The 286,881-nt window shown below is 38.5% G+C and overlaps 22 protein-coding genes, 1 long non-coding RNA gene, 1 other non-coding gene and 2 pseudogenes across 34 annotated transcripts in view; 18 read left to right on the forward strand and 8 right to left on the reverse strand.

Annotated features, from left to right (window-relative positions):
* The first annotated feature begins 6,521 nt into the window (after positions 1-6,521).
* Positions 6,522-29,140, forward strand: LOC146471472 (lysosome membrane protein 2-like). 2 transcript variants are annotated; one of them, XM_085119918.1, is made up of 14 exons: positions 6,522-6,795; positions 10,393-10,550; positions 12,015-12,168; positions 12,729-12,956; positions 13,517-13,608; positions 14,470-14,519; positions 15,438-15,507; positions 16,333-16,511; positions 18,527-18,645; positions 19,983-20,056; positions 20,731-20,785; positions 22,176-22,334; positions 24,341-24,403; positions 25,818-29,140. In XM_085119918.1, exons 1-13 carry the CDS (start codon positions 6,649-6,651, stop codon positions 24,398-24,400), a joined length of 1,545 nt encoding a protein of 514 aa, XP_084976044.1. In that variant the 5' UTR covers positions 6,522-6,648; the 3' UTR covers positions 24,401-24,403; positions 25,818-29,140. The 2 variants fall into 2 exon arrangements, with proteins under 2 accessions (XP_084976044.1, XP_084976045.1); XM_085119919.1 differs by lacking the exon at positions 24,341-24,403.
* Positions 29,141-29,173: 33 nt separating this feature from the next.
* On the reverse strand, positions 29,174-58,914 carry LOC146471473 (uncharacterized). 2 transcript variants are annotated; one of them, XM_085119916.1, is made up of 16 exons: positions 58,781-58,914; positions 57,410-57,437; positions 56,451-56,547; positions 55,217-55,308; positions 54,905-55,092; positions 53,870-53,982; positions 52,606-52,648; positions 52,233-52,313; positions 51,851-51,967; positions 49,701-50,033; positions 48,690-48,813; positions 47,963-48,006; positions 32,369-32,615; positions 31,628-31,736; positions 30,409-30,458; positions 29,174-29,843 (listed from the first exon to the last, which is right to left on the reverse strand). In XM_085119916.1, exons 1-16 carry the CDS (start codon positions 58,818-58,820, stop codon positions 29,681-29,683), a joined length of 1,869 nt encoding a protein of 622 aa, XP_084976042.1. In that variant the 5' UTR covers positions 58,821-58,914; the 3' UTR covers positions 29,174-29,680. The 2 variants fall into 2 exon arrangements, with proteins under 2 accessions (XP_084976042.1, XP_084976043.1); XM_085119917.1 differs by having other exon boundaries at positions 56,451-56,544; positions 58,781-58,884.
* Positions 39,042-43,176, reverse strand: LOC146471474 (galanin receptor type 1-like). The gene has a single exon (XM_085120803.1). The coding sequence runs from the start codon at positions 40,790-40,792 to the stop codon at positions 39,668-39,670; it is 1,125 nt and encodes a 374-aa protein (XP_084976929.1). The 5' UTR covers positions 40,793-43,176; the 3' UTR covers positions 39,042-39,667.
* LOC146471475 (sphingosine-1-phosphate phosphatase 2-like) lies at positions 58,868-72,841 on the forward strand. Its single transcript, XM_085119920.1, has 13 exons — positions 58,868-59,007; positions 59,188-59,273; positions 61,036-61,130; positions 62,333-62,408; positions 62,711-62,778; positions 63,272-63,316; positions 65,284-65,363; positions 65,993-66,142; positions 66,485-66,570; positions 66,949-67,045; positions 67,168-67,221; positions 68,068-68,243; positions 68,992-72,841. The coding sequence occupies exons 1-13, from the start codon at positions 58,902-58,904 to the stop codon at positions 69,145-69,147; spliced, it is 1,275 nt and encodes a 424-aa protein (XP_084976046.1). The 5' UTR covers positions 58,868-58,901; the 3' UTR covers positions 69,148-72,841.
* A 4,664-nt stretch (positions 72,842-77,505) lies between these two features.
* Positions 77,506-82,104, forward strand: LOC146471476 (protein Wnt-2b-like). The gene is made up of 5 exons (XM_085120756.1): positions 77,506-77,567; positions 78,030-78,066; positions 79,383-79,539; positions 80,670-80,941; positions 81,506-82,104. Exons 1-5 carry the CDS (start codon positions 77,506-77,508, stop codon positions 81,977-81,979), a joined length of 1,002 nt encoding a protein of 333 aa, XP_084976882.1. The 3' UTR covers positions 81,980-82,104.
* Positions 82,105-85,568: 3,464 nt separating this feature from the next.
* LOC146471477 (protein Wnt-2b-like) lies at positions 85,569-89,691 on the forward strand (annotated as a pseudogene). Its single transcript, XR_014866781.1, has 5 exons — positions 85,569-85,630; positions 86,082-86,118; positions 87,171-87,319; positions 88,226-88,497; positions 89,153-89,691. The product of XR_014866781.1 is annotated as a protein Wnt-2b-like (transcript).
* Positions 89,692-92,667: 2,976 nt separating this feature from the next.
* On the forward strand, positions 92,668-92,741 carry Trnan-guu (transfer RNA asparagine (anticodon GUU)). The gene has a single exon. It is a non-coding gene; the product is annotated as a tRNA-Asn (tRNA).
* A 368-nt stretch (positions 92,742-93,109) lies between these two features.
* On the forward strand, positions 93,110-105,410 carry LOC146471479 (serine/threonine-protein kinase PLK4-like). Its single transcript, XM_085119921.1, has 19 exons — positions 93,110-93,334; positions 94,625-94,720; positions 95,795-95,890; positions 96,272-96,386; positions 96,652-96,764; positions 96,950-97,038; positions 97,184-97,280; positions 98,247-98,305; positions 98,565-98,613; positions 98,820-98,847; positions 99,433-99,509; positions 99,901-100,130; positions 100,337-100,558; positions 101,225-101,978; positions 102,400-102,481; positions 102,920-103,217; positions 103,770-104,100; positions 104,742-104,848; positions 105,241-105,410. The coding sequence occupies exons 1-19, from the start codon at positions 93,302-93,304 to the stop codon at positions 105,338-105,340; spliced, it is 2,976 nt and encodes a 991-aa protein (XP_084976047.1). The 5' UTR covers positions 93,110-93,301; the 3' UTR covers positions 105,341-105,410.
* Positions 105,411-107,242: 1,832 nt separating this feature from the next.
* On the reverse strand, positions 107,243-108,727 carry LOC146471480 (uncharacterized). The gene has a single exon (XM_085119951.1). The coding sequence runs from the start codon at positions 108,701-108,703 to the stop codon at positions 107,306-107,308; it is 1,398 nt and encodes a 465-aa protein (XP_084976077.1). The 5' UTR covers positions 108,704-108,727; the 3' UTR covers positions 107,243-107,305.
* A 65-nt stretch (positions 108,728-108,792) lies between these two features.
* LOC146471481 (RNA-binding protein 41-like) lies at positions 108,793-137,683 on the forward strand. The gene is made up of 9 exons (XM_085119952.1): positions 108,793-108,876; positions 109,001-109,058; positions 110,684-110,857; positions 113,241-113,436; positions 114,120-114,342; positions 115,534-115,877; positions 117,330-117,477; positions 121,881-122,018; positions 137,542-137,683. Exons 1-9 carry the CDS (start codon positions 108,861-108,863, stop codon positions 137,553-137,555), a joined length of 1,311 nt encoding a protein of 436 aa, XP_084976078.1. The 5' UTR covers positions 108,793-108,860; the 3' UTR covers positions 137,556-137,683.
* On the reverse strand, positions 123,447-125,721 carry LOC146471482 (uncharacterized). The gene is made up of 2 exons (XR_014866786.1): positions 125,405-125,721; positions 123,447-124,785 (listed from the first exon to the last, which is right to left on the reverse strand). It is a non-coding gene; the product is annotated as an uncharacterized LOC146471482 (long non-coding RNA).
* On the forward strand, positions 137,653-140,041 carry LOC146471483 (neuropeptide Y receptor type 1-like). Its single transcript, XM_085119954.1, has one exon. The coding sequence runs from the start codon at positions 137,653-137,655 to the stop codon at positions 138,814-138,816; it is 1,164 nt and encodes a 387-aa protein (XP_084976080.1). The 3' UTR covers positions 138,817-140,041.
* Positions 140,042-141,435: 1,394 nt separating this feature from the next.
* Positions 141,436-150,447, forward strand: LOC146471484 (substance-P receptor-like). 3 transcript variants are annotated; one of them, XM_085119956.1, is made up of 2 exons: positions 141,436-141,638; positions 148,923-150,447. In XM_085119956.1, the coding sequence occupies exon 2, from the start codon at positions 149,004-149,006 to the stop codon at positions 150,159-150,161; it is 1,158 nt and encodes a 385-aa protein (XP_084976082.1). In that variant the 5' UTR covers positions 141,436-141,638; positions 148,923-149,003; the 3' UTR covers positions 150,162-150,447. The 3 variants fall into 3 exon arrangements, with proteins under 3 accessions (XP_084976082.1, XP_084976081.1, XP_084976083.1); XM_085119955.1 differs by having other exon boundaries at positions 141,437-142,032; XM_085119957.1 differs by lacking the exon at positions 141,436-141,638 and adding an exon at positions 143,517-143,578.
* A 7,465-nt stretch (positions 150,448-157,912) lies between these two features.
* Positions 157,913-166,734, forward strand: LOC146471485 (QRFP-like peptide receptor). The gene is made up of 2 exons (XM_085119922.1): positions 157,913-160,905; positions 166,463-166,734. The coding sequence occupies exon 1, from the start codon at positions 159,500-159,502 to the stop codon at positions 160,619-160,621; it is 1,122 nt and encodes a 373-aa protein (XP_084976048.1). The 5' UTR covers positions 157,913-159,499; the 3' UTR covers positions 160,622-160,905; positions 166,463-166,734.
* LOC146471486 (prokineticin receptor 2-like) lies at positions 162,508-166,734 on the forward strand. The gene has a single exon (XM_085119923.1). The coding sequence runs from the start codon at positions 165,108-165,110 to the stop codon at positions 166,068-166,070; it is 963 nt and encodes a 320-aa protein (XP_084976049.1). The 5' UTR covers positions 162,508-165,107; the 3' UTR covers positions 166,071-166,734.
* A 3,294-nt stretch (positions 166,735-170,028) lies between these two features.
* On the forward strand, positions 170,029-177,753 carry LOC146471487 (QRFP-like peptide receptor). Its single transcript, XM_085120804.1, has 2 exons — positions 170,029-171,941; positions 177,541-177,753. Exon 1 carries the CDS (start codon positions 170,706-170,708, stop codon positions 171,831-171,833), a length of 1,128 nt encoding a protein of 375 aa, XP_084976930.1. The 5' UTR covers positions 170,029-170,705; the 3' UTR covers positions 171,834-171,941; positions 177,541-177,753.
* On the forward strand, positions 175,846-177,346 carry LOC146471488 (prokineticin receptor 2-like). The gene has a single exon (XM_085120806.1). The coding sequence runs from the start codon at positions 176,200-176,202 to the stop codon at positions 177,274-177,276; it is 1,077 nt and encodes a 358-aa protein (XP_084976932.1). The 5' UTR covers positions 175,846-176,199; the 3' UTR covers positions 177,277-177,346.
* Positions 177,754-187,427: 9,674 nt separating the features above from the next.
* LOC146471489 (uncharacterized) lies at positions 187,428-201,854 on the reverse strand. 4 transcript variants are annotated; one of them, XM_085119961.1, is made up of 4 exons: positions 201,742-201,854; positions 190,469-190,725; positions 189,285-189,425; positions 187,428-188,787 (listed from the first exon to the last, which is right to left on the reverse strand). In XM_085119961.1, exons 2-4 carry the CDS (start codon positions 190,695-190,697, stop codon positions 188,099-188,101), a joined length of 1,059 nt encoding a protein of 352 aa, XP_084976087.1. In that variant the 5' UTR covers positions 190,698-190,725; positions 201,742-201,854; the 3' UTR covers positions 187,428-188,098. The 4 variants fall into 4 exon arrangements, with proteins under 4 accessions (XP_084976087.1, XP_084976088.1, XP_084976085.1 ...); XM_085119962.1 differs by lacking the exon at positions 201,742-201,854 and adding an exon at positions 200,738-201,679; XM_085119959.1 differs by lacking the exon at positions 201,742-201,854 and adding an exon at positions 195,864-196,024.
* Positions 191,109-193,132, forward strand: LOC146471490 (uncharacterized). Its single transcript, XM_085119975.1, has one exon. It carries the CDS (start codon positions 191,516-191,518, stop codon positions 191,960-191,962), a length of 447 nt encoding a protein of 148 aa, XP_084976101.1. The 5' UTR covers positions 191,109-191,515; the 3' UTR covers positions 191,963-193,132.
* On the forward strand, positions 199,511-200,669 carry LOC146471491 (uncharacterized; annotated as a pseudogene).
* Positions 201,855-201,893: 39 nt separating the features above from the next.
* On the forward strand, positions 201,894-202,807 carry LOC146471492 (uncharacterized). The gene has a single exon (XM_085119974.1). The coding sequence runs from the start codon at positions 202,016-202,018 to the stop codon at positions 202,466-202,468; it is 453 nt and encodes a 150-aa protein (XP_084976100.1). The 5' UTR covers positions 201,894-202,015; the 3' UTR covers positions 202,469-202,807.
* A 689-nt stretch (positions 202,808-203,496) lies between these two features.
* On the forward strand, positions 203,497-204,500 carry LOC146471493 (uncharacterized). Its single transcript, XM_085119976.1, has one exon. It carries the CDS (start codon positions 203,617-203,619, stop codon positions 204,058-204,060), a length of 444 nt encoding a protein of 147 aa, XP_084976102.1. The 5' UTR covers positions 203,497-203,616; the 3' UTR covers positions 204,061-204,500.
* A 3,872-nt stretch (positions 204,501-208,372) lies between these two features.
* On the reverse strand, positions 208,373-223,565 carry LOC146471494 (T-box transcription factor TBX20-like). Of its 3 annotated transcripts, none has more exons than XM_085119926.1 (7): positions 223,172-223,563; positions 222,513-222,765; positions 220,113-220,386; positions 219,068-219,226; positions 217,688-217,764; positions 214,488-214,648; positions 208,373-210,599 (listed from the first exon to the last, which is right to left on the reverse strand). In XM_085119926.1, exons 1-7 carry the CDS (start codon positions 223,290-223,292, stop codon positions 210,448-210,450), a joined length of 1,197 nt encoding a protein of 398 aa, XP_084976052.1. In that variant the 5' UTR covers positions 223,293-223,563; the 3' UTR covers positions 208,373-210,447. The 3 variants fall into 3 exon arrangements, with proteins under 3 accessions (XP_084976052.1, XP_084976051.1, XP_084976053.1); XM_085119925.1 differs by having other exon boundaries at positions 223,160-223,562; XM_085119927.1 differs by lacking the exon at positions 219,068-219,226 and having other exon boundaries at positions 223,160-223,565.
* Positions 223,566-231,122: 7,557 nt separating this feature from the next.
* Positions 231,123-237,488, reverse strand: LOC146471495 (T-box transcription factor TBX20-like). The gene is made up of 7 exons (XM_085119928.1): positions 237,290-237,488; positions 236,869-237,109; positions 236,187-236,460; positions 235,547-235,705; positions 234,750-234,826; positions 233,733-233,890; positions 231,123-232,201 (listed from the first exon to the last, which is right to left on the reverse strand). The coding sequence occupies exons 1-7, from the start codon at positions 237,375-237,377 to the stop codon at positions 232,002-232,004; spliced, it is 1,197 nt and encodes a 398-aa protein (XP_084976054.1). The 5' UTR covers positions 237,378-237,488; the 3' UTR covers positions 231,123-232,001.
* Positions 237,489-266,497: 29,009 nt separating this feature from the next.
* Positions 266,498-275,214, reverse strand: LOC146471496 (uncharacterized). The gene is made up of 9 exons (XM_085120421.1): positions 275,166-275,214; positions 274,373-274,519; positions 274,073-274,188; positions 273,691-273,764; positions 273,263-273,534; positions 269,484-269,633; positions 268,635-268,690; positions 266,652-266,730; positions 266,498-266,559 (listed from the first exon to the last, which is right to left on the reverse strand). The coding sequence occupies exons 1-9, from the start codon at positions 275,212-275,214 to the stop codon at positions 266,498-266,500; spliced, it is 1,005 nt and encodes a 334-aa protein (XP_084976547.1).
* A 6,522-nt stretch (positions 275,215-281,736) lies between these two features.
* The window catches only part of LOC146471497 (low choriolytic enzyme-like), a 19,059-nt gene continuing 13,914 nt past the window's right edge, over positions 281,737-286,881 (forward strand). Inside the window, exon 1 of the mRNA XM_085120731.1 lies at positions 281,737-283,797. Within this exon, the coding sequence (XP_084976857.1) occupies positions 283,734-283,797 (64 nt within the window). The 5' untranslated portion in view covers positions 281,737-283,733. The remainder of the gene's footprint in view (positions 283,798-286,881) is intronic.

Consider the following 286,881-nt stretch of genomic DNA (forward strand, 5'->3'; position numbering starts at 1 on the left):
AGACAATTTTGTCCTTTTCTTTGGAATAAGGATTCCCTTTTGAGCCTTACGTTCCCTTGACAACTACAAAAACTTGCTAAGTGCAACTGCCAGATGCCATGTCTAATGATCTTTTATGATTCATAGCTAATTTTGAAAGCCACGGCTAGAAAACATCCAAAACCGGCAGAAGAAATATTTTCGACACTGATGCATTCGTTGTCTTCTTCCTATCAAATTTGAAACTAAAGGTCCCACAAAATCTCCGCGTCAAAACTCACAAGGACTTTGTACACCCTTGATTGCAAACAATCCAGGTAATCCAGTTTTAAAAAGTACAGCGAGGCAGTAACTGATATAACAAGCCAAATTGAGAACAGGCTTGAAAAACCTATTTTAACTGGGTAGCCCGCCCACACCTCCACCGCTAAAAAAACATTTATGACACAAAATATTCAATCAGCCAGGAGATGCCGTTGTTGTTATTTGAATGAGAGAAAAAAATGTTTGATTTTGATAGCACCAGAAAAATAGATGCATCACTTTGTCAGTGTGACGTTCAAGTTTTTCCACTTCTTGTCGTTTTTGTAGCTCTTAATCCTCTTTGATGAATTTTGAGTCGCATTCTTCCCATTTAGAACAACTATCCTTCATATAACCCTCCAGATTTTGACCCCGCTGATTTAAGGGGGGGGTTCCGCCTACCACTCAACCCTCACCCCATGATAAATATTTTTGATCATTAACAGTCAGCGTTTTTAACGCGATTTAGTAAATCTGTGCTTAATTCAGTTTTTAAAAGTTTTATACTGTACGTTCGATATGACGGTAACATTTTCGTTTTCGTAACCATGGTATCTGGCAGTTTAACCTTGTAATAGTACTATCTGATAAACAACCAACTTTGAGCGATCGCTGTCTAACTAAACTGTCGTTGTCGACTTTAAAATCAGCCAAGAAAAGATGAAAAGATTTATCGAAGTTTCAAGTTCTATCAAATATAGAAATTTACGAAGAATTGATAATTGAACTGATCAAACGAAAACATGTGAATTTAGAAGATCGCTCAAAGTTGACGTTAAGTGTTCAATAAAAAAATATCTCTTAACGGACGATTGCTGGTATATTTGGACAAAAGCAAGAAACACAACCCGCATTTTAAATGGTTTAACAACAACTACAAGAAATAATCGGTTAACTTTACGAACTGAAGTATTTTGGCTCAACCACACGAGTATATGAAGTCAATTTGCTTTAGGGGCCTAGAACCTCCCCGTTCGCGGTCAATATAAAATCAAAATTTTAAGTGTCATTTCCCAAAAACTTCCTATAGCTTTGTCATATATGAACATCGTCCATCAGAGGTACTTTTTTAGCAAAATAAAAAAAAAATCAATTTTCTTAGCTTATCTTTAATCCCGTTTCCTACAGTCCATTGCTTGCTCTGTGAATCTTTTTGTCTTCTTGTGCAGTGTTGTTCCTTCCTCTGATGACTTCACCTTTAAGAAAGAAATAACAATAAAAACTCATGAGCTATTTTTTTCAGAAAAGACAAAGTACACTCATTTATGCCTGGGTATAAAGGGATCCTTTCCTTCCTAACTGTAAAGATTACTTGGTTTACCTCTTGAGGTAAATTGAAATTGACAACTTAACTTTCATTGAGGCCTTTAAATTATCTCAAAAAAGTATTTCTGGAGTATATTTTCAAGCTTTCAGAACGTCAGAGAAACTAAAATACGAAATATTTTCATTTCAACAAAGCCCGTGAAAGGACCAAAGGTGCCATGTCAAAGCACGTGCTCAGTGTTTCGAGCAAGTTGATCCAAAATCGCTTGAACATTGAACGGCGAGCAAAATCAATTCAACTTCCCCGCAGCCTTTTCCTTCAGTCTCCCCTTCTCTTTCTCAGGATAGAATTTCTGTGATAGCAACTGAAATTGAATGTTCGCGAATTCTGATATTATTGTACTTCGGAAAATACGTTGAACTGAATCTGTTCAAGCTGGTAGACCAAACTAATTCCAGGTCCTGTTCGCTCACTAAGAGTTCAAAAGTTTGTGGGCTAAAGTCCTATGAAAATATATACTCACCATATGTATTTCTTTGTTTGAAGCCGAGTCTTCTTCCTTCCATTTCGGCACATTTTCAAGAACCGAGTTCGTCCTCACACGTCTTCACTTGTCGGCAAATTCGTTGCTTTGGTGCGAAATGCAGAAAATGTAATGAATATGCATTAGATGCTGGAACCAATCAACAACTGCTAAAAACAGCACCAGCACGAATTCTGACAAGAATGCACGCCTTAATTGATATGCTTATGAATTAATATGCTATCGCCTGAGTCGTACTAAACGCCGGCCTATCAAAATGGTGACCATTTCTGAAGAGCCCCTCAAACCAGGATATATTCATTGTGGAAATATTGGCCCCGGGTGCAATTTAATTTCGTTTTTGGAAGTGAAATACTTCTGGAAAAAATTCTCAACAGTTGTCGCTTCTAACATTTACTTTGCGTTGTCAAAAAAATCAGTTTCTTTTGCACACGAAATTGAATAAGACTTATAAAAACAAATTCCTAAACTTTTTCCAGTTCGTACATAAACAACGTTCGCTATAGAAACAACTTTTTCTGAAATATAATCAAACCTTGGAAGTCTTTCGATCTACGTGTCCTCAAAAAGAAAATTTCGCTTCCTTGACAAATGTAGTGTGCTGTCGCAAACATTTATAAATGTCTTGAGGGGGGTAGAAAAAAAAAAAACAAACAAACATCGTTGCGAAACACGAGGCTTTCGAAAAACATGATTGATAATTTTTTTGTTTGTCAAATATGATGCTTTCCCGTTTACGCACACAGAGAACGTGGAGTAGAAACAATAAATATTTCTCGTCATCATCATCATCATCATCATCATCATCATCATTTTTAACAAAAAGTTCTCTTTTATACAGTACAGGTGAAGACTACTCGCATAAAGCGAAAGTTGATCGAAGCGGGTAGAAAAAAGAATAGGTTACACTCTTTCATACATTACAGATGAATTGAAAAATAAAAAGCAACTGATTTGATAGTAAATTAGACGGCAGCCATAAAACAACTAAATAATTAAATAATTAAAACTAACTAGCCAATAATAAATGCATAAAAATTTATAGAGTACAATCATTATAGGTTTTCAGTTTTGAGATTAATGAATAGGCGTCAGCTTAATCTTCCTCAATAGCCAAGCACTGTAAGGAGGAAATTATAAATTCATCGTTTGAACGGTCTTTTTGATAGCGTGCGCCAGTCAGGACGTAAAGAGTTCCACAATTTTGTTCCAAAGCTGGTAAAAGACTTAAGATGTAAATTCAGACACGATTTGTTTACATGAAAATTCTCTGTGGCGTGCGTTAGACGAGCGAGTGAAAAGATTACGGAATTAACCTGCGATCCGGCGTTCTTTATTACGGGGAAGTGAAAGTGTGGCAGCGCGAGAGTCGGCGGTCGGGAGGACGACCGCCCACTCTCGCGCTGCTACATTTTCGCGCTCCTCCGAAGAAAAAGAACGCCTGGTTAGTACACAATTGGAAGAGACATCATACATTACATTTTGAAAATTAACGAAATCAGAATCCTTTTATCAGTTCTGTTCAGTTCGATTTATTGTTTTTGCCATAAGTTGTACAAATGCAAAAAAAAAAAAATTATTATTCAAACACTAATGGCGAGGAAACCGAACTTGAAGGGAAGCCACCGGACTTATAAGGAATGGACTCCCTCAGTTAAGTAATTAGAACCAAGTATTTTTATAGTTATATGGGACCAAAATCAATGGTAGAGCTACAGTAAATCTTATCCTTAGAGGTAATTCTGTTTTCACAACAAAATATCCCTAGCATGCCTCAAAAATGTTAAGCAAACCAGGACAATGTGAAAGCCATTCCTTTTCCCCGCCATTAAATCGCCGGTGAAAGAACCATTTTTCGCTACAAAAAGGCCACAATCTGGACCGATTGGACGAAGGCGAACGGAGAACAGCCAGTGGATGACTTTTGGGGTGTGATTGTTTTTATCTAAAGGTCCCCAAGGGGGGACAAGTTTCCGGGTGTACATCCCTGTAACAGATCCCTTCAGGTGTGCAAACCGCTTTTAAGCCCTGGGCTTATACAACTTCGTAAGGGGTTTTAGATGGGCTTATAAACGGAGGGGCTGAGATCCGGGGGCAGTGTCAAAACGAGCTATAGCAGTGTTGAACGAAATACGATTTTCATTTACAAGTTTTGATTGAGCTTTAAAACGTCAATATTTGGAACAAAATTTAAACTAACAACACGAACGAAACTAGAGGGGGGCTTATAACCGGTATTTTTTTGTTTACAGGTAGATGGGCCTATAGCGTGGGGGGGGGGGGGGGCTGGGGGGCTTAAAAGCGAAGGGGGGGGGGGACTAAAAAGAGGCAGTTTACGGTATGGTTTTGCCAGCTCTGTGAAAAATTTGGTCAAGTGACCCTTGACCATTCATGGTGCACACGCCAAATTGAAGAGTTGGAAGTGAAGACTACCTAGTCTCTCCTTTATCGGTGAACCACTAGATAATGAAACCAAACATGGTAGGCAGCCGTGTACCCCTAACTGCTTATACTGTTACCTTTGAACCTAATGGTTGCTGTTTATTTATAAACCAAGAAGTGAATCGTAATCAGCTTATTTACTTAAGGAAGTTACATTATCAAGAGGTAAACGCCAATCAAGAACCTTTGCCCTTTACGTTTCCCTAGGAAAACAAGCCGAGGTTTCAGAGTTCAACATTGTACGAGCATAACATCATTTATATTAGCAATTTTTGCCAAGTGTTAGGTGCATTGTTTTTCTTTGCCTAGTGTGGGCATCCATCTCCTTACTAGGGCTAATTCACACTGCGAAATTCAAGTGTTCACTTAGCACTACAACTTAAACTGCGGAGTTAATTCTCTGATGCATTAGTTGAGAGACAAAACTTCGTATATGTTTCATAAAGGAGCATGACACTAGTAAAGTGCGATGAAGCACTGTGGTACAGTGATATCCAAAAATACCAGTAAATCGAGAAAGAGGAGTACCTCTAAAGGTATTCCTTTTGTCCAAAAGATTTTCGGGGGAATGGAACGTTTCATTTTATATCCCACCAGAATAACCGGTTTTTCATGGAAATGGAAAGGGCTGAGGGTCTCTGTGCATACCTGAAAAAAAAAATATTCTACTAAAACGTGAGCATTGTGAAGGATCTAAACTATAAGGGCCTATTTTCATGAGTGACCTCATCATCCCGCGATGAATTTTCGAGATTTTTATCTCAGTGTCGTTGGACATTTGCACCTTCGCGTTTATATGATTCCGGAGTGAAGTGTGTTCGTCCCGGGATGATTTTATCCCGATCCTCATGATCAGAAACGGGATTATCCCGCGGGAGGGAAATGCCCCAGGTTATCTAAATTGCAACGATGATATGCATTTGTAAACAACATTTTAGACCAAGGATTCCCCCTGTTTTAACTGATTGTGTTACTCTCATCTTTGTGGGACAGTATTTAGCCGCGCCTTTTGAAGAATTTCATCCCGTAACGTCGGAACGGGAATCGGATGACTTTGTCCTGGAATCCCAGATGAAAAGCCATTCATGTAGACAAAAAAGAATTTTCCTCCCAGAAAGAGACTCATCCCGAAACCCGACCGATCGTTCTGTTTTCATTTAAACGCGGCCTAAATATGAGGTAAAAATAAAGGTAACGTTATCATATATCACCTCAACCACGCGATCGTCACAAAGTCCACTTCGCCTCTACCTTACCCGCTTCTTTGGAGGCCCCATTAACTGTTCGTTTGGATGAATATATGTCCAGTTAATCGCCTCAGAAATCCGGATTTAGTCGTAAAGAAATCTGCAGTTTTCTGCAGCAAAATTTCAGTTCAAAATTTTCGTAGCCCCAGAAAACTTAGGCTCGATTACCAGTCGCGGTTCGGGAAAACGAGCCCGCTCTCATCCCCCCGAAGGACCGGACCCGGAAGACGGCGGAAATCGAGCCTACAGAAAACTAATACCTTTCGGTAACTATGTCTTTAAAAATGCGACAAAAGGTCAACTGGCATTTTCGTAACACCAACAACAGCTAGAATTCGGGGAATAATATTGAGTTTCCTCAAACTTTCTGCAGCTTAAATTTTCAGCTAAATTAAAGCATTCGAAAAGATCAATCTGTATTAGCCTACACAAATACGTCTTTAAAAGGACACACAACGATCTGAGATTTAATACAGGATACAACAATTGAAGTATTTCAGTGTCTGGACGTTGCTCTCTCTTGATTCACGCCATATATGGAGCATCCTTGAGCTACAATTCTTGGCACAACAAACTTTGTTATAACTTAAATTACCCATGATCTTTGATCGTTGGAACAAACACAAATATTCACAATGTTCGTCACGGAGCGACGTTGCGACAATAATATATGCTAAAATTAGAAATAACCCTCCCAGAGTGTTATGTTCTATACAAAAATCACGAGATATACGTTCGATTCATGCATTGATCACTGTATATAAATCAGTACGCGGTAGAGTTTGCTCGCCTATTATACTCACGGTTGAGAACATCTCTAAAACTCTGCGAGCTCACACCTAGCTTATACTTGTTGCACCGTTGTGATGCCGTCCAAGGGAATTTGCAAGTGTTGTAGCACGAAAACAGTAATAATTTGTTTTGCGGTCGCTGGAGTCGTTCTTCTGGCCCTTGGTTTGGTTTTTAGTGTCGGCGGATTATTTTCCAAACTCATCAGGGAAAAAGTTGACCAGGTATGTACCTAAAAGATTCATGTGGAGATTTTGTAACAATTTTGTGATAACTGTGGTAAACAAGATCAAAACAGGCGAGAATTTTCTGATATGGAAACAGAGGTGTGAAAATACACGGTGAACCGTCCTTCAAAAATGACCCCGACAGCAAGGCCATTTCAATAAAATGCTATTCATTTCGAATTGCACGATTAAACAAGTTTTTGTGAAACAAAGTCAAAAATGAGGATGATGTATTAATCAGTAAATGACACAGGCATACTTGGAAAAAAACCGAGTGCCCCTATCAGGTGTCGAACCTAAGACCTTCCGATTACTAGTTCGGAAAAAAATCACAAATTTTGATTCGTTGCCTAGTCATTTTTCTAGTTTGTTTTTGTTTTTTTTTTTTAGATTTGAGTATTCTTTATTCATAATTCTAAAATCTAAGTCAGCATCAAAACGTCTTTGAAATATTTTTGTGTTTTTGTTTCAAAAGTTCATTACTTCATGAGCAGGAAGATATAGTAATTTTGGAAGTGGCTCGCGGCATTTAACAATTTCCTGAAACACTCGTGAAAAATTTTATTTTTCTTCTTCTAATAAGCTACATCAAAACGACAAATTCAAGAAATAAGGTTTGTTTGTGAAATGACTCTTGTGTTGTGTCTATACATGTAGCGTACATGACATGTGCAAAAAGGAAGTATGTTTTGGCACATGTGTCACGCGTTTCATAGCACGTGCGTCACGCGTCGTATTGGTAGTTTTCTGGTATCTTACATCAAAATTTAGCTTCACAGTGAGGTCAGCGAGACCTAGAGCCTACAACGGAAACTCAGTTTATTCGTCTCTTTACTCTGTGCCATCTCAGTAGGTTCGCTCTCAAAACTGGCAGGCCCGAAAAGAATTTTCAGAATCCGTTTACTTTCGATTAAAAATAATAATAATAATAATAATAATAATAATAATAATAATAATAATAATAATAATAATAATAATAATAATAATAATAATAATTAATAATAATAATAATAATAATAAATAATAATAATAATAATAATAATAATAATAACAACTTTATTTATACTGATAAAAGACCGGTCAGTCAAACAAAAAAGGTTGATAGACTGGTATTAATCGGTGAGCAGCACATAAGAAATATAAAAAAAATATTTTCTTGAAAAACAGCGGTAAAAAATAGTTAGAGAAATATAACAAAATGAACTAAGCATCGCTTTTACAAATATGATTGGGCCTATTCATGTTCATCAAGTAAGTAAATGTTCTGACTTTAAACTGTGCAAGTGTTCTTAGCTCACGTAACTCTCTTGGTAGTTTGTTTCAGGCACTCGCAGCCGACCACATTTGATTCGTGGTAAATTTCCGTGCCAGCAAGCAAAACTTGTTTCTTAGGCTATGTCTACACTATGCTGGATAGCATTTTATGCCGTTGTGAAAAATACTCCGGCCTGGTGTGAACAGAACTGGCCCAAAACTGCCGCCAACTTTCCACTAGAATCCAATCCTCGCTCCTCGTCGGTTCGATTCTCTGTTCACACTACTGAAGAACGAAACTACTGTGTCCAAAGCTGCACAGCATTTATTTATTTATCTATTTGTGTATTTAATTATATATTTATTTGTTTATTTAGTTATCAATGATCATCATCATCATTATGACTATTATCATATTAGCTGGAAACATCAAGACGTTTCCGCCCAACGTCGAATACGAACTGGCTCGTTCTCACGCGCCTCTCTTCAGTCGAACGTGGTGCGTAGTGTGTAGACTGTTGTAGAAAGGAAGGTATCGCGTTTAGCGCCCATCCTAGCAAGCGCTGCGCCCCTGTTTGTTCCGTGAAATGCGTTGTCTCTTGGGAACGAGGTAGAACCACGAGGCACGAGCACATGACACCAAGTTCATATTCAGGGTCCGGTTGTTCGAAAGCCGATTAATGCTAATCCACGATTAAAAGTTAACCGAAGTTTTCAGCTCGCTCGCTGAGAAGGTTCTTAAAAGCTAATTGTTAGCTAATGATAAAAAAAAGTTTTCGTCAAAACTGAGGCACAAAAATCTTTTGGCAAAACTTTATTCATTAGTAATTAAACTCGAATCAAAGTTCACGTTAACCCAGAATTAGCTTAATCAGGCTTTGAACAACTGGGCCGAGGTATTCAAAGCGTTTATAAAGACTTGTACGGCCTGTCGGCGATTGCTCTTCAAAGAGTTTTTCTTTGGATAAACAGTGAACGAAACTTTGGGAGCACTTCCTTCGTTCGCCGCGTTACCAGTTTAAACCAGAAAAGGGAACATGCCTCCCGGGAAGGAATGTTCTTCCACGCATACGCAAAAATGCTAATGGATGATTTGTCATAACACCGGCCATTCATAATAATTAAACACACAAGACTTCACAGAAACCGAGAAGGAAACTCCCCCTTGTTACCGTTTGCACTAACGAAGGCTGGATATGGCCGAAGCTGGTTGTACAGGCCTCAGATCTGGGCTAGGTTTGGTACGCTGTCACCCCTTCCCCCCGCCCACTTGCGTTGGTAAAATCTAAAACGACTTCCGTTAGAGGTGTGCCGGTACCTTTTAGGGCATTTAGCGGAAAAATATGAAAGGAAGTACAAATCTTTACGAGTGGAAGGTATTCAAAGGAATAATTCTTATTTCTATTAAGAATTGTCAGTTAGTGTATTCATCTAAAGTTGGTGCGTCTTAGGGGTAAAACATTTTTCGAACCACGCTCACAAAACAGAATTCTGATACCTCAGTAGGGCCAGTCTTTTCAAAATTTCAGACGATCTCCCCCGTCACTTTTATCGGAGAGCCCTTCCCCTGGGCTAAACTTGTGTGATTAATTTCCCGCTTGTTTTGTGGCTCAAGCATTAAATGTTTTATATCACTCATTTTGAAATCACTGGTAATCCTTGCAATCTCATTGGCTGTCAACAGTGCGATTTATTCACGCGAATTATACAATTTTTGTGCTCTAAATCGCATCCTTTTAGCCCATGAAAATGAAATGAAATGATAATAAACAATTAAATTTTATGGCTTCAGTGGATAAATAAATATTAATATTGATAAAAAAATTGTATGATTTCAAAATGGGTGTAATCATACTTTTGATTTCAAATCGAACTCACGCTGCGCGCTCAATCACGCGTATTTTTCAGACCAAAATTGCACGTCACTCAGTTCAATTACCATTATTAATCCGTGAGCTCTTAACTTAGACTTAAAACATTACACTCATCCCGAAGGATTCGTTTTTCACTCCCTAATTCACTTAAACAGTTATGTACAAAAGAAGTTCCCTATGTAATCTTCTTCAAACTCCCAGATGAAGTCTGTAGTTATAAGATAAAACTAGTCAGAATCGAGAATAAACCTTGAGTCAACAAGATTTCTCAGCTGACAGTGCTGAGGTTACTAGGTTGCTGTTGAGAGTGATGTATTATTCAGTGACTGACACAGGCATGCTCGGAAAAAGGAAATCCGAGTGCCCCTATCAGGAGTATATATATATATCTTATAGTTTCCTGTTTTAGACAAAATTGTACCATGTTTATTCTTGTTTGTTTGTTTGTTTGCTTGTTTTGCTGTAGGAGGTGCAATTAAAACCTGGCAGTTTAGTGTATAAAGAATGGGCAAATGCATCCACTCCTATTTACATGCAGTACTTTATGTTCAACTTGACAAACCCAGATGAAGTAATGGATGGAGCAATTCCAAATGTGACACAAATGGGGCCTTTTTCTTACAGGTATGTGGCGCAGGCTTGACTCTATTTGTAAAGGTATGAGGAAAGGCAAGGGAAGGGAAGGAGCTGAAAGACAATTGGGCTGTAGAAGTCTACCGTTTTTGAGGCTTTCTGTATTAAGAATTTAAAGGCCTAGCATTAATGAAGGAATTAAAGCCTCTAGAGAATTCAACATCTTCCTTTAATTACTTCACTTCATTTCATTACTTCATACGTTCAATTAGCCTTGATATACAGCTATTTCGATTAACGTTGTCGGATCAAAATAAAGCTAAAAGACAAGACCGCAATGTTTTGTGGGATTATTTTTTATGAATAATTTCATCAAAATCATCCCTGCACGTGCAGGTCATTGTACTTCTAATTAAAACCTATTGTTTTCTCCAGGCATGACTGATTTTGATGAATTTATTCATAAAAATCCGACGTAAACTTTCGGTCTTGTCTTTTAGCTTCATGCTTTGAACCGACAACGTTAGTCTGTCCATTTGTTCAACTCAATTACATGACTGACTCTGTGACTCTCTCTTATTGTAATAAACCAAAATTTGATTTAAAAACAATAATAACCATCCTCGGTCCTCGTTTTGTAACGTTTTTATATACTTACTAATAATAATAATAATAATAATAATAATAATAATAATAATAATAATAATAATAAGGAATCAACAAGCTAAGACCATAAATAAACAGGAGACAATGAATCTTTTTACAACGGCTTATGGCGTTCAGTTCTGAAACCCAAGACTATAATCTAAGCGGATCATTTCGGAGTTGCTTTAAACCTCATTATGAAAACGAGCCTAATTTTCATATAAAAAGCTTTGCACATAGCCTCGCTTTCGTAATGAGGTTGACAGCAACTCGGAAATGGCTTATTGTGACTCCTTAGCGCAATATGACGATGGCGAAGGTCATCCAAATTCTTTCCGATAATGTCATATGTTTATGAAATGTTTTCGACTGAAAAGTCTTTGTAGTAGCCAAGCTGATACGCTCTTCTATGGCATTGTAGCTCGTTATCACTTGCAGTCGATCATCAACTTCATGACAATGCATTTTGCGGCAGCTTTTCCATAAACTACAAAATGCAAACCATGTTTTTCAGCGTAGTCCTACTGCTGGCGTCCTTCAATGCCGGCCCCCCATAAGATACAATTCAGTTTCTAATTTTCCTGAATTTCCTCAATGTGCTGAAAAAAATAAATAATTATTATGAAACAACATAACATTTTACCGGCAGTTGCAAAGACGGAGCGATGAAAGTCGGATAAAATGGCATTTTAATTATAAGAAAAAAGACGTAACACAAACTGTAAATGATCTCAGTGAGATTCATAGTTTCGTGGGTAGAACTGGCTTTGCAAATGCCTATATAACTTCACACGACTGACTCCAAAAACGTAACTCTAAAGGTTGGCTATTTTGTGAGTGCATTTTTCTCCTTTCAACACTCATTTGCAGAGAGCTTAGATCAAACGAGGTGCTGAACTGGACCAGTGATAAAAGCATTGTAACATTCATGCCGAACAGAACGTACATCTTTGATCCAGAAACATCTTGCGCTGGCTGTGATGACAGAAATGACTCCTTTGTGACCGTCAACATTCCCTTACTGGTAAGGATAATAATAATAATAATAATAATAATAATAATAATAATAATAATAATAATAATAATAATAATAATAATAATAATAATAATAATAATAATAGGTATGCCAAAGATTCCGAAAACTTTATCCTGGGAAATTTCTGTTTCAATCGATTCCTCATCCAGAATTTCTGGTCGAATGGAAAGGGTCCCTTCATAACAGGCAAATACCCTATGGCCAATAAAGCTGTTTATCAAAAAACAAATTCTCCTATCTCGTCCCCATACTTTTCTTATCAAAGTACTGGGGAGAAGTTATTAAAATATCAAGAAAATTCAATTTAGATGATCATGCATATCCTTAATTCTCATGACCTAAGGGGTTGGATAAACATTGATATTACAAGGAGAATTTGATGCTGATCACTGTTAAGGCTTAAAGGGTTCACACACTGAAAATAAGTGCGTGCGAGTAACGAAACTTTTGATATTAATTTTAGCCCATCAATCCCTTTAGTTATCGATCAGATTATTGTTACTTCTATCATAGTCATTATCTTACTGCTATTTTCTTTCTTTTCGCAGACTGTGGCATTAAAGTTAAAAAATACAGACTTGACGAATTACACTAGCTGCCTGGGGCTACTCCAGCAAGTTGCTAACGCATATGAGGTCAAATTGTTTCACCGGAAGACAGTGCATGAATTTCTCTGGGGATACACTGATCCCCTGCTTAACACAATAGTCAATTTAAAATCTCCAGCTTGTCCCAGCACTGCCGCAGAAGGAGCATCATCATATGTACAGTTGCAGGTGTGTGACTCCTACCATGTTTTCTCGGTTTTAGATCAGTGATGATCGTGGTTATGTCAGGGTTATTAATAGGGAGCATTTAATTAGCAACGACGATGACGACGGCAGCGGCAGCGGAATCGTCACTGTTAACATGAATTCGCGTTTCTTCAAACGTCGTCGCGATTATTCCAACTGGCCTTAAATGTCAAATGTCTGGAATAACTTGGGCAAATTGAACATTAAATATTATTTGTTCGTCTGGTTATGTCTCTAGTTTAAAGACAGACACAAGAAGCATTATGCGTCTGGTGGACGAACTATCTTCCGTTGTCCGTCTTCAACGACGCTCAACGGAAGCTATTTTTCTAGACTGATAATGCGTCTTGTGCCCGTCTTTGTACTTGAGACGCATAACCAGACGAACAACAAATGTTTGCCTAAGTTCGTCCAGACGGATAATGCGTCCTCTAGTATATTAAAGACTAATGTCACCTCAAACAGTCCTTCCCAGGAGTGCACTCACCCGAATGATCATGATTTACGTACTTATAACCTGGATTTTTTTTCTGTTTTGCTAGTATAACAACACATATTATGGCATCAGTGCTGTTAATACTGGACAAGTGGACATAGAAAAACTGGAGCAATTCACTATGTGGAGAGGAGCACCGTAAGCAATTCGAAACAGCTCTTGGATGTAACTTTTGTAGCTCGCTAACTGATGATCTATGTCACCCCGTAAAGGGCGTCGCTTACATGTTTTATTGCGCATTCGTTCTGCGCACCTCGGAATGCATGTTTCCACAAACGCGGGTTCCTTCAAGAACGGTACCCACTAACGTAGAAGTATTTTTGCGAGGTTTAAATTGCTATTCGGGAAAAAGCAGATCTTAGCAAGGGCCATTGCAATCTGAAAAGGAAACTGCGGTGACCACGCATTTTTGAAAGATAATTAAGCTTTAATTCAGTTTGGGGAAATGTCATACACTGTTATGTAGTTTAAATCTTTTTAGAATTATGATCACTTAATTATCTTTGAACAGTTTGCGTGGTCACCCCCAATTTTCTTTTCGGATTAAAATAGCTCTGGCTTAGATCTGCTTTATCCGCAAAGTCATAATTTCAAAGTTGCGCAAAAACTAGCTCGGTATTTGGAGGTACCATCATTAAATTAGGCCAATACCGGGCTCAATACACACAACTCCATGGGCACCCGGCCAAGAACGAGGCGAAGAAAGTGACTGCTAACTGTAACAACACTCTGAAGCGTTCAAGACTGATGGTTTTCACAATTGGAAATTTGAAAAGAATATTTACACTGAAGAAAACTGTTAAATTCTTCTTACTTCAGTCACAAGCATTCAAATTACCATAAAATGGCTCCTTATATCGCCAGACGACTTAAAAAATTGGCTGTTTCGACGCGTCCCCCTCGTTCAAGACAGGAAAAACGCACTAGCCAAACACTGATTTTTAATAGAAATTCACTTTGTTAGATTTTTAAACTTGGTGACTTGTTCTTATTTTCCAGCCAATTAAGTTGGTGGAGTGACAGATATGCAAACATGATCAATGGCACAGGCAAGTGTACACAAAATCTGTAGCGTACATCTATGTGCAATAAGGACAGAGTTCACAGTATTTCTGTCGTTTGATCTGCGAATAGGCCATTTTCATGATGGCGTCATTTTACTACAACTACCAGAATCCTTCTGGTTTTTCTTTTCTCATACTAATTAGAGCTATTGTTCACTGGGATTACAAAATTTGCATTTGAAAAGGAAAACGAAATGAATTCTGGTAGTTGTAGTAAAATGACGCCATAGTGAAAATGTCCTATTCTAGTTCTCTGTTACTAAGATATCCAGTCAACCCTCATTGTCTCTTACCATTGAATTTACTTCGCACAGCCTGTGACAGACCCTAAAATTTTCTGGCGGGAAACCAAGACGGTCCGCAAGGAAAGATATTATTTCCGTTGCCATATTTTAGTTAGACAACTAGTACACCCTTAATTTTCTTAGCGATAGTAAAAAAAAAAAAAAAAAAGCCTGAAAACACGAGCGCACGCGAAAACTGCCCCAACTCCATTTTAAGGTCTACATAACTGGATTTGAGTGTGCAAATGGAAAGATTCGAGTCGGCCACTTGCTATGATGTTCGATCACCCTCAGACGCATTGAAGAGGGGAAGACTCTGCCTTCGAGATTAGAATTGCGCTCAATTATATACCTTTTCGCTAGCCCCGATTGGGAATTTAAAACATATATTTAGCATTTTCAGCCCTTGGGGCATCAAGGCTTACGCTCGCAAAAAAATTATCCAAACAGTCGATCTTGACTTTGTTCTGTACCATTTTGCACTCATCCGGTAGCTTGCGTTGCTTGTGACGGTCTGTTTTTTTTCCCAAACTTTTTTTCCATTCTAGGTATTTTCACAATATGTTGAAAAGTATGAAAATTTGACCAGATTTAATTATCTGAACCTTTTTGCATGCAGATGGAACTCAGTTCACTCCAAGAGTTTCGAAAGACGACAAATTGTATATCTTCTCTCCCGATATTTGCAGGTAGGTTTGTGCCAGGAAATCACACTTGCTGACCCAGGTTCAGACCAAACTATGTAACAAATCCATTCATACCCGTTTTTAAACCTAGTCTCTAAAATCCATACTCATTTTCAGACTATAGAGCAGGTTCAAGTCAGTGTTGTAAAACCAAGCCCAATGTTATTGCTCTAGCCAATCACAAAAGATGCAAACAGCACAATGAACCAATCACAAATCGAACCAAATACATGCAAGCGGTGCCAAGCGCGGGAAAACGCGTGCGACCAAGGCACGATTGGTTTTGGTTTTGCTTCTCACTGGTTATTGATAATGTGATTGTAACGTATGGAAACGTCCTTAACTAGATCTCAGCCTTTGTTCTGTCTTAATATGTTCTTAAAACTTGGGTTAAAATTCCCAACTAGACGTTCTTATCAAAAAGTTCTTATACTGAACTTACTCATTGCACCAAAGTAAATCGTGGTTGTGAAAAAAGGATGAAATTACGATATTTTATTTATAATCAAAAGTATATATACTTGAAATTCAATAACAACCCCGCTAACTCAACATGTTTTTCTGTGTCCCTTGGAAGTTCGAGTTGGCGGGGCTTGTCTGGAAACAATTTTAGTATGACCTAATATCTTTAACGAAAATTTGATATAGCCATTAAAATTGGTTTCCAGTGGTCTCTGTCTTCCCTATAGGAAGGCGCACTTTTCATCAAACAAAAAACAAAACAAATCATGCAAGGATCAGTAGGTGTCGATAGAAATTTAGAAACCGTAAATGACTGCAACAAGTTTAAACCATTTTTATTGAGTGTTAGTTTGTATTTTCCCACAGAGCGCTGTACGTCACTTATCAATCTACGGAGAAGGTCAAGAAGATTGAACTGTACCGCTTTACAGTGCCAGATGAAGTGTACCTAAGCGGGGATGTGAATCCATCAAATAAGGGATTCTGTGTCCCCCCGGGCTGTCTACCAACTGGTTTGCTCAATGTCAGCCTCTGCCAGCCAATGAGTAAGTCAAGCTAGCCTCATGAGTTGTATTGTTTACAAGTTTTATGGACGGTGCCTACTAATACTGAATTATTTTTGCACGGCTCATTACTGTGCGGGAAAAATAGATCTTAGCAAGGGCTATTGAAAACCAACAAGAAAATTGGGGGTTACCGCGTATTTTTATTAGAGATAAATAAGCAACAAGTATTCTAAAAAGCAGTAAAATACAAAGCAATGTATGGCGTTTTTTTCCAAATTGAAGCTTTATTATCTCTGAAAAGTGCATGGTTACCCCCTATATATTTTCTTTTTGGATATGGAAAGCACTTGCTAAAAAAAAGTTCTGCTTTCTCCGCATGATTTTAAACCGCGCAAAAATATCCCTGTATAAATAGGCACCACCCATAGGAAACCCGAGTATCTCGAGATGCGTATGCGCAGTAACAAAATTAGGCACCGTACTTAAATAACATATCATAGCGCAATTCAGATATTATGCATCAGTCAACTTCCTGCAGTGCCATTCCTTCCCCCGCGGGGGGGCATTAGAAGGGCATTCCACATTGCCCGCTATTCCGGGAGTTGTGTGTTAGTCTACGTCGGACACTTAACGGCCTCATCAGTTTTCACCTTACAATACTGTCGCTTCGTTTCAATGATAAATTCATCAGCAAAGACAATGACTACGTTCGGGGAGGACATAACTGATGATACTATGCAAAAGATGTAGCCGGTATACACTCAGGCACTTACACCAGCGCGCGCGGTTGAGCGCAAGAGCCGGTCATCTTCTGTTGAAAAGCACTATAGTGACCAACACTGTATAACCCCGAAAGACCTTGACAAACTGAGTATTTCAACCTCAGTTAAGGAGTGTTAAAGTAAGTTCGATTGCCTAGGGCATGCAATGTTGCTAATTAAATTGTTATCACCATCTTTAAAGGGGCAGTTTCACTTATTTCAAGTGTCTGAATAGCTGAATAGCTTTGAATAGCAAAAAATCATATTTGTATTGATTGGAACATTAAAATAATGGTTCATTTGTTAACAATAACCCTACAAGGGCACACAAACTGGTATCAATCATTTCTGCCTGCAGATGGCTTGGATGGAAATGGATTGCAACTTGAAAATATTGGCCAATGTTTTCAAGTTCCTACTGTGAATTTTGAAGAAACTGCTAAAAATCTACTTATAGTTTACTCTTCCGCGGCTAAACCATTTCATATTTTCTTTCCAGTGCCCTAAGAGCAATTTCACGTTAAAGAAGGGGTTTTTTTTGTCAAATATGCATTGAGCCGTTTTGGCCAACATACAGCAAACTCTCCGTAACCTTGCCCCTTTACATGTAAATGTCCAATCTGACTCAATTCGAGTTAAACTACTTGCATGACGTTACATAATTATTTCTGATTATGTTAATCTTCAGCGAACTATTTTCTGATAGCTTTTTTAATCATTTTGAATTTGAAAATGACGCCATGACGACTACGAAACGTGGTTTCATTTAATCGTTGATTTTTACTTCACGCTTAGAAATTTTGTCCCCTCGCGCTAAAATTTTCTGCAACTTGGAAGCTGAGCTAAAGAATCAAAACAGCTAAAACTGTGCAGGAGTACTAAAATATCACATTTAAAGGTGGATCGAAAACGATCTTGCAAAAGAAAAAATGGCATTTCGTTTGGTGTCCTTAATATACAGAGATAGGCTAGTCTTGTTAAACTCCCCATAAATAGCTAATTGCAAAAGACTAAATCATGTCCATTCAAAACGATTCTTGTTGTAAGACATTCAAATCATACACGGAGTCATTACAATACACTACAAACTTTAATGACACTTCCTAAAAATGGCTTTTCAGTGACAACAACAATAAATTTACAACATTGTAAATCAAAACGACAGTAAATATAAAAGGGTAAATTTCGGGAAATTTCTAAAGCGATGCTGGGGCATAGTTTCACGTTCCAGCTCCTCAAGTAGGCAATAATTGTTTCATGCTAACAAGAGGCTTTATTTTGGTCATTTTTAAGATCCCCCGGTTGCCTTTTCTCCGCCGCATTTCTATCAATCAAACAAGTCTTTATTAGAAACGGTGAACGGACTCGATCCGGTGAAAAGTGAGCATGAAACCTACCTCGACGTGGAACCGGTAAGAAAAGGGTTGGGGAGAGCTAATTTGGTTTGTTGTAGCCACCCTCGCAATCGTTTCAGTTTAGGGGGTCAAACAGTATTACTCTCTATTAAGCGAGACATCCAGCGTCGTGAAAACACAACCTCTAGACCCCGCTAGAAACGACTGCATGGGAAGCTTATTGATGCTTTCATTACAAGCTCGCGTCACTAGAGAGCGTTTAACATCTAATTACGAGTGGGATGACGACTTTTGAGTGCAAGCGGCAGTGGGGGAATTTTAACGGGTTGTAAGACTTTGTATGGGGAATAAAATATTGTCGATTCCGAACTTTAAATAATGCTAAATTTTAACTTTCATTCAATAAAATGAATAAAACTGACGCTCCTCTGGTTTATTTTTATGCGTTTAGTGGTTATTTCACAGTTTAAAGCATTCTTCGAGACCGGCTAGTAAGGGCCATCATCCCACCAGTAATTAATTATTACACGCTCACTAGTGATGTGAGCTTGGGCTGCCTGTGCTTTAATTCACATTTTGCACAAGATTAAACTGTTCACTTTTCCCCCGTCCACAATAACGCGCCTTCCTTTAAAAACGCACACATTTGGATGCCTTTTGGATTTGCGTCCACACTAAAATAGTCCAAAACGCTGATCGTTCCTATGGAAACGCATACATTAGAGACCGCTCTCTAGAATGAAGACGTTTGAAAACTGAACGATCGTACGAGTGTGGACAGCGAAATCAGAGATTTCACGCAAAAAATCCACAAACATCGACATCGCGACCGCGTCTATTTGTCGCATGCACAGGTTTCTGAAAGTAACGTTTTACGTAGCGTATCAGTCGAGTACAACGCGTTTCAAAGACGCATAAATGTGGATGTAGCATTAGACAAGTTGATTAATTAACAAACACACGTACATACTGCAGCGATCACCGTCTATGTGTGACATGTTTTTTCATGCCTCTGTTTGGACGGGTCCGGGTCCACAACAAATTGTTCAAGAAAATTTCTCAAAATCATTAATAATTTAAAAGCCAAAGGCAAAGGAAATCATGCACTGTGACGTGTTTGGATATCTTTTGCATCCTTAATTTCCCCTTCAGAATCAATTTGTTTGAGAAGTTATATCAAACACTCGTCACAGTGTTTCATCACAATATCAAAAACCTCGAAGTTCGTCAAAAATACTCCGCTATGCGTCGCATTTTCAACTCTCTTCTCGGTGTTTGATATGCGATGAAACACTGTGTCTCGTGTTTGATATATTGAAGAGACTGTGCGAGGTTCTGTACTTATCTGTTTTTGTTTGTTTGTTTGTTTGTTTGTTTATTAATTTCAAAAACAGATAACTGGAATTGTCATGCGCGCTGCGAAAAGGGTTCAGATCAACGTGGCTTTGGAATCAGTGGATACTATTAAGTAAGTAACATAATTTCATGCTTGTATCAAAAAGATTTAACCACTCCTAAAAATGATGTTACACGAGACGATTTGCAACGACGATTTTCGGCGAAACACTGTCACGCAGAAAGCACGCGGACGATTTTCTTCGTATTTTTCGTAATTCCCAGCTTTTTTTGTTTTGGTTGCTTGCTGTTTTTTTTCCGTATTGTTTGGAAGAGTCTGGGAAAGAACAGAAAGTCCGCTGGTCGGAAAATTTGCATTGTGGGCACAAAATATCCGCTATTTTTGACAAATCCAAAATGGCGTCACGGTCACGTCTGATGAATACAGAGGAAGCTTTGAAAAAAATTTCAGCGGATAGAGACTCGGATTTAGGCGAAGAATGCCTGTTAGACAGTAAAGAAGATGTTTCGAAATACAGTGATATTAGTTGCGAGGTGGAAGATGTAGTTGAAAGCACCGTAGAAAGCTAAAGTTCCGTTGAAAGTGACAGTGATGTGAGTGAAGAGTAGTCCGTTATTTCTCGTAGCGATAATAAAGAGTGCACGAAACACGCGCAATTGGCTCCCACGAGAACAATAACGACCTACTCCTAGTCTAATGACTCCTCTATTTGGTATATATATTATACCATTCCTTTGTTTTCATCAAGCTACTACAGCTTTTCACTTTCCCATCTTTATTCGCAGGCAGACAACTGGAAAATTTAAACCAGTTTTCCTTCCTGTTATGTTCGTCAATGAGGTACGTTAATATTACCCTTCAGGATTAATTAGCACCGAGAAAAGTTGTTATTTTCGTGATGGAAGATGTTGATTGCCTACAACATTACATCCCACCATTCCCCCCCCCCCCCCCCCAATCCCAACGTCGTTCCAAGGTTTTCCCCCTGTAAACAGGCCATTTTGTTAGTTCCTTTGAACCTCATTATGAAAGCGAGGCTTCATGGACAGTTTTTATTATGAAAATTAGTTTTCACTCATATGCAAACGGTGCTAATTCTCACACGAAGAGCTCTACACTCAATCTCGCTCTCGTACTGAGATTCAACACCTGTTCAAAGCAACTCGAAAATGGCCTAATGGGAGGGTCGTCTTTCCAAATTTACGAGGTAAAACCCTTGGGAACGAACCTACAGTGTAACCTGCAACAAGTTAAAAAAATAAATAAACAAATAAATAAAATAAATAAAATAAAAAAAAAAAAAAAAACAAGTTAAGTCGCGATCTCAAATGACACCTCAGCAGGGCTTCTGGCTGTAGACTGGCTACCTTTTATGATTAAAAGGCATTCTAGACAGACAGGTAGAAATGCTTCTAATCAGTATTAAATGATCAAGTGATAGAGAAAATAGTTTTTTTTTGGGGGGGGGGGGGGAGGGGGGTTGTTCAGCAGCACAATCCTCACTCAGCGTGACATTGTTAAAAATGCCGTAAAAATTGAAAAACTAGGTCATAAATTAATTTCCCACAACGAAGTTAGCAAAAGGGTGGACGTTTCTTAGAGGTCTAATCAAATTGAAAAAATATGAAATTTTTAAAAAGGCGATTTTTTACATGTATGGCCTGTATAGAGTGCGGGCAGGGGGAGCCTGCTGGACATACATTTTTTCCAAGAATCGTAGAAGTCAAATTCTATCTGCAAAACTTCGCATTTTTACATACAAACATACTTTATTGCCACTTCTCCAAAGAGGATTTTCGGAGGCAATATAATTATACAGTTAAGCAAAAAATTAATCATTAAACTAAAAGAAATGCTGTAATAATCATGATAATTATAACAATAGTCTAGTTGACTTAAATAGAACAAATAACATAGCATAATCAAGTGGACGAAGTGCAAAAGTAACTTAAGAGGCGAGACCTAAGGCGGCGTTTAGACACGTTAACCGATTTGCAAAGTTTAAGATCTTTTGATAAGGAATTCCATAAAGTAACTGCCCAAGTTCATTATGCTCAATTCAATCACATACTTTGTTTTTCATTTTGTTCCGTGTTTAAAATGGCAGCTCGATGAGCCCGTAACAAATATGGGTGCATGTTGTGGATGTTTCAAGGCCAGCGTCTAAAAACACCATCCATACGCTCATATGTATACTCCATCTCTTTTTTTCCACCTTATGTCTCTTCAGAGCGCTCTGATCAGTGACGAGAAAGCGAGGGAATTCCGTTGTAAGGTTTACAGAGCCATCATGTTAACAAAAGTGGTTCAATATCTTCTAATTGCACTGGGTCTCCTTTCCTTACTGGTGGCCTTTGTATTCATTTTTATGATGATTTCCCGTCGAGAGGTAAGTTTGACCTGGTGCTTTTATCATCATCATCATTATTATTATTATTATTATTATTATTATTATTATTATTATTATTATTATTAGTCAAGTTGAGCTGATTTTAAAACACTGAATTTCATTTAACTTTTTTAACAAATTCCGTAAATGGGTTATATTTATAGCTGATTCGTTCCATTACACTCATTGATTCATTTCACAAACACGAGAAAAGAACAAAGTATAAACCTGAGTCCGAAAAACTGCATCTCACAAATCTAAGATTTAGATTACAAGGATGCGGGATTTAACAGAGCAATATTTCTTTGTTTATTTCAACAACATCATCAGGCAATGACCACAAATAGAAAAGGCTACAAAAAAAATGTTAAAATAAACAACTAAATATTGCTCTGTTAAATCCCGCATCCTTGTAATCTAAATCCTAGATTTGTGAGATGCAATCTCGATGGCAAAGGATTTTACGAGCAAATAAAGAAGTTCAGTACATGCCCAACATATTGAAAAGTGTTTCCCCGTAACATATACGTCTTGCCTTTAAAATGAAAGGCAATGCGTTTTTCTAGGTAGTTACTTTGCAGATTGCCGAACGTATATCAGGGTGAACTTAGCGTAATATGTTGAATAGTGGAGTGAGATTAGCTTTACAAAACTGTGTAATTTACCAAGAATGCGTGACTGGGTAGATATTCTTTGTGAAATCTTGATAAGTTGAAAGGTCACAACTCAAAAACTATTTCAGTATCATATCAAGCTCAAATTTTCTGGGAGCGCTAAAATTTCCGAGCTCTTTCAGTATTTTATAGAGAGCGTTTACCGTTTACAGTCGAGCTTCCCGTAAACGGACATTCTTGGGGCCAGAAAAAAGTGTCCGCTTAAGAGAGGTGTCCGATTATCGGAGGTTAAAAATGTAGTGTTTGTATGTAGCTGAGAACATGACCAAGTGTCTGCTTACGAGAGGCAGTTCGACTGTATTTGTAGCTTGGTTTGTCGTTTGTGTTAATGTGTGCTAATTCCTGGATAATTAGGATAAACATGTAAACAAAGATCCGCCCATAGGGTTTAATTAATTATTTGGAGTGTGCATTTGATTTGAGGCCAAGTGGAAATCGAATTACTGTGAGGAGAGACTCTCATGCCTATCTAATATCCTCTTGCCTAAACAATAAATGCCGGTTAGCGACTGGGTACGAGGTTGGGGTAGTTTAATAACTTCCGGGGGTTGCTGCGTTCGGCATTTATAAACATTAAAATTTGCCAAATGTAGTTGTTACTTTCGGGAAGTTTTTAATAGGCCTTAAGCTTGTTCATTAAGCGTTTTGATTATATTCCTTTTTATCCACGATTTTCAGAATCAGTATCAAAAACGATATACTCAGAGGTAGTGTAAAAAAAAACCCCGTACTCTTGCTTCGAGGGAGACTACATGCATATTAGTACCTTCAGTTTGGTTTTATTTTGCCCACGGTGTTCAGTGATTCAAAGCATTTCTTTCTTGTGCGTGTTAACATATGACGCGAAAACAAAAATTTTCCATTGTCCATCTTTAGGATGGGTTTCCTCACAAACCAATAGGAATAAAGAAAAAGCCTGACACAGTTTGTCAGCCTTTTATCTCCTGATTGACATTGTGCAGTCTGTTTGGTTGTGCGCCTTTACGTAAGAGTGGGTAATTCAGTTAAGTACACGTCGCTAGTATTGAGTTTGCAGGCCTCTGAGCGCTTATGTATCCGACAAAATAAAAAAAAAATTGATATTTTCGCAAACTTCAATTTATCAGCTTTACAGTGATATACAGTTTTCCGTGGTTTTATCGAAATCAGCGCGCGCGTACGGTAGATTTCCCTGGAGGCACTCGCGAAACATGGCAGTAACCGTAATGCAAGTCTCAAATGAGTCTTTCTGGAATACCCTCGTTTTAAAGTAATGCACCCTCACGTAATTACAAATTTTATACTCTCACAAGCATAATATACTCGCCTGATTTGTAATAACATTTAATTCAGACTGGCTCAGACGATGAAAAGACATCTCTTCTTAGCAAGCAAGATATTAATAAGGAATGATGGGTAAGACAAGACATCATTTCTTATTCATATAAAATGCTTTTGGTTATCTCTACCTTGTTGCTGTTCGATCTCTCCTTCGGCATAGGTCTCTTCAGGGTGATGGGGTGGGGATAGAAACGGGGCCTAGACCAAGAAGCGGTCCCCCCCCCCCCCATCCCCCATTTGGGGGCGACAAGGCGACAATTTTTTTTTTGGACAGCAATGGACGATCATTCCAAACCTGAAGGGCTGGAGATATTTAATTTTTATTAGAAACGCGTTGTTGTTTGATGTAATCTCTTAAAATCGTCGCCAACCTGTCAAATCGTTGCTTTTCTCACGAAAACGATCACGTGACATGTCACGTGATCTATGGCACTACTTATTATGCTTGGAAATGTTAAGGATGACAAGACCTTTTTATCTGCCAAATTCCAGTTCAGTGTCATTCAATTTGTTAAAGTTATCTCGAATAAACCATTTTTCCTCTTAAAAGCCCTTAACCAAGGCCTTAAACTGCTTGAGCTGTTCAGACTAGGGGTATCGAATGGTCCCATTTAATTTAAAAGTGCTCGCAAAATTTGGCCTTTGCTCGAATTGCTCCCAAAAATTACACGGGTGCTCGCTTGCTCGTGCTCGCAAAATTTTTGCAACTGCTCGCATGCTTGCATTCCCGTTAATGTGCTCGATTGCTCGAAATTTCATTAATCCTCCTTTGTAGTTATTTTTTATACAAACATAAACGATAAATCAGTTATGATATGGCTAAAACAAAAAGGTTGAAACATCCTTACCTCTGGCTTCAGTCTTTCTTCAACAGTTCAGCCTGTAACTATTGTTCTATTTTGGATGTGTCAGCCAGATTATTAGCTATTACTTGGCGCAAAACTCGCTGCTCGCCATCTGTATTTTTCTAAAGTGCTCTCTGCTCGCAAGAAAAATTTGAAAACTGCTCGTGCTCGCAAAAATAAACACACTGCTCGCATGCATTCGATATCCCTCAGACTAGGTGCCCTGTGCCTAGGCACTGAAAAAGAGGTTGTCCAGACTCCTTGGTGCCAAAGGAATAATTGTGTCCTCGTTCGTCAATTTAGCGCCCGCCAATTTGTTTATTGTATCGTCGGGAGGCATGAGGAAAAGATGCGGGAACAAAATCCGGTTCAGACCAGTGTCTATGCAAAGGAACAGTGCCCGAGTACTACCCTTGAAGTTAGTGCCCGTCTTCGGGCACCGAAAAAAAGCCATGTTCAGATTAGTGTCAGTGCCGTCTGAACGGGGCCTAACATTTGTGGGACTTATAATTGAAGTAGCGGGGATCGTACTTAATTTAACGCTAGTTTAGGAGAGCTTCCTGGACTTTCTCCTGACTTATATTAAAATTGCCACCTCATATGTAGCAATAATGAAGCTGATATTTTTTCATTTTAATTCACAGAAATTAAATGACCTTTGAGCAGTCAGCTGCTTTCTATAACCTCTGTGGATTGGATGAAGGACAGGAACGTACAGACCATCGGAATTATTTCCTATCCCCTCTCCCCCTCCCCCGAATTCAATTATGGAATAAATTAGACGAGTTAGCTCTGTTTACCATTTTTTTCAGCGTCAATGTATAAAAGACGATTTGTTGTAAAATTAGACAGGGTACTCAATCCGGTGATGTTGTTATTCATGTATTCCAAAAAACTGCTAATTCATCCGGGAGATAAACTAGTGGTATCTAACGTCAAATAGATTATATACAAGGTAATAATCTAGGGTGGAATAAAGATATCTTATTAATTAATATAGAATTATTGATCTGAATTCTGAGAATGGTTTCGTAATCAGTCGCCATAGCCTGCGAACGCAGACGTATTTCCGGCTGTCGCTTCTCTCCGCCGAGAGAAGCGACAGCCGGAAATACGTCTGCGTTCGCAGGCTAGAGTCGCCAAAGCATAAAGTTTAAGTAATCACTTTAATCGATCACAGCAAACGGAAAAAAACCCAACAAACCAATCAGAACTCGAAGAAAATCTATGAAGTCAAAATGACGCGAAGTGCGGGCGAGTAACCCAAGATTAGTTCTTAATTTAAGATGGAGAAAGTGGCGCTAGTTTTTTTTATTTAATTGCACTCGACACTCAGTTGAAAGTCACTCTAAAGTACCATGTGGCTGTACCATTAAATACTTCTGTAGATGACTGGAACATTCAAAGCATGCCTTTGCGCGAAGGCTTAACTGTGACTAAGTTTAAGAAAGTACTTCTAAGTTAAGTGTCATTTAGTTACCTTTACATTGTAAGTACTGTTTAAAAAACGAGCAGGAGTGTTTTATCGATCGGGTCAAAAACCACTCGGCGCGAGTTTTTGAATGGCTTCAAAAACATTCCTGGAAAAGCGTGTCAATAGAGTTCATAACAATTATGCTTTTGTGAACGTTGAAAATTTGCATACGAGAAAAACACCGCTTACTAATAAGGAGGAGGTTTATCGATATTAAGTCACTGCACGTGATGTAATATATACCATTTGATAGGTCAACAAGCTTATGAATTATTAATGAAAAATGACCGTTCTGAAAATCACCTCAAGGGTATCCTTGTAAGTTCATGCTACAGAAAAACGGATGAGTTCCGGACACGTGATCTAGTAAAACTCGCAGTAAATTAAAGCAGTCCAGGGAGCAAAACTGAAACTTAAAATATGTTTGCGACACGAATAGAGTAAGAAATATGAATTAGACTTCTTATATTGTAGAAAATTAAAGCTACTTCATTTTCTTACATTATAAGAAAGATCTAGAATCGCGTGTACGCCAAAGGGCAAACGTGAGATTCGCGTTTATGTTTTCTTGAAAAACGCAAACGCAAACGCAAAACCACTCAATTTTAATGCGAAACTGAAAACAGCGAGAGGCAAACGTAGCATAAACATGGTCAGATGGTTATTTCTGCCTTTATCCGTTAACATAACTCTTAATCTCTCTAATTTACTTTCCAACTTGTTGGGTGGGGGGAGTTACCAAGCCAAACGGTTGCTCTCTTTGTTTAGCATGTTTCAACCTTTGAATAGATCGTTTGGGATAATTAATTGAGATTAACTGTTGCTAGCACAGTTAAGCGTCTTCCTCGGCATTCGTTTAACTGCATTTGGAACGAAATGGCGTTGGAACCGTCGACGTTTGTGAGAATTCCGCGCTCGTGTTAATTACTTTCGTTCGGCAATGTAGCCTTCACCCATTGCCTCCCAGTAGGAGCCCAGAGGTTTCCCGGAAAAACCACATTTTCGAGCAACAAGTGGCATTTTCTGCTCACCACTTAAGCAAATGTGCGCTACTGCTGATTGAGTTAACGGTCTGGGGAGTGATATAACCTTAAATATTTTACTTATTAAATCGTATTGTACTTGTTTCGCTTTTTCTGCAATATACTTAGCCAAGACGAATAGTTGAACGTAGCTTGTAATAACGGATCAACACTTAAAAAAGTATTTAGACGATACTGCAGTTATATGCATTAAAAACCGGATATAGGGTTCAATTTCAAACCTACTATGGCATCTAATCTTGTTTAATTATTTAAATATTAAAGTGGATTGTTTTCTTTCCAGAGTTTTCTTTTTAGTTTTTTACCAGTAAAATCTCCGGAGTCCAGTCCCCAGCCACGTACAAAGTGGATCGCGGCTATACTAGAATTCTACGGGCCATAAAACTCTTGATAAAATCTGTTTCCATTGCACCAGTCAAGGCAAATTGTAATCGCATAAACAGTTGACTGTAATTTCCAACTATTATTTTCTGCATGGGAACTGACGTCTAAATTTTAAGCAAGGGGAGATTTGGAAAGAGCGAAGCAAGGTATCTTGGGCGTTTGAAAATGAAAGACATTTCTTCCCACACCATCCAAAACTCCTCCTTGTAATATCAATGTTTATTCAATCCCTAAGGTCATGAGAATTAAGGATATGATCAACCAAGGTGGATTTTCTTGATATTTTAATAACTTATCCCCAGTACTTTTAAAAGAAAAGTATGGCGACAAGATAGGAGAATTTGCTCTTTGATATTAGGGTTTAAAGGGTTAAGGAAACATTTGTCTTTCTTTTACGAAGTGACCGAGATGAAGAAAATTAAAATATTCTTCTCGGGATTCTACAAAAGCGACCTCGCCCATGGAGTTCACATTTACAGTAAATAAGGCAAGCGGGAAAAGTTTCGACAATTCGAGAATTGGCCGCTCTTAGAGTGTCCGCACAATACCGTGTCACGTAATACACGATTGTGTATTATTTGCCTTAATTTTCCGTTTCTGGTTAAATAACACATTTCCTCTCTTGGAATGTATTTCTTGCAAACTGGACACCGAGTGTAAATGCAAGCAGTTTTCTCGAATAAGCACTAATTAGATACGAAAATAGAACAAAGCAATTTCATTTTTGCCTATTGCTACTTTAATGTATAAGGTACATTCAATATAACAAAAATAGGTACGTACGCGTAATGTGGGTAGTGCTGTGCACGCGCTGCGGACCTGTTTGTTACGGACGGACGGACGCTCGCTCGCTCGCTCACTCACTCACTCACTCACTCACTCACTCACTCACTCACTCACTCACTCACTCACTCTTACATGCCTGACGACATAGTGGGTAGAGCACTGTACAGTGCACTACCCACAAAAAGAGGAATGCTTTTATAGCGAAATGTTCAAACAAATATGACTTGCGAGATAAAAAAGAAACGCAGAACAAGGCGGTTGTTCAAGAACCTATTGAAGGTTGATAAAAAGTAAAAAAAATATATCACATAGCGAAGAGAAAGGCTAATCGCTGTTTATTAGTTATTTAACTGGGTTCAAAGTTGACAGTTTTTCCTGACCAGCTAAATCGAGCTCTAAACAAACGACCAGGTTCACATTTGTTATGAGCGCTACTGAAATTACGCATTCTCAAGATTTCCGTACCGGGAGCTTATTTACAAACGTGGATGCAAAAGTTATCTATGCGAGACCGAGTATATCGATCAAGGAAACGCGAAACTGCAAAAGAGACGCGTTTTTACTCAACTGAAATGTACGCTCAGTATAAACGCTGGCAACGATTTGACCCCAACCAAGTCTTTAGCACTTCGAAACAAGTGTCTTCTCAGCCATAAAATAATAAACCAGATAGATAACTCGCTCGTCCGTCACTCAAATGTTTTTCAGAGAGACAAGACAACAATAGCAAGTTACATCCCGGTTCCGAAACAAAAATTGCGGAGCGTCACTGATAGTTTTCGCTCAGGGACTCCATATTACAGTCACATGAAAGACGCACTCATGGTGTAGGAGTCCGCTGACCTTCTTCTCGCGGCTCAGTATTTTCGTTCTTCGGTTCTTTTGATTCGCGCGTTCTTCTGCTCTTTTTCTTAGTAGATACCAGTTCTCCCTCCTCAGGGCCGCCAGACGTTTCTGAACCTGCAGTCTTGCTGTGTCTTTTCCTAAACAAGAGTTATGACAACGTTTACACTTGACACAATACTTCGTGTTGGTAAAGGAAAGAAGAAATGGGAAGGACTTTATTACTAAATTACAGAATTGGTATACCAGGTGTAAGTACTCATATTCAAGCTAATCTAATACCTCCGGCTACACTGTCTCGCCCGAAAATTTCCGATTGACCACATGGAACAATCCAAGTAGGGGATAATTTCTCCTTGAAAGTACTACTTCGTAGTTTTAACGTTCACCTTTACAGAATGAAAAAGGTAGCCCCACTTTGCAAAAAGTGCTACTCAAGATGCAATGATCTTCATTTGAAGAACCGTTCTTCTATTAACTCGAAAATAAAAACCAGTTCTGTATTCAATGTCTCTTCTTTGAATCAACACAGTTTTTTAATATTCCGCTGTCAAAGCGTATTAATATGCTAAGTGCCTGGCTGATGAGTATTTTAACCAAAGGCTAAAATATTTGAAACACAGTATGAAACGTAAGTATGAAATCCAGAAGGGGTTATCGGAGAAAAATTTTGAGTTCTTAAAGTTTAAGAAACACGCCACTCACTTTTCTCGCTGTTCTTTGGATTTATCTCTGTCTTTTCGCGATGATCGTTCCTGCAATAAGAAACGCAAATTAATAGGCCATTTTCACGATGGCGTCATTTGACTACAACTACCAGAATTCATTTCGTTTTCCTTTTCAAATTCAAATTTTGTAATCCCAGTGGAGAGCAAAGAACAATAGCTCAAATTAGCATAAGAAAACAAAAACCAGAAGGATTCTGGTAGTTGTAGTAAAATGACGCCATAGTGAAAATGTCCTATTGGAATTGATTTATTTTGATCCGAACAAGTCAAAACTATTTACGACTGTACAAAGCGGATCAAAGAACCAAAATTCAAATTATCGCATCCCTCCAGTGACAAGAACTGCAGAGTATGGCAAGTACACCCACCGGCACTCGAAGGCAAAACGTGCAACCGGTCTTCTTCGCGAGAAAATATGCAGCCGGCGTCAAGCGCAGCAAACTGTGCCACCGGTACCAAGCGCGGGAAAACATAGAGCCAGTACAAAGTGCGGGAAATCATGCAGCCGGCGCCAAAACGTGCCACCGGTACAAAGCGCGGGGAAACATGTCACCGCTACCGAGTGCGGGAAAAAGTACCGATACCAAACGCGGGAAAACAGAGAACCAATACCGGGGATAGGAAAACATGTAACGGATGGCAGAATTGGGAAAACGTACAACCGGTGCCAAGCGCCCGAAAACACGCAAAGTCAAGTTATGGAGCTGGGTAAACTCAAAAGTGAAGAGCGCAATTATCTTCCCTTAGTAATTGAGACCCGACTGAAAAAGTCAGACAAACAATCAAAACAAAATGGAAACAAACTGAAAAACACCGAGAAATAAAACTCCTCAAATCAAATAGAGGAAAGATCCACGCAGTTACTACGCAACTTAAGCAGTTGCAAAAAGAAAGCCTGAAAAAAATTCAGGCTTGAACGGGATACGAACCCATGACCTCTTCGATGCCGGTGTAGTGCTCTACCAACTGAGCTATCAAGCCAACTGGGAGCTGGTCATATGGAAGTTCGTAATATAACCGTGAAGGATGAATAAATAAATGTAAATATATGAAAATAAAACTCCTGCAAATCGTCAGTCAGGTAGAAGCCCCGTTGAAGATGTTGCTTGCGCATAAAGTACGTACCAGTAAGGCAAAAATGGTAACGTTTCTTTCAGAACAACAAAAATAAAACAAACAAAAGGCGTTCAGCTAACCTCTCGTCTCTCTCGGTCTCCTCCCTTGTCACGGTCACGATGTCTTCGTTCTCTGTCACGTCTGTCCCGGTCACGGTCACGCTCTCTACGCGGAGAACGGTCACGATTCCTGCAAAATACCAACTCCATTTTAGTTTAAACTACTTTAGGATGCCCTAGTAGATGCAAACTGGCAGAAATGAAAATACAATGAAACCTGAATTAAGCAGATAGTTACGGGAAAAGCTTCGCCTTGACACAGGTATAAGGTCCATATAGGAGTCCAGAGAACGCTTAAAATAATTTATTGTGTCTTACCCTGGTTACTCGTCCATTTTTAAAGGAGTCCGTTTGTCCGCAAAAACCTTTCTGAAGGCATTCCGAGTATTGGAAGAATTTTTAAGGTCCTTTTTATAAAATCGATTTGTGTAGTAATAATTATCAAGATTCTAAGATTTAGTTGAAAAATAACAACAAATTGCCGTGAATTTTAATTAAAACTGTGCACACTGTAGAAAAATTAAAACTAAAGTTACCTGACGTTTCGATGTTACAACATAAGTTCTAATTTTTCTAACGAAGTTTTTCAGTAAAACACTAGTCATTGAGCACACAGAAACGTTTTTCGGAGTGGAAATGTTTTCGCACGTTTAGCCAAAGAAACGCACGCCAGTTCCGCCAAACCTTTACACATTTGCCAGGTTTCATCAAGACTCAAATGCAAGAATCACACGACATGGAACAAGGTTTGGTCAATCTTACCTTTCCCGATGTTCTCGGGATCTTTCTCGATCCCTGTCCCGTCGCCTGTGTGAATCCCGATCCCGTTTTCTGTCTTCATCGCTGCTGCCAAATTCGCTGTCGTCGTCCCCAGGACTCTCGCTGCCTTGTCTGCCGATCGCACCCGGGAAACCTTCGCGGAATCCCGGGGGAAACCCGCGACCCATGCCCGGTTCCCACGGCATGCCGGGAGGTGGACCCATCATAGGGTGAAACGGTTGGTTGGGATCTGCAAATAATAAGAAAGATTGTTATTATTATTTATTATTAAACAACCTTGTAAATAATCACGTGATCCTGATCTCTATTCATGTCAAGTGAAACAACATGTTCGGTTTAGTTTTAACTTTTTCAATTGGTACACAGAATGATTTTTAAGTAAACGACACAGGCATACTCGGAAAAAGAAAATCCGCGTTCTCCAAACAGGAGTCGAACTTGTGGCCTTCCGGTTTACCAGTTTGGGCGATCTACCACTGAGCTACAAGACATTCGCGGAAGCTACGGCCATTAAACTAGGTTCATGTGACAAACATCCTGCATGCTGCTAGGATTTAAATGTCGAACAGTGGCATATGTGAATAAAATGTAATGTCATGTTTTAAGCCTGGTGATTTTCTTTTTCCGAGTATCTCTGTGTTACTGACTGAAAAATACATCTATCATTTATTCACCTGGCTTAAAAACATGCTACACAGAATGTACGAAAAATCTTTATCTTTAGCAAATGAATCCCTGTTTCTACATCTTGTTAAACTTCATTCTGCGATTGTAACTTCAATCAATCCCAGCACCAAAATAAACGCTTTCTGAACAAAAGAGGAGCCAACGAAGAGTTGAAAAGGGTTGGCGACAGTTCAAATACTATGAGCACAGAAGAGTCAGCGAAAGCAGACGAGAATTGAAGGTAGTGTATGGCAGCGATCAGATAAATAAGGTTCACGTTCATTTTTATCTGCAGTTAAAGCCAAATTTGAGGAAAGCGTGCAAGAGTTTATGGGCGCGCGCCAGAATCGGCATGGTAGAGCTTATTCTAGTGAAAAGGTTTCGGAAAAAATGAAATCCTCAGACGTATTCCTCTTTTTCCATTCCAACCGAAAAGACCAGAACATTCCTGTACCATTTGTTAAAACGACGTTCGCCCCACGCCGATTGGGGCGTTGCCCCGCGCTTTTCAACTTTTTCGAGATGCATTGAAGATGGCGCCCACAAACATTTCAGCTTTTCGATTTACGTTGTACGATGTTTTTGTCGTTTTATTCTCAGGAGTGAGCAGTTTCCTTAAAGGGGAAGTCTCATGGGGTTTTTGACCTGTTTGGTTAAAAAAGGTGAAATAAGACCTTCACATAGCTACAAAACAATTTCAGAACAACGACAGGAAAGAGATCAACTCGATTGTTGAAAAGAAGAACTCGTGATCTGTTCTAGCGCATTTTGAAAACAAAAATGCGAGAACTTGAAAAACGTTAGATACTCCGTCTCTGGCCAGAGGCACTAATCGACAGTTTATTGCACTAGGGTGATAATTTATAATAAAACTAGACAATTTATTTTATGATTCTGTTGACAGACAAACATTTTTGGGTTTTGAAATGACATCAAATTCGCGTGATACTTCCCCTTTAATCATGACTGAGGAGCCGAGGGGAGTAAACTTTATTTATTTAGCTTTTATTTTGGAAACAGTATAGTTGAAGGAGCTTGTAACATCTAAAATTTCCAACCGAAATTGGTAAACTGCATCGGACTAAAGACGAAAGCCCCAACCACTGGCAGCATTCCATTCCGACCGGTTTTTCCGTCCAAATGGTAAACGCTCAGAGTCTCCAAATTCGACAAAAGCAATATAGATTAGACCGCCAAGGAAGATCGAGAATTTCAACTCATGTTAACTATCGATCTCGTTTGCAGACGCAAAAAAGGTAGCTCAGACGACAACGAATTTCGGTATGCCACATTCCAGAATCCTAGAAGTCGTTCGCAGATGTGATTTCGCTTGTAATGTTTTTGAATAACGGCGCCTCCTTTCTCAGCCCAGTATGGACGTAAAGGAAGTTCTTATCGCAATCTAAATCTACGCTAAATAACCATTTGGTTACTCAGCATAAGAGGTTGATGGCGTCTCATTCAAATTAGTGTCTGAAACGCGCTACAACATAACCACGGCATGCTTTTATGCACCGATTGGCTTTGATCAGGAAATTGGCGTTAATTTTGTTTGGTCCGCTTTTACGTAAACTAGCATTTCCCAGTCACGTATTTAGCAAAAAGGCTTGCTTTGAAAGCCTCGAGTCTACTCATGTTGACTAAAACTACAGAGTGAAATATCGGTAACAAGGTTTGTAAGTGTGACCGGGGAAACTTATACCTTATCCAGGGGAAATGGGGACTTTGTAACCGAAGGAACTTATATCCGGGAAGAAAGAGATCACAAACTGGAGAAGCTTACACGAGGGTAGACTTCCCTCGCGACGGAGTCGACTTTCGATGCCATGCATAAGAAGCGAATTGTGGCAAGTCTAACACGGGGGATTTAAGGTATATAGTCGAAGAGGCTTTTATGAGGCAGAGCGGGGGAGGGGGGAGGGGTATAATTATAAACGAAGGGCCAAGTAGATCCGAACAATTTTCGCAACGTTTTCAGAAATCTCCATCTGGTACAACAACCGGTGTGTTCTCGCATCCACATGATACGGATCGGTAACGCGCAATCAAATACGGAGCAACATGAGACAACCGGGATAAACTCGTACCGGTTTGAAAGACGTACCACAATAGCGTAAACACTTGCTGTAGTTTAAAATAAATTTCAGCTCAAAATGCCAGTAGTGTAACTGTTACTTTCCTTTGATCTCGAGTTGTTTCGATAACCAGAGACAAAGAAAATTAAAATTTAAACTGGTTTGAAATGAATTTGACCTCGAATTAATTTTTAACTCGGCTGTAACACATTCGCTCACTCAAACCCTATTTTTATAATTTCTGACAAGCGACTTGACTTGCCCACAAGTCGAACTCAAAATCACGAAATATTTCTTTTGTGTTTTCCAACATGGGGAGGGTGTGGGTTTAACGGAGACGGGGTCTTAAACGGAGAGGCTTTTCACAGAGGGGACATGACCCTTCAATCGTTCTTTTTAGTAGCATATATTTTTAGTTCCAATTGGTCTGGATCTGGGTTGATTTTGTAACATAACAAGATGCCTGCTACACTGGCATTACGCGTGATGCTGGGGCTCATTCATTTATTCCAACTGTATGCTTCGCCGATTGATAAATCTATCCTTGCTAATGGAATAGTTTGAGTCACGAAGATCGCGTTACGTTGTTTTCCTTGTGTTACGCGACTCAGACTTTCACCGGAAATGTGTGGAATTCCATTACGATAACGTAAGCTTCTCAATGACCTCTTTTTAGTCTCGCGTCGTTGTCAAGGACTGTCAAATCCTTCACCATGAACTCACCAATTTCTACCGTTTTAAATGTCGAGTACTTCTTAGAAGTTATTCTTTTGATTTGCCGCTTCAAAATGGTGAAATTTCCGTTTGAAAACGGCACACTTGAGTCCAGAACATGTTATAAACAATATGGTGCCAAATTTAATCCGTTTTTAATAAATAGATCAAATGATGCGTTGACGTCACACAGGTAGGGGTGAGTGGGTCCCCTCCCTCGCGATGTAAGCGACAAGAATGGATTTTGATTGGCCTGCTTCTGTTGAAGACAATTAGAACAATACACCCCGAGTAGGAGAGGGGTGAGTTTAATGAATAAATTAATGTACCGATTTGAAGCTACGACGAAGAAAAAGAAATCGTCCCGTTTTTAGACACGGTATGCCCCCTCAGGGCATCCCGCGTAAATAGCAACAGGAAGTGTTGACAACCTTTAAAGACCTTTCTATTTATTTCTTTTTTTACATCAACAAATGAGCCCCGAGGAGTTTTAGGTCAAATATTCTACATTTTCGGACCCTAAAAATGCGCTATTGTGCCAGGATGTAGTTTGAGAATTGGGAGACTTTTATTGCCCTCCACATTTTTGGCACGACATTTCGCTATTTTTGGGAAACTGTGGGATGCATGCAGCGAATAATTGGTTTACAGGATATGAAAATGTCACATTTTAACCTTTTTTTTTTTCTTTCAACTACTTTGAGAGTACAAAGTTTACTACAAATTGAAAAATAACGTTAAATTTGACTACTTCTTTTAACTGACCGCTGCAGGAGATTGCACTATCGAGCGTTGTGTCTGGCATTGTTTGTTTTCTTATATATGTTACTCTCTTTCTCTACCGAGCAAATAAAATTATCGTTTGCCGGCGAAAGATAAATTAAAGGAAAAATGTCAAAGGGTAATTAAAATTAATAGAAATTTTGCCGAAAAATGTATTCAGACGCCAAACAAGAAGAAGAAGAACTTATTTCAGTGTTCAATGCATTTAGCTAGTGACTACCAACTACCTTCTGCTTAAAAAAAAAAAATGAGATATACGGCATCTGAACTGCTCTTAAGAATCTTATTTACATTATCTCCGATCTTCAAAACACTTTCAAAGAAGGAAATTGTAAACACACGACCCAAGAAGTATTAAACATGACAGTTAACATATATATCACCATACTAAATCGAAATCTGACATCTTTGAAGAATATTAATCTTGTAACGATGCTAATCTGTTGAATATAAAATATATAAAATTCTATTCATCAAATGCGAGAGACAACATTGCCAATTGGTCTTCCGGGCCAGTTGCAAAAATGACAAGGGCGGGAGAGGTAAAATATTCCAAGTATGGCGACCAAACGAATTGTAAAAACACTTAACTCGAGACATGTTTGCCTTCGTTCGGTAACACACAGAAAACTCTCGAAACCAATTAGTTCGGTTAGAGCTTAGACGTATTATAAACTGACAAAGCTCTCGCAAGATAAACAAGTTCATTTCCTTTATCTAGGATTTCAAATATGATAAGAACATTCCATGTATATGGAATAACGAAATTATGAGGTCGAAAGGAAGCGCTATGGTCCGCTATGGTTAAAATTAACGCGAGGAAAGAAAGAGGCGTAAGTTGTGGGCACGTCCAAACGACAAAGGAAAATTAAAAAAAAAAAAAATGGGGAGAGGTGGAATTTAGCGTTCGCGCGCCGTTTTGGCAAATAACTGCTAAGTTTGCTAATGAAAGAGCATGTAAATAAATTTTGAAAAAGGAAGAAAACGTCAACTGGTTATTAGATTGTATTATATCGCAAACTGCGGAATTAAAATCGCATTCATTTGACAAACGAAAATAGAAACTTTAATTAGTCCAGTGTTGATGACGCAAAGATTGGGATTTATAAAAAAATATAAGACGAACAGAAAACAAAATTGAATTTCGTGTTGATTTGTATGCGACGGATTTATAATTAATTGAAGTCTAGAAATCTATTTTTTTTTTCTTTCTTCTTTTTTTCTAGGAAGGAAATCTACTTCCATTACCGCGTCTGCAGATATCAAGAAAGATATAAACTGTCTAGAGAATTATCGATATTTTCAAATACCTTTTCTGCAGGTGCAAAACATTTTAACAAAGCAAACGTGTCTTACAGCAATAACATTACTGTCAAAATACAACGCAACCACGACACGCTCGCGTTATTTTGATGCAGGTGTAAAACAAATTAAAAATAAAATAAACGTGTTTTTCTGTATATTTATCACGTTTTTGTTAATGTCAAAAGCCACAGACGATAACAATTAGACCAGGCTTTCTTATGCTATTGTAAGCATTGGTACGAATTTATGTACATATAGTTCTTGCTTTTAAATCTGATAATGAAATCCTCACGTGTTCGTATCATTCAGAGGAAAAGCGATCGAGTAGTACTGATGTTCATCATTACGCTCAGCCTCTGTGGCCGAGGGGAACTTTAATGCGACAACTCAAACGAAAGCTGTTTCAAAGCTGTTCTTTTCTGTTTCAAAGTTGTTCTTTTCTGCAATGCTGCTACCTGCTGTTTTTGTACTCGACGAAATTTTTGTCAATTATAACCTTAGGAACCAGTTTATCGAACAAGTATTGAAAGATGAAAAGTAATTCTCATTAAGAACTCCTATTTCCATAGTATTTCCATAATAAAACAACCAGGCAATTAATAGTAAGCTAAGAGAAAAACCCGTTAAATCTCATTAAGTGACTTGGCAAAATTTAATACCGAGACTAACTTAACAGCTTGGAGCTTCATAAACGAGGTAATTTTTCTCCGTAAAATGAAAAAGCGCGCATTAAGACCGAAGTTGACATCAATATCGTCGACGTTTCGTGATTAAGTAGTTTTAATTTTAAATCCTTGTTAAACCATCTTTCAAAGCCGAACCTTTATGAAACTCGAACTTTGACATGAACACTCGATATGTTACCAGAACTCGACGTTTTTTTTTTATCCTTAGCTGCGCACATATTTTTTGCGAATTATGTACAAACGATGAGTAAAAAACGTGCCAACAGGATGATTTTCACCCTTACAGCTTGGATTTTCTATGTTATTAAATAACAAAAAATAAAACAAAACTGAAAAAAAAAAAAATTAATGACGGCAAAACACAGCAGTCTTAAAAGAAACGTTCTACTCTGATGCCTTTTCTGCTCAAATAATCACGCGTTAAAATCGTGTTCTTGCTGTTTTATTTTTTAATGTACAATTTTGTTTACAGTTTAGTACAATGTATTATTTTTAAATTTATGACTTCCAGGTTACACCTCATATAATTCTCCGCAACCCTTTGTTCGCTCTTGGGGCTCAGAATTGAATGAATCCTTTAAAAATCCATTACGACATTCAGAAATAAATCCAATTTGCTTGGCGTACGCCTCTCCATGTAGTGGCCCCACTGATAACAATAACCAGATCAGACAGGGCTTCAACTATTCCTTAGAACATATTCAATATATTTTTGATTCATTAGTTTACGAAACATTGCGAAATGAGTGGAACCGCATAAGAGTTCTGCTCCGAAACTTTCATTTCTTGGTTAGACTTTAGGAATTCTACGGTGCAATGCAGAACACCACAGGAAAGCACTGCTTAATCCAGTCTGCAAAATAACGTTGTTGTACCCACAAGTACATGTGTACCTTTTACAGCGAAACACACAGCACCACAGGGAAGTACTTCCCAGTAGCTAAAACTGAATGGTTATCCTTTTAAATCTCCTATATATAAGCTCTCTCCTAAATAGCAAAATAGAGAAAAACTCGAACATTAAATCTGTGCAAATATTAAAAGAATGATACCTATACAAACACATCAGAGTTCGAAGAGCTTGGTCTGTCCTTTCGCGCGCTGACAGTGCGGGGAAAGAACGACCTGCCTCGGCGAAACGAAGTCATTTTTTCCGAGATGGAGAACAGCCTTGAACGATTTCTCGATAGAGAACAGTGCCGCATATGCCACTTGAATGCCTTGCGGAATTCCTCGCTGAATAGGGCATAGATCAGCGGATTCGCCGAACTGTTACAGACAAAACACAGCACGCAAATCTTGAAGAACAGAAGCAAATACTCAAAGTGGGCCGTGTCCAAAAATATGTCTATGACCCGAAAAACGTTGTAGGGTAGCATGGTGACTGCGAATACGATCACGACGGGCGCTAGCACCTTCAGCGCCCTGTAGTTCCGATCGCTTGCGCATCGCGATCTGGAGTGTTTACAAGATTCTCGGCGGATTTGGGAGTGAAGCGCGATGCTCTCATGTAAGCGGCCGCGGATTCGGAGGTACGTGAACAAGATGATCCCCAAGGGTATCAGGTACGTTAGAAGCACGGTCTCTGCTTGGTAGAGCTTGTAGTACAACTTGCTCGGAAACCTCGGAAAGCAGTAAGGTTCTCCGCGGGATTCTCCGTATGCCATGACAAAAAACAAGGGGAGAACGAAGAGTATAAAAGACAGAATCCAGATAAGAACGATCACAATCTTGGCTTTTTTCACGGCGTTTTTCTGGCTGATGCCATGCCCAGAAATTATCCCCCGGTATCGGAACACGGCGATTGCAGTGATGCTTGCGATGGAGACCCCGTGGAATATATCGCTTAGCGGGTACAGCACCTTACAGCCAAATTCCCCCAGCGGCCAACGAATTTCTTCGGTCCGGAGAACCGCAAATGGAAGGCTGAAAAGAATCACGCCAAGATCGCTTATGGCCAGGTTAAATATGAGGCAATAGGCGAGCGAACGGAGAAGATTCTCTTTAATTACTACTACGCAGACCAAGCCATTTCCCAGAACGCCTACCAAGAAAATGGCTGCGTCCAGGACAAAGCGTACGAGCTGCGCAGGAAACGGTTCGATGTAGAACTGAAATGCTTGTTGAGCCGAGCCATTCATATTCGTGAAAGCATCAGGGGCAAGGGTTGAATTCATGGTGAGATACAGATCGATTGGATCTTGAGTATGCTGCGCCGAAGGGCAAAGAGCCACTTGAGAAGTTTAAATGTCGAACAAGATTGTTTAAATTCCCTGCGATCGCGAATCTTGTGTCGTTCGCAACAAACTTCGCAGAGTTGGCACGGAATAATACCGCAGCTTTGATAACAATTCGCAGCGATACACGCCACAAATTGAATGCTAATCGCGTTGTTGAGTTGCAGCCTCTTAGCGCCAATGACAAATACAACTACAAAAACCAAGCCACAAAACACCGTTGTAACTTCCTTGAAGTTGACACCGTCTGCTGTTCTGCTCCAAAACACTGAATCACTGCGCTGTCCTGTCAGTTAATTATCGTTCTGCCTGGTTCCTAGCGCGAGGTAAATATGCTGAGCGATTTCTCAATTATCTGGCACGAGTCAAAACCTGCGACTGTTGTTCCCGCTGCGAACAACGGCGGATAGATTACAGCTGACAGACAACACGACCAAATACTTCGCATAAACCACAGTGACGTATACGCAAAGAGAGTCGAACGCCCATAAGGATGCCAATAACATAATCTTAAGAAAGAATATCCACTAGCTGTCGTTTTGTTTTCGCGCAAGAGTAATCATCCTCGGTGTCATTTAAATGACAATGCTGTCTTAATGGAAGGAGTAGGAAGCTGATCAGAGATAAACGGACCACAAGTGATATTCAAATTTTTGGCATTTTCCTATAAGCGCCAGCGGGCGCAATTAGGGGCTGTGACTGGCTCTTTTAAAGGCGATTTGTAGCCACGATTCCTCGAAACTGATCGCCATGTTTCGGGTTTCTTCTGTTAAAGCATTGGTGGTTGTATTTAAGAAACTCAGAAATGATGACGCTCTTTGAAAAATCTCTGCACGTTTTTTGTTTTTGCAAAGTTTGCCAACACAAAACAAAAATTGATGTCAAAACAACGTATTGAGGCAAAATCACGGACAAAACAAAATACACAAAGTCAAGAAAATTAAAGGGGCATGGGATTAATCCGAACAAAAGAGTCTCGTATAACGAAAAGAATAACTGCAAATTAACGATCCTCGGCGAAAAGATGCAATCAAAAAATATTGATAATTACATTTCACGGAAAGATGGCGTTCACGACAAGGAATGGCAGTTTGACAAAATTGACGAATGATTCACTCGCAGAGGTTTAGTAACGCTCTTTATGCAAATAAACGCCTCGTCTAAGAACACCTGTAATTGAAACTTTGCATACTCACAAAAAAGAAATTGTAATTAGGGCCACTTAAGGGCAGAAAGATCTCTGACAAGAAAACGCTCTAACAAGCTTGAGTTAGCACTCGAAGTAAAATAGAGAAATTTTCTTGTTTTCTGTTTTTGTTTTTAACAAAAGACAAAGTAACGTTCGTTTATTTTGGGACGAAATCAAAAATAACAATTATTGTTAAAATAATTTTCCAGCAGCTGTTTGGGTCTTTAAAAACTGCCCCAATTTAATTTTAAATGATGCGCACTAGAAATAATGGAACCTTTCCTTAGCAAAATGATCGGTTCTTGAACATCCAGACAACTAATTTGAAAATTCATGTTAACGAAAAAACAAAGCGCATTGGGTTCCTGTATGGGGCTCAATAAAATCTAGAGGCTTACTGGGTTTGTCTTTCGCCGCAATGATGTTAATTTACCCTGAAGAAAAAAAGAAAGCTGGGAACAGGGCATCTTACGGGGCAAATTGGCGGCATAAAGCGTAACAGAAACAATGTTATAAGTGGGAGATGAAATCGTTAGTCGAGCCATCAAATCAAATCAAATGGCTTTAGAGAGAGCACAGTATGGGATAAGCGATAACATCTGCCTTATGAGTGGGGCTAAGATCTGCGCCAGATAGTCTGTAAAGTTTACAAGATCAATTTATAATTGTGGTGTCACATCGCCGGGAGAAAACGCTTTTAAAAATTCCAAACAACCAACGAAGCGTCAATTTGCGTCGGATTTCGCTGAAGTCACGCGCGAAAATGGACAACAGGCGTACGGCCGAGTGTCGAAAACAAAACAGAGCTACTCTAACAAGGACAAAACAATGGATAATGGGAGAGAGTAGTCGATGGCCTGTTTAAACGTTCGTGAAACAACCATTTGTGGAATTTTTATGAAAAATGCAGATTAACAAGTAATTTTGCTTAGTTTCGGCATAAACAAAAATCTTTCGTTCGAAAGATCTCGGGTTCATCTGATTATAAATTATTTTCAAATATTTTTGTTTTGTATTGACTCGGCTGAAAGGTTTAAAATAGATTTCCATACTCAACACCAAATACGTTTTCGCTGGCGTTCGTTGAATACAACAGGATGTTTGTAAACTAGCAAAGACGAAAATAACCTTTAGCCTTCGCTACGGTACAAACAGTTACTGCGCTGATACAGTTAAAGAATTAGAATTTGCATACATGGGACGGGACATTCAGACGATAACAACGACTGAAAAAGCTATTAGTATTACCTCAGGGTATTTCAGTTCATACGAACATAATGGGAAAACAGGAATTGAAAGAAAATTAAGCTAGCGCAAAACCATTTTAAAACAACCTAAATTGGATATGCTTTTCTCACTAAATGTTATTCCAAATGTGAAGAAAGTATGAGATAAATGCATTATGGAGTTTAGCTTTTAAAGGTTTATCTCTCACAAATCGTCAACAGCAAAAGAAAGCGGCGAAATAAAACGAAAAAAAAAAAAAAGAAAAGCTCGAAAAAGCTCTATAAAAAAAATAAATAAAAATTTTATACGATTAATTAGCTGAAGGTTCGTGGCATGAGGTACGAACGCGGGAAACAGGTGCCGCCCGCCCGCTGTCTCAATTTCCCGCCAAAAGTTGTTCTTTCACGAGGTGTTACCACAGATCACACCAAAGATGGCTGCCAACTAAACCACGTGGACAGTGAAAAGATAAAACCTTTTCCTTGCAATTTGTTTCTCCTTTGAATTTGCCATAGACATCTCTTGCTTTGCCTTAGGCATTTGTTTCTTACAAGCTGTTTTTAGCCGGAGAGGCTATTAAAAAAAGCAATTAACTATTATTGACAAAAGCCGAAGTAAGTCGTGTTTCGGGTGGAAAAGATGTTGGATAATTATTGGTACAATAAAGTCACTTTCGTGAAAAAAAGGGTTTTTTCCTCACCACAGGTATTTTACTTCTCTGCTTCCTTCAACTTGTGCCAATTGTTTAGAAACGAAAATTGGCATTACAAAAACTATTTGTTTGTTTGATTTGTGTTTTATTTAATCACAAAATCTATCTTTCTTGAAAGCTAAAAATGAAAATATAGATACCTTTAAGCGAACTCACTCCTAAAGCCTTTGATATAATAGAATCAATAACAGAAAAACAGCACTCTCCAAAATGAATATTATCAACGGGAATCTTTTGAAACTAGAACCATTTTAACAGAAAGATACAATCCAAGATTGTTCTCCATTTTTTGGTGACATTCTTCCATTTTAATAAAAGAAAAGAAGAGTAACACATTTCAACCCATATTATGCTGAAATTCTACAAAACACCCGCGAATTTATGCCCAAAACGAGCATAAGCATCATGACGTTGTATTGCAACCAAATTACCCAAAATGTTGTTTGTAACGCGAAAACAAACGTTTCCTTTATATACACCGGAGGTCAAATTTTAAATAGATTTTGTTTGAGCAAGCTTAGAAAGCACAATTTTAAAAAAGTTTTTTTTTTTCGTGAAACCTTCCCTAAGGCTTCGTGCTTTGTTGTTGTTTTTTATCACTGTCATTATTATAATCATTATTAGTAATGTTACTGTATTGTTATTGTTATTGTCATTATTATTAATAACATTATTAAAAATTTCGACTCTTTGTTTTCCTCTTTTTCTCTCTTTTTTTTGGTGGATTTGTGAACCTTTTGGTTTTCTTCCTTTCTGCAGGAAACCTTGCAATTAACCTTTGAGAAAAGTGGAAATTTTTTTCACAGAGCAAAAGTTAGTGCCAGGGAAGTTATATTTTCCTCCGATTCTCAAGTTAAACTTCTGTGTTTAGGGGAGGGGAGGGGGGGGGTATAACTCTGATACGTTAGATAGAATTTTGCTAATGTTGGTTTGTATTACCAAGCTCTTACCCCGCTGTACTAAGTGATTGGAAAAACATCTCGCATCAACCTCGTTCCCAGGTTGGAGAGCGAGGACCCTGAGAACAAGGTTGATCGTACGTCTCCATAACTGATGGCATCGCGAGTGGTACAACTTAAATACCCCAAAGGTCGGATAAAATTTAGGCTTAACAGCTAAAGGGTTAAAAATGTACAATTATCTGAGTTGGGATTGTGAAAAAAATTATGGCATGAAAATCGGGATTATCTTACCAAAATGCCCCTGATAAAATCATGTATAACAGATGCAACTATGCCATCGTGTTGTACATTACACGGTGGTTGAAACGCTGTCGATGAAGACCTGCGATCGGTTCAAGCATTTTGAAAGTTGAAGTCAACGATATTTTTTGACGGGCATAAAAACGAAATCTCCAGGAGTAAATGTAGCCTTTGATAGAGTTCGGATATGGCAGAGAGCAGGTTTCAAAGTTTATCCGGCTTATCAAGGCGATTCAAAATCTTGAAAGTTAGATACGAGGATGATAAAAAATAATCGAATTGCCGAAGAATGAGGGTCTCTAACATAGTTAAGGCATTACGGCAGAAGTATGGAAGCTTATTTTCCGTTCTTAAAGTGTTTCAGAAAATCATGATTGCTTTTTCATTACATGCACGCACGCATTTGTTTCCGTGACCAAAAGCAATTTCAAAACAGCAGGAAATGTGCGTCACTAATTAATTTCAATTTTGGGTAACGAGGAAACAGGTGAACAAAATAACGATTTCACAAAACCTTTTCTTCTTCTAAAACTTTATTATTATTTTATACTGATATGATGAACAGAAACAAACATGAATTTCTTGAATTAATACAAATTTAAAAGCAACATGCAATTTGCGAAGACCACTGATAAACCACTTCAAAACGTTTAGTTTATATCAGTACACACAACGTAGCATTCTTTGAATAATACATACTTGTATAAACAGCGTATCTTTGATACAATCATTATTGCACAATGCACTTGAACCGTCTAATTTAATGACGAGATTAGCATCGATGTACTTGATAACATTTTTCGCTGTCAAATTAGTAACGATTTGATTTATAACCACAGAAAACAGCTTGAAGTGCAAAACAAAAGGAAAGGAAAAGAGAAAAGTTATTCCATTTGCTTTAGAGTGAAGGGAAAAAGAAGAAAATAGAGTTCATTTGTTCTAGTCGAAGGGAAGAAAAGGATGATCAATTTTTTAGCGTTAGGTTGTAACCGAGGGGAACAGAGAAAAAAAAAACCATCATATATAAAAATATCTTTGCATGAAGTGTGACGTTGCATGCTTCATGTTTTACTAAAGTTTGTATATTATTTTAAAAAAAATGAAAGTGGCCGCATCCTTTAAAAAATCATTGTGGTTTGTTTTCTGGGACCCGTTTTACCACTGATAGATTGCAATTGTGAAGCCACTTCAGAGTTTTAATGCGAATAATAAGGTTCGATTTTTGATTTGTTACAACCGCTCTGTGTTATCTGTGTTCCTTAGGCGAATACACACGAGTCTCGTCTTTTTGATTCATTCATTTGACCATATTGCTCAAAACCGGCAGCGTGATTATGAAACGCAGCGGAAAATTTGGTTCCTTCCTGTGTTCGTTTCCATCAGTGATTTACTTAAAGGTTCAGTCCAGGACTGTTTTCATCAAATTTAGTCGCTACTAATCAATTATTAAAGTTCTATCATTCGTTTGATGACCTTACATTTCCATCACTGAACACATAGTGGACCTTCCACACACCAAGCAAACGGGCGGTTTTCAGTTTCAAACAGACAAAAACTCTGATGCTTTCTAGATTTTAAGATATGCTTAAACTCAGTTAGCTCGCAAGAACCTTTTCCGACTTTTGCTTCCACCGCCGCGAAAAAGCGGAAAAACCGTCTGCTCTCGCAGACTAAAACTCAGTGCTCTGTTAAAATAATAATAAACAGGTTTCACCGGAAATTCAAAGAGTGGCTCTTCTAACCACTGTGTTATTGATCAAACTGGAATTTGGACATGTTAAAAAACAGCACGCTGCGCGTTTATATCGAGGGTCGTTACGCAATGTTCCAGTTGGATATCGTTTCCACGTTCGCCTACTTACACTTGTTCGCTAGTTCAAGGAAATGAAGAGTGCACGAAGATTTGGTCGTATCGAATTGATAGGTAAACAGGCCATCGAACGTTTCGAGCGCTGGACTTCGTTAGAGCTCATTTGTCAATTCTGGGTTGTACGCTAGTGATGAAAGTGCCCCCCCGAAACGTGACCAATCCATCTTAAGGAGACAATACACCTGAATCCTAAGATTTTTTCCACTTTCAACCTGTAATTCTTATTATCGCCTTAACATTTGATGCAATCTAAAAATGCCGTCATACGTTTGTAGCAAAGACAATGTTCCAGATAAGAGAGGGGTCTCAGGTCAAAAACCCGAGAAGCTTAGCTTCCTGACCCGACAAAATGAATGGCAAACTTGAGAAGATTTAGAGAGAACCAGAGCTTTTGACCCCTCAAAATTCTTCATTGACTCTCTGATTTTGAAAGTTATCTGGAACACTGAGCAAAGACCCCCAGATTTTTCAGATTTTGGGATGATTTTTAGAGTGAATGCAAAGAAGCCAAAGAGGTGTGGAAGAATACTTTCAGAAGCTGACTAAAAACTAAATTTAGAGCTTTAACCCTTTAAACCCTAACGGTGATCAGCATCAAATTTCTCCTTGTAATATTAATGCTTAATCAACCCCTGAGGTCATAAGAATTAAGGATATGATCACCCAAGGTGAAATTTTTTGATATTTTAATAACTTGTCCCCAGTACTTTTATAAGAAAAGTATGGGGGCAAGATAGGAGAATATGTTCTTTGATATTGGGGTTTAGTTAGTCATTGGTTAGATGGAGATTCAGGTCTTACTTTGTAGCAGCATACTCATAACAAATTTGATACAGTTTGCGTCACTAAACTGAACTCACCATTCAGTAAGATTAGAAAAAAATACCATGGAAATATAACAATGTCTTACCTCCTGGGAAGAACGGGGCACCTTCTTCAAATGGTCTATGTCCCCTGGAAAGGAAATTTGATTTTTGTATTAGGTCCATCCTCTGAGAATCATGGAATAGATAGTCAAGATGAGCCAAAATGTTCATGGTGTTTATGTATTTTGACATTTGAACGACTGAGAAATACTTTTTAATTCCTATTTTTAATTCTTCACCCGTCCACGTTATAACAATGAAAAATCCCGCCAGCTAATTCAACCCCCCTTTTTCTCACCCCTCCAAAGTAAACAGCGATGTTTAGCGATTCAAAACGATGCATTTTAAAAACAACGTATTCTGAATATCCAAAACGATGCGCGTTTCAAGAGGCTTGATTCTCAGTTTGAAAACGTTTTCGAAACTCTCCGTTTGCAAACACACAAAAAAGTGAGTTTTCAAAAGAACATGCTTCAGTGTCACCCTGCTAGCAGAGCGCTTCTTTCTCGCAAGTCTTTTATCATGCACAAAGTCGTTCGTGTCTCTGGTATTCTGGTATTCCCGTAGTCGGCTTGTTTACTTCGCGAAACTCTCCTCTTTCAGGAAGTAAACAAGCTGACTACGCGAAATACCAGAGACGCGAACGACTTCGTACATGCTAAGAGGCTTGCCAGAAAGAAACGTTCTGTTAGCAGGGTACTTCAGTGTGGAAAAGATCCTGGGAATCTCCCATCGTTTGGATGCGAGCCAATTACCAACAAGACAGCCTACCTGTCATCCATTCCTTGCGGGAATTCCCCAGGCGGAGGCATGCCCGGTACCCCTGGGGGACCTCCTACTGGGATACGACCACGACCTCTACCACGCATGCCCATAGCACCACGACCTGAAAAACCTAAAAGGAAAATTGAAGTAAAGTTTAGAAGCAGAAAGAAAATATTTAACAATTACAAGGCAAGGTCAGGTTTTCTATCGCCTGTTAGTATAAATCTATTAGTGTTCTATCACGAATGCCGTTCTCTGATTGGCTATGCTACTCGCTATCTATTCTGTGATAGATAGTAAGTAGCGGTTTTCAAGTAGATAACGACGGGCGATGCCCTGGGCAAACCATCAAAGACGATACGAACCGAGAGCGAGCCGTTAAATTGTTTTAGTACCAACCACCGACGCAGCACCACAGTTTCTTGAGAAACGTATCAACGGATCATTAGACTACTGGCAACCTCAAACTGATTTGTCAAAAAACAAGAATGGAGGCAGTTTTCGATGCTTTCATCCTATCTAATTCGAAGCTGGATTTAGGCCTGTTCCAAACGTCGTGCTACTGCCGTGCCGAACTTAAATCAATTTGACCCGGCAGGCAGTAGCACGGCAGTGGTTTTAAACGTCGCATTTAATTCAGTCGCGCCAAATTCTAAAATATAGATGTGAAGAACGAGCGAATTAACCCAAAATACATTATAATAATTTATGAATTTAGTTCGGCACGGCAACAGCACGCCGTTTGAAACCAAGTCGCGCTAATGCCGTGCGGCACGACAGGGCCTGTCGTGCTACTGCCGTGCTAAATAGTCGTGCGGACCTTAATTCAGCCTGCCGAACTAAATGGTTTGAAACTGCTACTGCCGTGTTTAAGTCGAATTAAATTCTTGAATTTAGTTCGGCACGGCAGTAGCGCGACGTTTGGAACAGGCCTTATTTCGCTAATAAAAAGAGATGTTATCAAAATTTCACCAATTCAAGAGACAAACTACAGTACAAGTAACTTAACAAACAAACCTGATGGATCAAATGGCGGTGGCAGTCCATCTGGCGGCATTCCCATCTCTGGTGGAAATCCATGGGGTGGTGGACCTCCCATACCGGGCATAGGGGGCATCCCAGGTGGGGGCATCCCAGGGGGAGCTCCCTCAGGGTGGTGAGGTCCATCATGGCCCATGGGCCTAAATGGAGGGGGCATTCCTGGGGGAATGGGACCTCCTGGAGGAACATGCATGGGCATACCATGCGGTGGCCCTGATGGTGGGGGCCCCATTGAGGGGTCTGCACGGGGAGGGATGAAGGGAGGTGCACCAGAGACAGGGGGCATGCCATGTGGCCCTCCTGGGGGACCTGATGAGAAAACACACAAAGACATTTATTGGATGCATTCAGGAGTAACAAGGCAACATTCAAAACATGGCTTCTAAAGAAGAAAGCACACTGTAAAATAACCAGCTCCCAGTCGGCTTGATAGCTCAGTTGGTAGAGCACTGCACTGGTATCGCAGAGGTCATGGGTTTGAATCCCGTTCAAGCCTGAATGTTTTCAGGGTTTCTTTTCGCATCTAGTTTAGTTGTGTACATAACTGCAATGGTTATTCACCTATTCCTTCTTTCATCCGCAGTTGAAATAAATGTCTTTCATATATTCCACTTTCAAAATACTTTATAGCACACCTATATTGCCTGAAAGTGAAGATTCCAACCTTTACGGCACGGTTGTTTGAAAATCCCTTAATGCTAATCTTTTAACCATCATTTTGGTCTCGCTCGTGCAAAATGTCTTTTAAAGGTAAAAAAAGATCTAAGTCTAAACGGAAGGTCAAAAATTGTTTTGAAAATCTTTATTGATTAGTAATCAAACTGGAATCAAATTTCTCACTAGTGACCACTAGTCTTGGGTTATCTACTTTCATCAACTAGGCCCTGATTTGTTTCCCTCGTATCTTTAAAATAATAAACCAAATTGATTGCAGGGCTGACACTACGGCAAAGAGCGTATTTATTTGGGCCAATATCTTAACTAGTACAACTAGTCTCAGCCAACTGAAGAAGACTAGTTGTACTAGTTGAAATATTGACCCAAATAAATAAGCCTTTTGCCGTAACGTCAGCCCTGCAATCAGTTTGGTTTATTTGCACGTAAAGTGACGTCTGGAAAGTGCATTTCTACTACAAGAGATCCGGCAACGTAACGTATTCAGAACAGTTTATTTTGTGTCGTGTGTTCCCCTGCATCCAAAAGTTTCGTTTAAAATAATGCCACTTGCAAGACTCTCCCTGTGACTCAAACGCCTGGCCATCAAGATGATGTAGGGAGTCATGTGTCAATGATCCAGCTTCTAATGAAATATCTTTTTTCTTAACTCAGATTACTCATCCTTTAATGAAAGGCACTTTCCATTAGCCAAAACTGGCCAGCCAGTTCAATCATTTCGCAAACAGAATGCACCAATTTGAACAACAGTTTATATGCCACTTTTTTGGCTTCCTTCAAAATGGAACACTACTCTCAGAATGTGCCATTTTGAAGAATTCGATGAATCAGTCCTTGAAATTGGTACACTCCATTTATGGACCAGCCAGTCTGGTGAGCCAGTTCTGACAATATTGGAAAGCGCCCTGAGATTATGAGCTACTAGTAAGAATGACTACACAAGGTTACTTCAATCTCCCTGCAACTCAGGCGTAGTTCGTACGTCGAATATAATTCGGGCGAATTTAATTTGAATTGACTTTGTCTGTAAGACGACGATAATAGAGATTCGATTTAGACAACGGATTTAATTCAACCAACTTGAATAACATAGGATGCTGGAACTTGGTGTGGACAACCTACGACGATTCCAGATTCAAGAAAATGAAGAATCGAGATTATGTTAATGTATTTTCAAATTTATGTATTTTAATTTGATGTGTCTGAACTTCGATGTCTGAACTCACACGCATGTTAGACGTTTCATCGGTCTGGAGCACACGGATAAAACGTCTGGATGAACTTAACTCCATGAACCGATTCATAAGTCGCTTTACCAACAAATTTGATTTCTTTTATTAACTTCGTCTGCAATATATTTGACTAAAATGCGACATATGAACTAGGTGTCAGTGACATAAAGCAGATGTAAAATGAGAGAAGTCTACCCTAGAGGACCTTTCTGTTCTCACCTGGTGGGAAGTGTTTTTTATTCATCATTCCAGGGTGTGGTGGTCCCACATCTGGGTTCATACCCTCACCCATCATTGGCATCATCACATCATCGTCTCGCCGCCTGCGACTTTCAACTAAAATGAAACAAAACAATTTCCAGATTACAAGAATTTTTTTTTCTCTATTATAAATAGAATAGCATTGTTTGCATACCTTAGATGCCACTAAAAATCCCTGACCATAATCTGATTTTTAAGAAATGTATGCACTCCAACTGCTTTGACAACCACAGGAACCCCATAGCCCAGGGTCACACAATCTTTTTGTGTTGTTGAGTTCATTGTATGCCTCGGCTTGCTGTGGTCTTCATCATTCTGATTGTAATTAATACGTAATTACCTCTAGATCCTTCTCCCCCAATAACATCAATGCTGCCTTCCAACTTGCGCTCAGGAGGTGGACCTGCTTTTCTTGGCCTCCCTACAAAATGCATACCAGTAAAACTATGAGTAACCATAATAAATTATCATTAGATGATATATCACAAACACTTTGATGCACACAGCAAATGGGCTGAATTTCAAAATGGAGGTCTCATATTCATATGATGACATACATACAAGAGGAGATTGATGATTCCAAAGCCATTTCCTCCAAAATACACTGGAACAAAAGCTGAGTCCAGTAAGTGACTTGAGTAAAGTCAAATATAAGAGAGTGAAAGTTTGGGCTCTTTGTAACACATGGGAAGAAAACAAGACACAATACTTACCATCAGGCATGATAACCACTGGATCCACAGAGGGCGGGTGAACCTGAAAAAAACCAAATGATGCATATTTACTGTAACACAAACTTTTATTGCAATATTCACTCACTAAAGGTTGAGAGTAGAACTAATCTATAATCAAGCTGTTCCAAATTAATCTATCAAGCTGTTCCAAATTAATATGGCCCTTTATCATGACACACAACCAAATATTGCTGTTACAATACCTTTTTATACTATTACTAACAACTGAGCCTTTCAATAACATATGGCCTCTGAACTTCAAGCCCAACTAACAATTTGCATGTTTTACTGTTGTCAATCATAATTATGGCGACAACCGGTAGACTGCAAAAAATACAGAAACCAACAAAGTGGATCAAAATTCACCAATCACAGTGTACGAAAATGACCTTTTGACCCATTGGGCAAAAGGTTTTTGTTATCTTAGAGGTCCACTGCAGTGATGGATGGCAGTGAAAAGAGTAAAATGATTGGTTGAATCTTGAACTTCACAGTCCACATGTTATTGAAAGGTACAATAAATAAAATAATGTTGTTGTTCTTGTTGTTATCATAATCAAGTTCATGTTCCCCACACACCTCCCAACCCCCCTTTTCAATATGATCCTGAAATTAAGAAAACACAAAGGTTGACAAGACAGAAAGGGTACAAAAATTGAGAAAAAAATGTCTCAAATGAACTTCTCAAGTACGAAAGTGTATTTTCAACTTACGTGTACGTTCAAATACATAATAAATAGTCACAGCTGATTTTCTCACTATGTTCAGTCAACAACTGCTAACATTTTTTACTCCTTGTTTTTCTTAATCAAATGATAGATTCTGATCATTCTTGAATTCTACTGACTGTTCACAGACAGTTCACAGAAGCATTTTACACTTTCTCGAGAAAAGTATTAGAGTCAAATATATTTTTAATTAATAATTAAGTTTACTATGATCATCATGTGAAAAGAAAAACATTTATGTATATTATTATTAATATTGTGCAGTTCCAGAAAAAATCCATACCCACCCCATGGAAGGTAATCGGAAATTCCTAGGGGGAGGGGGTCTTAAAAGTAAAAATTTTAGAAGCAAAAATGTATGAAACTAAACTGGAATTTCCTAGGGAGAAAGGGGCGAAAAACAAAACACCTTCTGTGGGGGTAGCACATGGATTTTTTCTGCAACTGCACATTGCATGACAAAATATGGAGAAAGCAAGGTTTGCCTTGACTAGAAATAAACTTCAAAAACTTACGAATATTTTCTTGGGCATTTGTAGCTCCATTCTCATGCGTCTCTGTTTTTCGCAGTACTGCTTCCAGGTGTCTTCCGTAAATCCGTAATTGAAGTAGTCAGTGATATCAGCACCTTGAAACCAACAACAGTCAAATTCATTTTTTGGTCATGATTGAGGAAATTTTTATATCTTATCTTTAATGATCACAGTTTTCATTTTTCTCATGAACTGTATGTTTGATCAGTTAGTAAAAATGAATGGAGAATTTGGATGCTAGTCACAATTGGGGTTCTGAGGGCTTAAGTCTATTCCAACTCAACAGGGATAGATGTATTGCTAAGAGCTGGCAAATTTCACTACAGATCTGAAAGAGATCTTATCACCAGCTAAAATTTCAACAGAGCACAAATACTTGAGGCTAATTTTAAAGGCAAACAGTCCAAAAGAGCCAGCTTTGTTTAGTAAAAAGTCTGCTGAGGACTACTATTATTAGCCTTGATTACTATACTAACTAGATAGTTACATTTGTGACAGTCGATAGGAACAGACACAATTGTCATTTCTTGTGCTAATTATTGTTAGTTAATCTCTAGTCTTAATTTTTATAATTTGTAAAATTTTATCACACGGCATGTCTGAAAACCAGCTTGCTGAGCCATTTACCGTGTTTAAATAAAGTTGATTGATTGATTGATTTGATTGAGGTTTATAATCTTACCTACCTCCCTGTAAATTAAAAGTCCTTTTCATAGGAAGACACATAGCGTGATGACCCAAATTAAAACAACTGTGCAGAAGACTAAATAAATATGTGATCGTACACTAATGCTTATCCGTTCAAATGGCCTAAGCCATTTGTTATCTGTTTGTTTGCTGTTTAAATGTCCTTAGAAAGCATTTGAGGCATTCATTAAACCGCTCCAATGGCCAGCCATTTCTGCTTTAATTAATTTATTCATCTGTTCAGAACTTTAAGATATTCATCCATTCTGTTAACATGTTTTGCTGTTTAAAAAATAATTATACTTATTATTATCGACATTATTTTCCTACCAGGCTTTCTCCAAGGTTTGTCATCAACAGAGTCCAAATCAAATTCATGTATAGAGACTCCATTGACTGTGCCAACAGCCTCTACATCAATGCCTTTGCCATCTTTGCCACTGGCTGTTCTGTCCTTTGCAGAAGCAGCTGCAGCCCCTGATTTGAAATTCCAGTTCACTGGAGGTGCATAAGGAGTCCTAAAAAATAAAAAATAATTGTTGTCAAAATAAGTTTTCATTACTTTACCTTTAAAATGTAAAATATAAATAAAAATAAATTGAAAATTGCATTTTATAGAGCTGTCACACAGTGTTTTCTTACCCATAAGGAGCCGCTGAAGTATTGATTTCACCGATAGTGACTTGAACATCATCATCATCGTCATCATCTTCATCATCATCATCTTCATTACTCTATAAGATATATAATAATAATAACCTTTATTTACCCTCGGCAGTGTTTATAGCACAAGTGCTAGTGGGGCCGAGCATTAAACCTCGTAAAGAAATAATATAAAATTGAAAATAACATGGTTAAAAGTCCCAACTGGCAGGAGGCAGACCAGCTGGCTATTTACAAGCGCAGCCGAGGAGTTGAACTCTGGGCTACCGAGAAACAACTCCAGCTAGCGGTCAGAGTGGGACTTGAACCCGGGACCACCGGATTTCAAGTCCGGCACCCTAACCACTCGACCACGCTGCCCCCCACAAGATAGTTCAAAACCGATATTTTTAAAGTCAAACATATTAAACACTTACTAGCAGTTATTACAACTGGAATAAAATAAATATAGGAGTGCATTTTAAGCCTTTATAAATAATAATTTTATTGTTAAGTACAAATTCATCTTCTGGTGAACAGTCTCCTGCCCCTATCTTTCCTGTCCATTTCAAGTTGACTTATTTTATCAGTTTTTGTTTCTCTTTTTCCATTTGATAAAATCAGCATCTTTATGGAATATTAATTTAAATTTCCTTTCCAAATAACTGGTGTTTCATTGCTAAGGCCAAGTTCACTGGATACAATTCCTGTGTGGGAACCGTCAACCAGAACAAAATGCAGAGTGATGGAAAAATCTTCATTAATTTTGGGTATTATATTATATGCTAAAGGTTGAACAAATATCTACAATAAGAGGCATTTACTTTCCTTTTTCCTCCTGAACTGTGAAGATAGTTTACCAGATTGAATGCAGATTTTAACTCTCAAGTTATTTTAGGAACCCAATTAAATATCCCTTTTTCTATTTCATTGTACGTTTTATGTCATTTTAGCTGTACTGTTCTGTACGGGTAGAATAAAGTTGTAGTTATTGTTGTAGTTGCTGTTGTTGTATGAGCTTACCAATGGTGGATCAGAGAATTAACTCTGCAGTGTATTAAAGTTCTAAAGTGAACCCAAGAATTTTCCACTGAGCGAAAGCCCTAATAAGGCAATGGGAGATCGCACAAGGCAAAGAAATAATCGCCGACCTCGCCGTGAATCGAACCTACAACCTCCGGATTTGATCGTCCATTGCTCTACCAACTGAGCTACAAGGTCAGATGTGGCTTACCAGTTCTCCTGCTTCCTTAGAATCATCTTCTTCCTTTGGTTGGCCATTTTCTGTGATATCTCCTTCTTCTGTTGGTTCTTGCTTTATTTCAACACTACTGAGCACAAAAACAATAAGCAATAAATTCAAGCCAACTTGTTAAGATTAGAGACTAACAGAGGGGAAGGGGAAAGGGAGGGTGTAAATATTTGAAAGTTTGGCTGAAAAAATGGGTGCTTAGACTGGTGAACTCCACGTGAGCAAAGTTTTCCCTGGACAAATTTTTGTACAATTGAAGGGGTGAGTGGAAAAAAGCCCTAAGTGACATCTGATCTTACGTCAAATTCTCCTTTGCTCATACAAGGAAGAACAAGGCAATTTGCTAGGAGAATTAAGCAGTCAATCAGATGTTACTTAAGGCTTTTTTCCACGCACCCCTTCAATTTTGACTTGAAATGGTTCAAGTTTCAAGTTCAAATTTCATTATTTTCACATATTAATTAAACCCAGAGACCAGGAATTAGGGGATGAAAAAGTGTTTATTAATAAATACACACCTGATCTCTTATTTAACAAAAGGATATCTGTTCTATAACTGGAAGGGACGACCAGTTTTTCTAATACAAGAGTATAATTTATAACTTGTCAAATGACGACTTGTCAAGGAAGGCACTTACATGCATGCGAGAATTTACAGTAGTCAGGGCTGTCATTAGGGCCAGTAGCTGGCCAAAACAGCCGGCTAGTTGCCCAAACTTGGCCATCTACTTTCATTTTATTTCACTGTTACTATTGAAGAGAAAGCTTGTTCTTGCTCTTGTTGCAAGTTCTTTTTGTATTGCAACCACAAACAACAACCAGAAAACATGTAAATGTCAAAAGATCATGATCATGCAATCATTTCCACTGTTTGTGTTTGCGGTTGTTGCGATGCTAAATTTATCTCTCTATTAATTAACTAAAAAACCATTGACAAATACCTTGGTTCCTTTACCTGAGAATCGTCACCTACGGTACAATTAAAAAAAAATTCATAAGTTACCTGTAAAATTTTTTGCACAGTAATGTTTGCCATGTTAACACATGGAGGTCATGCTACATGTATTAACTTTTACGCCCTTTATACTAAGTCATAGCAACATCGGATTGTAGCCAGCCATCCTCCTTCTGTCCCAGGATGCATTACGTGTATGCTCCACACTGAAGATGTATGTCAAGACTTTTGAAGTTCTTCACCAAGCAGTCATGAGGCATCTATACTGGGAAAATTAATGTTATGCAGATCACCTAAAGACTCTAAATCCCACACAAAGAGAGAAATTCCTGATAGTTTTGGACAACAAAAGTTCGTGATCATTTGAATGGTAGAAGTTTTCAAAAGTCTACAGTTGGTAATTTCTTCACGCCAATGCCCATGAGGTAGGTACTACCTACCTCTGTCTTGCGCCAGTTTTTGCATAAAGATCACGACCATGTGCCAGTATGTGGAGCAATAATTATTTGAGAACCACCGCCAAAGATCACTCGGTATAACCTAGTATAAAATGCAGCCAGGCTTCTGTCCCAGGCTGCATTTTATGTAGGTGACACCAAGATCTTTGGCGTGGGTTACCATTTCCAAATCACTTGGCATACTGGCACATAATTGCGGTCTTTGGCCTAAAGCAGCATAACACACCGATGTAATGCCTGGCTTAAAATTACCTCAAAGGCGCTAGATGATGAAAAATTACCTTTGAAAACTTCCACCATTCAAACAAACCGTTTTATCCAAAAATGTCCCGGATTTCTCTCCCAGTGTAGTAATTAGAGTCTACAGGCAGTAGGCATAACATTTTCCTTGCTTTCACTTCGCTTCGGCTGCTTCTTGGCATGGGACTTCAAACCTCTCAATGTATCTTTGGCATGAGATGTACACAGAATGCACCCTGGCTTCTGCCCTCATGCCCAACTTAATTTACAAATAATGGCACCAAGAGCACATTTTTCAAATACCTGAACGTGTAGAAGGCATGTTCATTGAGGTTTATTTGAAATGATAGGGGAGCTTATAATAACATGCATGATGCAGATTCCCAAACTGACATTCAAAAACATCAGTATTAAGAGATTTTGATGAAATTTAACAACAAAGACTTGGAGATGACCCTGATAAATGAATCGCTAACACTAACACTTTAGATCTAGCATCTGTCAAATGTAATCAAGGAATGCAGTTTTGCAGCTGTATTTCGCAGGCACAATCATCTTTACAAACCTGATAATACGCCAGTACGGTAAAAGAGAGCAAGGCAGTTAAAGTGATCGTTCAAAAAATGCTAAAATCCCAGAATATTTAGAAAAACGTTTACCTCCATATAAGAACTTCTCATCGTCTTCCACGTCCGCCATCTTGAAATAGCATGTGCGTCGCGCGCATATATTTTCAGTGGCAACCACTGGTCGCGTCCTTCGCCGGCGTGTTGAGTTGAGATGGCCGACGAAGGCAGTTCTTTGTTTTGCGATGAAGACGAAACCTGCGAAAAAAATGTCAGTGAATCCGACGAGGATGGTGAAGAGTATGTTTCAGCACCTATAGGTGAGATTACGATGTTTCTTTGACGGCCGTTCCCCTGTTTTAGAGCATTCGCGTCGGATAAATTGGCGTGTTGTAAACTTTCACACCCGCGTTTCTTACCGGCCGGCTTATTGCGAAACTGTGCCGTTTGAATGCGCGATCTTTGTAGCAGTTTCACTGTTTGCGGTATTTACTTTTCAGACAAGCTTGGACCAGCCGGGAGATGGCTTCGACACAGACTTTTGAGTTCTATACTTATTGGCACCCCGCCTCTAGTTGCGCTTCAGGTTAGCTATGATTTGTTTTGTTGTCGCCAGATCGGGTGTTTTTTATACTTTCATGGCTTCATCGGATATTTTATATTTTCGTTCTTCTATTTCCTCGACTTTGTTATCGTTTTCTTCGCTTGGACAGATACCATATGGGTTCACGAAGCCTTTGTAATTTGATTTTTTGTGATCATTCGATTTTTTTGTGCGATTGCGTTGAAATCCAATCAGTTCGATCGTTCATGAAGATTCGTACATGTGATATGACCTTGGACAAATAGTGTTGACAATGGGAGCAAAGTACACACATGTCGTTTCCGACTGTATTTTGTTGCGTGCCAATTAATTTCAAAAGCAACAAAAATGGAACATTCTCGCCATTTCTGGAGGTTTTAGATTGACTGATACCGCTTTGATCTGTGGAAAATATAGGCAATGCAATTCAAATGCAAATATATTACTCGATCTCCATTTAACCACAAGCTAAATATGGGAAAACTTAATTTTGCTCAAGGCAAATGCTAATAAGCAGACGCAATTATTTCTGATTTTATTTTCAGTTTTAATGAGCTTGCAGTGAGGCCCATTAGTTTTCCACATGTTTTTGACAGCATGATTTTATTTTTCAAGTGATCAATAAAAAAATTATTTAATTTGCCCAAATTCTAAGTTTTTGCGTTGGAGGCAAGATGAAAAAAATAGGAAAGACAAACAAACATGTTGTCAAGAGACAAAATGGCCACAGCTGAAAGTACGAATTTTAGCATCAATTGTGTTATTGTCATAAAAGCTATCACCTTTTTCATATTAATTGTGATGATTTGAACCAGCTATTTACATAAACCCAACTTATACGTGTAAGTACAAACATATGCATAGAAAGTGAAGCCTTTTAGTCGACAAGGCAGAAAACACAAGCACTAGCTTGATCACAAACATGAGAAGTAGGAGAAAGAACACAAGAAATATGAGGTTTCAGAAAATAGCCATTGCCCCCCCCCCCCCTTCCCCAAGGGGGGTATTGAAAATTCCAAGATGGATCTCAAAATTCTGCATTTTTAAGGGAACTTATGATGTTAAACTAGAATTTTAAATTTTATTTAAGCGTGGAAGGGTATAAATAAAAAAAATATTCTGTTGGGATGGTGGAGGGGGGATGCTGGAAGTACCTGTTTTGTGTTGATATTTTCTCTTTGTAAGAACCAAGACCAGAAAAATAGGAAAATGTGCATTTGTGCTTGCCTGGCTCATTTTCAGCACAAAATAAAAAGAGGCAGCAATTAAAGTTGTATGATCTAGTTGGGTATTTTCACTTGTACTTGTAAGTTAGTTAATGATATTGCCAGAACTTTTTTAATAGTGTTTTCCAAATATCCAATAATGGCCAGTCTGGAAGACAAAGAAAGTTGGTTTTGATTTAGTACTGTATTCCCTAACATTCTGTACTCATTTTCATTTTTGGTGCATGTTTGCACTCTTTTAAAAGCCAATTTATATGTATGCAAAGTTCTACTGTTTGAAAAAAAATAATGTTGAACAGTGTGTCATGTACCATGTTGAATTTGAAACACTGTTGAGTGGAAATAGAACAGGATCTGTTGTATTTATAAACAACATTCAACAACAAAGAAAACGCCAAGCAGTTAACAAGTCTAGCTAGACATCGCTCATGATTTCTTGCATTGATTACGGTGAATCCAAAAAGTATGAACAAACACCATAAACGTTATTGTTAATTTTCTCGCCATTTTAAGAAGGAGTAATGTTTTTGTATTAATAGCGAAGACGTACCCCAACATGGACAAAAATAATGAAGATAAACAGCTTCTTTGGTACTGAAGATTTCTACATACCCATGGTTGTCTTTATCCTTTGGTAGGTGAACTTTATAGAGTAATTAAAAATAACTTTGTTTGACTTGGGTTGTGTTACACTAATTTATTTCTTAATTTGTGGGTTTATTTTGTATTTCTATTATTACTTGGGGAAGAGCCTTGAGGAAAAAAAAAAACGGCTTTGTCATCGACGTCAGAAATCTGCATTCTTGTGTATAAATCCTGTGACATAATCCCAGTGTGTCTTGTAAGCTCACAGTGATCATGAACTGGTACATGAGGCTATGAGCCTATTGCAGTCCTAGGCACTCGGTGTTTCTCTGCGATTCTGTATAATCATATCAATTGAAAACTGTACCTCACACAGTTTAATAACCCCAGCCTCTACGTCAAATCAATAGAAGAATCAGTTTAAATGTGATTTACAAGAATGGTGTGAGTGAATTTTGTTTTACTTGTTACATTCATTGAAAAATTCAGTCTATGCAAGCGGCAAGCTCATCATTTTCTCAGCCTGGTGAGACTCGATCCTCAGCTTGATTCTCAAATACTGATCCTCAATACTCTATTCTCACAAGTTTCAAGTATCAAGGATCGAGTTCAGGATCGAGACTCCAAAGATACTGTCAACTTACTTTTAAGTTGTATGGTATTGTTAGTAATCATCTAATAAGCTAATACACTGTGTGTATATGTTGTAGGTTAAAATGAATCCAGGTTAAAATGATTTCAACCTAGGTTGATTTGTATTTTCTTTTGTTAAGGTTGGGTAATTTACATCTGAAACAAAGGAAAATACAATTCAACCTAGGTTGAAATCATTTTAACCTGGGATTCATTTTAACCTACAACATATACTGTAAGTAATTGACCCAAATTTGCTGCCAAAATCTTGCTGTTGGACTTACAGTACAGCTGTAAACAAATTCTTTGTTCAGGTACAGTAGATTCATGTTAGTGAGCTTTTGCTTTATATCACTCTTACTAGAACATGGTCTTCAATAATTATTATTAATTTGGTTCAAAATCATGAGCTTTTTACCTTGGTTTATAATAATAAATTATGGTCTCATATAGTTTAAGGGGTATTCCTTAATTTACATGTTATGTTGTTCTGACTGTGTCACCGGATACATCAACAACGATTACAAATTGGGTGGTTTGCTAATATCAGATAGAAAATATCCTTCATAAGTTATAACAAGGTTAAGTGTTGACTCAAACAATGTTTTCCCTTTGTAGGATTGTTGACGCCAAGCTTGGTAGATTATTGTGCCTCCTACTGGGAGTGGGTTTCTACACAGCTGGATTCCTGAAGGTAATTACTAGTCAAGAGTAACACGATCTGATCATGCACTTGGCACACAATGTCAACATGTGTGTTTTCTTTCTGTCCTCGTGTTGCTTGTGTACTTTGGACTAATCGTTTGCCATGAACAGCATTTTTAAAGACAGATCAGACATTGAAGTGGCTCAAAGGAGCAATTTTGACCTACACTGTAACTTAACAGCATCTGTTGTTGTTTTTTAATGCCACAGTTTTTCTTTTATTCGAAAATAAATGCAAACTTATAAAATTTTTGTTTAAATGTATATTTTGATTTTCTTCATTTACCTTAGGATGTTCTTTGCCTTCCTCGGCCATCAAATCCTCCAATAGTCGCCTTAGAAAATGCTGCACAAACATGGTAAGCAAGCTGTATGCTTAAAGGTAAATTCATGTTAAGGACCATTTGGTCTTAGAATAAAGCTCAGCTGGGAGTATTACAGTACCACAACTCACCCCCTCTCCTCCCCCTGATAGGATACTTTTTGGTCTAAGGGTTACTCTTGAAGTACAGAGTTTGTTGTTGCACGCATTAATTATTTTTATACACACATTTAATAAAAATCTTAATATTCAATCTATACTGTACTGGTAGTGGCCTACAAGATTCACAGGTTACAATGTACTGGAGCTGTACTTGTCTAACAGTTTTCAGGAAAAAAACAAGGGTTAGATCGGAAGACTGTTTTGATTCTTTGTTATTAAGATTATTTTCCAAAAGAAAATGTTTACAAGAAGTGTGAACTGGAGTGAACTGCTCATAGAAGAATGCAGGTTAGAATATAACCAGTGCTAGCCTCATCAACAGAAGGAAGATTCTTTAACCTACTGTAATTTCCTTTCTTCTTTCTCAGGGGACTTCCCAGCCATCATGCCGTCTTAGGAGTTCTAATTCCTTGGTGAGTACCTTAAGTTACTATCAGGTACTACTGACAATACAGTGTAGATGGCTATTATGTGTTATGTAGCTATGTGCTACATGTATATGCCAGTCATAATAAATGTCTTTATTGCTTGTAACACTTTACTGAGACCACAGATGATCACATCTCGTCCATATAGCACATATTCCCCCTTTCCCTTCCTGCAATGTTGTGTTCACAACGTTTCTTTTGCTCCCACTTGCTAAATCAAACAAATTCAACATTGATCAGGACAGGGCGAAAGAAAGTAGCGACCGTTACTAACGACATTTTGTCACTGAATGTGTAGTACGGGTACATTTTAAAATTTTGATCATTCTTGTCTCTGATGTACTGTACATATAATTATAATCCATCAAATATTTTCGCTCGCGCCCGATTGGTCTAAACGCCTCATGTGACCGAATATACCCCAGCTAAAGCTGGGGAATATCTGAGGATATTCCCCAAGTGATATTGCCCAATTTCAAAAACTTCAAGGAGCGTCAAGTTTGCAATTAAAATGAATGTCAAGATGGGGGAACGGTTTGCTTTTATGACAGAAGAAGAGATAAACCTGCTGGTCGATAAACCAGTACCAGAAAACAACATACGCTCTAAACGTTTTTGACGGTAAGCTGTTCGTAAACGAAATGTTGAAATACTCAAGCTCGTATTTGCGACATTTTCTCTTGGTTTGAACTCTGTTAAACAGTCCTTGAATTAAAAGTGTGGTAAAACTGAAAAATATGAAAGGCGAAAAGTTTTAGCCCATCTCATTTAAGAGTATTTATGGTTTTCTTTCAGTCTGGCGAAATGAGAAAGCCATCAACAAGCTATGAAACGAGTTTTATTAATAAGCTCGAAGCTCGCTCACACGACGGCAAATATTACAGTTGTAGTTCAATGAGAGCAATTCCTGCTGGCCTGGACATAAGGAATTTAAATAACAAAACATAAATTTCAGTACCATTACTGACAGAGTTCAAACAGGTAAATGATGCTATCAATGCTCACCTGGTCGAGATCGCTCGCGAACATAAAATCTCGTCCACAAAACAAAAACCAGCCATGATACCCCGAGATGTCGTAATTCTCTACGAAGAGAAGCAGCTTGTCGTACTCTCAAGCAACAAGTTTAATTCTCAGTGATTGTGAACGACTTCGTTGCTGGCTCCATTCAATGTCAAGTTAGCAAAGAAAGCGCTTAGATGGAATCCAGCAGAAACAACCGGTGGCGTCATATTCGACTGCAGGTTCAGCCTCGATTTCTGCACAGGTCGTTTTCGGCTAGCAAATTCCACAATTGTATTTTCGATATAAAGTGCTGCTCCAATTGAACACTAGATAAAGGAACAGAACGACAAAGCTCCGGCTGTTTCGTTGACGGCAGTTTACACTTTTTACGGAATGCGATACTTTACAGATTTTCGCTTTCACTGATCTTTAACTTGTTTTTGAGTGGTAGTTAGATTCCCTGTAACCTTATCCGCCACTTGTATCTTGCTTTTGTCTTTCACGGAATAAAACAAGTTTACTTTCCTTTCAAATGTTTTACCTTTTCCCCAAACAAACGCTCTCGGCCTGAAGCAAAATCTGACGTGGAGATTTTGGAAGCCAACTGACAAACTTTGGCGTGATTGACATATGACAGAATGGCAGATCCTGCCGATTCCCGTGAGATTCCCGCATGTTGCAAAAAATATTTGAAGGATAATAAACACAATAGCCTCCATTTGACTTTAAAAATATGCTCAGATATTTGTCCTTGGACATTATCTGCTCCTTGAAGCTCACAGTTTTCCTCGAGCTTCGCTCTCGGAAAACTGCTCGCTTCGCGGAACAGATAATGTCCGCGGACAAATATCTGAGCATATTTTCGCGCCAAATGGAGGCTATTGTTTATATATTGGTTGTTTACATTATTGAAGACCACTGCATTAATTTGCTTTACTCCTTGGCAGGTATATCTGGTTTTATTCTTACATTCACTTTTCAATGCCTCAATGGGGATTCACTGTGCTCTTTCTCTTTATTGTCTATTGTAAGTGAAATTTGTATCCCTTCATGTATTTATTTAATTATTTACATATTTGTTTGTTTATTTCAACACTTAATTAACTAACTGTAGGTCATAAACATTTAATATTGAAACCAAATTCCTTGCTTGCCAGTACAATGAAATTATTATTAATAATAATTATTAATCCTTAGGCCTTAAATTATTTCTACGTTGATTTTAATCTCATTATTTCTTGCACACTGTTTTTGATCCCCAGATTCCTAAAAATTTCATACCCATAATTGTAGACCGTTATTTTATGACCCAAATGTCCTCAATTAACCATTGTTCAGATTTGGTTTGATCATTGACGCATAGTAACAATGTTTTAAAGGGCTTGTGGTTGAAAACTGTATTACATGTACATGGAAGTGTAAAATTTCTCTGTGAAATACAAATTGTACACCAAATTAGCTGTTACTAATTTATTGCAAATATTGTAAAAACGTTGCCCATAAAAATTAAACAGCCTAATTTACCACAATTTTCCCAAATTCTTAAACCCTGCAAAAAATTAAAGCCGTTAAAGGAATTTTATTATTTTATTTGTTGTTCATGCAGTAAACATTAATATCAATTATTAAATAACAACTTTCTTTACTCTCATCCAGGGTCCATATCAGTGATGTTTAGTCGTCTCTATCTTGGCGTCCATAGTCCAGCAGATATTGTGGCTGGAGGAATCGTCGGATGTGTCATTTTGGCTTCCTGGATTAAAATTGACACTATCCTGGACAGATACATTAGCTTTGGGGATAATGGTATGTGTGTAGAATTTTTTTTATGCACTTAGCTATAGTGTGTTTTTCTTTGCCTACAATAACGCAAAAGTATACCCTTGTAATCATGAATTTTAAGGCAATATTGGTTGGCTAGTACTAAGGTAATGGGAGACAAGTGTTGCGTCTCTGGAGAAGTACTAAATGGCGTCTTTTGATACAAGTGTCTCACCTTGAGATGGGACACTCATACCTTTGAGTATCTGGTACTGTAGGTTTCTTGTAACAGTGTCACTGTTAATGATTAATAAAAATCTATTTATGGTAAACTTGTGTTTGTTATGAATCACTGGCAATTTTCTTTTTCTGTTACTTTTATTTCAGTTGTCCTTCAAGCCATTGTTTATTCCCTGTTGCTGTTGTTTATTCATCCTCGTCCTGAGCCACGAACAATGTCTTTGGTTGAAACGGTATGTTTTTTATAAAAAGAGCTGTTGCTTCAGATTGATTATCACTTATTGTTAATGGGCTGGTTTTTTCATGTAATTACAGAGTTTTTAGTCATCGATCATTTGTGGTATTGAATAGACCGTTTCAGAGTTGCTTTGAACCTCATTATGAAAGCAAGGCTAAGTGCAAAGTTTTTGTTATGAAAATTAGTTTTCATTCATATGCAAACAAAACTAATTTTCACATGAAAAGTTTTGCACTTAGCCTCGCTTTCATAGTGAGGTTCACAGCAACTCGGAAATGGCCCATTGAACCTGCATAAAACTTAAAAATTCAAAACTTACAGGAATTTGTTTGCATTGCAAATATTGAATGTCAAAGCTTTTTATTTCAATCAGGTTGCCATGACAGCTGCCACTGTCGGCTTTGTGATCGGCAAAGCTACGTCTACAAGACAGTCACCAATTTACAAAGCAGTCATGGACTTTAACATTGGTAAGAGCTCTCACTTTGTGTAAACTTGTAAATTATTTCATTTCCTGAACTTTTAATCATTTTAACATTTTAGCTTGAATTCTTTTTCTTTTCTTTTCTTTTTTTTTTTTTTTTCACTGTAGACGATGTTTCTTATTTCACCTTGATCTGGGTATCTACTGTACGTCTTTTACTTGGTAAGTACACTGTATGAATGGACAAAGCCTGTGCACAGCACATGTGAAAGTTTAAATAATGAAAAGCGCATTGAAGAATAGAACAGAAGAAGTGGAGAAGAGGCGAGGAGAGAAGCAGAAAATAGTTTTCTTTGTTTTTTTTTCATTATGGGACTATTCATAAGGCGTATGCATACACTCTTTGCTTACTTAGAACATTGTCCCTTAAATAGCTAGTCATTACGTAACGTGAAACAACTAAAAGAAATGGCCTGCAATCTTGGACAGAATAAAAAGAAAAAAGAGCCCCACCTCGGCCCCTGAAATCAATGATAAATTTGTACTACAACCAGACGTCCCCCTGAATGCACCATTTTTTCCAACATTGAAATGGGAGGGGAGGGGAGGGGAGGGGAGTATTGGTTATGGTCTTAATTTCTCATTTCAGTTTTCCAATAATGTAGCTTAAAGGGGCAGTGTCATGGGATATATCTTAATTTTGGGCAAAAATTCACTAACTTTAAACTTTGAACACTGTGTTAATTAATTTATTAATTAATTGCTAATTTAAAGAATTATGTGTAACAGTGATTCTACTGAGACGAAAGGGTGAACCAAAATATAGTACAACCGATTTTTAGTGTGTTACGACAGCGAAAATTGAAAACATTGGCCCGACGTTTTCAACGTGGAACCCATTTTTATCTGACCAGTGTGCAGATGGTCACATCTTCAACTGCTGTCTTTGTACAAGTTACATTTCATGACAAAGCAACATTCTCTGTTATGCTGTTAACTCCTACAGACGTGCTCCTCGGAAAACTGGTCTGTACTTGAAATACCTATTGACTGTATTATTCCTTCAAGGGTATGCCCTGGTACTTTTGACCAGACTGATTGGTAAGATTGTGTTCAGAAGCTTGGTGAGCAACCTTTTCCGCCTGTTGGATTTGGAATGCTTTGATCGCAAGAAGGTGAAGTATGATCAGAGCCTGCGATTGTATGGTCCTTCATTCAAACTTCCGCCTGTGTTTGACAAGAAGGTATGAGATTTTCTTAATCAAAAATGCAGTTTGTGACCCAGCAGTTAGCTATTGAGGCATCCAGACACTCAATGACATTTTTGCTGGCAGAGGTTAGCGAGGCAGCACACTATTCTTTACCATAGCGGAAATAATTCAATACTTGTCGCATGCAAGATTGGAAGCATCTGGCAGAGTTCCTGACCAGTATATTTACTTGCACTGTGTGCTTTGCCCCCCTGACCATTGAGTCAAAATCTTGCCAACCATTCATCTGTTAACTCAAATAAGTAAGTTCTAACTGTAAGTTCTAACTTATCACTGTGTCTATCAGAAACATATTTCTGTTGAATATCTTAAGTCACAGTAATTTGTTTAATAAGTAAAAGAAATAACATAAAGCCTACCCACAGAGTTGCTCTTCATCCACTGTTTCCAAGTCAAATTGGAATTTGGAAATGTTACTTTTTGTGGAGGGAGAAAAACCCTCGGTCGGAGGAGGGACAAGAACCAACAACAAAATCAACCCACATGTACATGTCTTTGTATGACATCAACTCTAGGAATTTTCTACTGGCTATCTTGAACTTCCATAAATGCAGACAAATGAGTTTTTCTGTTTTTGCAAATGAAATCTGGTTTCCCTTAAGTGCAGGAGTCTGTCGTATGTTTTGTTTTTGTTTGTTTGTTTTCTTTTTTCACTGTTGTTGGTTGTGGTGAATTCACTCAGAAACATTATATATACCAATTTCTTTCCTGTCTTTTTAAGGGTAAAAAGAGAAGAAAATCTCAACCTGATCCTGACGACGCCAGTACAAAGTGGAACATGGACTATCTGGTCAACTATGGAACCTACGTGTGCGTGGGATGGATGGCAATCAGTGGAGTACCACTTCTTTCTCACAGTATTGGGCTTATGTTGTAGGCCAATGTTGTTGTAACAATGGTGCCAATAGATCTTGCAGTGTGTTAATACATGTATGATATATTCTGCAACCAATATTTCCCTTGTGTTGTTAAAATTTGTTATCCTAGCTAGTGGAATAGCAATGTCGAGCTTTTTTTTTTATAGGCTTTGCCAGTTTTAAGATTCTAAAAATTTCGGTAATATGCACATTTACCTGAATACACATAGTGGAAATGTTTGGACATAATATTCAGAGTCGATTATAAACTACGAACAAAATGATCTTAAATGGATGTGAATATATGAAACATATATTTGAACTGCGGGTGAAAGATTAAAACTTAACTGATAACTGTGTATGTAAAATGCAATTACAATAGATCAGCAATTAATTTATCAAGAAATCAGTTTAAATAAGACACCTTTTAATTTCTGTTACTTAGTTATTGTCTTTTTATCAGGTATTACGTGCATTGAACGTTTAAAAATACTATTATTGTGACGGTTGCCATATGCACACTCAGTGGGTAGTTTTGCGTGAGCGCCAAAAAGCAATTGATAACAGCAATCAAACAACTGCACAGGTTTTCAAAGTTACCACTTTGGTGGCAAACAGTAGTTTGTATCTGCCTTTAAGTTTATAAGTTTTTTCGTTATCTTGTCCAGAAGTGTCAAATAGCAGCACGTTTTCTTTGCTAATATTATTATTTGTATATATATGTGTCTAGATTTCTTTATATTCTTTTGTAAAACACAGATGATCAAAATCATCCTGGTCATTTAGAATTCTTGAATCCCTGATAGTGGCCCATTCTAAATTCTACGTAAAATATCAATACATACATGTATATTGTAAACTGATTGAAAACTAGCTGATATGCTTCTTTAAATAACTCTAAAAATGTGATGAATGTTCGATAAAGACCTATAAGGAAACATATTTACAACTTTACTATACGCTCTTTTTTTTTTATTAGAACGTCTAATTTTGGAGCTGAGGCTGAACTTTCTTATATTTTTTTTGCGATTTGAGGCTGAAAACGTTCTTAAGATGTTCTTAAATTACATGGTATACATTACATGTATTTCAGTAAATCAAGCATTGCCTGCTGAGATATGGTATCAAGAACTGCTGATTATGACAAACCGAGATGTGTGTCACCATTGTCAATGTTATACATGCCCTTAAGTATTTTGGTTAATTTACATTTGTTACCTTGATTTTATATACAGATTAGCAAAATAAAAACGTTCTTGATCGACTCTCAGCCTGAGGAACGTTCTTAATACGTTCTTAAAATTTTGGTTAATCTCAGCCTCAACGTTCTTATAAAAAAGGTTCTTGTAAAAAAAACAGAGTGTATCGGAAAAGATAATTGAAATCACGTAAGGCACAAAATTGGTATACCATCCTATTTTTAAGTTTTTTTTTTTTTTTCAAATATTTTAATAATAATTTGCCATGATCGGCAATCAAAACCAATTTATTTAGAGATTACAAAAATGTGATGAATGTTCGGTGAAGACGTATAAGCAAACATATTTACGACTTTACTATGGAAAAAGATAACTTCACACTAAGTCGCAAAATTCGTATACCATCCTATTTCTAAGTTTGTTTTTTCTTCCCAAATAAATCTAAATGGACAATTTGCCACGGTGTTCAGCAATCAAAACCAATTTATTTAGAGATTTAAAATATTTAATATATGTTTCAATATTAATTTTATTCTTGTGTGTTTAAATATTATTGTTGGGAGAGGAATGTCTCAGAGAGTTTGATTACGAATAGCCTCTTTTTTCTCGAAGGGATAGTAGAGCAAGCACAGAAAATGAGTATGTGTAGAAATTATTTGCTGTATGTAAATTGGATTTATTAAAAACTGGATTAATGTATAATGCAATTCCAGGAATGTGATTGGCTTAGCGGCCATGGTATATGAGCCATTATACCATACCCGAAAAATAGCGACCATTAAAATGTCTTCTGGTTGCTCTTGCAAAGCGAAATCAGCAGGATCTAGCAATATTTCTTTACTGTTTTTAATGAAGCAATTATTCCACTCGCGCTTGTTGGATATGAGATGATTTTAGCTATCTGATCTCATATCCAACGCGCGCTCGTGGAATAATTGTTAAAAACGATAGGGAAGAATTTCCTGTGTCTTCGGCAAGTTTGGCTCAGGGTTTTCTTCTTGCTCCACCATCCCTGAAAGGAAGGCGAGACTGTATAGTTTACAAAGATTAGAGTTTTTGATGATTGTTACCTAAATTTCTAATTGTATTTCTCACGTTTGGGCGAGGTTTTAACTGGGCACAGGAATTCACAGTGGGGCCCCGCACAAACCATGTGACCTTTTGTAGTTTTAAAGGACTTAAACTTAAAGAACTTTGATCTTAAATGCAAATATTCCTCGCAATATTTATTTCTTTGGTAACAAGAATCTTTCGGTATTCCAATAGATATTCTCGTATATTACGAAACTACAAATGATCACACAGTTTGTGAAGGCGCCATGTGGGTGAATTATTAGCTATATCGCCAATACCATTTAAATGCATTTGGGGTCCAAGCTATAACGCCAATAATGTTTAAATACATTTGGGGTCTAATTTAAATCTTTGTTGACAAGTTGGTGTCGACAAGTTGAAGTATGAAATATAAGAAATGTCAGAAAACTTGTCGAAAATTTGTAGGTTTGATAATTTAATTAGAATGTTATTTGTTTATAAATCCCCACGCGTTTGTTTATAGTCCTCGGAATTTCAAGATATTTAGTAAAACATGGCAATCTTACAACTGTTTAGTGGGAAGTATTGGACTAATTCAATATTATACAATTAAAAGTTCGAAGAATCACATTGCAAGTTTTGATCATGTCAGAAAATACAAAGCCTAAGGGGGGAGTCTGGTTGATTTTTAATGAGATAGGAGGAGTTTAACGCAGTTAGGTCGTCACTACGCATGTGCACTGTGAGTTAACATCAGCTTGATTTGTTGACAATCTATTTGACAATTAGACTTATTACAAGCTGTTGGTTCTAGCCAATCAGATTATGAGCTTCAGTGATCGTCTTCTCAATCACAATCCATTGAGGTATTTTTGGATTGCTTAGAGATGACGAAGGAAAAACGCTGACAATTTACAGAACTGAAAGCATTCGACCAGGCTTTTCCCTTCCTTTATGTTTAATTTCATCCTAGAGACTAGAAACTGATTTGAAGCTCCCTCTGTCAGAGACAAAGTGAAATTTAATTTTACACTTTTCGCTCTAAAGACCGACTTTAATGCCAAGAAGCTAGATATCTTTTCCCTTCTTTCGCTTTTAAAACTTACGTGACAAATTTAATTTTAAGTTAATGCTACATCTCAAAGTAATATTTTAACTTTCGGTTGACTTTATAAATTTTTGACGCTACACCGCATTGAAGGTAAAATTCTAAGCTTTCGACTCTGATAGAATCTTTAAGTTTGAAATGTTAGTAACTAGACTATTCGATTACTTGGGTACGATTACATAATTTGCATTACCCGGAAAGATTCCCTTTTCGTGTTGGAGAATCCACTTGAATGCAAACGACTTATCTCCGTCACTTCATATAAAAATCATGTAATTGACTGGTAAAAAAGGTACTTGTTACTGTTGTTACATGTTTGCTGTAGGTTGTGTAACATGAGGGTCATAAACGCAATAAAGAACTTTGGAACTATTTTGCCGTTTATTATTATATTGCAAAAACGTTGAGGCTGAGATTGTCTTATCCAAAATTTTAAGAGCGTACTAAGAATATACCGCAGGCTGAGAGTCGCTTTTTAAAATGAGCGGTGTGAATACGGGTAAAATAAGTTGCCTGGCACGATATCTTGTACCGAGCACTAGAATAAGCTGCGCAAGCATACCACAGGTTGCTTGATACCACATTTCAGCAAATAATACTCTGCCAGGGTAGGTTCCTAGTTTCACGTGCGCATTGGTTTATGGAAGCACTGAAACGAGTAACTTGTTTAAAAAGAACATCTTAAGAACGCTTTCAAGCTCAAATTGCCAGAAAAAAATTAAATAACGTTCAGACCCAGACCGAAAACTGATTAGACGTTCTTGTGTGATACAGAGTTAGATTGGAGCGTGATGAAGAGAATTGAGAACGACTATGACTTTCGAACCGTAAGACAGGGTTCGATTCCCGCCGAGATCGGAGGTTTTTTTCCTGCTTTGCTTTGCCTCGTGCGGTCTCCAATTTCCTGGGTTCACTTTAGCACTTTAACATACATTGCAGAGTTCTTCTCTCAGTGATCCATCATTTGTGTCTGTATAGTAGTGCTAGCGGGACAATATTCACAAGACAGGTGCTCCACGTGAGAGTCGTTTCCTTTCCGAGAGCGCAGGACGATATAATCAACACGTGGAGCGAGAAAAGGGGAGAAAAAGCTTTCGTTTACTTCTCGTGCTCGCTGGGAATTGGGAAACGATGGCTGCGCAGGCAATAAAGCAGGATCCCATGAACGGCTCAAGTATAAGGTTATAAAGTGTCATACCAACGTTATTAACAGCAACGTTCCCTGTATGTACTAAGCAGCAACTGACTGGTCGTCCTTTCATGAATCAGTGGCCAATTTACCTTAGTTATCAGCTCTGTTGATAAACCAAACACTCGTTCAGTACTCCCCACCGACGCAGCAGCATAGTTTCTTCAGAAATTAATTATATAACCAATACTTTCACCCCATGGCCCACCCGTCTAGAAATGACCGTCCTCCGTCCCCCAAAGAGCCGCTTTCTACGGCCAAAGATTGTTAACTCCTGAAGCCAATATCTAGATATCAACCCCACATCTGAACCCAGGGAAAGGTATTCTTTTAGCGAAAACAAACTGAAAAGGAAAAAAATAGTATAGCTAGGGAAGATTTTATTAAATGAGGTAGAGCATTTGCCAAAAACAGGAATTATTTTCTGAAAGGAATAGTTAACGGCTCATTTCATACTGTAGAATCTTTAAGTAAATTATTTTCAATGTGAAATCTGTTTGAAAACTATTCCTGACCAGAACTACTGAGATATTTAACTGAAATAATCTAATTCGTTACCTCTGAAGTTACGCTAAATGTCCATTACCTAGATCTAGGCACACTGTAAATTTGATATTTCTAAACATAGAATTTTCCTTCAATTTTCAAGGTAGTTGGCAAACGATGTTGTGGTTAGAAATCTGAAAAGAGAAAGTGGGGTCAGCGGGTTGGTTCAGCAGATATTTCACAAAGCAGTGGTCAATCGAGCTTGAAAATTGTTTTTTTCAGGGAAGGGACTGGGGGCAAGTCTCACGAAAAACACCTTATTAAATTTCCGCGCAAAATGCAAATTAGGAATTTTGTTGTAATATGCAAGTAACATTTATGCATATTCAGTAGTTAGCAAGAAATGAACATAAAATTTTTATTTTGCCATTGTGCGCAGTCAAGACCTTTTGGCGCAGTACTGAGTTGCGCACTGCAAAAATTAAGACTTTTTTTTGCAGTGCTACACCGTGCTGACGAGACCCAACCAGCTCGAAACAGCTGTCCACGGTTGCCGCATTCTGTTGATTCTCGGTTTGGTCTCCATCATGTCGCTGTCGTATTACGTTTTCTACGCAGTCCGATCAGCCTTGTAGAAATTTGAATCATATTTTTGGCTGATGAGATCTTTTACAGATCCTGCGTATACTTACAGCATTTTCGTTGTGCGGTACCTTGCGTATTGTTTGCTTTTATATTTTGGACCGTAGATCTACTTAGATCCGATATGCTGTACTTCTTTTTAACAGGGAAGCATGAGGGAGAGAGCCAGTTATTAAAAACTTTTAGTCACGAACCCTCTTATTTTTATCTAATTATCAGAATTTTAATCGGCACCTCCGAAAACTGAACTCAAGACCAGCTAAGATTTCTAAAGGTATCTTTTACCAAATCAAAGGGGTTTAGGTGAGCAAGGGAACTCAACCACCCAGCGGAGCCTGTCCGTATGAAAGTTTATTTCCCTTTGTCTCCTTCCCCCGCTTATGCTTGGATTTGTAGTCAGGTCATTAGTCAAATCCAGGCTTTAAACGGACATCACTGCTCATGGTATACTTAAGGGGATGAGCTGTTGGCGAAAAGATCAATGTAGACCTATTGTAGGTTCGATCCAGTTGTTCAAAGCCCGATTAAGATAATCGTCCTAGGTTAAGGACGGCGCCTACTTTTGTTGCTTCGCAAACGTTGTGCGCGTCTGGAGATACTCGGGTTTTCCTATGGGAGGTGCCTACTAATACAGGGATATTTTTACGCGGAGAGAGCAGAACTTAGCACGTGCTCTTGGTATCTAAAAAGAAAATTGGGGTAACCATGCATTTTTCAGAGATAATAAAGCTTCAATTAAAAAAACCCCTTTTTTTTTTACATTTTACGACTTTTTAGAATAATTGTTGCTTAATTATCTTTAAAAAAAATGCGCGGCTACCCCCAATTTTCTTTTTGGATTTCAATAGCCCTTGCTAAGATCTTTCTTTTCCCGTATAGTCATAAACCGCGCGAAAATACTTCGGTATTAGTAGGCACCGTCCTTAAAGTAAACACTGATTGAACTTGTATTACTAATCAATAAAGATTCTTCAAAAATTTTTGTGCCTAGGTTATATGCCAGTGAGTGACACACGAATGCTTGGGAAAAGGAATTAGATTTCTCCCAACAGAATTAAGTCAAACTTATATGACCTTATTTGGGATTATAAGTTCGGATGCTCTACCACTGGGCATTTTAAACTAAGGAGACTCGAGGAACTGGTAGGCCATTAAATAGATTTTTGAGACAAACATCTTGCATACTGCTGGGATATGATTTTAATTTTGATGTGTGGCATGTGCACAATGGAATGAATGTGACGGTATATCTTAAGTAGTAACTGAATAAATGAAAACTGATGTATTATTCATTGAGTGACACAGGCATGCACGAAAAAAAAAAATGGAATCCGCCGGTTCTCCTAACAGACTCGTAGCAAATTGTTGGCAAGTTGTTTATAAGCATAACGAAATTTTCATCACATTCTGACGCAGGAATAAACTCTGTTTTTTTTTTTTTTTTTTTTTTTTTTTAAGGAAAACTGTTCAGTTGTGAAGTAATCCAAAAGCCTTTGTTTCGCATTTCATTGAAAAAAGTATCACCTCTCTAATTATACTGAGCCTCACACTTCGGCTGTTGGCCAAATTTTGCTTCCAAACTTGAAAAATTAGGATCACAAAGAAAGAAATGTTGGAAACCAAGAGTAAGCCGTCATTTTTCTACACTGAACTGTTTGGGTGCACGTGGGAAAATTGCAACATTTTATTTCCTTAGCTTAGTTAGGAATAATTTACTAAGATCTAGAACTGATCGAAAGGCGAGTGCGCATGTCAAACGACTCACTATCCTTGATTTTTAGACGTTTTTAAGCAATTCGGTCTGCTTTGGGCTGCAATGTGAGCATTACAATGACTTATAAGAAGCTGCTACTAGATGAACTAAATTAAAAAAATAAGAGGATGTAACAAAAGTCTCACCTCCCAAATTATACTGAAAGCTCACACCTCGTCTAGCGTGGGATATATTTCGCATAAACAAAATGCTTTCCGAAAGTTTTGAGTTCAAATTGGATTCGCGTTGTTTGATAAATTATAAAAAGGCTCCTCAGCGAAATATTAAAACTCTTTCTTCCTAATATCCTTTGTTGCGCGCTCAAGGCGAAAAGTTTCCTTGCCGTGATGCAATTTTGTTTTTGTTTTGTTTGTTTGTTTTTTGTTTACACAAAAGCAAAACTACTAAGGCTCAACATGACCAACTTAATCCTAATTTCTCAAGTGAGAGGAGAACACGGCTCGGAGCGCGCAAAAACTGACTATGTATACAGAGTGGATACTAATCGTACCCAGATCCTACTCTTAGAGTGTTTCGCGCGCGCGGGTATTTCGCTTCTCGCGCGCTCGAGTCTATCAAAAGAAAAAAAAAATCCTTCTGGTGGTCTAAACTTTTACTCAAGGAAGTGAAATGTGTAATCACTTTTTATCGAAGTCAGGCTCAATTCTGAACTTTTCTGTTAACTTCAGATTCAAGCCTTTGTCAGAACAGTATTGTTTTACTTTTCATTGTTTTAAAAATGTCTCACCTCGCCAATGTTACTGGATTCTCGCACCTCGTCTCGCGTGGGATATTTCTATCAAAAGAATTACTTATCTTTTGTTTGCGTGTTTAATTAATGAGCTTGTTTTAGTTTATTATTGTAAAGTGATAAGTATATAAGGGACGCTAAACGACCACATCAGCACTTCGCCTCAACTTGCAAAGATCGAAGATATCTCGTAACTCTTCAGTATGAAGCTATCCATGGCGTTATCAGTGATTCTGTTGATTTTGGTTTGCACCCAGCAAGGACTCAGTCAATCTAGGTAAGTTCTAACACTTTTAGACTCTACTTGTTGTCCAGAACCGAACTCGCGTGACGCAAGAGGGAATATTGGCGCGCGTGTGTCTCCACTTGCGCGCGTTTGCTTCTCGTTCAGCAAGTTTCAGAAGATCGTTTGAGCAATGTTACTATAACGTCGCCATAAGAGGTTTTTGAAGTTACTAGTGTACTGAATTTCTCTTAAATTATAATGTGTCAGCGAAGGTTTGCAGAAATGTCTTCATAAATTAAATTTAAAGGAGAGATCTAGCCGTTATCAGGTTATTCCACATCTTCTTATTCCGGAGTACGGTCAATACTCTTTAGTTACGCGGACACGATGTGCCCAATCTGATCCGTGTTAACTTACATTTTACTTGCAAGCTTTTAGGCTCCTTTCTGACTTAAACGATACACCGAACTATGTTACACGTCAACTAATTCAAGTTATTGTATTTTTTTGCAGGTCCTCCGGTGGATTGGACAGCATTCTTCGACAAAAGGTATGTAGTTAGAATTGAAGCGAAATTACGTACAAGTGGAGTTAAGTGAATTGGCAATTCAATATTTTCAAAGTTAGGAAATCAAAAAGTCTTGGATCACGTTATCCTGATAACTAACTTCAACAAAAACAATTTTCCCGGCATAAAAGATGTTCCTTTTTTTTCTGTCCGAACCGTACAACTACACAGTGCATTTTGCACCTCGAACATTTTCGATTACGTTTTTTTAGGAAAATGTGTGAATTACTGTAATTTTAAGCAACTATAAAACTAGTGTGACTCCATTCACTTGCATAACAAATGTGGGACATATAAGATTAAAGGGGAAGTGTCACGCAAATTTGCTTTCATTTCAAAAACCCAAAAATGTTTGTCTGTCTGCAAAAACAACGAAATAATTGTCAAGTTTGTTATAAATTATCACCCCAGTGCAATATAACTGTCGATAAGTGCCTCTGGTCAGAGACAGAGTAGGCCGGTATGGATTGAAACTTGAAAAATGTTAAGCTATTGTTTTTCAAATTCTCGCATTTTTGTTTCCCAAATGCGCTAGAACAGATCACGAGTTGTTCTTTTCAAGAATCGAGTTGATCTCTTTCCTCTCGTCATTCTATTATTATTTGGCAGCTGATTGAAGGTCTTATTTCATCATTTTTAACAAAAGGTATCGAAAACACACGATACTTCCCCGGCTTAAAGCAAACAGTCGCGTTCTTCTATTAATGAATGAGGTATATAGGTCGTATAGTTTGTTGCGTTTACACTGGACTATCGAAACAGAAATGTGTTCACAATCTGAATCAAGATGTCAATCTGTCTCATAGCAACAAGTGGGTCCAAATTTTTACAAAATGAAGTTTTCATGATCAATTTGGCAACAAATAATTGTGCGAAAGCTTTCTGATCTAAATTCGGAGATTATCGTCGGAACTTTATGCGCCCGAAGATTTTCGTTGTTCAACTGATTTATGGGCGACTAGATTGCGGAAGACACGCGTATCCCACACCAGTTTTTAATTTAATCCCTGTGTGTTATCTAACTCTATTACCGTAGGGGACACCATTTTTTGTTTTAATCAAAACTATATATATCGGGGACTAGGGAAAACGGGTATATTCTTTTCTTAAAAATTCCGACGCTGTTACCACGTTTCAGAGAGCCAAATATAATGTTATAAAATTATACAACATCTGAAAATTAATACATGTTGGGTACATGGACTCAAGAATTTTATGCAAAAGTTGGTTATTGCTCATAAGAACTGTGGTAATTATATAGACGTATTCCAATTTCTTTGCGTTCTTGTTTATTCTAGAATTATCCTTTGTTACTGCGCATCGTAAAAGAAGGAGGCCATCGTGGGCTGACGGAGTGTCAGCGGCAGTTTAGGAACGACATCTGGAACTGTTCCTTGGAGGACAAGAACGTGTTCATGCAGTTACCCATTTTTGTTAAAACAACGTTGCCTCATGGTAAGTAAGATTATATTTTTTCCTACCCTGTGTATCAATTCAGGAACCAAAAATAGTTATAATGCTGTCGATCCGTATTCTCTGAAAGTACTTCGGGATTTAATTTCGTTTTGCAAAATTTTGTAAAGGCTTTGTTAAAGACACTTATGTAGTTTTGGCACAAATCCAACCCTGTTTTCCACGTTTCAAGTTATTTCAATGTACAGTTGAATTGAAAGTTAATTTGCAATCGCAATTAAGAGACAAAGATTAAAAAAAAAAAAAAAAGAGCTAGTATTTAATTGCCGCTTTGTCCGACTGAGTTTCTTGAGTTTTTTCCTTGTTAAGATTTTTCTTGATTTTCGAAGATACCATACAAGTTGGGAACTCTAATACGCTTGAGGTTCCTGAGAAAACATGCTTCATTACAATTTCCAGGCCTGTGCGCAGTCAAAATTGTTTTCCTTAAGCCCCTCTGCACGAGCAATTTTTATATGGCAATTTTTATGTGGCAATTTTTATTTGACCGTGTAGATGATGAGAAATGACCAATTTTCATGTGACAACTGCATTTGCTGAAAAACTGACGCGTTAGTTTTTGTGTGGCAAATAAAAATTGCTGTGCGAAATTACTACTGACGCAAATTAACAACAAATATTTGTCGAGCCAAATAAAAATAAAAATTGCCACATACAGTTGCCACATAAAAATTGCTCGTGTAGACGGGGTTTAAGGAAAACAATTTTGACTGCGCACAGGCTTGGAAATTGTACTGTAGCACGTGCCACGTACACGCATGTAAACACGGGAGACGTGAGCGCGTGCGCGCTACGCCATCGGTTATGTAACTCTGACTCGAACGATAACTTTATTTTGTTTTCACCGTGCTTGTTGGTTAGTCTACATTATTTTGTAAACATTTTTCGGAATTCGAAGACACCATACAAACTGGTACCTCATATGTTCTGGCACGCTTGAGTTTCCAGGGACTAGATGTTTCTTTACAATTTCAAGGCCAGTACCCAATCAAAATTGTGCTCATAGTATCCTCATACGCACGCGCACGCGGGAGACAACCGTATATATGTTTTTATATTTTCCCTGTGTTGCTTAATTTACTAATCTATATTATATATTGGTTTTATTGCAGCGACCCGGGAAACAGCTTTTCTTCATGCCATCAGCTCAGCCGCCATCACACATGAAATCACACTTCAGTGCACGCGGAACAGAATACCCGGATGCAGATGCGGTAAAACCAGAAAGCAACCGCAGGGAGACCGCGACTGGCAGTGGGGCGGATGTAGTGATAACACCAAGTTTGGAGAGAAGCAGACGAGACGATTTATTGACAGGCTGGAAAAAGATCGAAGCGATGCTCGTACGGCATTTAACCTGCATAATAATGCAGTGGGAAGAAAGGTAAGCCTGCTGGTGTTGAATATGCTTTTTTTTCTGTTTTGAGACGATCATTCAATGGTCATCATGGAACATATTCGCTCTGAATTAAAACGTCGGTTACGAGTTGTAAGAATTAAATAAAATGAGACAACCAAGAGAGTCGAGGAAAGCCGCGGAAAAACTGAAAGTTTTTTTTTTCAGTAGTGCACAGATGAAATAAGGCATTAATCATTTTTTTCTGCGGATGATCTCTAAAACTGATTATAGTTTAATTCATCGGAGAACTCATTTCATGCTATCCTCCCAGCGTTGTAAGAAAGAGGGAGGTCTTTATCAAATATTTGAGCGACCGTACCCCTTAAAGATTTCGTGTTAATCTTGCTTTAGTAATTAAGTAGTACTTCTCTGGGGCGCGACGGAACTAAATACTGATATTGAACAAATAGTCTTGGTACAAATAGTCTTGGTTGTTCGCGTATTAGCTCTTGACTAAGACGTAATAATAGAGTTTTAGAGTATAAGTAAGAACTAAATTTTGTTGTTGAACAGTTAGATTTGATCCGTTTTAAATTGATTCTCTCATAGGTTGTACGGGCAAACCTCAAGAAAGAATGCAAGTGTCATGGCGTCACCGGAAGCTGCAACTTGAAAACTTGTTGGAAACAGCTGGCACCTTTTGACGTGATTGGTTCAGCACTGAAGCAGAAATACCGCGCAGCCATCCCAGTATCATTCCTGAAGAACAAACTGCAGAAACGAGACAACAGCAACCGATACAGACTGGTCACTAGAAAAGACAAGAAGCTGGTGTATCTCGACTCGTCCCCAGACTACTGCGTACGGAACGCCACCGCTGGCTCCCTTGGAATGCTGGGAAGAACTTGCAGAAGTGACGTCGGATCCACTGATGATTGTAGATCTCTTTGCAACTCTTGTAATTTGCGGCACAAAACAGTGGAACAGTTTAAACAGGTTAAGTGCAGATGTAAGTTTGTCTGGTGCTGTGAAGTGAAATGCAAGTTATGCACTGTGAAGTATTCGCTCACAACTTGTACGTAGGAAGTAGGAATAGTTGGGCGATCCTATTTTTTAACCATTGTAAACGGTATAAACGCGATAGTCTTCAGACTTCTGTATTTAGCTTACAGTTACAGTTTTAAGGTTAAGGTGCTTTTGAGAATAGTGAAGGAAAATATACATGGTTGTAAATTAAAGTGTCTTCTTATTTAAGCGAGGTTGTTGAAGCATTTCACACTTTTTGTGACAATAAGTGCATGGCTTTTTGTTGTGACAATAAATAGTGTTTTGCATCGAAAAATGGTTGTGTTTGCCTCTTTTAGAGACGTTGGGGGGTGAGGCAATGGGGGGACTTGCTAAACTGATTGGGTCCCTTAGTTCTTGAAGAGTTATTGAGTTATTGAGTTATTTTCTGAAGAGAATAGTTAACAGCTCATTTCATACTGTAGAATTTTTAAGTAAATTATTTTCAATGTGAAATCTTTTTGAAAACTATTCCTGACCAGAACTACTAAGATATTTAACTAAATGTTCATTAGCTTGATCTAGGCACAAAACTTGCACATAGGATTTTCTTTAAGTTTTCATGGTAGTTGGCAAACGATATTGTGGTTAGAAATCTGAAAAGAGAAAATGGGGTCTTGCAGATATTTCACGAGGCAGTGGTCAACTGGTTTCTCCGAGAAGGCACTGGGGCAAGTCTTACGAAAAACACCTTATTATATTTTTTCTGCGCAAAATGCAACTTAAGAATTTTGTTTTTAAGGCTGGTTTTCATATGATCGGGGATCGCAGATCGCAATAAGGTCTGCGATCGTCTGCGATCATATGGAAACAAACCATAGAACATGGTTCTATTTTCTGCGATCGTCTGCGATCGCGATCGCAGTATCGCAGACGATCGCAGAAGTAGTTTCCATATGATCGCAGACGATCGCAGACCTTATTGCGATCTGCGATCCGCGATCATATGGAAACCAGCCTTTAGATGCAAGTAAGATTGAGTAATGTTCAGTAGTTAGCTAGAAATGAACATAAAATTTTTATTTTGTCATTGTGCGCAGTAGAGTTGCGTACTGCAAACAGGGGAATAACATTAAGAGAACTTTGCTCCAGGACTAGCCGGAGGAAAACGGGCTTACTGGCTCCGTGCTGAACTCAAACACCGCAAAGCAAACCGATATTTTTCTACTGTTAATTGATGTTTGAGAGAGAGTGGGCTGAAGGCTGAATTGACAAAAAAGGACTGATACGCAAGGATTACACCTCTGAGTACAGCTATACAGGACCTTGTTTACCAAGGTTGAAATGACTTCACCGGCATATAATAAGCGCATTTAATATTAGTTTACAAGCCGGCTTATTTTTCAGCCAGTATCCCACCTATATGAGAAATATGTTTACTACTCGCTGTACAAACTATAATTTGCGTGGTAGCCACGTATTGTTCCTAAGCAATGGGATGCTCTTCTTGAAGAATTATTAAGGAAGAGTACTTTTTACGCTTTCAACGAGGTTGGAATCCGAGTTCTCCTAACAGACTCGTACCAAATTGTCGGCAAGTTGTTTATATCTCAACATTCCAAAATTTTCATCACATTTTGACGCAGGAGTCAATTGTGTATTTTTTAAATGAAATCTGTCAAGTTGTGAAGTCATCCAAAAGCTGTTGTCTCGCATTTCATTGAACAAAGTATCACCTCTCTAATTATACTGAGCCTCACACCTCGGCTGTTGGCCAAATTTTGCTTCCAAACTGTTGAAAAATTAGGATCATATAAAGAAAGAAATATTGGAAGTCAAGTGGAAGCCGTAATTTTTCTACACTGAACCGTTTGGGTGCACGTGGGAAAATTGCAACATTTCATTTTCTTCTCTCAGTTAGGAAAAATTTACTGAGCGGTGCACATGTCAAACGGCTCGCTATCCTTGCTTTTTAGACATACTTAAGCTATTCAGCCTGCTTTAAGCCGTATTATTATAAGAAAAAACTACTATATAAGCTAAATGAACTACAATTTTAGACTTATGTGTTGGAAACAACCACCCCCTACCTCCCCTCTCCCCCTCCCCCCTATTTCAATGTTGTTGGAGAAATTGTCGTCTTATCTGATTGAGTTGACATTGAACCCCAACATTAAACGAGAAGACTTATGTGTTGCAAACAACCAACCCCTACCTCCCCCCCCCCCCCCCCATTCCCCCATTTCAATGTTGTTGGAGAAATTGTCGTCCTATCTGATTGAGTTGACACTAAACCCCAAGATTGAACGAGACGCGGGGTAATTTTCTAACTCAATCTCGGCGTCCACCGTTTTACTTTTACTTTTTTTTTATTTTGATTTGCTTCGCCATTTAGGCGGGGTATCAACAATAGCAGGAAGCCAATTACTGTGGACCCGATAGCCAGAACACGCTTGATTTAAAAACCCATGTTTTGATCAATAAACGATCATCTTTAGTTGCCCCTGAAAATAAATTACAGCATAATATTAAGGATTCATAATAAAGTTGTTTCAGCTACCTAGCAATGAAAATAAATCAAAAGTAAAATCCAATATGCCGTCTTATTTCAAACCAGACCTGGAAACGTCTTTCGCGCGCGCTCTTGTTCACGCTCAATCATCCTTACGTAAAGCGGGTACCCTTCGTAACCTAGTATTTTACTAGGAAAGTGAGGCGAGAAAGCTCCTTCATTTCATTGCATTTTCAATCACAAGGAAAAAGTGGAACAATGGAATCAAGGGCTTTGTAATTCGTGTCATGGACTCGCGCTTTGTTTTAATTGTAACAAAAAAGGCTCACCTCCCAAATTATACTGAAAGCTCACACCTCTTCTCGCGTGGGATATATTTCCCAAAAACAAAATACTTCCCGAAAGTTTTGAGTTCAAACTGGACTCGCGTTGTTTGATAAATTATGAAAAAGGCTCCTCAGCGAAATATTAAAACTCTTTCTTCCTAATGTCCTTTGTTGCGCGCTCAAGGCGAAAAGTTTCCTTGCCGTGATGCAATTTTGTTTTTGTTTTGTTTGTTTGTTTTTTGTTTACACAAAAGCAAGACCACTAAGGCTCAGCATGACGAACTTAATCCTAATTTCTCAAGTGAGAGGAGCGCACGGCCCGGAGCAGCAAAAACTGACTACGTATACAGAGTGGAAACTAATCGTACCCAGATCCTACTCTTAGAGTGTTTCGCGCGCGCGCGCGGGTATTTCGCTTCTCGCGCGCTCGATTCTATCAAAAGAAAAAAAGAAATCTTTCTGATGGTCTAAACTTTTACTCAAGTAGAATGAAATGTGTAATCACTTTTTATCGAAGTCAGGCTCAATTCTGAACTTTTCTGTTAACTTCAGATTCAAGCCTTTGTCAGAACAGTATTGTTTTACTTTTCATTGTTTTAAAAATGTCTCACCTCGCCAATGTTATGGAATTCTCGCACCTCGTCTCGCGTGGGATATTTCTATCAAAAGAATTACTTATCTTTTGTTTGCGTGTTTAATTAACGAGCTTGTTTTAGTTTATTATTGTAAAGCGATAAGTATATAAGAGATGCTAAACGACCACATCAGCACTTCGCCTCAACTTGCAAAGATCGAAGATATCTCGTAACTCTTCAGTATGAAGCTATCCATGGCGTTATCAGTGATTCTGTTGATTTTGGTTTGTACCCAGCAAGGACTCAGTCAATCTAGGTAAGTTCTAACACTTTTAGACTCTACTTGTTGTCCAGAACCGATCTCGCGTGACGCGAGAGGGAATATTGGCGCGCGTGTGTCTCCACTTGTGCGCGTTTGCTTCTCGTTCAGCAAGTCTCAGAAGATGATTACTATAACTTCGCCATAAGAGGTTTTTGAAGTTACTTGGGTACTGAATCTCTCTTAAATTATAATGTGTCAGCGAAGGTTTGCAGAAATGTCTTCATAAATTAAATTTAAAGGAGAGATCTAGCCGTTATCAGGTTATTCCACATCTTCTTATTCCGGAGTACAGTCAATACTCTTTAGTTAGGCGGACACGATGTGCCCAATCTGATCCGTGTTAACTTACATTTTACGTGCAAGCTTTTAGGCTCCTTTCTGACTTAAACTATACACCGAACTATGTTACATGTCAACTAATTCAAGTTATTGTATTTTATTGCAGGTCCGACGGTGGATTGGACAACATTCTTCGACAAAAGGTATGTCGTTAGAATTGAAGCGAAATTACGTACAAGTAGAGTTAAGTGGATTGGCAATTCAATATTTTATAGTTAGGAAATCAATTTTTTTGGAACACGTTACTCTGATAACTAACTTCAACAAAAACAATTTTCCTGGCATAAAAAATGTTCCTTTTTGTCTATCCGAACCGTACAACGACACAGTGCCAAAATTTTACACCTCGAACATTTTCGATTACGTTTATAGGAAAATGTGTAAATTACTGTACGTAATTTTAAGCATCTTATAACACTTGTGTGACTCCATTCACTTGCGTAACAAATGCGGGACATTTAAGATTAAGCAAACAGTCGCGTTCTTCTATTATTGAATGCAGTATATAAGTCGTATAGTTTGTTGCGTTTACACTGGAATATCGAAATAGAAATGTGTTCATAATCTGAATTAGCATTAGCATGTTAAGACAAACTAAATCATTTCGTATTTATGCCGAAAATTTCCATCCGGGTGGTTTGCGTAAATGGTAAGCGCCACTGTCCACAGTCTGAATTAGCATTACTTACAAGATGTCAAGCCGTCTCAGATAGCAACAAGTAGGTCCAAAACTTCACAAATGCAAGTGCTCATGATCAATTTGGCAACAGATAATAGTGCGAAAGTTTCTGGTCTAAATTCGGAGATTAACGTCGGAGAATTATGTGCCCGAAGATTTTCGTTGTTTACGTATTTATGGGCGGCAAGATTGCGTAAGTCACCGCGTGTCCACACCAAATTTTCATTTAATCCCGCTGTGGCTTATAACTCTCTTTTTTTTTTTTCATTAAAACTATAAATCGGAGACAAGAGAAAACGGGTATAATGTTATAAAATATAATCTTAAAAATTCTGAAGCTGTTACTACGTTTCAGAGAAGCCAAGTATAATATTGTGAAATTTTACAATATCTGAAAATTAAGACTTGTCTGGTACATGGCCTCAAGAATTATTTGCAAAAGTTGGCTATTGCTCATAAGAACTGTGGTAATTATATAGCTGTATTCTAAGTTCTTTGTGTTCTTGTTTATTCTAGAATTATTCTTTGTTACTTCGCATCGTAAAAGAAGGAGGCCATCGTGGTGTGTCAGCGGCAGTTTAGAAACGACATTTGGAACTGTTCCTTGGAGGACAAGAACGTGTTCAAGCAATTACCAATCTTCGTCAAAACAACGTTGCCTCATGGTAAGTAAGATTATATATTTTTTTTTCTACCATGTGCATCACTTGAATCAAAAACAAATGATGCCGCCAATCTGTGAAAAATCTGTAAAAATACTACAAGATTTCGTTTTGCAAAATTTCGGAAAGACTGTACTATTCAACACCTATGTAGCTTTGACACGGAACTTAATCTTATTTTCCAGCAGTTTCAAGTTATTTCAATGCCACGATTGTCCAGTTGAAGCGAAATCCGCTGATCACGAAGGAACAGAATCGCGCGCAATTATTGAAACTGACCGTAGAAAGACAAAAATAGACAAAAAGAACTAGCATTTAATTTCCGCTTTGTTTACTGCTTCTTCAGTTTGTGAATTCGTTTTAAGAATTTTTCTTGATTTTCCATGATGCCATACATGGCTGGGAACTCTGATACGCTTGAGTTTCCAGAGATAACAGGCTTCTTTACAATTTCCAAACTTGTGGGCTCTCCAATTTGTCTCCTAGTGTGGTAGCACGTGCCACGTCATAGATCGGTTATGTAACTCGGACAATAACTTAATTTTATCTTCACGGTGCTTGTTGGTTAGTCTACATTAATTTGTGAAGATTTTTCAAAATTGGAAGATACCATACAAACTGATATGCCTGGTACGCTTGAGTTTGTAGAGATAAGACGTTTTTTTTTACAATTTAATTTCAAGGCCAGTGCCCAATCAAAATTAAGCTCATAGCATCGAAGCACGCATGTGCACGCGGGTACATACGTGGACTACGGCGAAAAATGAACTTACTATTAGGAATCTCCGACCTCTCTGAGATAGATCAGAATCGTTAATCAACTCGAACGCTACATTTATTCTAGTTTCGCAGTGTTGCTTGGTTATTTCATACTATAATTACACCGATATATTCGCTTTATTATTTCAGCGACCCGAGAAACAGCTTTTCTTCATGCCATCAGCTCAGCCGCCATCACACATGAAATCACACTTCAGTGCACACGAAACAGAATACCCGGATGCAGACGCGGTAAAACCAGAAAACAACCGCAGGGAGACCGCGACTGGCAGTGGGGCGGATGTAGTGATAACACCAAGTTTGGAGAGAAGGAGACGAGACGATTTATTGACAGGCTGGAAAAAGATCGAAGCGACGCTCGTACAGCATTTAACCTGCATAATAACGCAGTGGGAAGAAAGGTAAGCCTAGTCTTGAATATTGGGATTTTTTTCTCTTTTTGAGACGATCATTCAATGGTCATCATGGAACATAAGCTCTGAATTCAAACAACAATCTTTTGTTATATGCAAACCTGAAGAAGTGAAAGTAATGTTTCGGTTAACGTCGATCTATAAAAGGGCATGGGAGCCCTCTAAGAGCAACCTTGTAAATTCAGCTCCTCGCGATGTATGGCTAGGATGGAAATGGATTGCAACTTGAAAATATTGGCAACTTTTTTCAACTTCTTTCTGTGGATTTTGGAGAAATTATGTTTTAGAAGCTGATTATAGTTTATCTTTAATTGCTGGGGGAAATCAATTCATATTTTCCACTCGGTGCAATAAGACTATTTCACGTTAGAGAGGGGAGTCTTTGTCAAATGTTTGTACAGTTTTGGCCGACATACAGTAAATTCTATGGTGACAGTGCCTCTTTAAGATTCCGTGTTAATTTTGTTTTAGTAATTAAGCATGCAGTATTTCTTTGAGCTGAGGCGAAACTGTAAGTACCAAAATTGAACAAATAGTCTTGATACCAACCGAGGAATAATAGAGTTTTTAAGTATTAGAAACAGCAGGATTCTGTTGTTGATCAGTTTGATTTGATCTGTTTTTAAATCGATTTTCTCAATAGGTTGTACGAGCAAACCTCAAGAAAGAATGCAAGTGTCATGGCGTCACCGGAAGCTGCAACTTGAAAACTTGCTGGAAACAGCTGGCACCTTTTGACGTGATTGGTTCGGCACTGAAGCAGAAATACCGCGCAGCCATCCCAGTATCATTCCTGAAGAACAAACTGCAGAAACGAGACAACAGCAACCGATACAGACTGGTCACTAGAAAAGACAAGAAGCTGGTGTATCTCGACTCGTCCCCAGACTACTGCGTACGGAACGCAACCGCTGGCTCGCTTGGAATTGTGGGAAGAACTTGCAGAAGTGACGTTGCATCCACTGATGATTGTAGATCTCTTTGTAACTCTTGTAATTTGCGGCACAAAACAGTGGAACAGTTTAAACAGGTTAAGTGCAGATGTAAGTTTGTCTGGTGCTGTGAAGTTAAATGCAAGTTATGCACTGTGAAGTATTCGCTCACAACTTGTACGTAGGAAGTAGGAATAGTTTGGCGAGCCCATTTTTTAACCATTGTAAAGGTTAAAAACGCGATAGTTTTCAGACTTCTGTATATGGCTTATTGTTACAGTTTTAAGGTTAAGGTGCTTTTGAGAATAGTGAAGGAAAATATACATGGTTGTAAATTAGAGTCTTTTCTTATTTAAGCTAAGTTGTTGAAGCATTCTCATTTTTTGTGACAATAAGTGCATGGCTGTTTGTTGTGTCAATAAATAGTGTTTTGCATCGAAAAATGGGTGTGTTTTCTTGTTTTAGAGACGTTCATAACTTATTGGGGGGGGGGGGGGGGGAAGGTGAGATAATGGGTGTGCGGGGTAGACACTGGGGCGACTTGTCAGTGCTTAAACTTGGGTCCCGCAGTACTTGTCGAGTTATTGAGGGGGGCCTTGAAATTTTAAAGATTAGCAATGACTTAAACAAAGATGCAAAATATACATACTAAACAAAATTCAGTCTGAAACAAAAATTTAGAAAATTTAGAAAAAACTGCACAATGAAACTGATTGCATTATTGTGGCATGCAGCTGCTACTTAAAATGATTCACTGTAGCTAATATAAGAGGGAGAATGAGCAATCGATTTTTCTTTTTCACCTGAAATTGTAAATTTGAAAATTTTTAATGCGGTATTCTTTTAATTTTGGTTATAAAGCAGGCGAGAAGATGCGTAAATAATCATGAATTTACAGGTTGGTGTTTGCTTAAACTTTACATTTCTAACGACGTTTTTTCCCTTTCGAAAACTAGAGGAATTATATTTTTCCAGTGTTACGAATTTTTTGTGTTATCACCAGAGTTGATAAGGTGATTTGGACATCATAAAGAGATTTGAAACTTTAATTATTCGCCCTGACAAAGGGCTAACGCTTGAAACGTCATCCCATGTCCCCACTCATCGATTTCGAGCGTTTTAATGTGAACACGTGAAAACGATACAAAAACGCTGGTGTGGATGAAAATATTTTGTTTCGTTTTCAGCGCGATGAAAACGGATGCTTTTGTAAAAGCATTGGTGTGGATGGGGCCTTAGTTTGAAAGCTCAAAGCTGATAAGGTTTCGGTCTGCTTTTGACGTGAAGCAACGCCAAAACGTCGTCAGTTTTTAAAAGTTTAGTTATAAGGTGGCTGGCACCGGTTGCCATCACTTTCAAGCAAGTCTAATTTAAGGGAAAAACAAAGACGACATAATAGGTTTCCATCAGCAACAGCATAACCTGTTAAAATGACACTCCCAATTCTATCTTTAAGTGGTTTTAACTAAAAAACGAGCTCCGGAGCTAAGGACGGTGCCTACTTTTGTAACTGTGCATACCTTCCGCTTATCTCGAGATACTCGGGTTTCCTATGAGTGGTGCCTAGTAATTTTTTGCGCGGTTTAAAACTATGTGGAGAAAGCACAACTAAGCAAGTGCTCTTGGTATCCAAAAAGAAAATTGGGGGTAATTAACCATGCATTTTTCAGAGTTTATAAAGCTTGGGTAAAAAAAAAAAACACAAATAAACTTACTGCTTTTAAGAATAAATAAATGCCCCGCCACCCCCAATTTTCTTTCTGATATCCAGTAGGCCATACTATGATCTGCTTTTTCCGCATAGCCAAAAACGGTGCAAAAATAATTTTGTATGTAACAGTAATTAGCATGTTCAGTTTCAACTTTTCACAAATGTAAACAAAATTCTATGAGAGGGTCACCTTAGAGTCAGAGTCACCTTAAATTGTTGAAAATTATAAGGCAGCTCTGAACCCCTTTCAGATAGATTTTTTAACTTTGCAGAAAGTTGTATCTGAACATGCTGATTACAGTTCCATAATAATAATAAAAATAATAATAATAATAATAATAATAATAATAATAATAATAATAATAAAAATAATAATAATAATAATAATGATGATGATGATGATGATGATGATAATAATAATAATAATAATAAAATGGTGGTCACCGAGTTTGCTTTTGAGTTATAGCCACTAAAAAGGTAAAATAAGGTGTGCTTTTATTAAGGTTATACTGTTGCTATTATACCCTATCATGTTGAGAAAATGATCATAACTAGATTGTTAATTTACCAATGCTTAGGCATGTTTTTGATAGCGGAGCTCCGCGTGCCGACGGAGAAATTTTGGTTTGGTTATGACGTCTCTTCCGTCCGACCGTCCGTCCGTACTTTTTCGTTGTCCGTCCGTCCGTACGCTCCTCCGTGTAAGCCAATTTGAAATGGGACACTCAAACCCTGTGCTGCAGACCCGCGTTTTTCTCGGCGGGAAGTTGCGTGGCCAGCTACCTTTTAGAAAAACAAACGAAATTTTGAAGAAAGCTATAAATTCATGGACTCAAATATTTCGACAAACGTGAAAAGAAGAGAAAGGGGCGGAGAAAGAAAAACGAACACGCGTACGCAGGCGACTAATAAGCAAAGTTCAACGGAGTTTAAAAGACAGCGACTGACAAATGCCAGCCTTAACGACAGCCTTTTGCCGTTTCAATCGGATCGGTGCACCTTGTGGAAGCGGAGATTGTAAGTACTTTTCCTTTTTTTTTTCTAACTCTCCCTCTCTCTCTCTGTTTGTGAGCGGGTGGTATCCTGAAAATCCTACAATCTGACTGAGTCCGGGAGCGGCAGAATTTTCCTATCTCTGACCACGGTAATCTGAAAGTGTGGGAAATCTTGAAGTGAAATCATTTTACTCCGATTCGGTGCGACGAAACGTTGAACTTTATCTCTTGAAGTGAAAATTTTCGCTCACTAAATGTTGTAAAACGAGCGAAAAACTCAGCAATGGTGAATAAAAGGATTCTCCGATTTTTTATTATTATTATTATTATTATTATTATTATTTTGGTTGACAAAATTTGGCTTGTCTGCTGTTTTGCAGTTTTTCTTGCTTTTTAAAAAAGGTGGAAAAAAAATTAACAAAACAGCTCTTATTAAAAAAAGAAAAGTCACGTTTTTCCCCCAAGCAATTAGACAGCCACAATGTATAATATAAACATTTATCTCGGATCCTCTCAATAGGTCTCCGTGGCGCAATCGGTTAGCGCGTTCGGCTGTTAACCGAAAGGTTGGTGGTTCAAGCCCACCCGGGGACGATATTTTTCTCTTTTTTTTCTCCATTTCTACTTCTACTTTAGGTCAGAGAGTAAACATTTTTTTGGGGGGAAGAGTTAACATATTTGCGGAATGATCATCATTATGATTTTGATAATAGATTAAAATTATATCTATAACGAAATGCAGCATTATTTTCTCCCTTCACTATTGCATTTTTTTCTTAATTCCTCCCCTCTTTGGCTTAAAACAGATGAAACCTTCAAATTGCGAAAATTTTATTCAATAAAAGAGAGCTTTTCGCTAATCACATCACACTTAGTTTCCAGAGCGCCTTTAATGACCCACAATGCCTGTCGGTCACTTCTGCCTCGCTTTAGTGTTCGGTGTTATGATTGCGCGGGCCGTTCAAAGTTTCGTTGAATCGCGGAAAACGACATTGTTTGCAAAGTTTGTGGTAAAACAAGTGTGAATTGCTTCCATTATCAACATGGATTCTCGCTCTGAAGTAAAGGAAAATCGAGATTGGTATCAGAGCTGTCTTTGTGTGGTATTTTCGTTGGGATCCTTCCAGCGCTAGGAAGAAACTACAAGATCGAAGATGACTTCTCGTTACATGGGCGACTCGATAGAGGTAATATTTGGATGGCTTCCTGGTTTCAAATTTCAAGAGTAGAGGCTTCTTTTGACTGCGATTGTCCTACTTGAAAGAGAAAGTGTAGGTCCTGCTCCAAAAATTTGAGTCGAATCACGACGAATAAATTGAAAGCGATCAATGATCATCAATCATGCTGGATCAAGGTGCTTTATGGCTTTGTGCTAGCGAGCGTGACCTTTTTGAATCTCGATCATTCCATCGCATACTTCTGTCAGAAAGCTTAGATCACATATGAATACTCAATTGCCTGGTTTCTCTTTCAATTCTGAACGGCTGAATACCTTTGAAAACACCTTGATGTTACGGCTGATCTTGATGGCTGAAGGGTCAGTTAACAAGAGAAGCTTGATGCAACATATGGCTAAAAACTTAGTGACAGCCCTGGGAAAGAATTGATTGGCGATTTGTTTCGTTTGTTGCCTGGCTATCAATTATTTATGAGTTATAAAGCTTAGAATGATGATCAGGCGTACTTAATTATTACAAGCATAGCTTTTACTCTTTGGTCTTCTTCATGAACAGTGTGTTTATAAATGTTTCTGCAACTAGAGGATTGTCATGAAGAGGATCAACGTTAACATCATAAAAGTTGGAAAGAATGCTAGCACAAAACTTTGAATGTCAACTATTCTTACTGTTAGTTTTGACAGTTTTCATCACTTAGGTTCTCTTACCTGAAACAATTTGTGCTGCAGCTTGCAATGCAGTGCCATTGTGAGACAAGTTGCGGATAAAATTGTGTAGCTGACATCCCCTTTTTGCAACTTGTCTTGCACGTTACATTACAGAGCGTAAAACTTGTAACCCCTGTGGTGCACGTTATCCCTTGTGTTAAGGCCCATTTACATGTGTGATTTTTTATGCAACTTTTGTCCCAACCTCACTGCAATTTTTCTTACGCAAGGCTGTGACTTCAAATCGCACGTGTAAACCAGCTGTGATTTCAGCATACTGTTGTGCATTTTCTGCAAAACCTTGCAAGCCTGCATCAAGTTTCAAACATGTTCAAAACCGTCATAATACTACACGGAGATGAATTACACTAAAATCACCTCCAGTTTACACACAATTTGAAACTGCAACTTGAGTGTGACAAAAAATTGCATAAAAATCACGTGTGTAAACAAGCCTTTATGGAACCTTGAGATCAGCAATGTGTATTTGCTCTTATCAGTGTTAAGCCAGCAAGGGAGGGGAGGCTGGACATTAGGTGGGGTAGTACTATTTTTTTTCCTCATTTTGTTTTTGTATGTTTTCCTTATGTAGGACTTTCAAGTCCTGGAGTTAGTAGGCAAGGGAGGTTTCGCATGTGTCTACCGTGCTTGTTGCTTAGCAACGGGACAAGAGGTTGCCATCAAGATGGTAAGTTACGAATTTGTACATGTGATGCTGCTTAAAATGTACGTTAGACTTGGAGCATTATTTTTGTTCTACATGCACAACACTTTTTCGATGTGTGAAATTTATTTCTCTGAATACTGAAGAATATTAATTTCCTTTATCAAGGGCAGGGCTTTTACTTTTAGATGAGGAAAAAGCCTACTGGCTTATAAACTGAGCCAGATGACTGTAGAAGGTGCTTTCACTCAATTACAGTGTGCCATCAACGTTTTTGAAGCATCACATTGAAACTCACTTGATGGTGTGTCAAACTTCCAAATGTTCCTTGTCAAAACATCCTGTGTTTGAAACCAGATTATGCTGTAGGTTTTCTTTTTGACATGGTAATTTCTGATAACTAAGGATTCTGAAATGTTTTTCCAAATGAAGTAAATCAACAAGGCGTTGTGTATGAGTTTAAATGCAATTTGTGTGATGCGAATTATATAGGCTACACAAGCCGTCACCTTCACCTCCGCATTGAGGAGCACAAGTATTCCGTCATCGGCAAACATCTTAAGGACCAACACGATCAAAGACCGAACAATCTTCACGAGCAGTTTACGATCCCAAAGAAATGCCGCAGGAAATTCGAGTGCCTTATTTACAAGATGCTTCTAATAAGGAAAAAGAGACCGACTCTTAACACTCAAAAAGACTCCATACCAGCAAAACTGTTCATTTAATTTTGCACATTCTTTCGTTTTACTTCATCTCGTTTTATTCTAATGTAATTTCACACCTTTCTTTCTTTATATAACGTTACCAATCTTATTATAATTTACATTTGATAATGGTGATATGTCGTCGCCGAAACGTCATGTTTTAATATCGCTACTTTTTATTCTGAGACATGGTAATTGATGTTTAGAATCAACTGACTGTATTCATTCTGGTTACCAGATTGCCAATTATTGTTCAGACAAAAACAAAATCTCAAAGTAAACTGTAAACAAAATAGACTACAGTGATCCTCAAGGGTTTCTGTTGAGAATCCGATTATTACTGGTAATAACGCTCTCAGCTCTGTGTAATGCATGTTGTTAAATATTACAGATTGACAAGAAGGCCATGAAAACATCAGGAATGGTGGCAAGGGTGCGGAATGAAGTTGAAATTCACTGCCAACTTAAACATCCAGCTATCCTTGAGGTAGGATTTCACTTTGCTCAACTATCTTAGCCCCATGCCAAAGAAACCTTGACAAGAGGAGATCTTCTGCACACTTGGTATAAAACTCTCACATTCTTTGTTAGTGGCTGCTTTAATTTTTACTATGTCAACCAACTTTCATAAACAAACATATTCAAGTTAACTGTACTGCCCAGTTTCAGTAACTTAGTCCTCTTGCCTGCCTGTTTAAAATCTTCATGAAACCCCATGGACTAGATAGCTAATAATAATCATTAATAATAATTAATAATTGATTATTAATTAGGGCATGATTGTACAATATTGTAATTTTACTTTCAACTTGTAATAATGATTAATGATAATGGTAACAACAAGAATTTGTTTCTCTACTTTTGCCAGCTCTATAACTATTTTGAAGATTCAAATTATGTCTACCTTATCCTGGAGATGTGTCACAATTCAGAGATCAACCGCTACCTGAAGAAGACTGGGAGACCAGTGGGTGAAAATGAGGGTACAGCAATATTTTTTATTCACTTTTGATTCATAAAAATTAATATGCTTTTGAATATTTAAACCTCTGAACTATAAAGCTTCAAAGATTACCATTTAAATAACTTGCATTTCAAAATCGCTGCTGGGATGGTTTTTCGAGGTGCAATCACTTATCGCCAGCGAGGTAAGTATGTATCTTGCAGCTGTACAATGTATATTTTAAGTACCCCTGGTTTGAAGAGAGGAACTAATTTTGGGTTATATTTTTTATATTTTTCTTAAAGCTCGTCATATCATGACTCAAGTTGTCAAAGGTGTTTTGTATCTTCATTCACATGGCATCATTCACCGGGATCTTACATTGGGGAACATTCTTTTGACCAGGGGAATGGATGCTGTAAGTCCAATAATTTATCAAAAGAAGGATTTCTCTTCATTAAATGGTTTATGTTTAGTGCGTTCGGCTGTTAACCGAAAGGTTGGTGGTTCAAGCCCACACGGGGACAATATTTTTCCTTTATTTATCAAAGCTATATGTAAACTAGTACATGTATGTGATGTCTCTCTTTAATATTCTTTCAGAAAATTGGTGATTTTGGCCTTGCAACTAGGTTGTCAATGCCTAACGAGAAGCACTACACCATGTGTGGAACACCAAACTACATTTCTCCGTGAGTATATTTGTCAATGGCCGGGCTACCTATCAAACATTTTTGGAAGAATTCATTTACTGAATTCGTTATGTCATGGTGACCGTACTTGTATTGTCAGTAGCGTTTTATTATTAATTTTTACATAATCTTTCTTTTCTTGTAGGGAGATTGCCACAAGAGGTCCTCATGGTCTTGAGTCAGATGTCTGGTCGCTGGGATGCATGCTTTATACCCTGCTTGTTGGAAAACCTCCTTTTGATGTGAGTTGCTCTATTTAATCCAAAGGCATTATAAATAACAATCTTGTCACATAATTGTGTTGCACACTGAGTTGGTTCTTTGAAAGTCAACTGAAAATTAGGTAGCCTGTGTACAGCCGCCCAGGGGAGAGGGCAGCTGTACACAGGCTAAAAATTAAGTTTTTAAGTACCAAAGCTGTGCAAAATATTTTGTTTTATGCCCAGACACATGCTGTGGCTGACTGACCTAGTAGGCTGATTTTAATTTGTAGTAACAGAACAGGAACGTCATCTGAGGACGCGAGAATGCTCAGAATAGTCTGGATGCGAGTCTATTGCAACTATTATATGCGTATTCTTGATGTGTGCGCCGTTGTCAACTGAAGTTTCCGTTCTGTTGCTAAATCAGCCTGATAGGAGGGGATGCCCCGTCCCACCCTCCATTCATTCAAGTGCCCTGCCTTCAACCTTGTTCCCAGCGTCTCTCCTCTTGATGTCCCAGAAGGTGAAGGGGAGAGGCCCTGGGAATGAGGTTGCCTCCAATTTAATCCCAAATTTCAAGTTTGCGGCTTATTTGAAGTAATGCTTACTTTCTGGAAATATGGAATGGACTTTAACAGAAAAAAATAAGTGAAAATAATATAAATTATACAAATAAAAAATTATCATGATGATAATTTTATAACAAAAATTTTCAGGACATTTGGAGAGCCAAAAAACTGATAAACTAAGGGTGCATTTCTTTGGGAAAATCCAAATCGGATCGGGATTTTTGATCCACGATCACTCAGATAATGGTGCATCAAAGGAACCGACGAATCCTTACCGAGAGTGGATTCGTCAGTTTCTTCAAATGATACACCATGATCCGAGTGATCTTGGATCAAAAATCCGATTCAGATTTCCCAAAGAAATGAACCCTTAGTTTATCAGTTTTATTTGAGATATTACTATTTAAATATCCATTTGAAATATTTTGTATTTCAGACTGAAGCTGTTAAAAGCACCCTGAACAGGGTAGTTTTAGCTGATTATGATTTGCCCAGGTGAGTTTTATCTGTAAAAACATCATGTGTGAAGACTAACCATAGAATAATCATACACAAGGTCACACACATGTAATCTTGAATCTGTGTCTAGATTTATTTTTACTTGCTCAAAAGTCCTCAGACAGTTGTTTGTTGTGGATGATCTCTTTTTTAAAGATTCTGTAACTCCTGTCCTTTGAAACAAATTCTGCAATATGTAGTTGGGAGATCCAGTTCAAATTCCTAAACCAATTGATTTTTTGTTTTTCTTTGTCAGTAATCTGTCATCTGAGGCTCAGGATCTCATTACTCAGCTGTTGAAGAAGGTACTTCATGTATATTCATCATTGTCTTGTCCAGAATAAAGTTAATGGCCACTCTTTTTGTTCATGGTTAAGTAAGAAAAAAAAAAAGAAGAAAAGAAAAGACAAGTTGTCAGCGGAGAGTGTTTTATCCAAGAATTACTTATTTGCATTGTAACTTTTTGCTTTAACTTCTTACACTCATTTATTTTTTATGTATTTATTTTCAGAATCCAGGAGACAGAATCACATTGTCAGGTATAGTAACTTGAAACTGTAAATTAACAAATAGCAGCTTTTCAACTGTATGAAGGGCTAGAAAATCAAATTCAAGCAAGTCAGTCAGTTGGTTGACAGTATTATAAAGTTTGTAGATATTTCTGTTGGCAAATACATTGTTATAACAGAGAAAATTTACAAAGTAGTCTTATTAAGGCTATATTACACTAAAGGCCGTTTTTCTTGCAACTTGATTCGCAACATAATTTCAAAACAAGTTGCAATGAAAAATTAGCCAGTGTAACATGTGCTGACATAATTTATGGATTTGCTCTGAAAAAGGGCTATTGCTTGAAACCTCAGCACTCGAATCTCTTCTTGGTAGCCAAATTACCTTATCAACTCTGTTTATAACACCAAGCATTAGTTTCCACTCTCCACTGATGTGGCACCACGGTTTCTTTACAAACTAACCTCCTTAACACATGTTGAGATAAGCCAACCAGAAAACATTCAATCTAAGAAATAAGTAAAACAACACTGAAAATGATTCCTATAGACGTTAGAATTATTTTAGACCTCACTTACGATAATGATGATATCCACATTCTGATATACTTACAGGGATTTTAGATCATCCATTTATGACTCAAGAGAGACTGTTGAAGTACTCATCAACCAGTCATCTGTATCCTGCACAGGTATACCAAGTTACTAAGAAAACCAAATGTGCACAGGCATACAGTACCATAATTATAATGAGCATTTTTTCTTCTGGCAAAATAGTTGGCTTATAGTCAAACTCCACTTTTATATGAACATCTTGTTATTAAAGGCCTTTTTCTGGCCATGACCTGCAAATGATTTCCCTAACCTGCTTATTAGAACAGTTTTAAATTGAGTTTCATAAAACCAAACCAAACTAATTACCCTGGTCAATCACAACAGATGTAAACAACACAATGAGCCAGTCAGAACTCAAGGAAGTTAACAGTGTCAAGTGTGGGAGAGTGTGTGTAATGCTACTGTATTAGATGATTCTGTCACGCAGTAATTTGCTTTCAACTTTCGTCATTCCTGTTTCTTTTGAAGAATGTTGCTGAGCAGTCACTGGACAGTGGGACAGGTACCATGGCAACAGTATCTACAGGCTTTGGTCGATCCTCAAAGTCCACTCGTAGTACTAGTGAGCATACAAAGTCCATGGGCTTACAGGGCTCAGATGACGAAGTCTTTGTTAACAGATCAAGTGACCACCTGTCTGATGTTTGGCCCAGACATGGCCGACACCCACCCTCTCCACCTGTGAGACAACGAGCAAGGTAAATTAATTATATTTTTATTAAACCTTGGGAGATCTTTGTTGTTTAGTTTTCATCTTTTATGCTTTTGGAAGTGAACTCACATTATGATGCTGAGTTGTCGTTAAACAAAGGCCAACTTCCATTTCCTGAGATTTAACAATCACAAGCTGTTTGCCTGACTTGATTTCTTTATTTCTCATATCATTCTGTGGTTCTCATTTTAGCCACACTGACAGTGCTAGCACATCTAATCAGAAGACCTCCTCTGCAAAAGATCTGATGCGTGGAACTGAGGTGGCTCCTCCACCGTCCTTGTCAAGTTACAAGCAAGTTTCAGGCTCTCCATCCTGGCTTTCCAATATCACAAGTTCAACCTTTGGGAAAAAACAGCCAAAAGGCATGCAAACAGCATCTAATGGTGGCAACAGCCTGATTTCAAAGTTCAAGTAAGTAAATAAACGTAGCTGTGGCCTTAGCCTCAGGACTGCAAATTATGTACTCTTTTCCCTTTTTAAATATTCCTTCCCCATGAAGGTTTTTTTCAGCATCTAGCAGTTGTTTGCATTCCTTGAGAATGACTTACTAGTTGCAGACTAATTGTCAAAGTTTGTAAATGATATTTGACTACAGAATTTTGTATTTATTAATGGCACAAAATAGTACTCCTCCATTCATTTGATTAAATTCTCAAAGTACTTGCTTTCGCATTCAAGCAACTGAGAGAAATTCTTTCAAGCAACGTCCTGAATGGACCTTTTTAAGAAAGGTGCCTTTTAATGAAAATTCTGACTGAGCGTGTTTTAAATTTTAAATTAATTTGTACATTTTAACTTGTGCTCATGGTAGTTGTTAGATTAAATTCTATTAAAGACAGCAGAAGTTGGTTGTAATAATGAGTTGTTGGTGATAGCAAGGTGTCCACAGAGCAGGAGTAAGACTGTGAGTGGTTTGTTGTCTTTTTTAATAGGTGTGTGGGACAGCCACGTGTTTGCCTTGCCATGGCTTGGCTGTTAATTATTGGCAAGGCTCCCAGCTGTGGATGAGAAATACAGCTCTAATAGGATTAATATAAATTATTGTAAAAGTGTGTTCATGATTATGTTTTCTTCTAGGAATTACAATGCTAGCAAATACAGCAGCTCGAGTGGAAACACACTTGGAGACTTTCTCAAGAATGCAACCACTGGCACCAACACAAGCAGCAGTGGCTTCAGCAGTGCAGAGACAAACACCTGCCGACAGGAAAAGGATCACACCCCAGCTGGCTGCGACCTGAACAGTCGCAGCTTTAGCCAGCAGACCTCCAATGATGTCAACAGGTCTGGATGCAAAGACACAGCTCAGCGGGGTGATTACCAGCAGCATCAACGGCATGGCAGCAACAGTGTCACAAAAGACTCTGGTTTAGATTTTTCTCACATCCAAGATGGTGGCGTGCCTGAAAAGCACGCTAATACAGAACATTCAAAGAGAAACCACAGAACTAAAAATGACGCATCAAGGTCCAAGTCTCTTGGAGATATTGTAGAACCGTTGAATTCTGATAGACTCAGGCCAATTAGACAAAAGACTAGAAATGCTGTTGTCAGCATTCTTGATGATGGAGAAGTTGCTTTGGAGTTTTTTCATCATAAAAATGGAGAGGATCGAGTTTTTGAAGTGCTGCGAATATCACAGAATGGGATGAAAATAGCTGTGTATCAGCCAAATGGAAAGACAGGGGTGCCTTTGTCATCACAGCCCTCCCCTCCCACAGAGTGTGAGTCGACATGTACCTACCTGTTCTCCAACTTGCCGTCTAAGTACTGGAAAAAGTACCAGTATGCTACTAGATTTGTTCATCTTGTGCGCAAGAAGACGCCAAAGGTAAAGGTGTTATTTTAAAGTTACATCCTATTTCTTACTGATGCAGTTTTAAACCTCCCTAAACTGACCACTACAGGAAACCTACAAGTAGGCAAATTAATAAGCAAGTTTTTTTCAGAGGTCTTTTATTCCATTTTAAAACAAGAACTGTACAAATTATTACATGTATGATACATAATTGTTCAGTCTACTTGTAACTGATTTCAAAAATTATGCAAACACTTGCCTACAAAGGAAAAAAATTAAAGATTATTTGTCGTGTAATACTGATCTAAAATTCGCTGCTTCCTTTTTTTGTTTGAGTGAGAATCAAATGAATGAGATCTATGTTAACTCAACCAACTAAACCGGTAAAACCATATACATGTAATTACCTTTGGCTTGGCAGGAAAACTCAGCATAGTGTTTTTATGTCTTGTAGGTCACTATGTATTCCAAACATGCCAAGTGCATGCTGATGGAAAATTTTCCTCATGCCGACTTTGAAGTCTGCTTTTATAATGGTAGGTGAGACAGTGAATGGCGAAATGCGCACAATTGTAATGAGAGGAAAATGCATCTTTTACGTGACATCATTCAAACACAAGTTGAAAAATGTCTCAGAAATATAATCCATGTTCAATACACCCAACTTGATTCGGGTCATCTATAAGCCCAGACGATTCGACTCACCAGAAGTCAGGCTGTGAAATCATACACAGGTTCTCATTTCCTGAGTTTGCTAGGTATATTTTCATGAATGTGTGAGGCTTAAGTTTATGCAGTCTTGGTCTTGGTTTATATTTAAAACCCGGGTCTTGGCTTCTTGGCAAGTCTCAGATTCACCACAGAAAGAACTTTCATTGTTACTTATAAACTGTTTCTCTTAAGTTCTCAGGACTGTACTTGAACAACAAGAATGTTTGCATGATGATAAGGAAATTTTTACTGTGTGTATATAGGGGCAAAAGTTCACCAGTCGCAGGAGTGTACAAGGATAATTGAGCCAGGCGGAGTATCTTACACTCTGGAATCTGTTGGTGGTCTGGATGGTGTTACTCAGGATATGAAACCCCTGTTAGAGCATGCTCAGAGCTGCTATCAACACTGTGTGCATCTAGAGAGAGTCATCAATAAAGAGGAGAGTGAAAGCAATGGAGGACAGTATTTTCCATTCATTGTGTGTCGTAAACCACCAGGATCAAGAAATAAATCACTGTCAAAGGGAACTGATATTCACATTCAAGCACACAGTCCTAGGTACGTGTAAATTAGACCTACAATTTTTGATTTGTCTTTACTAGAGCAATCTTCAATTTAGTGTCATGTTAAAATACCAAAATAATCAGTCTAGATAGCCATTCCAAGCAAACATATTAGTTATCATTATAAATTAATGTGGTAAATGCAGCTTAATGGAGTTACATGTATAAAACAATAAAGAGTGCCAGTATACCAGTTGTACATGTGATGCAGTGTTAACATATGAGCATGCGCCAAGATTCCACATGCTCTTAAATAGAGGGGCATTTTGTAGTGCTCAGGAAGAGTGAACATTTCTTGAGCCTGTTTGCACGTCATAATGGGCTATTTCCCCCTTCCTCCCTTCCCCTTTCCCCTATTGTTATCAGTGTGACGGGTGCCTGTCTTCCTTACTTCGTGGGGACTCATGGCTCATGGGTTGCCAGGATTTGCCAGCCGTGGGAGCAGTCTCCATCTAGGAGCTGCTGCCAATAGTGGAAGCTTCCTTCTTGATGTCTCAGGCACCCAACCTCCACTCAGTAGTAAAATCATGTTTCGTGTGTTTCGCAGGCCTCCTGACTCCCTAGAGAACATAACGGTAACATCTCCCAGTACCATAGCACCAGTTAGTACATCTTTACTCTCCTTTGACGGAACCGTAGCCAGTACCTTCCACAATACAAGGCCGTCTTCAGCTGGCAATGATCGTAAGTCCATAAGACGATCACAGTCCTGTGGTGATGAATCTGATAAGAGCTCCAGATCACAGTGTGGGCAGGACAAAAGAAACATACAGAGCCAACTTGTGACCAAGGGTGTTCCCAAACAGGGAACAACTTCGTCACCATCATCAAATGTTGTCAAGAGTGTCTTTGTACAAGGAGTAGGTTGGGCTTCTCAGGTTAGTTCAAGAATCTTATTTTGTCTGACAGTACTGAATATTTATCAATACATTGTCAAACATTAGTACCATTACTTAGGTAAGGAGACTGAAGAAGGTAGGAGGTGTAATTGAAGAGTTTAGTGGTCAGGAATATTTAGGCTTGCACAAGTAATGAATTGAAAATTTTATTTTTTAAAAAATTGCTATCATGCACACATATGAGACACAGGTGTCTCCACAGCAAATCAACTGAAGGGTATAACTAGGTACATCAGAACCATTTCTTTTGTGAGAGCTGTCATTATCTATTTAATTTATTGTCCTCTCTAATACCTGCATCAGAGGTACATTCATGAAAAGGGGACATGCTACCGCATTCCCACAGAATCAAAAGTGTTGTGTTTCCAGTTTCAGGTTCACGAGCACTTCACCTAAATCAACCTAGGAATAAACTTTACATGACATCCAGGCTTTCATCCTCAAATTGAAAATTGGGTGTCTAAGATACATGCCTCCAGTTAAAATTTTAAAGGTTATTGGGTAAATTTTTAATAATTTTATTTTGGAAAAAGGGCCATCCAAGCAACACCTGGACACCTTTCTGATTATTACAGCAACGTATAATATATTAATATTAATTAATTTGCTTGTGATTATAGCTGTCAACTGGAGAGGTTTGGGTCCAGTACAATGATGGATCTCAGATGGTTGTTCAGTCTTCTGTTACGAGTATTAAATACACGGACAGTGGTGGAATCATAACAAGGTAAATATAGCAATAAAGATTTGAGCCCCTTAATATTATAATTACGGTTGTTTTGATAAACAGACATCACATCTGGGTAAAGTTTGTGAATTATCAAATGAATATAGCTTTGAAAAAAGGCCACAAATTGACTGGGTCAGTAATTAACTTTAAAAAGCTTTGAGGTCATGTGGAAAGCGATAATTTTCGTACTGTAAAATTCTTGATAAATATACTAAATACATGAATGTACAAAAACTATGATACGATATGAAACAATGCAATGCCAAACTTTATTAGCCTTCGGACCCTAAGGGCTTTAAATAAACTCAAGTACAGTGTAACTCTTATTGCAGGATGAGTGTCACAATGCACATGTTCTAACATTACACTGTCCTCTATCTTTTCTATAGATACAGTCACTCTGACAGATTGCCCGAGTCAATCAAGGACAAGCTTTCTCGTCTCCCAGTCATTATAGAAAGCCTAGTGGCCTCACCCAAGATGATATAGTCAAATATGTAGATGCTAGAGATGTACATAATTTAATTATATCCACTCTACTTATATTTAAAAGAATTTGACTGTATAAAAAAATGATGGACATTGTAATTGACTTTATAGCTGTCACTTGGATAGATTTTAGATTTTATTTAAAATTAAAATACAACATGGTCTTATTACAAGTTTTTATCCCTTGCACGATAATGTCGCACTGGAATTCACTTCCCTGTTTCAGTGGGGGCACAGTACACTTGACAATATTTTTTATCAATTTATTTATTTATTTACCAAGGCCAGTAGTACTGACTGTTGATTAATTTATTCAATTCATGAAGACTGAAATCTGTTAGATTTAGAATGTACTGTAGCTCCAAGTGAACCAACTCAAGCGAAAGTATCAAGGTAAACTTGAATCAGTTTCCTCACAGCCCTCCTCAGTGGCTCCAGAAAATACCCAAGTACCCACCTCAAGGAGGGTCATTGGAAATTCCAAGGGGGAGGGGAGGGGGGAATTCTCGAAAGCAAAAACGTATGAAGGTAAACTGGTATTTCCAGATGGGTTTGAGGGTTCAAATAAAAAATCCTCTGGGAGCCATTAGTGGGAGGGGTGGGGAGGGTTAGTAGGAATATGTTTTGAAGCATGTCTATTTCTTCAAAATTTACGTTCATTTACTGTACATTACATCATAATTATTTTTTAACCAATGATTATGTTAACTTGACTCGTTATTTTTATACTTAAAATAATACTTTAACATTATTTTTACCATACAGGATGATAAAATATTAAATCAGTTTAGTTTTGTAACTACATTGTAGTCAAGTTATTACATGTAAAAGAGGAGTGTATCTTCTAGGGAACGTAATCTCTTTTTAGTTTTAGTTTAGTTTATTTCTTAGAATTATTATTTTTCACTTGTCAGGTTCTCACTTTGTAAAACTTTGCATTTACATTACATGAAATGTAATAAATCAACTTTGCATTAATATCATCTGTTGACATTTCTCCTCTATGACAACTTCTTATCTTTGGAATGATGTGGGTGGAGGGGGAAAGTAATAATATTGCCCTTAGCAGCATTTCATTTAGACACAAGGAAGAGTGTTTCATCAGATTTCCAAAGACTGAGAAGTGGGTTAAATAAATGAGGTGTAGCAGAGTTGTTTTTCTTTTTAACCAACTTCGAGGTATTTATTTATTTATTCATTTTTTTTTTTGGGTGGGGGGGGGGGGGGGGGAATTGAAAATAACTGAAACTTGATGTAGCTTCTCAACTTCTTCCAGGTTTGTGTTCTTCCCTCACAATAATTGACCCAGCAGAGTAGTTATTTCCAACTTTTGACAGATTAGTCTTGTCAAATGACATTTGCCCAAGTGCAATGCACTGTACAAAAAAAGATGGAGGCTATACAATTGACCAGAATACCTTGCGAACCTAACAGCCAATAGGCACTAGAAAACCATGTGTTTTTGCAAAATTCACTACTGTACGAACAACATTGTTTGTGCTAGGTTTGAAGTTTTTAGAACATGTCTGTGCATTTTTATGAGTGTTTTCGTATGCTAAGAATAAACCATCGCTTTTGGTGTGGTGGATTTGCATGGAAAGACATGGTACAAATTACCCTGCTAGCAGAGGTTTTTTTCTGGTAAGTCTTTTAGCATGTATGAAGTTGTTCGCATCTCTAGTATTTCGCGTAGTTGGCTTGTTTACTTCCGCGAGAGAAGTTTCTCTCGGGGAAGTAAAGACGACTACGCGAAATTCTAGAGACGTGAATGACTTCGTACATGCTAAAAGACAAGTGCCAGAAGGAAACCTCTTCAAGCAGGGTAGGTACAAGTGGGTTTCAAAAAGGAATAAAATATTATACACTGCATTTTCGTGGCCGAAGAAGGAGGCAACTTCTGAGTAATATCTCAAGCAACATTTTATTATGGCCGTCTGCATCCAAATGAAGATTTAAAAACAAAGATCAAAAATTCAGTTCCTCTTCAGAAAAATCTGAAAAGTAATCCTTGAACCAATGGACCCGTTCCTTCTTCTGCTCCACACTCAAGTGAGGATTCTGTTGTAATCCATTGATAACCAACTCCATGAAACGACGCACTGGTCCTTTGCTTGGGAAATCATCCAGCAGGTATTCGAGGAAAACATGCTCCTCAAAGCTGATGCCATGCTCTTCTACTTTACAAACTTCATTATCAATGGGGTACTGCCAAAGTTTGTTAGAAAGATTCATGTCATGTCTGAAGCTATTTTGCCAGACTCCAATCTGATTAACATTATCCAGTTCCTCCATATGAATAGACTGTATCAAAAATGGATTATCTAGCCGGAAGACCTTATGATTCTTTTCTTTCACATCATGAAGGATGTTATCAAAGAGACCAAGCCTGTGTCCTTCAGAGAGGGACAGCTCTGATGAATCAAAAGTTATCTCGCTGGTTTGCTCCTTGTACTCCTCCATAATTCGCTGTGACAGATTAAATGACGACCTCCCCCAATTCTCCACTGCTGCAACAATGGTTTTGGCTGCTCCCAACTGTTTTGGTGCCACTTTCAGCTCCGATAAAATACCTTTGATTCTCTTATTCAACTCGGGATCTGCCTGTTTTTGTGAAGGCTCAGCCTGGTTAAGGTTCTTCTCTAAATCTTCAAGACTCCTTTCCATCCGTTTCTTTACTGGCTTTGGTGTAACAGGCATTGTCTCACTGGTTACTAGAGTAGTCCCTAGGCTCTTCGTTTCTCTGTTTCTGGTTTTTTCCATTAACTTTTCAAGATAACTTTTCCCATCATCCGGCCCAGATTCTTCACCAGATTTCCTCAGAGAGTCCAGGAGATTAGAGGAGACCTCAGAAGACAGCCTTTTCTGATGCGTTTCATCCCGTAATTCTCTTAAGACTTTGTTGTATTTAATACCCGCTGTATCCTCTAATCGCCCTGTTTTCTTATAATATCCTCTTTCCTTGGGAGGATATTTCTGCCCTTTGGTTGAATCCAAAACATTAATCCGTCCAGGCTTTGGACGCGATCGTGTTTGGTCTCGGACTCCCTCTCGGCTCCTTCTGGGGCTAAATCGTTTATCTCTTTCACTAGCAGATTGGAAATCGTCCTCAGGCTCAGATAATGACCGACTTTGTTGCTCATTCTCTTCAACTACTGAATCAACGTCATGCTCACGTGGAGTTCGGCGTCTGAGACCCTTTAGTAAAGAAGATACCGATACCGAGCGGCTGTCATTTCTATTAGAGTTCGAAGTCAAGCTTCTGAGCCACAAAGCCGTAGGGAATCTACGGTGAAACGGGCAGGGAAAGGCAAAAAATCGAGAACACAACGTCGACGCCATGTGAATCGATCCACCATATTGCATTCCCAGAAATCAATACGAGGTGAATTCCTTCCCAGAAACCTTAGTGCACGTTCTCTTCTCCAGATCCTCGCTGTCATTTTATCCAACATGGCCGATAAAATTGAGCTAAAATTTGTTTAAAATACAGATATTTTGCACGTCCTGCTTTAATAACAACATGGTTGGAGGATCAGGTATGTTTTCATTCTCTGTGTATAATACCTGGCTTTTTTTTTTCTTTAAAGATGTCTTTTCAGTGAAATGTTTTCTTACAGAAGTGAACATAATTTGTTTCCTAACGTTTTAACCAATTTTCAGTGAGTGGTAAGCCATTCAAACCTGATCCAACCTCGTATGAACAGACTGGAATTCCATGGTAGGAGTTAGTTCTTCATTTATTCATGATCATTATCATCCATTGACTTGTATGAGCAATTTGCTCAGTTTCATAGGAAAATCAGAAGTATTTCAAATACCAAGAAGGACAAGCTTTTTAATACAAGGGAAGAAAAATTAAGTTGAATAAATAAACAAAAGTAAGTCGATTCATCAGTTGTTACCATAAATATGAGGGTAAACTTTACAATACCTGGCCACCTTAGTTTGAAGGGATGTGGCTTATGTAGCATAATGCGCCGATCAACTCGAAACTTCAACATCGAGTGTTCGAGTGCCAGGGCATTCTGCAGTTTAAGCCAAAGTGGCGGTTTTTCATTCGACAGTTTTTTTTTCTTTCACTGTTCACTGCTGTTTTATGGATATTCTAAAAACCTCTGTAGACACAAATGCGGAACAAAGGCGCAGCTTGACTCATTGCATGAAAAATCTACATCACTTAAAGAACTAGAAATACATATTAATTAGTTAGCCGGGTACGTAGATTGTTGTTCGAGTGGCAGGATATTCTGCAAATGCCCTACCTTACCAAATAAACTTCAAACTTCAAACTTCAAACTTCAATTTAAGCCAAAGCGGTTTTTCTTTCGACAGTGTTTATTTCTTTCACTTTTCACTGTGGGACAAAGCCGCAGCTTGATTCATTGTGTAAAAAATCTACATCATTTATATACAATCTATAAAAATAATTAATATTTAAGCACTCTCACTTTTGAAGACCTTTCTTGTAAGCCAATCGCTCATAAATGCTATATCTCTTCCTTTAAACTCTTTTATCTCGTCCAAACACGTGTTTATAGCTGTTAGCGACTTCGGCGCCCAAAAAAAGAGCGATTTGAAACCTGACACTTCCGGTTCAATTTTCCCCACCCCACCCAGGCAAGGTCAAATTCCCCACCTCCAGGGAAGGCCTTACTCGTCAAATTCCCCACTCCCCGGGCACAGAAAATAGTCAAATGCCCGGGGTTTGCCCGAGGGGGGGGGGGGGGGGGAATGTTGAAGTTTCGATTTGATCGGCGCATAATGCACTGATGCAGTCCTGTGTTAATGAATAGTGATGAAACAGTGACTACCGAGTCTGTTGTACCATATATAGTGTCTTGATCTTTACTGGATGTCTGCTTTGGATAGGGAAAATATGGGATCTGATAATGCCAAAATGAGTCCTAGATTATAAGCATGGTTGAGGGTAACTTTATTTTTCATCCATTTTGATCAGATGGCAGCATAGTTAATAAAAGGCAATGGTTATGAAGCCTGACCAACTTCTTGGTTATATGTTTTTGTAAGCATTTTTGGCCTTGACCGTGCACAGACCAGAATCGATTTTAAAATATGTTGGAGCAACTGACCAATAGAAATATTCCTGTTAAGATATTCAACTGTAGTGTGAGCATTAAAACAAAGGATTGTGCACAGTCGTGGTCCTTTCAACATAAAAATTGCACCATGTTTTCATGACAATGTTTCATAACCAGTCCTTCAATTAACTATGATGGCAGGTAGGGCCTCAAAGAACAAGAATGAGTACCATTCCTATCTCCCTTGATCAGGAATTTTTTTGTGGGACCACACTGTATACCAACCCCTCTCCTTCCTTTTCAGTGGAAATCCAGCCAGATACCAAAGTCGAGGAGTGATTCGCATGAACAGGGGTGACACTAAGCCCTTTGAGGATCAGCGTCTTGGAGTCCCAGGTACTGGAACTGAGTCCGAGGCAGACCAGCATTTAAGAGGAATGGTAAAGAATCAACTGGATACAAATGTTACTCTGGAAAGGTACAATATGATGGGATGTGTGGTTCCAGAAAATAGGCATACCAGTACCTCTCCCATAGCCTGAAAGGTCCTTGGAAATTCCAAACATATTAATGGAAACTACAAAGTTGGATTGGAATTTCCAGGGGTGGGGGTCCAAACCAAGTAACCTGTTATGGGAGGGACATGGAACTAGTACTTGCTGGAATAAAAAAAAAAAAAGAATGAAAACAGGAATTAAACAAAGACAAAAGCAAAGTAAAACACAATTAGCATGTGTTGCTATTCAGTTAGTTTGAGTGGTGGGTGCTTCAGGACATTTAATTTCTGAAGCAAAAGAAAAGTTACTTTCAATTGGTAAACCGATCAATCTGCTTTCCACTGTCTTGTGTGAAAACCAACAAATTCTTTCCAGAAAATAACGAAACAAAAAATAAATCACAACCAATCAAAACACAGTTATGTAATAAATTATAACTAAATTCTTGAGTAATCAGAAAAAAAGTCCAGAATCTGGACTTTTTTTCTGCTTGAGATCTGACAAAGGAAAATATTATTACTGTGTCATTAATTTCACCACTCATATGTGTATAAGTTCATGGTATTATAAACAGAGACTGTGTGTGATCTGATAAATAAAAATGTCAGCCATTGTTTGTAGGAATAATTACATGAAAAGAAATATTCAAATAATTATTGGGATCTTTTAAGACTCGCCTGTTGAGTGATTGTGATACTTATGGAAACAGTGTGTACCTGGGCATTAACTAAAGAATTCTCTACCTTATTAAACTCATCGTTAGTGGATGAGCTTGGGGGTTGGTGCCTGAAAGACCGGTGGTGCCACAGGTGAAGTGAGCTAAGCGAGGTGCAAAACCATGGCAACCCTGTCAGCGGCAGCCACCCGGTACCGTCACACTGAAAGATCAGTGGAGATAAAACAGAAAGTATACAAATAAAAATACTTACCACACCCACCACAAACCATACTTACCAAAGGGTGGGAGGGACTGGGAGCCACGAACTTAGACAGCACAAGCTCCGGCAAGTGAACAGATGCGAAATGAATTGGCACAAACATGTGAGCTGTAAGAACCCAGGGGCCCCTGTGAAATGGGGTTGCTGCCCCCGCATGTCCCGGCCATGCGGGCAGCGCTGACCAGCACTTGTCTTGATTTTAACTTTGCCTAAATTACATTTAGCCACATTTGTATTTTTTTTTTGTAAAAAAATAATACACTTTTGGCAAACTCTTTTGAGTAAAAAAATTGCTAACAAAAATTTGGTTAACAATAATTTTATTTCAAAAAGCACTTTTTTTCTGGTTCATTGATATTCATTAAAAACATTATTACTTGAATGGTAATACTGCTGACCACATTTAGCTATTCAGATCAATCCTTGATATTTCAAGTTTAGCCAAAAGTGAACTGATGCATGTGCTAAATCTTTGATTTTTCGAAAAAGGAAAAAGTCTAACTTGCAATGGAATGAATAAACTAATGCCTATATCGCAAGTGGAGGTTGGGTTCCCAAGAGCCAAAGAGCTGAAACTGCAAACTCAACCCCAAGGTGGTAGAACACCCTAATAGCCTGCCCCAGCCATGGCCAACTAGGCACCTGTCACATTGATGAAGCCCTAGGCTCAGTGGAAATACATGTACTTGTTACTGAAAAAGAACAAATTATAAAACGTTGATAATAATCATAAGTCCACCCGCCCAATGATACAAAGGTTGCCACATAGAAGGATAAGGAGAGAAAAAACCTCGCACAACAGCATGATAGCAGAAACACAGTGCAACTTTTAAAAAGCATTTGTGATGGCGTGCGCATACGCAGCCACAGGCAACTGCTCACCATCACCCCACCTGTGATACAAACATCCAGGAGTGCTGCATACAGACGCTGATATGCTTATGAAACGCCAACGCTGGTACACTCCAATATGCTGAGGAACGCTAACATGCTAAGCCCACCAATATGCTAAGAGCACCAAAGCACAAAGAAAACCACTGTGCTAAGACTTCACAATAAGAATGTCTTTGACACTGTTGAGCTAGTGCGTGATGTAGAGCTAACCGTTTCTTTGGAAAATAGAGTAACTATAAGCTTATACAGTACAATGTCACTACAGTGATGAATGAAATATTGTAGTAGTTGTTGAGTTTGGGCAAATAAATAAATTTTAAAAAAAATGGTTGAAAATTGTGCCCATGACGTCGAGTAGGTCTGGTGTAACTCAAGCGAGCAACTGGCATACAGTCTGGAGGGCAGCATGGAACTAAGCCATTATAGGATAAGACAGATTGATTTACCTGTGTGGCAGTGCACTTACAAAAAATAATGTATTGTGATTAATTTTCGAACACTGGGTTTATCTTGAAAGTTTGCTTTTTTGTAGCCAGCTCTCCAGAAAGAAGTCATTTCAATCATCCTCTACTTATGCACCATTTTGTCCGGATAAAACTGGTGCCCTTAGCCTAAAAGATTACCAGTCTTTACAGAGCCAAGAACAGTATGTACAGACTCTTAAGGAGTGTGGCTTTAATGATGAAGAAATTCAGTTTAAACTTGAACAAGAGGGTTATCTTCCAAAGGTGAGTTTTGTTTGTTCTAAGGAGGCAAATGATGGATCAGGGAATTAGCTCTGTGCATAGTGTATGTTTCAGTACTGAAGTAAACCCATGAAATCCGTACTGAGCATGAGCTCTATTAAGGACGGTGCCTACTAATACAGACGTATTTTTGTGCCATTTATGACAGTGCGGGAAAAGCAGATCTGAGCAAAGGCTATTGGAATCCAAAAAGAAAATTGTGGATAACCACGCATTTTTTAGAGATAATTAAGCAACAATATTTCTAAAAGCGCCAAAATATAAAGCAATGTATGGCAGTTTTTGTTATCTCAGAAAAATGCATGGTTACCCCCAGTTTTCTTTAGGGATACCAAGAACATTTGCTAAGTTCTGCTTTCTTCCGCATAGGTTTAAACCGCGCAAATATTCCTGTATAAGCGAGCACTACCCACAGGAAACCTGAGTATCTCGAGATGCGCAGAACGTATGCACAGTAACAAATTAAAGTGGGCACCGTCCTTAATTTTATCTCGTGGGCCATAGTCATGGAGGTTTCCAAGCATTCCTTTGGTGGACTGAGTTTTGACAATTTGTTTTCTTTCTGTATTGATTGGTTTATTTAAATAATTTTGACAGCCCTAGTCTTTTTTAGGTTAGATGAAGACCATATTAACCTAAGTATCAAATTCCTTGGAAATTGCTAGGCTCCTAAAAGAAGTCGATACGGAGCAAACCCATCAGCCGAACAAGAAAAGCTGAATGACCTTGAAAAAAGAATCAAAGTGCGTGAAGAAGCATTATCTGTACCTGATCTGTATGCTAATGTACGAATGCTAAGCAGACACGCCCTGGAGGTGGAACAGTCTTTGCTTAAAGGATCACCAAAGGGAAGCGGCTTAAGTCACTTGGTCCAACCAAGGTTACAAGGTATGAAAGATGGCTAATCTTGACTGGTTAGTTGCATAGCACGTAACATTAGAGAGCTTGAGGGACTGTTTACTTGGAGGGAGGAAGAACCTAGCACTAGGAAGTTCGTAGAAGGCGAAACAACGTTTCGTTTGGTTTACATGCAGAAATTTTGGTCGGAGTGGTTAGCATGTGGAGACCTGAGGAAAAGAAAAAAAATTGTCGGTCTTTAGCATCTAAACGCTCGCCGGGCTGCCGCCATGTTTGTTCTTCTTTGTCCATAGTACTAGGACTTTCCGAAAGAAGGTAGTTTACATGGTGCCAGGATCTTCCTATCTCCCAGAGAGAACTTACGCAACGACAACGCCGCAAAACAATAGGTTTAATGAAGAAAAACAATCGCTCTACACGTGCGTTTTAAATGTTGGTACATTTACAGTTGCCGTCCTCTGCAAAGCAACAACGTGAAATGACCAAATTCAAGGTTTTGCGAAGAACGCGAGCACACGACAGCGAATTTTTCATTCTCTTCCTTATAGTTCGCCACTTTATCACAAGTTAAGTGAGTTGAAATAATCCGATCGCGAAGTAGCACAAATGAGGTGACGTTATATTTTCAAAGTGACGTTGTCGTTGCCGTCGCAGTAGACTTGTTGCGTTAGTTCCTTATGTTGAGTAGAGTTTCTTTTGTAAGGAAACAGTACGATAAGCACAAAGGCTAGCCGTTTAACCACCCTGATGTTCTGCTCTGATGTCAGTCGTACTAACCACTACACCAACATACTTTCATAAACACATCAACTGAAGCAAAACTAACAAAATGGTGGAGGCAACCGTGAAATTAGCCTGCGTGGCAGGCGCTAGAAAGGGGAGACGTGGAATCGGGCATGCGCGAGATGCGCGAGTGGAGCGAGGGAGAGGGGAAAGGAAGCTCTCTCTCTTCCTCGCTCCCTTCACGCGTTGTGCACGCAATCAATTTCCCTTCTCCCCTCCCCTTTCTAGCGCCTGCCGCGCGGGTTACCCAGAAATTGTATAACATCCAATGTAATGCAGACCGGGGAGGGGGTGGGGTGTGGAGTCGTGGCATCATGGTATAGGTACTGGTAATAAGCAATGGGCGCTATCTTGTGATCCGATTGTGTTCTTTACCATTTTACCTTGTTTGGCGTAAATCACCAAAATTCAGGCCTTGTTGTACAACAATCCTTACAGCTACTGCAGTGAATGATCCACTACTGCAAACACTGATGGAACAAGACAGGATTTTGTCAAGATCAAAATTGCCACCCTCATCTTCAAAAACCCAAGAAAAAACCAGGTGTACTCCCAGCGAATATTCCTCTGAAACAAGTGACAATCAAAGCGAAGGCTTTGTAAACACAGGAAAGGCTCCTGAAGGTGGTAATAGTTCATCCAGCGGGGAAAGTGGCGCTCCTAGTTTGCCAGCTGATATTCAGCCTCTCGACGAGAAGGCAATCATCCAGAATAGATTATCGCTGGAGCAAATAAAAGAAATACCAAAGTTTATGAGTTATCATCCGGGAGAGCCAAACAAGGTTTGAGGTTTTTTGTTTTGTTGTATTTTTGTGCTTAGGAGAGGGATTCCGATAGGGGAAGGAAAGGGGGGCGAGGGAGAGGCAGGGGAAGGATAGCTAAAAGGGAGTGGTTTGGGGGTGGGGCGGGGGGAGGGGCGAGGTAGACGCGTGTTTTACCAAGAATCTGAGATCTTGATGCTGTTTTCATTTGTCTCTAAGTGCGAGTTGCATTTTCCAGTTCCAACCAATCACAGTTCTTCGAATTGTCATAAAAGTCATCTGTAACTGAGCTAAGCTAAGCTACTGTGATGCATTTGAATATAATATTTATTTAATAGCGTTTCTTTTTTAATCAACCGCCTCTGCTTAACATTACTATCTTGTTGTGTGGCGTCTGTAAATTTCAACTGAGTTGGAATAGTGGAACGTGTATAATCCCACGAAATTTAATGAATGCACCGTAAAGTTACGAAAGTCGAGTCTCTTTAGCCCTTAACAGATCATCAACTTCCAATTTGTGAACCAGTGACGCACGCATCCCTGTTCGCAAGCCGAGCAAGGGCAACTGTACTTGAAAGTTTAAAAAATAGCGACTCCCCTTTCCTTGACGTGCGAACGTTTTCATTCCTCACGCTGTCCAGTGGGAACTGAAAGCGATTTGGAACACTCTACCATAGTTGGTACAAATTATAACACTACTTTGTAGTAGTTAACGTGTTTCAATGTTGCTTTGTCGTCGTTTCCTTGCCCTCCATTTTGGATGTTTGTTTTCCTTTTATTGTGGTGTGGTTCTTTTCCATTCGTTTCGGCCCAACTTATACCTCAGAATTCCGTCACGTCAAGCCTCAGTAAAAACTTTCCAAAACTTACATGAGCTCAAAACACCAAGCAACTAGTAATACGCTTCTTTGAGGGTGGACGAGTGGCGTAAAATTCGGTTGCATTGTAGATTCGATCTTTCCTTACCTGTAACGTGGATAGTATATATGGACCACGTGACGACGCGATCGCTTTCCGCAGTATTTTGCATTGGAAAATCCCAGGGTGTTGGGGGGAGGGGGGGGGGGTTGTACTTGGGGGAGGCTCTGCCCCTAGGTCCAAACCCTTGCCCTTTTATATACCATTTGTGACAGGAAAGGTAACCCTTTCATATACCTACAGTATAAACACATTATTTTATCCTTGGGTCAGTTCAAGATATTTTGAAAGGCCCTTTTAGATACCTAAATGACAGTTTCCCCACCCTTTTCGATACTTGGGCTCGTGAAATCCCTACCCTTTTCGAGTGGAGCCTCATAAGGACTATCCCCCTTCCCCCTGGGGAAGTCGTCGTTTTCGGCCGTTTGTGATCGTGTACTAACCGTATTAAGTATCTCTCCGTTTTTACATAGAAACGATCGAAAGCAATCGGCTTTCTCGACAGCAATTGGTACCATAAATCCTTCGACTATAGACTATACACTTTTTGTCTAGGTCCTGTTTATCAAGAACCTCCATCACAAGACCACTGAGGCAGATCTAGTCTCTCTCTTCATAAGATTCCAGGAAAAACAGGGACCTAGAATTAGTGTCAGGTTGATGAAGGGGAAGATGAATGGACAGGCGTTTGTCACCATGCCAGGTTGGTTGGTTTATTTGATTTCATTTATGAGGGAGTGGATAACGGTGATTTCATCTGGATGTGCTACAGAGATTTCAGGAACTGAATTCGGAGAACCTCAGAACAGTCGCTGGGGAGGGCAGTGTTTTTCTTTTTTTTTTCTTTTTGTACTTAGGTACTTTATTCTACTTTTTTTTAAGCTAGAAAAAGAGATGACCCCAAGAAGAGTCGAACCCGGTTCGTCGGATTCCCAAGCGAAAACCTTACCACTAGGCCACCGACGACTTATTCTAACCCCAATTAGTATAAATCTAATAGTGTTCTATCACGAATGCCGTTCTCTGATTGGCTACGCTACTCGCTATCTATTCTGTGATAGATAGTGAGTAGCGATTCTCAACAAAATGGCGGCCGCTTCTTCGCGTTTTCGAAGTGTCTGCGATGAGGAAGTAGATAATTTACTTGTTTAGTTTTGAACGACTAGTAGATTTATACTAAAACAATTAGATTATTCGCTCTCGATTTCTATGCGTGATAGTTGATTCGGGCTTCGCCCTCATCAACTATCACGCGATAGAAATCTCGAGCTCATAATCTAATTGTTAAATATAAAGGCAAACTGCAGGATACCTAAGCTAAACTAGGCTAACCGGATTGTCGTTTTGTTAGCTACCAGTGTATCACGGACAGTATCCGCAATCGTAATCAGGTTGTCCGGGGAGATACCGGTGAATTCTTTCCCCAAAACTGAGAACACAGAATTAGAGTTGAAAATCAGTGTATTCTCTTCACTAACAGCTTTTCTCTCTCAGTTCTCTTTGCACTTTTCCTTATATCTATACAACTCCTCTTCGTTTATCTCTATGTGGTTCGCTTTCTCTTAATGCAGTAACCTTTCTTTAATGTGTTTGTTTAGTCAAATTAAGACGTAACTAAAATAAATTGTAGGCAAAATTGACAGCTTGTTGTCATATTATGATATAATTAAACGTGCCGCACGAATTTCCTTGCAGAAGTTTCTCCTCAATGAAAGACAAAACTAACAGTAAATGAGCACTGCTTTACGTAAAATAAAATAGCAGGTTACATTTTGCAGTATAATTTTGAAGACAAGCTAAGTTTTAAAACTAAAACAGCCAACGTTGGTTCGGTTGTAAAGAAGAGACAGCGCCTTATTCCGTTTTCATTTGAATGAAAGCTTCCTTAGTTAATCAGAAAAGTCAAGAAACGTTTTTCCTTAAAAGCTCATTTATTAAAAACAGAGACAGGATGTCTCAATCAAAAAGATGTTAATCAAACATTAAATTTTCAAAATGACGTAAAGTAAGATTAAAGTTTGCAGAGACAACTTCCTTGTCTAGTAAACAACCGTAAAAAGTAAGAAACATAAAAATTGCAGAAACGAGCGCAATCCTGGTCTTAACTGAAGATTACTAAGAGGTCTAGTGAGGCAAAAGGTATAATATATAAGCGCACTAAAAAATATATCTACATCAACACGAAGTACAACTCTTCAAAAACTAATCGATAAGTTGTTCTTTTCTCTTTTACTTTCCCATTTAATAAATCCACGGCACGTTCTAGAATTCAAATACTTTGTAATACTATCTTGAGACGAGGGTCTGACGTTAATACAATCAGAAAGCTAGTTTACTAAATCTACAATTCGTCATCGTTTACTGTTAATTTTTCTGCAAAGTGCCTTAGTGACCGGGTCTGCAAGGTCTCCAAATTTTCACCATGAGCATCCAATACTTCCTGTCGGTGGAATATTTGTGTCAAAGGCCTTGAGTACCTCAGAAATTAGGATGTAGTTACTAAAGAAGAACAAGCACTTTCGAATTCTTTGTTAAAATTATTTTACGGAGGGACAAAAATGTTGGTCAAAGCGCAAAATAAGGCCAGCTTGGATTTTCGGAAAGCCGACGATAGCTCATATATTCGGGAAATTAGCCTCTGTTCGCTAAACGTTCTGCAACTTAAAATGTAGCTGAAGAGTTAAAAAAAGATCAATCTGTAATCGTACACAAATATCTCTTTTAAAGGCCCAGGAACGATCTTGGAAAAACAGAAAATTTATTTGAATTATTTTACTTATATTTTCTCCTTGCGTGTCCCTTTTTAAACCTTGCTCCTCTTGACCCTCGGGGAACGAGATTGACTCCAGATTAAAACACGGGTTGAATTAAGCACGTGAGTGTAAATGGTTCAGCACGCAAAGGGGAAGTATCATGGGGTTTTTGATATCTTTTGTTAAAAATGATGAAATAAGACCTTCAATCACCTGCCAAATAATTCTAGAATGACGAGAGGAACGAAATCAACTCAATTCTTGAAAGAAACAACTTGTGATCTGTTCTAGGGCATTTTGGAAACAAAAATGCGAGAACTTGAAAAACATTAGCCTCATATTTTTCAAGTTTCAATCCAAACCGGCCTACCCTGTCTCTGGCCAGAGGCACTAATCGACAGCTTTATTGCACTGGGGTGATAATTTTTAACCAAATTGACAATTGTTTCGTTGTTTCTGCTGACAGTCAAACATTTTTGGGTTTTGAAATGACAGCAAATTTTCGTGATACTTCTCCTTTAAGTGCAAGATACGATAAATGCTACCTAACAACTTGTCTAATGATGTTTTTAATGATATTTATTAATTAAATATATCGCACACACACGAATGTCCTACACACATAAATGTGCCACATGCACATACACATAAGAACGATTACAGTCAATAAGTAAGTACAGGTATAACTAAAAAAGGAACGACAATATTACAACAATAATCAAAGCGAAAATAAAAGACAAAGGAAGTTGAAACATACATGGGCGTCTACCTTGTCAGTTCTAGATGCAATCAAGAGAGAAAAAGGAAGCCGTTATTTAACGTTTGGAATGGAACGACTCGTTTAATCTGTGATTACTGTTAGTTTATGCTTTAGCAAACATATATTTCCTGAATCAAAAGTCGAGATAAAATCTGTTCAGGCGCCATGGCATAATTCCCCGTTTGTGAGATACTGTCAGTATTCTTCCTTTGTTTGCTTTTCTTAAAATACTTAAGTATCTTCTCTTGAAAGCTCTTCTTTGCGGAATTGCCACGGTCGTGGAAAAATCGGAGAAAATATCGGGAGTTTTTCTTTTCTTTCAAGGTAAGGGGAAAGTAAAGGAACTTTGTATCAAGCCAGGGAAATTCTTAATCCTTATCCAAAGCCAGTGAAATTTAGGGAATTTATTTTTCAGTAGCCTATAGATTTGCAAATGAGTTTCCTTTTTGGCAAAGGCAATATCGTTCCAAAAAATGATTTGCGAGGGAATTAATTTCTTTGGCGTTGTGGTCAAAGGATTTGTCATTGGTGGTCAGTGATAACTGATTTGTCGTCAGTAGATAGTCTTTATTCTGTTGAGTGCGCTTTGTTTCATTAATTTTTCCCGATTTAGTTAGCCACAAACTTGTAATTTCATATACAACTATCTAACCACTGTTAAAAAATTCAATAAGTCTTTTCTATTTTTTGTTTGTACACTTATTTTCTCTTTTCATCATCCATAAATTTTTAATTACTGTGATGTTTTGATGCATTTGTGCAGTTGTTGTTAACGAAAGAAACTTTTAAGTACATGAAAAACCATCACAGTAATGTACGCAACTTGAGAATTGTAAATAGAAAGCTACGGCTAAAAGAGATTCGAACCTTTGACCACTGCGAGAGCAACTTAACTATCTAGCTAACTAGGGGCGGCAGGTCATTTGCGAGTTCGTGGTATACCTGTAGAGGATGAATGTATGTGAGTGAAAACCTGGGGGAAAAGTATAGAGTGGTCTTTTTTGAGTATCGAAAGTAATTCACATTTAGTTTTACTGCGCTCTGTGATTGGTTGTCAAAACTCGCGCCACTTTCTCAACCAACGAGAATCAAAACCTGAAACCAATCATGACTTGCTCGCGCGCATTTTCCCGCACTTGGCGCCGGTTGCCTGTAGTTACTTCGAGTTCTGATTGGTTCGTTGTGCTGTTTAGGTCTGTTGTGATTGGTCAGAGTAATTACTTAGTTATTGGTTGTATGACACTCAATTGAACACCGATTTTTACTCCCACGCATTCAACTTAACTCGCACTTTTGCATTGTGAAGAGATTTCTGTTGACTATGGAAACGCGGCAATGAGAAATTGAATGTAATTAATTATATTGACTCGCCTTGACAAACCCTAAACTGAAAGAAAACAAATAGCATTACCAGTGTTCATTCAATGTTTGCCCTTCGGAATTTCCTTAACAGATTCAAAAGTTTTTTTTTTCTTTCACTCAAAAGTTAGTCTCGTAACATAACCCAAAAAGTTAGGTTTGATCCGCAACTGAGAGTGTAGAGCAATTGTGAATGCATGGACCACTTAATGATCTCGTTCTTTCTGACTTCAGATATTGCCTCAGCAACTGCTGCATTAAAGCTTGTGAACGGCTACTTGTTGAAAGGTAAACCAGTCATTATTCAATACGGCAAGCACCGAAGCGATCCCTCTGATAACAACGAAGTAGTGGGGAGACACCTAGATATGGGTAAGTTTTTTCTTAACTCCATAGCCATGCATTTTCTCACAAAACAAGGGCGGTTAATATGTGGACATCCCAACGAATTGCTGTGTTTAATTCAATGTTTATCAATGTTAATGAATGTTTCATTTCAAAGATATAGCATATTTAAGTAGCGGCTTGCTTATCCAGTAAATAGCTACAGCTAGTCGAGGCGGGGCAAGACGAACACAAAAATATGACAAGTACAATCTACTAAGACACTACGTTTTACATGGTAATACAGATTTAAGTATTTCACAATAATTATTTCAATCTAAAAGGAGAACTCGTAATTTATAAGTATACAATGATTTTAAAGTTGAAAACATGCAAGAAATGATAAATACAAACTACTAAAAACATTCTTATGCATGCAGATGTTTGCCATCCCATAACCGACCAAAACAAACAACAACAACAGCGAAAAGTTTCATCTTCATCGCCTAGTTACTATTTGCGGGTGTTGCAAGTTGTAAAGCGTGCTTTGCATACATCTTAAACCGATGTAAACCTTTTAAAATTGCAGCAAGTTATTGCAATAAATAGCAGCCACAGGAAAGACATAATCAAGGCTAGCTTGGAAGAATTTATTTGTGTATTTATTTCAATTAAGTGGTCGAAAAAATGAGTTACAAAAGTAAGAAATGAAAGGCAATGTATATATACCCATGACGAGCCAAAAAGGTGATCCGTAAAAGCTTGGGTTACTGATCCCGTATAAAACAAGACCACCCGAAATACAAAACACAAACTACAGTTTTTTTTCCCAACCCGTTGCCTCCAAAATCGCTCCGCGCGGTAATTTTGATTCCTTGCCAAGGTTGCAAGGTTGATTATACAACTAGAGACGTCAGCGTCAGGGCTACCGATGTTCAGTCTGAGTTTGGGATTATTTAAATCAAAATGTGAAACTGTACAGAAGAACATTTGCTTTTGTCTTTACCACATCTCGAAGACTATTAATGAAATGTCGCGAAACCTAATTTGAAGGAGGTTAAAATACTCGTAAAAGGATCCGAAACATTCCGAATCTTATTGACCAATCAAGAAATAACTCGAGTAGTCACGAGTCCGGCCCACCGGATCTTGTCACGTCGGCAGTCCTCCGTCAGCCATCGCCTTTTTGAGCGTGGGCTCAAACAGTTGTCGTATACGGAATTCCGGTGACATTTCAAGCCCGAGGCAACATGTCGAAAATCATCATAACAGTTTCTAGACGGTGACAAATTTTGCGGTGGCTGAGAATTTAGACTTATTAATTCTTGATGAGTAGCTAACACAAACATGCGACTGCCTATTGGTTGTAATTCTTATTCACAAGGCTGGATTTCCGGATTTTTCTTAATTCGACAACAAGGTGCCAAACGAAATGGTTGTTGAAACTTGAACACAACGGGCTGAGCTTTCTCAGTCTAATATAACAACAGATTTATGAGGAAAGATATATGACCCATGTATCGTATTTCTAGACATAAATATAACTGAGTTTATTTTGACATAACATCACCCATCTAAGAAACAAAGAAAAAGCACTCTCGCTTATGTGTTTTCCCGCCCCTTTTTACAGTTATGCTTGTAAACAATTCCTTTGTCCCACCTTACCGGGGTAAAGGAAGTTGTCTTAGCGCCTTAGGTAAATCTTTCTTGTCTCGATTCAATTCCTCATAATTTCTTGGCTTGACAAATTTCTCTTTCACCTCGTAAGTTATTTTTAGCATCAGAAGATGCAATTGAAATCTTTCTAGAAGGAAATCTAAATTGTGTTTACAACTTTTTAATCTGAAGATGAAATGTTAAAGTCGGTGACAATGAAAATGAGAGCTTTGGCTAGTACTTGGCTCATGGTGCTGTTTATTACGTTGTGTAAGGTCATGGTTCAAAGTTTTGAATCAGATCTGAGACTGGCTATTCAACTGAAAGCTATTGGGGAATACTTAATTGTGGTACCTTTTAGTATTTTACAAGGGGGTTCTAACCGTAGAGCCTATTTGCACATTCTCAAGTGTGTCCTTTCAGGTTAAAACTAGTAGACGCTTGAGGTGGGAACGGGCGAAAAAAAGAGAGGGAGAAAAAAAAAAACTAGAGATAAAAAGGATGGGGGTTGGTAAGCACAAGATACTGAGCTTTACTTTCCTGTGGTTCAGTCTGCATTTTTTGGAATTGAGGACTCCGAGGGAAATGGTTGAATTTGTTTTTCATAATTTTGACCAAGGCAGGCCATGACATGAGCATTATCGCCATTTTAAGAGGCTCGGCATTCTTCTGAAAACGCTGTGCGTTCTCTTGTAGTTGGTGTTTATACTGTTGCGTTATCGTCGAATCTTTCCTTTCTGTGATTACATTCTTTGAACACTTGTTTTTCTGTCTTCTTCCTTGAAACGAGAAACACCCTCACAGCTTGGACAGGAAGCATTCTATATAAGATCGAATTGTCCCCTGCCGGTTGGAGTTTGGCTAGCATAGTCAGTTTTGACTATTAGAATAGCTTTTAAAATTGATCACTACTGAGAAGTTCTTTCGTAGATTTCATGACCCTTTCTTTACTATCAAGCGCAGATTTAGCTTTAAAGAAAGTTGTATAAGTACAAGTACACAAATAAACAAACAAATTGAAAAACCGATCGACCCAATTGTTTCCCAGTGTAACCAGAATCAAAGCATTTTTTGTTTAGTTTAATGAATGATGAATGATAGACTCCGACTGTTGTTCGTTGAATTAACCCACCCTCAGATTGACTCAACATCATATGAGCTTAAAGTGCCCCTAACCCTTCAATTTGTTTTCTTTTGGTAGATTTCCATATCTTTCAAGAACTCATTTTCGAAAAAAATTTTGAGAAATATTGAATCCTTTTTTTTTTACGAGCGCTAGAAGTGAAGGCAGTCTTGTCGATATTTTCACCTATCGTTCGCATTAGTCCCCCACTCGGCCAAATGTGGAGCGTGACGTAAGAAAAGGACATCGTGCAAAAATATCCGAAGATTCGCGGTAATGCTTCAATTGTAAACAGAGAAAATGGTTGGAAAATGTGTGGTTTTTGGATGCAGCAACTCTCGAAATGTAGAGAAAGGAATCAGCATGCATAAGATTCCTTCTGAATCCTTCTGAATCCTTCTGGTGTCCTTTTCTTACGTCACAGCTAAGAAAGTGTCAAATATCGGACGCTTCTCATTGGCTCGTTCCTAATGAGCCCACGAGAAAAAAATTTGTCCAGCGGGGCTTAAAGGGCGCAAAAATTTAAAAATTTCAGTAACTTTTAGCGCTCGTAAAATAAAATGGATTCAATATTTCTCAAAAATTTTTTCGAAAATGAGTTCTTGAAAGATATGGAAATCTACCACGAGAAAACAAATTGAAGGGTTAGGGGCACTTTAATTTTACTCGACCAGTACATGCTACGCTATATTGAATTTACGATGATTCTCTTGGTTTCCTTCAAAAAGATTTTTTTAACGTGTTTGTGCTACCAGGGTTTCGCCTTTGTGTAAAAATAATATTATTCTTTAAAGTGCTCTAATTTATGTTTTTGATACTTTCCGGCCTGCCTCCGAATTTAGCTGGGATGTTACAGTTGCAGCTAAACATTTTTTATGCTTCCGTATTCTGTCACATGGCTATGCTGCACCCTCGCCCACGCTATTCACATTTCCTGTTACGGGACATCAGTTTTCGCTGAGTCACGCTACAGCCCATTGTGGCTTTAGAAACGCCTCAAATGTTGAACTTACTAGAACCCTTGAGTACAACTGTTTGAAAGGGAAAATTTAGTTTCTTTTTAAGACCTCTAACTGAATACAAAAGCGTTGAAATCCGATTTGGCGTTTTCTCGTGCTTCAATTGGAAATTAAGGGTAGTGAAGTAATGCCCAAGTATTAGTGACCAAGGAATTCCATTTTGTCTTTGACAAGTTGATCAAACAGAGAGATTTTTTAAATTGGTATACTTGTTTCTCAGTGTCATTTTTTGTTTATTACCGTTCCTTTTGACCCTCCGGTTAGAATATTTACCATAAACGACACCCGAAAAGTGGTATGGTTTTATTTGGAAATATTGTTCCTGTAAATATAACTAGATGTTCCCGCTGCAGCTAAACTGTACAAAGATATTTGTTTTCGCTTCTAACTCCTCGAAAACACACCCTCGCCCACGCCATTCCAACCTCAATTCATTCTTCCAGTCAAGAGACATGTTCGCTGAGTCACGCCAGCTGCGTGAGTATTTTTGTGATTTGGTTTACGAATTGAGCATGAAACTTTTCACGCTTTTCCGTTGAAAGGAATGGCAGTTATTTTCCAAGGAAAGTTATTCTGTTCTTTCAAAGTCGACTGAAACAAAAGACGGTTGTATATTTGTACGTGAGTGTTTATTTTACTTTAATGTTGTTTTTATTCAACCTTAATAAACGGTCTAGCGTTAGACTGTTTAAACTTAACGACACCTACTTATTCGACGTGAGATGTAATGAAACATAGAAAACTTTTTCCACCTTAGGAAAAATTCAAGGAGCCCAAAATACAGTGGTTAGGAATTCATACTGAAAAATTAGGTGCCTCGGGAAAAAAATAAAAAGAAACAATCTGTTTTTAGCAATTAGATTATGAGTTCGAAATTTATATCGCGTGATGCCCTAATCAACTATCACGCATAAAATTTCGAGAGCGAATAATCTAATTGTTTTAGTATAAATCTACTAGTCGTTCAAAACTTAGCAACAAGACAGGTTCACGTTTTTATTAAATAATGATATAAATAGGTCACACCACGCGCCGGCTACTCACTCTACTCACTATCTACAACAGAATAGATAGTGAGTAGCGTAGCCAATAAGAGAACAGCATTCGTGATATAACGCTAGTAGACTATACTAATCAAGAAGAGACTGTAGTTCTTGTTGAGTCCCATGGATAGCTTCTAGCACTAGGCAACCACCTGATAAATTCATTCCATCTTTGAGTTGAGGCGTTTGTAAATGTCTTGCTTCAATCATGTAGTCAATGTAATGTTCGACGAGGGTGGCAATAGAATCTGAAACGAGAATGTTATGTCTTTAAACGTTTGGTATCCCTCCCACCAGATCATTTGTTATATAAATGTCAACCCCCGCTGAAGTAAACTGTTTATGCTCACACACCCCGCTACGATGACAGAACCCTTGAAACAAGAGACAGGTCCGATTAGGTATGGTGGAGATGAAAGGGAGGGAGGGGAGCCTGCGGTGTTATAAATCGATTCATGTCCTGGATAGCTATTGCCCTTTCAAACACCATGTATACTTAAAAATGCAAACTTTTACGGTCTTCTTCCGAAAATACACACTTTTCGTGCTTGTTCTCTTGGATGGCGTGTTTCTGGACATGGAATTGCGCCAATGGTCATTGCAACCCAATTCCGTTACGTTTGAGATCTCTATCAGCTTAACTTTTTTGTTCTAAAAATGACCATTTATCAGAGTTTAATAATACAAGATCAGAGGATTATTAAATGAACTTTTGAAATAATGCTATCTGTTTATCGGCTTATCCGGTCGATTCTGCTGAATCGTAATGAGTTTGACCCAAGGCTTAAAAGTTCTTTAAAATAACTCACTGATGAAAAATAAGTCAGAAAAACATCTTTAATAAACCCTGATGGTAACAACATTTTATGTCTCCTTGCAGTATGAGTACTTGATCAAGATTACAGCCGTTATGAGAATAAAGAAAGTGATCACTTAAAATGTCTTGATGTTTGAAGCAATTCTCCCAAATTGTACCATAAAGATATTCTGAGAACAGTAGAGAGAGAATTGATGCTGATATTTGGGTTTAAAGAGTTAAAATGATTTAAAGGTCCGATATTGCTAGCTTTCTTTCCTTTTTTCCCCTAATTAAACAGCAACACAGTGATTTTTAAATAGATTTTTTCCCACAAAAAAATCCCACAGTTAAACATGACTGTACTCGAACCAACAGTTGTTTACTCGTTTAAGGCGCTATCACTAAATAATTGTCCAATTGTGGCAGTATATTCGTATTTCCGCCAGTTTATCTGTAGGTTACGAACCATCCTTCGTCTTTAGGGTCAAGGTATACGCGAACACAAAGCGACTGACTTTCTGAGAATGCTGTACTCAAATTTCCACCCCTAGGGCAGAATATTCGGTCACACACCCCACTAACGATAACAGAACACTTTTACATGTTACTCCGTTTTAAAAACCCTTGTGCAGGTGCTGACGGATCTACTACAGCCGAACAGTTGGTTTTAGCCCCCTAGTGCTGAAGCTGTATTTGTGGGCTATCGTGGTGAATTGATTGATGAATTTTGCTTCAAATAAAAGTTTGACGGCCGTTTTGTTTAGAAGTGAGGGTAGCAAATTGAAATACTTCAAATTCTGGAATCTTCTGACTACTGAATATTTTAAGTATTTGTGGTTGAAAACTGCAGTTAGTCATATTCCAGTTTTACTTTGTGTAAGATTGATGGTCAAAGGTACTGCAAAACTCTTATTAACTGGTTTAATATACTTTCAACTCTCGCCTTGTGGACACCACGCTAATACGGACGCCCCGATAATACGGACATCAGATAAGTCCCCAGCAAAACTACATTACAGACGTTCGACTGAAATAAAATCCCGCTATTACGGACTCTCGCTATTAAGGACACTAACTCTGGGTCCAGAGTGATTCTGCAATAAAGGGAGTTGACTGTAACAACTAACGGATTCTTTTTTTAAGTTATTTCATTAAAAACTAATCGGAAATAAATAGCACAGGGCGGCTAAAATGTACCAAAAAACGAACGTCTCAAAATGTTTTGTCCAACATTTCAGAGGTAGTGGTAGCAAAGTTTCGAAGATATTAAAGAAATATTTCTGACTATTTCTTTACAGACGTGTTTCTAGGCATTAAATGATGCAATCTGCAAGCATAACCCTTTCCGTTGCGTTTGAGATTACTATCAGCAGTGTACCAAATCCAGATCGTTTCAAAAATTGTCACTTATCTCAGAGTTTACAATCGTAAGATAAGAGGATTAACTTTAAGGCGCTCAACTCTCTCTGCTTATCATCACACCCCAGTCATTCTCCTGCAATAAGGTGACCTTGATCCAATGGAAAGGTAAATACTTCCTCTCTACGTAAGTTACTAGATAAAAACATTTGAAATCGCCAGAACATTAGTTTTACCTCATATACTCCTGAAAACAGTAAACGTCTCAGTTGCGCCATAATGTCCACTTTCAATTTTGATTTATTTGTGGTTCGTTACTATGCGAGTTCCCACAGCAGTGGACGGTATTTAATGCCCGGGTTTGGGAGGGATGGGGAGGAGTGGGTGGGGAATATTTCAGTTGTACTGGTATGGGCGGTCTGAAGGGTTTTAGTTTTTGAACTGTTTTTGTCTGAAACTGGGTTGTATATTTTCCTTTTTGGTGTTAAATGAGGTATAGATTTTGATCAATTTTGCCCTGAAATAGGCCTGCACAGTATTTGGCTCTTCTGAAAAGGGAGCCCATTAGACCTTTGGATTTTAAATGGAGTTGGAAAATCATAAGGTGGTCCGAGTTTCGAGCGCACTGAACTCAAAGTTACGACAGTTTGCGACTCTTTTCACTGCCTTCCATTTATCTCTTTAAATGCTAGTTGTGCGAACGTAAACGTGCATCTGGACTTACCTACATTGCATGTGCTTTGTTTAAAAGCTTTTTGTTTTACAAGATCTAATTCGCAGGGACATCAAAGCTATAGCCGTTTTCCATTTGTCAGTGTATCAATTCACCTTTTCGGCGCTAGATTTCACGTGCAGTGTCACGTGACTTCTGATGTAAACAAACCGCGAAAACATTTGATCTGAACACACGCGTACCACACATTTTAGTGTACTTTAGTGTACGAACATCATGGCCACGACTAAAAGATGTGCTTATGGTACTTGTAAAAATGATTCCCGATATCCTAAATCCCAGGATCCCAAAATGGTACATTCTGAGAGTAGCGTGCGCCATTTTGAAGCAATTAAAAGCAGTGGTATATTGACTGCCGCCGGTTCAAGGTGGTGCATTCCGTTTTCGAAATGATTTTAAAAACTGTTCTGAGAAATGGAAAGCGCACTATGATCCAGGCTCTCTCGACCGAGAAAGAAGGCAATGGGGAACCAAATATTCTCTTTTGATGGCCTTTAAAATACTGATAAGTCTTTGCTATTGTCGTCACCTGTCTGCTGAAAACAATTATTGTCGTTTTCTAACGCAAGTTACCATTGTGATATCTAAACTAAACCAGTTACATGTACCTTCGCTGAAAGTAGATCTGCTGGCATCAGGAGCATCTGATCGTGCGGCGTAACGCGTTTTGACTCTGGTGCCAAATAATTGCGAGAATTAACATTATCATGTTCAGACAGACCTGGAACTAAACTCCAGATGTGCCTTTAGTAGCGTTCTCGCCTTGAAGGTTGCTGTTTGGGGTTAGTAAGCGTTGCGACGGAAAGCGATTTTGCGTCATGACGCGATTGTTCCGCAGGAAGTACGTTTCGTTGTGGTTTTAGTTAAAAAGCGAGGCGTTGGTGGTTCTAGATGGATCGTGCAATAGCTAAGGAGAGACCCGCCGGTCGCCGGAGGTTAAATTCTTTTGTCTTGACTTGGTTAACACCTAAAAACAAAGGAGATCCATTGACAAAGAAGTTCAAGGAATGAACGATTGAGCTGGAATTGAAAGTGCTTTTTATACGATACAAGAAGGACTAAATATTAAGGTATGGTCATCTTTTTTGGTCAGTGTGTATGTATTGCTTAGAATATTTTTTTTGTCCTCTTCGTTTCAAATAATTCAAATGGTTACGAAGGGAAAACAAATCTACCTGAGGCAAACTGTGCCGTCTGCGAACGGAAAATTGAAAGATAACGACACGCTTCTCGTGTTAGGACATAAAAATTTTCTAACCGAAATACAGTGAAAATTACAGGTTATTGTTGTTGTTCTCAAGTGCATTTTTAGTTCTAGATAAAACTCCTTAGCGAGATTGACATCGATCAATCGAAGGGCTTTGGTACTTACGGCGCTAAGGTGAATGCAATGCTATACCGCCAAGAATATTTCAATAAGTGGATCGACTTTCTGACACTACGTCTCAACGAAAAGAGGCCAACGCCGGTTTTCATATTAATTATTTGAAGGTTTTTGTTCATAAAACTACCTTGGGGTACTACAAATAGGAGCAATGGTTAGACGGCTATGATTTTTTCTGAATTTTGGCGTATTTTCTGGAGTAAAAGATTAATATTTCGGGTAGCAGTTGAAATGCGGAGCTGTTGTGAGATTTACATCGGTTTAAGAAGTTTATAAACGCCTTTTAATGTGAGTTGTGACTCGATGTTTAGCTAATGTTTTTGCAGACTCATGCGGATCTAGCCATGTTCCGTCTCTAACGAATTTTATGTCTCGTACAACCTCATTAACAATCCATTTATGGTCTTTCTTCGAATTAAAAACATCCCCCACATATGTTCCCCGCAAGTCGAACAATTTCCTGAATTAGATCGGTCATAAATGCCACATTGTTCCCTCGTCAAGCCTCATACCATGTGATCATTCTCACAAACTAACGCGCGCTTTTCTGATCGGAAAACAAGTGTTTGTCTCATGTGTGGCAATATTTTGCTTAGTTTATGGTTGTGTCGGTAGCTTTTTCTTTCAAAGCGATGAATCGGTTTCATATTCTAGATGTGGTTTTTTTTATGCGTCGCACTCTCTGTACTCTGTGGCTCAAAATGTTTGGGTCGCTGTGTCATTGCGGCTTTCATCTAAAATTACTCCGTAACATTTATTTTAGACCTATTTCGACAGGAAAGTGGTTGCGGCTTACAAAAGCTTTCATTTTGAATGGCCATATCTCTTAATGAGTTTACCCACAGAACCAAAAGTTAGATCATCCTTACACGTCAAAATATGCTAACAGGACTGCGCGCGGCTTTTGTTTAGGATTTTTTCTCAGAATCAAAAGTTAGACCCATGAAAATTCATTTGAATGTTTTAGCTTATTACCGGCTGAGGATTGAGGTCAAGGAGAGACGAGACTTAAGAACTTAGCAAATATCCCGATTCTTACAATATGCCTTAAGCAGTTTACGTTAGAGTTAAGTCTTGATTGTTCGACTTTTTTTAAATGGAATCTCAATGTGGTTAAAAGTTGTCACCCTTAGGAATGTTCGTGTTATCCCTGTTTTGCCCTGATGATGGACAGCCTTTCATTTCGCCTTTCGAGTGGAATTAATAAGCACCAGGATGTGGTTGTCAAATTAAGTTGCGGTTTTGCTCTAGTCGGGCACTTCAGTGAAATGCCCTGAAAATTAAAAATGGCATGCAACCAAAGTCAATTTCTTATGATTTTATTGGCGTGAGCTGGCTAATTTATAATTAATTATTAGATATGCTCACCTGGTGAGCGATTACTTGGGAATCTTGTTTGTGTTGTGGCGATATGGCACATGAATAAAGGGATCAAAGTGATAAGATTTGATTGAACTACAAGTTAAGCTTCAAGCAACGTTTTCTTACTATAGTTCATTGACTCTCTGCTACTGAAAACCTGTGCTGATTCATCCGTTAGGTAAGAGCATAAGCGTACAGCCTGGAAGATGATTATTTTTTTTTTATCCATTTTTTTTATAAAGATGATTCATTTTCTAGTTTAATTGTACGATTCATTTGAAGATAAGAAGAAAGCGATTCTGTTTACTTTGCTGTAAACATGGTTCTAGATTTGAGTCAATGCCGTCGAATCCTATAAAAGTGTAACCATATTCCAGTTTATGCTTACCATCCTCTAACCATATGCTTCCCTGTGGCGCCGCTGTTTAATATTTACGCTGTATAAAGGGGTGCTAACTTTTGAGTACGGGGACTGATGAAATCTTAGAATGAGACCATTCAAATGAAAGCTATTACGCAGTGCTTTCCTGTGGTGCTGTTTATTTTGCTGCACAAGGTAGTTCTAACATCTGAGTCCGTAGTTGAAGTCCGAAAGTGTGACCATTCAATTGAAAGCTTTTGAGCAGTGCTTTTCTTTGGTGAAGTTCCTTTGGTAATTTTTAGATAAAAAATTCTGCTGCTTTTGGGAGAGGTTTGTAAGGAGAATTATTGCGTTGCGCAATTATCAGTATATATAATGGGAACTACCACTGAGCTGGCGTGTCTACTCAGCTAGGATGAATGACACCCAGTTTCAGTTTTTCAGAGTGTATTTATCTTTGTTCCTCTGATCCTTGTTTCAAAGGACGGCTGGACAATTCAGGGGGCCTCTTCATTAAAACGAACAAATTATGTGTTTTAATGAAGACGTTAGCAACTCAAGGGGTTATCCCAGAAGCAAATGCCTTAGGAAACTCACGACCGGGTGGTTTTCCGACCATGTAGCTCTTCTCTCTTGTATCTCTGGCATTGCAAATCCCCCAGAGCGGTCGTTTGTGATGAAAATCGCCTGTTGAGTTTTTGCTGGCGTAAAAGACATAGTACAGTGTGAAACGGAGGGCGACCTTTGCTGAGTTCGTTGTACTGCTATCAAACTGGAGTTTCCTTCACTTCTTGCTTCGTCTTGGAAAGTAACGCAAAATTAAAGATTTTTAAAACAAGCAAGATAGAAGTTAAAAAAAATGAAAATATAAAAAAGGTTGGGGAGCACGTTTATGTTGTTGCACGAAAACAGTTTCAAACAGTGGAGTAAAAAAAGAACAACCGAGCAGTTTGTTGACAGCTGGAAGGGTTTCCAACAGCACACAAACGAAGTTGTTTCAGCTTTCATGCATGGTGTGGTTCATGATTTGACTACAAAACATCTGTTATCCTCATGACATTTCGTGCATGCCCAGTAATAGCCGTCTTCAGTCATCTCATTCTTATCGATCATCGCCAATAGCCCATCTTACATTGCGACGCATTTAAATTGATTATAGACACTTCCACTTTGAGATCGCTCTTGACAAGAGGAGATAATCTGCTTTGAAAAGCCGAAAATCTGGCTTTCGAGTAAAGGATCTACTTGACGAAGTAAGTAAAACGTTTTGCGAAATGAAATGTTTTTGTACCAAGAGTTGCGTCTGTAGACAGAGTTTTGCCTGTTTCTGCTCTCCAATCTCTCCAGGCGTCAGATTCGACTCAGAGTTGTACCATTTACGATTTCCATGTCCGTCTCTAGTGTAATAGTATTATCAGTCTTCTTTTGTTAGCCAAGTTGGTTAGTTTTCAATTCTAATCCCATGATAGTATCCTTTCACCTAATTAAATTGATATTGATATGGAATAATGAATCGATGTTCCGTTATTGTACCGAGATGTCTCCAACTATCCAACCATGCAATCAGACACCAGCCATTTCAGATATAGCTATTGAGGAAGCATTAAAACAATTACCTATATATTACCAGCGCAGATATTGCGAAGGAGATGTCAGTCTAGATGATATTAGTTTGCGTTTCAATTTAACCACCGTTTTCGTTTTTCTGTCTTTTTCTTGTCAAGCCATACTTTCAAAGTGACAGATGGCTAAATCTATTGTGTTTTATTCCTCTCTTTCTTAGTTTTTCAGACACGAACAAGCTTTGATTTCTTTCCACCGAATCAGTGTGAGGTCCAGAGTGATAGTAAAGTAGTTTGTACTTGTCGAATGCGTTTAAAGATGTAGGATCAGAAAACGGCTTTCAAGAGGCTCTTCGAGAGGGTCATGGCTTATTTCCCTCAACTGGTTGGCTTTATAAATGTCTTGGGGGGTACTCAGTAAAGTCTTACATGAGGAGGCTCCGAATGCGGTGCGATTCATATACCAGCTTTTACCGAAATGGTTCCCCTTTCTCATACCTAAAAAGAAAAAAAATGTACCCCTTTCTCAGGTCAAATACAGAGGATCACCAATGTTTTTTTGTTGGTACAGCAGCTCATTCACTATGATCTTTGCGTTGCAATTTATGGCTGGATGTTGTGCTCCGTTTTTGCTACCCTTCTCATACGATAATTTTTATTGGGTCCCTTTCGGTTCATATTCAATTTATGCGATCCTTGAAAGAAGTAAAATTGAAATTTCGCTACCCCTTCCATCCGACAAAGGTATAAAATGTACTTCACTTGGTATAGTCCACTACTTAGAGTCCCCCCCCCCCCCCCCCCTTCTCCTCCCTGGTTTATGTCTTCAAAAACTCTGGAGTCTTTGTAATACGTTCTGACATTTTGAGTCATAAGGTGAAATCCTAACGTGCGGCCACGCGTGGTGATGGTTCAGTGATGTTCGTCATCTTTTGCCGTAGATGGTGGTTCTAACTTTTTCAGAGGCTTCCGTGACATTCCTGTGGTGCCGTTCGTTTGTCTATGCTTTCTTGAAAGCTTCTTTTTGATGCCGAGGCCATGCCCTGGAAAAACGCCATCAGCATAAATGGCAACGTAGATAACAGAAGTAATAAAGTGATAACACTACGATCCTGGCACCATCTGGTAGCATATTTTTTTTTATGCTGGGGGTACTGTCTAATACATATGGTTTTAAAATAGACTGCTTGTGATCTTACAGCGGTATGCGACGTGTTCTTGGTTTGTGTAAAGGAAAGTGAAGTTGAAATTGCAAGCGACTAGCTTTTTAACTTTATTTGCGTCTCAAAATTAGTCAAACCGTCGTATTTGCTTTCGATCAAATTCAGGTGTCAAATTAGAAGGCCAATACACCGTTGGATTTTTGTTGTCGTTGTTTTTTTGTTTTGTTTTGTTGTTATGATTTTCTCAAGTACTTTTCGTTACCTGTTCCGACGCCATTATCAATCGCTGCATGGTATTTGCAAGATTTTTCGCGCAATGATAACAATAGCTAGAGCTCCATGACTAGACACATGTTTTCTGGAAAAAAAATGTTTTGTTTAAAATTACATCAGCAGATTCAGTAGCAACCTTTGCAGTAGTGTTGGTGTCGAAGTAAGGGATCCATAGCGTTTAGTTTTTGCTTATATTTCCTCTTTTGTTTGTGGTTTTTCCTTTTAACATAATCCTATGTCCTGCACAGCTATGGCTACCTTCACTTAACATTTTATTTTTATTCATAAATATTTTTATTAGTTTATTGAGTTGGAGCGTGCTGCGTTGTAGAGGACACTTCCTCAATTATCATAACTAATTCTAACATCTACCCATATTTTATTATTTTTTTGTACCTATACCTCCCTGCCCATATCACATCACCCATTACCTTGGTTTCCTACTAACAGCTCACAAGGATGCCTCAAAGTTCATCATTTTCCATGCACCACCGACGTTCGTGCAGTCGCAATATTTTGGTGTTGCTGCTGTTTTTGTTGTCAATTTGTCGTGTTAATATTTGCTTCTTAGAAGCTACTTCCCAAATCACATATCAAAATTTCATTCACACTGAGCCTAAGGCTATAATCACTTTTTGTGGCATGATAAACAGTTCCAAGGGAAAACGGCGCTAAATAGTTTTTAACAAAGCTTGAATAGACACATCGTGGAATGAACTGTCAACACAATTTATTAGTTGCTTTCCACTTATATTCAGTATTTCAACATGTTGGTGAAGGGTGGGGATAAGGTAAACAATTTTTGCCACTGAAAATATAAGATTCATTTTTCAAGGAACAACTACCGGTACATAATTCAAATCTGCATGCCCTCCGAAACTTAGGAAATGGTGATACTTACCGCCGAGTAGAACTTGCTCCGAAAGGGTTTGTTTTGCTGTTTTTGTGTTAATGTTTCCTGTGAAAAGACATAACGACTTCTCAGTCTTTTGCCGGTTCCTGAGTAATGCCGAGAATTTGTGCGAATGTTCGGTGCCTTGCAAAAACCGGAACAAAGATTTTGTCCAAGGCAAACAATACTGACCCAATTTCCTTTTAGCATCACATCGCGAATCGACCAACGCCGAACAGAAGTACTACTCAGTAGCTAGTATTTGAATACTCACTCGTTGCAGTTCGTCTCTTAGTAAAAACACAGAACACTTTGCAGTTTGATTTTTGGTGTAAAGGAGGAAACCCGGATATATTAGCGCTGTTTTGGGCCGTCGCTCACCGCAGTCGAGACAGGATGCGACTTTTTTAATGGATGGGCATCTATAGGTGTTTAATTAATTTATGATTAAATCGCTGGTGATTTTTTCATTTCGTTATTTGCAATGGTCTTAGGCATTGTTTGCTTTCAACTACAGTGGAACCTCGATTTAACGAAGTGGCAAGGGACCAAGGAAATTGGTTTGTTATCGACATTCTGTTCTATACATTTTAAGAGGCCCGCCTGAAGAATATTGTTCGTTATACAGAGGACTTCGTAAGAAGAGGTTCGTTAAAACGAGGTTCCATTGCACCCTGATTTTAAACGTGCAGACCATACTGTTGTTGTAACGTTAACACACTTCAAATTGTACTTTCTAACACTGACGTGTTTACAAGCATTCAGTTTATCGTTTAAAGACGCCATATATTATGCATACGCAAGTGATTCCTTTATCCTTATGTTCTTCTTATCTATTTCAGGTAAAACAAGGTAGCTTTAAACAGCAAAGACACTTTTGAAACCACGTCCTCAAGTCAACCAGTGGACGAAGAAAAGAGAGAAACTTAACTTTTCCAACAACATTCAACATAATGGCAGTCGAACAAAACGCATCCGCTATGCCTCCAAACTCTTCAGAATCCATGAGAACACTTAATGAACCAGAAGGCTTTATAGAACCAGAGGCTCTTAAAACATTCCGCTTTTTCACCTATGCGGTGATTATCGTCTTCGCTCTGGTTGGCAATGTGGCGGTTTGCATCATTACTCGTCGCAACCGCCGCCTTCAAGCAAGTACGTACTGTTTAATAATGAACTTAGCTGTGTCCGACATCGGATCAGTGCTATGTCTTCCATTTCTTTTGCCAGAACTCTATATTGGAAACTGGATGATGGGAGAGGTCATGTGCAAACTTCTCAAACCCAGTGTTGTGATGTTTAACTTTGTTACTACCAACACGCTGGTGGCGATAGCGTGCGATCGTTTCCGCGCCGTTGTGTTCCCTTTCGCGGCACGCCCGTCCACGTCTGAAACACGCCTCATCATCGCACTGTTGTGGTTGATCGCTTTCGTATTCTCCCTACCTTCATACGGAGCAATGACGGTGATCAGTTATCCCGAAGGCTCTAGCAACTATTACTGCATCGATTTTTTCTCTGGCGACCCAGAAAAAGACACTTTATATCGCCGCGTTTACACGATAATAATGTACATTGTACAGGCCCTCTCACCCGTGCTTGTGATCTCAGTACTCTACCTCAAAATCACAGCCACATTGAAGCACGTCCGTCTCGTACCAGTAGCACTCAGGCCAGTTCGGGCCAACTCCCTGACCTCCACACCCAATGCGAGCCCTCGGTCCTCGGTTGTAAATGTGAACGGGCTTAACATGAACGCCACCGGCTTTTTAAAGAGACAGATTATGGAGAAAAAGTTTCTCAGAATGTTGATGACTGTTCTTGTTATTTACGTGCTGTGCTATCTACCGTTCCAAACGATGTATCTCGTGTATGAGTTTCACCCAGAGCTGTCCTTTGAGCCATACATGCAGCCATTGTCCGAATTTCTGTACTTGATCGTGTGGCTGCCAAACGCGCTGAATCCGATTTGCTACGGTTGTCTGAACGAGTACTACAAACGCGCCTTCAAAGCACTGGTTTTTCGGCCGCGTAAATTTATTAAGACTTTAAGAGCGCGGCAGAGTTTTTCTCATTCTGTTATGGTGACCACGCTGAGCAGAAAGCGAACCCGTTGAATCGCCTGTAGTGAAAACCCAGACGTACAGAAGAATGGCGTTGGCTATATCTTTCTAAAGTTATTACGGATTGGAAAAATGGTTTTCCTTGCGGATGGGAGCATTGTCTTCTGAACAGTTCAGTTTCAGACGCTAAATGTCCGACGTTAGACGTAGGCCTTCCCCATTGACCTCCGCTGGACTACGTTTTGCGCGACACGGTTCCAGTGCTTTAAGAAACTATCTAAGTCGTTTCTCCATCTCGTCCTTGGTCTTCCTCGGTTCCTTGTGTGTCGCCGGGGCGTCCAGAACGTAATGCGGGTTGTCCAATGATTATCTGTTCTTTTCGATAGGGGAATCCTTACTGACGTCATTGTTTACATTTTTCCTCATTAGCATACGACTTAACTCATAGAAGCCGTGGCTGTATATATGAACTTAATGCAAAAGTTGAAAAAGCTGATTAAGTTGAGCATTTTGTGCAATTTTCAGCTGTTTGCAAGCAATATTGAAGGAAATAGCAGCCATCAAAAACTGCGAAAATGCTGGGTGGCGAAAACGTTAATGAGCCATACATTCTCTGTAAAGTTTCGAGTTTTTAGAAGAGAATTTCTCCGAAACCCTTCGATGTATTGGGCTCAAATTTTCAGAGAAAACTGAAACTGTTATGCCCTTTCAATATTCAGAGTTTTTATTTTGTTAGCGTCATCAGATAATGATAAGCATATGTTAATGAGGCAAAAAGTGTAAACAAGGATTCGCCTATACATGACCAGCCCAAACAGCGGTAACGTAAATAATGGTTCTCGCAACGTCGCCTCAATGTAATCGTGAACTCATCCTGCCGTTTCATAACAACCTTTGCTAACTGGCGTTCGTGTAGTTGGTCGCCATGGGAACGAAAAAAATACGTTTCATGTTTCCATGGTTACTGCCAATGTGGCAGGAACATTGTACATGTACCAGCAAACGTTTCAAGATAACACGCAAAAGACAAACAAACAAACAAGTAAAAAAAAAAGTGACATTATTTATTGACCTTGTAATATTGTATAAATGTATGATATATTGTAAGATATCATGCTGAAAGTAATTTCTGATTAACCAATCAAATTCCGTCGCGCATGTATGCTGGCTGTTATTTAAAAGAAACATATGTTGAAGGAGTATCACGACAAGAGGAGAGTTGTTTGACTCTCTCCCACATAACAACAGACCGTGGTGAATAAAAGGAAAATGAAATAAACCATGTGCTCTGATGTGGCATTTTTTCCGATGCTCCTAGGTCTTAAAAGACGATCTGAGTTCTTGCAGTAAGGGTTCAGAGAATTAACAATTACGGGAGCAGTAACCCTTTACTTAATGAAAACCGTTTCATTTTTACGTAATGGGGCATAGAGGGAAGAATTTTTGAAGGCTCTAACACGTCTGGCCAATTAGCTGCAGAATTCGTTATTCAGGAGCTTGCAACAACAACAAATTATAAAATCATGCATCATTATCATCATCATCATTATCTTCAAAATTCATAAAATGTTGTTTTCTGTTTTCTCGTGTCGTGCAAAAACCTCTCGAATAGCTGACACAATTTCATCTTTTCCGAGACAATGTAAAGAACTAGCCTTCCCTAAATCTTAGCTGACTTTATTTCGCCAAAAAATTGAATTAACATACTTTTACCACTTAAAGTCAGAATTTAAGTGGCGAATAAGGTCTTCGGATTTTCCACCGAAACGAACCTTTGGCTCTCTCCCAGGGAACAGGAAGTGGAGAGGCCCTGAGAACGAGGTTGGAAATTCCCTATCATTGTTATCAGTTCCAGACCTCCCGTTTCTTTGCTCCAGGCCTCGCGTCACCTTGCCGCGCGCGCGACCAAAATGAAAGACCTTTTAGTTTAAAAATGAGATGGTTATAATAAAGGCAAGTCAAAACAACAAAGTAAAACATTCTTTGATTTGCAATTTTAATTTGATACGAGGGACTCTTGTCCCTCTAGGACACGTGGCCTGTTTGAAAGCGACTCAACTTATAAATCAAATGTCAACACTCTAAGAAAAAGAAAACCAGTACAAAGAAGTCATACACCCATACCGCCAAGTATATAAGAAGGTTGTTATAAAATGCAGGCACAATTTGCGGCACAAAATGTGGGCTAATTTTCCGGCGAATATCGGCCGGTAATCGCGCATACTGGCTGTCATCTTTGTGTTTAGTGTGGTTGCATTTACTAGCACTGTAGTGACTTCTCGCTCCGAAGGTTTTCTTCCAAAACTGTTTGATTGATTTGATTGATTGTTAACCCACGTAAGGAAGAAAAATTTCCATCTTATTGCTTTTCCAGACCAACCCTTATCACCGAATCATGAACGGTCGAGAACGAGAAAAAAAAAAACTCAACTCTCCCTTTTCCAGAAAATTGTTTAACCATTATTTATGCTTGGCCAACAAAAATTTAAACTTGGCCTCTTAGATACTTCAAAAATGAAGTGCTTTGTCATCTTTTCCGTTTGCATTAATCGGCTTTTCAAAGTCACATCGCGATAACCCTGGTTAAAAATCCAGTTCTATAGATTCGTTGCCCAGGGGCATTTTCTGAAATGTCAAAACATGGAGAACAAATGACCCGTAAACTCTTTGATGACAAACTTTTAGTGAGGAATTCGACAAATAATTAGCACTGGAAACCGGAGTAAGGAGCATTGCCATTTACAAGTCTCGACTCATCAACGACTTGAGCTTTCGGAAGGATCGATTACAGTCGTAATTCCATAGATTCTGAATTGGTCTCCCGCCTCGTATTGACTTGACGCTGAGCGCATCAAATGAAGGATTCGGTTCAAAAAGTAAGTGAGTGCTTTCAAAGTGTACTGATTTAGAGGGGTGAAAGTCAGTGGGTATTGTTCAATCATTGGCGATGCGATTGCTATCAGCTGTCTACTATTAACCTGTGTGGTTACCCAGTGTTATGTCCATGAAATGCTGCAATTTCGTCGATCATCGACGAAAATCTAACAGCATTTCATCGTTCTAAAGCACTCGACAGACAGATCTCAGGTCAAAAGGATGTATTTCACGTCAGAGGGGAACGGTATTCATTTTCTACGCGACGCAAAGGGTGAACTGAAATTACAAAACCTGTAATTTTGTGGACTACATCTTACCCTCTACCTGTAAAACAGAGTACAGCTGGAGTTTGCGAGTTTAAGATTGGAGATTGCAGTTTACTTGTGTTTGAAGGTAAACCCCCTTAGGCAATTGAAACATTTTTTATTTCCATATTAATAAACACATTCCACGTCCATACCTATATCTATGCGGCATTTGAAAACATTGATCGGCGTGTTTTTAGCGTTAAAAACACATCAACAACAAAGCAGTCATATGTTTGATGGGAATGTGCTGAGGTATACCTAAAGAGTCGTAGCAGCTTAGAACGAGTTTATAATTCGCATTTCTGTCATGCCGAAAACAATTGAAGCTTCAGATAATAATCAAATATTAAACCCTCTATTCGACTTTCATTTCTTTTACCTCTCTTATTTGTTCGATTAGTGGTCTGATTTACCACTTTGTCAGATATTCTGGGACTTTAATCATGTTTGAGGCGACTAAAATGCTCTGTATTTTCAGTTCGATAATGTAATGTATGTATGTTGAAAAGCATCCATATTACAATTTTAGATTGCCCCCCTGTGCGTGTCTCGCCCGCATTGTTATACATGTGTTTATACGAAATTATTCTTGACTGAGACTATTTTTAAGCATATTCTCGACTGGAAAACAACCTGCACTTTCCAGTGCACGTGCTTGATTCAGTAAGAGAAATTTTCCTACTGAGAAAATTGAACATCTGAATCACATTATATTGATTGCGTAGACAGACAATGCAAGTCTGTTTTTGGTCCGTTTTGTTATGGGCTTCTTGCGTATGAGATCTTTCGAGAAGAAATTGAAGTTCAAATATCCGCTATGGTTGACAGTAAAGAGTCTGGGTTGCGGTTTATAATAGAGTCCTAAAGTGACGAAGTCACAAAAACTAAATTTATGGAATTATGGGATTTGTTAGTATATTCTGAAAAATGCATACTTGCCAAAACTCAGTATCTTATTGCAATTTGGGGGTGAGATATTAGCTTTGTTATGCCCCGATGACTCCATACAATTTTTTTTGTCAGTTCCAAACTTTAGGGAGGCTCACAGTAGTTTTTCTGGACTTAGGGTGGAAGTTTTGAAATTACAATCGTGCATAGAAGATAAACTTCGATCTCCTTCATACTACATCATCATTTCAACAAATGATCAAAAATAATTTTTTTCATCAGTTTCCAAGCAACAGCTATTACCATAGCAACGGTAGTACATAGCGTCTCATTTTAAACATTGTCGATTATCTCGAAATCTAGACAGACACTTTACGACAAAACTTTGGGGAATCAAGGACGATGCCTACTAATACAGAGGTATTTTTGCGCAGTTATGACTATGCCGGAAATGTAGATCTTAGAAAGGGTTATTTCCATAAAGAAAATTGTGGTAACCACGCATGATAAGCAAGCAACAATAATTCTAAAAAGCAGTAAAATACAAAGCTATGAATGGCGTTTTTCGCCAAATTGAAGCTTTCTCATCTCTGAAAAATGTATGGATATCTCCAATTTTCATACCAAGAGCACTTCGTAAGTTCTGCTTTCTCTGCATAGTTTTAAACCGTGCAAAAATATCCCTGTATTAGTAGGAAACTCGAGTATCTTGAGATGCACAGAAAGTATGCGCCGTAACAAAAGTAGGCACCGTCCTTAAACTACTTAATCTAGACAACTTGCACGCGAAATTAGAAACATTCTGTAAGAGCGTTTTTAAGTAAATAATGAATCAATTTTTACCGGGTGATTTTGTTTATTCCCACATTTTTCGCCAATATCTCTGGGAAAATAAAACTTGACATTTTCTCTTTTCTGTTAAAAGGTCACTTTCCTCATAGCAAAACATCTTAAAATGTATATTGAGCTTCATCATTGTGCTTCTGATTTTAAGATATTCATGTTTGAAAACAGCCAAAATAAAGGGCACATCAGTGAAAAAGTTTCTACTTTCCCATAAATTGAGATATCTTAAAAATACCCGACAGATTTTTCTGTTAAATTGCAAGTGGTTAAAGTAAGACTTCTTTTCGATATTCTACGATATTCATGTTTAAAAACAGCTAAAATAAAGGGCACATCAGTGAAAAAGTTGCCACTTTGCAAAAATCGAGATATCTTAAAAATGTCCCAACAAATTTTCAATTGTAAGCGGTTTAAGTAAGAATTGTTTTCGATATTTGCACAAGTTTTAGGCTCAAGAACCGAAACCGGTGTTAGATAAGAAGGCTGAATCTTGGTCAAGTTTCAGTCGTCATTCGCTTTCTGCGAACACGAGTTTTATTTTGTTTGTCCCGGTCTAATTTACTGCTATTCACGTATGTTGAAATGGTGATGTGGTATGAAGGAGATCAAAGTTTATCTTCTATGCAAGGTTGAAATTTCAAAACTTCCACCCTAAGTCCGGAAAAAACTGCTGCGAGCCTCTTTAAGAACTTAGACAAAATTAGAAGGATTTGTATCGAGTCATCGGGGCATAACAGAGCTAACATCTCCTTCCCAAATTGCAAAAAGATGCTGATTTTTGGAAAGTAGGTATTTTTCATCATGCTCTTTCAAAATATACTAACAAAACCCATAATTTCAAAAATTCAAATACTTGTGACGTCACACTTTAGGACTCTATTGAGGCAGGATACAACACACTAGAAATATAGCGAAATACAAGCTGAAAATTAGACATAGCTGGAAGTTGTATGGCTCTGTTTTTAAGGTGAAGTACCGCGGGAAAATGTGTAAATCAATGTTGCAAAACGGGATTAAAGTGCCACTACGATCAAAATTTTGCATCCCTTTTTTTCTTCAGCTTTGGAAAGTAGAAGTGATAAATACTAACCACGCCAAATTTTACATCGAAATTCCAACGGGAAGACCAGTTATTTTAAACGCGAAGTTCAGCTTCGCTGTGCCGCCATTACTCGAACGACAAAAGGCCGTGAACTACATAGAGAGCTGGATCTAGTTGCACCGACAGCAATATGACGTCATACGCGCACACATTTATGGTTCTGAAATACGTCAAAAGGGGGTAATTTCTTCAGACAAATCGTCTTTTTGTACATCGCACCGAAGTACTAAAGTCTGTAAAGACATATCCTCTCGACGACTTCGACAGCTGCTTCGAGGGAAACTCAAACGCAAGGACTGCCATGCAATGCTACTGCCTCGATGTTTACTTTTCCAGGGTAAAGCGAGGGACTAAGTGAAGCGATTAGGCCAAGGTAACTAATCGGAAATGAACTGTTTTCGTGAATGCGTGCAATGAAAGCAAGTGGCGCGGAGTGGTGGTGTGTATGTTTTGTTTATAGCTCATTGTAATGCTTTGTTTGTCCAGTGTTCATTACGTCTACTTCCTATAAGTGTCATGCTTTGGTAAAATGAAAGTGCATAGATACTCCATTTTATTCAAATAATAATAATAATTGCTTGTGGTATAATAAATATTGACAATCAACTGCCTCGAGTTTTTCGAATGCTCTCTTCGTACAAAGCACCCAACACATTTCTGAAAGACTTGTATGCCGACTGTAGAATACACAGCAAGGCGAGATTTTCGATCTGTATTAAATGAGCAATTGTAATTAAACTGATTGTGACATCTATATATTGAAACAATCACATGATATGTGAAAGTACAGGTCAGAAGAAATTTGCAGGCAACTTTCCAGCTGATGTGGACCTGCTGACACTCCAACTTGCAAAATTCTCTAATGTAGCTATCACTGACTACTGTGAGTCAAGAAGGTCTTGTAGCAATCCTATTTGGTCTGTGTTATTAACTAATTATAATACTATTATTGAGCAATTTTTTTAAATATCACTTGTAAATATGCTTTGACTGCACCTTTGTGCAGACTTGCAGTGAATATTATGCTGAAAGTTATCTTGTGGGACAAGTCAAGATAATATCTACAATTTAAACCATATTAGTTTGTACTAAAGAGAACAAATGAACCAAACTGACAAAATTATGAGACAGTATTTTGTCCAATACCCTATTCTAAAGAGTGTGGAAAACTACCAGTGCTTGGTAGATTTGATCTTTGTGTTTGAATTATTAATTTTGTATTTGTGCCTTCTTTTGTTTTCTTGGCAAAGCCTGTTATATGGACATCCAATTTTACAGCACAATTTTTTTGTACAACATAATAAATTTCTAAAAAAAAGTATTGCACTGTTTTGGTATAATTACCAGAGACAGTACAAAGGCGTCAACAAGGTCACCAAAGCACACCATGGCAAATAGGACTACCCATGGTAAATAATGCCATAGTAAATCTCACTTAACTTTTAGTTTAGATCTGTCAATGACACTTCCTGAACCTTAAAATACTGGGATCTGTATTATTAGGGTTAGTTTAGGGAAGCATGAAGGCATTTTTCACAGTTACAGAAGATACCTTGTCCAGAAGAATGGGCCAGGATCTTACACTAAGGTTTACATTGTACATAATGTGCAAATTTATAAATGGAAGGGAGAGGAGGAGAACTACCAGCAGATTTTTCCAATATTTAGCATTGATATCATATCAATATGACAAGTAGGTACTGGTAATGCAGTCTGTGTGTGTGTGTGGTTTTTTTTAAAAGTTGCTGTCATACCCATGTCATCAAGAACCACAATGCTGCAGGCAAGGTGAGAGTAGACAGCAAGACTGGCCTCTGACTTCAAGGGTAAACTTATCGTTACACAGGGAAGGTTTTTGGCCAGGGGGATCATGGCATGCATTCTTGTGCTCTGAGTATTCTCATTGTTGTAATGGTTATCAGAGAGGGCCACAGCAAACGGCATAACTTTAAATTTGATCTTAGAAACTGCCAACATAGCTGATAGGAGAGTCTTCAAAAAAATATCCTGGATATAGGTCAAGCACATTAATATAAACAGTGAAGGGATTATGGAAATTGTTTACTGATGGCCAATTATTTTGTTGGCTTGTTCATAGTGAGGGAGATTTGAGTGTTATGTCATAACAGCAACAACAAAAACAAAACAAACCCCCCCCCCCCCCAAAAAAAAAAAATAATAAAATGAAATAAAGTAAAATATGTGGTATTATTGGCATAAAAAATGGCTTTGATATTTAATGCTGGCCCTGTTCTTAGTTCAGGTTATTTTCTGAAGGACAAAGTAAAAACCCACAGATATCAACATCCAACATAAGAAAGCCAGAGCTATTGGACAGAAGAAAAAAGCTAAACAGAATAGAAAAACAACAAACACATAGTATAAGTATAAAGCATGAAAATGTTTGTGGGGTCATGTAAGATAAAACTTACAAGATAGAAAAAAATTAAAATGAAGTTCATGTCGCTGAACAAAAACAAAAAATAAGCTGTGGTTTGTGTGAAAACTTAGGTTAAAGTAATAATTGGCTCTTAATTTAAAACACCAAAGAAAAAAGACATTAAATCTCATTTCTGGTAGAATCTCCAAGAATAATTAAGGTATATCTGTGGAAAGGATGGTCATTCTTTCATAACTATAATATTTCAATTTTATGTCTGTGAATATTGTATGATTTGTGGGAAAATACAATACTGTTACAGCACAGTGTTATGCTGGCTCTTCACACTCAACATGTAAAATGAGTACAATTATAGTGTCAGTTTTAGATGAGATAAGAGGCAGGTTTGCTTGTTTCACTCAGATTCACACATCCTCATTGACCAAGGAACAAACATTGTTAAAATAACAAATATGGATGAGATATGATGCAAGCCTTCTAAGGTTTCCTCCTTAGCTGTCCTCCTAAACTTTCTTATTAATCTTTAGTTTTCCAGCTGTATTTGAGGGCTTTACAACAATTTATTGTTGAATGTTACTTGGACTGTGGCTTTAAAATATTAGGCCCCTCATGATTACTTCATTTACTGCTTGAAAGTTGTTGTAGAATGAGGAACGGATCTAACCAGGTAATACCTGGTAGATTACAGCCCTGTAGTATTGTAATATTGCAAATATTCTGTAGATTACAGCTATAGCTACCCACTTTTCGACTGAAGTTAATTATACATCATTTTAGGTTTGTCACAGCTTTATTGAACTATAAAAAAACGAGGTTAATAGTTCTTTTTTTCTTGACTCATTATGCAGCTTTGATTGATACTTGCGAACACCATACACGCCACCAACATAACATTAACATGTATTGGTCTGGAGTTATCCATCCTATTCAATAATTTGTTGCTCAAGTGCTTCTGCGAATAGTGATGGGGTTCTGTTTACTAATCCCAAATAGAAAACATACCCAGAATATTCAATAACCATATGTCTACCTCCAATACAGTTGCTGAGTAAAAAATGCCGGAGTGAATTCGTTTCTTCTTCGGCTTTACATGTAAATCCCAGGCTTGAATGAGCTGTTCGCGTGTCTTCGAAGCGTATTCTTTGCAATCATACGACTCCAAATCCACCGCCAAGGAAATTATAATCCAAGATATTCGATAAAATTGTCCTTTAGATCGCTTTTCACCAAACTGGATGGCGAATCTTACAAATAATCTTGCCTATTCACTTACTTTAGGACTTTCGATTACTGAGGTTTACTGAGTTCCTGCAAGGAACGCACGATGTTCGATGCGCGTATGACGTCACACAAAGATCTCATACAAGCAACTGCATTTTAGAATGACCAGGGGCGTCACTTTGCCGTCGGAGTAATGGCGGACGGGTTTTCGATGGTTTTTGGCCACTTATTCCCAGGATCAGTAAGCTTGTATAAAGCTAATTAATAGCTATTTTTGCAATTTCGAACTCATTAAATGGATTGGAACACGAAAAGGGCGAAAATGGAAGTAAAAATTTTCGTCGTAGTGGCACTTTAAACTGAGCAATTGTCATGAAGGCAAGGATTCTCGCTGATATGAGATAGTGCATGGACTGAGTAACAAAACGTAAGGGAAAAATGTTCAGAAACCTCGGTTAAGTGAGACTGAATATTCGAAACATTTCCATTGTACTGACATCTCTTTGTTCCACTCCAGGTACAACTAGTTAAATACTTGTGACAGAAGTAGCATCAGGAACCGACTGGACCTCGATTTTATAAGAAAGCAAGACAAAAAATGGCATCTGATGGGAATGACTCATTTCTTCCTCCCAATACATCGACCTACAGAACTATCGGAAACGAGCCACAGTTCTTCGTCGAACCAAAGGCGCTTAAAATATTCCGCTTTTTCATCTATGCGGTTATTATTTTCTTCGCTCTGGTTGGCAATGTGGCGGTTTGTATCATCACTCGTCGTAACCGCCGCCTTCAAACAAGTACGTACTCTTTTGTAATGAACTTAGCTGTGTCCGACATCGGATCGGTGCTATGTCTTCCGTTTCTTTTGCCAGAACTCTATATTGGAAACTGGATGATGGGAGAGGTCATGTGCAAACTTCTCAAACCCAGTGTTGTGATGTTTAACTTTGTTACAACCAACACGCTGGTGGCGATGGCGTGCGATCGTTTCCGCGCCGTCGTGTTCCCTTTCGTGACACGCCCGTCCACGTCGGAAACACGCCTCATTATTGCACTGTTGTGGTTGATCGCTTTCTTATTCTCCCTACCTTCGTACGGAGCAATGACAGTGATGAGTTATCCCGAACACCCGGGGTTTTATTTCTGTTTGGATATTTTCTCCAACGACGTAGACAAAGACACCTTGTATCGGCGTACGTACACGATAACGATGTACAATTTACAAGTGCTCGTTCCTGTCATTGTAATCTCTGCGCTGAATCTGAAAATTACAGCAACATTGAAGCACATCCGTCTTATACCACTAGCACTCCGGCCTACAAAGTCCAGCTCACTGAACTCCACGCCCAGTGCGAGTCCCTATTCCTCAGTTGTAAATCTTAACAAACTGAACATGAACTCTACAGGCTTCTTAAAGAGGCAGGCCATGGAGAAAAAGTTTCTCAAAATGCTGATGATCGTTCTGCTCGTCTTCGTGTTTTGTTATTTACCGTTCCAGACGCTGTACCTCGTCTACGAATTTAACCCACAATTGTTCTATGTTCCATACATGCAGCCATTGTCTGAATTTCTGTACTTGATTGTGTGGCTGCCAAACGCGCTGAATCCAATCTGCTACGGTTGTCTGAACGAACAGTACAAGCGCTCTTTTAAAGCGCTGATTTTTCGACCTCGCAAGTTTTTTCGGGCAGTGAAATTGGGGCATGGTTTCTCTCATTCTCTGATAGCCATTGCACTGAGTAAAACACAGTAAAACGATGCGCACGGGATGGTATTTTTGTACAGTTGAACTCTTTAACCGCTTAGCCCCAATATAGTGATCATAATCTAATTTCTCCACTCAATTTTACCACGTGATCGAACATGTAGGTTAAGAGAATGAGGAAATGATCACCAAGGATAAGATTAATAAGATGTTTTGATGAGTAAACAAGTTCTCCCAACTATTATCATAAGAAATATATAGAGAACAGTTAGGAGATTCTGCGTGTTGATCATAGAGCTTAAAGGGTTAATAAAGGACAGAGATGGTTTCCTTATGAGAGGTAGTCATTTGATGGCAGTTTTTGTCTCTCTGGGCCCGGTTGAATCCACCTTAGGGAAAAAGATGGCGGCTGAACATTTTACCACAATACCTTGCAAGCCTAACGCAGAGAAAGCCAAATTTTGTCCCTGTACTAACAACATTGTGCATTTTAGGTTTGAATTTCTGATCTTTCTGTGTGTTTTTTGAGCGTTTCGATTTTCGTACGCTAAGATAAATTGGTAAATGTACCAAGGGCATCTTTTTCGGTACGGAATTATCGAGGTGAATATAATTGAAAGTTTCGACATTGAAAGTTTCAATGTTTTCACAAATTTGGGTGATTCTGGCAAATGGTGTTTTTAGCTGGCAATTGTAAAGGAAGTTGAAAAGCCTCTCGAGCAACTGAGGCAATAAATTCGTAATACACAATTTCTGCCTGTCAAATAAAGTATATAGAAGTAACTTGGAATTTGCTTGCAACAAATATTTTGGAATAAATGTGATGGAATATGTTAAGCCTGGTGAATAAATGAGAATGATTTATTTCAGTTTCAATAAGTGACATAGGCATACTCGGAAAAAATCCGAGTGCTCTTTTCAGGAGTCGAACCAAAGACCTACCGATTGCTAGTTCGGATGCTCTTGCACTGAGCTACATGGGACTCGTGGGAGCTAAGGCCATTAAACAAGTAATAAATCATGTGATTTATTATATCCGAGTGAGCTAAGGCCATTAAGCTAAGGCCATTAAACTAATAATAAATCATTCTCAACGAATATTTTTTTTTCCATATCTTACCATCTTTCAGTCATTTGCTCAGTGGTACCTATGTTAAACTCTGCATCGATTTCCCAATGTTTGGAAAACGTGGGATCAAAAAGACGGAGAGCTCTACGTTAGTCAGCTTAGCCATTCGACAATCGTTTAACAAAAAGGAACACTTTGCAGGCGATTTCCGAGTTGGTTTGAACCTAATTATGAAAGCGTGGCCAAGTACAAAGCTTTTATTGTGAAAATTAGTTTTCATTGAAATGGAAACAAAACTAATTTTCACATGAACAACGAGGAACATGGCCTATTTGGCGCCTCGTTGCTAATAGTTAATAATAGCGCTGAAAGCTAAGGCGTGATCAGAGATCATTTACGTGCTGTGAGAATAAGCTACTTGTTCTGGTCCGTCAGTTAAAACTGCAAATGTGAGGTTATTTCTGCCACAAATTAATCATGATCTAGTAATTGCCAGCTCTTCGCCCTCGAACACGAAGTCTGTTTTATTAATTGTCCATTTAGTCAGTCACGTAAAACTTAGCCTGCTTCGTAGAAGTCGTTCGCTCAAGCTCCCTCTCCCACCGAAAGCTTTCGCTCGGTTCTCGCGTAAAGGAAACGTCTGCTACGCGCTATACGCAGGCTACGCCAAACCATCAGTGGCTTTTCGTCTGTACGCCAGTTTTCTTTTTATCAATATTTTTATTTTTACAAAAAATAAGACAAACAGCAGGGGCACCCAATGGGAGTTTTATCTCAGATCCTTTGAATCGCAATTTTAGGCTATCTGGAGTGCCTTTAAAGCTCTGTAAATTCATTTAAAGCTACGCTATTATATTTTTATCTGTTTGGTCATTCTAGGGGAACTTGAGTCTTTTCGAAATTACTAGGGCATTTTTGTCCATTTCCCAAAAAAGTTAGGTCTTATTTCCTTTCCGAAAATCTTAGCTGACCTTTTTTCGGTACCCGAGACGACATTTGTATCAATCCGAAAACACCAGGTCTTAAATTTCCCATATCACGAAAGTTCGAGGCGAAAATTATTTTTAGAAAATTGTAGGGGATTAAGGGCCTTCCGAAAAGATAACTTATCGAAAAGATCCGTTGGGTGCCCCTGAAACAGGGGGACGAGATAAAAGCAACGGCTTTCTCACGCTGTGTTTATTATAGTAAGTGGTTTTCAGAACGTGCCTGTTCAGCAATAAAAATAAAAGAAAAAAAAAAAAGAAAATCTATTAAACATTGAAAAAGAATAACAAGGCCGAAATGGAAAGAAAAAACATTACAAATTTGAAGATAAGTATCACTATATCAGAAATAACAGGCTTACAGCTCATGCCAGTTTTCTTGTGCGTTCACGAATCAATGGCATGAAATCGTTTATTCAAAACAACATGAAAAATAAAAATTAAAAAACGTTAATTAACTACGTAAAGATGTGATGGCACCATTTTGTTCTAATTTTATTTTATAGTGACTTTTACGTGCAGTTTCTGTTAAAGAAGCAATTAAGATTATTTAAAGGCGTACACGTATGTGAACACAGACGTGATAGCATTGTCTTTCCATAAATCATATTTTCGAGAAAATTTTCAGAATGATGCATGCTTTTCAGAGGAATGATAATTCAAACCTAAGGAAAATGAAAGGAATCTTTCTTTATCGCTTCGATATAATGGATACCATTTCTCACGGTTAGAATTTGAAACACCGGCTACCATTTTCAAACTTTGAAGCAGCCTGGGGGAAGAGAGATGGAGAAACAGGCTTGGGAAGAGTACAGCACAGAATTTCAATTCCAAGATGACTGCTACCCAAGCGCAGAACGCGAGCAATATTTGAAAACAAATTTATGATTTTCACAACATTTCCCTAAACCGTATCTGTAACTCATTCTCAGTTTGTTAATCAAAACGGGAGAGTTTTCTACTTAATTGCAAACCAGTTGAAAAGACTAAGCAAGCCCTACCCTACTAAAAAAAAAGTAAATAAAAAAAAATAAAATAACACCCATAATCCCCCCCCCCCCCCCCCCACCTCCTTGACCTTGCTACGAAAAGGAGGGATATCTGTAAACTAGCCGTATGGCTAAGCATATTCAAGCACCATGTTAAATGGAGTCTCTTGTTTTTGTCTTGTCTTGTCTTGTCTTGTCTTGTAAAAAATTGAAGGCAAATGTTTTAATTAATTTGTTAAAACTCATAAACTTGGGAAGGAAAGTAACAAAAACTGCAGCTTCTGGATTTCAGTTAATAGCGAGATGGGTGAATCGATATCATGACCCATTTTGGCAGGTACTTAGGTTTTGGGGTTTTCTTTGAGGAGATCGTATCTCTAATTTATATACACATCGTGAAGTAGTTTGCTTAAGAGTTTTTTCTTGTGGCTCAAACTATGGTTAATATGACATTTAAAATGGCGCAAATGAGTAATAATATCCCGCCAGTCCTTCATGGCCCTTTAATGTCTTCAACCACTGGTCAATATTTGCTACAAGTGTTTGTGACTTTCAGAAAAAAGCTATCGAGAAGTGAGTGCTTTCCCTGCCTTTCTTCAGTTCGAAAAAAATCATCGGTATGAAATCCCACTTTTAGTGGGATTCTTGCCTTAAATTACTTGTTCGCTGTAGTTATTTCAAAATTAATTAACTTTCACTTCAATCCGGCAGCAATATGATGTCGATGTTTAACTCGCCCGCTTGAAATCAATTTTCATTTAACATTGAAACCCTCCCTTTAACCATCAGCATCAGTCACGAAAGACACTGAACAAAACAGCTGTTTTCGTTAGTCTGGCAATCATGCAAATTCCTTGCTAAAGTAGCTCTTCAAATTCGCTCAGTTTACGACGATGTCATGCAACACTTGACTGAGTTTTTTCGTGCCCCAAAGTTGCTTTCAAACAATCGATCAACTTTCATTTCAATCAGCGATTTAATGTTGAACTATTCAAAATAATTTTCATTTTGAAAATTGAAACCCTCATTTCACGATTGATCATGAAAGAAAGCGAAGCAGCTGTTTCCGCTAGACTGCCTAGTAAAGTGATTCTTAAAATCGATTAACTTGACTTTGCGATGGTATCGACTCGTCCCTAAAGCCTTCAACGCAAAGAAAAACCCGCCCATCCGCTTGTTAGGCGATTTTTCCGAATACGATTCTCAGTTCAATCAAAGAGATTTAGAATCAAAGAGAACAACCTTTACACCATGTAATCTAAAATTATTCTTATAATTCTTACATTGTCACGTTTCATGTTCATTTTGTTGTCACCGTTTATCATAATAAGCATTTTTGTCTACTTATAATAAATTCAACTTCCAACGCTTTGTACATTAACTAACTGAAGATGGCAGAAGTCTCTGTCGAAACATGTTTTGTAAACTTAAAGGTTTTGTCGTTTTCTTTGGATTTTGAATCGCGTTTACGGTAAATAGCAAATGTGAGATTCGCGTTAAAAAAAAAAAAAGAAACAGTACACTGATCGGCATGCTGAAAATAATTTTTGACCTTTGACGCTAATGCAAAAGCATTCAATTATACTGAGAAACGGAAAACAGGGAGATGCAAATATATGGTAAACATGGGGTCGGTCATTTCAGCCGTTTGACGTAAACGTAATCCTAAATTTCTCTATTAACGTTCATTTATTGCGTGAACTTTTTAAATACGAAAAAAGGAAGACGTTACAAGGTGGGAAGAGGAAAAGTAACAGCTAAGGGAAGTCGCCTTCATTAAGGAAGCACACGTCTATCGGGGCATATACTCAAATGAAGATCATTACACTTAGTTTTAATTTTTTACGGAACTTTATCGTTTCGTTTCCGCCAAAACAATTTGTAATGAAACCAAAAACGAGCTTTTAGGGTCGACCCATTAGACTTTTGAGGGTGTGAATTTAAGCTTGCATGATTTCCGCCGCCTTTTGCTCCCCTCGTTTCCACGAATGACAGCTGGCGATCGAGAGTAGGTAGCATTAGCAAATCTCTTTTGTGGAAGAAAAACAACTCTCACAAAAGAGATTTCTTCCTATCACAGAGATGTGAAGCACTGATATAGAATCTCTTGGAACCAAACAGAAGGAACATTCATGCAGAGCATTCGTCCAAAACTAACCAAATCTCTCCGTCAAAATAGTAATGATTAATTTGTACTTTAGTGAATTGAAATTCTAACCTATTCAAATTTGTGACTGCTCAAATGAACTGAGCTTTAGCAATAAAGTACCACATGACGTGAAATTATTGACAATCATGTTGTTTTGCTTTGTTCTGTTTTGAAATTGTAAAAATTGATCAGCACAAAAAAGTCGTTTTTGAGAGCCTTGCTTGTTATCGAAACTGCAGGAAACTGACAGCAACTGAATTTCAAAAAATAGATAGCCTTGCACCAAAAAATGATTGTGTTTGTTAAAACATGAAGACTACTATCACCATGATGGCTTCTGTTGCGAGGCAGCCATCTTGAATTTTTTTGCGGACAAAAAATTTGATCAGGGGCACGCAACGGTTCCTTTTGGTGGATATTTGTTAGTATTGCCTCGGAAATTTGGATAAAATTTTAAAGAAAAGCTGTAGTTTTCTTTGGAAATGTCAGCTCAAAATTTCCAAACATTGGGAAGCTAATTCCTTTCATTTTCGGAGGAGCAAAATACGTCGTTAAAAATACGAAATACGGTCAGCTAGCATTTTCGTAAAGCCAACAACAGCTCGTGAATAGACCTTATCACGGTTTTCGACGCCATTTTGACGAGTAGGTAAACAGGCTTGAAATAACAGTGTTTGTATGGAAATCCGACGTCAAATAATTTTCATAAAACATCGCTTCCTAAAAATTCATCAATTGAAAACGTTTGGCACTAGGAAAAAGATTTTTAGAAAAAATAGGAGGGATGTAGCTGTACCAGAAAGCGTCCAGACGTGCTTTGATCTTTCCATACATTTGTCTGTATTTTTTCCTGCGAACTATTTTTAGTAGCAGTTCACGGGTGGTTCGCTATACAGACAAATGTATGGAAAGTTCAAAACACGACTGGACGCTTTCTGGCATAGTTACATCCCTCCAAGTTTTTTCTTAAAATCCTTTTCGTAGTGCCAAACGTTTCCAATTCATGAATTTTCAGAAGCGATGTTTTATGAAAATTATTTGACATCGGATTTCCATACAACACTGTTGTTTCAAGCCTGTTTGCCTACTCGTCAAAATGGCGTCGAAAACCGTGATAGGGCCTATTTGGAGAATAAGGTTCGGTTTCCTATAAAACTTTTTGCAACTTAAACTGATTTTCAGATAAAACATACGAACAAATCTTACTGTGTTAGCTGACTCAAATATGCCTGTAAAACACAGCTAAATGATATGGGAGCACAGGAGACAACATCTTGAGTGTTTTCCTTTGTTGCTCTCGATGGGTAGCCCCGTAGGTGATTGCGACTCGCCAAAAACATAGTAAATCAGTGAATGAAATTACAGCAACCTGCAATAATTTGAAACCGCAAAACTCTCAGTCTATGGGCTAGTAATTTCATGAAAAAGTGCTAAAGTACAAGGGCGTCTGTGAAAAGCAGTTTTTGCAACGTCATAACTGAAAGATTTACCCTGTTGAAATACAGGTATCTATCTAAAATGAAATTTCGCCCTTCGTTGCATTGGCCACCATCAATCTCATGATGAAAACATGACAGGATTCACGGGTAAAAAGTAAAAGGAACAAATTAAGTAAGATAATTAACGCAAACTAAAGAAAAACAAAATAACAAAACAAAGACAAATTGGACTCGTCAGCAAAGTGTTTCAGGCAATCTCCGTTTTTCGGTTTTTTGTTTTTTCTCCGTTTACGATTACCAACACCTGACTGACACAGGTTAATTTGACCCGTTTTTAATGGAGAAAAATAAAGATGTGCTCGTAAGAATATTATCTCTCAGCATTAGCTTAAAGCTAGTAAACAAGAAGTAATTTCACCCAATTCACTTTTAGCGTTGAGTATTATGCGGGCAGGCTTCTAGAAATCTTCGACCAGGGAGCCCTGCTTGGTCCAAAATATCGATCGTTTTGTAATCCATTTTGATTCCTTTACTACAATTGTTGTTTCATGATCGTGGTTTTCTGTGCCTTCCAGCTTCACAGAGCAACACAACAGTCCAGTGAATAGCATTTTCAAGAATAACTATCGTTTTTGTTGGTGTTGAATTGTCGCGTAAAACGTTATTCTACACATCGTCAAAATCAATTCCTTTTGTTTTCGAAGGTGCGAAATTTCAAAAAGAGCGAAAAAAGTGCAGGCAAGCCAGGATTGTCGAAACTGAGCTATCAGCAGCTCCGGTAAATTTTCCCTGAATTTAAAAATCAGCTAAAGAACCCGAGGAGATCAAACTGTTTCTATCCAGAAATATCCAATTTTAAATGTCCGAACGCCATCTTGGAAAGAAGACACGACATTTCAAGTCTTTCTTTCTTTTCTTTACCTTTTTTTAATATGGTTGTCGAGTACCCCGAGTTTGAGTCCAACGCTCTTTCCCACTTTTGTTTTCTTTTTCGATAAACCCGTTTTTAACTTCTAACCATTGACCTTAAAGTTTGTATCCGCAATGTCAGAAAACGGATAAAAGAATACCCTTATGAAAATTTCCATTTAATCATGAACGATTGGTAGTCGGGTAATTCTAAAGCTCCCGCAAAACAACACATTGCATCTACTTTCCCTCGGTATTAAATTTATTCTTAATGCATATACAATCCAGAAAGTTTACTCACACTTCATGCATTCATGGTTCCCCAATCATCAGGGGTTTGAAAAGAAATGATGAACACAGTATGTAATATTATAATAACATATTTTTTACAATAATTATTATTACTTTTTCGTTTTTTATTTTATTTAATTTTACATTGCGGTAATTTATAATGAAAAGGGGTGGTATGACCTTCTTCCATTATCCTTAACAAACACATGTTACACAACCTCTTCAAGTTGAATTCGACCGCAGATGTCAAGCGTTTACATAAATGGCTATAAGAAAAGAAATGATCACAATAGAAAGTCCTTTAGTCGAAGCTCAAGTTTGTATTTTTATACAAGATACATATAGAAAAAAAGGTAACAAACGAAAAAAAGAAACATGGTGACGAAACCTAAATAACCTTAATAGCACAAGTATCGGGCTGCCTCGGTTAAAAAAAATGAGGGTTCAATTATTACAATTTCTGAAAGAAACTCTAAACTGTTCAACTTGTGTTTTTAGCAATCCAATACTTGCTTCCTAAGTACCTAGTACGTATTTGTGGCTTCTTAGGAAAATGAGTTTTTTCGGCTTTTCGTTTGAAGTCGAAACCACTTGGAAACTTAGTCAAGACGATTTTATGACGGTTGTATTTTTTCGCGAAAACTCAATCTCCTGGTCAGGATCTGTCTCCTGTCAGTCGATAAAAACAAGCGTCGTAGAAGACAATCGAGTGGTGAAGTGGTCTTCTGTAAACGTTGAATAATTGATCCCATCCAGCGATATTGCATCTCACTGATGTACACCTTTGTTGTTATATTCTTATATTGAAGATTAGGAGAAAATTCTCATGCATTGTTACGGGAAGTTGTAAAAATAATAAAAATCTTGTAGATGTGTATTTCAGGAAGTTATAAAGACATTAAAGTGATCTTATCCCTTTGAAACAATAAGGAAGTTCCCTTATTATGATTCCACTCAGGAATTTGCATCTCTCGGCTAATTGGTCACAACCTTGGACAATGAAATGAAACACTTATATCCTCTTATAAGATCACATAAATATCCCGCATAAGCAACATATATATCGAGACATCAGGAATCATTCGCCACGGCAGTCGTTGACACAACGCATTCCTGTGAGGTTTTTCGCCGCCAGTATTCCATCTATTTCACTGATAGCAAACAATTAACCGGCTGTCTTTTAATCGAGGCTAGCACTAGAAGTCCATTTCGCAACACTGACCTCGTATGAAACGCAAAAACCACTGTGACGAAGAAAAAAAGCGTAATTATTGCTTCGTGATCTAATGTTGACGTCGATAACGCTATAATCTACTAAGAAAACGTCTGACTAAGGCTAAGCTTACGCAGGCAAGATTCTGGCAGATAATTTGTTCTTCGTGTTTGAGTGAAGTGAACTCCTTCACGTACAATCCAAACATTCTTCTTGGAGAGTTCAGAGGAAGAGAAGTTTAACTGTTACCTAAACCTACATAATCTAACTACCAACGGGACTGAGAGCTGTAGTGCTTCAGCGAAATCATAAACGGAAGCGTCTTCATAGTTTCTTCAGAAATGCCGTTAGACGTTCCCTTCGGTGGAAACAGCAGCAGCAGCAATTCTTCTTCTGAAGCATGTGCCATCGACGGAAAACCTGTGGGTACAAAGGAGTTGAAAATCGCCATTCACCTGATCACATTGGTCGTTGCGTTGGTAGGAAACAGTCTCCTAATCGCTGCTTTTGTGAGAATGAAAGAACCACTCATGCTTCTTATCGCTAACATGGCAGCCTCCGACATCTTGACGGCGATCTTCCTTATGCCTCGCTTACTTACAATTGAAATCGTCGGCTCGTACGCTTTCCAGATCCATGGATTGGGAGGGAGAATTCTCTGCAAAATGTGCGCCTTTTTGAGTGACATATCAGTATCCGTGTCGACCCAGAGCTTGGTAATCATCGCCGTGGAACGTTTTCTCGCTGTCGTGTATCCCTTAAAGACTCGTAGAATCACCGTGAAAACACGCCGTCTTCTAATCGCTTCAACATGGGTCATAGCCATGGCTTTTCACTCGCCATATCTTTATACAATGGAGCTAGTAAAAAACAAAAACAACGAAACAATCTGTCAACAATCAAAATGGTTTCTGGATAAAGAGTTATTCTATGGATACAATGTGTTTTTATTCTTTATACTTTTTGTTATACCCATAGTTGCCGTTTCTATTCTCTACCCCATTATTTTCATCCACCTTCGAGTGGACAAAATGTCGGCACACCGAAGCACTAGAGGAGACAAGCGAAGTCGTAGGCGCAACATGAACTTACTTAAGTTGGCCGTGGCTACTGTTCTGGCACTTTTGATCTCTTGGACAGGTTATATAACGATTTTCTTCCAGGAATTGTTTGTTCCAGAGACCCTTCCACAGTGTAGCTATAGTTTCAAAGTGGTGTATTTTGCTGCTATCGTGCTTGCCAGTTCCTACTGTGCCATAAACCCTTTCATATGTTTCATGTTTTTGCGAAACTTTCGTACTCAGCTAATTATCATGTGTAAACTGAAGCGTCGAGGCACATTAAAGTTTGATGGAAAAATTAGCGGCAGGTCTCGAGCGAGCACTTCCAACACAAGCTGTCGAGTTGAATTAGTTCAGGCGACCCCAAAACTGCAGACAAGCACCCAGGACACGACTGAATAGATGCTCGCCTGGTACACTACAGCTAGTGTCAGTCAGCTGCTTTTGTAGAAAACACCTCGCTGCTAAATATTGCTACAATTCCCGTCATCACGAACAAAACTTCGAATCCCACTGGATGTTTGCCTACTTTAGAACATTAACTTGAAAAAATAACAGCGCTATATCAAGAACTCGCTTTCAGAACAATAATAAAGTAGTAGAAGAAGAAGAAGAAGAAGAAGAAGAAGAAGAAGAAGAAGAAGAAGAAGAAGAAGAAGAAGAAGAAGAAGAAGAAGAAGACGAAAGTTCTGCCCTGACAAGCTGTGTTGCTCTGGTTTCCAATCGTATATAAAGGAATCTACATAAAATCTTCTGGGGTATATACACTGTCATTAAAAACTCGTCGCCTTTTTGAATATGTAATAAATGTGTTTATTTCTTTGCTTGTTAGCCCATTTAATTAGTTTGGAAGGAGTTGGAGTCGTAATTAAAATACTATGAGCGTGTTACCTGCAAAGAGAACATTAAAATGAAGTATGCGCCAGTTTCTTTGTCTGTTTAATTTACGAAAATTGTACGAAAATCGATACAAAAATCTTCCCTAAGTAAAAACGTTGTGATCCATTGGTGACGAGACGATAACGAAGGTTATGATTAATGAAAAGGACGTTTTGCATTTTGCATTTGTCTTCTTTGGATGAAATTAATTGAATGGAGGTTGTCTGCCTCGTTGTTGGCCTGTATTTTGAGGCTTATCTTACTGAATTTTGTACTCCGTCAGTTATTTTTAACACGTGCAGTATATAATTTCCTGCCAATATTTTCCACTTCCAAAGCCGGGAGTTCAATTAATGACAAACCGTCGCAGCTCAAGAAGATACAAAAAGTACAAAGCCGCCGCCTGAATAACAATCGGTAGAATATGCAAATACGGGGAAACTTTATCGAGATACATGTAGTCTGGGAAACACTTACCACTGAAATGAGAAAAGTTAATAACGAACTCCATTTCATCCATGAAATATATTAAATATGTATGTATGTTTGGATTGCGGATGAAAGAATTAATAAATGAGATACCATCCCAGTCATAGATGTACCCAGCTTTTAAAAGCAGCCGCGAAAAGAAAAAAAAAAACAAAAACAATTCAGGCTTGAACAATGATTCGATCCATGACTTGTGTAATTCTGATGCAGTACTCTCCCAACTGAGCTTTTAAGCCAACAGTCCAGGCTGGACATTTTGTGAATCCGTATTACACCAATAAATCGGAAAAGGTTGAAGTGAAATGTATAATAAACAACTGTTTGAGCTGCAGGTGATACTTACTTTTTTTAGATTCGGATTTACAGAGTCCCATAGATATGCTAATATCTCCGAAAGCTAACCATCCAAAATACACTTAAATATCAATAACCATAAGATCCTTTGTTGACTAGTTAAAAACCATCAAAGCGAGCTCGGCAAAACTTACATCAGGTGTTAATAGAAGACAAAGTACAAATTACCACTGTAATGAGAAACTAGCGAACTCAGAAAGTGACCTGCACTCATGAATATAGAACTAGGTCGACAACTAATGAAAAATTCGATGTGTAAACTACAAGAAATGAAAAAAATGAGATCTTTTTTTCATGATCTGGTGTCCAAATTTGTAATAGTCTCCCACTGACTTTAAAAGTACTAAGCAAATCCCAATTTAAATCCGAATAAGAGAAAGTATTTCTTAAATTCCTTGAAACTGAAGATAATAATATTTAATATATCGTGGGTATATCGTGGGTATATCGTGTTATGGATGCACGCGGGAAGTTTTTGAGAGCACGTGAGAAGCGTAAGAGTTGTAGCCTCTTGAATACTCTCTAAACTTCCCAAGTGCATCCATAACTCGATTTACCCACAGCTAAAAGCATCAACCAATTCTTTTATAATATAGTGAAAATAAAGTAAATGATTCCTGGAAAACAGGTTTTGTTCCTGATTAATTACAAAATTCAATGCACAAAAAAAAAAAGGTGAAAGTAGTTTCTCTTATCGGTTTAATCTTAACGTTTCATTAAACTTCAAGCTCTTATAAGAATTTGAACTGCGGATGGATGCATAAATTAATAAGAGACGTTTGCAGTTATAAAACCTATAACAAGCCTGTAGTTGCCGGTGAACATTGAAGAGTTACCTCTGTTATCATTTGAAAAGCATCTCCATTTACATTTTTGGGTGATAGCAGGCGACAGTCCGGGGGATAATTTGTGTTGGGCGGTCGAGGTAATTGAACTCTTTCCTGCTTTAATCAAAACATCCTGCCTGACTGACTTAGGACGACGGGGAACTTGAGCTGTAGGCTATTCTCAGCTACACAGTATCCTACGGTATAACTCTCGAGAGTAACCTTCCTCTGGAACAGACCTGGTTATCAATGGATTTTCGCCAGAAACTAGCCAAAACGTCTACCTGGCCAGACGAAAACCCATGAGGACATTTCAATATTACACCAGGGAGGTTGATTTAAAGTTATAAGAGTTCATTTGCTCTACTTGTTAGACAGTAATGTAACGTACATGTCCACATAAACAGACTTTATGATCATGACTAGAAAAGTGATTTTCAATATACATTCCGTATCACTTTATCTAGTTGTATTTGAAATTGCACGCCAGCGGAGTACTTGATGTTCGTCCATCATCAATAATGATGATGACCATAAACTTGACTGGTTGGCTGAGTGCTTGCGAATGTGGCTGATTCGTCCGATAAGGGAACAGAGCTATGTGCTGCAGATTGTGCACTTTTGGCCCGCCCGCTGGGTGACTGGGTGGAGGAGCTAGCAGCTCTCGCTTTCCGTGCTGCCTGTTTGCTTTCAGCCGTGGTTCTGCGACGCTGTTCAGCTGAAGAGGCTCCACTACTGACCAGGCTGCGCCATGATGGTCGGTTTGAACCAAGGTCTTTCCAGGCTTCGACAGGAATTTCTAAGTTATTTAGGTTAGCATTTGAGGCTGTCTTTGACTCGTCCAAATTTGCGCTTTCCTTCTGTCAGTTCGCCGTATAGGAGCACTTTGGAGATACGCTGGTCATTCATGCGTGGGATATGTCCAGCTCATGTTGCCTGTGCCTTCTCTAAGAGAGTGTGTATGCTGGTCATGCTTGCCCGGGAGAGGACCTCTATGTCGGGGATTCGTTCCTGTCATTTGTTTCTTATCAGCTTGCAGGGACAGGTTGTGTTGAAGTGGTTCACTTGTCTGGTATAGTCCAAAATTCACAGGCGTAAAAGAATGTAGTGATAATTACAATCTGGTATACCTTAAACTTGGTGGTCAGGCTGGTGCCCCTACGTTCCCAGACATTGGTTCCAAGTCTCCCAAAGGCGCTGTTGGCCTTGGTGATTCTGCACTTGACTTCTTCGTAGATATTGGCTTGAAGGTACAGGGTGTTTCCCAAGTAAGTCAATTTATCCACATTATTGACCATTTGCTTCCTAAGTACCTAGTGCGTATTTTTGGCTTCTTAGGAAAATGAGTTTTTTCGGCTTTTCGTTTGAAGTCGAAACTTCTTCGAAACTTAGTCAAGACTATTTTATGACGGTTGTATTTTTTGGGGAAAACTCAATCTCCTGGTCAGGATCTGTCTCCTGTCAGTCGATAAAAGCAAGCGTCGTAGAAGACAATCAAGTGGTGAAGTGGTCTTCTGTAAACGTTGAATAATTGATTCCATCCAGCGATATTGCACCACACTGATGTTTACCTTTGTTGTTATATTCTTATATTGAAGATTAGGAGAAAATCGCATGCATTGTCACGGGAAGTTATAAAAATAATAAAAATATTGTAGATGTGTATTTCAGGAAGTTATAAAGGCATTAAAGTGATCTTATCCTTTTGAATTAATAGGGAAGTTCTCTTATTATGATTCCACTCAGGAATTAGCATCTCTCGGCTAATTGGTCACAACCTTGAACACTGAACACTTATATCCTCTTATAAGATCACATAAATATCCCGCCGCATAAGCAACATATATATCGAGACATCAGGAATCATTCGCCACGGCAGTCGTTGACACAACGCATTCCTGTGAGGTTTTTCGCCGCCAGTATTCCATCTATTTAACTGATAGCAAACAACTAACCGGCGGTCTTTTAATCGAGGCTAGCACTAGAAGTCCGTTTCGCAACAGTGACCTCGTATGAAACGCAAAAACCACTGTGACGAAGAAAAAAAGCGTAATTATTGCTTCGTGATCTAATGTTGACGTCGATAACGCTATAATCTACTAAGAAAACGTCTGACTAAGGCTAAGCTTACGCAGGCAAGATTCTGGCAGATGATTTGTTCTTCGTGTTTGAGTGAAGTGAACTCCTTCACGTACAATCCAAACATTCTTCTTGGAGAGTTCAGAGGAAGAGAAGTTTAACTGTTACCTAAACCTACATAATCTAACTACCAACGGGACTGAGAGCTGTAGTGCTTCAGCGAAATCATAAACGGAAGCGTCTTCATAGTTTCTTCAGAAATGCCGTTAGACGTTCCCTTCGGTGGAAACAGCAGCAGCAGCAATTCTTCCTCTGAAGCATGTGCCATCGACGGAAAACCTGTGGGTACAAAGGAGTTGAAAATCGCCATTCACCTGATCACATTGGTCGTTGCCTTGGTAGGAAACAGTCTCCTAATCGCTGCTTTTGTGAGAATGAAAGAACCACTCATGCTTCTTATCGCTAACATGGCAGCCTCCGACATCTTGACGGCGATCTTCCTTATGCCTCGCTTACTTACAATTGAAATCGTCGGCTCGTACGCTTTCCAGATCCATGGATTGGGCGGGAGAATTCTCTGCAAAATGTGCGCCTTTTTGAGTGACATATCAGTATCCGTGTCGACCCAGAGCTTGGTAATCATCGCCGTGGAACGTTTTCTCGCTGTCGTGTATCCCTTAAAGACTCGTAGAATCACCGTGAAAACACGCCGTCTTCTAATCGCTTCAACATGGGTCATAGCCATGGCTTTTCACTCGCCATATCTTTATACAATGGAGCTAGTAAAAAACGAAAACAACGAAACAATCTGTCAACAATCAAAATGGTTTCTGGATAAAGAGTTATTCTATGGATACAATGTGTTTTTATTCTTTATACTTTTTGTTATACCCATAGTTGCCGTTTCTATTCTCTACCCCATTATTTTCATCCATCTTCGAGTGGACAAAATGTCGGCACACCGAAGCACTAGAGGAGACAAGCGAAGTCGCAGGCGCAACATGAACTTACTTAAGTTGGCCGTGGCTACTGTTCTGGCACTTTTGATCTCTTGGACAGGTTATATAACGATTTTCTTCCAGGAATTGTTTGTTCCAGAGACCCTTCCACAGTGTAGCTATAGTTTCGAAGTGGTGTATTTTGCCGCTCTCGTGCTTGCCAGTTCCTACTGTGCCATAAACCCTTTCATATGTTTCATGTTTTTGCGAAACTTTCGTACTTAGCTAATTATCATGTGTAAACTGAAGCGTCGAGGCACATTAAAGTTTGATGGAAAAATTAGCGGCAGGTCTCGAGCGAGCACTTCCAACACAAGCTGTCGAGTTGAATTAGTTCAGGCGACCCCAAAACTGCAGACAAGCACCCAGGACACGACTGAATAGATGCTCGCCTGGTACACTACAGCTAGTGTCAGTCAGCTGCTTTTGTAGAAAACACCTCGCTGCTAAATATTACTACAATTCCCGTTATCACGAACAAAACTTCGAATCCCACTGGATGTTTGCCTACTTTAGAACATTAACTTGAAAAAATAACAGCGCTATATCAAGAACTCGCTTTCAGAACAATAATAAAGTAGTAGAAGAAGAAGAAGAAGAAGAAGAAGAAGAAGAAGAAGAAGAAGAAGAAGAAGAAGAAGAAGACGAAAGTTCTGCACTGACAAGCTGTGTTGCTCTGGTTTCCAATCGTATATAAAGGAATCTACATAAAATCTTCTGGGGTATATACACTGTCATTAAAAACTCGTCGCCTTTTTGAATATGTAATAAATGTGTTTATTTCTTTGCTTGTTAGCCCATTTAATTAGTTTGGAAGGAGTTGGAGTCGTAATTAAAATACTATGAGCGTGTTACCTGCAAAGAGAACATTAAAATGAAGTATGCGCCAGTTTCTTTGTCTGTTTAATTTACGAAAATTGTACAAAAATCGATACAAAAACCTTCCCTAAGTAAAAACGTTGTGATCCATTGGTGACAAGACGATAACGAAGGTTATGGTTAATGAAAAGGACGTTTTGCATTTTGCATTTGTCTTCTTTGGATGAAATTAATTGAATGGAGGTTGTCTGCCTCGTTGTTGGCCTGTATTTTGAGGCTTATCTTACTGAATTTTGTACTCCGTCAGTTATTTTTAACACGTGCAGTATATAATTTCCTGCCAATATTTTCCACTTCCAAAGCCGAGAGTTCAATTAATGACAAACCGTCGCAGCTCAAGAAGATACAAAAAGTACAAAGCCGCCGCCTGAATAACAATCGGTAGAATATGCAAATACGGGGAAACTTTATCGAGATACATGTAGTCTGGGAAACACTTACCACTGAAATGAGAAAAGTTAATAACGAACTCCATTTCATCCATGAAATATATTAAATATGTATGTATGTTTGGATTGCGGATGAAAGAATTAATAAATGAGATACCATCCCAGTCATAGATGTACCCAGCTTTTAAAAGCAGCCGCGAAAAGAAAAAAAAAAAAAAAAAACAATTCAGGCTTGAACAATGATTCGATCCATGACTTGTGTAATTCTGATGCAGTATTCTCCCAACTGAGCTTTTAAGCCAACAGTCCAGGCTGGACATTTTGTGAATCCGTATTACACCAATAAATCGGAAAAGGTTGAAGTGAAATGTATAATAAACAACTGTTTGAGCTGCAGGTGATACTTACTTTTTTTAGATTCGGATTTACAGAGTCCCATAGATATGCTAATATCTCCGAAAGCTAACCATCCAAAATACACTTAAATATCAATAACCATAAGATCCTTTGTTGACTAGTTAAAAACAATCAAAGCGAGCTCGGCAAAAATTACATCAGGTGTTAATAGAAGACAAAGTACAAATTACCACTGTAATGAGAAACTAGCGAACTCAGAAAGTGACCTGCACTCATGAATATAGAACTAGGTCGACAACTAATGAAAAATTCGATGTGTAAACTACAAGAAATGAAAAAAATGAGATCTTTTTTTCATGATCTGGTGTCCAAATTTGTAATAGTCTCCCACTGACTTTAAAAGTACTAAGCAAATCCCAATTTAAATCCGAATAAGAGAAAGTATTTCTTAAATTCCTTGAAACTGAAGATAATAATATTTAATATATCGTGGGTATATTTAATATATCGTGGGTATATCGAGTTATGGATGCACGCGGGAAGTTTTTGAGAGCACGTGAGAAGCGTAAGAGTTGTAGCTTCTTGAATACTCTCTAAACTTCCCAAGTGCATCCATAACTCGATTTACCCACAGCTAAAAGCATCAACCAATTCTTTTATAATATAGTGAAAATAAAGTAAATGATTCCTGGAAAACAGGTTTTGTTCCTGATTAATTACAAAATTCAATGCACAAAAAAAAAAAGGTGAAAGTAGTTTCTCTTATCGGTTTAATCTTAACGTTTCATTAAACTTCAAGCTCTTATAAGAATTTGAACTGCGGATGGATGCATAAATTAATAAGAGACGTTTGCAGTTATAAAACCTATAACAAGCCTGTAGTTGCCGGTGAACATTGAAGAGTTACCTCTGTTATCATTTGAAAAGCATCTCCATTTACATTTTCGGGTGATAGCAGGCGACAGTCCGGGGGATTATTTGTGTAAGGCGGTCGAGGTCATAGAACTCCTTCCTGCTTTAATCAAAACATCCTGCCTGACTAACTTAGGACGACGGGGAACTTGAGCTGTAGGCTATTCTCATCAACACAGTGTCCTACGGTATAACTCTCGAGAGTAACCTTCATTTGGAACAGACCTGGTTATCAATGGATTTTCGCCAAGAACTAGCCAAAACGTCCACCTGGCCAGACGACAACCCATAAGGACATTTCAATATTACACCAGGGAGGTTGATTTAAAGTTATAAGAGTTCATTTGTTCTACTTGTTAGACAGTAATGTAACGTACATGTACACATAAACAGAGTTTATGATCAGGACTAGAGAAGTGATTTTCAATATACATTCCGTATCATTTTATCTAGTTGTATTTGAAATTGCACGCCAGCGGAGTACTTGATGTTCGTCCATCATCAATAATGATGATGACCATAAACTTCACTGGTTGGCGGAGTGCTTAGGAAGGTGGCTGATTCGTCCGATAAGGGCACAAAGCTATCTTCCGCAGATTGTGCACTTTGGGCCCGCCCCGCTGGGTGACTGGGTGGAGGAGCTGGCAGCTCTCGCTTTCCGCGCTGCCCGTTTGCTTTCAGCCGTGGCTCTGCGACGCTGTTGAGTTGAAAAGGCTCCACTACTGATAAGGCTGCGCCATGATGGTCGATTTAAGCCAAGGTCTTCCCAGGCTTCGACAGGAAATTCTGAACTATTTAGGGTAGTCTTGAGGCTGTCTTTGAAGTGGAGCTTGAATCGTCCAAATTTGCGCTTTCCTTCTGTCAGTTCGCCGTATAGGAACACCATGGAGATACGCTGGTCATTCATGCGCGGGACATCTCCAGCTCATCTTGCCTGTGCCTTCTCAAAGAGAGCTAGTGTGTATGCTGGGCATGTTTGCTCGGGATTCGTTCCTGTCATTTGTTTTTCATCAGCTTGCAGGCACAGCTTGTGTGGAAGTGGTTCAGTTGTCTGGCATAGTCCAAAATTCACAGGCGTAAAGGAGTGTAGTGATAATTACAACCTAGTATACCTTAGACTTGGGGCTAAGGCTGGTGCCCCTACGTTCCCAGACATTGGTTTCAAGTCTCCCAAAGGCGCTGTTAGCCTTGGTGATTCTGCACTTGACTTCTTCGTCTATATTGGCTTGACGGTACAGGGTGTTTCCCAAGTAAGGCATTTATCCACATTATTGACCACTCGCTTTCTAAGTACCTAGTGCGTATTTTTGGCTTCTTAGGAAAATGAGTTTTTTCGGCTTTTTGTTTAAAGTCAAAACTTCTTGGAAACTAAGTCAAGACTATTTTATGACGGTTGTATTTTTTGGCGAAAACTCAATCTCCTAGTCAGGATCTGTCTCCTTTCAGCCGATAAAAACAACCGTCGTAGAAGACAATCGAGTGGTGAAGTGGTCTTCTGTAAACGTTGAATAATTGATTCCATCCAGCGATATTGCATCTCACTGATGTACACCTTTGTTGTTGTATTCTTACTTTGAAGATTAGGAGAAAATCCCATGCATTGTCACGGGAAGTTATAAAAATAATAAAAATCTTGTAGATGTGTATTTCAGGAAGTTATAAAGGCATTAAAGTGATCTTATCCCTTTGAATTAATAGGGAAGTTCTCTTATTATGATTCCACTCAGGAATTAGCATCTCTCGGCTAATTGGTCACAACCTTGGAAACTAAACACTTATATCCTCTTATAAGATCACATAAATATCCCGCCGCTTAAGCAACATATATATCGAGACATCAGGAATCATTCGCCACGGCAGTCGTTGACACAGCACATTCCTGTGAGGTTTTTCGCCGCCAGTATTCCATCTATTTCACTGATAGCAAACAACTAACCGGTCGTCTTTTAATCGAGGCTAGCACTAGAAGTCCATTTCGCAACATTTACCTCGTATGAAACGCAAAAACCACTGTGACGAAGGAAAAACGCGTAATTATTTCTTCGTGATCTAATGTTGACGTCGATTACGCTATAATCTATTAATAAAACGTTTGACTAAAGCTATAAGCTCACGCAGACAAGATTCTGGCAGATAATTTGTTCTTCGTGTTCGAGTGAAGTGAACTCCTTCACGTACAATCCAAACATTCTTCTTGGGAGAGTTCAGAGGAAGAGAAGTTTAACTGTTGCCTAAACCTACATAATCTACCTACCAACGGGACTGAGAGCTGTAGCGCTTCAGCGAAATCATAAACGGAAGCGTCTTCATAGTTTCTTTAGAAATGCCGTTAGACTTTCCCGTTGGTGGAAACAGCAGCAACAGCAGCAGCAATTCTTCTTCTGAAGCATGTGCCATCGACGGAAAACCTGTGGGTACAAAGGAGTTGAAAATCGCCATTCACCTGATCACATTGGTCGTTGCGTTGGTAGGAAACAGTCTCCTAATCGCTGCTTTTGTGAGAATGAAAGAACCACTCATGCTTCTTATCGCTAACATGGCAGCCTCCGACATCTTGACGGCGATCTTCCTTATGCCTCGCTTACTTACAATTGAAATCGTTGGCTCGTACGCTTTCCAGATCCATGGATTGGGAGGGAGAATTCTCTGTAAAATGTGCGCCTTTTTGAGTGACATATCAGTATCCGTGTCGACCCAGAGCTTGGTAATCATCGCCGTGGAACGTTTTCTCGCCGTCGTGTATCCCTTAAAGACTCGTAGAATCACCGTGAAAAAACGCCGTCTTCTCATCGCTTCAACATGGGTCATAGCCATGGCTTTTCACTCGCCATATCTTTATACAATGGAGCTAGTAAAAAATGAAAACAACGAAACAATGTGTCGCCAATCAAAATGGTTTCTGGATAAAGAGTTATTCTATGGATACAATGTGTTTTTGTACTTTATACTTTTTGTTATACCCATATTTGCCGTTTCTATTCTCTATCCCATTATTTTCATCTACCTTCGAATGGACAAAATGTCGGCACACCGAAGCACTAGAGGAGATAAGCGAAGTCGCAGGCGCAACATAAACTTACTTAAGTTGGCCGTGGCTACTGTTCTGGCACTTTTGATCTCTTGGACAGGTTATATAACGATTTTCTTCCAGGAATTGTTTGTTCCAGAGACCCTTCCACAGTGTAGCTATAGTTTCAAAGTGGTGTATTTTGCCGCTCTCGTGCTTGCTAGCTCCTACTGTGCCATAAACCCTTTCATATGTTTCATGTTTTTGCGAAACTTTCGTACTCAGCTAATTATCATGTGTAAACTGAAGCGTCGAGGCACATTAAAGTTCGATGGAAAAATTAGCGGCAGGTCTCGAGCGAGCACCGCCAACACAAGCTGTCGAGTTGAATTAGTTCAGGCGACCCCAAAACTGCAGACAAGCAGCCAGGACACGACTGAATAGATGCTTGCCCGGTACACCACAGTGTCAGTCTGCCGCTTTTGTAGAAAACACCTCAAAGCCTAAATATTGCGAAGATTAGCGCTATCACAAACGTTCTGCCCTGACGAAGTTGTGTTGCTCTGGTTTCAAATCGTATATAAAGGAATCTACATAAAATCTTCTGGGGTATATACACTGTCATTAAAAACTCATCGTCTTTTTGAATATGTAATAAATGTATTTATTTCTTCGCTTGTTAGCCCATTTAATTAGTTTGAAGGGAGTTGGAGCCGTAATTAAAATACTGTGAGCATGTTACCTGCAAAGAGAACATTAAAATGAAGTATGCGCCAGCTTTTTTGTCTGTTTAATTTACGAAAATTGTAGGAAAATCGATACAAAAAGCTTCCCTAAGTAAAAACGTTGTGATCCATTGATGACGAGACGATAACGAAGGTTGTGATTACTGAGTGAAAAGGACGTTTTGCATTTTGCATTTGTCTTCTTTGGATGAAATTAATTGAATGGAGGTTGTCTGCCTCGTTGTTGTGCCTGCATTTTAAGGCTTATCTAACTGAAGTTTGTACTCAGTCAGTTATTTTTAACACATGCAGCAAATTATTTCCTGTCAATATTTTCCACCTCCAAAGCCGGGAGTTTAATTGATGACAGACCGTCGCAGCTCAAGAAGATACAAAAAGTACAGAGCCGCTGCGTGATTAACAATCGGTAGAATATGCAGATACGGGGTTACCTTCATCGAGATAGTCTGCATGCGACATAGTTACCGTCCACTGAGAAAGAAAAATGAATAAAGAACTCCATTTCATCCATGAAATATATTAAATGTGGATTGCGGATGAAAGAATTAATAAATGAGATACCATCCCAGTTATAGATGTATTAAAAGCAGCTGCGAAAAGAAAAAAAAAAACAAACAATTCAGGCTTGAACAATGATTCGATCCATGACTAGCGTAATTCTGATGCAGCACTCTTTCAACTGAGCTTTCAAGCAAACAGTCCAAGCTGGATATTTTGTGAATCCGTATTACACCCATTAATCTGAAAAGGTTGAAGTGGAATGTATAATAAACAACTGTTTGAGCTGCAGGTGATACTTACTTTTTTTAGATTCGGATTTACAGAGTACCATAGATATGCTAATATCTCCGAAAGCTAACCGTCCAAAATACACTTAAATATCAATAACCATAAGATCCTTTGTTGACTAGTTAAAAACCATCAAAGTGAGCTCAGCAAAAGTTACATCAGGTGTTAATAGAAGACAAAGTACAAATTACCACTGTAATGAAAAACTAGCGAACTCCATTTTGGAAGTAAAATATAATATATGAAACAGGTATGTATATTTGGACTGTGGATGAGAGACCTCCGCAGTCCTATATGTACGCAACTTTAAAAAGCACGGCTGCGAAAAGAAAGTCTAAAAAAAAAATTCAGGCTTGAACAGTGATTTGAATCCATGACTTGTGTGAAACTGATGCAATGCTCTAATGTACGATGTACACAACAACCTAGCACAGGAAAATATCCTTAACGTGTTTCAGAAAGTGACCTGCACTCATGAATATAGAACTAGGTCGACCACTAATGAAAAATTCGATGTATAAAATACAAGAAATGAAAAAAAATGAGATCTTTTTCTCAAGATCTGGTGTCCAAATTTGTAATAGTCTCCCACTGACTTTAAAACTACTAAGCAAATCGCAATTTAAATCCGAATGAAAGAAAGTATTTCTTAAATTCCTTGAAACTGAAGATGATTATATTTAATAATTGGTTGATGCTTAGCGTGCGTATATCGAGTTATGGATGCACGCTGGAAGTTTTTGAGAGCACGTGAGAAGCGTAAGAGTTGTAGCTTCTTGGGTACTCTCTAAACTTCCCAAGTGCATCCATAACTCGATATACCCACAGCTAAAAGCATGAACCAATTCTTTTATAATATAGTGAAAATAAAGTAAATGATTCCTGGAAAACAGGTTTTGAAAAATTACAAAATTCAATGCACAAAAAAAAAGGTGAAATTAGTTTCTCTTATCGGTTTAATCTTAACGTATAAGAATTTGAACTGCGGATGGACAGGCCTGTAGTTACCGGTGAACATTGAAGAGTGACCTCTGTTATCATTTGAAAAGCATCTCCATTTACATTTCCGGGTGATAGCAGGCGACAGTCCGGGGGGATAATTTGTGTTGGGCGGTCGAGGTAATTGAACTCCTTCCTGCTTTAATCAAAACATCCTGCCTGACTGACTTAGGACGACGGGGAACTTGAGCTGTAGGCTATTCTCAGCTACACAGTGTCCTACGGTATAACTCTCGAGAGTAACCTTCCTCTCGAACAGACCTGGTTATCAATGGATTTTCGCCAGAAACTAGCCAAAACTTCTACCTGGCCAGACGAAAAGCCATGAGGTCATTTCAATATTAAACCAGGGAGGTTGATTTAAAGTTATAAGAGTTCATTTGTTCTACTTGTTAGACAGTAATGTAACGTACATGTACACATAAACAGAGTTTATGATCAGGACTAGAGAAGTGATTTTCAATATACATTCCGTATCATTTTATCTAGTTGTATTTGAAATTGCACGGCAGAGGAGTACTTGATGTTCGTCCATCACCAATAATGATGATGACCATAAACTTCACTGGGTTGGCGGAGTGCTTAAGAAGATGGCTGATTCGTCCGATAAGGGCACAAAGCTATCTCCGCAGATTGTGCACTTTGGGCCCACCCCGCTGGGTGACTGGGTGGAGGAGATGGCAGCTCTTGCTTTCCGCGCCGCCCGTTTACTTTCAGCCGTGGTTCTGCGACGCTGTTGAGCTGAAAAGGCTCCACTACTGATAAGGCTGCGCCATGATGGTCGATTTAAGCCAAGGTATTCCCAGGCTTCGACAGGAAATTCTAAGCTATTTAGGGTAGTCTTGAGGCTGTCTTTGAAGCGGAGCTTGAATCGTCCAAATTTGCGCTTTCCTTCTGTCAGTTCGCCGTATAGGAGCACCTTGAAGATTATTATACGCTGGTCATTCATGCGCAGGACATGTCCAGCTCATCTTGCCTGTGTCTTCTCAAAGAGAGCTAGTGTGTATGCTGGGCATCTTTGCTCGGGATTCGTTCCTGTCATTTGTTTTTTATCAGCTTGCAGAGACAGGTTGTGTGGAAGTGGTTCAGCTGTCTGGCATAGTCCAAAATTCACAGGCGTAAAGGAGTGTAGTGATAATTACAACCTGGTATACATTGCACTTGGTGCTCAGGCTGGTGCCCCTACGTTCCCAGACATTGGTTTCAAGTCTCCCAAAGGCGCTGCTAGCCTTGGTGACTCTGCACTTGATTTCTTCGTCGATGTTGGCTCGACGGTACAGGGTGCTTCCCAAGTAAGTCAATTTATCCACATTATTGGCCAGTACCTAGTGCGTATTTTTGGCTTCTTAGGAAAATGAGTTTTTTCGGCTTTTCGGTTGAAGTCGAAACTTCTTCGAAACTTAGTCAAGACTATTTTATGACGGTTGTATTTTTTGGCGTAAACTCAACCTCCTGGTCAGGATCTGTCTCCTGCCAGTCGATGAAAACAAGTGTCGTAGAAGACCATCGAGTGGTGAAGTGGTCTTCTGTAAACGTTGAATAATTGATTCCATCCAGCGATATTGCATCTCACTGATGTACACCTTTGTGTGAAAATAGGAGAAAATCCCATGCATTGTCACGGGAAGTTATAATAAAAATATTGTAGATGTGTATTTCAGGAAGTTATAAAGGCATTAAAGTGATCCTATCCCTTTGAATTAATAGGGAAGTTCTCTTATTATGATTCCACTCAGAAATTAGCATCTCTCGGCTAATTGGTCACAACCTTGGACACTGAACACTTATATCTTCTTATAAGATCACACAAATATCCCGCCGCATAAGCAACATATATCGAGACATCAGGAATCATTCGCCACGGTAGTCGTTGACACAACGCATTCCTGTGATGTTTTTCGCCGCCAGTATTCCAAAGTATACAACTAAACGGCTGTCTTTTAATCGAGGCTAGCACTACAAGTCTATTTCGCAACATTGACCTCGTATGAAACGCAAAAACCACTGTGACGAAGGAAAAACGCGTAATTATTGCCTCGTGGTCTAAATAAATGTTGACGTCAATTACGCTATAGTCTACTAAGAAAGCCTCTGCCTAAAGCTATAAGCTCACGCAGACAAGATTCTGGCAGATAATTTGTTCTTCGTGTTCGAGTAAAGTGAACTGCTTCACGTACAATCTAAACATTCTTCTTGGAGAGTTAAGAGGAAGAGAAGTTCAACTGTTGCGCTTCAGCGAAATCAAGAACAGAAGCGTCATCTTAGTTACTTCAGAAATGCCGTTAGACTTTCCCTTCGGTGGAAACAGTAGCAGCAGCAGCAATTCTTCTTCTGAAGCATGTGCCATCGACGGAAAACCTGTGGGTACGAAGGAGTTGAAAATCGCGATTCATCTGATCACATTGGTCGTTGCGTTGGTAGGAAACAGTCTCCTAATCGCTGCTTTTGTGAGAATGCGGAAAGAACCGCTCATGCTTCTTATCGCTAACATGGCAGCCTCCGACATCTTGACGGCGATTTTCCTTGTGCCTCGCTTACTTACAATTGGAATCGTTGGCTCGTACGCTTTCCAGATCCATGGATTGGGAGGGAGAATTCTCTGTAAAATGTGCGCCTTTTTGAGTGACATATCAGTATCCGTGTCGACCCAGAGCTTGGTAATCATCGCCGTGGAACGTTTTCTCGCCGTCGTGTATCCTTTAAAGACTCGTAGAATCACCGTGAAAACACGCCGTCTTGTCATCGCTTCAACATGGGTCATAGCCATGGCTTTTCACTCGCCATATCTTTATACAATGGAGCTAGTAATTAAAGAAAACAACGAAACAATGTGTCGCCAATCAAAATGGTTTCTGGATAAAGAGTTATTCCATCGATACAATGTGTTTTTATACTTTACACTTTTTGCTATACCCATATTTGCCGTTTCTATTCTCTACCCCATTATTTTCATCCACCTTCGAATAGACAAAATGTCGGCGCACCGAAGCACCAGAGGAGATAAGCGAAGTCGTAGGCGCAACAGGAACTTACTTAAGTTGGCCGTGGCTACTGTTCTGGCACTTTTGATCTCTTGGACAGGTTATATAACGATTTTCTTCCTGGAACTGTTTGTTCCAGAGACCCTTCCAAAGTGTAGCTATAGTTTCAAAGTGGTGTATTTTGCCGCCATCGTGCTTGCTAGCTCCTACTGTGCCATAAACCCTTTCATATGTTTCATGTTTCTGCGAAACTTTCGTACTCAGCTAATTATCATGTGTAAAATGAAGCGGCGAGGCACTTTAAAGTTCGATAGAAAATTAGCCGTAGGTCTCAAGCGAGCACCGCCAACACAAGCTGTCGAGTTGAATTAGTTCAGGCGACCCCAAAACTGCAGACAAGCACCCAGGACACGACTGAATAGATGCTCGCCCGGTAGACCACGACTAGGTGTCAGTCAGCTGCTTTTGTACAAACAGCTCGCTGCTTAAATATTGCGACAATTCCCGTCATCAAGAACAGAACTTCTAGTCCCATGGATGTTTGGTTACTTTAGAAGATTAAGTTAAAAAAATAACAGCACTCTTTTAGAACAATAATAAAGTTGAAGAAGACGAAGAAAGTTCTGCCCTGACAAGTTGTGTTGCTCTGGTTTCCAATCGTATACAAAGAAATCTACATAAAATCTTCTGGGGTATATACACTGTCATTAAAAACTCATCGTCTTTTTGAATATGTAATAAATGTGTTTATTTCTTTGCTTGCTAGCCCATTTAATTAGTTTAAAAGGGGCTGGAGTCGTAATTAAAAAACTATGAGCGTGTTACCTGCGAAGAGAACATTAAAATGAAGTATGCGCCGGTTTTCTTGTCTGTTCAATTTCGTACGAAAATCGATACAAAAAGCTACTCTAAATAGAAATTAACGTCGTGATTCATTTCAGTGACTGCAATGATGACGAGACGACGACGAAGGTTGTGATTAGTGAAAAGGACGTTTTGCATTTTGCATTTGTCTTTTTTGGGTGAAATTAATTGAATGGAGGTTGTCTGCCCCGTTGTTGTGCCTGCATTTTGAGGCTTATCTAACTGAAGTTTGTACCCAGTCTGTTATTTTTTAACACATGCAGTATATAATTTCCTGCCAATATTTTGCACTTCCATAGCCTGGAGTTCAATCAATCACAGACCATCGCAGCTGAAGAAGATACAAAAAGTACAAAGTCGCCGCCTGAATAACAATCGGTAGAATATGCAAATACGGGGTTACCTTCATGGAGATACATGTAGTCTGAGACACACTTATCACTGAAATGTGAAAAATTAATAACGAACTCCATTTTGGAAGTGAAATACATTAAATATATGAATGCATATTTGGATTGCGGATGAAAGAATTAATAAATGAGATACCCTTACAGTCATAGATGTACCGAACTTTGAACAGCAGCTGCGAAAAGAAAAAAAATTCAGGCTTGAACAGTGATTCGAATCCATGACTTGTGCGATAATGTTGCAGTACTCTCCCAACTGAGCTTTCAAGCCAACAGTCCAGGCTGGACATTTTGTGAATTCGTATTCCACCCATAAATCTGAAGTGGAATGTATAATAAACAACTCTTTGAGCTGCAGGTGATACATTGGGGTTATCTATCCCATAATTCACAGCTCACAATGGTTGCTCGAGTCAATGTTTTCGTTCGAGTGTGCTGTCAAAACTCTGATCGTTTAAGTTGTTTATTGTTATTCTACCTTCAAAACTTATACAGCTTTTTAGCCAATGCAAAAACAATGCATCTATAGCCGTTTGCGAGGCGAAAATGTGAGAAGTAAGCTTATTTATTCACCAAGAATGGGTATGTGGAGATTGATTGTACACGGGATTAGCGATCAATAAAATTGCTCTCTTGTAAGGAAAGACTTTCTCGTTTGCTATCATAACTTGAAAAAGCTTAAAGGTGACTTCGTTTGACGAATAGACTACATAAAGTATTGCATTTCAATCATTTTGTTATATTGAGAGTCAAGTAAATATATAAATCTCTTGGCGCGAAATACCCGCAGGTATCAACGCCTTTTCTTGGACTTTTTGTTGCAACCTTAACCCGTCTAATCGTTTCATGTCGAGTTTTCGTTTTCAAAACTGTGCAACGGAGATGAATTTCCCCCTTTTCCCTCTTTTCAATGTTGTCACATCGGCCGACATGTCTGTTTACCTCTGTGTTCCTCCTTGTATCGACAACCATGAATTGCGCCTGACATTGCGTGGCGTGTTCGTTAGTTGCGCACTAAAGATGCGCATAAACAATTAGCGCGAACGTCCTTAAATATCAATAACCAAAGATCCTTGTTGACTAGTTGAAAACTATCAAAGCTGCCTCAGCAAAAGTTACATCTGGTCTTAAGAGAAGACAAAGTACCACTGTAATGAGAAAAATTAATAGCGAACTCCAGTTTGGAAGTGAAATATAATACATGAAATATGTATGTATATTTAAGAATTGGTTCATGCTTAGCGTGCGTATATCGAGTTATGGATGCACGCAGGAAGTTTTTGAGAGCACGTGAGAAGCGTAAGAGTTGCTCGAGGCGTAGCCGAGAGAAACTCTAGCTTCTTGAGTACTCTCTAAACTTCCCGAGTACATCAATAACTCGATATACGCACAGCTAAAAGCATGAACCAATTCTTTTATAATATAGAGAAAATAAAGTAAATGATTCCTGGAAAACAGGTTTTGTTCTTGGCTAATTACAAACTTCTCTGCACAAAAAAAAGGTCAAAGTGGTTGCTAATGTCGGTTTAGTCTTAACGTTTCATTAAAGTTCAAGCTCTTATTAATATACATTTTTATGGTGTTGTCTCTCTGTAAAAAGTTTTATGTAAGCTTCACCCATCTGACTTGCACACGTCATCGGATGGACGCACGGCTCTTAAGCTCTAAACCGTAAGCTCTAAACTCTGCACATAAACAGAGTTTATGATCATGACAAGAAAAGTGATTTATAATATACATTCCGTATCACTTTATCTAGTTGTAGTTGCAATTGCACGCCAGCAGAGTACTTGATGTTCGTCCATCATCAATAATGATGATGACCATAAACTTCACTGGTTGGCGGAGTACTTACGAAGGTGGCTGATTCGTCCGATAAGGGCACAGAGCTACCTGCCGCAGAATGTGCACTTTGGGACCGCCCCGCTGGGTGACTGGATGGAGAAGCTAGCAGCCCTCGCTTTCCGCGCTGCCCGTTTGCTTTCAGCCGTTGCTCTGCGATGCTGTTCAGCTTAAAAGGCTCCACTACTGATCAGTCTGCGCCATAATGGTCGGTTTAAGCCAAGGTCTTCCCAGGCTTCGACAGGAATTTCTAAGCTATATGGGGTGGTCTTGAGACTGTCTTTGAAGCGGAGCTTCAATTGTCCAAATTTGCGCTTTCCTTCTGTCAGTTCGCCGTATAGGAGCACCTTGAGGATACGCTGGTCATTCATGCGCAGGATATGTCCAGCTCATCTTGCCTGTGCCCTCTCCAAGAGAGTGTGTATGCTGGGCATGTTTGCGCAGGAGAAGACCTCTGTGTCGGGGATTCGTTCCTGCCATTTAATTTTCATTGGCTTGCAGAGACAAGTTGTGTGGAAGTGGTTCAGCTGTCTGGGATGTTTACTGAAGACGGTCCAAACTTCACAGGCGTAAAGGAGTGTATTTATAATTACAACCTGGTAGACCTTAAGCTTGGAGCTAAGGCGGATGCCCCCACGCTCCCAGACGATGGTTTGACGTCTCCCAAACGCGCTGCTGATCTTGGCGATGCTGCACTTGACTTCCTCGTCGATGTTCGCTTGACAGGACAGGGTGCTTCCCAAGTAAGTGAATTTATCCACATTATTGACCACTTCACCCTTCGCTGAGATGTTGGGTTTCTGGTGGGGCTTGCCAGGGTAGGGTTGGTACACGACTTTGGTTTTCTCGGTGCTGATGGTGAAGCCTACGATGTCGCATGCCCCAGAAATCCTGTCTGTAAGTACTATCTTGCACTGCCCGCTCACTGGTCGAAATGAGAGCACAGTCATCGGCGAATAGAAAATCTTTGATGACTGTCTCTTTCATCTTTTGTTACTGCTAGCAGTAGACGCTAATTGAAGAGTTTCCCGTTTGTCCTGTTCCTGATGAGTATTGCTTCCTCGCTGTCTAGGAAGGCATCAGTGAGCATAGCAAAAACATGATGCTAAAGAGTGTCGGCCCTGTCTTATTCCGTTTGTCACTGGAAAGGCATCTGATGCTTCTCCATCGTGCTTTTCGGTGCTTTTCGGCCAGAAAAGATGAGATTTGTTTATCATTCTCGTCGAGTAAGTCTTGAAAAGGGCAGACCAGTCATCCTCCGCAGGGGAACTGCCTAACTGCACGCATTCCAATTTACTGTACAGAGTAGAGAGACCAGCTGCAACATATTCCTGCTTGAGTTTAGAGACGTTCAGCTTCTTGAAGGTCTTCTTCCCGTGTTGCATTTCCGTCTCTTGGGCATAGCTTTGGACACAATCAGCCTGTGATCCATCCAGCAGTCAGTGCCGCGCATGGCTTTGTTGACTTTGACATCCTGTCTATCGCTCCGCCTGGTGAACACTTAGTTGCTCAGATGCCAAGCAACGTCCTTGATAAATAAATAAATATTTTTATTATTAATTCACGGTGAACTAACACGGGGGAGCGAGCGCTGAAAGCAGTATAATCTGGGGCATGCACCGCCTGGAATGTCCTTACCTGTGTTTTCCAGGAAGAAAATTTTTCATAAATGTGAATCTGAGGACCAGACGGTCAAATTATTTGTAAACTGCACACTGGCACCGCAGTTCTCGCTTTTATACGCCAGCAAGTGTCGCCGAATTCCTTAAGGTGCCAGTTGCAAAGGGATCAGGGAAAGGAAGGAAAGGGATAGCTTTTATTTAATACGAAATTTTATGGGTTCCATAATTTTCTTACGGCGACAAAAAACACATATATATTGGTTTTGCTGCTATTTTGGAAATTAGCTTGAATTATTTCAGAAGCGACATTCGAATTTGCAATAAAAAAATAGATTAAATATATGTTAGTAGTTCTGTTTAGCACTCTTCTCTCTCGCCTCCCCGTTTCAGACAAAGAAACCAATTTTAATACCAACCTCATTTTCTCCTTCAACCACTCTCTTTTCCTCCTTATATTCAGTAACAGCTAGCCCCAGACTCGTACACAGTCGCTATTTACGTGCTTTGCGGTGGTGTGAGAAGATTGGATACGAGGATGGATTGAGGCGCGCGGGTTGTCATGGGAAGAGGCGAAGGAAAACGAAATGATTTCGTTTGACAGATCCTTGCAATCGTGCGTGAAACCGTGCAGTGATCTTTTTCAAGAAAACGGAGTAATTTTAGACATTTCTTGCAGTCAAAATTCACTGCGGGTTCTAGTTTGGTATTTAACGAGCTAAAGCCTTCGTCCGATGAGTGATTTCTTTTTTTGTTGGCTTGTAATGTCGTGCTGCCGTAATGGCTTCTTCGCGGGAAGACGATGTGGGTGATTTGAACAGTTCTTTCCGTGAATTGTGGATCGAAGGTTAGTATCACAGTCATATTTCGTCTTCCCGCGAATATTCCCGCGAAGAAGCCATTACGGCAGCACGACATTACAAGCCAGGAAAAAAGAAATCACTCTTCGGACGAACGCCGTATTGGATCGAAATCTGCCAGTCGCTATTTTTCCTTCGCCTCTTCCCATGACACCCCGCGCGCCTCAATCCATCCTCCTATCCAATCTTCTCACCCAACAAAACACGTAAATAGCTACTAGGGACGAGTCTGAGCTAGCCCTAATTTTCTCTCTGTTTGCGTTCCCCCTTTAATAAGAAGTAAAAGGTTCTTCAGCCTAAGTCAGAAGTGTATATCTGTTATGCTCATCAAATCCGGCTAAGTACTCCGGCTTTGGTTGGCTTTTAACTTCTGGTTTAATATTTTCGTGGAAAAACCTGACTTAAATTTCAAGCAGCTTTCCTTAGTTCTGTGAATTGAGCTGACGATTTACATTGCACCTTTTTATCAGGTTTTCCTCATTCATCGTGTTTTGGCCGTCCGTTTGTTAGGCTTATTGCGAGCTTCCTGTCGAGTATTGCTGTTTTGCTAAACATTGCTGTTTGTCGAGTATTGCTGTTTTGGCTTATTGACCTTATTATTAGAAGGTCGGCAAACGTTCCCGATTGACGGGAAAAACTCCCTTCTGCATCTGCAGGAAAAGTAGTCTAAATGTCTGTAGTGAACAAGCGCATGCATCATTTTCGCAAAAACATACATTCAAAGCTTTCTCAGTACGAAATCATGGTTATTTTTGTTTCAAGAAAATGTTGTTTCATGGTGAAATTGAAGGGAAGTGTTCAAACCTTGAGATGTCAAGGTTTGAAAGCTTTAATTTTGAGACTGAAACTGAAACAAGTTCTAATAGTCTGTTTACATGTATGCATGCTTTCTTTCTGCTTTTCTCTTGTTAATTTTATTTCCCGTCAACATTCCGAATTTCTAGAGCCTTTATTTGTAGGTCATATTATCAAAAGATTCTACGCGAAAAGGCATTCGGAAAACAAAGCAGCTTGGCGACCTCGGTTCTCCTTAAAAAGAGGTGAAAACTTTAATTTGTGATTTTCGTTATGGTGCAACCGAACGTGAATATGACGTGCTAGCGCAGCTGTACACCTGGGTGTAAAAAGAGAGAGACAATGTGGAACAAAGCTAGTGTTGTCTGTACCAAAAATCAGGAGCTCGTAAGATATAATATAAAGACAGCTGGGAGATAATTTTAACTGTGCTTATGTGCCAAACAATTGTAAACACTTTGTTTTCGAAATGAAGGCGGGAATAATTTCTTCTTGTTGCCTACAAGGCTTTTGACAGTTTTGCTGTAATTTGTTGCAGTGTACCGTTCAGAATGTCATTTGTAATTTTGAGTTTCCGCTTTTAATCGGGAAGTAGGTTAAAAGCTAAGTCATGTTCATATCCATTTTTAATAATAGTTTCCTTAACAAAGGCTTATTTCAATTGTTGTACCGATAGAACAGGAGTTAATGACGAATTTTAGTGTGGGCCGTAAGCCTATCCCACTGCTTGTTCACCTGTTCATCCCTTGTTTATTCCTATTTTCCTCCAATGATTAACCTCCCTCGCCTTTTTAATTTACTCTATCAAACAAAACAAATCATTTACATTCGATAATCGCGACTATCTCTGTTAAAAATGCTCCTTTGTAGGGTGATCGTTATTTTATTTTGCTTCAAAAAGAAACTAGAAGAAGGAGGAGGCGTAGTGCCTAATCAGTCTTTTATGTTGGTTACAATTAACTGAATTAAAATCTATTATTCCTTGCGTGTGAAGAATGGTAAGCCAGAAGGCTATTTTCCATTAAGCATAAATACTGCAACACTTGCTCCTGGGAAGCCAGATGGGTTTATGAAAGAAGCAACATCAGAACGTCAGCAAACATGAACACAACGGTGAATGGATCAAGCTGCTCCATTCAGTTCAATCCTAGATCAGCCAAAATTGGTAAGACTGTTGCTTTCTGGCTGATATTCGTCGTATCGCTGCTTGGGGATTTCTTTATAGGAATACTTGTTTACAAAACTCAAACTTTGAGAAAACCAATCAACTTTTTCATTGCCAACATGGCCATGTCCGACCTGCTGTATCCAATATTCTTGTTCCCGTGGAATCTTACTCTGTTGCACGTGGGCTCCTGGCTGCTCAGGGGTTCTCTTGGCCAGGCCTTGTGTAGGCTGGTTCCTTTCCTGATAACTGCATCCAGTTTTGTGTCTATTCAGAGCCAGTTTCTAATAGCCGTGGATCGATTTGGAGCTGTGATGTTTCCACTCCGTTCCCCACTCATCAGTTCAAAGCTGTGCCCCTTCTTCATTTTCGCCACGTGGATCGTCGCGATGGCCGTCTCTTCGCCATCTTTATTCGCCAACCTGAACTTTTTGAATACCCGGGACGACGTTTCTGTCGTATGCTGTGAAATGAAGTCTTAAGAGAGTCCTCTTCGGTTGCAAATTACTTCACTGCAACATTTGTTGTATTCCTCTACATCCCCATGGCCTTGTTAGCTATACTTTACTCCATCATCCTTATCAAGCTCAAGTCACAGAAGATTCAAGGCGAACAGTCGGCCAACACTAATGAGCAGCGTGCGAAAAGAAACAGAATTTAAGTGCTAAAGATGGTCATTGCGATCGTGTTAGACTTTGTGTTGTGCTGGGTACCCTTTAGTATTGTTAAATTGTTGAAATTCTTTGTATGGGACAACAAAGTATCCTGTGGCATGTCACTTTACTGGTCTATTGCCTTGTTTATGGCTCGAGGAAGCAGTGCCATCAATCCTTGCATCTGTTTCATTTTCAGTGGGAACTCTCGCGGAGCTCTTAAGAGACTCCTGAATTGTTCTAGAGGCGCTCGACATGTGCAGAAAGAGTAATTCTTGAAAACTCCGATCATAAGATAAGACAGCGAGCAGTTAAAGCAACCGCTCCCGGAAAAGTAACTCTCCTCGTGATTTGTTAATCTTAGTCGGTATAATTATATCTCAAAAAATAATTAATTATTTAATTAGATAATAATAATAATAATAATAAGAAGAAGAAGAAGAAGAAGAAGAAGACGAAGAAGAAGAAGAAGAAGAAGAAGAAGAAGAAGAAGAAGAAGAAGAAGAAGAAGAAGAAGAAGAAGAAGAAGAAGAAGAAGAAAGAAATTAAGCGAAAACTTGTACAATTCAAATTCACAGAAAGAACATGTGCGATTTTTGAGGAATGACTTTCTGAGTTAAAACTTAATTTAATTGTAGATTAAAAAAAAATTATGTATCATGCACCTTAATCGAAAACAATAGTACATAGGCCTATCATTCTGTAAGTTATTAGTTGAAGAAGGGTGAATAAAGGTTTTTAACTCCTCTTTGGCCGGATTTCTAATGTATTCTTGCCCGTTTCGCTAGAAATGAGGTACTTGTGATTGTGTCGTTAAAAGCTTTCTTCAGATTCTCAAAAAAAAAAAAAAAAAAATAAATAAATAAAATAATTAGAAGTTAGTGAAATCTCTACTAGCAGGTTAAGTGTCAACAAAAATCAACTGAGTAGATAACCCTCCTTTTCTTTTTTAACCCGGGCTGTCTTTTAATCATCGGTGCTTCTTTCTTTCCTTCTTGTTTTGCCAAGCATGTCTTGTTGTCCTCGAGGGAGGGACACTGAGAGGTTCCTGGGAATGAGTTTGTACAGGAGGGACGAAAAAATGACGAAAAAAGCGATCCTATATTGACATCATAGTCCTAATATAGTTAGTTATTTCCGACTTCTTGCGTCTTTGCTTGTGGTTCATTTATTCGTATTCAGTTTTTCAGACATGCCATCAGTTATGACTGTCATTATCACGGGCAGTGATGTTTTCTTTCCGAAATGTGAACGTTGGACGAAACCCTTCCTGTGAGAGGGTTTGTTGGGGGTGTGGTTTGAATCCCTCAACAACAAAGAAAAACTGTACACGTACGGGGTGAGATACTCAACTCTATTATTGATAGGGAGGTAGGAATGAAATCAAATTCTCAAACGTCCAAAAAGTCCTGTCCAGGCTAAAGCTGGACCCAAAAACGTCCAATAGCCCAGAACTTAAACTCTTGAGCGAGTTAGCTCCTATCGGCACTGATGTACCTGAGATTCACTGAGAACCAGCTCCTACCATAGCCTTGGGCTGTGAAACTACGAAGTGTCTTCTGTGGCACGGTTATTTAACTCCAATTCAGTTGTGCCGATACGTTTGTGCCTTTTGGCTCTTCAAAAGGATACTATGACATGATGGATGCCTGCAAGATCCTGCCACCACCACCCCCCCCCCCCCCCTCCCCGGTTTGGTTAACCGGTTTGGTTTTGAGTAAAGGGCTATTTTAGAGTTTAAATACTTCCAATTGTGGGAAAACAGTCTTACCACAAGAATTTCCTCTACATCAAGAGCCGAATCAGCCCTTGGGTATCTTACATAAGCGCTGAAAAACGTCTTGTGAATTTGGAGCGAACTGTATTTCGCGGATACGGTAGAAGAAACCAACTAAGCTGCGCAGAATTTAAGGGAATTTTAACTCATTGCATGAGTTATTGCAGGGTGCAGATTACCACGAGAATACTCGAACGCACCCGAGGTGTTACGAAGATTAGCGACGATCACTAAAACATTCAGCTATTGTGGAAGAGCCTCCATAGGTTGTCCACTATTTCCCTCTGAAGACTTTCACTGTTTTGGATAGTTTTATCAACGTCGATCACCAGTCAGTTTGACGTGGTGACTCGCTAGCTACTGAAGCGGAAGGGTCGGACTGGCACTTAAATTATTTACTTTCATGACGTTTGGCGGGGTGTTCCAAGGAGCGGGTTGCCAAACCGTTTGGCCACGCACTGGACTGCGCTTTGCGCGGGCACCTTTGTTTTCTCGCGTTAAGAGGTACATTTATTTAGGTTATTCAGGAAAACCACGCCTCGATTTTTCTTTCATTACTTGTTTACTGAAGTCCATGATCATCAGCTCAACATACATTAGTTGACACTGAGTATCTCAGGTGAAGACTATAGGCTAACTAGTTAACATTACAACAAATTTCTATGATTTCAGCTTTCAGTTTATATTTGGACATTACTTTCGAAACATTGTACGGCAACAGGTCATCGAAAAATAAAGTTAGGGATACAACATAATGATGATTGTCCTTAATCGGATCAACGAAAACCCATTTCCAAAACACTGGTCAACTTTTAAGCATTTCATTTACTTATTTTAAGCATGATCGTTCCGGGCGTTATGAACTTGCATTAAGGAAGATTTATCTCTCGCCTGTAACTTAATTTAAAAGTTAAATTTTTTTACCTTACATTGGAATTACCTTTCCAAGACTAACTGAAACTTAAGAAAAATCTAGTTACGTTTGAAATATCCTTAACTGAAATGTATTCAGTACTAGTACTTATGTCAGACTTTTAATTTGAGACCCCTTTGACCATTCAGGTTAATATTTCCTAGTTGTGATCGTGAATGTTGTTTTGTATAACGTGCTTCTATCTTTTAACTCTAAATTACCCGTGATCATTTTTGCTAATGTTTTTCGAAAGTAAATTTGGTCAAGTTTGATTTTGTGCCTCAGTGGGAGTAACTTGGTTAAACTCTTGTTCCAGTGTCTATTTTGGCCAAACGACAGATTCCTTGAAGAAGCAACTCTGGCACTTTCTCGATATCGAGAGAGGGCGGCTCATCATTCTCAACTGAGGCACTATTAAGGTCTGTCTCCTCTTCATCTTCTTTACCTGCGTCTTCACTGACATTCTCGGCCATTGGTGTAACTTTCTGTTGACCTGGTTTTCTATTGCTCCCTTGAGATGTGTTTCGCCCTGTCTGTTTGTCTTGTCCCTTCTTTTTTCTCTGTTTATCTTTCTTCGGTAATTTTCCCTCGCTCTTTTCTTCTGTAAGCTTTATTTCCATTGGCTTTCTTCGGACGTCGGTCAAAACAGCCATCTCAGTGGGAAAATTCGACGGAAAATCTATGGCAAACTGTCCCTTTTGGTGGTTCAAGGACAAACTTATGTCATGTGTTTTTGTATCTCTGCTTGTTCCAGTGATTTGGAAGAACTTCTGAAGAGCACCATGGATCTTTCCGAAGAGCTGCATTCCGTCCTCTGTGGAGTACCACTGCTCTGTTTTGGTCTCAGCTTCGTTCGCTGTTGCTGCAGTTGGTCCAACTACTTCCAAGGAGTCAGACACTCTTTCACTATGGTAACGGTGAAAACGACGATCTTGTGAGAAAGGACCAGTTTCAAGGAGGCGAAAACCACTGTCTCCTTCTAGTGTTTCTGAAAGAAGAACGAGAAACCAAACATTACGTTCGCGTGGAGTACTTTTTTTTAAGAGTGGCTGAGTCATTAAGTCAATTGTAGTCAAAAAAACTAATCACCTACACATCTCAGGAAAGTTCATTACTACAAAGCTTTCAGTCGTATACAGCTTCTTACTTGCTTACGTCTACACCAGGTGTGCACTAATAGAAGTGTAATCTAATTTTTAAACATTTTACTGTAATAGATGAGTTTTAATCGGACTAATAAGTTTGCCTCGAGTACAGAAAAATTCCTAGTCGGTCTACCACCCATCGCAACCGATAACGGCATAAGAAGAACTGTATGACAATGTTTGTTTGTTTTTTTTATTTTCCTGAAAGCTGTTAGGCAATCTTGATAGTTTCATTGTCAAGAATATATCAAGAATTATATCAATTATAGATTGATCCAAGGTCTGTCAAGAGATTTCAGTATAAAAATAAATCATGGAGCGGGAAGAAGACATTAATTACCGATCACTCCGTCCAATTGTTTTTCGTGATAAGAACTTTTCTGAGAGACACGGAGCTCCACTTTCATTCTTTTCTTGTCGGAAGACAATCCTACTGTCATCTTGACAAAGCAAAGCGACTCCTCGTCGATTTCGCTCTCACCTGCAATTTAAAATATATTAAAGGCTCATGGTCTCACCAAATATAAATAAATAAAACGGTATATGGCACTCGTTACAAATAATTTACAACTGTTGTCATACTTTCGGTAGCAAATCACACTGCTGTCGTCGTTGGTATTCGCCTCTTCAAATGAAATAAAATAATAAATAAATGGGAATTTCAGTGGAAATCCGCAGAATAACTTTTTTGTCCGCTGTTTCCTGATTGAATTGGAAAGGAGATACAGTCCCTACTTGCATGTTTATAACCCCACCTTATAAGGCTAACCAGATTTGTTTTCGTCTTTCCAAACATCTCAACAAACTCGAAATCTATCAAATGTGTCTGCATTTTAAAATATAATATTTGAAAAGCACCCACTTCGATCGCAGTGAAATTAAATACATTTTTTAAAGAACTGAAAACTAATATCAGATTCTATTGTGGTTTGTCTTTGTCGAGCCCCAAGGTAGGGCGATGGTGCTTTTAAAGTTGGGTAAAACGGCGTTAGAACTTGTAAACGGCATTTTTTTTCATTAAAATTAGCGCTGGAAATTAAAATAACCGAATGGCAGATGTGCTTTAAACTAACCCCTACAAGCCCACTTGTAATTTGAATAGAAAAATATAAATTTCTGAGAAAATTCCCATTGAAAACACCGTTGCCATGGTAACATCAAATTAATGTAATAACACAAGCATGCAACACACTTTCAGCAGATAAATGTTCGAAAAAAAATAATCAAGTGTGGTAAATTTTGGTTGACTATCTGTCCGTGCGTGTAGACCCCCCCCTCCCCCCACCCCACAATCCCCTTCCGGTATGGTGTGAGGGAAACTTAGGCTAGCGCTTTGCATCCTTGTTTGTCTAATACTGTCACGCTCGCTAGAAATCTCTGATTTTAGAAGGGTTTGCAGCTAAAACACTATCACCAGAGCGTGAACATATGCATGGGACAAAAACTGAAACAGGCACAGAAATCGTGGAGTTATTATGATCGGGAACGCCGAAGTCGCTCAAGTTATAATTTAGCTTTTCTTACCTGCATCAGCAGTACTCCAGTTTCCTACATGTCGTAGACCGTGGGTTTCCTTTATATCGTCTTTTATGAGCTTCCTCTCTTTGAAGTCTGGGTCTCCAATAATATACTGAATGACTGGCTGATACGAGTGAGTCCACAGGCCGTACAGTTGTCCTTTCGTCGTCTTCGCTTCGATGAGGCGCCTGATCTGCTTCATCTCACCTTCGTGGATTGTAACTGTTACGCTCATCTTTGTATTGTAGTGCTGAGGCGGCAGACTGTAAAAATTAAAAGTTAACAAACCGTCGAATAAAAGCAACAAACGGAAGAATGGTAGCAGCAGACCTGCGTTCCTGACTGAGAAACCAGGTGACCTTGAATACCAGCTGAAGTTTCAGTTTCGAGCTCTTGTGGTAAACATTTCTTAGAATTGAAATTTATACGCGTGACGTAATCTATTATTACCGGTTTTTCGCAGAACAGCAATATTAATTTATTCATGCATGGAATTCCAGTTGAAAAGAAACACAAATGTTCACCGAGCTCGTAGATACTGTCACATGCATTGTTATCGTCGTTCGATCTTTGTTCTGGAAATCTTTAAGAATTCAACTCTAGCAACTTACACATCTCAATGATCTCTGTCTTTTGAACCGAAAATGATTCAGGGAAAAGTCCCATTTAGAAAATAGTGCGGGGATCATAATTCCGCTGATGTATTTAAAGGACAGTTTCGAGACTACATTCGTGATCCTGCAGCAAATTGCAAACCGTATACAACTTTTAATACAAGCTCAACCATTCTTCACCAAATTCCCCTGTGACTGAAATGTTGCAGCTGTATTTTTAGAACAAATGTGCGTTTCGTTTTCTCAGAAGCATTCAGCTCCTGTGTGCATGCGCAGATTTGAATAAAAAATGAAACACTTCCGCCAAAGGAGTGATCAAAATAACCCATTAATAGATAGACAGCTGGGCTTGCGCATGCAGTGGTAGTTTGCTCGGGGTCGTCATCGAAAGAGCATTAAGACAGTGCTGACTTAGTAGCTTTCGCCGGGAGCCATCGTGATGCCTTGGTCAGCATCTCAGCAGAAGAGACTCGCTATGGAGAAAGAATTGCTCGAAAAATATTTCCGCAATAGGGTGACGTGGATCGATCCCGGACACCAAACCAAGGTCGAAGTACGCGTAACATGCACTAACGACAAACAGTACACGTTGAGGGTGTATCTACCGGACGATTTCCCAAACTCGTGCCCCAACATGGTTGTGAAAGCACCGATGTTGCGATCATACAACAGATCTTTGTATCTGCACCAGTACCACGGTGACAACCACACAGGCTACAATATAGAGGGCTACTCTGGCATCTGCCACTTTAGACCAAACTTGTGGCGATCCAACAACACTCTGTACCAAGTTTTGATGAAAGGTATGATTTGGCTGGAGGCGTATGAAGCTCATCTGCGAACTGGGCAGCCTTTGAGCAAGTACTTGAGCGAGATGTCGGGGTAGACTAAGAGGGTACACAAGCCGATTCATGGGGGAAGGCAATGATCCCAGACATGAAAAAATTGTTTCGTTTTGCAAAGTGACTATGAACCTGCTTGAACGTTAGAACTATTTTATGAAACTAGGCTATCCGACGCTTTCTAAAGAGGTCATTCTCTCTTATCAATGTATATTTATAACTGTTCAGTTAGTGGAGACATTTTTGCGTTTGTTCTATAAGAGCTTCTTATTGTTGCAATTTTTCGTTTCGTTTCTTTTTAAATGTCTGAAATAATGTAATGCCATCCATTCGGTGTTTCACTTGGCCAATAACAAGATTGTGAAACTGAATGTGCTATGCATGTGATTCCTCTATTTCTTGGAAATTGAGGATGTAAACATCGATCAACGAACGAATTGTTGTTAATATTTCGGTAAACTTAAAATTAAAAGCTTCAAAATAAGCTTGTCTTAGGTGAACACGCTTACTACAACGTTTCTTGTGTCAAAACGCCTTTATATAAGATACATTTTAGGAATATTGATCACGTGATAATAAACTGAACAGCGCAACCACTTCCAACACGAAGGGAATCACTATATATGATGCCTTGAGAACAGAGAAAGGAGTAGACTATACCGATGATAGATAGGGAACTTGCTTTGTGTAGTTTTTGGGTAGATGGATTCTGTGTTCCAGAGCCAGTTCTTGTTCCTTTACTGTATCAAGTACATTTTTTAGCCTTTCACTTTCATTACCTGACTAAAATGGCCTGTCAAAGCTCGAAGATAAAAGAAAATTCAAAGATGAAAGAATAACAAAATATGTGCGAAAAAATTGAATTATTAAACCATATCAATATACACAACAAACAGATTTATCAGCCTGCCAAAACCGTTTGAATTGAATACAAAGGAAGCAACATTATTTTCACAAACTGTTTAAAAGCTTGATTTTCCGAGAAAATTCGAGGTCTTCTTCAGAGGTAAACAGCAGTTTCCAAGAAGTTTGTTGAAATATTATTGTATTTTGTTGCTAGTCTTTTGTCGTTGGCTTGCTGCCGTAAGAATTCATCACAAACGCTCGTGATAAAAATCTGTGATACAATCATACTTCATTTTCAAGGAAGCTGGTGGATACGTTGAATGTGAGTGTGTTTAATGGAAATTAAAATGAAAAGGAAAAGGAAATTAGTTGGCTAGAATGTGATATCTTTCGTCAAAAAAGGTACGTGGATGAACAACACTGTTTGCACCTCTGCAATAGCAATACCTCTTCATTATGTTTTGCCATTATATTTAACGAGGACGTCATTTATGTGTTGTAGCAGCTCTAACCTCTTACCAGCCACCCACGCATGCTCGACAGGAATCGATTCATTATTTCACCTTGAAAGCGTAAAACAGCTTTTCGCGCGCTACATTTATAGCCACGATCATATCTTTCCGTCATGCCTTGGTCATTGAGCCAAAGCAGAAGGCTGGCGATTGAAAGTAGAAACCTTGAGAGAAGCTTCGACCGTGACAAAGTTAAATGGATCAAGCCGACTGGTGATACACAAGTTGAAGTGAAAGTAACATGTAGTAACGGCAAAAACTACACTATCAGAGTATATTTACCATCTGACTTTCCCAATTCTTGTCCAGAGGTGGTGGTCATCTCTCCTTCCAGCGGTCTACTTGCAAGGAAAGACGGTTCTCTGATGAGAATGATGAATGGCTACGACCACATTTTACCCAGCAAAGATGGTTACACTCAAATCTGCCACTTTCGTCCTGACTTGTGGAGGGATAATAACACTATACACCAAGTGATCATGAAAGGTCTACACTGGCTGGAAGCTTATGAGTTGTATCTTTTGACTGGTGCTTCAATTAGTCTCTGCTTACAAGCATGTGAAAGCTTCTTTTTCGATGGTGTTGTTATGGAACTATAGAGCTTTCAAGAACTAATACGATACGTACAATCTTTTGAAAGACTCATGCCACTTCGATATGCGTATTATAATGACGATAGAAACAATGAGCTTGCTCACTCAGTTGACTCTAAATAATAGCATACTTGGTATGTTCATTGTACAGTCAATCAGAATACATTTGTAAAGAGACTTAATTGGGAGAAGAGCAAAGCGAGAGACACTGGACAGTTAATTATTTGAGCTGTACTTCCTACCTGTGTTGTTTTCGGTTGCTACCGAGTCAGCTTTATTTCATATCTTTCATATCTTATCATATAGCAGGAAAGTGATGTGATGTTTTGATCATGTTAGCGGAACCGTTTTGTAAATCTTTTTAAATATTCCTCATATGTTTATCTAAATTATACATTTGTCTCGCTAGGAAATGATATTTCCATACATACAAACGGATCTGCATGTAAACAAAGACCGGATGTCGACTTCTTGGAAACGGAGGAAGCAAAAAAAGTTCGTTTATATTAGTATTGAACCAGCCCTGAAAATTCAAAGCCAGGCAATATTGTAAAATAGTATATGCAAAGACGAAACAGGAAAATAATAAAACTGAGAAAAGGTTTTACCCGGAGAAGCAACATTAGAACAAGTTTGAAATAGCAATTGTGTCAACACTTGATCAATAAATATAAAGATTATGCAGAAGTTTGCAGAGCATCGGTGACCTTCCCTTCGATCGTAGGTTTCTCGGTTCTTGTGTTCTTAATCAAAATAGTCATGACTTCATGACTTTGTTCGTGTCTCAGTGCCTTAGATGAACCGGTGAAGATCAAAACATAAAGCCGGTATATTTCGGTACATGTAGCAATGGGGGACTGCAAAGGGAAGTCACGTAGCGTCTGCTCAGTTGAAAGATCAACTTCATTATAACTAAAATTCGAGACCCAGCTGTAAAACAGTAATCAACTTATAGTCCTAAATCGTGTAGTGTGGCAAAAGCAACCGTATTTCTTGCACCAGTTGTGGTACTGTTTTGATAGCCTGTTATAGCCGTCGACTTAACCAACGAAGTGTATCAACTGAAAAAAAAAGGTGATATTTTGGCTGTTTAAGCTGTTGTTTTCCTTCTTTCGTAGCCTCGTTCATTGATTGATGTATCGACCACAAATTTAATATATTATTCAGCGTTTTTGACATTGTCGAATTATGTCCTTGACGCCTCAAATTTCCGAGAACTGAAAGGTATAACAATGCTGATAACCAAATCCGTTTTCCTTCTGCTTCAGTCCTTGAGCAATCAGCCAATCTATCTGTTACTAAAATTTCAAGAGGTTCAAACAGCCACAAAACCCATATTGCATTACCTGCTTTAAAAGAGAAAGATATTTTCATAAATTCCTGAAAGAGTTGCAGCTAATGTTAGCTTCCACAAAGTAGACACGAGCATTCTAGGTATATACAAACTCGATGTGGGTGTATTTATCTCCATCAAGTATGATTGTAAATATGGTCTCCAAACTAAGAGACGACTTCCCTTGGCTCGTTTACAGTTTAGAATTCTCGTCTAAATCATCGATTCTTTATTCTCCATATTTCGAATACTTGTAACAGCGAATAAGCGCGGAACTTCTGGAACTTTTCAACTGGTTAGAATTTATGTACAGGTTCAAACTGCTATCGCATTCTGAAATGGTTGGACTCCGGTCGATTTTACTCTCCAGAAGATTAACAGCGTTTCATCGCCATAAATCTTGCACTAGATCTCTAGCTTTAAAACATTTGTGTCCCTCTATTTAACTCATCAATTGTTGAGGAGACGTATAAAGCAACTGAGGGCCTTAACATGTACACTGAATAAGAGTGGTCTTGAGTCCAAAGGAAGATGTGCAAATGTGGAGAGGTGTAAAGTTTTCCACTATTTTAGAAATAATCATAGTTTAAAGATAATAAAGCAAGTCGGGACAAAATTTGCTAAGTACAGCGTGCTCTGTTGTTTATGCACTGAACCTTACCTTTTGATCAGCGTGAATCCGTTGATTGTAACGGCGACAGAATTGGCGAAGGAAACCTTTTTACATGCAGAACAAATGAACCAACTGTTTTGACTCAATTTATTGTGAGTTAGTCTTCAAATAAAACCCAAACATTCCAGGAAAAGCTCAAACGTGGCTGAATTCACCGTCTACCGCTCTTTCCTAGAACTGATGGTTAATGTTTAATTGAAAAAGTAAATGATTATTTTTATTGAAGAAAGAAAGAAAGAAAGAAAGAAAGAATGAAAGAAAAAAAGAAAGAAAGAAAGAAAGAGAGAAAGAAAGAAAGAAAGAAAGAAAGAAAGAAAGAAAGAAAGAAAGAAAGAAAGAAAGAAAGAAAGAAAGAAAGAAAGAAAGAAAGAAAGAAAGAAAGAAAGAAAGAAAAAAAGAAAGTATGTAACTAATAACTAACTAAAGACAATTGTCAATAAAGAAAGAAAGTGAAGAATGACTTGAACAGTTTGCTAGGAAGGTCTAAGACAAACAATCTGCCGTAAGTAGTATACAACGAACCATTCTGCTGCACGCTATAAGAATTGTGAACATTGGACTTTCACACTAGATTATGTTACGTTACGCTGTTTTTGTATATTTGTCTTTGTACACCCACCGGTACCCCGTAAAAGGTGAAAGGAGCTTGGTATTAGGCCCCTCCGTATAACCTAAGACCAAACATGTAACTAATTACAGACAATTACCAATGAAGAAAAAAAGAAAGAACGAAAAAAGAAAGAAATAACTCGAAAAAAATATAGCTCAGTTATCACTAATTTGTACGTATGAGTTTTGGATAGGTTGCGCTAATAATTTCATGTAAACATAACGGAGGAAGAAGAATAAGGAGAAGCCGGAAAGAGGTATCGAGGTTTCTTTGACAAAATTACATTATCTGGTAAAAATTTTTGCGTTTTTACTTAGGTTTTATAGCCCCTGATGAATTAAGGTTAGTTTTCTCTGAGAAAAACATTGGGGGCTGTTCGACCTGCCTTGTGTGTTAACAAAATTTAGTTCAAAGTGGTGATCTAAGGCTCCTTACCTATGTTTTTTTTTTTATATATATAATATATCGAAGATCACTATCGTTTGCTCGATTGTTAAATTGTAATGAGGAAGTTACTTTTTTTTTCTGACCAAGGATAACATCTCGTCAGTGTCTGGCTAAACAATCCGAATGATTTATTATACAAGTAAGTCTGCACATGCACTAACGTCCAAGAAGAAGAAGGCGTTCTAAAGTGTTGGAGTAAACGTGTAAAATTAAATGTTCGTCATTTAGTCTGCGCCAATTTAGAGTCTTTTAAATAGCTTTTATTAGTTTGTTCTGTTAGTATTAGCTGGACGTAGAAAATATTAGGAACTGGCAGTTTCATCCACCGCTAAATTTTCGAGGTGTTTCAAAAAATAACTTATATTGTATTCAATAAGACATTTTATCAGCCTCTACTCCCGGAAAACAAATGGCATCAATTTTATGCCAAAACGATTTTACAAGAGTTATTTAAGTATGCCTAATACGAGCCGGAAGACTTATTCACCGAAATTTCTTTAAATACCCAGATGAATTTCATTCATAGTTTATTTATTTTCCCTGTTTCATGTCTATTAAACCGTTGAAGATACCTTCTAATAGAATGATCTACGTATACAGAAATGTCACGTGGAATGACATTATTTAATACTATTAGTGCTAATTCTGTGATTGAAATAAACAGTATGACATTCCTCTATTCCAAGTTCACAAGGAGAAGAAATTGATCATTGCATAATTTATTCATGCATTGAATAAATTTTCTACCCAAGTGCAATTAAACAAAAGCCAAATCATGAACACAAATTGTTCAATTCTTCTGTGATCAACTTGCAGATCTTGAAAATATACTCTATAAGGAACAAAGAAGCCATATTTCCAACCAGCTGGATATTGAGATAATCGTTAACATTGACATTTAAATAAATTTTATTTCAGTTTCGCTTCACTTCCTGAATTAAATGCTCTATGGGTCACTCGAAAGTTTTAATGTTATCTTCATGCTCAAGCGAATCATGCATCTGCTATTCTCTTCTTTGCCCATGGCGATGAAAGAAACACACACACGCATTTAATTATTTAATTTAATCACGCTTCCTTCGACAAGGTGAATGTAAAAGCTTTGTCTACATAAGACGTTTGGAATTTGGAAAACGCAATATATAATGCTTTTCTTAGAAATGTTTGTTTTCATTCAAGTGTATTTCAGACATCTGCGCATGCACCAAGTTCGAAGAAATCGAAAACGGAAGCATGCAAACGGGGAATTAAAGTCTACATTGACTGGTTCAATCAATTGTCACGCGAAACAATATTAACAAAATCATTGTTGAAAACGTCCTGACCTTCTTGTCATGCCTTGGTCGGCAACACAACGGCAGAGACTTGCATTTGAGAAGTCACTGCTGGAAAAGTACTTTCGTAACAGAGTTTCTTGGATCGACCCAGCAGGCGACGCAAAGGTTGAGGTCCGAGTGACATGCACCAACGACAAACAGTACACGTTGAGAATTTATGTACCGCAAGACTACCCTAACTCCGTGCCTCATATGATTGTGAAAACACCATGGATGACCACGCTGAAAAAGCGAGACGGAAGGGAGTTGGAAGGCATTGCCGATCACACTTTAGGAAGTCGTGATGGCTGTACCTTGATCTGCCATTTTAAGCCAGCGTTATGGAAGGATAACAACACGCTTTACCAGATTTTCATGAAAGGTTTGATCTGGCTGGAGGCCTACGAGGCTCATTTGCGCACAGGAGCAACTCTAAGTAGATATCTGGCAGAAATGTGAACGCCTTGGTGATCTCCATCAGGCTGCTGTACCGAATTGAATAATCTTGTCTTATGACTGCCTATTCCTGCCGACTATATGATATGTGTTGGTCCGGCATTTCTTCAAAGAGAGCAGGAACAACCTGCTCAGACATAATCATTTGACTTGTATTACAGTTTGATGTCTAGAAATTAATACCGTAATAAATAATACTAACAGCACTAAAAATGATTTTCACATTTTTGGACGTTTGTAGTAGCGTTCTTTCGTATAGAATGAGCTCATAATTATATCAGTGTGAACCTATGAGGAAACATCTAATAGGAGATGGTAAATAGCATAAGATGCACACAGTGTTACATGACAAACACCAACAACCACAACAAAAACAATCATAACTATATTTACCTTTGTTGTCCGAATGAAGCGATGCAGGTAAAGATAAAGTCAGTATAAGAAAGCGTGATATATTTATGCCGAAACAGAATAATTTAAAAGTGTACAATTTTCTTTCCATGAACCAGAAACTGCAAAATGAAAGGTTGCAAATTTGTCATTAATTAATAAAAGCCACGTTTCAATTCTTCAAGGATGTCAAGCTCTATACTTTTAAGTGTGTCTTATTTCTTTGAAATTCTGGATCATATGTAATTATGCATGATCAGACTGCTTTAGTGCCAAAGTGACCAAGATTTAACTTGAACCTAAACAGGCCAACTTATACTGTTTAATGAAATTATTACGCCATAGAAACTCTGAGTCTTTTACTTAAATGTCTCCTTACTGCGGTAGCAAACTTCCTATTTTGAATGAGGACGAATACAACCCTGATAGACCTTGATATCCTGGCAGCGGCGATTTCGTTACTTTTCATTCGTCGGATTGAATGGCGTAAACAGTTTTCCACGAAATTCACTCGCAGGCATGATGAAACTGAGATGTTTATCGGTATTTCTAGATAATCATAACGGCTCTTTCCGTGTGAAATTGACAGCGACCTCTTTGGTATTTTTGACACTGGGCCGGCATAGACGGAATCGAATGGTTTTTCCCAGAAGCGTTCGTTTGTTCGGCAGTCGAGCGAATCTGACAGTCAGTCTGCGCATGTACCAATTTCAGCGAAAGCGAAACTCCAGGAACGTAAATAAGAAACTGAACTAAATTAAAATTCGTGTTTCTTGCTAGAAAACAGTACTGAAATTGTGTACAAATATTGAAAGAGCGTAACATTAACATATAGAAACGTCTGCAATCTCATCATGCCTTGGTCAGCAACACAGCGGCAAAGACTCGCGTTTGAGAAGTCACTGCTGGAAAAATACTTCCATAACAGAGTTTCTTGGATCGATCCGACAGGCGACACAAAGGTTGAAGTGCGAGTGACATGCAGCAACGACAAACAGTACACGTTGAGAGTTTATCTGCCACAAGCCTTCCCTAACTCAGTTCCTCCAATGATTGTGAAAACACAATGGATGACTACGCTGAAGAAGCGAGACGGAAGAACCGATTTGGGAGGATCTCAGTAGTGATCATACTTATGGAATCCGAGATGGATGCACCCAAATCTGCCATTTCAGGCCAGAATTTTGGAAAGATAACAACACACTGTACCAAGTTGTCATGAAAGGGTTGATATGGCTGGAAGCGTATGAGGCCCATTTGCGCACAGGAGCAACTCTAAGTAGATATCTGGCAGAAATGTGAATCGCTGTTCAAGACTGACCAATGTATGTAGTTAGAGTTCAATGTGGGAAAATGTCAGTGAAATTTGCTGTCACAGTGACATAAAAACTTGTTAAAGCAAATAAAATTTCGCGATGCAAGGAAACTTTTCTCCAGCCGGAAAGCTCAACGTTCAGGACCAGAGGTCATTTTATTCTAGAGAAATAGGAAAACGATCAATGAATAAAAATGTTTGTCTAAAAATTACATGAATTCCTCAATTTATGCCGACGTGGTCAATCAGGTACGTAGGCAGACGGAGGTGAAAAGAATTCAGAATGTTAAATACAATATCAACAAATAAAACAAAACATTATTTGTACCTTGGAACTGTAGTCTAATGGGGCAATCCTCGTATCAGATGAAATCAAAGTAGGAAAAGGTGATCTTTTTTCCACCAGTTGTTGCGATCAAAAAAATATAATGTACTTGCGTTCAATAGCAACTGACTAAATAAAAGTTGGTCCACTGAGCGGTATAGTGGTAGGTTGTAAGATCACTGTACTGAAACCGTCATAAAATGAGGCTATAACTTGATATTTGCCAATGGCGTTTTGTGATATGTGATTTTACTCATTATGCATGATTTCTTGGAAATCCAGGATGTGTTGACAATCATTTACATTTCAGACATTTCAACTTGAACTCTGGAACTACACCAAATCATTCCTATTATAAAAATTAGATATTCTGTTTGAGGTGGTTTGATTGCACAGAAAAGATGATCGAAATAAGTATGATATGAGCAGAAATCGGAAGACTTCAAATGTCGCTATTCAATTTGTAGGGTTCAAAGGCCACATACAAAATTTTCCACGAAAACCACTGTGACGAATACGCGTATAATTTTACATACCTCTAACGGTATTTCTTGGAACTGAGACTTTGCATGCTAAATTATAACAGATATTAGCCTGAAGTATTTTAAATAAGAGCGGCGAATGGGTTTACTAGTTGCTAAAATTTTATTTTGTACTTTTACTTTCTATAGCAAATGAATCAGAATTAGAACGCTAGACTGAGAGAGACTGAGCGAAGCATAGGAACATGTCACGTTCGGTTCCGCTGAGAGCGTGATCTTAGTTGAGTTCCCGGCGTTTGGCTTTTGATAGCATTATCCAAAAATACTAAAATCAGTTTGGAAAGAGAAATTCTTCTCATTCTTAGCCGGTAAACAGTAAACGCCGTTACATTCCAGGCGTATTCCTATTTTTTTTTTTTTAATCATAACTGTAGGTTTACTGAAGATCCCAGTTGATGATTTAACCGAATTCATCGATACTCTCGAATCATCAGCTTAATTGACAGTTTTCCCCCTAAAACTTACCTCAAATAACCATTCAGTGTTGCAGCAAAGGTAAAGCAATGTTAACACAGCCTGGTATTGATTATTCGAGCGCTGAGAAATTTGGTAATCTTGGGTGTCAAGCTGTTGATCTGACTCTTCTACGCATGTGAGATTTTCCGAGAAAATGGATCTAAGTGAGTGAAACCACCAAGGAAAACAGAAACCTTACACCTATTGCTTCTTGTCAACTAACCTTGCAAATAAGGAACCACTTGCGATTTTTTTAAGCCGGAGGGTTTTCGATTCTTTCATCATGCCCTGGTCAGCATCCCAGCAACAAAGGCTAGCGTTTGAAAAGGATTTGTTGGAGAAATACTTTCGCGGCAGAGTGTCCTGGATTAATCCAACTGGCGACACGAGAGTTGAAGTCAAAGTAACTTGCACCAACGACAAACAGTACACGCTTCGAGTGTACCTGCCTTCAGACTACCCAAGCTCTTGCCCAGAAATGGTTGTGAAGTCCCCCTATTGGTTTGGTGGCTATTTGAAGAAGAAAGATGGCACTAAGATGAATGATGCGGATGGTGAAGATCACACCTATGGCAACCGAGATGGCTGCACGCAGATTTGCCATTTCAACCCGTCTTTGTGGCAGGACGACAACACATTATATCAGGTGTTCATGAAAGGATTGATTTGGCTGGAAGCTTATGAGGCTCATCTTCGCACTGGAAAATCCCTGAGCACATATCTGCGAGAGATGTAACTGTGCTTCTCTCGAACTGCAGAAATAATCACTCTTTTCTGCTGCAGGTTTAGTTTATTTAAGCCATGTGAGCTAAGCCTACGTTTTGAACTGTTCCGTGAGCTAGTGTACCGTGATCAGTTATGTTTAGCGATACGATTTCTCCGTTCGGTGAAGTCTACACATTTAAAATTATATTAAATCAGTAGGACATGACCATGATCGATGATCAATAATATAGATTGTAAACAAACGCAGAAATATCATCATAGCTAGCAAGCAGGCTGTACTTCTTGTAATAGAATCAGCCAGTATTCTTTTATACAATCATGACAAAGAATTAAATAGGTGCAAAAACTCTATGCAGACATTTTCTTTCAAATTTCCAAACAGTGAATCAGGGTTTAATTTAACCTGCCGCAAAATAATAAGACAGCCCTTCCCCCCCTCCCCCCCCCCCGCCCCGCCTCGGAGAAGATTGGGGGAGGGAGAGGGCTTCTTTTTGAGCTTTTTACGGGCAATTACGTAGCACATTTTGAATAAGACGCATCAGTGGCTGATTTCTTAGAACCGCTCCGGATACAGTTAACTTAATTGAGCATAACTTAACTACAGTGCTGTTCGCAAATGATTTAATGGCATTTCTGTTTTTAGCATTTTTCACTCGAAAATGTTGACCATCGAATTTAAAAGACAATAACAACAAAACCTTCGTTTCGTGGATTGCTGGAAGCAAAGCTGGGTGGATTCCTCGTAATTAACTCCGTGGAATAATGTGAAGATTAATAAATTTGAGTTTCCGAGGAGAATTTCTAAGATGACCACAGTGTCACCTGTAAATGTTCTAGCCGTGGATTCATAAATATATTTTCTTTTCAAAAATATTGGCTGATCATCACCAGATCATGCGGTCACCGGTATGTAGAACATGTTGAAAATTTCACTTCCGCCTTGACTTCCGGGAATCATTTGTTTACATTTTCAATCCATTCCAGCATCTACGCATGTGCTATTTTCCAAGAAAGCGTAACTCAGTAAGTAGGGCAAAAACCCAAGCGCACACAATAGTCGACATTCGCCATTCGAATCTTCAAGAATCTTCTTTGCTTCTGATCTAGCATAGCGGCGCTCGGTTTGGTTTTGCAATTCACATCGTTCTTCGCAGCATCATGCCTTGGTCAGCAAACCAGCGACAAAGACTCGGGTTTGAGAAGGATTTATTAGAGAAATACTTTCGAGGCAGAGTGTCTTGGATTAATCCAACTGATGACACAAGAGTTGAGGTCAGAGTGACTTGTACCAACGACAAACAGTACACGCTCAGAGTGTACCTGCCATCAGACTACCCAAGCTCCTGCCCTGATATGATTGTAAGCAGCGCTTCATCCTGTTTGAGAAGAAAAGATGGTTCTTCCATGAGTGGCATGAACGGAAGTGATCACACCTTAGGAACCAGAGATGGGTGCACAAAGATTTGCCATTTCAACAATAGCCTGTGGAAGGATGACAACACTTTATATCAGGTCATCATGAAAGGCCTAATTTGGCTGGAAGCTTATGAGGCGCATCTTCGTACTGGGAATCCACTGAGTAGATATTTGGCAGAAATGTAATTTTTCGGAGCTTTGATTGTGGAGGAAAATGTTAACAGAACAATCGTAATGTTTCCCACAGGACTCTGGTATTGTTTCGTTATAATAATAATATATCACTTGATGTTGAATATAGGCGCTTAGCGCATAAATTAACTAGAGAACGCATCCGGCCTAGCTGCACCTTCTTGTTCAAGTTAGCAAACACTAACATTGCAACTGCCCTAAGTTAACGTATAGTGAATTTTGTACAGATCTTTGAATCTCAAATAGCTAGATTGAAATACCCTGTCGCTAGTATAATTATCAAATATGAAAGTGTTTAGAAGAAACAAGGATTGAATTTTTGTGGTTGAGGGGCTTTGTTAGTAAAGTGAAACCGAATGTATGCAAATTAAGGCGTCGATTCTTGGAAATACAGGAACTTATAAAAGATAAAAATAAAAGTATTGTCAAAAGGATTGGATTTCGAGGTGACTGTGTGCGTGAGGGAGGGGATAACAAAGATTTGACAAAGGGATTAGAGCGAGCAACATAATAAATCCTTGGGGTAGGGAGGGGTGGCTTTAGCACATTGGTGACTCCGGTGGGTGGGTGGGTTGGAGCTATTGGTTCTCCCCCACAACATCATTGTTAAGTGGTTACTGTTGATCTTTTAAATCCTGGCTTCCATTCTATAGACCCTAAAACTATTATACCGGTGACAGCTAGCTGCAAGGCCAGGGAACTTGTTTCGATGGACGACAATCCAGCTTGATCAGTAACTAACTGAATAACTATTGCGTTTTTCAGGATTTATTTCAATTCTTTCGCGTAACGCTCGAGTAGCTGGCATCAGTGAGGAAATAAATTCCCTGCAAATTTCAGGTCTGTTAGTGTGAGCTCTCGCGTCAACTGCAGCGCCATGACCAGAATTGACACACCAAACTGTTACCAAATAAATTTCGGGAAAAGTCACAAAATTTGTGCATTTGTTCACACATTGAAAATATTATAATTGTTTAATGCCCGCGTGAGTAAGTTCATGTCACTTTTAACCTTTTTGTCATCTTAAGAGTCACGTAATCCAAAATGTGTTCATAGTTTTGCAGAACAGAGGGATGTGAACGAACTTGTAAATTTTAGAGAAATTGAGAAAATGAAGATTGAGAAGATTTCAGGCGATTGAAAATTAAATTTGGAGGTTAATAATTAAGTGACGAACACCAAATGGTTGGCTACCAACCTGATGTGCACAAGCGTTGCTTAAGCGTGACTGAATGTGTGCATATGTCTTTTTTTTCTTCTTTCATGTATATCACCCCCTTCATTCGTCCGATGCTTTCCAGAGTGAAAAACCGTGGAGAAAGAAACCGGTTTACCCGCGGACATGTGCCACTACTCGGTCACTATTTTCGACAATACTTCCATGTGTAAGCGGTGAGAGACTAATCATAGATTAGATGGGTATTTCTTTATTTCTGTGGCGTATTAAACGGGGTCGACCGGAAAGCTCTTTATTTTTAGAATGGCAGCCAACGGCTCGCTGAGTCAAGTGCATAATGTTCCGCCGACACCGCATAAATTAATTGTCCAGAATAAATTGTGAACGGAGGGAAACGTTCAGGAACGTTTTGAGCCGCTTGAGGAAAGTTTTTGGGCCGGAAGTGAAGGACGAAGAATCGCATTACAGACTCAAACTTCATAAGGTTATTGACCAAAGAATTAAGTTTGATAATTCATTCACTTTGAGTAAATGTTTAAGCAAAACTGTTGGGTTAAAGTTTTGTTTGAGTCATCAATCAGCTGCAAAACAATCGAGGAAATATTGCTAGATCTTCCTGAATGGCAGGTTTTCGCTTTGTAAGAACAAGCAGAAGACACACGGCTTGGTATAATGGCTCATATACCATGGCTGCTAAGCCAATCGGATCCCTGGAATTGTAGTATACAATAATTCAGTTTTCAATAATGTGTTATATTTGTTAGATGTTGTCGTTGGACAAGCAAATACACAAACAAAGAAAACAAAAACAATGGTGATCAAACAAGATCTGCAAAACGTTCCAACATCATTTGACCAAAGAAACGTTGGCAGACGTGGTTGGACTTTGCATAGTCCGATGTTATAAAAATATTTAATTTAATATTTCAAACTCAAGGGAGTCTCTTTCATCCGATTTCCTAACACTAAGAAAAGGGTTGAAATAGGAAAGCACAGCCAAGTTTTTTCTAGAACCAACTTTGGGGTGTTTGATATAGCTTCTCAAACCATTTGAGACCATTAGAAAATTTTTCGGAAAAATTCAAGGAAAAGTTTGCCAAATTTACTGATAAAGATCATATTTCCCAACCTCGTTCACGGTAGTGATTTCCTTTGTTTTCTGCTGGTGAATTGTCAATGTGTTTTACATTTACTAACTTTTAACTCCGGAAACTATCTGGGCAATATTGGAGCATTTATCATAACTAAAGATTCAATTTTCGTTACTATCCATATCGAAAAAGTTACCCTTTCATTTTGGGGGTAACAAAAGTATTTGAAATTAGCGCGCACAGGTTTACACCCCGTCTTACACAAAGACTCGAAGTCCAAGAAAATAAGCCTGGTCATTGTCATTCTTAGTTGCCATTGAACTATGGCGTTTAACAAGTGATAAACAACTAGTGCAACGATTTTACGATCACTGCTATTAGAATTTGCTCACGTATCGGACGAAATTCCTGTTAAGACATACAATTAGTTTGCTTGCTCTGTTGACATATGTTAATATAAATTTATTACACTAGACGCTCGAGGTAACAGCGTACCATACCTGAAAGATGTCTACATTTGGATTATACGGCATGAAGGAGGTGCCATCTCTCTTTATAGCGGAGCATCTTATTTAGGTTTACTGTTAGTTTTAACTTCATCAGCGAACTAGATTTGCAGGGCCGTGAATATATTTTCCCTATGCAGAGTCTTTCTCTGAGCGAAAACAAGTATATCCCGAGGAACATGGGTGGGCAGGGGCCGGTTATTTAAACTGATAGCTTTATTTTTAAGAAGCCAGGTAGAGGAAGAACTGATAACGGAGATTGCATACTGCAGTGAACTGTAGAGATTTGGACCCGATTGTTCCAAAGCGGATTGTAGCTAATCCAGCTGCCTATACGTAATGTAGGGATTAAACTTCTCATGTCGATGTTGGTCTAGAGTTTTTTATTAAGCAGAAATGGAGAAAAGTCTAAATTAAAGTTGTAGCTATTTAGGAAAATTGTTTATTGTTCAGCTATTTAAAAACATTCACCCTAACTGTCGATCAGACCATGCAGCCTCTCTAGATAGCCAGCCCTACAGGTGGTCTGGATGTTCCGCAAAGTGCGGATAAATAACGTCTTGGAGCAAATCGGGACTACCCAATGGATCAAATTTGTCCGCTGGATAAGGGGTTTTCCTGTTATTGAACAGACGGGATCTACTGGGAGTGGCACTGCTGAATCTGTATTGGATATCACGTGGCACAAAATTGAATTGGAAAGACGAAGAAAATCCTCGTCTATGCGAAGATATTGTTACTTAGTTATTGGTATATAGTATCTTACTAATTGTTTCTATCTTTGGAATTGTATTTATTTAGGGTTTTAACTAAACTGGCTTTTCTCACGTAGTACGTATCTTTGTAATTGTAACGTAGTATCACATCTTGTAACAACGATTTGTTATTTTAGCCCGTGCCATATAAGCCCCTGGCTTCGGCATCGCATTGTAATTTCTAATCTGTGCTGAGTTAAAGAGTTATTATTTAAGTTATTAATAGTTATTTAAGTCCACAAACGATTACCTAACCGCCATCAAGAATATATGTTTCGGTAGATCACTTGTAAGAGATCTACAGAACGAAGAGGACACGTTTTTCCACAAGGAATGCTTTGATAACAAAATGCCCCTAAAGTATGTCCATTGAGTTCAGTTACAGAGTAGCCCTGACAGTCACTCATATCTTATGACGGTACAGATAATAAAATCCTGGATCATTTTTAAGGGGCTCCGATTACAAACTGTAAAATTGGATGAATAAGATCACGTGATGTGCTTTTTACCGCATTCATTCATAGCGCCGACATTTTTGTAGCAGCTACAAGACCTTGAAGGGAATGAGCTAACAAGGTAAATGATTTTTGCCAGTCAGGGGGCGCAACTTGTCCTACTTGATTAAATAATTAAAGGAGCTTGTACTCTCACTTTATATCAGCTGTAAGCTTTAAAGCTTGTGGTATCTATAAGTGGCAGGAGAAATTGAGGACAGTCAATTCATAAGCAGATTGTACTGAAACTCTAAACTGTCTTTACAAGCAAACGGAAACCTCCAAAAGGTTGGGTAATTTGTATTTTCACATAGAGCAGTTTTAATTTAAGTAAAATGTAAAACCAAACCACGAAACCCAAAGCCATTACTCTAATCAACCAGAACAGTTGTAAATGGCGCAATGAAACAATCAAAACTCGAAGCAAACACACGTCCGTAACCGGTTACAAGAGCGGGAAAAGTTTGGTTTTCGTATGTTTCTCATTGGTTGACAGAGCGGCGGCGAGTTTTGCAAATCACAGAGTACAGTAGAGCAGTTTTCAATTGACTGTCAAAAGTAATTTGGCAATTGCATTGGTTTTGCTGTTGCTTTACTTCGCTCTGTTATTTGTTAGCAAAACGTGCGCTATTTTCTCAAGCAATAAGGAGCAAAACCAAAACTATAACCGTGACCTGCCCGAACGCGTTTTACCCCGGTTGGCGCTGGTTACATGTTTTTAGTTCTGATTACTCGTTGCGCTGTTTACATTTTTCATGATTGGCCAGAAAATTAACTTTGGTTTTCGTTTCACGACACTGAAGCAAAGTGAAAGAAAAAGTAGGAGATTGAACGCTGTTCTGTCTGAAGTATATCCTTTCTCTGGCGATTGAAGTAAACAACACTTGTTAAAACAAGCATTCACACATTTATAAGCTCAAAGTTGTTCAGAAAATTGCCCAGATTAGACACCATACTACTAGTTGTCGCCAACTGATTTTGGGAACAATTGTTTTCCATTTTCTCGGCTGTTACCGGGTCCACACAAGACAACTTGTATTTGCTACAACGAGTTTACTGAAAAACTTGTTGGTGGTGTGGTACCTGAATATACAACCAATAATGCTATGAGTTTAACTGAGTAAAATAAATAGACACCATGGCGTACAACAGTGATTAGACAGAAGGCATAATTTGCGATATGAAAATATATCTCACTTTGGCTTTCTTCTCGCGCGCTAAAATAATATCCCCAAAAAGAGCGCGCTGAGGTGTCCGTTTAAATCTTAGAAAACTAATATAAATACACTGTAGATGTACAGTTCAAAAGGTACGTGCAGTTAAAAAAAAAAAAAAAACAAGAAAAAAAAGTACTGATCATGAACTGTCAAAATCATGTGAACTTTCTTTTCAACAACAATAATCTTGATTCATTTTAAACTAGTAAGTCGCACGCGTTTTAAGTTCAACCTTAATCAAATAACAGCACTTTCTAGTGCACACGCGGTACCGTGTTATTATTTTTTTTTTTCGTTTTAAAAGCGGCTGGCACTGGTTTCCTTCACTTTGCAGCACTTAAACTATGACAGATTAATAGAACTATTCTTTATCACTTGTTACAACAATAATGGTATCAAAAACATGCCTTAATATTTTTGAACAAGATATGGTCATTTTCTTGACAAAACAGGTTACCATAGCAACAGTATGACTTGTTAAAAACACCCCTTATTTTATCTTGAAGCGGTTATAACTAAAAAACGAACTCGGTGACCCCCTATTTTTTTTTATCATGGAACTACAAATCAGCATGTTTAGATACAAGTTTTTGCAAAAACTTTGCAAAAAAAAAAAAAAAAACGTATCGTAACACGCTGATTTCAATTCCATATTAAAAAATGGGGGTCACCGAGTTCATTTCTTAGTTATAACCACTTAAAGGTAAAACAGTAGGGATGTTTTACTGTTGTTATGGTACCCCATTATGTTGACAAAATGGCCATAACTTGTTTACTCTGCTAATGCTTTCTTGGTATCATTATTGTTCTATCAACTAATAAAGAGTGGTAGAATCGATCCGTCATCTCAGCTACATCTACATCTGCATTTATACATGGCAAAGGTTGCTCATCGCGCCCGTCAAAGTGTAAGTGCTGGAATGTAATGGAAACCGCTGCCAGCCACCTTAACTTGTACAGTATGGTTATAACATTGTACTATAGAATTTGTGCATCAGAAATCCTAGTGTAATCGTCCATATTGTTTGTGTCATATTGTGTACTATGCTGAACAATGTGGTTATGGCTTTGAAGCCTGTGGACGAGAGTATCTCCTTTTCTGAAGTTCGTGAGGCGGTAAAGTCGCATGTGACCCTTTCTTCTATGGATAGCCGTTGCAATACGGAGAGACAAAAGGGGGTAGATGCTTCAGAGGGGCGTCTAGCGTGAACTGTCCTGGAGCCATTTGAAGACGAACATCTGGAACCGCACTAGGATGCGGCAAGGCTTGGTGACTGAGAGGTGCCAAGAGTTCTAGAGGCAAGCAAATAAACTTGTTTTAGCACGAAAGATCTTTGAGAATCGCTAACACGAAGGCGCATGTATTTAAGGTGAGGGAACTCAGAATGTGTTCACACTAGAATGTGTTCACACTGTGCCGAATCTAGTTTTGGATCCCAAAGAAATTCACAGGGGTAAAATCCTTTTGTTCAGACTGATACGCAGACGTGCATAACCAGTGTATAGCTAAAACATATAAATTGTATTGCAGTCTGTGAAAACCTACAAAGTAGCTTTTCTAATTCACTTGGGCCAAGCAAGGACGAAGTATTAGAGAACTAACTTAGCTGGATCCACTTATCACAGCGAACTCTTATCCACTAGTAGACCATATCACTACAATTTTAGATTAAGTAACGAAAGCCCATTGTCGAGAGAGCATCTTAGGGACGATGCCTACTTAAATACCGAAGTATTTTTGCACAGTTTATGACTATGCTGAAAAAGCAGATCGAAGCAAGGGCTATGGAATCGAAAAAGAAAATTGGGGTAACCAGACATAATTTAGCAACAACAATTCTAAAAAGCACCAAAATACAAAACAATGTATGGCATTTTTTTTTCCAAAATTAAAGCCTAATTGTCTCTGAAAAATGTGTGGTTACCCCTAATTTTCTTTTCGGATTCCACTAACCTTTGCCAAGATCTACTTTTGCGGCATAGTTAAAAACCGCGCAAAAATAGTTTTAGCAGGCTCCGCTGTTAAAGAAACCCGACTTTCTCGGAACATCCCGAGATGCGCAGAACGTATGCGCAGTAGCAAAAGGAGGTACCGTCATTAGAATTAATAAACAACCAATTTTGAGTCACATCTTTTGAAATAACGAAGGTATAGTTTCGTAAATTCGAACAGCTTACAGACACTTGCATGATGGTCATAATCCGGATAGGTTGTCTGGAGCATTTACAAAAAATAAAATAAAATGAACTGAACAAAAAGAACGGTGTAGCCTCTTTAAATCTGTGTAATTTCCTATATCTGGAAGTACCTTTGTGTTTACTTTATTTAAACATTTAAAATCTTCTCTTCGGTCATTTTTCTGAGATTTCCTTTGTTTTAATACCGAACCTGTTACACTGTTTCACTTTTAAGGCTTAGCAACTCCTGAAGGACATCATCCAATTTCAGAGATATTTTTGTATTCAACTTACTGCATCTTGTCGGTATTGCATCTTTTATACAAGTGGCCCTTGCGGGTCATTAACAAGATCTAGCTGCTTTCCTAATCCTTGAATTTACGGCTACCGGTTTAAGGTTGTTTATAGCATACCAAATCCTATAATTTGAATAAGGTTAATTAACTAATGAATCGCATTATCAATGATAATTAATAAGTGTGGGAAGCGTATCGAGAGCACGACAAACTGATTCAAAATTATATCAGCCAGGTACTAAAACTGTAATGGCAACAACAGTGTGATAGAGATGAAAATAAAATAAAATAACGGAAATTAACCAAAAGCAAAAATTATTGAAATTTAAATACGGCTTTCCCCCCCCCCCCCCCCCCCCCACAATATGGAACTTGACAGTGAACAGGAAAACAGAAAGCAAAAATCAGGCAATCCTGGGATATTGATATTGCATTCAATATTGGATAAGATCGAGAAGATTTATAACAATTTATTTACAAGTTGTGCTTCAAATTGGATAAGATTCGAGTGGATTACAAACGCAAAAAGTTTCGATCAACAGGTCTTAGCAGTGCTCGTGGGAAATTTTGAAACGAGCTGTGAAAGGCACCGCGATAGCTTAAATTGTTTGAAACCTTGCGGAAGGTAAGACGAGCAGCCCACAGCAACTCTCGGAAATAAAAAAAGTGTCTGAAACTGGTGATGAATAGGCATTCAGATCATCAAAATTATCATGATAGCAAAAGCAAACCACACGCCACCTTTGAAACATCAGAATTATACGATTTGTTTGGAAAATTCATCGGAATCACAACTAATATATCTAATTCATACGTCCAATCATTAATTCCGTCGTATAGAATAGTGACAGATAAGTATCGAATCTGTTGGACCTTGTTTGCGTAACTGCTATCGGGCCAAATTATACTGCAATTTTTTTCAGTTCATTTCTGAAACTTGTTATGCTCATGGAACATCAAATTAGACCTAAGGATATTTTAGAACTAACTCCGGAGAATCAGTCAGTTAAGCTTCAAGACAAAGACGCTCAATTTATAAGGTTCAAGGTTATAAAAGAGTATGGTTCTGCATTTAACCGAGATGGGGACTGGACCTACGATCGACGTGCAGCGCGCTAGAATCATCACGTGCTCAATGATCACGTGCACCGATAGCACACACGTCTGATGAGTCGCCGTGGCAACGTCAAAATATTTTGTAGTCAACAAACGTTTGGCCCTGAGTCCGTAGATATATTGCAACTTATCATCATCATCAAATCTCTGCGCCCCAGTAGTCGCACAAGGCCGACAACCTATAAATCAAACCAAATCGTCAGAAAAGAAAAATAGCCAGCTAACAAAGTTGCAAGACCGGAGTGAAATCTACGTCCCAGTCTTCCAACGAGTTCTTTGTATGCATTTCATTTTCATCATCTTATTCTCCAAACGTTGCCTTAAAAATAACTTCAATGAGCTTAATTTAAATTGGTTTTTCCAAATTTCCTTTTAGCATGCGATATCAATGAAGTGATAACACGATATAAAAGTTGTTCCAGAAATAACATTTAATTGATCACGTTCAATCTAACCCGGTCACCTATTATTCTTAATGCAATTAACCCCTTTTCTCTTTGCCTTCGAAGCTGTGTCAACGTCTGCCACTCTAAGTAAATCTGCCAAACATTGCGATATTACCAGCATACTCGCATGTAAAAAGCAAACGTGGGAGCAAGAATCGCGAGAAGAAATTGGGAAGGAGAGTGTAGTAGAAATGGGGGTCGACGCGATGCACAGTTAGAAGGTTTAGACTCCTCCGAGATGTGTTTCTTTGATACTTTGCTCTGTTTCGAAACAAATTTATGCTTTTAAAGTTATAATCTTATACTGTAGAGAAGAGATGACGATCAAAACAGAAAAGGCCTCATGACCGAACAACAAGATACAATGACTGGATGAAAAAGTGGCAAGTAAATGCCTTTAAAAAGTTAAGGAAGCTGATAAAAGGACAGAAACGAGGAAACGAAAAGATAATGAAACAAAATCGTGTGAATAAATATTTACAATAAACTGCCCGTGTGACGTGACTTTTGACACATTTGAAAGACTTAAAGGACGTGTACACTTGCAAGTTGTCTTATGTGAGTAAACTGGAATGACCCCCTCCCTTCCCCCCTCTCCACCATTACATGTCTTTTTCTTTGAATCACAGCAAAATACACTCTCGTGCTAAGAAAAACAACTGCTATACTTAAAGGGTGTATGCCTTAATGTGTCACTAGATGTTGTTGTTCTCACTGACAGCTTATGACTTATTTGGTCTGTGCTTAAATTTAAGTTTAATTAAACAAATACTTACTAAACAAGATATTTTAGATAATTCGCGCGCCAAATCCTTCTTAACGTTTCCAGACGAAAAGGTGTACTGAAATCAGGACATGATGAGTAGTTACATCGGTGTAAAACTGAATTAGAATCTGACCTCTTATAAAAGACACTTGCGCTATCTTTAAGTTTCATGGCAGGTGAGCGACGATCGAGAATTAACGTTTTCCAGAAGAACGTACTTAACTGACATTCATCTGTGCGGGAAGTGCCGACAGTTTGCCAGTCAGTTAAAATTGGAATTTCATCTTTGTGTTATCTTGATATGTCAGGAGCCCCGACTATTAAAGTACACCGAATTAACACTTTTCAGACGAAAAACAAAAAGGGTGAATAAACTGACCTTCATTGAGATTGGCCATGCATCCGGCGCAGTGCATCTCTTTCGGTTCCACTTGATGAGTTTGTAACACTGCGGAAGATATGAAGTGATTGGGCAGATATGGGGCTGTGATGGAGACAGGGCCGTGACCCTGGCGATACGTCAACCTATGTGGACACTCTCTATAAACAAAAAGGAGAAAATTGACTTTCCTTAGTCCTTTTTAAAACCATGGCTAACTAAGACATCTTAAAAGATCAAAGCATAGTCACTGTAGATACTTGTCTGAGACGGAAATAAGTCGATCACGGCGGTTGGTGGTATGCAACGATGTGAGACACCTCTGGGAACTAATAAGGGACTTTGTAAAGGTACCTTTAGGTCTTAAAATATGGAATCGTGTGCGCAGAGTAAAAATGTTTCATGGGATCAAGACTCTGGTTGTTCCACTCCTTGAAGACAGTCTCTTGAAACATAGTGGGAATAAAGTTACTTTCCTTAGTTCTTTGTAAATTTGTTATAAGTGATGGCGTCTTAACCACGTTGCACAACATAGTCGCTACAGATAGGTTTCAGTCGGAAATCGTGTGGACTATGACCCTGGCGTTACACTTCAATGAATGGACACTCTAAAAACATCTCCTACAGGCGTAATTAGGTGTGTTTTCTTAGTTTCTTGCTACACATTGCTAGTTAATGCATCCTCAAAGATAAAAAAGAAGTCGTTGGATCCCTGTAAAAGCACTTACCAGAGTGCCACATGACTATTCCACGCGTTCTTTTTTTAGCAACTTTTTTTTTCAACCCCAATATTTTCTAGGTCCTGGTTATCAACATCTGATCAATTCTTACGCTTCAACAATTTCTTAGAAGTTGGTTCTGTCTTTATCGAGATATACTTTGCGTCAGTTATTTTTCAGCACATTGTTTCCCTTGGCTATATTAGCATTGATCATCGTTTAAGAGAACGCGTAAGAAACATTTTGCTATAAGCTGATGAAGGAGTTCCATAAACAATACGCACATGATATGCAGCCGGCTCTCAGGCCTTGACAATTCTTACTCAGGATATATAATGAGCAGGTTATGAAGATACCCATATTACCTATGATCTTCGCGTTTATATTGGTATATAGGAATATACAAAGCAACTGGAAAGAAACCTGCTAACAGGCGTTTTAGACAAACGTACGGTGCTTTAATTCATAGAAATGACTCAATGCCATATAAGATCGATAACAGACAGTTAATAAGCCAAGAATTCAGTTTAGATTTTTTATGTTACATTTTTTTTTTCAAGCTCTCCCTTCCCTTCCCGGACGGTATTACTGTACTAAAGGACTTATACGCGAGTTAAACAGCTTGAGCCAAGACTAATTTTTGGGTTACTGAATCTTTCTTCATTGTTAGGAAATGAAAGGTCTTTCTAAACAGCTACTTAATTAAAGTGCCCTGGAGAGGTCACTCTATTTTGGGAAATTATAACGTTTCTTTTGATTTGATTTCAGGCTTCAATCTTTATCGAATGCGAGAACCTTCATCACATCATTCGCCGGTCTTCCTTCTCAGCGTCACTGAATCTCAAATCGACTAGTCGGTACATATTTAACGTTCGAAGTTTGTAGATGAAATTCTGTGAGATCATTCAAATAAAATCTTATATTTGACGGTACCTTTTGTTCGTGTTTTTTGTTGTGCAATCATAATGTTTGAGATTTGTCTCTGTTTTAAGCTTGGGCAATGGCAGTAAATGGTTAATGTAAAGGGGCCAATTTCTTACAGGCTTGTCGAATGCAATGCGGGTTATCTTGGGCAGTGTAACTTTGTATTGCATAATAGTTCGCCTTGTATTTTTTTGTACCGTACAGTTTCAAGACTTAATTGCTTTTAAACGTAGTTCACATACAACAACAGTGTATCCCGTCACCAAGCCAGACGCGGCTTCATTTAGCCGCTTCAAGTCAGATGGTTATAGCTTAAAGCACAAAAGAGCTTCTTTGTCAGTATACCTTTTTCCCTGATGTAGAAACATTACAACCATAGCTCAACAGCTACACTGCTCCTAAAGGCCGGATGCGATGATTACAACCTCAGTTGCAACAATATTGTTACCACCTTTGAACAACTAGGCTCTTAGGCAAACTCACTACCATATAGATGTAAAATCAAATTCACTTTTCTGCAAAAATTAAATTTAAGGTTCATTTGATGGTTACGTCGCAGTGTTCTGCAATGAATGCAAACGCACTTCAGGAAGTCGTAGAGCAGCGCACGGTAGACGCAGCCCTCGAGAAGCTAATCCGTTCACAGTAAAGTGGCCTGCACTGAAGTGGTCTTTAAAGGTCATTTGTGTTTTCGTCTGACAATATTGCCGTATTTTTCTACTTTGAATTCGTTCTTAAAGGGGCAGTGTCACCTATCTTTTTGTGTCACTTTGAATAGCCAAAAAATATATCTGAATCGATGAAGTCGTCAAAATAATGGCTCAATTTTGTTAACAATAACCCTACTAGTGCACAGAAACGACTATTAGTTATGTTTGGTTGCAGATGGCTTGGATGGAAATGGATTGCCACTTGAAAACAATTGCCATTTTTTTCAAGTCCTTGTGTGTTGCAGAAAAGTCGCTAAAACAAGATTATGGTTTGTTTTTTTCTCAGAGGAAGCCCCTAATATTTTCTTCCTAGTGCTCTTAAATAGTAATTTCATGTTAGAAAAAAGGTCCTTTGTCAAAAAGTTGAACAGTTTTGACCAAAATACGGCAAAATTGCAAAAAAGGCAAAGAACTCCTCTGACTCAAGTTGAAAACAACGACCTAGCACAACTGTAAAAATGCTGAAGAGTACCATTTGAATGGCCACACCATTGGGCGGATTTCACTCTTGTACAAACCAAACCATATCTGTTTCAGTTTCTGAATAGCCTTTGCAATACTGTATGTATATAGGATAATGCAAGTAAAACTCCTTGTTGTTAAAAAGTGGTCGCGTTTGGAATTCATCCACAGACTTAAATGTTAAACCATTATGTACAACACCATAAACAGCGCTGAAAGTGCTCATGGAAGAAGAGCTTTCATCTCTGCAGTGGTCATGCGCCGAATAATTTCATACGGAGACTTAACCGGCTCAGAACTGAATGAAAACCCCGGTTCTAAAGTAAAATTAAAAGGGCTAACTCAATAAGCGTTTACGTTTATTTTAATGTTACGTTGTACCTACCTTTGCATGGGTAATATCCTGATGGAGTCCCTGAATCCCTTTGCAAACGGGTTGCTGTCAATTTTTAGACGAGTGATCTGTAAAAATTGTTGTGACATTGTAATCGCTCTAGGGCAGAAAGATTACTTTCCTCTTTTGTTATAATGAAGGGAATTTCACAGTGTAAAGCTGACAGAAATGCAGGAACAGAAGAGCACTAAAAACAACAACCTTTATGATAAACATACTCAGAAAAATTGGATTAGCTGTAGGCAATGCATTTCCTATAAGAGATATGGAGGACATTCAGTTTTTGCTAAAATTGCTTCTCGCTTCGAAGAACACTTGAGAATTCGTTCTGTCTTTCCCTAATATTCCTGGTAAATAAGTCTTTGAATAAGTGTTTCCTCAACAAACGTTTAATATTTTGAAAACATTGTTGATATATCGTGACTATTGTTTGTGAGTCGAGCTCGAGGCTCTTACATACTGCATTATCCTTTATTAACCCAACCACAAAAGGGCACGAAAGATTTGCCCTACAATTTTCACTTCCGATTTTAAGGAAAATATCGGCTCTACAGGAAAGTATAACGGCTTAACGTTCTTTTGAATCGTGAACCTTAAAGATTTATTCACCCACTGACTCAAACGTCAGACCTATAGTCAGGAAACTGTACAATAAACAATCCCATGGAAACCGACGTTTTGCGCGATTTACTCGTAGCCTTCGTTGACCTTCAGATGAATGATTAGACCACAGGAAAAGTCAAACTCTTCTGGTACTACTTAATAACCTTCATTTGAACAATCAGCACCCTTTAGAATTTCAACCGGAAAATCGATTCATTGTTAGTACCACATCACAATACTACTGAGAGCCCATTAGGGTTAGTCCGACTTCATAGTTATTATCGAGAATATATAAATATTGGCTTTTATTGCTTGTTTCGACATATAAATAAAGAATACCTTGAGCTTATAATAAAATAATTTATCATCCTGGTAAACAGCTTCTTGGGAGGGGCCGGTTCAATTGTGGTACGAAATAAGCAGAAACAACATCAATCCTTCTTCTAGGTACAACGCAAATACTAGCTCATCTTCCACAAGTTGTAAATTTTGTGAACTAAAACGGTCTACCACTAGCTGTTCTACCAAAAATATTTCATTTAATTTGTAGGCTGTTCACAACTTTCCACGATATTCTTTTGTAAATCCGATCACCCTTCAAGTCACTTTTTTTGATCTTCGAGCTATTAGAAGCAATCATCACCTGCAACTCCAGGATCGATAGAGAATCTCAGCATATTCTTCTTACTCAGACATGCCGAAGGTTTCCGGTCTATCATTTATACTGATAAGAAAACTCATTGTAAGGTTAACATATTGCTTGCTTACCAGTTGGTTTTGATATGCAGTCACAGCGATGAAACTTGTTTCGGGAAACTTGAAGGTTTTGGCTTCTTTGGAATTAAGATCAACCACTGAGGCTGTGTGGTCTCGTTTTCTGACGATATGTACTCGAGGTTGATATTTGTGCATGGAGTTTAGAACGATCTGGCAAGAAAGTCATATTTATGACATTACATTGCAAACGAAGTTGACAAGCTGTATAGCAATGGCGCTTTTAAATTTGCGTGTCCCGTCATTCAACAAAACTCAAGAGCGGGAGAAATAAAACTAAAAGCAATGAATGTGCTTGGTTTATTCCAAAATGTTGCCTTTTAATCTGACTTAAACGAAATAAGAGGAGACGGTCTCTGTTAGGTTTTATCACTGAGTTAACTATATAACCTTTTCCCTTTCTGTCACAGCCCCTACCAAGATACCCGAAGCATATACATTCTTCATTACTGTCAGTTTTAATACCTGATAATCGGTTCGAAATGCCATTTGTTCGTTTATCGAAAACATAAGATTTAAAAAAGAAACATATTCATCAGGAAAAGGAATATTGTATTGGTTGATGGAAAGCTAGAAAGTAAGACAATTTCGTGGAAAAGATTAACAAGCATTTCGTTCTACAGTACATTCCACTTAATTATAAATCGGATGAAAGTGTTTTTGACCCACTTCTTTGTACCAACAATGATGTATTTCCATTTAAAGTTGTTTGAGCTTAATTAAATATAAAAATGAAAAAAGGGCCTATTGGCCACCAATTTAGAAGGTCCGGTCGGACAAGAGACAAAAAAACCCAAGATGAATGTCATCCGCTTTGAGAACGCCGACCGTTATCTGCGTGGGAACCGAGAAGGTAGAAAAAGCCACATCCAAAGCTGGGTGCGGCAATCTTGTTCTGTGTTTGACTTCACGTAGTCCACCACGGTAGAGAAATCCATGGAAATAAATTGTTCTTTTTGTCACATCTTAGAACATTTTTATCAATATACTAGATATGGTGCACTAGCTTTATGGACGCTCATAATGTTAGTATACTTACATGCCCACTTTGATCCATTCCGTTGTTGGTCAGTTTGACTTTCTCGAATGATATAATCTGCTTTAGAAGCTGTTCGCCAGTAAAAGGAGAATCTGGATGCATATACAGCCTAACAGGGGCTGGTGGATCTGCTTTACCTGCTACAAGCCAAGTAGAGCGGTGGTAGGCGTATCTGTAGCGTTTGTCGTCCACAGGTACAGTATCCATAAGGATCATGTAATTGGCTTTGGGATCAACGCCATTCAGTGATATCTTGAGAGTCGGGAACATCCTCCTTTGAAAGAATGTTAAAATGATTAAAACATCTTTGTTTTAACCTTCTGCAAAGCTAGCTAACGTATTTCTACAAATTGTCTTTGCTTAATCCTTCTTAATATGCACGCACGTACGTATCAGGCTTTTCTGACCAGTGTACATGCACAATTTAGTTCAGGATTCGTAATGAAACTAGGAAGGACACTAGGACAACAGCACTGTCTTAAGGAATATTATTTATTAGATTCCAAATTAGAACCAGAGATAACAATTGTCCAGTTCATGCTACTGACAGTTCAACTAGTAAAAGCCGTGTTCAGGTTTTAGTTCGTGATAAAGAAATAAAGTAAATTTTGTGATAAAGAAATGTTATTGTTTGGAACTTTTACTAAATTGGAAGTTTTCCGTAAATTCGAAATGTCTTCCAGTGTTCTCAAGTTTTTCTATAAAAGACAATTATACATGCAAGGTGTAACACTGAAGAGACCGTGTTTCACAATAAATAATTTGAACACTGACACAAGACGATTTCACAGTGCCACAGAAACAAAATTGCAGTCCTCATTGTTTACTGTTAAGTACCGCCAAAGTGTGTTAATGTGAACAAAGATTTTCAAAGCAAGTTTCAAATATAAGTATATAATTTGTACTATAAAAAAGTCGGAAAAACATCATTATTTCAGCAACTTACTACTTTTTTATGCGAATGCTCACAAGTGCGATTTAATTTCTGTTCAGCCACTAACATCGTTGCCATCACAAGTTGCTCAAGCACGATTAATTGAGATATTTGAAAAAGGTTTCCATACATGCCTATTTATTTTGCATTCTTTTAGAATCCTTCTCTTTAATTATCAGAAAAATTTGCAATGCCCATTTTGCTGACATTGCTGGATGCCGAAAATGGATTGGGAAATTTTCCTCACTCATATTCGTGAAAATTTACAAAGAGACGACAGCCTGATGAAGGAAATTGTCGGTCGGTCTTTATGTTGAAGCCGCTAAAGACATGTTGTATGTTTTTCCAACAGGTTTAATACTTACTTAGATTGTTAGCATCATTCTACTATGTTTGTTGATATCCGATTGCTTTTGCGACGAATCCTAACCAACGTAGATGAAAAAAACATTTGATTGGTACATGATATACTCATGCACTCGCACAATATTTCAAGTCTTGACTCAGCAAATTCCAATTGAAATTTTCATGCACCACTATTGAAATGAAAACTGCAAAACAGTACTTTGATATCGGACGTTGTTTGTTCTCCGTTATTTTACAAGGAAGAAATTCCTTTGTTTTGAGCTTGAATGTTCTCGGGAGTGAAGATTGAGGCCAAGGCGCCAGCTGCTATCAACTTGTAAACAACACGATTATTACTTTGAAGAACAAGGACAAGAGCGTATTTTCATAACTGTAAAACATCCTTTATTACTCTCAAAAGGAACAACATAAACGAACCCTATACAAATAAATTGTAAAATCCACCCTTGTATGATATGTTTTCTTTTTCTCGATTTCTGAGCTTCTGTAGCTTAATCGGAAAGCTTAAATGGTAATGTTAGCGAAGACAAACTGTTGACATGGTCTGTTTGCGAAATTTGTTTACATCAAAGAGTTACAACATTTTTTTACTTAAGGGCAATTATTCTAATGTTGTAACATGACTTTTAGGAGTCAAAGATGAAAACAGTAACTAGTTATCTGTTTCGTGAGTCGGCACTGAAGCCTTCCCAAAATAGCTGTCAGTAAGCCAATAAATAAAACACGGTGTGAAGTATCTGAATCTCTGCGGTCGGCATCTCAAAGCAACCCAACCATTTAGATCACATTATCGTACAGTCAAAATACTTCGTACATATTGCTTGTTTTTTTCTTTACTACTCCTATTCATTAAATCGCAACGATGATTTGAGTACTGAACATTTCGGTTCACTGGGAGCCCGATCTGGTCTCCCTGGTTCGTCATATACTTCTCCTAAAGATGGCGTCCCGTCAGTAAAACCCGCCTGTTTCTTAAACCATAGAGTTCTCTTAGCCGCTCAGGCATAGTAAATGCGTTTTAGTCAAAAGAGTATTCCAAATCATCTTTAGACACCGGCGGTTTTGAGCGCTTGTTGTTGACAAATTGGATTGACTCTTACCTGCCTGACTTTGTTATGATCATCTCTGTACCCAGTTCATTGAAGCGATCCCACAGATCTCGACTCTCTAAAGTTGCTGTTACACTCTCTAGATCTTCAGAGGCTTCTGAAGAAGAAACTGTCGAGCTTCTTACGTCCGTAGAAACATTTTCTTGGCTGCTTTCCTCACATGACTTAAATCTCTTTCCATTTGCAGACCCTTCAGCAACATCTTCATTTGTGCAAGTCTTCTTTCTCTTCGCTTCGTCTGTGCCTAAGATAAACAAATAGGTAGTTTCAAAAGTTAAAATCATGCCGAAGACACATCAGGACGGATAGGTCGTATAAAGATTATTAAATCAACAACTGCCTCCTTTCCCCTAGGAAAGAAAAACGTATTTCTTTGAGGAGAGTCATCTTGTTTACTCGTCGCTTTTATCTCGTGGCCATCAGTTTTCATTCAAGATGTCTGAAACTCAGAGTAAGTCGAGGACATCACGTACAAAGTAGTTGATTAATTACTATGAAATTGTTATTTCTCTTCATGAGCTCTAACGTTTGAAGTTCTCAATGGCAGTTAAAGCAATCTATCTCATTGAAATGGAGGCTTGATTCATTATGTAATTGACTTCTAAAGTTCTGAAAACACGGAAGACTGCGAGCATTACATGTCAATGTACCGCTTTCATCCGAAGCCATCAAGGATGCAATCGAGAAAGCAGTGGCTTTGGAGGAGAGATGCGACTGTGAGTTGCATTCGGCCATAATGGTCTTACGTCTAAAAACAAATTTTGACACCATTCATCTCACCCGCTGTTGTCTCCAAACAAGTTATAAACAGCTATTAACGAAACTGTTGATTGGATCACGGCTTATTCTTTGTATAAGCCAATCAAAATTTCAGGTTATGATGCATGTGAAATTGAACACTGTCAAGCAATAGTTGCTAAACACTTATGGCAAACATTGGTTTGTGGGTGGCAAGGACGTGGTTTCTAAGGTACGGTTTGTGACCCAACGGGTTCTACACCGATCTGAACGGTTTATTTTAAGGTGGTGAATGTTCGTGTAGCGCATAGCATAGAATCACGCACATACCCAAATAGGTCTAGACAATTTGACATTAGAATTCGTTATCGTACTTTACCATCACCTCTGATGACCTATCCTGTTGGACAAGAAGGTAACAAAGTACAGAATAGGCTGATGCTACTGACACTCCTACCACAGTATTTTGCCTCATCAAAAATTGCAAATATATTTCTACACAAAGCAAATGAAAAGGTTTATCAGTATGATGATAATAATATTCGCACAATGGCTTATACATTCTCAGCACGAAGCACACTGACTTTTCAAATAAAATTGTGAAGAAAAGACCTGGAACATTCCATGACGCTTTAATAGCGTGCAGTCGGCAATCAATGGCAGTAATACATAGTATTAGTGTATTTGACTATTGTCGCATCTGATACAAAAACATCCGGCAGATACTCTCACCGGTACTTTCCCCGACAAGCTGAGTCATTTTTGTATTGCTGTTGCAAAAAATAACGCCAACCGGCATACCGTAACTCTTTTGTCTACCAACAGTGTAGCTCGACAGCTACGACGACCCTTAGAGTTGCCAGTGACGAAAGTGGTTTCAGTCTAATATAAGTTAACTAACCCGATGGTCTTCACAAAACCATACGTGTAGTTCGTGAAGAACCAAACAACAAGAATGGCATATGAATGTATTACAAACCTGCACTATACTGTCTGCAATCACCCAGTCAATTCCAGTTATCCAACGATACCTTCCTCTGAGCGAAGAAAACAATGAACAATCGGACTTTATAAACTCCTTCTGCAAACACATCCATCACCTCTGAATAAAGCACATTATCTTCCATCCACAAATCCAAGGAACATCCACTGCCAAGCCAAGTTTTGTTATTGACGGGTTAAATGTTACACAGCTGAATCCTTGGCATTTTTTATAGTAAACATTGAGCAGATCCTCTTTGTCACCTTATAAATTAATTTCCTGATATCAACAAAGAGTTCATGTAAAGAAAGGAACAGAAATGTGTTGACAACATGATACATGGTTTGTTTACCGACATCTGCAGCTAGAGATATCGACAAACTGATAACTGTTTGTAGCATTTCCGATTCACATTTCTCGAATCCCGACCATTAACCATAAGTTGCACGAAATGTGTCAATGAATGAACGGGTTGAATTTTCTTAGGTATCTACACAACCTACAACACTAAGAAAACAATTGTCTTTTCAGGTCATATTTGTGCTCATGGTCACATTAACTTATCTTTGTATCACTCCAATAAAATAGTAAGAATGTTATCTCTGTTGCTTTTATGAAATTACCTCATCGATGTGATAATTAAAGACCTCCTTGTGAAACGATAGGAAATTTCGCTGGTGGTTACCTATTAACCAAATGCATATGACAACTGTAATAGGGGAAGTTGTTCACAAAAAAGAAACAACTTTGGATTCATCAAAGCGTTAATCCAAAATATCCTTTTAAATCAAATTACGTTATCCAAATCCATATAGGTTGAAGCGCGATAAGGCATTGGGTGGCAACATATTTAAAATAATTTCCCGAGGCGATGTCTCAAAGCCATGTTATCTCTTTTTCTCGGCGAAAGAAAGTGACAAGCAGTGAAACACTTGCAGTGATATCTGAGGTCGACAAGCTCTCGTCGCAATCATCAATGACCCCTCCATATTCTTCTAGCAATGGTGTAGTGTTTACCTCGATCCATGTTGTTGCACAAGGCCATTGATCCATATTAATTCCGGTCATCGAAACCCTATCCCAAGTTCTGTTACTCAAAGTCGCAACATAAACAGTAACAACGTATTAAAATAACATTTGTTTTGGATGGTCTAAGCACATGACCACTTAGCGAAATCGGCTAATCTTATTAGTTTTCTTCGCTTCTAAAGTTGCAAATCATGGCACCGGCCAGATACCTGTTCAACGCATATTTGCTTGTACTGGGCATCGGATGTTGCTGCCCGGCGTGTAAATAAAGACGTACTTTGTCGCACTTTACTTTCGCTGATGAATATTGGGGCACCGCCAACCAGAAGCAGAAAAACAGAAACGTTCGGTATAATAACGTGGTATGCCGTTTTGCTTTCCCACGCTATCGTTTGAAAAGTACTTCAAGTGTCATCTGCTCACGCTTACGACTTTAAATTAGAGATTAAACATTTAAAGAAATACTGAAAACGCTAGCTAATCAAAAGCCTATTTTCAGGCGGTACTGAGTACTGATTATTCTCAGTTTCTTACAAACGGAAAGGCTTAAGCCCCCGGGAACTAGCATAGGAAAGATTTTGATAATGGAACAAAAAGAGAAAAAGGTTTGGCCCTTTCATTTAAAACGTGAAAAAAGAAGCAAAATAATGACTTAGTCGACATCACGATGAAGGAAAACAAAAATAATAATAACAAGACGCTTTTCAGAGCGTTTACGTGGGATGCGTTGACTATGTTTAGCACTAGTGGCCGCATTTATTGTAGGCCTCACCGATTTTTTAACCTTCCCTCCCTTCGCGATTGAACTAACTGAACAGTTTTAGTCAGAAAGATTGCGTGATATTGAGTTGCGCTACTTGAAATTTTGCCGCCTAAAAATAGCTCCCGCCAGAAAATGTCTTCAGGTGAAAGGAGCACTCTTTTTATCTGAAAAGTTCACTGCTAATCATAACTTTTTGCATACATGAAAACTTGACAACTTTCATCATATTTTTGCTTCTCATACAAAAGTCTTTCGTTGTACCGGAGATTCTATTGCAATAACGGGGCGTGACTCACGTTTTCTACTCTGGTTATGTAAATAAAAGTGTAAGATTACAATGTAAGATTACAAATTGTTTTCGTTACATCAAAAAAAAAAAAAAAAAACAGAAAGAAAACAGGCAAAAAGCTTTCCTAAATGAAAACTTTTAGTACAAATGGACAATCAAGCCTTTAATCTTTTTGTAAAGTAGATTTCCAGTTGCGTTTAAGCATCAATTCGACAAAGTGATGCGATCTGTGTTTTAGCTTTTAAAATGACCTTTCCCCCGCATATTCTGGATGGTTCTACAACTGTCAAACAGAAGCATAATTCCTTCGCCTTGAACTCTCCGATTTCCACCGTTTTTACTATCGAGTGCTTCTTAGAAGTTATTCTTTCGATTTACCGCTTCAAAAGGGTTAATTTTCTTTTTGAAAACGGCACATTGGAATCTAAAACCTTAAAACAATATGGCCACGCCACTAAAGTCAAGCCTTTTCAGTTCCACCGAGAGACCACTAGGACCTGAATAATCACAATAGTAATTAACTCCCCTCCGATCCCTCCTGACCTACACTAAGATATTGCATTCTCATTGGACCGTTTTTGTTAAAGACAATAAGGACAATAGGAGACAAAAAGATCCCCTCTAGGAGAAAACTGAATTTGATACATCTAAAACGAGTTAATAATTGAAAGATGCGCATTTGTGGATACAAACGGCCCCCATTTTATAACGTGGGCTGCACAGGCATCCCACGTAATAATAAAAATGACAACCTTGTGGCTTTCGCAGTTATGTTCGAATTAACCATATGGCTTCACTTGGGGGGGGGGGGGGGGGGAGGGTTAATCGAATAAATGGTAGTCTAGTAAGGTGGCTGACGCTCCTGTTCTGTAGATAACAAGCTTCAAGCGCGCGCGGATCTGTGTTTTTCACATCTGTTGTCTTTTATTGATGGGTGTCAGTTGTTTCAGGGTGAAAGCTAGCCAAATTTGTTCTCAACCTCTTAGCCTTCAAAATTATTTGGTAAATGAACATCGTGCACGTACAAGAATAGTTTTTAGAACGAGTAATATTTCTGAGTGTACAAAGAAAAAACATTCCACAAAAGACACTGCCCGATATTATACGAAGTTTCGCCATTTTGGATGTGAGAGGACGGATTTCACGACCGGAATTTTAACATATTTGCAGAGTTCACGTCAGGAATTTAATTCTTCTCTTGAAACAGACCGATAAATAAGCGAAGCGCTTTTTTAAATTTCTTCGTGACAATAGCCGATTTTCGCTATTTTTAGAAAAATTCACGAAAAAGGAGAAAATTTTATGCTGGGATAATTTCCTGCCACAAGTACGCTTTCAATTGAATGGGTCACGCTAGCGGATCAAGTTTCGCCCAATGAAATATTTCGTTTCGCCCCATCGTAGCTTTCAAAAAGTAAAATAGAAAACATCCGCACTCACTTCCTGCTCCTTTTTCCTCTGATGTTTCCAAGTTTTAAAATGTTTTGTGTACATCTTAAGTGTGTCTCACTCTGAGATTGCATTCAAAACGATGTCTTCGAATCGTTTGGAGTGATCACAGGTCCTTTAATACAGCACGGCAGTCAATATCAAGGCTTATTTGGAATCAGTTCATTTATTAATTTCTTCTCCCTGTTTTTTTCTTCATATAACCAACCGAAGCACTTTGTTTAGATGGAAGGGAAGGAGGGTGATTAGAAAAGAAATGTTTTGTAGGGATGGCTTCATTCTATCCACAAAACAACGCTCGACTCGGTATACGCTTACAGCCCGCGTCAGTGCACTAGGCGTGCACCACCCAGTTTGGTAAAAATTGAATTCATACTGATTACGAGATTGAGTGGAGTAAATGTTTTATAGACCAACAAAATACTGATTACCTGAGGAAAAGCAATGGATAAGCCTGCTAAGAAAAGTGTATTTTTCTATTGCTTTTCAACAGGGGTTTTCCAAATAAGGTGGCAACGCTATACTGCGTTATATTGAGTGACCTTCGCTCAAACGTAGCCCTTCCGTGACGGTGTTCAAGCGCTTACTTAGGCAAAAACTTCTTAATGACTGTTTTAGTTAATTCACTAGCTTTATTTCTTCTTTTTTTCTTTTATTATTGTCTTATACTTAGTTATGCAATTTTAAATTGACTCTGAAAAGCCCCGTGGGGACGAGCCAATAAAGTATGTATGTATGTATGTATGTATGTATGTATGTATGTATGTATGTATGTATGTATGTATGTATGTATGTATGTATGTATGTATGTATGTATGTATGTATGTATGTATGTATGTATGTATGTATGTATGTATGTATGTATGTATGTATGTATGTATGTATGTACCTTTGAGCTTGGAGCCACACAATAGCTACCCTGCTAGCGGAGGCCCTTATCTAGGAAGATCGAAGGGCCTCTGCTCACGGGGTACACTATAGCTTTCATGATTACTCGAATGAGTTCCACACAGACCATAAATTCAAAACTACATTACTTATCATTTCGGGAACTCTGTCGGATGAACACAGTTTATTGAGACCTGTATGGAATCGTTTTAAAGTGAATTTAATCTTTTCGTCGCTATAACTAACTAGTAACGGTCAGTTACGCAAATACTACTACTACTACTACTACTACTACTACTACTACTGCTGCTGCTGCTAGCGCTAATACTACTACTAAATAATAATAATAATAATAATAATAATAATAATAATAATAATAATAATAATAATATTAAAACCAGAATAACAAAGGATATCAAAAGGCTCCTAGGAGAAAACTTTTCAGTTATCCATACGTTTAAACTGCCGATTACATGCATGGACAAATAAACAAACACGCAAACAATAAATAAATCAATTTGTAATATACAAACAAACGAACACAACTGACGAAAAAAATGAGGCGAAGTTCTTGTGACTCTTGAAAGATCAAGAGAGAATTACTGATTTTTCACTTCAAAGATGAGTAAATAAACATGGAAAACAATAAAGGCGATAACAAAAAACTATGAAATGGCCGTTGTTCTTTGTCAGGAGATTTAGGGGAATTCAGTGAGGAAACTTCATACTCGACCATCTGTTTTTAATCGACCTGTATTGGTATCTAGCCTTCTAGGGATCTTATCTGCCTATCTCAGGCGTCTGTAATATCATCACTGCTGTCCTGCCCCATGACTTGGGGTTATCGCTCTATCTCTTTGGCTTCTGTTCACAGCTTATATTAAGATCATTTTACTAGATTAATTCAAGGGATTATCTGTCAGAACATTCGATTAAGCTTGTTTATGGGCTGCAACACTTTGCTCTTGTTGCAATTTGCTCCATGACCGTATCATTGTCACAGTGAGCTTTCTGCGCAAGGAAACTGTATGATTGTTACCACACCTTCGAGATTACGTTCTATTACCGGCTAACTTGGCGAGCTAACAATTCTGCAGCCACTCAACACTTGATAACAATTTCTGTTGGTGTGAAGGTGCTGACAGTATTCGTTCCTTATATCGCAGTAGCACAGTTAAGTCGAAGATCAGTGCGCCGTGAATGTACTTGAAATAGAATCTCTGCTGGAATAGCAGTATTAACGTTTTGCTAACACTATGTCAACAAAGAAGGCAGGTTTTCTTACGCGAAGACGGGACTTTTAAAAATACAGCAAGAATTAACGTAGCAGGTATAGATTGAAAGATAAAGCTGAAAATGCTCGACACATTTGGAAATGAACATTTCTCTCTGGTTGTGACGAAAAGGAATCACGAATTTGGTCTTTTCCTAACGGAGGGTAAAAAAAATATAGTTTTCCAATTTGGATAGCTTACTTAATCGTTTATAAAGTTGTTTATGTGAATGATCCTTCGCTATGATAGAATTATGTCTCTCGTGTAACCCTTTATTGCCCAGAGGTACGTAATAACACGTGGCCTCAACAGTGTGATTCTTTGGATCATGATGAAACCGCTTCGGCCTTTGAGCAACAATTTTCCGGCTATGGTCCTCTTTATGATGCTTGTATCGTTTAGTTTCGTTTCAGACTGTCATCTCTGCAATCGTTTCAACTCTTTTCCTCCAAGAAAATTAACAATTGAGTCTTCCAATAGTTCATCCAAGACTGTAGATGAAAAGCTTTTATTTTTTTTTAAAGAAAACACGCAGAGAATCGAAACAGCCTCCTATAGTTTTGTCTCCTATGTTTTGTTTCCTACTATAGCTTTAAGGGCATAAACTGCCTTCGTTTTTTTTAATTTTCATTTTTTATTTTTTAGTAGTACTCTAGTAGTAGTTGTTTATTTTTATAAACTGCCTTCGTACTACGGTCATTGTTTTTTTTTTCTCAGTAATCAAATAAAAATTCTTTCAATCACATTTAATACACGGGAAAGGCAGACAAGGGAACTAAATTGGTGTGCTGGCACGGTGGCCTGACTTGCTCTGTGCTTTGTACTCCGGTTGCATTTTGCCGGGGCATCTTGCCAGAAAAATCAGAAAAAATACTCCGAATGTCACGTTTTCTGTTTTCTACGGATAATTTTGGAACTAAAAAAGGGTTACGCAAGTCACGAACGGTCTTATTTCGCTCCGGCTCTTAACGACATTTTTGGTCCACGCAAGAACAAAAGGAGTTGATTTCCCCATGCTACTAGTAAGTAAGTAAAAAGTACTAACGTTTTAAGTGACAAGACACCAAATAAAACATTAGTTTTTCTGTACAATGGTAAGGTGATCTAGGCCTTCCGAATTGATATTTACCGAAATGAATCGTAGGGTACTCCTCGGCTTTGGAACAACTCATTGCTCACAGGAAAAGAGTTAAAGAATTTGACAAAACTGACTGTGAGAGTTCCGTCTTTTTTATTTATTTACTTTTTAGCGTGCTCTTTTTCTGAAATTGCTTGATTAAAGGTTTTATTTCTTTTTACAACTCTGTTCTTTACATACTTAACGTTTTGTAATTACATCAAATTCTCTAATAAATATGTCCATATTTTGAACAAAAAATTAACTTCGACCAAAGAAATCAAGACAATCAAGTGCATTGTATATTTAGCTATTTACCGAAATTAAATATGGAATTGTGATACTGAAAGAAAAAAAAGAAAAAAGAAAAAAGAAAAAGAATTACTATAAGATTTAAGAATAGGACGGTCCGGCCAGAAGGCAATTGTTATATGAAAACTGGTCTATAAGACCTACTGCTCTGCTCATAAAGAGACGTGGCGTCTGTACTCGAATTGTAAACATATGGCAATGGAATATAATTTATTAGGAAGCAGCATTTTTTTATAGAAAAAGGAAAAAAATATATATTTTTATTTACAACTAATATCATACAGTTAATTTTACTGTAGATCCGATGGAGAAATATACTACAATCGTGGTCAAAGCCTTTTAGCTCCAGATATTACTTGGCATTTGCTGTTGCCGGCTTTAGATTTTGGATTCACTCAGTTGCCACTTAGCACTAAAGGTGTTGCTTGGCTCAAATGGGGGTGTTTTCTTCTATACAGAAATTTAATTCATAGTATACATATCGACGGGTTGCAATTTTTGCTGTAACTTCATGTACTAGCGTACGCTTTTGTCAACTTTATCAGAATCTAAAGACGTTTGACCACGATGGACCCCTAAATCTGCAGTTTATTTATTTTATGTTTGCAAAGCGATCGGATTCCTAGGAACGATTGTTGTTTAAAAGAACGGTAGTGTTGGGCTGGAAAAATCTCCGTGAACACTAAAAGGTGGAAGAGGAGACGCGTCTAGTGTTCCAACTGGTTTAGGCGAAGGAAATGTTGGCGACAGTAGATTCGGTAATCGTTGTTGGTGGTACGCACTAAAGACTCCAGCGAATGGTAACCTTGGAATAGTCGGCGATGAGGGTGGAAGACAACCTTAAAGAATCAGACAAAAAAAAATAACATGTTATGAATTATCTTGTGGAGGAAGAGGAAACCACTAAGATTCGTTTGCCCACGCATTAGTTAAGATATTTAGCCCGGGCTGACCAAAGGGACCGACGAACATGGGTGTCAAAGGTACACGAGCCTTCCATTGAAAGAGCACGAATGGTTAGATTTCTGGTGAAATTGTTCAAAATCTTCAACTATTCAATTAGCACTTCTGCTAGTTGATAGCGTATGGTGAGAAATACGTGGTTTTGCACAATTTTCTTAAAACTGAATATTAAGTTGTTTCACCATAAAATGAACTGCCGCAAACACTGGTTCACCAATATGGAATTCCCATAACGTTCATAGATGTGATTGATTACAGCCGCTTTATATAGCTCCAGACTCAAGCGCGTTAATTAAATGCTTTTTTGCGCTGATGAACATTCGAGAAAGGCTGTTAAAGTCTCCCATCTCTGTTTAGAATACCAACAGCAAAGAGACTTCCAACTTAGTACTGATATTTCAATTTCAAAACTTTCTCTCACGAGCTCGGTTGTTTACTATCTATATTACTGGTATTTGAAAGAAAACACACAATTCCAATCGTGTACAGAATCATGGAATTTTTTTCTTCCAAATATAGTATCATTCTTGTGAATGTTTAAAGCCGGGAATCAGTTTTCAAAGTTTCTGGGATCTATTTCACTTGACAATGGCTCTCAAGAAAGTAATGGAACATCACGAAACAATTTCAACTTGAGGAAAATTGTATAATTTTTTTTCCAGTTTCAAACAAGAATATGCATGTACACACAAAATCAGAAACAACCGGTAAAATATCCATTACGAAAAGTCTCCTTTTAGGCGAACTAAATTGTTCTTATTTAAATAAAATTCGTTGTAGGTGCCAGAGCAAATAATGAACATGAAAGTCTCAGTACTATTTTCAATAGCTGTTACAACATAAGTACCCTATTTGCGCTCGTGAATTGGGCAGACGGCGTTTAACCTTTACTTTGTTTTTCTCGTTAGTATTTCTAACCATTGCTTAGTTTCAGACACTGAAACAACAAGAAAACCAACGCGGACTAGATAGGTTATTTTAATGACAGCTGACGGCTGTCCAAGATCTGATGATCCAGTTGAAACATCATTGTGCTCTGCGACGAATGAAAGCAAATCACAATTTCTGTTTTACATCCACAAACATGCCGTTCGTTTCCGATTAAATGGCTCAAGTACATATCTTTCATTGCATCGGCAGACGGCGGCCAATGTAAGGAGATTGTGGTGAGAAAAGAAAAGATCATCTATTTTACTTCGATTAATTTACTTCAAGCCACCCATACAGGTGTTTTGCAACAGTTCTTTTCGTCAAAAGTAACCTTATGGACAGTCAGCTTCTCCTTTCACATTAACTGCAGCGTAACCAGTATTACGTGGTCGCATCTTCGACCGAACATCTCCGGAAAGAGGAGCCATTCGTTTTGCTTCCATTCTTAAAGCTTATTTGTTATGAATCGATAGTCACCTGTCTGAAAGAAAGAACCTTTGTCTTGAGATCTGCAACCGATCCTTGGTACCTGGTATCTGTTGTTGACGCCCATTTGTGGCAAAAGAGGGAAAGGTACGGATGAATACAGTGGATCTGGGATCATTGCTTGTGGATGGTTCTCGTGAAAGCATTCCCTTCAAACGAAATAAAAAATAACTTAAGCACACCTGAAAATACCATCAGCAGTATATGCTGTGATTCAACCGGCGTTTGCCTTTTAGGAAACTTGGCCGCCCTCTAGCCTTATGCCTCATTGTGCTAGCACTATTTTGACAAATTAGTTTTGAAGACGTGCTCACAATTCTGCTTGAAGCTACTTAGTAAATGAATCAATCATTACCCTATGAAATAAAAGGCTCTGTCCGGTGATTCTTCTTACTTGTTACTTGTTGTTGAAAAATGACGTTGACATATTGCGATGAAAAGAAGGGGACCAGTGGCACTGCAGCGCTTACGTAAGTTTTCGCTTAGAATCCGAGTAACGAATCGACGTGACTGAACTTGCCACTTTTATAACTTTTTTAAAGATTGGATTTTAAGAAAATGAATGGACAAACTTCGCCATATTATTTGCACTCCTCGAGCAAATTTTATCAGACTTGACTGTAGAACCGGGAATATTTAGGGCAGTTTGCAAGTCGAAGATGCGCGGAAAAGGCGAATACAAAACTGATAGTGAACGTGTTTTTCAACGCTAATCAAAGTTTTTACACTTTGTAGATAAAACTTAAATTTTCAAGAAAATAACGTAACCAGTTGACTCCGATTCTGTGAAATATATTTTTCCCAGCGATTTAACTTATCCTCTACCGTTTTCAGTCCAATAGTCCAATTTTGATTTACTTCAACTCCTCAATATTTGGTAGCCTGAGGACGAAATCCTAAGTGTACTATGGCATTCAAATTAAAGCTATTCAAGAGTAATTTACAATATTCATCAAAACGAACGTTGGGATGTTTGCTGAGTTTTGATTTTAACCAAATGACACTCACCTTTCTACTGGAATAAGACGTGATGAGTCCCGGAAACCCTTGGCAAATGGATTGCTGTCTATTTTTAATCTTGTGATCTGAGAAGAACGGGAGAACAAAAACGGAACTGTAGCAGATATCAAACTTATCAATCCACCTAACAGATCGCAAAAAAACGCAAAGAACAGCGATGACTGAAGAAAGCGCGGATTTTGCGGTGTTGTGGTCTACGCATGCATCCGTTCTGGAAAGTTTGATTTATTTTGAAAGTTGTTTCCGATCACGATCGACAACTGTCGACTGTTTAAGCATTGTGAACGGGAGGAAAAGCCTAATTTCATTCGTATTGTCCAAACCTTATTAAACTGGGATCCTTGACAGGAAATTAGAAACGCAATAGCAACAGTTCCATTTATTTTCGGATTAAACTGATCTATTTCAGGTTATTCTTTCTGCAAAAAAGTTTTGAAAAGTGGAACCTTTTTACAGCGGTCGTTTAAACGCCACAGAAGGCGAATTCAGCAACTGAGAACGTTCTTTTTGTCGTTGGCGTTTTTTATTAAAATAGCTGCCGTGGGAATATAAGACTCCGGCCATCTGCATGAAAACAAATCTCAATGTTGCATGCGTCTGTCCTAATTAAATGCTAATTAAATTAAATGAAAAATAGGTATAACGTCGTTCTATGGAGACTTGAGTTAAGCTTGGTTTGCCTGTGTCTTTAACGAAAACAGGAGAATATCTTTTGTAAAGTGTCAAGTAAAGTGAAAAAGTTAAAGATTCTCAATAACACTTGGCCTAAAGACCTTACTGCTTACCAGCTGATTTTGGTATGCTGTTACTCCAATAAAGTTCGTCTCTGAAAACGTGAATGTTTTCATCTCCTCCGACTTGAGATTGATTACAGAAGCTGTGTGGTCACGTTTGCGAATTATGTGCACTCTCGGTTGATACTTGTGCATGGAATTAAGAATGAGCTGAAAGGTTTGAGAACAGAACAAATCAACAGGCCAATATGTGGAACAAACAACTATACTGAATAGGAAAGGCAAATCGATCATAGTTCCACATAAGGGGTTTCAATTTACCCTACAACGAGTGGTTGTTAAAATGGAATAACGAAAAAAAAAAAAATTGTGGACCTTGCAATATTCTGAAAATAAATTGAATATAGAGGTCTCCGTATAACCTTAGTTGTCTTTCTTGCAGTTTGCGTCGCCACTACAAATCGCTTCCAAACTAGATTACACAAAACGTTATCAAAACAACTCCTTTCTTTTTCCTTTACTAGCGCAGCCAACTCGGACACAAGCGGATAAAAGGTACTTGAAGAACGATTCCAAGAAAATAAGATTTGATTTTTCATGAGTTTACAAAAAAAAAATACTCAAAGTCTAGAAAAAGGACCTACTTCTAAGAAAAAAAAAAAAACAATATTGCTGTTAAGTGTAGACTTACATGGCCATTTCGGTCTCCATCGTTGTTGGTCAGTTTGACTTTCTCGAATGATATAATCTGCTTTAGCAGCTGTTCGCCAGTAAAAGGAGAATCTGGGTGCATATACAGCCTAACAGGAGCTGGTGGATCTGCTTTACCTGCTACAAGCCAAGTAGAGCGGTGGTAGGCGTATCTGTAGCGCTTATCGTCAACAGGCACTATATCCATCAGAACCATGTAATTTGCTTTAGGATCTACACCGTTCACAGATATTCTCAGCGTGGGAAACATACGCCTGTAATAAAGTAAAAGGGGAGGAAGAAACATTTAGGAACAACGTGAATAAGCAACTTTCTGTTGTATGTGAAAGGGACATTTATTTGTTGAGCAAATGAAGTCATCTAGATCGAGTCTTATTAGCTTCAGTTATCGAGTAACAAATCAAAACTTTCCGTCCTGTACCTTGTTTGCGTGAATGAGCTAATTTACACGAACATTGTTTCTGTTTATGCAAAGGTAACAAAGCTGTTTACAAAACAGCTCCTTATCTTTTTAACAACTTGGACTTCCGGCAGCGATTTATTAGCGGTTAGCGCTAGGATCAGTTGGTGGCAGGGCGCCGGGGACGGCGCTAAACGCAAACGCTTTTTTCAGGTTAGCGTGTTAACATTCCACCAGAACTGAAGATTCGTATGTCCCCCACCTTCCAGCCTTGGTTATAATCATCTCAGTTCCTAGTTCACTGAAACGTTCCCACAACTCTTTCCCTTCCAATTCTACTGTGATGTTTCTCAAGTCATCCTTGGAAGACATGTCGAACACTTCAGTGTCTTCGCCATCGGTGGCTATTTCGCTTGATGAAGACTTCATCCTCTTGGCTGGTGGCGGGTCTGCACATTCGTCATCTGAGACGCCTTCCTTGTACTTAGGCGATGTTCTTGGATCTAAACATGATACACAATTAGAATGTTTACACAACAACCAACACATCGCGTTGTTTTCTATTTCGGAATACTGTGAACCCAAATACTCAAAATTTGCGCCACTTTGTTATACATTCTCAAAACGGATGACTTAGCTGATAAGTGTCTCAAATGTTCTAGACTCGAGTTTTACTTTCTTACCCACATCGCTTTTACCATCTCCGGAAGACATCAGTGAGGCTATGGAGAAAGCGTTAGCCTTTAGTGAAAGTGAAGTTGAAGAGTCCATCACGATTTGTTGTATACTTCACAGACGATTGTGGTGTTTGTCGCTCCCCGTTCACGCAAGCTGCTAAGTTCTTTGGCAAACAGGCAATAAACAGCAATTAATACTTTGATGACAGTCGTGGTATTTCTCAATGGGCCAAAGAACTGGGTCGAGACCTTTGTCCCAGAATAGCACGTCAAATGCCACTCATTTTGATACTCAACACGTCACATACGGAACTTATTTGAATTGAAGAAAACTATCGGTTAAAAATAAGCACACTTAACTTGGATGTTATTGACAGCATATGTCCCAATGAAAAAAGTAGCGGCAACAGTACATTTGTGAAAGATTAGAGTAAATTATCGTGTTTACGTAGCTGTTTATTTGTTTTTAATTTTATTGAAAATTATGCATCATTGACTTCCTTTCACTGAAACTGATAAAGTGATCGTTTTACAATTTTTTTCGCAACCGTTGTCAAAAATAAATCTCCACCCTTCTCCGACGTATCGCTGAATGCTGCTTTAACCCCCTGGCCGCTAAGCTGAATTTGTGGGATCGCAACCGAAAGGTTTGTGTTAAGCGGGGGTGAGAGGCAAGATTAGACCTCTCCGCATTTGATGAAAGGTAATGTACCAATCTGAAATGTTGCAATCTCGTTTATCCTAATACTCATGAACGTTTAGGAAAACTTTCAACAACACCCTCCGAAACGATCATCGCAAAAAATTGCAATTTTGCTGGCCATCTTGGATATGTCTGATATTTGACAGTCCAAACAGCCGTTAAGATGTTCACTATATCGGCTCTGACCTTCACTGGAGATAACAAATTTGCACTGTTTAAATGTTTGTTTGTTTGGTATGATAGTTGACGGAAATTGGCAGCACCTCCCAGATCAGTTTATTTATTTAAGATGGGGCTAGATCGGCGCAATTCAGTGCTTCTAATCCATCAATCCAAGCCACCTTCTAGAATAAGCACACTGATTTAAAAGCAGGCAATGATCACAAGACGGGAAAATCACCTCTTCAGAATATGTGGAAACGAGGGTGGTCGGCAAACCCAGAGTTTCCTCTAATTGTTAATTTCTTTTAATTTGTTTGTTCCACGTAAACAATGATAATAAAACATCAAAACCTTTTTATTATTAACACAAGGTTTCCCAATGATTGATCAAAAATCAATTCTTCTGAAACTGGACCGTGTAATTATTTTTTCAAGACAAAAGGGCGTCTTATCGATAGCCGATGAGAGAGGAATGACTGTTGACAAGGCGAAGTTATTTTCCCACGCTGTTGATTCTTTCTTATCAGAGCCGAAGAAAGCACAGAGATGCCGACGAAATCCATTCAGCCCATTGAAAAGCTTTTGATTAGGCTAACAGTTCAAGACAAAGAAACATTTCATTTGTTTCGTGATGAGAACATAGATCTTCACCAGATAGCACCAGCAACTCGTCACATCTGGATTTGTGGGAAAGTCTGAAATTGCTCAGCTTCCTGAGGTGACATTGTTTATCCAAATCGATGGCCTTTGCTAAGTCTTTTTTTCGAAGGACACGCACTCACTTAGGAGCAAATTCCTCGGATTTTTCATCAGATCTTAGCGGCTCTGTTAAAAAAACGACCACTAAGTCGCCAAGGCAGAAAAGTCACACGTTCCTCTTGACCCGTGTTAAACCAATCTAGGCGTACATGAAACCAAATACTTTTCACACCGTACACTTAATTAGCTTAATATACTGATAAGAATCTAGATAAGTGTCGCATTAACATGAATAGGAACTCATTATTTCAATGAGTGTTTGGTTTCGGTCTGGCCCTTCAATAGCGCTCACGACATGCACAAGAAAGGCAAAATCCCTTTGTGACCAAGCAAGTCTGCTTTCTGAAGAAATCGTCCAAAAAAGGTAAATGCATTAAAATGGGATTGGTGATGTTTTTTTTTTATTTGCAAACCATGCTACTGAACCAGCTTTGCCATAAAACGCAAAGTGCGTGGTCGTGGACAACATGAAGTGTTTAAAAAATGACTTTCTTCGCCTTAAGCGTCCGATTGGTGTAAACTATCGCCATATGTGTTCCCAAGGATAGACACCTCTTTGCTGTCTATCAACGCTCAATTAAGCTGTTTATTTATCAATCTTTCCATGTTTTCAAAGCCGCGGGATTTGAACCGCCCGGGACGAGCCTACGGTAGTATTCCGACTTATTACGCTGCGAAATTTTGGCGGATCGTTGGAGGATCAGGAGTATCATGTATCTATCCAGTTTAGTTTAATTTAGTTTTTCCATGATATTGATATGATGGCGGACCTTCCTTTCAAAGACACTTCAAACTATCCACCAGAGTGATCAAATTAAGAAATTCCACTAAGAAAAAGAAGGAGAAGAAGAAGAAGACTGGGAAGAAGAAATCAGCCGGAGCTTAATATACAATATTTCCCCAGACGGGTTACGATTGTTAATTCATTCGATCAATAAGGTGCTGTGATCTGCTTTCGAAATTAAACTTATCCCGCAACTCCAAGATATCCTTTGGCCGATAAGAGCATCTTTTTAATCTTTTATTTGATTGTTATTGGAAATGACTTTAAATTATTATCAACAAGTGTAACTTCAAAAGGAGTAGATAATTGGCGTTGACTTTATAAAAGTGACAATAAATGGTATGCGTTTGAGAGAAAGTTTGTTTATAGACTTTGCCGTTTAATCCGGCAACTTCCATCCCAAACTCCTTAAGTGAACGGAGAGGAACATGACTTTTTTGTCCTTCTTTTTTTAATTTCATCGAGAAATTATCCATCCATCTATCCATCCATTACGTCCATTTTGAACTTTGCCAGTCAAAGGGGTAAGTCAATTTAATCGTGACTATCTTGATTTTCCTTGGCGTACCTCAAAGAGGATTGCTTCGACCATTGCAATGAGGAATATTTTGCGGTTTTCCTTCGTGTTGACACTTAGCTTATCTTTAATGTAACAGTCTAAAGTTTCTGTCACAAATAGCGTGAATTATTTCCTCCTTGGCAACTCTTAAAAAATGTGGAGTGTTACAATCCTGGCACACTGTTTGCCATATAAGGGGATAGGCCATTTCATGACATTCCGGGCTACCCACCGTCGAACATTGTCGCGGTGTTGACGATAATTAACAGTTACCTTTTGAAAGTAACTTGAATTGAGGTTCTTTATTTTCTGTTAGTAAAAACAAACATGGTCTTTCGATCGAAATGCATGCAACTGCTATATAGTGTCCGCACCACGTAGCACCGAACGCTTACATTTTTGAGACACAAAGGAATAATAATAATAATAATAATAATAATAATAATAATAATAATAATATTAATAATAATGATAATAATAATAATAAATTAATAAATTAATAAAGGAAAATAAAAAGTACCATCTCGTTAGAAGTAAAACAAAAGTTATATTTAGATACATTTTCTAGACAAACATATTTTTCTTCGGTTCCGAAGCGTATCACCTTCCCACGGCGATCACAGGCATCTTGCCGGCAATGGTTTGGATACAGAGTTACAATTCCTTTCTGTCTGGCCGAAAATATCAATAAAGCTTCAAATTTCTCTCGATCTTTCTTTTACCGTTTCATTAACAATAATGTTTGTTAAGATTAAGTTTGAGTTTGTTTTAATTGGCGGATCGAATCGGGCCAGTTAGGCCAAGGCACTACGAACCAACTTGTAGGGTCAACCGGTGTTAATCAGCTAGCGTTCTAACCTTGAAAATGTCTTGATATTTGAATATATGTACCTGTATATGGATTTTGTCTTGATATCTTATGTCATAAAGAATAGGGACCGTGGTCTGTTCAACAGAATCACCAGTGATAGTGGCCATGTATTGTTTGACTTGTTTCTACCTAAACGTAGATAGGGCTCTTAGAGATAGGGGCCATGATTCCATACTCCGTATAGTGAAAACTGAACAGTTTAAACGGGCTTTTGTGAATAGATGCCTTTTTAGATTTATTTCTTCATGTTTTTGAACTTAATTTGTAATCTGTAATTTGCTTGGTTCATCATTGATTGTAAGTTCCTCATTGATTGTAATGCCACATGTATGTTGTGTCTAGTTTTTTAATAAAGATTTAAAAAAAATGTCATCTCCAAGATTATGCTAACAAAAACAAAACACGCACAGAAAAAAAAAGAAATCATTTACAAAAACAGGGGGGTGTACCCAGGCTTACATCCAACGCAGTTCCTGTAGCTGAAACACGAGTGTCTTACTTTTAAGTCAGTTTGATAAGGAAAGATCATCTTGTCAGCTTGGGAAACTATTATCATTTATCATGTTTTACCAGTTTCCGCCCCAAACGGTTCTAGACTATCTAAGTCACGCCAGTTTTTTTTGCTGTAGTTCTTGAGTCTGGAATGATACAGACTGATTCACCTTTGACATTCTTTTAGGTTGCTCCAACGAGATAATAGACCTCGTCGACATGAGCTGAAGAAACGGTCTTAGAAAAGAAGACTGAGATATTGGTAGCATCAATTGTCTTACAATCCCTCACGTCGAACTGAAAGGCATCGATGCAGTTGCAATCGGTTCACAAACCATGAAACAGTTTAGCGGATTTACTCCCCTCTTTCACTCCCATTGTTGTTCTTGCCTCCCAACTCACCGAAAACTAAGGATATACCCTGTATTTCAAGGATGGGATCAGGTTATAAGTTTGAGCACTGAGTTGCCACGGACCTTTTCCGACGCTAAATCGCCGGATGCGAACCGTTCCGTGATCGGTTTATGGCAGCTTATTGGGCGCTTATTTCCTTGTGGTTTGTCTTGTTCGTTGATCCGTACGAATATTTCCTCCACAGTACACCTGATACCCAGACGTTTACGGCACTGACAGCAGGAGACAATTGGATTTTTCTTTTGTTTACCCGTCTATATAAACGTGTTGGCTGGAGCCGGATTCTTCGCCATCAAAAAGTCGTTAAGTTTTTCTGTTCTTTTTAGAGTCGAGAGGCAAGCTGCTATATATAGCAGGCTATACGGAAAGCTATTCGGTATCCTTCTGTTATGATAATAAACTATTTTTTCCTCATATGTCTCCAAACGCATCAATATATACCTAAATCACACTTGTTCTAATGCGCTGACCGATCCCTCGCCCGCAAAGCCGATTGCCAACGACTTTGTGCCATGTGGGACAATTAGCACAGTATTATCATAAGAAAAAGATATAACTCTGCCCACAGATTAAACAGGAAAGGAGAAAAGCAAACCGACATCCGCTGTGTGCAAGTGGCAAAACGTGATTGAAAGTACAGAATGTTCACACATGACTTAGTTGGTTTGTCATCTCGTTACTAAAGTATAATTAATGATACACCTCCCACTGTGTTCTTAAACTGTATTATGCCAGGCGCATACAGTAGTGGCTGTAGGGGGGAATTTGGGGGATGGTTTTATAACTTAAATCCCTTAAACAATTAGTCATGACGAATTTAACAGCTGGTAACATCTGTTTGCATGGACTGAGTGTTTTATGTACTTTGCTTTCGATTCGGCTGTTGACAGCTTATATTTGCTCAATCGTTCTGGCTAAAAGAACATTGTGTTACGAACTTACAAATGTAACAAATTCAATAAAGACGTTCCAATCGAGCAACACACGAAGTTGAAGTTAACAGATAAAAATTGCTGAAATGGCACAAAGTTCAACCCATGGCGGTTAAGAGGTCTTTGTGGACGCACTGCCCGCGGAAACGTGAGTAAGTTTCTAGACTTTTCGAGAAAAGATAAAGAGCAAATGCTTTCAGAGCTATCGTCTTCTTTAACTGTGGTCAAAGCATTTCCTGAGTACGATTAATGTGTAAATTATTTTGACAGGGTTTTTGGCCTTTTTTTAAATATACTCACACTATATTGCACTACGCTATTGTGTTGGAATCAATTTTTGGTCAAGTCCCTAAATTTGGCTTTCTTATGGACCAACATACTAATACGCCAAATATATCGTAAATTCCGTATGTGCGTAAGAGGTTTCAAATTCATCATGATTTGAAATTGTTTGAATTTGAATTTGCTGATCATGCATGTCACGAAGACAATGAGCCGTTGTTCTTTCATTTTATCGCTAAGTTTTATTTCCAAATGTATTACGAAATCTTCACAAAGAAGTAATTTCTGAATGCTATTTCGTTTTCATTTTTTTTCTCTGATTCACTACAGTGATCTGGAAAAATTGGAAAATAATAGACCATATCAGTAATATGGCAAAAGCAAATTTAAACCACACTGACACATATATACAGCCAATCGTGATCTAATGTAAGGTTCGGTAGCCAGGCAAGAAGGCGTACACTAAACCAGTAAACAACAACATTGACCGCAAAATATGTCTGTTGAAGAACTGCAAACACTCTTCTACAACCACCATAACTTTAACATAAAAATCTTGTATCTTGAAAGTTTAAATAGAGCTTATTCCAAAATGGCTACCACTGCGGCATGTCTATCACAAGAAGACCAGGGAAAACTCAAACCATTTTGTTTGTATTCAAGCCCTTCCTATCTATCAAAATATAATTTTATCTTGAACGAGTCAAGAAAGGCTAATTTGAATCCAAACAAAAAATATAAAGACATTTTGGCATAAGGTAAATGGAAAAAAAGAATAAAGGTCACAATCAGTAGAGCCGATTGCTAACAAGCTTTAAATTGTAAATAGCAAGGGGGTGAAATATACGCCCAAAATCTAAAACGTCCATTTGTTGCCAATGAACAATACATGGCGCCGCCAAAAAAGTTCAATCATGATAATTTAAAATTTTAATTCAGATTATTTTACTAATGTCTGATGTGTTTTGGCAATCAACATTTGCACTTCTTTTTTGAAACTGGAAAGTTCTCAGACAATAGGTTATTGCCCTCGTGACATTAATATCAGAGTTTTTCTTACGAAACAGAGGGACAACTGATATTGTCATCCGCTGTTCCCTTATCTCAGAATCTCAGCCTCGTGCAGTTTTCATCGTGCTTATTAATTCGGTTCTTAAGCGTACCTAAGGTTATCGCATCCTGTAAGGTCAGTCCCAAGAAGAACAATCCAGTTACTCTTAACTAAAGAAATCAACAAAGAATCGCTTAATTTATAGCTTTCGTACAAAAACGTGTAAGTCGTTAACTTATAATTTTCACTCACCGGCGGCCCTGTTAGGCTAAGGAGTATAAGGTAATTTAAAGCCAACAGCACCCCCATGAAGCTACTCCTCGAGAGCTCTTATTTGAATGATCATACTTTAGGATTTTACCAAAACAAGTAAAAGTTGGAAAGGCGTTTCCGGACTCAAGGTTTAACTTTGCAAGCGCCGGGAAAGGTTAAGGGGTTTCAATATAAAGGGACGAAACAATCAGTTGTTCTTGTTCGCAGATCATAGAGACATCGAATGTGTTTTCGAGTTCCGTCAGAATTGTTAAAGCATTGAAAAGGCTTTGATGGGATGTCCAAGTTTTCTCAGTCTTGCAGTTTAAGACATCATTTATTGGCAAAGCTAGGCAAAGGTTTGTATTTTCCCTTATTGTTAATAATAAGGTTCATGGTTTGTTAACAATGGCCCCAGATTTCATACTCCTCTTAAAAATGGCGCCGCGGTATCAGTTAAACAGCTTAAAATTTTTCTTAGCATAATATGGGTACGGTCATGAGAAGGAAGTCTTGCATTTTTGTTAGATATTTCATTTCTGTTCTTAGGTTAAATTTCAGATGAAAAAATTCGCAGACCTTCGTGAAAACAAAAATGTTCAGTCTATCAGATGTCTCGAAGAAACTGAAATATTATCCCTGACCACTTCTGTCTCTTCAGTTACAAGTCCTTCGGGATAGTTGTCTAGGTTAAAACATTTTCCGGTTTTCTTGTCTTCTGCGAAATCAATTTATTAGTTAAGAAGGATATGAAACACGTGTTACACTGACCATAACAAAGAACCCCTGGCAGTCCATTCATTCACGCAGATGTATTTGAAATTGGGGACTTACGAAATAGGCCTACATGCAGACTGATGTTAAATAGAAGGATGCCGTTATGTTGTTGACAAGGGTCTTGATCTAATTTGCTACAAACAATATTTCCAACAAAAACAAGCAAGCGGATCACTGATGTCCTAAGGAAACAAATGCTACCAACAAAATTTCAAACGCTAGCTAAGAAAAGGAGGTTAGCCTTAGTGTCAGTATTTGGTGTATCGAAATATTACAAGGCTTTATTCAATAATATACACATAGTGAATCTGTAATTTTTGTTTAGAATTGGCAACTTAAATTAAGAGGTGCATGTGTCTTAATCAATAACCTAAAGAGGGTCGAGAAACACTATTGCCACTTGCCAATGACCCTTGTGTGCGTACAAGTACTGGGAAAGAGAAAATTGTGCATGACATATGAAATAATTTGTTGCAAGAAACAGTCCATTCGAGTTCAAAAAGTAACACTTGTCATCGGGGGGAGTTTTAGACGGTAGCCACACAGGTCAGTTGAGTTGAATGTCTTTTCCGCCGCATTCGGTCTGCACTATAAAGCAGTATTTTTTATGCATGGCTAACGTCATTAATTGTCGTTTAGATCATTCAGCTATTTGAAGCATACAGAACAAATTAAAGCATTACCGCCATTACTGCGCAAATTTGAACCTATTAATCAACACTGTACTTTTTCTTAGACTAACTCTTTTCATGATTCCCAACACCCGAGATCTTGTAAAACAGAGAAAAATCACTTAATTTGTTAGAAAATGAACCGAATATCACAGACTGAATACTCAATCAGAAGCCTCTTTCATTTGACTGAGCATCACAAGTTCAAAAGGATATTGTTGCTGGGCATAACCGAGTGTGTCCAAGCTGTGTATGACTAGCATCTTTTCACGGACTGAATGTATTGCTATATCAGTGGCTTATTTTCGTCTTTTGATAAAGACCGTATTATGTCGAATATAGTGCTTATTTGCAAAATTTATTTTTTACAGTGGGTTCAGATTCTTGACGATCACGATGTGAAAAGTTAATCATGAGCACACAGTACTTTGAGAAAGGTAAACTAGCAGCTAATTTACTTTACCGAGCCCATTGCGAATCCGTCTCTAGTCGTTTTTAAAAGCATTTACAGTACGTAAATTCAACATACGAGCTAGTGATCTAAATACAAGAATTAAAATCTACTGGCGCATCGAAAATGGTAAGCAATGGCTCATGCCTGTACTGTTGGGATTGTTCAAGGTCTCCCAGCCTTGCTTAAGGAGTATTATAAATTACGATTTGTATATAATGTTTCGAGATAATTTTGTTCCGTGCATAGACGTTACATACGTACTTTACTCTAACAAGGACTTGAAAAGATTAAAGCCAAACATCCTTGACCCTTTTGTGTTACTGTATGAAACATTTCAGTTTTGTTTAGTGACCTCGAACTGGAAGGAAGGGTAATCATTTTGTTTCCATGTTGGAAGCTAAATTAAAAACGCATGCCATCCGGGTCCCGAGCTAAACTAATCCAATCAGAATGCGCAAAAGGATTTATTTACTGGATCGGTAATGCATTCTATAAATATTATTTTCGTATATCCTTATATGAAACATATATTTGAACTGCGGGTGAAATCCCGTGCAAGCCTGCTTAAGTTGCGTTAGTAACTGCGAGGATCTTTCTTCTATTTAAAATTATAGCCATAACATACAATAGTAAAATGTTGCAATCAGAGAATTGACACCACCTCTTAATGCCCAAACCGACTCAAGTTGAGCCAAACTTTTTGTGTGACATTGCATAATTACTATTGGGTTAATCTTCAGCAAACTATATCTGACTAAAATCATTTTGAACTTGAAAATGGTGTCACGACGACTCCGCGCCAACACGTCGCTTGATTTTGTCGTTGAATTTTACTTGCTTGTGTATTATATAGCAGACCTTTGCTGGCCAGGACACTGAGTATTTACAGCTTCTTAGTTATTGATACTTTGCAGTGTATTACTACCATCTTGGACAACATGAAATGAAGAAATGAACCCCCTCCCTCTTCTCCCGAAATATTGCTATTTACCAACCGTTTTCCAAAACGCGCCTTTATTGAAATGGGGAGAGGGGTGGTTTTAATTTTTCATTGAAATTGTTCAAGGTGATTGCATGCACACTGGCTCCCTCAACTTCCCCTTCCTTCTCTGTACCCATGCCCACCCCCAAAACGGACAAATTATACTTCTCGCAACAACATTAACCTCCTATATTTGGTGTTAACAAAATTAGCCATATCCTTGTGTTTGTTTGTTCATTAAACACTTTCTGAATTACTGATCTGATAATAGAACAGTGCAAATTAAACGCACTAAGTCATAAGTGAGAGTCCAACCTACGCAATTCGTGCAGAAGATAAATATATGTATCTGATTAGATTAGAAACCTAACAGCTTTTTCTGCTTTATTAAATCATGGCAATCCCATTTTGTGATATGCTGCATGTCCGATAATAGATTTTCACAAACTAAGAAAAGAATCAAACAAATTAATCATTAGCGCCCGATGGCTTTCATACCGACCTGTTCCGGTATTATTGCACCCAGTCAGATATCCTTTCACCAAATCCAACTTCTGACTGAGTTATGATACATTTTATAACAAGATTTTAAAATTTACAGATACTTGGAAACTGAGAATTTCTGTGGATATCACTTCAATTTTCTGACCATAACTGAGTTATACCGGCAGGGAGATTCTTGAAATCGGTGGATAAATCTATTATTTAGCGGATGAAATTAATCAATAACTGTGACATCCGAACATATTTATTTTATCCGATGAAGAGAGTGTTATCTAATTGATAGAGCTATAATCTATAAGCGCTGTACAGCCTAGTTGTTCGCAACCTGCGCAGTTTCTGGTCATTGGAATGTAATTATTTTTTTCGAGCTTCTTAAGCCTAGTGTGTCAAGTTACCTTTCAGTGTTTGTTCCAGGTCCAAATCTTAATTCAGTGAGTCCAAGACGGAACTGATTAAAACGCTGCTTTGCTCCAATAATGTGCAAACGAATACCCTTTCTTGGCCCCTCAGTGACACCCTGTATCGAGCAGACAGTTCTTGCTGAAGAGGTTGTACACCAACTCGGCCGTGATTCCTCAATGTTAGATATGCATTATTACAGACACGCTAAGCCGTAAATCGTGAGAACAGTAAACGAAATTATCTGTTAAGAAGATTATTGTACTTCGCTATTAGGAGATTTCTGTAATTGGTTTTGGGGATTACAAATGATATATCGGCTGGTGTACATCAATGACCAACATTCAAAGCATTCTTGGTGATGAATAGCAAGAACTATGTACAAGGGACAATTAACTCTGGGGTCAAAGAAATAAATTTGTCAAAAACACGAAATCTGCCGTTCTTCCCTTGCATGAAACTGGGTTAGCTCGTAAGTGGAACTTTCGATAAAAAAAAAAAAAGTATTCAGTGCCCATTTCGTTTCATGTAATTCTCAGCACTTTGTGCGATGGTAAAATTACAAGTTTAATAATCAAGTGGCCCAAAGGAATAAAGAAACATGGATAGTCCTGAAGACAGTATATGTCTGAAATCCTTTCTATTCCCTTGAAGATAATGTTTTGAAGTTCATTTATGTCATACGAAGTTCATTTATGTCATTTGTCATTATAAATGTACTTACCACCCATTATTATTACATTTTTTTTCCAGAAATTTGATGGGTTTATTTTCCAAGATACATGACCGAGAACACTGCCACCAGATGCAGACACGTGATTCGGAATTAATACTCGCGTTTCTCATAGCTATAGAGTCGTCCAGCTCCATGGCCAGAGCTAGAGGTTGATCGCTTGTCTTCCTGCGACCAGCCACTGACTCGAGAGCCAGAGGCTTCTTAGGTACGACGTTGGCTACGCGTTCAATTATGAACGAGTCGTTTGCGCGCCGGAATACTTGTTAAGTGTGCCTTGACGCTAATATTGTACACTAAAGAGGAGGAAGATAACACAATAAAGTACCAAGTATTCACAGCATTTAGCGTATGAAAGGGAAGTGAAGAATACGCTGTTAAGAGTACTGGTATATGAATTGTGGGTTAGCAGGGTTCCTGGGGGCATAGACGGGGCTAGTACGAAATTAAACTGTATGGCGTTTTGAATAAACAATTTTATCTCTTGTTAAGGATATGTAGTAAATGAGGTGACATTTGAAAAATGAAAAATAAATAAATGAATAAATAACTTAATAACAAACAAATGATCCACCTTACGCAGACTTTTCCGGCAAATGCCCCACTATCTATGGGAGACATCAAAATGGCCAATACCCGATAGTATGGCTTTGCTCGCAAGTTTATTTAATTTAATGGTTCATTAACGAAAAATACCATTGCACTAAATTTACAATGTTCAAAAGTACATATCACTAATTAGGGGCTAGGTTACAATCATAGCGTGTTTAAAAATGGGTATAAACTGACTGTAAATATAAAATCTAGTGTCTGTAATTTCCGCGAAGCCTCAGTAGCCGCTATTCGTTAGAGTGAAAGGCCTGGACCAAACGCTCGTGATTCATTGTCCGTCTCTGCATCATTTAATTGTTATGTTCCTTCACGCTATCTAAAACGTCTAAACATAACCATATTTGCCGCTCGCTGTTTTCAGTTTCTCATTTAAAATTGAGTCGTTTTGCTTTAACATCAAAGGCCAGAATTGTTTTGCATTATTCTAATCTATGTTTTTTTTTTTTCAAGAAAACATAAACACGAATCTCGCGTTTGCCGTTTCCAGTACACGCGATTCTAAATCACTCTAATTTTACGAGACTGGAGGTGATAAAGCCAAGAGGACTTAAGAAAAATCTCTCATGACTTTTGGATCCGCCGTATTGGATTTCGGAAAGCTGCCAAACTTGACCAATTGCAAGAAATGATCAAAGCCAAGCTAAGAGTACATAACTAAAATGATTTTTAAAAAATGTGAAGGTTAACGCACGTAAGCAAGAAAATTTCAATTTCTAAAACAAACCCCGCCAAAATATGTTTGCCATGGTTACATCAAACTCCATGAACTTTAATTATTCTTTTACATCAAATTGTCACAAAATACGTTTCAGGGAAAGTCGCAACATTTGGTGGGGCTATTAATGCCTTCGTAGTAAAATGTTATCAATGTTCAAAGTCCACGCGAGCAGAATGTGCCCCTTTCTCGCGGTCTAGATAAGGTCAATATAAACAAACAAAACAAACAAACAAACACTTGACTTGAGGTTCTCTCTCTTCCCGCAGGTGTATAATTGTGTTAAATTTAAACCGAGGAAATTTAATGAAAATCTAATAAAATGAAAGTTGTGAGACTGTGATGGAATCTAATTTTATTCAAAGAGAAGTAGTAATCCTACTAGTTGCCTTGTGCGCCAGCAGTCGAGCATTTATTTCGAAGCACCGCCCCTGGTGAGCCATGTGGTTTATTCATTCCGTTGGAGTGGGCACAGACTAGGCCTTAACCTGGCCCTATTAACCCCACAAGTGGCGATTTAAGTAAATCACAGGAAGCAGCTTGGCATTATCTTCGTTGCCAGTCCTGTTAATATGCACCAGAGAGGAAAGTTAACCGATTAGGAAACGCAGACAGGTGAGACGATTTTAATTGCCAATAAGCGAAAACAACAAGCTTGACCTTCACGAGTACAAAATACAAGCTACTGTTAAAGTGCATTTACAGGCGTGCGATCCATTGTCAGTGTTAACGCTATTAAATGAACGACAGACGAGCGCGAGAACTGGGAACGTGACATTTCCCACCTGGGCGTACTAGTACGTTTTGAGTGTCGTGTGTTGAAGAGGAAATTCATGTTTTACTTGCGGATTATTAAGTGATTCAGTAAAGGTTTGCCTTCGGATTAAACTTCTTCAGATCCCGCATATCGATTTATGTAGAAAAACGCCGCCATGCTTACCGAAGTAAATAGCTCTCAAAACTGTGGGCCCGGTATCTCTTGAATCAATTGTCGAGCAAGGGTATTATAGAGAAAATGGCCTATATTAAGATCTTCAGACGGAAAGTTTTTATTTGGGGAATCGCCACACGGGGCTAATATCACGGTATTTCTGGCACTAAGTAAGTAAGCACGGGGGAGACGGGAAGAAGGGGAGAGCCCGGGGATGGAGTGGGAGGGATCAGTAAAGGGGGCCAACCATCGTTAGGAGCCTTCTGAAAGGGAATGGCTTGTCATTCATGGAGGTTTCGCTTCACCAATGCAGATACTTGATTAATACTGGGTATCATAGGTACAAACAATATCGGAGAAATGTGGTTAAGTGCTTCGGTATGACTACATCCTGAACTATTCAGTATTTAAAATGTAACAAACGAGAAGCTGGTTCTAAATAGCAAGGGGGAAAAAAAAAAGGAAGAAAATGAAAGAAAAAAAGATAATAAAAGAAGATAAATATAAGAAGCACCATCTATTCACTTTATTCCATATCAACTGGATTTGCAAGAGGAGGTCTTAATTCCAACGGCTGAAATATAAGGGAAAATGGTCTTTTCCATTTTGGTATTTCAAGGCTATGTCTGGAACAGATCCGGCATTGTCGCTGTGGTTTTGCTTCTTTTATGGATTATTTTAAACACTTGAGTCATGTTAACTTCCAGTCCAAATATTGAGTCATGTAATGGGCGCACATCATGTTGACGAAACTCCACATGCGTGACAGTAGAAAGCGAAAGGTACCGAGCAGTACGTACTTTTTCTGGTATGGTTAATGAGTTAGTCGATACTAGTCTTTGCGAAACCCTGCGAACGGTGTGACCATTAATACGAAAGTATCAAGATCGATTTAAACTTTCTTGTGAACCCATTATATAAAGCATAATAAACGCATAGTGTCTTATACTATAGACCCTGTGGGTGAAATCGTGAAGTGTGCCCTTTCATGTGGAAGTTTGAGTAGTTTGATGCTGTTTTTTGCTGAACAAAATCTCAAATATTTTACTGTGAGTTCTAAACAAGGGAATTATTGGGGATCGACAATGATATACACCCTGTGAGGATGTCAGCAACACATTTACACCTCAACCGTGTAACTGGTTTGAGCCAATTATCACGTCAGCTAACACATTCTCACCGGCTTAAAGTTGAAAACATTTACCCCATGTGTGGAAAACCAAGGGCATTTCCTCTCAAGTGTGCAATGGTGACAAAAATACCTTGGTATAGTAACACTAACAACTAATAATAGACTGGAATTCAATTAGTAAGACACGAAAATCGAGCCAAAAGGACACAAGCACGAGATCGTTGTTGAAGCCTGTCTGATCCAGCGCGCTAAGTGTCTGACCAATATGGAATCTTTTCCGCCTCTTGATTACTGAAACTCGACCTTGCTTGCTTCAGGATATTCCACTTAACAGGTATAAACCTCTGCAGAATGATACACGGGCTGTGTCACGCGAAGTTTATTTTTTCAGCATGCATCGTGCCTCCCAAAATGGTAACTGTTTAGTTCTAGTATGTTTCTGTATTATCACTATTTTAACTCCTACAACAGGAAAAGAGAAACTGCCGTGTAGATTTTCGAAGAAATATGGAACAAGAAGTAGTTTCAATAGCTTATCAGTAACTCTACTACGAAACAGCACAAGTTGAAAATGTGGTCCCATCTAACTGTCTGACCATTTTTTGAGCTTGACAATCGGCCGTTCTAGTCTTTCCTAACGAAGGACACGTACCTGTATTCACTAGCCTCAGTGCACTAAGTAATCTATATAGAAAACTTAATTGATATTGATCTGTCAACTAGCTTACGCTGGAGTTTTGTCTCTATTCACCAAACAAAAGTTCATGTTTGAACATAAATACCGATGTAGCGGGGAAAACTAATCTATCAATCTAATACTTTGGCCTAGGTTTTTAGCCCACCATTTTCTCCAAGTGTCCTAAGCCATTAGATTTATGTGCGAAAAAAAAAAAAGCTGAAAATAAACAACAGAAAATCACAGCATGCACGGAAGTATATTTCACAGCTCCAGCTTCCCCCAGTGCTTTTTTAAGAATGCCGGGATTTTCCACCTCACTCACGGTTAACTTAAAATGTTTCAGTATTGACGTTCGAAACGTTAGTCGATTCCTAAAGGCCAAATTTTATTGCCAATATTGCTGAATTGAAAACAACCGCGCATACTCTAATCTTTAAGCCTCTTGAAACCATCAAGATCATGCCAATTAAGCGGTACGGATTTTACATATTCTGCCGATCAGTTTATTTCAGAGAAATTGCATGCATGGTTGGTTGACCAAACAAGAACTGAACAGAAACGACTACTAATTGGTTCATTACTGACTTGATTCCTGCGGCATGGCAAACGTAACATTGTTTGTCCTATAGTAAATCAAGCAACAACAAGCCACTTGCCATATTAGTTACTGAACAAACAAAACATCGTATTACATGGCATAGACTAAGATAAAGTAAAAAAGAGCGAAAACAACATCAACAACTAAAGAAACAGCGGGAAGTTGTAAGACAAATTGTCTGATTTTTTCATTAGACGTCTGATCTTCATATTCCTTACAATCCAGATTATACGTCCTTCACTTATACGGCGGGCTTTGTGGTTTATAATCAGGAAAACGTGAAAACTCGCATCCATGCAAGGGTACTTATCTAACTGAAATTTTAAACTTAAATTTTTGAAACGGAAAACAAACAGAAACGTTGAAGATATTTGCTATCTCACTGTCCGTGGCCGGAGGATTTGCTTTTGTTGTTTCTGAAAAAATTAAAGTACTAAGTGTTCTTAACTGATCCATGAGTAGAAAAAAAATGGATTGGCTTATGCCCAGGAGGGCTTCTAGCCGGAACTACGTTTTTTTTGGAACTAGACTGGTCGTCTTGTAACCTGTGGACTTATACGGGATTCATTATAAGGATTACCGCCCATGGCTCCCGTACAACCAGCTCACTCGATTGAAAGGAAAAAGTCATACAATGAGTGTAAATTGCAAATAATTATCTCATACAAGCATTTTAATGTCAAAATGCATTTGAAGTAGCATGCAGTGAGTAAATAGAAAAACCATATTATGTACGCTAGTCTAGTTAACCATGAATTAACTACTTTCGCGGTTTATGTTAAAATTGAGTAGTCTTGCGTTAGTATGAAAGACCAGAATTATTTTGCACTATTCTCATCTATGTACTCATTTTTTCAAGAAACCTTAAGCGCGAATCTCACATTTGCCGTAAACGCGATTCGAATCTCTCAAAGAACTCAGAGTCTACTAGACTATTAGTATAGTCATGGCACATTCTTGAAAAACCTAGGAGCGAGGTTTGTCGTGATCCAAGCCTCTACACAAGCAAGCTTAGCATGAAAAACAAGCCCCAATGTTTTGTGTTCGGTGTCATCTTTCATTAAAAGATGTACCGTTAAAGTATACCGTATGACGTATTATATAACTTCTGGTGTGAGGTGGGGATAGGCTTATTAGATCGACTGGGAGCTTAAGGGAACTTTAGACCAGTTTGAATGGTTTCAACATTAATTTGCCTCCTCAGGACGAAATTTCGAGGAAAATCATATTTTATATTTTCGATGTTGTATTGATATATCACCTGAGTGTTGAATTGTATTGTTCCATTGTAGCTTCCTGCTTCTAAAGAGGGGTGCTGCCGGAATGCATGGGATGACCTCATGATAATGAGTTTCACTGCTTACTTGTTTTTTCCTCTAAATACCAATGGGCTACTGGTGGACGATAAGGAAGCAAACGTGCGTCGGGGTATTAATATCCTATCATTCTGCTCCATTAGATAGAACTATTATATTGGAGGGTTTTATGCAAGGGTGTCAAAGAATAAGTGACGTTTTGTATTGAAATCAGCTGGATATTTTCTACATTTAAAGTTTTGGATGGCCGACACTACAGGTCTTGCTCTTCAATAACTCAAGTATGTTAAGGCACAGCTCATTCTTGGGTTAGACCCCTGCGGAAGTAAAACTTCTTTTCTTTAAAAGCAATGTTGTTTAAACTCCAGGGTCGGGTTGTTCGAAAGACGATTTACGCTAATCCCCGATTAAAAGTTAACCGAGGTTATCATCTTGCTCGTTAAAAATGTTTTTAAAATCTAATTTTAAGCTAATGGTAAAGACAAGTCTTAAGTCAAAACTGAGGGACAAAATCTTTGGAACAATCTTTAATGGTTAGTCATTAAACTCGAATCAAACTTCACGTTGATCCAGGATTATCTTATTCGGGCTTTGAACAACTGGGCCTAGAGTTGTCATTAAGGTGGGGGTACACCTGAATTTGGATGGAATTCTCAGAGGTTTAAGGAAGTGCTAGAAGAAAGAAAATGATTTTTGGAACATTAACAGACAGTTGATACCCACGCAAGGGCACCCCGGGTTTCTAGTGGACTAACTTGGTATCCGTCTATTAATTATTAACTACAAATTCTCTTTTTAAAACTTCACTAAATCTTCAATATTTCTTATTTCTCTTAATTTTATTACTCATTTGAGAAAAACTATCTCCTCCCAAATATACCTAAAAATCACCCAAAAATTTACAAAACACCCCAAAACATTTATTTGGGTAATGAGCATAAGGTTTTTGTATTGCTTGAAACGCGAACAGGATATTTCCATTTAACCAATTTTAAGCAGCGTGAACACGGCTTTCAGGTGTACCCCCGCCTTAATTTGTCATTAAGGCAATTATCTCAGCGGCCTTAAAAGCCTTGAAGTTCACATATTGCGGTTGTATGTTTTGTTATGTCACAATCGTTCCCAAGAAGAATTCTCAAATGGGCCAAAAAGTGACTGTTATTTCAATTCTTGTAAAAAGATCAATCGGCCTGATGTATTTGAAATTTAATAAAAGAGTTTATTGAAAAAAGCCCTGTTACTCCTTTTGTGGAGGGAGGGATTCTTGCCCTTGTCCGGCGGACAGGTACATGTTGCCCTTTAGAACATGGAGAACGACCTCAAGCTTTTGGATCAAAAGATCTGGAAAAAAAACCCCTGATAATTCACTGTAAACCGAGTCTTCCTACACATTAGTGAAGTCTTCGTTCCCATCGATTACAAGGGCACCTGCACTCCTTTGGACCGTTACTCACTATTAAGGGAGGGGTCGCCGACACTGGGGACGAAACAATGCTTTGCACTAAGCTTTATGACTTTTTACGAATCTTCTTACATGCCCGAACATCTTTGAAATTACCATTGCGAAGAAAGATTAAATAAGTGTTACTAGTAGAACTAGGCACACATGAGGGGATCTGTTTCAGTTACAAGTTACACCCGGAAAAATCCCCTCTTTTGGACCTTTAGATGAATACAGACAAACCCCACAAGTCATCCACTTGCTGTTCGCCGTTCGCCGTCGTCCGATCGGTCCAGATTGTGGTCTTTTTGTAGCGAAAAAAGGGTCTTTCAACGGCGATTAGTGCCGAAAAAAAAGTAAGGACCTTACAAATTGTCGTGTTTTGCTTAAAATTTTCCCGTTTGCATGCTTGCGATTTTTGTTGTGGAAATAGAATTACCATTAATTGTTTCTACTACAAGTTCTGTGTGTGCGCAAACGGAGAAGCACCGTGTTTAACGAACAAAACAATCATTAAACATGTTTAAGGAAAAAAAATCCTTATATGTTTTCGCAACGATGTATTTTTTTTCTTTTCCGACCCCTTCAGACATTCATGAATCTTTGCACCAGCACACTAAATTTGTCATGGTAGCGAAATTTTCTGTTTGAGGACGCCTGGATAGAAAGACAGAAAAAGTTGTTTCTACAGCCACAGAATTTGATACGTCTTATTCTATTTCGTATACAAAAGAAACTTTTGAGAATTTTTTCCAGAAGTATTTCACTTCCAAAAACCAAACTAAATTGTGCCCGTGAGCGGGAGCCAATATTCCACAATGAATATATCCTGGTTTGAGAGCCCTTCAGAAATGGTCGCCATTTTTTAGGCCGGCGTTTAGCACGACTAAGGCGATAGCATATTAATTAAGGCATGCATGCATTCTTGTTAGAATTCGTGCTGGTACCGTTTTTAGATGTTGTTGATTGGTTCCAGCATCTAATGCATATTCATTACATCTTCTGCATTTCATGTCAAAGTAACGAACTTGCCGACAAGTGAAGACTTGTGAGGACGAACTCTGGTCTTGAAAATGCCGTACCGAGGTAGAGGGGAAAAGACTTGGCTTCAAACAAACAAAGACATATGGTGAGTATATATTTTCATAGGACCTCAGCCCTCAAACTTTCGAACTCTTAGTGAGCTAGCTGGACCTGGAATTATTTTGGTCTTCTAGCTTGAAGAGATTAAGTTCAACGCATTTTCCGAAGCACAATAATATCAGAATTCGCAAACGTTCAATTTCGGTTGCTATTATAAAATATTCTTTCCTGAGAAAGAGAAGGTGAGACTGAAGGAAAAGACTGCGAGGAAGTTGAATTGGTTTTGTTCGCCGTTCAATGTTCCAGCGATTTTGGATCAACTTGTTCGAAACGCTGAGCACGTGCTTTGACGTGGCACCTTTGGTCCTTTCACAGGGCTTTGTTGCGATGAAAATATTTCTTATTTTAGTTTCTCTGGCGTTCTGAAAGCTTGAAAATATACTCCAAAAATATTTCTTTGAGCTAATTCAACAGCTTCAATGAAAATTTAGTTGTCAAATTCAATTTACCTCAATAAGCAAACTAAGTAACCTCTCGACAGCTAGGAAGAAAAGCATCATTATTATTTCTTTCTTAAAGGTAAAGTCATCAGAGGAAGGAACATTGCACAAGAAGACGAAAAGAATCACAGAGCAAACAACGGACTGCAGGAAACGGGATTAAAGATAAGCTAAGAAAATTGATTTTTTATTTTGTTAAAAAATATCTCTGATGGACGATGATCATAATTGACAAAGGTAAATGAAGTTTTTGGGAAATGACACTTAAAATTTTGTTTAATATATATTGACCGCGAACGGGAAGGGTCTAGGCCCCTAAAGCAAATTGACTTCATATACTCGTGTATTTGAGCCAAAATACTTCAGTTTGTAAAATTAACCGATTCTTTCTTCTTGTCGTTGTTAAACCATTTAAAATGCTGGTTGCGTTTCTTTATTTTGTCCAAATATACCAGCAATCGTCCATTAAGAGATATTTTTTTTATTGAGAACACTTAACGTCAACTTTGAGCGATCTTCTATATTCACATATAAAAAACGCGCGTTTTCGTTTGATCAGTTAAATTAACAATTCTTCGTAAATTTCTATATTTGATAGAACTTGAAACTTTGATAAATCTTTTCATCTTATTTATCTTGGCTGATTTTAAAGTCAACAACGAAAGTTTAGTAAGTAAGACAGCGATCGCTCAAAGTTAGGTTGTTTATATATCAGTTAGTTCTATTACAAGGTTAAACTGCCAGATACCATGGTTACGAAGACGAAAATGTTACCGTCATATCGAACGTAACCGTATAAAACGTTTCAAAATTGAAGTAAGCACAGATTTACTAAATTGCGTTAAAAATGCTGACTGTTAATGATCAAAAATATTTATCATGGAGTGAGGATTGGGTGGTAGGCGGCACCCCTCCCTCTTAAATCAGCGGGGTCCAAATCTGGAGGGTTATATGAAGGATAGTTGTAAAGAATGCGACTCAAAATTGATCAAAGAGGATTAAGAGCTACATAAACGATAAGAAGTGGAAAAACTTGAAAATCACACTGACAAGGTATTTGCATCTATTTTTCTGGTCTTGTTTTCTCCCGGTCATTCAAACAACAACAACATTTGGCTACAAAATTCCACTACGGTAAAAAAAAGATTCCTGGCATCTCCTGGCTCATCGACTATTTCCTGTCATAAACGTTTTGTGGAATTTAGGATATACTGATTAGGGGTGCGGTGGAGGTGTGGGTGGGCTATCAAGTTTAAATAGGGTTTTCAAGCCTGTTCTAAGTTTGGCTAGTTATATTAGGTACTGCCTCGCTTTACTTTTAAAACCTGGATTACTTTGATTGGGGGGGGGGGGATAATTAAGGGGGTACAAATTCCCTGTGACTCGGGGAGTTTTGACGCGGAGATTTTGTGTGACCTTTAGTTTCAAATTTGCAAAGGGCTTTAGGGGAAGGAGACAACAAATGGCGTATCAGCGTTGAAAATATTTCCTCTGTTTTGGACGTTTTCTAATGCTGGCTCTCAACTGATTAGCTATGAATTATAAAAGACCATTAGACATGGCACCTGGCAGTTGCATCTTGTAAGTTTTTGTAGTTGTCAAGGGAACGTAAGGCTCAAAAGGACAAAATGCTGTTACCAAATTTTCGCAGAAAAGCAAATGCGCACGAGTATTTCTTCCTATATTTGTCATTGCACAACATTACCTAATAGGCAATTAATTGAAGCGATTGAACCAACATTACAACAGTAAACTAGTGTCTGGTTGAAGTAATGAACGCTCTAAAACGTCTTCTGCATTCAAATTAGGCGAAACAAAAAGGGGGTTAAAGGTCGCAAAAGACTGTTGATTTAAAAGTGTTATATTTTTTTTTTGAAAAATATCAAGGCAATTGGAACTCAGTTAGGAAGCATCCAGTTATTCAACTCTTTGAAAATGGGCTTTATACCGTTCACCATTTTGTTCTTTTAACTTCTGTGGTTTGAAAGGAGGGCTAGGGACAAAATTAAATTTGGAACAAACTTGAGTTTCACACCAGTAAAATACGAGATTATGTATTTATTTGTATTTATATCCACGAATCGTGTATTTTAAGTTTTTAAAAGATGCATCTTACGGCCGGCCAATTGCAATAGAATATTTGAGTCAAGTCAATTTCTGAAGGTTTCGTTTTCGTTCGTTTGAATATCTACTGCTTCTATTCATGTAAAATTTCAAATATTAAAATGTTATTTGAAGGAAAGTGGAGTCCTACCCCAGAAGTGGATTTCAAATTGAGCTCATACCAGCATGATTTTCTGATACCGTAGTGAAATTTGTATTTTATTATTTTAATTAAAACGTTTTTTTTGTTTATTGCTGCACAAATCGTTTGTTGGAATATAGGTTGATATAGGAAGGAATGCGTATAAAATTCTTAAAAAATTGTTTTGTTCTGGAATTCGCACTTTGAAGTATACGTACTAAAAATGAGAAACAAAATGAGAAATCCTATGGGTGAAATTATAACCTTACACAACCAAATGAACCTTTCGGTCGATCACATGAAAGGAACTTCTAGATTCTCGTTATATTTTGTGGTCCATCTCCTCGAAAATCGAGAAGAAAATAAACATTCATTCTAACTTACAGAAAAAGAAATATTTATTTTCTTTTTTTCCTTCAGGCGTTGGCTCTCTCGCAGTCTAGTTTTGTTTTTAGGCTAAATTGTTTGCATTATCTCAACCAGACATTAGTTTCAGTAGTATGCTTGATATTTAAGACCTAGTTTAACTATATTAGTGTTGCATTGGACAAGGGGAATGAGTGAAAGCCCAAAATATTAATTTTCAATAAGAATTGACCAAGAAACAAGAGGCAAAAAACAAAGAGAAATTGCGACAAAATAAAACAAAAACCAAAGAATCACTAAAGACATTTATTGGTGTTGAAATTGGACGAAATTTTACTGAAACTAGAGAGTGAATAGAATTCTTTTGATTGATAATTGAAAAGAAATTTCTAAACCGAGATCGATTGACCAAACTTGTAAGCAAGTTATATCGATTATCTCGATCAGCGAAAATTAAATAACCATAACTACAGATTGCTTTCCAAACAACGACGACACAACCTCTTTTTTAACATTTTGACCAAAAGGGTAAGAACAAGAGAAGGAGTTAATTAAGTGATTACCAACGAAAATTGCCCTTATCGATCACAAAAGTAAAATCCGAGAAAAGAAACGAAAAAGATTTCGAACATCACTTAGGACGAATTGTCTTGATACTCGAATACCAGAACATCTTTTAAATTTGGGTGTAGGTTGTACAATGTATCATTTTCTAGATGCTTCCACCACAAATGTCTTGTCCTGTGTAACACTGTATATAGCACTCTGCCGGTTGAACAATTAAGGTCACAAAAAGCGACATTGCAAGTTAGACAATTTTGCAACAGTTTGAAGGAAAGGCATCGAAGTATCAATTCAATGTTAAATTTTCCTGAAACAATCAGTATTTCGTGATAATCCAAAAAGGTTTCTTTTTCTGTTGCAAATTTTTTTCTCGAATTGCCATGTCTCTTCTTTATTTCTAAAGTCGCCTTCACTCGGCAAAGTAAGGTTTCCAATCTTGTCTTGTCAAATGGGATTTGGCGTGTCAAAACGTTGCAAAAAAAAAAAACAACAACAACAACAAAAAAACAAACAGTATTTTAGCATGTTTGAAAGCCGCTTTAGCAATGTTTTTTTCACGCCAACTTGTATTTGAAAACACAGGTTGCAAACTTCATTTAGCCTTGTGAAGATAACTTTAGGTAGATTTTTAAAGCATAAACCACCTCGGAGATGAAACTTCACTAAAACGAACGTTTCGTTGAAAATTTTAAACTCTCGCTTTTTAAATAACGTAGAGATTGAACAAAAAGTTGCTTTAAGTATTTCTCCGAGGTGGTTTATGTTTAACTGGCGGGAAAATTTGTAGGGTCACTCTGAGCTTTTTGTGATCAAGAAATGTTCAAAGAGTTCCCCAATATTTTTTTTGCCAAATTTGTTGCCAGGGAAAACGCTGTGCAAATTATTCCAAATTTTCCCGCCAAAAGACTTAGTATATAAAGGAAAAAAGTTTGTACACATCTTTTAATTAATTAATTATTCTTACTTAATTAATAAGCTAAAAATATTCATTTAAATAAGACAGAAAATAAAGGACACAATGAAATTGAAACAACTGTTTGCTTGAGTGTGACTTTTATTGTTGAGATCATTAAGTTCTTTAATTATAGTAATTATTATAGCAATATCATTAAGCTTACTGAAATATAAAATTGACTATGAAAAAATAAAAAAAAAAACGGCGCATGCATATTTTTGGCGCCCGTAGTTTTACTAAGTCTTTTGGCGAGAAAATTCAAAATTTTCAAATAGACAGTAACGATATGAAAAATTTGAAAAAAAAAAAAAAACTGCGCATGCGTATTTTAAGCGCCCGTATTTTTAATAAGTCTTTTGGCGGGAAAATTAGACAAAATTAAACAGCTGTTACCCTAACAACGAACTAGAGCCAAAAAAAAAAATTAATAAAAAAAATAAGTTGTGCAAAATTTATTAATTTTGAATATGCGTTAGTCAATCAAATTTGATTAAAACGTGAACGATTGCAGTATCTTAAAGTTGCTGAAAAATTTTCATCTCTAGACAAAATAATTTTTCCAAAAACCTCTTGCAATTGATTAATAGAAAAACTGTTAATTGTATAAAAACATCGCAAATGCAAAATGAACACGAAGGCGCACTATAAACAAGAACTTTCCATGAAAAATTTTATTGTTGTTGTTGTCCTACACAACTAACTGTTTCGTTAAATGAAATTAAGATGTGATTTAGTCGAAATCTTCATTTTGAAATCCATGGTTTTAACCGCGATTGCACTAAAAAAAAGTGTTCGCCCGCTAAAAAATAAGAAAAATGCATATTTAAAAAGTTTAGAACTCACTGTGATCACCGATGAGTACAAGTTTTCACGATTTTTTTCCATAAAACTCAGCTGTCAACTAAAATTTGAAATTAAACTTTAAGAAAAAGGCTTGGTGCAGCCTATAATTGTGAGAAAATTCGAATCCAGTTTCCATCGACACGCGGAATTTTGCTAGCAGTTGCGGTCGCATTGGTATGAATTTGTTTTATTTCAAATATCAAGTCTTTGTTTCGAAGATATATTTGCTTTCAAACCCCGACAAAACCGAGCAAATTTAGAGAATTTGAAGCTTCTGAACTTGACCAAACCTGTAAACATTTGAAATTAAACCAACAATGCATGCCTCAGCTATAAAATTAATAGTTTCTGCTACGAAATCTAAACAATGCAGCTTACCGAAGATTGAAATTTCTTGAGAGCGATAAAAAATACTAAAAATGCGTGGAAAATTCACGTGGAAAATTAAATGCAAAGCAAGGTCCTTTGACAAAGTGCGCCTTCGTGTTTATAGAGAGTTCGATTCACCGAAGAAAATAAAATTTGGTCTTAGTCGGCTTTTGTAAAATAATTAATACTTATGTTCTACCTTGACTAAAACAGTGCCTGAGTTGTTCTTGTTCCCATGCTGGTGTTGTAATAAGGCTTGTCATCTATACAAAGCATCCTGAAAAACGAGCAAAATCTGCTATTAGAAAGTTAAATTTTAATCACCTTTATTTATATCCATTCAGTCTACAAGGTCAGTCATTTAACGTTCAACATCTTTTGCTCTCGCCTGGCGACGGAAATATTAAAAACTAACTAGTCTCTTGGATATACTATTTACTTTTTGGGATGCAATTAAATGCATTTAACACTTGTGGAAACCTTTGGTATGCGGACGGACAAATTACATTTGAATTGGGTAGCTATGGATAAACTCTGGAGACCCAACCATTATGAAAGAGCTCTCCTTTTATCTTTCATTTATTCAGGTTTAGTTTCTGGTGAGCGTAATGGTATTGAAGTAATATATCAAACAAGAGAAGGTGCGTTTCATCAGCTATCCAAACACTGAGAAGTAGGTTGAAAAAGCGAGGCGCAGCCGAGTTTTTTTAAACGACTTCGAGGTTTAGGATATCTGATGAAACACACTTTCTTGTGTCTGTTATGGCTTCTCAAATGATCAATAATTCTTGGAGAAATTCAAGGCTAAAGTTGACAAAATTTCATGGTAATAAGGAACACATATCCAAACCACGGTCACAGTAGTGATTTTCTTTGTTTTCTCGTGATGAATTATATTAGTGAGTTTGAGAAGGGTATGTGGAGTGTTTTCAATGGTTTGTATAACCTTGTTCCCAGCATCTAAGTGCATCCTTTCTGTTTCTTCTTCAAGAAAAGAAGATAGAGAATTAATCCTTGGGATCCTTACGCTCACCAGAAAATGAACTCTACAAATTGAGCGCAATGTCATTCCGTGTTTCTCATCTTTAGTGCAATACACATTAAAAGAGGCGATATTTATCACGACAATTTTGCGTTCATAAACTAACCTACTCTCACCGCTATAACACGACGACGGAACCCATCATATTTTTCATTATAGATTGGGAATTTACCCTCGACTTATGACTTCAACGAGCTTTTAGAGAATGGCAGAAAGTCAAGGTCTCCCAAAAACATTATGTTGGCAGAGTTAATTGAGCCAGAGTTCTCATTACTAGACACCAATGAAAAGTACCCATTTTGGCGCGAACCGAAGGACATCCCGGGTCCCGTTCCTCGTAGGTCCCAAAACTTAACGGGCCCTTTGAATACCGTCTTGAAACGACAAATCCCCGACATATACCCAGGGTGGTGAGGCAGGGGGAACCATTGGAGAATCCAAAATGGCGGATCTAAGATGGCCGATTTTTCTGTAAGACTGCTTGTTTATAAGAATGTTTGTAGCAAGGCGAATCAGACTAAGTGACTGATTGAAATGGACAGGGTCTTAATTTGCATATTCTTTTCTACCGTTCTACTTTTAAAATATCGACGTAATTATTTCTAATAGAAGTTTGTCAAAATACAAAAATACGATTTTACCATCTTTCATGAACTCGAGGATGAATTTTATGAAAGCGGGAAACCGGAAGTGATGAACATTTAGAACATTTTGTCTCGCAATTATTATGGCACAAATACAATACAATAAAAATAAAACTAACCTAAATTGAAAAAATTGTTACAATCTTCAGACCAGTTGTTAAAAACTGGAGTAAGAAACTCCAAATGGGAAAGATTTCGCTTTGGGAGTTCTAAGAAAGAAATTATGCTCGTATTAAATCGATGCTAATTATGCAAAAATGATTGCGAGAAAAATTGCAGTTTTTAGCCAACTGTGAGTGTCAACAGCGCCATAAAAACTCATTTACCAAGAGATTTCTTTTGATAAACTTCAAGCGCTATGTTTTAGCATAAACCACAGTAAAATTCAAGTCAATCTGTTGTATCAGCCCGGGTGAAACTTGCGATTGTTTATACGGTACTTTTTGACTCATAAAAACCACGTCTCTTTGAAAAATCCACCAGAAATTTAGAGTTTATTGTAAAAGCCTGAACATCTCCCTGAGATACAAAGAGATATCATACTTGAAGATAATAAAATCAGAAAGATTAAATACAGCTAATTCGATTTTCTAGAGATCGACAAACTTGAATAATTTTAAGCTACCAAATTAGCATATTTACCCTCTTTTGCAAAAATGTCAATTTCTCCCCAATGAAAACATATTTTTCAAAACAAACTGCACAGGGGTTCTTCTAACATAATAGGGTATCAAACTTGAAAGTATGAGCGAAATCGATTTTTTGACTGTTGCCGGCCAATGTTGGTTTTTACTGACATCTGCTCTTAATCACGATGTAATTTTAATGTCGTAAGATTCATACGCTTCGAATTTTCAAGGGCCGTGAGCTTCGAAAACCATCTTCAGCAACTCAACTCAATTAATATTAAGCCAAACACAACTTTATCTAAACTCACCATTGTCAGCAATCTCTTTTTCCTTCTTTTTTTCCTTCCTTTCAATCTCTCTGCTTGAAATGAATCCCTATGAAAGATTTTATTTTTTTGTGAGGGACTAGTCAACATTCTAGTGGCAGAGAAAATTTAAACAGTGGATGAGGCAGGGTGGGCTTTAAATGGGTGCAAACGAGTTGCATACCAATCAAACCTATCAAAAAAAGTGAACGGAATCAGTGCTCTATATAAAACAGTACGTGGTGTGTGAGGGCTTGATCGCATTTCAATTTTTTTGCAGGGCGAAATCCTGCCCTTCCAAACCTCGTCAAGGCCCCAAGCCAGGAAAAACCCACGCGCGAATTCTGCCAGTAAGACCATAAAGACAAACCCGCTTCAAATTCACCACTCCCCCAGCACAGTACAAGGTCAGTTACCCGGGGGATGTTACCGGTTCGATTTGTTCGGGGTAAAGGGTCTCCACTCTATGACACGATCATTTGAGCAAAACTAGCAGTTGGCAGACCCTCGTTGGTGTTTGGCACTCCTGTTGGTACCAGAAACGTAAACAGCAATAAAAATCGACGAATATTTCTACTACCCTAAAACAAGAAATCTAAATTAACAAGAGAAAATCACCTTCTGTGATGAATGCTTCTTCTTTCGCTTCGTGTTGAACTTCCACTTTAACTTCAATCCGATGCACCACAGAGTTGCCCTAAAAATTCAACGCAAGCTTGGTTTATATGGTGCACAGGTCATAGTAACTGGGGTAAACTGCACGGTTGTAATATACGCAAAAAGAATCGCTTAGGAAAGCCCCTGACACTTAGTCAGTTTCCGACTTTACACTGATGTCAGTTGAATTTGTCCGTAAGACAAGTGAGAAAGAACGTTAGCATTCAAAGGAGCGTAAAGCAGCTCCACTCAGTTCAGGTCTTATCCTCACTTCAGTTGGGATTAATTACCCCGAGTTGTTATGCATTGCAAATAGATCAGCAGTGTCGCTTAGGCATGCCTGTTAAACCGCGTGCGCTCAGTCAGTTTCCGATGTCAATAGAATATGTGCAGCGCATTCGTAAAGTAAATTAAAGCAGACGTTAACGTGTAAAGGCATCTATGGCAACCCCTCTCAATTCATTCAGTTTGTCTCCCAGCCAGTAAATTGATGTTCCTTTTTAACCAAGATCAGTGCAGTGGTATAAATACCTGGTCTTTTCACGCAATGATACCTCATGTTGAATACCGTCTTCTAGATAATTACAGCTAAGTACAAGCCAACGTTAGTTAAAACAAGGTATCGATCACACCAACAAGCAATAATCTTACCCTGATTGGTGGCACGTTACAAATTAAACAATTAATTGTTGTTTAAATGGCCTAGTAATTCTGTCAGACACTTTTGCCAAGTAAAAAAATACTTACTTTAAATTTTCTCCACAATGATTTATCTTGCTCTTTAAATTGTACTTGTGATTAACTCCACTAGGTTTCATTCAGTGTTTGCCCTAAAATTAAAAGCACTTACGATTAATATTAATATGGAAGGATCACAGTCATCACAGTGACACCTGTAGTCATTATCGTGTTTCCTTCTAAATGAGCATACCCGTGCTGTACATGGCAAGCTGCGAAACTGCTGAATGGATATAGAAACATCTCAAACTAAAATCTTGGACTAAAATCCGTCCTAACGCAGCTCAAGACATAGTTTTGCCGGAATGTAAGATTGGTTACATTATACACTTAATGTATGGTCCCGAGGGAAACAGTTAGTTTTGTTTTCCCGACTGAGTCCTGATGTTTCCCGAGACGAAGTCAAGGGTAACATCAGGGCTCAGTCGAGGGAAACAAAACTAACTAGTTTCCCCAGGGACCGGCATACATTAAGTGCTTTGTTATATATTAGACTTTCCCTTCAACAATCACAGCAAAACAAACAGAGCTGCTAGCTCTACTGAATTTCTTCAATTTCTTCAATTTTGTTGTTGTTGTTGTTGTTTTAACTCTCGACTTTCTAATCAGACCGATGCGCGTATGCGCGGACTGGTGGTCAATTCTCTTTGGGGTACACCAGTGACAATTGACCTGGCGAGTGCAAATTACGCTGCCCACACCCCCAATCAAGAGACTATGAGGTAAGAGAGCGAATCCCCCATACATGCTCCTCTTCCTATGGAAATTTTTTTCAATCTATTTTTGTTTGCGTTGCTATTTTAATGTCGACGTCTTATTGGTCAGTTAGAGTGACGTCATTTAATTTTAAACTCAATTGCGGATTATAATTTCCCAAAATAGCATGGCGCGAACTAAAAAAAAGATTGAAAATAATTATCAAGGGGCACAGGGATTCGCTCTCTTGCCTCATAGTCTCTTGCCCCAATACAGCTTAATTGTCACGCCAACAATTTCCCGATAAGTCGTGAGATTTTCCGTTTAGCTTCGACTAAAGTCCCTCAGCGCCACCAAGGAGAAAAGGACTATTGTCTAAAGGCACAATGCCCAAAGTTGAGCCGGAACAACAGACCATTTCTTAATACGCTCTTTTAAACATTTATCCTAATAATTTAGAACAAAATAGACCTTTTGGGGAGAGGAGAAGGGTTGATGCCTCCTTCTCACCAGCACTGCCCCACCCCCTCCCCCCATACTCCAGAATATTACAGCTATGCAACGATCTAACATAGAAGACACACAAAACGTTCAAGATTGCTTCCTTTGAGGTTCTTTGTGAATAAGAACTAACGCCGTTCTTTGACACTGGGATGACGCCACTTTTTTACAAATGTTGACCATCTTGGAAATCAGTACAGAAAATTGACCAATATATTGACAAATCGACGGCAGTTTCATATCATATGGCAGGTGGCTATTTTAATAAAACCTACACGACCGATACCGCGATTTCATATCGGAAAAAACTCAACTATAGCTCAGCCCTGCAGAAAAAAAATCACCAGGGCAAATGTTGTTATTTCCTTCCATCCCATGGCATTGTCGATCATAACTGAACTGCAGCCAAATTAAGAGGTTTACAAAAGTATTTAAGAGGTCTTGTCGCTTAAAGCTGAGGCTTTGAAATCCGACAAGTTGATTGAATAAGTTGTAAATGAACATCGATACTTCATACCAAGTAAAATAAGTTTAGTTACAAAATAAGTTAGACGTCTAAAGTCCATGGGGCAGATTTCAGGAGATTTGCACACCTCTCCTTCCTGCTCTCTTGAACAAACAGTCAGTTATTTTGTCTGAACAAAACAAAAAATCGCCTGGCTAGCACTTTATGGGAAACGTAAATGTTAACGATATGAATTGAACTGTGACTCAACATCTGCTTTTAATTATTAAAGGAAAATTTAACAACTTTTAGTAAAACGAATGACCGGCCACGAAGATTATACTTATTAACTTGCAACTTGAATTCATTTTAAGATGAACTTATAAAAACTTCGTACGTCCTAGAGAATTTACCTGTCATAGAATGAATGTTCCTTGAAGTTTCATTTTCGTTAATCCAGCATTGATGAACGTCAAAGCCTTGCTCTCTGCGTCGTTTTGTCTTCAGTGGTGCTTGTTTTACAGTCTTGTGGTTCCCCAGCGCTTTGCAGTCGTCTTGAAGTCCTTACGGTAGAGATAATACTCCATAAAAGCTCAGAAACAAGGATTTCTGAGGTACTGGACGGTTAACTTTGCGAACGGCGCCATGTGCAAGAAGATGTGAGATGAATAAAAGATGATTTTTAGCAGTATATTAGCAATTCAAATTAAATGATAATAAATGCAGACGACAAAGGCAAGAACGATTGAGCGGTAATGACAAAAAATAACGAAAGCTGTGGTTTAAGGAGTAGGGAAAAGCACAAAAATGCAAACTAAACAGAACTTAGTTTGCTGTGGAAAAATAATAAAAATTGCAGCCTGTAAGCAGTGACGAGGCCGGAGGCTCCGCTTGTAGGGTTAGCGAGAAAATGAAAAATTTTCAATCTGACAAAATGCACGTGCTCCCAGTTCCTTTGCACGTGCGCTGATGTTGGTGCACGTTTTAATCTTCCACAACGTAAATTGGTCTAACGACGTAACTTACGAACACCGTCTAAGGACTTAATTTCAAATTAATCTAATATAAACATAGCATAGTAGATCCCGCCAAAAAGAAAAATAAATAAATAAATAAATAAATAAATAAATAAATAAAATAATAGTTCACTTAATTTCAGCTTAAGGATGATCAAGGATGAAATTCTAGGATGTGACCAATCAGTCGGATGGAAGCTGTTGAACAACACTATTTTTTTCTGTGATAGAAACGCAACGAAAATCTGATCGTATACTTTGAGCAAGAACAAAATTAAACAAAGCGAGGAGTGTGTGAATGTTACCAGAAAGGCAAGCGCTGGTCCCGGCACACGGTACAACCGGCCCCGAAAGTTTCTTTTTCTTTTTTGATAAAGGTTACTGAACTGGGCCACCTTTTCTTTTTAATATGAGGTACAGGCTTCCCAGAACTTTTGCAAACACTCCTTTCGGAACCATCTCAGCCGGGAGAGACCGAGTACTAGAACCAATATTTGGCACTGGGAACGTGATTGACGTGATTGTGCCTCCCTCCACTGAACTTCGCAAGTTTAAACTGATATGACAGTGAGACTTAGAGGATACATATCACGTTTAAAGATGTCTCCTTTAAGAACCACATCGTGAAGTGATGACGTCGTATGACGTTGTAATTAGGTCATGTTGCGAAATGGCGGCCATCTTGGATTTCTGGATTTTCCCCAGCGTTGCAGTGTCAATGTGCAATTTACACGCGCGTGTGACCAAACGGGTTGTTGTCCCTTAACATTACTGAAGACCGAATGTTACTAATAATAGTGAAATATTCGGACGCAACAGCTGAAAATCAATTCCGCTCATATTCTCACGTTTGATAGTACTTCAGCTTTTGGCTCAATGTCGATTTATTTCGATAAAATCGATAATAACTGGGATTGGGATCTAAAAGGACAGCCTTTCAATTCGAAGCCCGGATCAGTTTCGACCAATTCCATTGTGTTGCACCGTACCAATATAATAGGTTAATTTTGAATGTCGGCTAAATGAATCATATTTAGGAAAGCGTCAAAATTGAACATAAAAGTTACAGGAAAAAAGTGATTTTTCTTCATTTTAAAAGGTTAATTTTCTATTTTCCTAAAAAAAAAGAAATGCAAAAAGAAAAATTTCTTGCCATGGTAACATCAAAGTTCATCAACACTAACCGACCACATAAAAATTTTTCCATTATTAGTAACATTCGGTTTTCAGCAATGTAAAGGGACAACAACCTGGGCCCAGCTGCTCGAAGCATGGTTAGCGCCAACCCGAGTTAAATACCATGACAACCTATAGGTTTTTTAAAATACCTCTTAACCAATGTTTAGTGCTAACCATGCTTCGAGCAACTCAGCCCTGTTTGGTAACGCGCGCGTGTAAAGTGCACGTTGACGCTGCAACAGATTTTATTTTTCCGTTGTTTAAACAGTCACTATCTTTTAACAGACCCGGATGGAAAATATTGATACTGGTGGCTTAACAGCTTACAAAGTCCTGAAGTCTTTACAACATTTGGCTGAAAGGATAAAGGACCATATTTGCGACCAGCAAGCGTTCCGTGAGTTAAATCACGGCCAATATAATGAACCGCAATCGGTAAAGAAAAATTAAGTGCGATAGTTTAATAACTCAGTATAAAACTAGAAGGTCCATTTTCACCAACACAAGTTTCTCTTTGGGGGGAGGAGCGGGGATAAAATTCCTGATGAATGCCCAAAAAATGTCAGAAACTATAAATTTATCTCAAAGCCGAAAAAGAACAAAGAACCTGAGTGAATTGATCAGCGATGATTGCCAAAAGTGTCTTTTATACAGTTGTTAGCTACGTTTTAGTAATGTACAGTAAGTATTCTCGATTTTAATTCATATATTATAGTATTATTTGTAAATAGCAATTTTTAACAATGTTTTGTTCAGTTTTTGCTTGTTTTGTTTTTTCTGCTAGATACTTTAACACTTAAATAAAGGCATTATTATTAGCAGCAACCATGGTTGATGTAAACATCCTATTGTTTAAAGTTACCATGGACGTTCAGAGAGAAAATTTTTGGATTTTCAATTTTTTAGATGAAAATAAACTTCCCAGTACGTTCTTACAAAACCGCGTCGGGGAATTCGATAATTCTTAAACTTCTTTCCTTGAAAGCCATTTCAGTGCGTTCACTCCGCATGGTTTTCTCGCAGTTTTGAAAATATTATATAACTTTTTGAACGCAATCAAATTAAGAAAAACCCTGACACTTTTTTTTAAGCATTTGGGATCCTGACCTGGAGCAAAAAAAACCAACTTCCAAAATATAAAAATCACATGAGCTGGAATTCTTCAACGACTATTTGGACCTTTAAATTTCGACTTTGCAGAGAACTTGGGAATTTATTTTCTTGGAAAAGCAATGAATTATTTGAATACCCAGTTCTATAGGCTTTAACTTGATATAGGGTTTTGGGTATCTGTGATGTAACTGAGAGGCGCTACATCCGTTAAACTGAAGCCACCCCTGAAGGTACACGGTAACCTTAAACCTACTTTGTTTCGATGACCAGCACGTTAATCTAATGACGTTTATTCATCAAGGCCACTGCTCGTTTGGCTAACTATTCAGAAGACATTTATCACCTTACAGTCTTCGGACTGTGATTAAAATCTAGCTATTTTATTTACTCAGTAGATGAGTACAAACAAGGGAACTCAATGATGTGTAAATCCGGCTAGATTTCCTGTTTGGTTTCGTTGACTGACTTATCGCAGCCACGTAATTATGTAGATTAAAATAATTTGCTTATTGTTAGGTACTTAAACAATATATTTAATAACCTAGAACTGATGCATACGTAGGCGCGCTCGTGAACAATTATTAAATCGTGTTCCGGTCGACGTGATGAACCTATCTCTAAAGATTCCTGTCATCCACTGAATGAGTTTGTTTCGTTTAAAAAAAAATTTCTTCAAATCATCTCTCCAAAAGAACAGCTCTATGTCGATCAAACGATGATCCAATGTGAACTGGAAAATTAACTGTTCATTGTGTTGCATTTTAGCAACCCTGGCTGCTCGATCGCGGGGTGAAAACAACTTGCGCGCGGCCAGAAGGTGTTATTATTGATGTTTTAAACATAAACCTTGAAAAGTCACTGCCATATGAATTGGATGTACATACCTGACATGGAGGTGACATGGATGTTGTGTTTTGCCACTGCTGTTTGCTGGCCTGATTTCTTTTGGATTGTCCGTCTGTCACCCTTAAAAGATTCTGGACCGTAGCTTCTTAAAGCATTATTTGCATCCTTCGATGCATCAATTTGGTAGGCCTGAAGCCCAATTGAACCAAGTAGTTCGGTATTGCGTATTTCCATGTGCAATGCACACAGTTGGATACTGTTAAGTTCCTCATCCATTAGGAACTCCAAATCATCCCGAATTCCAGTTGATCTAAAGGAAACGCCAAACAAAACAGACATTTTATAACAGTCGAACCTCCAGTGAGCAACCATAAAAAAATATCAACTCTTGGTGATCGCTTATGGGAAGTGGTCTCATGAGAGGTTTTAACAGTACTTTTGGTACTATTGAAAATATAATGGTCACGTTCCAATATTTGCCTCGCTTCTCATGCAGTCAGTGCACGTCTCATCAGGTGATACAACGTGACAAACACATCTCTATTTCAATACAAGCAAATCATCCTTTACAATCTTGTTATCCTTAGAGTCCCAAAACTAAGATTGTTAGTTTTAGAGATCAAGTGAGGGGTGTGGACGGTTGTACGATGTGACGTATCTGAACTTACAAAATGTATTTTCATCTAACACAACGTTAAGGCTTAAATCCTTTTCACTTGCTTCTTACCACTTATTGTTTATCAGTAATGGGTATAAGCAAGGTGCCTGTAGAGAATATTATTAAGAATGCAGAAAACAGAAAGTTTTTTGTTTGCATGTGGGCAAAGTGTACTCAGCAAAATGTATACTCTGATTGCATTGCAAAGAAAGCAAAACTCCACGTCTACCCCTCTTCCACCAAGAACAAATTCTTTGTCCTCCTTCTTAACCAATAACAACACAAGTGTCTTGTAATCCAAAGTTACTAGAAATAAAGAAAAAGAAAGAAAACAATACTTCAAATAAAGACATTGAAATTCAAGTTGCACACAACAGTAGCTACAAATTAACAGATCATGCAAGGTAATTCTTAAAAAATAAAGGGCTGAGTGTGTCTGTCACATCTTAGCAATAGATCTCACAATTAATTTATTGATTACAATAAGTACCTGTGAACTTAAGAGAATAATGTACTCTATCAATTGTAAGGCCTTCTTCCTTTAGGACTTTCTTTTGCCTGTTGATGTCCTTATATTTTTTTAATGAGGAGTTTGAGATTCTTCCTGTTTGGTTAAATTGAAAGATAACGCAAATTACTGTAATTTCAAGTGCATGCAATACAGACTGAGACTATACCTTTGTACTTTATTAGGCCTGTGTGAAACTGTATTTAAGGTGGTCGAACACAGTTTTCTTAGACAAGTATACAGGTGCAAAATTAACTAAGAAAGAATGCATTTTGATACTTAGTGTTGAGCAATGCAGTGAGCTATTAAATGCCCACAAGTTAAGGTTTCCTTTATTACGAGGGATGCCTACAAGGCAGACCGTGTCAAGTTTTCCGTCGGGTATCTTCAAATCTGCACATTTATTTATGCATTAAACTCTGCTCTCTCCTCTAGAAGAGATCTATTATCCTGATTGTTGTCAACAAAAACGGCACAATCAAAATCCATTATCGGCGCATATACTAACCAGGGAGGGGACCCACTCATCCCTTCCTTGTGTGACGTCAAATCATCATTTTATTTATTCATTAAAGCTGGATTAAATTCTGCTCTCTCCTAGAAAGGATCTATTGTTCTGATTAAACAAAACAAAACACTGGGTTACACTGTACTCATGGGTGTGCCACCTAAAGTACAGCCTACGTTTGCTGATATTAAACAAAACACTGGGTTACACTGTACTCATGGGTGTGCCACATAAAGTACAGCCTACGTTTGCTAACATTTATCATACAGGTGACAAAGTACTGCCGGTTTACACTGCACTCGTGGGTGTGCCACATAGAGTACAGCCTACGTTTACTGATATTAAACAAAACACTGGGTTACACTACTGTACTCATGGGTATGCCACCTAAAGTACAGCCTACGTTTGCTGATATTAAACAAAACACTGGGTTACACTGCACTCATGGGTGAGCCACCTAAAGTACAGCCTACGTTTACTGGCATTAATCATACAGGTAACAAAGTACTGCTGGTTTACACTGCACTCGTGGGGTGCAACCTCAAGTACAGCCTACGTTTGCTGATATTAAACAAAACACTGGATTACACTGCACTTATTGGTGTGCCACCTAAAGTACAGCCTACGTTTGCTGAAATTAATCATACAGGTAACAAAGTACTGCCAGTTTACACTGCACTCGTGGGTGTGCCACATAGAAAACATTGGCGGTTCCGGAAATGCATGTACAATTAGTAGATGTTGACTAGAAGATGGTGCTTAATGCATATGGGGCGAAGACAGGCAGAGGAGTCACATCTGACGAGTTTCAGACGAATGGTTTCTTCGCCTTGCAACTGCAGTGAAATTTGCGCAAATCGATCGTGTTTATTCATGACAAAACAAAGTGCGTGACCAAACAAAGCGTCATACGATCTTGGTAAATGGCTGCGTGCTGGTGGCTACAACTGAGAAAGCTGACGCGTACCTTTTATGTTTATTTTTCTGTGAGATGATCAATTTACGCTGCAATTGCGCGGTACTTCTCATTAGACGATACGTACATAAGCGCTGGGATACCGCAGACTTCTAGATCTGTAGATCGAATTTATTCATGCCATCTTGTTTCATGTGAGGAATAAAATACTGAAAGGCAGCACTTGTTACGATATTTAAAAACACAAAAAGTGAGAATAACATGAGCCATTCACTGTATGATATATTGAATGAGATTACAGACACCTTCACGAACCACGTGCACAATGATTAAATCTCTACGTGAAGTCGTACTTACAGTTTACTTCACTTGTGTCTTCTCATGCCGCTGTTGCCATTCTCATTCATGACCGAGCGAGGATATCTGTTTTGATCTCAGTTTGTAGAATTAAACTTTCGAAGTGGAAGCGGAATATTTCAGATCAAAATAGCCGTGGGGTGGTTAGCATATTACACGAAAAAAAACAAAAACAAAAAAACAAACAAAACAGACAGCTTTCTTTGTTTTGACTAAATTTAACCCTTTTCGCTTTGATCACCATGCAATATATTCTTACTGCATTTAAGAATATTAACTTCAAGTCCGTTCATCATTTGAAAGGATTGTGATAAGCATACTTTACCAATCCAATAGATTAATGTGACAAATAACAAAGACGGCGAATTTGTAAAGAATAAATGTTAAAAAGTAGAAGGGGTAGTGAAGGGTAACTTTACTTTCGTCACCCATCTAGATTAGAAATGAAATATCAGCTATTTATGCCGAGAAATAAAGCTCGAAGCTAGCAGGTGCAGTGGTCATATAAATTCATGTGCATGTTGCGTCGTTGCTGCTTAATGACTCGGGATGCCCGCAGGGCAGGCCGTGTCTAGGTTTGGGTCGGGTATCGTTTTTTTCTTTACGCGGGATGCCCGCAGGGCAGGCCGTGTCTAGGTTTGAGTCGTGTATCTTTTTTACGCGTGATGCCCTGCATGAGGGTAGCACGTGGCTTAAAATCGGATCGATATCTTCGTCTTTATTTTTTCTTCATAGTAGCTTGAAATCTGCACCTTTCAATCATTCACTCGTTTTGCATGTATCAAATTTTATTGTCCTGGGCCCAGTTGTTCAAAGCCCGATTAAGCTAATCCTGGATTAATGTGAACTTTGATTCGAATTTAATTACTAATCAATTTTCATTTTTCCAAAACAATTTTGCCCTTCAGTTTTCACTAAGACTTTTCTTTACTTTAGCTAAAAATCAGCTTTTAAAAACAAATCTCAGTTAACTTTTTATCGGGGATTACCGTTAATCGCCTTTCGATCAACCGGGCCCTGATAAATTTGAGGCGGCCATATTGTTAACATGTTGTGGTCTCAAGTGTGCCGTTTTCAAACGACAAATTAACCATTTTGAAGCGGTAAATCGAAAGAATAAGTTCTAAGAAGCACTCGACATTTAAAACGGTGGAAAGCGGAGAGTTCCTGGCGAAGGAATCGTGCTTTGTTTGACAGTTTTAGAACCACGATGTGAGACTCAAAAGAGGTCATTGACAAGCTTATGTTATCGTAGTGGAATTTCCGAAAATTCCGGTACAACCATAAGTAACGTAACACAAGGGAAACAACATAACGCGATCTTCGTGACTCAAACTGTCCAAACTATTCCATTATAATTAGCAAGGATAGTTTTATCAATCTGCGAAGCATATAATTGGAATAAAAGAATCAGCCTCAGCATCACGCGTAAATGCCAGTATAGGCATCTTATTTTTTTTTTCTTCGTCATAGTCACAAATCTGCAAATTAATTTATACATTAAAATATGTCCTCTACTAGTAGGGATGTATTGTTCTGATTGTCTTCAACAGAAACGGCCTAATCAAAATCTATTATTGAGGCACATATCACGAGAGAGAGGACCCACTCATCCCTTCCTGTGTCACGTCAAATCATTATTTGATTTATTCATTAAACCTAGATTAAATTCTGGCCTCTTCCAGAAGGTATCTATTGCTCTGATTGTCTTCAACAAAAACGGCCCAATCAAAATCCATTATCGGCGCGTATATCACGAGGGAGGGGACCCACTCATCTCTACCTGTGTGAAGTCAAAGCAAATCATAATTTGGAATTTTCTTTTCGTTCAATGGCGGCCACATGTATGAATTTAGGACTCTGATCTGCCGTTTTGAGAAAGAAAACAAACATTTTTCAAGCGGTAAATCGAAATAATAACTTCTAAGTAGTACTCGACAGTTTAAACGGTGGAAATTGGGAAAGTTCAAAGCAAAGAAATTATGCTTTTCACAAACAGATCGAATAATTCAACCCTAAGGAAGCCAGACCAGTTTCAGAGGGGTCATGACGTTGTCGCAGAGTAATTTCCGGTATGATTCTCAGTAACACAACGGTAAAATATCACGCAGTCTCTCTGAATAAAACCATTCAATTATTTCAATTGCGAAGGGAGGATTGCGAAGGGAATAAATAGGCCTACATAAGCATTCCGTGTAAATGCCATAAGGAGTATCTTGTTCATTAAACTCTCCCCTCTCCTAGAAGGGATGTATTGTGCTGATTGTCTTCAACAAAAACGGCCCAATGAAAATTTATTATTGGCGCGTATATCACGAGGGAAATAGCCCTGCATGACGTGTGAGTCAGATATGTATCTGCCCCTGTCATGACGTTTTCAGAAAGAAATTTCCGGTATGATGTCGAGCACCGTAACGCAGTATTTCAATTGCGAAGGGAGAATAGCTTTAAAAATTTGCGGTTTTATTACATAATTAAAAAAATTTGCAAAGCATACAATGGGAATAAATGAAGCCACATTAAGCATCTCGTGGAAATGCCATTAGGGGCATCTTGTTTCTTTTTTTTCCTTCATCGTAGCCACAAATCTGCACATTAATTTATTAATTAAATTCTGCCCTCTCCTAGAAGGGATGTATTGTTCTGATAGTCTTCAACAAAAGCGGCCCAATGAAAATCTATTATTGGCGCGTATATCACCAAAAAAGCCCCACCAGGGGACTGTCAATAAAGTATTTTATTGTATTATCCCGAGAGAGAGAGAGAGAACCCCCTCATCCCTACCTGTGTGACGTTAAATCATCATTTGATTTATTCATTAAAAGTGGATTAAATTCTCCTCTCTCCTTGTGGAGGCCATATTGTTTACAAGTTTAAGACTCAACTACCCCGTTTAAAAAAGAAAATTAACCCTTTCGAAGAGGAAAATGGAAAGAATAAATTATATGAAGCACTCTATAGTTAAAACAGTGGGAATTGGAGAGTTCTTGGCGAAGGAATCACGCTTTGTTTGACAGTCTTAGAACCACAAAGCGCGAAGGAAAGGTCACTGATAAGCATGACGTTATAAGAAAGTAATTTTCGGTATGATTTCCAGTAACACAACGATAAAATATCACGCAGTCTTTCTGAACAAAACTATTCAATTCTTTCAATTGCGAAGGGAGGATAGTTTTAAAAATTAAAGGTTTGATTGTCAAGGTTTCGTGTTAATTTAGAAAAACTTTTTGTCTGTCTTTAATTTTTGTCTTCAACAATAGTATTGTCTTCTGTTTTCTGAGTCAGATATTTAATCTGGCCCGGGTCATGACGTTTTCCCAAAAACAATTTCCGGTATGCTCTCGAATAATCTACAATGATGTAATGCAATAGATAAATAGGAAATATAAATAGCCCTGCAGACGTGTGAGTCAGATATGTATCTGCCCCTGTCATGACGTTTTCAGAAAGAAATTTCCGGTATGATGTCGAGCACCGTAACGCAGTGTTTCAATTGCGAAGGGAGAATAGCTTTAAAAATTTGCGGTTTTATTACATAATTAAAAAAATTTGCAAAGCATACAATGGGAATAAATGAAGCCACATTAAGCATCTCGTGGAAATGCCATTAGGAGCATCTTGTTTCTTTTTTTCCTTCATCGTAGCCACAAATCTGCACATTAATTTATTAATTAAATTCTGCCCTCTCCTAGAAGGAATGTATTGTTTTGATAGTCTTCAACAAAAGCGGCCCAAGGAAAATCTATTATTGGCGCGTATATCACAAGGGAGAGAACCCCCTCATCCCTACCTGTGTGACGTCAAATCATGACTTAATTTATTCATTAAACGTGGATTAAATTTTCCTCTCTTTTTGTGGAGGCCATATTGTTTACAAGTTTAAGACTCAACTACGCCGTTTTCAAAAAGAAAATTAACCCTTTTGAAGAGGCAAGTGGAGTGCATAACTTCTAGCAAACACTCGACAGTTAAAACGGTGGAAATTGGAGAGTTCCTGGCAAAGGAATCACGCTTTGTTTGACAATGTTAGAACCACAAAGCGCGAAGAAAAGGTCACTGATAAGCATGACATTATGAGAAAGTAATTTTCGGTATGATTTCCAGTAACACAACGATAAATATCACTCAGTCCTTATAAACAAAACTATTCCATTCTTTCAATTACGAAATATTAAAGGTTTGATTGTCAAGATTTCGTGTTCATTTAGGCAAACTTTTTGTCTGTCTTTAATTTTTGACTTCAACACCTGATTCAGAAAACCTGAGAAGACGATAGTTTACTATTATTCAATCTAGCCCGGGTCATGACGTTCCCAAAAACAATTTCTGGTATGATCTCGAATAATTATAATGATGTAATGCGATAGATAAATAGAAATTATAAATAGCCCTGTATGACGCGTGTGTCAGATATGTATCTGCCCCTGTCATGACGTTTAAAGAAGGAAATTTCCGGTATGATCTCAAGCACCGTAACGCAATATTTCAATTTGCGTAGGGAGAATGGCTTTAAAAATTTGCGATTTTATTAGACAGTTAAAAAAATCTGCGAAGCATACAATGAGAATAAATGAGGAAACATTAAGCATCTCGTGGAAATGCCATAAGGGGCATCTTGTTAGAGAGAGAAGCACGAAATGCTAGTGATGACGTCTTGCATATTATGCAGAAAAAAAGAGCAATTTCCTGTTATATGATCCAAGTTGTTAAGGGGACTTTGGAATCAATTCCGCTCATACAAAGATTCTTTATGATGCCAGTATCTGATTGGCTACTGATGCCAAAGGAAACTAGTTCCGCTCCAAATTAAAGGTTAGGTAGCAGCTATCATACTCATTCAAGACCAAGCAAGATCAACTGTAACAGTTGTTTGCATCTTGCAAACGAGGAATCATGAAGTGGCTTCTAGTTGTTTTGCTGTGTAGAACAGCATTGAGCTCGGACCATAATCCTGATTTGTTTGCCTGCTCATGACCCTGTTGCCCACGTTTTTCCACAATGCAGAAACGTTTACTCTATGCCGTATGCCCGATACACCATTTGAAACGTTTTGATAAACACTGAGTTCACCAAAGCTGTTATCACCAGAGATACAACTTACATTGATTGACAAACTTGTTTAGAAAAGTCCAAATTTTGGGCATATTTTTCAAATCGTCCAAAGGAAAACACGGTCTGTTTTTTAATACAGCTGAAATGCAAAATTTAGCCATGAAGCCGTTTAGAAAATGCCTGTCTTTGCAGGCTAATTGTTGATTGTCTTCTCGGTAATTTATGATGGATCTTCCAAAAGTTGCTCATGGTTTTCTGGGAAATTAAAGTTCGTTCCTAGCAGATGCAACCTTTTTTATGAATCTTGGTGTAAGTAGCGCTACCCCCAGTTGAAAGAAATAAATTAAAACTTATTTTAAAGTCGGCTTTGGTGCTTGACGACATTGTGCGCAAACCTGAACAATTGCCTGTCACGCGATCCTAGTGAATTCGAATCACTTTCCAGCCGACTCTGCCCTCAGTTCCCAAAAGTTCGCTGTGGACCCCTACTATATGTACTACTATCTACTATGTCGGCGAAACAACCAACGACATTTTCGACATTCTACCCACTAAGGGAACCACATATACATCCGCCGTCAAAAGTTAAACCCAGTATTTCAGTCCCAAAACCAATAAGGATGTTGCAATCTTCGAATTTCGAGAACTTGTCGCAAATGAAAGCCTCAAGGATTATTATTTAGACGAAAGCAATACATTGTGGTTTCGCAAACGTAAACGAAGAAATCAAGACGCAAATTATTAACAAGACCCGCGATCACCGCAGGAAAGCTCTGCGCGAATCAATGAATCTCACGGCTTTACTATCTCATGGAACGTCCCTGGAAGTAACAGACTAACAGGCTCAAAAGCTAGCAGGTACAAGCACCAATAATTTCGTAAGCAACATACGCCCTTACGGCTCATCACGTTCTACAACCACAACCCGCGACACTCACGTGTTCCGCCCAACCCGTCAAATCGGAGAAACAACAGTCCTCGACAAGGTTCATCGAAGTCAATACCGTCCCCCAAGCACGCGTACGTGTAGAAACTGTGGTTGTCCTTTTGCGCACAAGAACGGTTGGGAATCTTGTCCTGCTCGAGGAATTCCAAAGGAGTGCGCCAGCTGTGGAAAGATCGGTCATTTTGCAAAGTGATGTAGATCTACCCCAAGATACTCGAGCAGACCGGCCACAAGAAAAAAACCTATTCATGATATGTCACACACGACCCTACAGGAAGATTATCACACCACCCCACGGGAAGATTATCACTCCACCCCACAGGAAGATTATTTGGATGACTCGGATGACGACCATTGTTTCAACTTGAACTCTGTTACAAACTCACAACCGGAGACGAAGATCCTTATCGGAAATACGCGCCCCAAGGTGTTGATTGATTCTGGCGCGTCAGTGAACATCCTGAACAGAAACATCTTTGATATCATGAAAGCTCGTGATGATAACATTGAGTTAATGAGCGCAAACGCCAAAATTTGTGCTTATGGAGCCGAAAATCCACTCGACCTAGCCGGAGAATTTTAAACAATCGCTTAATCAGAGACAGGAAAATCTGTACCAGCAACATTCCACGTCACAAATGGAACAGCCAAATGCATCCTGGGATATGAGTTCTCGACACAATTGGGATTACTCACACTCCACGTAAACAATGTCACGCAACACATCGACACGCAAGTCATGGAAATCTTCCGCAAACACGAAGCCCTGTTTCAAGGCACAGGCAAGTTATATGTTAAAAGGAGTGAAGGTCAAACTTGAAATTGAAAAAACTGTCCAACCAGTTACCCAACCGGCCAGACGCATTCCCCACAGCATGACAAGCAAGGTGAACGACAAGCTGCGACAAATGCGCGACGAAGGAATCATTGAGAAAGTACAGTACAAGGAGCTACCCAGTGGCTATCTCCCCTCATCGCCATCCCTAAGAAAACTGGTGATGATGAAGAAGAAGAACCTTTATTGATTTATACTGCTCGGGGTAGCCCATTCAGATGGAAAAAGCTGTCTGTTATCAATGGGAGCCCTGAGCACAACAATGTATTAAAACTATAGTATACATATGCATTAAACTAATACTTCTGATAATAATATTAATATAGATAGAAAACTATGTACAAATAAAAGATGTAAGATTAGTGTTGGACATGCGTATCCCAAACACAGCCCTAATCCGCCGCAGAGTACAAATCCCCACAGTCGACGAGATTTTACGCAAAATGGAAGGAGCCACTATCTTCACCGAAGTAGATCTCTCACAGGGTTACCTTCAGCTCACATTGGCAGATGAACAATTTCCTGTTATATGATCCAAGTTGTTAAGGGGACTTTGGAATCAATTCCGCTCATACAAAGATTCTTTATGATGCCAGTATCTGATTGGCTACTGATGCCAAAGGAAACTAGTTCCGCTCCAAATTAAAGGTTAGGTAGCAGCTATCATACTCATTCAAGACCAAGCAAGATCAACTGTAACAGTTGTTTGCATCTTGCAAACGAGGAATCATGAAGTGGCTTCTAGTTGTTTTGCTGTGTAGAACAGCGTTTAGCTCGGACCATAATCCTGATGGTAAGCATTTGTTGCCGTGGTCTTAGTAGCTATATTTGTTGAGTTTCAATTTAGGTGTTTAGTTTTTGTTACCATCCATTGTCAAAACATTTAGTAATATCGATGTTTCGTTGTTACAAAAAAATATTGTCGAATGTACGTAGGGTTGTGGGCATGATTTCATTGACCTTCGTACAAACAAAAAAAATTGTTTACAAAACTCCCTTAAGGGTCAATTTAACATTTACTGAAGTGGTTCTAACAGAGCTCATTTCAACAAAAACAAAACATCTCCACAAAACAAACCTCCCCAGACTTATTGAAAGCAGGTTTGTATTGTAAATTAAAGGTTAGGTAGCAGCTATCATACTCATTCAAGACCAAGCAAGATCAACTGTAACAGTTGTTTGCATCTTGCAAACGAGGAATCATGAAGTGGCTTCTAGTTGTTTTGCTGTGTAATGAACAGCATTGAGCTCGGACCATAATCCTGATTTGTTTGCCTGCTCATGACCCTATTGCCCACGTTTTCCCACAATGCAGAAACGTTTACTCTATGCCGTTACCCCATACACCATTTGAAACGTTTTGATAAACACTGAGTTCACCAAAGCTGTTATTATCAGAGATACCACTCACATTGTTGGACAAAACGTGTTAAGAACAGTCCAAATTTTGGGCATATTTTTCAAATCGTCCAAAGAAAAACACCGTCTGTTTTTTATTACAGCGGAAACGCAAAATTTAGCCATGAAGCCGTTTTTACAAGATGTCTGTCTTTGCGGGCTAAATGTCGATTGTCTTCTCGGTAATTTACGATGGATCTTCAAAAAGTTCCTCATGGTTCTCTGGAAAATTAAAGTTCGTTCCTAGCAGATGCAACCTTTTTATGAATCTTGGTGTAGGTAGCGCTACCCCTAGTGGAAAGAAATAAATTAAAACATATTTTAAAGTCGGCTTTTGTGCTTGCCGACATTGTGCGCAAACCTGAACAATTGCCTGTCACACGATCCTAGTGAATTCGAATCACTTTCCAACCGACTCTGCCCTCAGCTCCCAACAGTTCGCCGCGGAATCCTACTAACCTATGTCGGCGAAACAACCAACGACATTTTCGACATTCTACCCAGCACGAAAACCACGTATACATCCGCCGTCGAAAGGTATAACCCAGTATTTCAGTCCCAAAACCAATAAGGATGTTGCAATCTCCGAATTTCGAGAACTTATCCAAAGCGCAGATGAAAGCATCAACGATTATTATTTAAACGAAAGCAATACATTGTGGTTTCGCAAACAAAAACGAAATCAATACCCAAATTATTCACAAGACCCGTGATCTCCGCAGGAAAGCTCTGCGCGAATCAATGAATCTCACGGCCTTACTATCTAATGGAACGTCCCTGGAAGTAACAGACTAACAGACTTAAAAGCTAGCAGATACAAGTACCCATAATTTCGTAAGCAACATACGCCCTTACGGCACATCAGGTTCCACAACCCCAACCCGCGACACTCACGTGTTCCGCCCAACCCGTAAAATCGGAGAAACAACAGTCCTCGACAAGGTTCATCGAAGTTAATACCGTCCCCCAAGCACGCGTACGTGTGGAAATTATGGTTGTCCTTTTGCGCACAAGAACGGTCGGGAGTTTTGTCCTGCTCGAGGAATTCGAAAGGAGGGCGCCAGCTGTGGAAAGATCGGTCATTCTGCAAAGTGGTGTAGATCTACCCCAAGATACTCGAGCAGACCGACCACAAGAGAAAAACCTATTCATCATGTGTCACACACGACCCCACAGGAAGATTATCACACCACCCCACAGGAAGATCATCACTCCACCCCACAGGAAGATTATTTGGATGACTCGGATGACGACCATTGTTTCAACTTGAACTCTGTTACAAACTCACAACCGGAGACGAAGATCCTTATCGGAAATACGCGCCCCAAGGTGTTGATTGATTCTGGCGCGTCAGTGAACATCCTGAACAAAAATATCTTTGATATCATCAAAGGTCGTGATGATAACATCGAGTTACTGAGCGCAAACGCCAAAATTTGTGCTTATGGAGCCGAAAATCCACTCGACCTAGCCGGAGAATTTCAAACAATTGTCAACCAGAGACAGGAAAATCTGTACCAGCAACATTCCACGTCACAAATGGAACAGCCAAATGCATCCTGGGATATGAGTTCTCGACATAATTGGGATTACTCACACTCCACGTAAACAATGTCACGCAACACTTCGACACGGAAGTCATGGAAATCTTCCGCAAACACGAAGCCCTGTTTCAAGGCACAGGCAACTTAATCGGAATGGAGGTTAAACTTGAAATTGATAAAACTGTCCAACCTGCATTTGCCCAACCGGCCAGACGTATTGCCCAAAGCATGACCGGCAAGTTGAACTATGTCTCCTTATTGCCATCCCCACGAAAACTGGTGATGTAAGATTAGTGTTGGACATGCGTATCGCAAACACAGCCTTAATCCGCCGCAGAGTGAAAATCCCTACAGTCGACGAGATTTTACGCAAAATGGAAGGAGTCACTATCTTCACTGAAGTAGATCTCTCACAGGATTACCTTCAGGTCACATTGACAGAAGAATCACGGTACATAACTGCCTTCCTTATCCCCGAAGACGGCTCACATCGGTTTACTCGCGTGATAATGGGCGCATCCACATGCGGCGAACATTTCCATGAAATAATACACGATTTAATCAACAAAATTTCAGGCGTGGCAAACATCTCAGACAACATCTGGATATGGTCACCCGACAAAGCCACACACCTACAACAGTTAAACCAGCTTCTCACAAAGCTAGAAACAAGCGGGATCACCCTCAAACTGCCCAAGTGTTCTTTTGCAGTTCTGGAAATCAATGTCGTCGGACACATCATCTCAGCCAGCGGAATCCAACCAGAGGGCAAAAAAAATCAAAGCTGTACAAGAGGCACAGCACCCCACAGCAGCCTCCGAAGTTTACGATCCTTTCAGTGGTTTAAGTAATTACTGCTCCAGATATACCCCAGCGTACAGCTCACTAACGTTTCCACTCCGACGACTCACCAAGGCAGACAGCCAATTCGAGTG

This window comes from Pavona decussata, unplaced genomic scaffold, assembly GCF_977016875.1.
Source record: "Pavona decussata unplaced genomic scaffold, jaPavDecu1.1 SCAFFOLD_102, whole genome shotgun sequence".
Taxonomy (NCBI): Eukaryota; Metazoa; Cnidaria; class Anthozoa; order Scleractinia; family Agariciidae; genus Pavona; species Pavona decussata.

Excerpts from the sequence above, each read along its gene's own strand:
- LOC146471472 (XM_085119918.1), top strand. The coding sequence starts at position 6,649 with ATGCCGTCCAAGGGAATTTGCAAGTGTTGTAGCACGAAAACAGTAATA. Across the intron at positions 14,520-15,437 it reads AAACATGATCAATGGCACAG|ATGGAACTCAGTTCACTCCA; the intron begins GCAAGTGTACAC and ends TTTTGCATGCAG. Across the intron at positions 20,057-20,730 it reads GAATCAGTGGATACTATTAA|GCAGACAACTGGAAAATTTA; the intron begins GTAAGTAACATA and ends CTTTATTCGCAG.
- LOC146471474 (XM_085120803.1), bottom strand. The coding sequence starts at position 40,792 with ATGAATTCAACCCTTGCCCCTGATGCTTTCACGAATATGAATGGCTCG.
- LOC146471473 (XM_085119916.1), bottom strand. The coding sequence starts at position 58,820 with ATGGCGGACGTGGAAGACGATGAGAAGTTCTTATATGGAG. Across the intron at positions 51,968-52,232 it reads TGGGGGAGAAGGATCTAGAG|TTGAAAGTCGCAGGCGGCGA; the intron begins GTAATTACGTAT and ends GTTTCATTTTAG. Across the intron at positions 30,459-31,627 it reads GAGACCGAGAGAGACGAGAG|GAACGATCATCGCGAAAAGA; the intron begins GTTAGCTGAACG and ends TTCTTATTGCAG.
- LOC146471475 (XM_085119920.1), top strand. The coding sequence starts at position 58,902 with ATGGCCGACGAAGGCAGTTCTTTGTTTTGCGATGAAGACGAAACCTGC. Across the intron at positions 59,274-61,035 it reads CGCCTCTAGTTGCGCTTCAG|CGAAGACGTACCCCAACATG; the intron begins GTTAGCTATGAT and ends TTGTATTAATAG. Across the intron at positions 65,364-65,992 it reads CTTTCTCTTTATTGTCTATT|GGTCCATATCAGTGATGTTT; the intron begins GTAAGTGAAATT and ends ACTCTCATCCAG.
- LOC146471476 (XM_085120756.1), top strand. The coding sequence starts at position 77,506 with ATGGCGTTATCAGTGATTCTGTTGATTTTGGTTTGCACCCAGCAAGGA. Across the intron at positions 79,540-80,669 it reads TAAAACAACGTTGCCTCATG|CGACCCGGGAAACAGCTTTT; the intron begins GTAAGTAAGATT and ends GTTTTATTGCAG. Across the intron at positions 80,942-81,505 it reads ATAATGCAGTGGGAAGAAAG|GTTGTACGGGCAAACCTCAA; the intron begins GTAAGCCTGCTG and ends ATTCTCTCATAG.
- LOC146471479 (XM_085119921.1), top strand. The coding sequence starts at position 93,302 with ATGACTTCTCGTTACATGGGCGACTCGATAGAG. Across the intron at positions 98,848-99,432 it reads AGACAGAATCACATTGTCAG|GGATTTTAGATCATCCATTT; the intron begins GTATAGTAACTT and ends ATATACTTACAG. Across the intron at positions 103,218-103,769 it reads ATTCAAGCACACAGTCCTAG|GCCTCCTGACTCCCTAGAGA; the intron begins GTACGTGTAAAT and ends TGTGTTTCGCAG.
- LOC146471480 (XM_085119951.1), bottom strand. The coding sequence starts at position 108,703 with ATGCAATATGGTGGATCGATTCACATGGCGTCGACGTTGTGTTCTCGA.
- LOC146471481 (XM_085119952.1), top strand. Across the intron at positions 110,858-113,240 it reads ACAAATGTTACTCTGGAAAG|CCAGCTCTCCAGAAAGAAGT; the intron begins GTACAATATGAT and ends GCTTTTTTGTAG. Across the intron at positions 117,478-121,880 it reads GGCGTTTGTCACCATGCCAG|ATATTGCCTCAGCAACTGCT; the intron begins GTTGGTTGGTTT and ends TTCTGACTTCAG.
- LOC146471483 (XM_085119954.1), top strand. The coding sequence starts at position 137,653 with ATGGCAGTCGAACAAAACGCATCCGCTATGCCTCCAAACTCTTCAGAA.
- LOC146471484 (XM_085119956.1), top strand. The coding sequence starts at position 149,004 with ATGGCATCTGATGGGAATGACTCATTTCTTCCTCCCAATACATCGACC.
- LOC146471485 (XM_085119922.1), top strand. The coding sequence starts at position 159,500 with ATGCCGTTAGACGTTCCCTTCGGTGGAAACAGCAGCAGCAGCAATTCT.
- LOC146471486 (XM_085119923.1), top strand. The coding sequence starts at position 165,108 with ATGCCGTTAGACGTTCCCTTCGGTGGAAACAGCAGCAGCAGCAATTCT.
- LOC146471487 (XM_085120804.1), top strand. The coding sequence starts at position 170,706 with ATGCCGTTAGACTTTCCCGTTGGTGGAAACAGCAGCAACAGCAGCAGC.
- LOC146471488 (XM_085120806.1), top strand. The coding sequence starts at position 176,200 with ATGCCGTTAGACTTTCCCTTCGGTGGAAACAGTAGCAGCAGCAGCAAT.
- LOC146471489 (XM_085119961.1), bottom strand. The coding sequence starts at position 190,697 with ATGAGCGTAACAGTTACAATCCACGAAGGTGAGATGAAGCAGATCAGG. Across the intron at positions 189,426-190,468 it reads CTGGAGTACTGCTGATGCAG|GTGAGAGCGAAATCGACGAG; the intron begins GTAAGAAAAGCT and ends TTTAAATTGCAG. Across the intron at positions 188,788-189,284 it reads ACAATTGGACGGAGTGATCG|AAACACTAGAAGGAGACAGT; the intron begins GTAATTAATGTC and ends TTCTTCTTTCAG.
- LOC146471490 (XM_085119975.1), top strand. The coding sequence starts at position 191,516 with ATGCCTTGGTCAGCATCTCAGCAGAAGAGACTCGCTATGGAGAAAGAA.
- LOC146471492 (XM_085119974.1), top strand. The coding sequence starts at position 202,016 with ATGCCCTGGTCAGCATCCCAGCAACAAAGGCTAGCGTTTGAAAAGGAT.
- LOC146471493 (XM_085119976.1), top strand. The coding sequence starts at position 203,617 with ATGCCTTGGTCAGCAAACCAGCGACAAAGACTCGGGTTTGAGAAGGAT.
- LOC146471494 (XM_085119925.1), bottom strand. The coding sequence starts at position 223,292 with ATGGTGTCAAAATTTGTTTTTAGACGTAAGACCATTATGGCCGAATGC. Across the intron at positions 222,766-223,159 it reads TGAAAGCGGTACATTGACAT|GCACAGACGAAGCGAAGAGA; the intron begins GTAATGCTCGCA and ends TGTTTATCTTAG. Across the intron at positions 214,649-217,687 it reads AGGATATTACCCATGCAAAG|AGAGTGTCCACATAGGTTGA; the intron begins GTAGGTACAACG and ends TTTTGTTTATAG.
- LOC146471495 (XM_085119928.1), bottom strand. The coding sequence starts at position 237,377 with ATGGACTCTTCAACTTCACTTTCACTAAAGGCTAACGCTTTCTCCATA. Across the intron at positions 237,110-237,289 it reads AGATGGTAAAAGCGATGTGG|ATCCAAGAACATCGCCTAAG; the intron begins GTAAGAAAGTAA and ends TATCATGTTTAG. Across the intron at positions 232,202-233,732 it reads AGGTTCTTTCTTTCAGACAG|GTTGTCTTCCACCCTCATCG; the intron begins GTGACTATCGAT and ends TGATTCTTTAAG.
- LOC146471496 (XM_085120421.1), bottom strand. The coding sequence starts at position 275,214 with ATGTGGCACACCCACGAGTGCAGTGTAAACCGGCAGTACTTTGTCACC. Across the intron at positions 274,189-274,372 it reads TTATTCTCTTAAGTTCACAG|TAACTTTGGATTACAAGACA; the intron begins GTACTTATTGTA and ends CTTTATTTCTAG. Across the intron at positions 273,535-273,690 it reads AGCGAGGCAAATATTGGAAC|ATCAACTGGAATTCGGGATG; the intron begins GTGACCATTATA and ends CGTTTCCTTTAG.